Source organism: Coffea arabica, chromosome 7c (genome assembly GCF_036785885.1).
Source record: "Coffea arabica cultivar ET-39 chromosome 7c, Coffea Arabica ET-39 HiFi, whole genome shotgun sequence".
Taxonomy (NCBI): domain Eukaryota; kingdom Viridiplantae; phylum Streptophyta; class Magnoliopsida; order Gentianales; family Rubiaceae; genus Coffea; species Coffea arabica.
The window spans coordinates 2,670,526-2,923,250 of NC_092322.1; the positions used below are offsets into that span (position 1 = coordinate 2,670,526).

General features: G+C 37.5%; 30 protein-coding genes, 1 long non-coding RNA gene and 2 other non-coding genes across 78 annotated transcripts; 19 read left to right on the plus strand and 14 right to left on the minus strand.

Moving 5' to 3' along the window:
- The first annotated feature begins 2,002 nt into the window (after positions 1-2,002).
- LOC113697962 (uncharacterized) lies at positions 2,003-2,911 on the plus strand. The gene is made up of 2 exons (XM_027217600.2): positions 2,003-2,284; positions 2,601-2,911. Exons 1-2 carry the CDS (start codon positions 2,049-2,051, stop codon positions 2,764-2,766), a joined length of 402 nt encoding a protein of 133 aa, XP_027073401.1. The 5' UTR covers positions 2,003-2,048; the 3' UTR covers positions 2,767-2,911.
- Positions 2,912-5,178: 2,267 nt separating this feature from the next.
- LOC113698735 (PI-PLC X domain-containing protein At5g67130-like) lies at positions 5,179-8,257 on the plus strand. Its single transcript, XM_027218657.2, has 8 exons — positions 5,179-5,682; positions 5,797-5,910; positions 6,550-6,687; positions 6,784-6,882; positions 7,020-7,323; positions 7,432-7,655; positions 7,746-7,832; positions 8,029-8,257. The coding sequence occupies exons 1-8, from the start codon at positions 5,590-5,592 to the stop codon at positions 8,062-8,064; spliced, it is 1,095 nt and encodes a 364-aa protein (XP_027074458.1). The 5' UTR covers positions 5,179-5,589; the 3' UTR covers positions 8,065-8,257.
- A 14,201-nt stretch (positions 8,258-22,458) lies between these two features.
- Positions 22,459-25,764, plus strand: LOC113700162 (cytochrome P450 85A1). Its single transcript, XM_027220668.2, has 9 exons — positions 22,459-22,919; positions 23,323-23,644; positions 23,737-23,886; positions 23,972-24,217; positions 24,321-24,407; positions 24,503-24,581; positions 25,123-25,229; positions 25,335-25,459; positions 25,560-25,764. The coding sequence occupies exons 1-9, from the start codon at positions 22,729-22,731 to the stop codon at positions 25,645-25,647; spliced, it is 1,395 nt and encodes a 464-aa protein (XP_027076469.1). The 5' UTR covers positions 22,459-22,728; the 3' UTR covers positions 25,648-25,764.
- A 3,904-nt stretch (positions 25,765-29,668) lies between these two features.
- On the plus strand, positions 29,669-32,557 carry LOC113697895 (probable UDP-arabinopyranose mutase 1). The gene is made up of 4 exons (XM_027217496.2): positions 29,669-30,072; positions 31,324-31,574; positions 31,695-31,863; positions 31,993-32,557. Exons 1-4 carry the CDS (start codon positions 29,761-29,763, stop codon positions 32,329-32,331), a joined length of 1,071 nt encoding a protein of 356 aa, XP_027073297.1. The 5' UTR covers positions 29,669-29,760; the 3' UTR covers positions 32,332-32,557.
- Positions 32,558-33,076: 519 nt separating this feature from the next.
- Positions 33,077-33,148, minus strand: TRNAD-GUC (transfer RNA aspartic acid (anticodon GUC)). The gene has a single exon. It is a non-coding gene; the product is annotated as a tRNA-Asp (tRNA).
- An 84-nt stretch (positions 33,149-33,232) lies between these two features.
- On the minus strand, positions 33,233-33,304 carry TRNAD-GUC (transfer RNA aspartic acid (anticodon GUC)). Its single transcript has one exon. It is a non-coding gene; the product is annotated as a tRNA-Asp (tRNA).
- Positions 33,305-33,945: 641 nt separating this feature from the next.
- On the minus strand, positions 33,946-39,304 carry LOC113700158 (tRNA (guanine(26)-N(2))-dimethyltransferase 2-like). The gene is made up of 12 exons (XM_027220664.2): positions 38,793-39,304; positions 38,070-38,363; positions 37,873-37,960; positions 37,682-37,803; positions 37,267-37,406; positions 37,076-37,148; positions 36,473-36,561; positions 36,226-36,331; positions 35,524-35,736; positions 35,015-35,209; positions 34,597-34,674; positions 33,946-34,409 (listed from the first exon to the last, which is right to left on the minus strand). Exons 1-12 carry the CDS (start codon positions 39,159-39,161, stop codon positions 34,173-34,175), a joined length of 2,004 nt encoding a protein of 667 aa, XP_027076465.1. The 5' UTR covers positions 39,162-39,304; the 3' UTR covers positions 33,946-34,172.
- A 4,796-nt stretch (positions 39,305-44,100) lies between these two features.
- LOC113698265 (MYB-like transcription factor EOBII) lies at positions 44,101-45,919 on the plus strand. The gene is made up of 3 exons (XM_027218023.2): positions 44,101-44,393; positions 44,968-45,097; positions 45,240-45,919. Exons 1-3 carry the CDS (start codon positions 44,249-44,251, stop codon positions 45,727-45,729), a joined length of 765 nt encoding a protein of 254 aa, XP_027073824.1. The 5' UTR covers positions 44,101-44,248; the 3' UTR covers positions 45,730-45,919.
- Positions 45,920-56,139: 10,220 nt separating this feature from the next.
- Positions 56,140-61,344, plus strand: LOC113698602 (agamous-like MADS-box protein MADS2). 4 transcript variants are annotated; one of them, XM_027218477.2, is made up of 8 exons: positions 56,140-56,738; positions 58,817-58,895; positions 59,029-59,093; positions 59,261-59,360; positions 60,223-60,264; positions 60,345-60,386; positions 60,729-60,868; positions 60,964-61,344. In XM_027218477.2, the coding sequence occupies exons 1-8, from the start codon at positions 56,554-56,556 to the stop codon at positions 61,046-61,048; spliced, it is 738 nt and encodes a 245-aa protein (XP_027074278.1). In that variant the 5' UTR covers positions 56,140-56,553; the 3' UTR covers positions 61,049-61,344. The 4 variants fall into 4 exon arrangements, with proteins under 4 accessions (XP_027074278.1, XP_027074279.1, XP_071913221.1 ...); XM_072057120.1 differs by having other exon boundaries at positions 56,183-56,738; positions 60,717-60,868; XM_027218478.2 differs by lacking the exon at positions 60,345-60,386.
- Positions 61,345-68,940: 7,596 nt separating this feature from the next.
- On the plus strand, positions 68,941-77,681 carry LOC113699012 (truncated transcription factor CAULIFLOWER A). 9 transcript variants are annotated; one of them, XM_072057126.1, is made up of 9 exons: positions 68,951-69,316; positions 69,409-69,629; positions 75,055-75,133; positions 75,768-75,832; positions 75,909-76,008; positions 76,108-76,149; positions 76,245-76,347; positions 76,491-76,606; positions 77,299-77,681. In XM_072057126.1, the coding sequence occupies exons 2-9, from the start codon at positions 69,445-69,447 to the stop codon at positions 77,476-77,478; spliced, it is 870 nt and encodes a 289-aa protein (XP_071913227.1). In that variant the 5' UTR covers positions 68,951-69,316; positions 69,409-69,444; the 3' UTR covers positions 77,479-77,681. The 9 variants fall into 9 exon arrangements, with proteins under 9 accessions (XP_071913231.1, XP_071913227.1, XP_071913228.1 ...); XM_072057127.1 differs by having other exon boundaries at positions 69,415-69,629; XM_072057128.1 differs by having other exon boundaries at positions 68,951-69,207; positions 69,415-69,629.
- Positions 77,556-82,486, minus strand: LOC113699011 (ultraviolet-B receptor UVR8). Of its 2 annotated transcripts, XM_027219034.2 has the most exons (9): positions 82,232-82,478; positions 81,656-81,952; positions 80,712-80,905; positions 80,592-80,639; positions 80,435-80,507; positions 79,999-80,170; positions 78,582-79,013; positions 78,303-78,494; positions 77,556-77,953 (listed from the first exon to the last, which is right to left on the minus strand). In XM_027219034.2, exons 2-9 carry the CDS (start codon positions 81,906-81,908, stop codon positions 77,890-77,892), a joined length of 1,428 nt encoding a protein of 475 aa, XP_027074835.1. In that variant the 5' UTR covers positions 81,909-81,952; positions 82,232-82,478; the 3' UTR covers positions 77,556-77,889. The 2 variants fall into 2 exon arrangements, with proteins under 2 accessions (XP_027074835.1, XP_027074836.1); XM_027219035.2 differs by lacking the exon at positions 77,556-77,953 and having other exon boundaries at positions 78,310-78,486; positions 82,232-82,486.
- Positions 82,487-82,870: 384 nt separating this feature from the next.
- LOC113697950 (uncharacterized) lies at positions 82,871-85,903 on the plus strand. Of its 4 annotated transcripts, none has more exons than XM_027217577.2 (9): positions 82,871-82,981; positions 83,079-83,188; positions 83,799-83,949; positions 84,038-84,157; positions 84,265-84,308; positions 84,403-84,528; positions 85,132-85,216; positions 85,347-85,403; positions 85,498-85,903. In XM_027217577.2, exons 2-9 carry the CDS (start codon positions 83,136-83,138, stop codon positions 85,582-85,584), a joined length of 723 nt encoding a protein of 240 aa, XP_027073378.1. In that variant the 5' UTR covers positions 82,871-82,981; positions 83,079-83,135; the 3' UTR covers positions 85,585-85,903. The 4 variants fall into 4 exon arrangements, with proteins under 4 accessions (XP_027073378.1, XP_027073377.1, XP_071913233.1 ...); XM_027217576.2 differs by having other exon boundaries at positions 82,873-82,981; positions 83,796-83,949; XM_072057132.1 differs by lacking the exon at positions 82,871-82,981 and having other exon boundaries at positions 82,993-83,188; positions 83,796-83,949.
- A 358-nt stretch (positions 85,904-86,261) lies between these two features.
- Positions 86,262-91,667, minus strand: LOC113700131 (E3 ubiquitin-protein ligase At3g02290-like). Of its 3 annotated transcripts, none has more exons than XM_027220620.2 (6): positions 91,537-91,667; positions 91,344-91,395; positions 90,322-90,680; positions 89,091-89,520; positions 88,384-88,493; positions 86,262-86,636 (listed from the first exon to the last, which is right to left on the minus strand). In XM_027220620.2, exons 3-6 carry the CDS (start codon positions 90,436-90,438, stop codon positions 86,610-86,612), a joined length of 684 nt encoding a protein of 227 aa, XP_027076421.1. In that variant the 5' UTR covers positions 90,439-90,680; positions 91,344-91,395; positions 91,537-91,667; the 3' UTR covers positions 86,262-86,609. The 3 variants fall into 3 exon arrangements, with proteins under 3 accessions (XP_027076421.1, XP_071913235.1, XP_027076420.1); XM_072057134.1 differs by having other exon boundaries at positions 91,344-91,405; positions 91,537-91,627; XM_027220619.2 differs by lacking the exon at positions 91,537-91,667 and having other exon boundaries at positions 91,344-91,482.
- Positions 91,668-95,117: 3,450 nt separating this feature from the next.
- LOC113699116 (AUGMIN subunit 5-like) lies at positions 95,118-105,980 on the plus strand. 5 transcript variants are annotated; one of them, XM_072057135.1, is made up of 11 exons: positions 95,119-96,030; positions 96,149-96,688; positions 96,883-97,021; positions 97,698-97,874; positions 98,248-98,457; positions 99,089-99,274; positions 99,361-99,520; positions 100,511-100,706; positions 104,959-105,091; positions 105,428-105,544; positions 105,639-105,980. In XM_072057135.1, exons 1-11 carry the CDS (start codon positions 95,471-95,473, stop codon positions 105,648-105,650), a joined length of 2,430 nt encoding a protein of 809 aa, XP_071913236.1. In that variant the 5' UTR covers positions 95,119-95,470; the 3' UTR covers positions 105,651-105,980. The 5 variants fall into 5 exon arrangements, with proteins under 5 accessions (XP_071913238.1, XP_071913239.1, XP_071913237.1 ...); XM_027219233.2 differs by having other exon boundaries at positions 105,642-105,980; XM_072057137.1 differs by lacking the exon at positions 104,959-105,091 and having other exon boundaries at positions 95,118-96,030.
- Positions 105,981-108,495: 2,515 nt separating this feature from the next.
- On the plus strand, positions 108,496-110,118 carry LOC113698096 (uncharacterized). Its single transcript, XM_027217776.2, has 2 exons — positions 108,496-108,814; positions 108,892-110,118. The coding sequence occupies exons 1-2, from the start codon at positions 108,640-108,642 to the stop codon at positions 109,920-109,922; spliced, it is 1,206 nt and encodes a 401-aa protein (XP_027073577.1). The 5' UTR covers positions 108,496-108,639; the 3' UTR covers positions 109,923-110,118.
- A 997-nt stretch (positions 110,119-111,115) lies between these two features.
- LOC113698782 (auxin transport protein BIG-like) lies at positions 111,116-130,135 on the plus strand. Its single transcript, XM_027218728.2, has 14 exons — positions 111,116-111,677; positions 111,804-111,910; positions 112,435-112,600; positions 112,714-118,793; positions 118,898-119,512; positions 119,673-119,853; positions 120,288-120,522; positions 120,601-125,151; positions 125,230-125,452; positions 125,716-126,120; positions 126,412-126,555; positions 126,849-127,874; positions 128,358-128,861; positions 129,024-130,135. The coding sequence occupies exons 1-14, from the start codon at positions 111,401-111,403 to the stop codon at positions 129,840-129,842; spliced, it is 15,333 nt and encodes a 5,110-aa protein (XP_027074529.2). The 5' UTR covers positions 111,116-111,400; the 3' UTR covers positions 129,843-130,135.
- A 1,604-nt stretch (positions 130,136-131,739) lies between these two features.
- On the minus strand, positions 131,740-134,101 carry LOC113698179 (uncharacterized). The gene is made up of 4 exons (XM_027217891.2): positions 133,811-134,101; positions 133,563-133,670; positions 132,643-132,717; positions 131,740-132,076 (listed from the first exon to the last, which is right to left on the minus strand). Exons 1-4 carry the CDS (start codon positions 133,942-133,944, stop codon positions 131,845-131,847), a joined length of 549 nt encoding a protein of 182 aa, XP_027073692.1. The 5' UTR covers positions 133,945-134,101; the 3' UTR covers positions 131,740-131,844.
- A 4,471-nt stretch (positions 134,102-138,572) lies between these two features.
- On the minus strand, positions 138,573-142,288 carry LOC113700103 (transcription factor BIM2). Of its 4 annotated transcripts, none has more exons than XM_027220561.2 (8): positions 141,971-142,288; positions 141,772-141,868; positions 140,363-140,432; positions 140,152-140,247; positions 139,468-139,889; positions 139,136-139,262; positions 139,021-139,034; positions 138,573-138,883 (listed from the first exon to the last, which is right to left on the minus strand). In XM_027220561.2, exons 1-8 carry the CDS (start codon positions 142,059-142,061, stop codon positions 138,823-138,825), a joined length of 978 nt encoding a protein of 325 aa, XP_027076362.1. In that variant the 5' UTR covers positions 142,062-142,288; the 3' UTR covers positions 138,573-138,822. The 4 variants fall into 4 exon arrangements, 3 of the variants coding, with proteins under 3 accessions (XP_027076362.1, XP_027076364.1, XP_027076363.1); XM_027220563.2 differs by having other exon boundaries at positions 138,981-139,034; positions 141,971-142,287; XR_003450525.2 differs by having other exon boundaries at positions 138,981-139,262; positions 141,971-142,287.
- A 3,875-nt stretch (positions 142,289-146,163) lies between these two features.
- Positions 146,164-151,310, minus strand: LOC113699230 (calcium/calmodulin-regulated receptor-like kinase 2). 5 transcript variants are annotated; one of them, XM_027219440.2, is made up of 9 exons: positions 151,052-151,310; positions 150,319-150,380; positions 149,261-149,649; positions 148,497-148,650; positions 148,157-148,283; positions 147,205-147,290; positions 147,048-147,119; positions 146,692-146,895; positions 146,164-146,536 (listed from the first exon to the last, which is right to left on the minus strand). In XM_027219440.2, exons 3-9 carry the CDS (start codon positions 149,584-149,586, stop codon positions 146,249-146,251), a joined length of 1,257 nt encoding a protein of 418 aa, XP_027075241.1. In that variant the 5' UTR covers positions 149,587-149,649; positions 150,319-150,380; positions 151,052-151,310; the 3' UTR covers positions 146,164-146,248. The 5 variants fall into 5 exon arrangements, with proteins under 5 accessions (XP_027075241.1, XP_027075239.1, XP_027075240.1 ...); XM_027219438.2 differs by having other exon boundaries at positions 150,297-150,380; XM_027219439.2 differs by having other exon boundaries at positions 150,319-150,384.
- A 3,159-nt stretch (positions 151,311-154,469) lies between these two features.
- Positions 154,470-161,040, plus strand: LOC113699103 (O-fucosyltransferase 27). 2 transcript variants are annotated; one of them, XM_027219203.2, is made up of 10 exons: positions 154,470-154,940; positions 156,275-156,377; positions 157,252-157,322; positions 157,432-157,520; positions 157,635-157,878; positions 158,358-158,470; positions 158,544-158,634; positions 158,741-158,869; positions 159,444-159,991; positions 160,274-161,040. In XM_027219203.2, exons 1-10 carry the CDS (start codon positions 154,722-154,724, stop codon positions 160,743-160,745), a joined length of 2,079 nt encoding a protein of 692 aa, XP_027075004.1. In that variant the 5' UTR covers positions 154,470-154,721; the 3' UTR covers positions 160,746-161,040. The 2 variants fall into 2 exon arrangements, with proteins under 2 accessions (XP_027075004.1, XP_027075005.1); XM_027219204.2 differs by having other exon boundaries at positions 154,472-154,940; positions 156,293-156,377.
- A 1,783-nt stretch (positions 161,041-162,823) lies between these two features.
- LOC113698892 (GDSL esterase/lipase 7-like) lies at positions 162,824-165,576 on the plus strand. The gene is made up of 5 exons (XM_027218850.2): positions 162,824-163,073; positions 163,474-163,601; positions 164,386-164,631; positions 164,960-165,212; positions 165,362-165,576. The coding sequence occupies exons 1-5, from the start codon at positions 162,824-162,826 to the stop codon at positions 165,574-165,576; spliced, it is 1,092 nt and encodes a 363-aa protein (XP_027074651.2).
- A 1,326-nt stretch (positions 165,577-166,902) lies between these two features.
- On the minus strand, positions 166,903-167,490 carry LOC140010305 (uncharacterized). Its single transcript, XR_011817592.1, has 3 exons — positions 167,355-167,490; positions 167,151-167,218; positions 166,903-167,033 (listed from the first exon to the last, which is right to left on the minus strand). It is a non-coding gene; the product is annotated as an uncharacterized lncRNA (long non-coding RNA).
- Positions 167,491-171,555: 4,065 nt separating this feature from the next.
- On the minus strand, positions 171,556-173,911 carry LOC113697869 (F-box/kelch-repeat protein At5g15710-like). Its single transcript, XM_027217462.2, has one exon. It carries the CDS (start codon positions 173,282-173,284, stop codon positions 171,968-171,970), a length of 1,317 nt encoding a protein of 438 aa, XP_027073263.1. The 5' UTR covers positions 173,285-173,911; the 3' UTR covers positions 171,556-171,967.
- Positions 173,912-177,081: 3,170 nt separating this feature from the next.
- On the plus strand, positions 177,082-181,143 carry LOC113698141 (uncharacterized). Its single transcript, XM_027217848.2, has 7 exons — positions 177,082-178,075; positions 178,595-178,631; positions 178,734-178,970; positions 179,098-179,145; positions 179,490-179,929; positions 180,038-180,123; positions 180,808-181,143. Exons 1-6 carry the CDS (start codon positions 177,774-177,776, stop codon positions 180,108-180,110), a joined length of 1,137 nt encoding a protein of 378 aa, XP_027073649.1. The 5' UTR covers positions 177,082-177,773; the 3' UTR covers positions 180,111-180,123; positions 180,808-181,143.
- A 299-nt stretch (positions 181,144-181,442) lies between these two features.
- LOC113698143 (uncharacterized) lies at positions 181,443-185,602 on the plus strand. 4 transcript variants are annotated; one of them, XR_003450109.2, is made up of 8 exons: positions 181,443-182,114; positions 182,233-182,363; positions 182,722-182,811; positions 183,305-183,357; positions 183,812-183,914; positions 184,395-184,517; positions 185,091-185,224; positions 185,324-185,602. XR_003450109.2 is itself a non-coding variant. In XM_027217849.2 (7 exons), exons 1-7 carry the CDS (start codon positions 181,859-181,861, stop codon positions 185,096-185,098), a joined length of 747 nt encoding a protein of 248 aa, XP_027073650.1. In that variant the 5' UTR covers positions 181,443-181,858; the 3' UTR covers positions 185,099-185,230. The 4 variants fall into 4 exon arrangements, 1 of the variants encoding a protein (XP_027073650.1); XR_003450107.2 differs by having other exon boundaries at positions 184,412-184,517; XR_003450108.2 differs by having other exon boundaries at positions 184,412-184,517; positions 185,364-185,602.
- A 434-nt stretch (positions 185,603-186,036) lies between these two features.
- On the plus strand, positions 186,037-196,928 carry LOC113698893 (DNA-directed RNA polymerase 2, chloroplastic/mitochondrial-like). 2 transcript variants are annotated; one of them, XM_072057139.1, is made up of 19 exons: positions 186,037-187,430; positions 188,482-188,697; positions 188,787-188,920; positions 189,000-189,066; positions 189,259-189,317; positions 190,159-190,276; positions 190,385-190,498; positions 190,623-190,754; positions 190,845-191,261; positions 191,591-191,641; positions 192,028-192,098; positions 192,846-192,930; positions 193,204-193,356; positions 193,903-193,977; positions 194,577-194,666; positions 194,756-194,803; positions 195,335-195,449; positions 195,545-195,648; positions 196,044-196,928. In XM_072057139.1, exons 1-19 carry the CDS (start codon positions 186,468-186,470, stop codon positions 196,278-196,280), a joined length of 3,249 nt encoding a protein of 1,082 aa, XP_071913240.1. In that variant the 5' UTR covers positions 186,037-186,467; the 3' UTR covers positions 196,281-196,928. The 2 variants fall into 2 exon arrangements, with proteins under 2 accessions (XP_071913240.1, XP_071913241.1); XM_072057140.1 differs by having other exon boundaries at positions 186,041-187,430; positions 195,998-196,928.
- An 88-nt stretch (positions 196,929-197,016) lies between these two features.
- LOC113701772 (uncharacterized) lies at positions 197,017-204,216 on the minus strand. 7 transcript variants are annotated; one of them, XR_011817642.1, is made up of 14 exons: positions 203,607-204,216; positions 203,085-203,170; positions 202,454-202,533; positions 202,141-202,196; positions 201,813-201,861; positions 201,518-201,664; positions 201,170-201,265; positions 200,352-200,465; positions 199,913-200,046; positions 199,407-199,639; positions 198,025-198,864; positions 197,538-197,930; positions 197,253-197,370; positions 197,017-197,136 (listed from the first exon to the last, which is right to left on the minus strand). XR_011817642.1 is itself a non-coding variant. In XM_027222556.2 (12 exons), exons 1-12 carry the CDS (start codon positions 204,062-204,064, stop codon positions 197,881-197,883), a joined length of 2,343 nt encoding a protein of 780 aa, XP_027078357.2. In that variant the 5' UTR covers positions 204,065-204,216; the 3' UTR covers positions 197,146-197,880. The 7 variants fall into 7 exon arrangements, 2 of the variants coding, with proteins under 2 accessions (XP_027078357.2, XP_071913243.1); XR_011817643.1 differs by lacking the exon at positions 197,017-197,136 and having other exon boundaries at positions 197,146-197,694; positions 197,813-197,930; XR_003451006.2 differs by lacking the exon at positions 197,017-197,136 and having other exon boundaries at positions 197,146-197,694; positions 197,797-197,930.
- Positions 204,217-205,050: 834 nt separating this feature from the next.
- On the minus strand, positions 205,051-207,144 carry LOC113701396 (biogenesis of lysosome-related organelles complex 1 subunit 2). Its single transcript, XM_027222023.2, has 2 exons — positions 206,889-207,144; positions 205,051-205,345 (listed from the first exon to the last, which is right to left on the minus strand). Exons 1-2 carry the CDS (start codon positions 206,982-206,984, stop codon positions 205,079-205,081), a joined length of 363 nt encoding a protein of 120 aa, XP_027077824.1. The 5' UTR covers positions 206,985-207,144; the 3' UTR covers positions 205,051-205,078.
- A 3,722-nt stretch (positions 207,145-210,866) lies between these two features.
- Positions 210,867-225,263, plus strand: LOC113699086 (uncharacterized). 2 transcript variants are annotated; one of them, XM_072057143.1, is made up of 18 exons: positions 210,867-211,106; positions 211,205-211,405; positions 212,103-212,221; positions 212,839-212,884; positions 213,295-213,367; positions 213,452-213,509; positions 214,032-214,127; positions 214,321-214,438; positions 214,509-214,775; positions 215,767-215,868; positions 216,019-216,376; positions 216,475-216,588; positions 216,917-217,545; positions 217,646-217,842; positions 218,532-218,754; positions 219,095-219,214; positions 220,838-221,611; positions 221,811-225,263. In XM_072057143.1, exons 2-18 carry the CDS (start codon positions 211,310-211,312, stop codon positions 224,877-224,879), a joined length of 6,459 nt encoding a protein of 2,152 aa, XP_071913244.1. In that variant the 5' UTR covers positions 210,867-211,106; positions 211,205-211,309; the 3' UTR covers positions 224,880-225,263. The 2 variants fall into 2 exon arrangements, with proteins under 2 accessions (XP_071913244.1, XP_027074978.2); XM_027219177.2 differs by having other exon boundaries at positions 211,212-211,405.
- A 200-nt stretch (positions 225,264-225,463) lies between these two features.
- Positions 225,464-230,450, minus strand: LOC113702361 (amino acid transporter AVT6A). 2 transcript variants are annotated; one of them, XM_072057145.1, is made up of 6 exons: positions 230,155-230,450; positions 228,659-229,165; positions 228,356-228,508; positions 227,702-227,905; positions 226,800-227,265; positions 225,464-226,029 (listed from the first exon to the last, which is right to left on the minus strand). In XM_072057145.1, exons 2-6 carry the CDS (start codon positions 229,086-229,088, stop codon positions 225,891-225,893), a joined length of 1,392 nt encoding a protein of 463 aa, XP_071913246.1. In that variant the 5' UTR covers positions 229,089-229,165; positions 230,155-230,450; the 3' UTR covers positions 225,464-225,890. The 2 variants fall into 2 exon arrangements, with proteins under 2 accessions (XP_071913246.1, XP_071913245.1); XM_072057144.1 differs by lacking the exon at positions 230,155-230,450 and adding an exon at positions 229,678-229,899.
- A 3,558-nt stretch (positions 230,451-234,008) lies between these two features.
- On the plus strand, positions 234,009-239,275 carry LOC113699047 (WPP domain-interacting tail-anchored protein 1-like). Of its 4 annotated transcripts, none has more exons than XM_027219097.2 (6): positions 234,009-234,172; positions 234,508-234,595; positions 234,984-235,560; positions 236,406-237,487; positions 238,053-238,250; positions 238,732-239,275. In XM_027219097.2, the coding sequence occupies exons 3-6, from the start codon at positions 235,008-235,010 to the stop codon at positions 238,924-238,926; spliced, it is 2,028 nt and encodes a 675-aa protein (XP_027074898.2). In that variant the 5' UTR covers positions 234,009-234,172; positions 234,508-234,595; positions 234,984-235,007; the 3' UTR covers positions 238,927-239,275. The 4 variants fall into 4 exon arrangements, with proteins under 4 accessions (XP_027074898.2, XP_027074895.2, XP_071913247.1 ...); XM_072057146.1 differs by lacking the exon at positions 234,009-234,172 and adding an exon at positions 234,179-234,331; XM_027219094.2 differs by lacking the exon at positions 234,508-234,595.
- A 232-nt stretch (positions 239,276-239,507) lies between these two features.
- Positions 239,508-242,433, minus strand: LOC113699046 (pentatricopeptide repeat-containing protein At3g02330, mitochondrial-like). Of its 2 annotated transcripts, XM_027219093.2 has the most exons (2): positions 241,999-242,138; positions 239,508-241,816 (listed from the first exon to the last, which is right to left on the minus strand). In XM_027219093.2, exon 2 carries the CDS (start codon positions 241,764-241,766, stop codon positions 239,610-239,612), a length of 2,157 nt encoding a protein of 718 aa, XP_027074894.1. In that variant the 5' UTR covers positions 241,767-241,816; positions 241,999-242,138; the 3' UTR covers positions 239,508-239,609. The 2 variants fall into 2 exon arrangements, with proteins under 2 accessions (XP_027074894.1, XP_027074893.1); XM_027219092.2 differs by having other exon boundaries at positions 239,508-242,433.
- Positions 242,434-248,687: 6,254 nt separating this feature from the next.
- On the plus strand, positions 248,688-249,896 carry LOC113698902 (uncharacterized). Its single transcript, XM_027218857.1, has one exon. It carries the CDS (start codon positions 248,688-248,690, stop codon positions 249,894-249,896), a length of 1,209 nt encoding a protein of 402 aa, XP_027074658.1.
- Positions 249,897-252,725: the final 2,829 nt, after the last annotated feature.

A 252,725-nucleotide genomic window follows, 5' to 3' on the forward strand; every position in this document is an offset into this window, starting at 1 on the left:
TTTTTTTTAAAACTCATGTATATATCTATTTGATTTCACTTGAATAATACGAATAGCAGGCAATATATTTTTATTTGATTTCGTCTGAACATACTATTTAGGTAAAATTAAAATAGATATATACAGGGATTTAAAAAAATTGTTAGTTTTTCACTCATGTTCATTTCTTTTTACTCGAAAAATAAAAAAAAAATTAATTCTAAACATTTTCAAGTGTTTATATCGAATTAAATTTGGGCAAAAAAAATAAACAAAGAAAAAGTATGACATAAAGAAGTAAATGATTGACACTTTCAAAATTTAAGATAATCACAAGGTAAGAAATTCAACTGTTGGTCTTAAAGGTTGTGAATAAAAATTTTAGGTTTAAATTGCAAGTTGTTAATATGACTATAGAATTCAAGTTAGGACCGATTAATTAAATAGTTTTATTACACAATTCAATAAATAAATTATTACCAAAATAGAAAAGACAACAATTATTGAATAGATTTACATGGCGAAATCGAATATATATGGGTTTAAAACAATTGTTAGATTTAAACCTTTGCATATATCTATTGAATAGCATATTTATAACTACAATTAGTGTGTTTAGGTGAAATTAAATAAAGATATATTACATGCTATTCGTATTATTCAGGTGAAATGAAATAGTTATATACATGGATTTAAAAAAATAAACTATTCGTAGACATAGTCAATTAGGGATGAAAAAAATTATTTTGTGAAATGTGAGGGATGCAAAAATTTATTTTGTGAAATATAATCATTATATAAATTTTGATTTGATAATTTTGCTTATAAAAAATGATCACCTGCAAGGCACGTCATGAATTCCAGCCAAAAATTAGTTGAAAATCTAGGTAGGGACCAAAATTGACCAATGTGAATTTGTAAGGGACGTAAAGTTACACTTTTAAAAATGAGGAATGAAAAAAGTCATTTTACAAAATATGAAGAACATTTTAAACTATTTTCCCAAATTAAAATAACACATCACATTAATGTAACTTTAATCCTGATATTTAGCCCATTCAACTGAAGGCCATGGGAGGTACAGATTTAGGTACGAAGAGGTCAAAATATTAGATTGTCCCGAGCTGCTTGATTCTAGTACTAATGAGTGGACCGATCCATTAAGTGTACCGGAAGCCTAGAAATGCTGGGCTAACAAGTACATCCAATCTAAACGGCCCATCAAAATAGAAAGTTAAGGAACGTTAAAACTCCAACTGAGAACCCTACCCATTGCCTAATTACCTTTGGATCCCCCCCCCCGGCCCCCAAAAACCCAGGCTCTCCCCCTGGGGGCTCACATTGACCAATCGTCGTCCTGTTTAAAAGAGCCGTGGCATATGATCGTCCGCAAAGTGGAGTAACCCATCGCGTTGACCAAAAAAAAAAAAAAATTTATTAAATAGTTGTACCACAAAGATTCATTATGCACTTGTGATAATACACCACCACCAAACACCCCCTCCGCCTAAAAAAAAAAAAAAAAAAAAAGGAAAAAAGGCAAGAACAATTCTGGTGTTTATGCAGCAGTTGCACTCGTGCGTTGGAGCAAATAAGCAATTCGGGCAGGTTCACTGTTTGGTTTGATGTAATTAGAAAGAAATAAATTGCACAGCTAGCAAATAAAGAATTCCAGAAAATTCTTTTTGGTTTTGGGAGGAATTAATCGTTGATAGATTTAGAATTAGATAGAGGGAGACAGATATCCGTAGAATTCTTCAATCCCGTATGGAACAATCCATTCTGATATCATTTCCAAGAAAGAACAACCTAGTCAAGCTTAGATTATGCCCAAAAAAAAAAAAAAGAACAAAAAAAGAACAAAATTACCAGAAAACAAGAGGCTAAAGCACCTGGTATTATCGAAGTCAAACCTTTCAAAGTAGCCCACTGAAAAAAAATTGCAGATTTCCTTCCAAAACTGGGAAGTTAAAACAAGCCACCATTCCATCCCTATCCTTGTTTATTTATTCCGTATGTTAGATTAGATAGACGTTCTTTCACATTTCACAAGCTGTATAAATATATATATGTATTCATCCGTCCATTCATCCACAGTCACGCCACAAGCTTCTGAGCCGCATAAATATTTATTGCAGTACATTTGTTGGAGGAGAGGCAACGCCACAAAGAAAAAGCAATCACACAACCAAATGGGGCGCTGGATCAAGCCAGAGGTCTACCCTCTCATGGCCGCAATGAGCTTCGTTACGGGGATGTGCATCTTCCAGCTCACAAGGAACGTCCTCCTCAACCCTGATGTTAGGTGATTCATCTGTACAGTGCAGCAGTAGTTTAGATTCGACATCTATCTTATCTGTTCCCCCATGTCATGTCCTTAATTACCAATTGATTAATTGACACGTTTATTTGGATTAATCTCGTCTACGCTGATACTAACAGGTAAAAAAAAAAAAAAAAAAAAAAAGATGCATGCCGTCCATGCATGTAAAATTAATTTGGAATTAGGTGACATGCATCTGCAATAAGCACACTTTTAGCGTTTAATTACTGGATTAAATTCTTCGTTTAATTACTTTAATTTGCGCGCATGTGGGTTGGTTGGCAAACGCAAATCTAAGAGTGGACAAAGCTCACCGGAAAACAGCGGTTCTGGAAAACCAAGAGGAAGGAGAGAAATACGCCCAGCACAGCCTCCGCAGGTTTCTTCGGACTCGCCCACCTGAGATCATGCCTTCCATCAATCGCTTCTTCGCCGGAAATGAAAATATGAAGGGGGATCAGTAACCATGGACTTCCACAAACAAATCACTCAAATTGTTATGCGTACGTGTACGAGCCTTTGCGGCATTCTTCTGTGCCATGTAATCTTTGTTTTTTTTTTAGGTTGATTAATTAGGTTTTGCCAATATAAGCATGTTTTGTTTTGTTATGTTTTTTTCCTCTCTTTCTAGCTCTATACAGAGCAGCAACAACAACATTTAGTATAATCATGGATAACAACGTAGTTACCGCTGCGTGATCGTTTTGGCCGAATCTGAAAAGGTTTTGTACATAATCAATCATGCTTCTAATTAGACTTGGTCAACTAATTAGTTTTCAACCATGCCCTAATTATCAAACTCCTTAATTAGACTTCGTGGCGTAATGAGCGCGTCGCGTCGACTTGCCTGCTGGTTTTCCAGCATCAGTACTCCCTCGGTTGCATGCTTCAATTTATTTGGGGGCCTCCAAGAAGATGATGTGATGAACCTGAATTAAGCAATTGGGAGTCAAGTAATTTCGGTACGTAAATAAATAGAAAATAAAAAATCTGTTCATGGACCGTGGCAGTGGCCTCCTTTTGGGGTTATAATAAATAAATTACAAGTTATATACGCTGGACACCTTTTAATTGGAACGTGCTGGCAAGTATTGTATTCCCAACAAACTTTCGACTTTTATTTCGTTTTCTCATTCCAAATTTTGCGTGCTGGCGTGTACGTGTTTTCCAAATATATGGGATAATATCAGGTCTCTGACAATTGTAGAGAGCTCCCCTTAAATTTATTAAATTATACCTACCTTCCTTACTTTTACTGTTTATATAACAATATAAGCCCAAAAGGCTATATTTTTTTCTCAAAAGTCCTAAACTACCCTTTTGTACAAAAATTATTTTGCCAATTGTTTTCTTCCATATTTCAGTTTAACCCACTATACTAACAAACTAACTTAATAAATAGTTTAATTCCAAATTCTAAATCCAAGCAATTCTATCATCATAGTCATAAAATTCCTTATCCCAAAGCATGCATTCAATTCTGAAGATTCGTTTCATCCTTCAGAAATATTCTCATCATGTGATTCCATGGAATGATCAAACTCATAATCAACTGCTCTTATATTTGCATAATTTTCAACATAGGATACCGTGGTTCGATTCCATATAAGTTGCTCAACTCCTGCTACATGAGTCACATTATTGTTTTAAAAAAAATTCTTAGGAGAGATTTAGGCATGGATGGGTTTAATCAGGTTTAAGAAAAGGAATGGCATTACTATGACTATAGAGATCTCCAAGAAATCCATTTTATCAAAAATCAAAATTCTATTTATAATTAATCACACCCCAAACTTTAAACCCAGTGCCCACACCTTCTCAAAATAAAATAATCTAACCTACCGTCAAATCTCCAAATGTAAAAGAAGAAACTCTTTCTTTTTTGGCCAATGATTGCATTATTTCTTCTATTATTATTATGTGCCCCTTTATGTCCTTTTAGTTTGACCATAAAATGGAATTTTACTACAACTATCAAATATAATCTCTCAACTAAACTTGTGATTTGACAATTTCAAAGGAAAGAAAAGGAGGAACAGGAATATATAGTAGAGTTTGAGAGATTACTTGTGATGTGACTGGCTCCAATAATAATCAATAATTGGTGGTAATATGAGAATGAATTATAGGATAAAGGGGTTGATGGATAAGATCGGAATGACAATAAGTGAGAGAGAATCGTTATCGATTGTAACTTGTAAATAAAATAGTCGAAGAGGTCAGGTTTCTTTTTGATCTCATTTCATTATACTATGAATTATTTATTAAGTGAAGGTCATTATAGTCATTTTATTGTGACAAGGGAGATTATATTGTAATTAGTAAACCTTGAGGGGAGCCAAGTGAAATCATCATAAACTGAAATCATCATAAACCTCAAGGGAGGTTTGTGAAATTATCCCCAAATATATTCCACGGAGCGAAATGAAGTAAGTATAACTGATCCTAGTCGGATAACAAACCCGTGAAGTTAGTTCAGATATGATAACTTTTTTTTTTTTTTTGGCTTCTTCTTCTTCCTTTTTTTTAAAAAAAAAAATTTCTTGTTCAACTACGTAAATATTCCGAAGAATCAAAGCATCTTTGCTGTATTAATTCAAGTCCCCTTCGATTTTTTTGATGAAAGAAATGTGCCATAATTAAAATATCTGCTTTGCAGATCAACCAACTACTGCAGTGGTCAAGACTAATTCTTACAGCATATTCTATCAATCACTTTCTTTTTCGGTTCCGCCCCCAATACTTCGTTCTCAGAGTTTAAAGCATTGAACATGCAATCGTCCTATTCCCTGCCTGTATCTTTCACACATCAATTTCTTCCCAAACGGAGCGCTTAAATCGATTAATCCATTCTGGTAAACCAAAGTTGTCACGCACTCACACAGTAGCGCAATTTCACTAGCTTCCAAATACGAGGATTTCAACCTTCCAAATAATATATTTCTACCTTAAATACCAAATCTTGAGAGGGTTGGAGCCGAACAGAAACTGCGTTACCTTTTGGCTGTTGTTTTGCTTACTATAAAGCGTACACTACATCATACCATGTCCTTAATCTTATTTTATTATGCACCTGCCCTTGTTATATATGTGTGTGTGTGTGTGTGTGTGTTCCCCAGTAGAGTACTGTCCTAAATGAAAGTTTCCCCATCCTACCGAGACACAAACATCAACATTAAGTACAAGGGGAGCTGTCCAACTCCAAGAGTTACGTCCAGAATTCCCTTAGAACAATCTTAATTCGTGAAACCTCGGGATAATCGATCGGTTCTGTTTACTTTGTCTCTATGGCGGTCTTTCGGAGAGTATTTGGTTTGATGGTATTTTCGGTGTTGATGATCGAGGTTGCCAACGCTGCTTGCTCCAATGGAACGTGCAAGGTTAGTCTTCTTTCTTTTCTGATTGATTCTCGTTAGTCAGAGGTGGGATTGAATGGGAGGTTGATGCATAAGTTACACTTGCTCCTGATGGATGATGTCCGAATTTGAATGCAGTTCCTCGATGAATGCTCGTCGGATGCAGATTGTGGAGCAGGACTTTATTGCTTTTCTTGTCTTGCAAAGTCTAGATGTGTTAGATCAACTGCTACCGACCAATTCAAACTTGTGGTACTACTCTCTCTCTCTCTCTCTCTCTCTCAGACTAACACAATCTCGGATTTTTTTTTTCAAATTTTCTTTTCCTTTTTGTTGAAGAGAGAATGTTTTAATTCGGATAGAAAGTCACAAAAATGGCGAAATGCATGATCCGGTTTTGCAGCTTTTGTTGCTCGGTTGAAGATACGTAAAATGTATCTATAGGGGGACACTGAAGGGTTTCTTTTTGTGTGTGTGTGTGTGTGTCTCTCTCTCTTTCTCTCTTTTTCTTTTTTGTGTTATAAAATAAATTATTACTATTACGAAAAAAAAAAAGAAGCAAATTCTATTCCAAAATTAGTTGGGCATCGTCTAACAAAATCCTAGAGGGGAAATCCACTTCGTGAGCAACCGGGTTAACACACTGACACTGAAGTTTTATCTTGTCTCGTATAATTGATCAATAGCAGCAAAAGACATTATTACGTATTTTGTTTTGTAAATGTGCGACAAAGACAAGCAAAACATTGGTATAAATGTCGTCGTCATATTATATTACAGTAAATTGGTTTAAGACGTTCACAATTGAAGTTGTAATTGCAGTAATAATTAACCAAACTCGAATTCAATTACTAGTACATTATGACTGCATGTCATTTGTCTCAATCGCAGAACAATTCATTACCATTCAACAAGTATGCTTTCTTGACAACCCATAACTCATTTGCTATTGAGGGAGAGCCATCTCACACTGGAGTTCCTCGAATCACCTTCAACAATCAGGAAGACAACGTTACTCAGCAGTTAAACGCAAGTTATCTCTAGATGGATCATTAATCTTTAATGTTTAGAACACTGCTGTTTTGACTTTGGCAACTAAAGGTTGGGACGATTGCTCACTTGCAGAATGGAGTTAGAGCGCTGATGCTGGATACGTATGATTTTGAAGGAGATGTTTGGTTGTGCCATTCTTTCAAAGGCCAATGCCATGACTATACCGCCTTTGTGAGTAACCCTACTAGCTACCATTTCTTCTCTTATTATTCTACCGTATTCTTCTTTGCTTATAATTTGGAACAATTGTACAGAGTTTGCTTTATATTCACGGTATCTTAGAAGAGGTGCATTGTTTTACGTAACAGGAACCAGCCACAGATACCCTGAGGGAGATCGAAGCATTTTTATCTGCGAATCCATCCGAAATTGTGACCGTGATATTAGAGGACTACGTTCAGGCTCCCAGTGGATTGACCAAGGTGTTTACAGATGCAGGGCTAATGAAGTACTGGCTTCCGGTGTCCAAGATGCCCCAAAATGGTGCAGACTGGCCGCTTGTCAGCGATATGGTAGCTAAGAACCAGAGATTACTGGTTTTCACTTCCGTTCGTTCCAAAGAGCAGAGCGAAGGCATTGCTTACCAGTGGAATTACATGGTTGAAAATCAGTGTAAGATTGATGCCTAATGGTACCCTCTAGGCGCCTTATTAATTTCTTGATTTGTCACACAAGTAAATGATTGAAACGGTGATGGCGTGGATGACGACACTTGTGTAGATGGGGATGACGGAATGAAGGCAGGAGACTGTTTTAATCGGGCAGAATCATCTCCTCTAAATGACACCACTAAATCCTTGGTGCTGGTGAATTACTTCAGATCAGTGCCTGTAAAGCCATTAGCATGCGTACAGAACTCTGGGAACCTAATCGACATGCTTCAAACGTGCCATGCTGCTTCTGCTAATAGATGGGCTAATTTCGTTGCCGTTGATTATTACAAGGTAATCCAAATATGCTTCTTTTCTTTGGCCATCGAAGAAACAAAACTCAGTCCTAGTTTCCACTCTTTTGTCTGGTATGAATGAGAGCAGAGGAGCATGGGAGGAGGGACATTTCAAGCTGTGGACACTTGCAACGGGGAGCTACTTTGCGGATGCAATAACGTACATTCGTGTGTGGTGAGTCTTCATTTCTGATCCATTGGAGGATATTTTCTCTTCTCTTCTCTTCCTCTTCTGATTAAGATTATGTTGTTGCTGGTGTGGAATCACGCTTGCAGGCTCCATAATGACAAGAAATATTGCATGAAATTCATGGAAAGAACTCTTGTATTTTAATCCAAACGGAATTGACAAGCATAATTTACTTGTGCAGCCGGGATCTACATCGTGTGCTTCTTTATCAAGATGATCGATCCCTAGCGCTACCCTACCTGACTCGGACTCGAAGCTATTGTCTTGCTTGGCTCCCCTGTAGTAAGCGAAAAAAATTGTACCAAATCGAGGAATTGATAAAATCACGATCTCGTATTTCCCTAGACTGTGGCTTCGGCTTCAAATGGTTTGAATGGAAATTCAACGGGTTTTGTTTTTTTTTTCAGAAAGTCAAAGCGACTCCATGTAAATGCATGCACTTAGACCCTTGTTAATCTTCCAATCGGTAGCTTAGAGTGAAAAATAAAATAAAATTAAGTCATGCTAAAATCCTATTGCATCAAATATTACTAAAGATCACGTTTCATTTTGTGCAACAGGGCTTGTGCGATTTCTTCCCTCAAGCGAAGGCGATGTAGTTACTACTTTAGAGAGAGTTACTCCGTTTGGATCGGCCATTTTTACAAAAATAAGTTTTTCAAATACAATGTTATAGTAATACACAATAATTCAAAAAACATCTCATCCATATAATATTTCAAATATTTTAAAACATACACTGCTACGGTAAAATTTTTCAAAAATATCCCTAAAAACAGTTAATCCAAATGGAGTGATTAAAACACGATGAAAAAAAATGAGAATGTAGAAGAGTTAGTGTGAGAAAGTTGTAATTAGATTTCAAGGGGATAACTGTCTGCTGAATGTGGCGAGTTGTTTTTTGGAATAGATTGCGATCAATTTGTCCGTATAATTAAGGGTAGATTAGAAAATTCAAAAAATGACAACGCGTGTTTATATCACATGCACGTAGTGTTACTCTCTTTTTAGATATTGTATGGATGTCACTTCAAAAACAAAAATTATGTGACAAAGGAAAACGCGGGAGACTCTAAGTAACGTGCTCTTTTGAAGTTAGGAATGATAGTAATATGACTATGTAATCAAATTAGCTATTATGCTCTAAGCATATTTATGGATGAGGAGAGATTCTTTGGCTCTCCTTAAGTGTCATGGTACACTTTGTAAAGTTGCTTGAGCCGCCGTTGCTCAAATATAATACATTTCGATTATTTGTGAAATATCATATGTCATTTTCCAAAAAAAAAAAAAAAAAAAGGAAAACATGGGAGACTGGGAGGCCCAAGACCTTCTCTTCTATGGTCCATCGTGCAGGATGTTCTCGGCCGTGCTACTGCATGTCTTCAACGATCCTCTGTCGGACAGTTCTTCGGCCCACGTAACCCTATGCTAATGAAGCAGCCCAAAAAATCAGCTTCAATGTAAAAATGGCCCGTTAAGAAATGGTGACCGTCCCAAAACCAAGCCATTCTTAAAATACTCGGCACCTTGAAATTTGTGAAATCCAACAACTACGTAATATTTGTCTGCAAAGAAGTGTGTGAAAAAGTAAGGGAAACTAGTTTTTTTTTTTTTTCCTTTAAATCATGCATGCGATGATTGGTTCGAATCAAAATTGAAAAACTTTCTTGAACTTTCCTTAGTTTCATGTCTTGCAAAATTTGCAAGATTTTGAAGGAAAATAGTTAGTTAGACATAAAAAATTTAATAGCTGCTACAAACTTCTCATTTTCTCGATAACAAATGCATATGGAAAAATAATTTTTATTTTCTTTTACCTTTCACTTTCTTGTAGTTTACTCTTCCACACAGCCTTCTTTCTATTCAAGCCTGACCTTATCTTCTTTGTCTTTCTTTTTTTAATAAATAAATTCCAATTCTAGCCTTGGTTAAGTAATAGTTTGAGATTTTGCTTCATTTATGTCCCCTTTTTTTTTTTTTTAATAAAACAGTCACCAATGGTCTTTTGATTACTATACGCATCCTTTATATATACATATATATATATTTTATTTTTTCTTTTTTGAAAGATGCTGCAAGTATACTGACACGACAGTCTATTGCCAGCGTTACAGTAGTTGAGTTTTGTTAACATTAACAACACATTGATTAAGCACTAATTCGGAGGGTCAAAATGCTTGAAATATTAGTCAAAGTCGCCTACACTAAAGAAACAAAGAGAATAGATGAAGAAGAAGAAGAAGAATCCGAAGAAAAGGGATTACATCTCCCGCTACAACAATAAATCTTTCACACTACCCTCTTTGATAATTATCCTAGTCTAGAGCATGTGATTAGGTAGATTATGATGTATCCAACACATGCTAGCCAAGAAAGGGTTTCAACAAATTAAATCGCTTGCTAATTATTTAATTCTAATAGGCTATTACCGGCATTATCTAGTGGGGGGGGGATATCAGATCTACATGATTAACCTAATACTGCATTAACGTGCTTCGATGTTGCTCTTTTGCATGATTAATGGGCTTCATGTTATGGTATTGGTGGATGCGAGATTTCGATCGAGGACAAAGCCTTTTTTGTCACTCTCTCCTGTATTTTACGAGGAGATTTCATACGAGCAAACCTGTGTGGCTACAATATGGTCCTATTTTCTTCCCTTCGTTGACTACCATGGCATCATCGATCTCCTAAATTTCTGCCCCCAATGCAGCCCCATTCAAAGAATGTCTCGAGCCAGGGAATCTTTTAATCACCGCTTTATTATTGCTGCTTGCAATTTGAAATTCAACGAATATGCTCCTTTCGAGGCAAATTGTGCTCCTCCCTAAGTTTCTTGATACAAATGGGTAGTGGTACCTTAACCTTTGCTAAGGGATTGGGAACTGCAAGTGTTTTGTTTGTAATCCCAACAACAAATAGCCAGCCAGCTACAGGACATCGAGTCGTGACCAAATCATACGGGAAGGAGGAGGCGTCAAACCTACTAGAATAATATACTAAATTGAAGACAGGAAATTACAATCTAACAACTAGTCAATCGATCCAATCTAAGATATTTTCATTTGGGGTTGTAACAATCATATAATCAATGGATGATGTTAATACCTCGATCCGTAGAAAATGGGTGAGCTCATAAGATGTGAGATATGATGGTGAATGATGCAAATTGCAGAAGTAGAAAATTTACGTGCAAAAGGCATATGCTGAGTGCGAGAGGCCATTGTATCTCGAAACTGAGAGTTAAAAAAGGGGTACAGCAAAAGTCCGCATCATCAATTTAAAGCAATAAAAACCTCCGAATTCTTTGTTTGCAAATGATAAGAACGGCCTTTTAATACTTAGGTCCCCCACTTCTTGGGCACCATAAAACTGTGTCAGCATGAGTCTGAAAGATAAAAGGCTAGTAAATGTGCATGCATGCGGTTGATGAGGTAGATCAGTTCTGTAGCTCATGGTCCTGTATACTCCCAAAATTGACTTCCATCTCAAGAGTTCAACACACAAACATCACAACCATCTTGACTCCCAAGTCATTATAGTATTCTCTCGGTTTTGCTTGAGAGATGTAAAGCACACGTACATAGTAAGTAGCGGCATATTCTCTTTAATTTGTTCTGACGGACGAAGAAAAGAAATAGACTGATCTCAGTAGTATCTCTACAATTAATGGGTAGACAATAATTGCTTGCTCCATTTGTTCGTCCTCAATTAAGCAAGGTTCTCACGAGGTAGATGAAAGGGGGAAACAAATAAATAGATAGGCCCAAGCTCTTTTTATGGGGTGCAGGAAACGCAAGGACAGGGTAGGCTTGTTGGTTTGAAAAGAGTGAGGTATTGATAGAAAGGGTCAATTTGTTGATGATTATGGTACCGAGGACGATTACGATAATCCCACGAGGGGGTAACATGCAGTTTGAAAATTTCGCACATCTTTTATGTGTAGAGACTAGAAGGGTGGGGGGGGGGGGGGGTCTGGAGAATCTGAGTAATCTGACTGAACATAAGAGACCAACAGAATGAGAAGACCCACACAAGGAAGGTGGTGGTGGGGGTGGGGGGGACTGGGCAGCTGGGCACACGTATGGTTGGGCAAAATTTCCATTTTTCCCATTGTGGCCAAGCAGTCACCGGATCACATGGTGCCGGTACCCCCTTTTCAACGAAAGGATGCAAAAATGTGCACAAGGTAGGAACATAGAAGAAGAGAGACACAGGACCAAAGATCAAATCATCAAAGAGAGGTAGTGCTAGTAGCTTAGTTAATAATACTTGGTAGTTAGCAAGCTTTGGACTTTGGAGGGGTTCACTGCGCTACGGACTCACTGGTCTGCATGCAGTCACCGATCGCCATATTTATCATTATTATGCTTTGTGTAGTACTAGTAATTATTACAGATCTTTACTTAGAAGAAAACAAACACAAAGGTAAGCGAAAGCAACAGCAGCAAAGACAAGCACTTAAAAGCATCAAACAAAGTGAAATGGGGACCCTTTTACACATGGGGTGGGGTGCCTTGAACCCAAAAAAAAAACTTTGCAAGAAAATTTGGGGCATCCAGTGATCAATGGAGCCAACCAAAAGCTAAGATTCTTTTGCAATATGTTGGTTGGAAGCGCACCCATATTACCCCGTACATACGTTCCTAGCTAGTACTAGTACTACTACTCACAACTTTTCCAAGAAAATCCAATATTAACGTGTGCGTTTGTATCCTTTCATCATGCAAATTTTATACTACTATACTACATATTAGCTGGTACCAATCTTTTCTTGTATCCTCACTCGACCACCCAGTTATGGCTGTCTTCCTTTGAAGGAGAGAATAAACGCATTTCAAGTCTGCATTCCATTATTATTTGCAGAAAGGATGCATTCATACATCATTTCAAGAGGAAGAAGAAAGCGCAATTAATTTGAATGTTTTCGAGACCTCGAGTGACTGTGAAACTTTTTGATGACCAGAGCTCCTCGTAGCGGCCGCGTGGTGCCCCTCGGGGTTTGCTCGGCTGGTGTTGGGGTTGTCTAATTAAATCCTGATACCGTGTGATCAGATTCGACCCCTTCTACCATCTTGTATATTTTTGGGAGCGGAATACACAAGCATAGGGAGATTAGTCTGGCCGAAGGTTGGAACACTCCGACCAAAAAAAAAAAATTATATATATATATATATATATATGACAGTTTGTAATTTGAATCCAGAAAACACTTTGCTGGTTAGTCTTAGCTAGAAACCATTAAGCTATAAACTGACTGTCTAACAGAATTCACGACTTCACTCTTAAAAGTTTCAAAAGAAACCATAGAAAAATTTCCTTAATTAGCATCCTAACCCGTGCTATTTCAACCTCCAAAATAAAGAGTTAAATTTGAAGCAAAAGAAAAACTCCCATACCTTGCAATTTAGTTTTACACCTTTACAATGTACTTACATTTGTATCTTCAAAATAAAAGAACCAAGTTTTATTTTTTGTGATATGAATTTGGATATATGGTATTAACTTTTCTTCTGAAAAAAATTTATAGTTGATTCTGTATTCATCCTCTAAGTTGAGGGAGCAAAAGACAAAAAAAAAAAAAAAAAAACAAACCCATAACCTTCAATTTGGTTTAATATTTTTAGAATATAATTAATTTTACCCCCCATAATATGATAAGTATAAAAATCAAGAATTGACCACAATGATTACAAATATTGGCATCTAAAAATACAAATGGAAAACTAATAATACCTTAAAATACCCCTAACAATCATACAAAAATAATAAAAGTACAGAAAATAATTAATAATACTTAAGATTATTCTTAGTGGTTGGCTGAAATGCTGAATTTAGATCAAATATAGATAAAAATTGATTAGATATAGTTTATGGTTAAATGCTTTATAACTTTTTCTTAAACTATATTGTTATTTATCTTTTATTTTTGGTAGGACGGGTGTTGTTTTTATTATTTTTTTATAAAAATAAAATAATTTTTAAAAAAATTTACTTTGGAAGGGCCAGTAGGACATTGGTTTTAGGTTATGGGATAGTACCGCTAGATTGAGCCGCTGCCAAAAGTTAAGAAGTACTGAACAAGAAGGATGGACGTTAGAGGTACTTAATTTGTACAGTCGAATTCCTTTATGGTTCTGACGTATTTAATAACAAGCATTTAGTAATTTGCATACAAATAATTAGCAATAAGTCCCATTGTGGGGGTAGTAGCCCCCCTCGCTTAATTACGATTAGGAAAAGGATAGGGCATCAACTCTCTCTCTCTCTCTCTTTAAAATAAGAGGAATTGAATTCAATTTTTTACATGTTACTTCTCTCACTTTATTATCCAACCTAATTCAACCCTTCTCCAAAAGGGGCATCAACACACACTCTCTCTTTAAAAAAAATAAAAATAAAAATTCCGCACCCATCGGTGAACTCCGATTAGGAAAATGGAAAGGGGCATCAACATTCTCTCCCTTTCTTTTTAAATAAGATTATTTAAATTCAAAATCTCTTATTTATAATTTTTTTTATCTTATCATTCAATTGAACCCCGTCGTAAAAGGGGCATCAACTTGTCAAACCTCAAGGGCAAATTGCTTATAATTTTTTTCCTTCCTTTTTTTCCTTTGGGTTAAACAAATAACAATGCAAGATGTACTTGTCAAAGGATTTTTTTTTCTGAAACTGATACTCATCTAGAAATGCTATAAAAAGAGGAGGAGCGAAAATGTTAGACAGATGATTCCTACCTAGTATTACAATTTTTTTCCCCCTTCTGCATCAGTGTACAGTGTACACATACCAATTGAAAACATCATTTCTCATGTGGAGCGATCAGTTGAATTACCCCATTGTCAGAAATGTGAAGATTAGGAAAAGCCTCAGGCTGAAAGAAACTGGTGGTGCGTTGAAAGAATGCGAGAAATGGTAAAGTAGAAAGTGGGCAGGAGAGGGCAGTTAAGAGAAGTTAATACCGTTTTAAAGAATAAAAAAGAGGCAGTTGAAAAGGAAGTGGGGGGAATTTAAAGCAGAGAGTAAATGGGGTGGGCAGAAATTAAGGGTGGGTGTATCCTGTTCCTGTATGGTGAACACTAAACACTAGCAACGCAGACAGGGGAGCTCAGGCCTCTCAGCTAGCAAGGAATAGGCTGCAGAAGCCAGCAGCACCCGCAGCAATGGCAATGGGACTATGCAATTCCCTGTGGAGAGAGAGAGACACTCTGGATATTGGACCATCATCATCGTCCCATTTCCACAGGGTCACGCCGTGACAGCGACGCTTTGCTGAACGCCCCCATCTACCTTCTTGGAGAAAAAAGCAAAAAAAAAAAAAAAAAACAGATCATCATCTTTCATTCTTTCTTGTTGATTTGGGGTTACAGGTTTGATGGATTAGTTATTAATTTCGACTTTAAAGAACCAGAAAGCAGTGTAGATAATTGTAAGTCAGGAAACAGGACCCCTCAGGTCTTTGACTACGTGCACTCCCTGGAGTTGGAACTTGGAATGCCAAAGAAACAGGACAGAAGGGAAATATCCCCCCAACACACACACACACACACTAGAAAATGGGGGAAAATAGGAAAAAAAAATTTTAAAAAATGGGAGAAGACAAATCATTAGTTTAGCTAATTAATTAATGAGTGCAGTGCAGTAGTGCAGAGAGACGGGGACAAAAGTGAATGAATTGAGTGAATAAAACGACCGCACGAGGGCTGAATCGCCCCCACACGTGCACTCAATCATCTCGTCACGGTCCAAGTCCCCAACAACCCCGTCTCCATCCCTCCTCCCGGGATAAGACCTCACTAAACAAAACAACAAAATTAAAATCACACCCCAGCTTTCATGTCATCTATAGTATACTATACTGTACTAACACAGTCAGGGTGGATACTTGAAATCTAAGCCACACCTGTGTTTGTGTTTGTGTTTGTTTTACGGGTATGATATCCGTTTCCACACGAGCAGCCCTGATTTTAGAGCCCTTCTCTGATTGGGGATAAAAGTTTGGCATATCCGACAGCGCCATGTATCCTTTGGCAAATCATTTCAGACTGAGATGGTTTTCTGAAAACTTGATTATCATAGCCAATTAAGCTGCGTTACATGAGGATCCGTCCGTGGTATGAGATCATTCCATACAAGATGACAAATTAATCTACAAGGTCAGATCTACACGTCTAGCATGAATTCTTTCAATCATCGTGTCAGACGGCTACAACAGCTACGTACAAACCTGTGTAGATACATGTGTACGTACACACATACATTTACATTTACAGACGTCCCATTGAATATCTCTGGAAACAAATGTTTTGAATATCGATCAAGAACTGATTGAATCGATAAAAATCAAGAGGTTCAATCGATTTTTATTTTTTAAAATAAATATTTTAGTTTCATTAAAAATTTTTAATACTAAAATAAATAAAAAATTATTAAATCTTTGAACCGAGGTCGAACTGTTAATCAGAAGGTTCTTCGGTTCACTGTCCGGTCCGAGTTTAATAACATTGCTGGAAACACACAAGAAGAAGACCCTCAAAACGATAACAAGTGCTGGAGCAGTGGATAGATATTACACGACCAGAGCAGGGAGAGGTACGTGCGTGCATAATTGTGTGTTGTGAAACCACGCACACGTACAGAACAATAAGCGTTTAATTGATACGCGCGCTCGCCTCTCGTACATATCATAAACAGGAACTTTTACGAGAAGGACGCGTTCCTAATTGTGGTAAAAGGGGAGACTGAGAGGGCCTGGAAGACAGTGGAGGCTGAGAAACTGAGAAGGAGGGCAGTTCCCCCCCGCGCACAAGAAAAAGAGAAAATGAAAAAAGGCAGTAGCAGACGAAATAGGAAAAACTGAAAAGCACAAGAAAACAAAAGAGAGGCCCTCGTGCGTGCGTGCGGGCAGGTCTGGCTGGGGCCTCCCTTCTCTGCCCTGTGCGGGTTTTCAATGTACATCACTCATTTAATGAAGCAGAAGCCAAAGAAGAAAAGGAGCAGGAAACAAAGAAGGAAGAAAAATAGTAGTGGGGCTGTCAATTCCTGGATTCATCCATCATTCAACTCCTTCGTTTACTTCCTTCTTTTTTAATGCGTGCGTGCGTGCGTGTGGGTGGACATTCCTCCCTTCCAAGTTCTATCTACTATCGGGTTCAAAGACCAGCCAGCCCCAGCCCCAGCCCCGGCCCCGGCTCTCTCTCTCTCATCAAACATTAGTATTGTTGGTATTATGCTTAACCTTTTTGCAGCCTATTAATTGTATCCATCCTTTCTTTCTGCAGTTGGTGCACTTAATAAAGGATTTTATTTCTCCCTTTGGTGCCTGCAGAGGCCCCATCCTGTGGCCTAGAAACGTGGCAGTCCAGGTATGGCCGACCTGGCCTCGGCCCCAAGCCCTTGGCAGCCGTCCTGGGCCGCGCTGATGCTAGGGCTCCAGGGGGACCTGGGGGGCCATCCCGCAGAGGTCGGGGGAATCCCCCTGAGTGCGGGATGTGGACTATTTTGGGCAGGTCCCGAACGTACGGAGGTCGAACTTTCTCGCAGGTATAAATAATAGCACACATCAACTGTACAAGGTACGCTCACTATTGGCAAATTACTCCCGGTTGTCTCTACTTCCCGTGAACCCTACTCACCGGAAAGCTAACTTGACCGTCGGAGTGCCCTCGGGGACAACCCTCGGGCCCCCTTTGCTAGTGCATTCTTGTTTGTCTTGCAGGCTAGGAACCAACTCTTCTATCAGCATCCCGAGCTCATCAGTTCAGCTCGGTCTGAAGGAGCTCAGCGCTTCTTCAGTGTCTATCCCTCACGCAGCCCTATCTCCTTCGCCTTCTTCTTTCGATGCCCCACCCATCTACGAACAGAAAAAAAATACGCACGTAAAATGTTCAATTAAAGAGTAAATTTTATATACACTGATAGTACTATACATAGTATTATTATAGTTGAATTCATGACATATATACAAAAGTTAAATTTTATATAATTATCAATCATTCGACGCGACGCTGATAGTTTACACACTGTTAGTCAGTGTATATAAAATTAATCTTTAAAAAGTACAGGCCACCTTGTTTCTACAATAGTAGATCCTAGCAGTAATCAGTAGTGTAATTTTCCCCCACACCACCGCAAGCTCCCTTCGTTCAGCTGACCCATTAATTAAATTCCGCCAAACGAGTGACTTGGTACTTAGCAGAGTAGCACTACCACTCTTGCAAACTGTGGCGGCTTTGAACCAGTCCATTTGCCCCCCCCAGGTCGCCATCATTTTGGTATTAATTCGTATCATGTGTCGGCAAATCATGGAGATCCATAGATGACAAGGAAGATAAAATCAAATATAATGAACTAAAGAGAAGAGCCATATCCATATTGCCATTTGTCATCCACATGACTGGACAAATGTTCACATATGATATCACACGCTCAAATGGGTATTAATAATAACTACTAGTATATTAAGAAGAAGGGGTGGCTTGGTAGTAACTCCGGTGATCTGAAGATAAAGACACCATCTCATCAAAACCCGAGTGACATATCATTATTAGCGTTCACCAATCATAAGGGAAGTTGAAAGAATTGCTCGTAAAACATGACAATCTTGTAGAAGAGAAACTTAATTCGATATATGTAATCAATCCATCCATCCATCATCGTCCATGTTGTATATGCCTCCAAAACGGTCCTGTTGAATATGGATGCGTGGTTCAAATTTTCTGTGCAAAGCATCCTCCCTCTTCCTTTTCATGACTTTCTTCTTTTCATCCTGTTGGTTTTATGCTGCCACAGAAATGGAGGTAGACGTCAACAAATTTTGATAAGATTCTAAAAAATTTCCAGTCTGTCGTTTAGTACTGGTGTCGCTCATCTTTCTTTTCCTTTCCTTTTTTTTTTCTTCCTTCTGTAGAAAAAAACAAGGAAGAAAAAAAGGTAGCAAAATGGAAGAAGGCATTAGCATGCAATGTGAAAGCTGGTCCGAAAGCAGTAAGAGCAAGTTGAGGAGGAAAAGGAGGGTTGGCCTGAGTTTTCTTTAAATTGCAAAAGGGAAACGCTGCCTGTATAGTGTCAGATCGCTTTCTAAGGATCTCTCCATGGATCCACACTTTTGTTCAAGTCACCATCCAATCAACCTTTTTGAGCCGCATCAAGACAAGCCATTCGCTTCTCACTCGAAAGTCAACAAACAAAATGAACGTAAAGAGGAGAGGAGATAATGAGGAGGGGAAAGAAGGAAAATTTGCAAGACAGACCACGTCTCCTAATGCATCCATGATCTTACCAACTGATAAGACAGTTCAAGCATGTACAGCTTGTGTACGGTACACAACCGCAAATTAGAACTCTTATGTAATCCGCAATCGCTCGGAGTAATCCGACTCTCTTTCGTTCTGGGGGATGGCAAGTTCATTGCGAGCTGAGCTAAACAACAAATCCTCATTTCACTGAAATAATAACCTCACCTTACTCGACTAGTCTTTTATTTAATTTGTGAGATGATTGAATCGGTTTAGACCATAATTATTGTGCCAAGTTTCAGAATGTATGTGATCGCACATCAAGCGCTGACTTTTGCTACTCAGACCACCCCCGAATTTCATCATTGGCAAGACATTGCAGTGCACACGTTTAAAAGGTTCCGTTTGGAAGACAAAATGATCGCGTGTGATGCGATGTATATGAGATTTAAGAAAGTATAATAACAAAATACGTTTGTTTATAATGTAAGTGAATAAATTTTTTGCCACTAATAACAATCCAAACGCATCCACCGGCACTTTTGGACTCATTATTGTTGAACAACCACAACTTCAATCTTCAATCCATAAGAATGTTCGGATGAGAATTTTCATTTTTTAGTGCAACCAAAGACTGAACAGGACAAAAGAGTATAAAGTTCAAGACAACCCAAGTCACCAGCCAGGTTTAACCCTTGCCCTGGGGCAGAGGGCAGAGGCTAATCGTTCATTTGTTGTTGGGAAGTTGACGAATCCCACCATAAAACAGATGACAAGTTTAATAAGTAGTAGTTCGACAGCAACTAAATGCTGTACCCTAACTAAAAATACTAGGTAAGATTGATTATTAGTTACAACTTGTGCATCCAAATTCGGGCTCATCTCTGGAATACGCCGATCGACTGCCATGCAAAATCTCGTATGGGACATTGCATGACATCGGAGTATGAAGCCTTTCTTCAAAATTCACTCTCAACCAGCATTTTGCTATCTTAAGAAAGGAATATATATATATATATATATATATGAGAAAAGACTAGTATTGTGAAGATACAGCTTGCAGAAATTCCTGGTCGCTCGTTCAAGGGTACATAGTAGCTTCAGTCTTGAAAGCAAAAAAGAATAAAAGAAAATCGTTAAGGTCATTCCAAAACTAGCTTCAATCCTTGCTAAAATAAATATTCTGTCCGTCCCACTTTAATAGTTCTGTTTTCCTTTTTCATCTGTCTCAAATTATAGTTCACTTTACAATTGAAAAATGTAGTTGTCTTTTAATTTCTCTAAAATACCCTTATTCAATATAAGTTGTTGTTACTATAAACTATCTTATTTAATATAGATGGTTAGTATTAAATATAAACTATCCCATTTAATGCATTTAGATTTTCCAAAACATATTGATATATGAAAAGTCAACTTTATTTAATGTAAGGGTATTTAAAAAAATAGCAATCCAAATTTATTTTCCAATAAAATTAACTTTTTTTTTTTAAATTGTGTGAAAAAAAATTAGAACTATCAAAATGGGATAGAGGGAGTACATAAATCAAAAGAAATGACAAGTTCACTTGGCAATAACATTTTTTCTGCAATAAATTTAGCAGTTGCCAATCAAAATTCCGATGGCAGAAGTGGAATTCCGATATCGATGTGCATTTGCTTACGGAAAAAACGGAAAAGACATTGGTCATCCCCAGGTCAATCGATGTGATTAGCGAAGGAGAATTTTTATCACCACGAGCACGAGGGTCCAATCTAATCATTTTTCAGAGGATCGAATTTAATTTATTAGAAAGAAGCCAAATTTTCCCAAAAGGAAAAGGGAAATCGGCTCAGTAAAGGAGCTCTCGTCACTTCTTCTTAAGCTACCACAGTTGAATTAAGGACTTGCATTCCATAATGCATAGTGGTAGTTGCCACTTGGCAATGGATATGGACTAGGGCTGCAAACGAGCCGAGTCGAGTCGAGTTTTGAGCTAATCGAGCCGAGTCTCGACTAAATTTTACCAAACTCGAGCTCGATGAGCCGGCAAATTTCGAGTTCGAGCTCGAAAAAAAATAAAAAATAATTATTTTATTTTAAAAAAATAAATAAAATAATATTTTTTCTTAATAAATAATAAAATATTAAGAATATATACGTAATTTTACTATAAAAATAAAAAATAAAAAAATATAATATATGTAATTTTATTATTAAATAAAAATAAAAAAAATATATATATATACTCAAGCTCGCGAGCCGATTCACGAGCTAACGAGCTTAATATTCTGCGCTCGAGCTCAAATTTGACTCGAATCGGCTCGAGCTCGACTCGAGTCCGCTCGCAAGCTGTTGGATTCGTTTGCAGCTCTAGTATGGACTATGGACTGTGGAGAAGCAAATGCACGAATGGCTACTCGGAACATCGTCCGAAAAGTCAAAAAGCCACGAGGAAGGTTTCAGGAAATTTAAAGTCCACAGGGTTCATTCAACCTAGTGTCGGATCGGATGCAGCCTAAGATTTGGAAATTGCTGTTGGAGCGAAACAAAGACCATCCCCCCAAACCCAATGCCCCCCCAATTTCCCTTTCCTTCCCGGGGCATTCTGTATTGTCTCACACTTTTTCACATGCTAACCAAGAGGGCTCCGTGTCTTCTAGTGACTATTGTAATGCGAGGGCAGGGCAGGGCAGGGCAGATCTGTTGTTTAGACTACATGTGAACCACTTAGTCTTTGACTGCTATTCCCCTCAACTCAAATGGATGGTTTGCATGTGCTTTTTTCCTTCTGCCCACAATAACACCTCTCTGATTAACTGCTCACAAGGGGAAAAAGAAGGGAAAGGAAAGAAAAAAAAAAAAAAAGGAACAATTTTGGATGAACTGATGTCCCTTTCTCTTCAGAACACCAATATCTAGATCAGTGCAAGTAACATTATGAAGAAAAGAGAAAAGCTGTAGAAATTAAAACCATTAGTACAAAACAACTGCATGAATGGAGAGTTTTTTTTTAAAATTTGTTTTCCCTTTCCAACTCTTATATAGATGATAAAAGAGATGCTGGTGTCTACTACAAAAAGAAATATTGAGCAAAATAGTTTTTACCATCAAAGGTTCATTGTTGTGACGTGACGAGACCTTGACCATAAACCTTGGGAACTCTTTTAGGGGTTTCCAATTCCAACCTTAGGGCCCTATTCCCTCCCATAGGACTGAGTTTACTTTTTATTGTGTTGCAAACCAAGTAGTCTTAGTAGTAGCATGCTAGAGAGAGACGCTTTCCACTAGCCTCTAGGTGCCTTGAATCGCCATACCGAGTCAAAACGCAAAAAGGTTCCCATATCCAGTGAAAAGTTAGAATCAGACTGCCAATTACTACTACTAATTCCCTGGTCTGAAATCGATTTACTTGAGGTTGAAGGCTAGGCCCCTCCTCTGTAATTGTAGGTTGCATGCTTTTTGGCGTATTAGCCATCTCCCCACACCCCTAATTCTCTCTCTCTCTCGCTTGCTCTTTTGCTCTCCGTGTCTCAGTTCTCAGGCCTATATATACACTCATACAGCTGCACACGATTACAACTAGCTTTACAACAAAGCTGGCCTAAACAAATTTTACAGCTCTCTTTGAAGTGGTCTGAACTTCTGGAGGGCATCAATGGCTGTTCTAATGGTAGTTCTTGGCGTGGTTTTTGGGCTCTGCATCTTGAGCACTGCTTTATTGAAGTGGAACGAAGTCAAGTACAGGAAGAAAGGTTTGCCTCCCGGAACTATGGGTTGGCCAGTATTTGGGGAGACCACTGAGTTTCTCAAACAAGGTCCGGGCTTCATGAAGAACCAGAGATCAAGGTAATGGTATCTTTCTTAGTAATTCTCCTTGTATATTGTACAGATTTTGACATTCTAATGGTCTCTTGCCTAGTTGTAACATAAAGATTGTGCCTTGCTACCTTTATTTGACACAAAGTATGATACTTGCATGATACTTAGAAGCTGTGCAGCACAAAGGTAACTTCTACCACATGAAAATTGCAATATGTATATGTGCATGAAAAGCGTTAAATAGGATGCTTGCAATATCTGTGTGCATAAAAGTCGACGGGCATAATTGATTATGTTTACAAGAAGGTGCTGCTGGATGGATATCTGCTAGTTTTGGATGTAACAGTAAAACAAGTCATATAGCAGCCACTCTCCGGCTTTATGGTTCCTCCAACTGTTGAAAACTTTCTTGTTTTTGTTACGATAACAGGTATGGAAGTTTTTTCAAATCCCACATACTGGGCTGTCCAACCATTGTTTCAATGGATCCAGAGCTAAATAGATATATCCTGGTGAATGAAGCGAAAGGGCTGGTCCCTGGCTATCCCCAGTCCATGATAGACATCTTGGGGAAAAGCAACATTGCAGCTGTTCATGGTTCAGCTCACAAGCACATGAGAGGAGCATTGCTTTCTCTTATCAGTCCCACGGTGATCAGAGAACACCTTTTGCCGACAATTGATGAATTCATGAGATCCCACCTAAGCAATTGGGGTGACTCGGTGATTGACATTCAGCAAAAAACTAAAGAGGTTTGTCCAAACTCCTGTGAAAGACAGATTTGCCTCTAAACTCATTCTTCCCCTGTTCTAATCTGCATCTCTGCTGAATAACTTTTTTCCAGATGGCATTTCTATCATCCTTAAAGCAGATTGCAGGCATTGAATCTGGAACCATAGCTCAAGAATTTATGCCCGAATTTTTCATGTTAGTATTAGGAACTCTTTCTCTGCCTATCAACCTTCCGCGCACTAATTACCATCGTGGACTTCAGGTAAATGCGCTCTCATCTTTTACTACTGGAAAGAAGAAGATTTAAAATTGCTTGGTGTAACTAATAATTGAAATGTGTACTGCAGGCAAGGAAAAACATTGTCAGTCTGCTGAGAAAACTCATAGAGGGGAGAAGAGCTTCTGGAAAGACGAGCTGTGATATGCTTGGCTTTCTTATGAATGATGAAGTAAACAAGTACAAACTAACGGATGAGCAGATGATTGATCTGATCATAACCATTTTGTACTCTGGCTACGAAACTGTTTCAACGACTTCAATGATGGCTGTCAAATATCTCCACGATCACCCAAAAGTTGTTGAAGAAGTCAGAGTGAGTCTGTGTTTTTACTCGTTTACTATGCTTAAATAAATCAGTACTAGTTAATTCTTTTGCATCTTATTCTAACTTGAACTGGAAATCCCTATTACTGTAGAAGGAACATATGGCAATTAGAGAGAGGAAAAGGCCGGAGGACCCTATTGATTTTGATGACTACAAGTCAATGCGCTTCACACGTGCAGTAAGTATCCAAAATGATAGACGCATGAGAAAGTTTAGGTGGAAGGATGTTCAAGCTGTTGACACTTGGTTCTTATTAGTATTTTCCTGATTCAGGTGATCTATGAGACCTCCAGATTAGCTACTATTGTGAATGGAGTCTTGAGGAAAACTACTGAAGACATGCAACTGAATGGTGGGTTTATTACCATGAGCTGTATATTTATTTGATTAGCTTCATAATCTGCCTGCAGCGGGTGGGGGGCTAAAGTAGCAACTGTATATTTCCTTCTTCTTTTCGATACTGAAATGAAAAGAAAAAGGAGCGTATAGACTATGATGCCTAAACGTACAAGGGATGATGCATCCTGTATGAGATATCAAAAGGACCCTACCCTATCATAATCCACATGCTGCACCTACCATTCCAGCTGAGACATTCCCTATCTCTTGTCCAACTGAATTATTTTAATCAAACTACTTTTGATGATAAAGAGAAGTTGCAACTCGATTCTCTCTCAGACTCTCACTGGATAGAGCAAATATGATCTTCATAAAATAATATATTCTTCAAGAGGAATTTAAACAAGAAAAAAGCTTAAGGCCCCCCATCTGCAATGATTGTCGAAGCCTTAGTTTTCCAGGCAGAATTCTACTTTAACAATATATCGTTCTGCTTTCGCTACAAGAAAGAAATGCCTGTCTCCTTACTTATATGTATTTTGTTTACTTTTCAGGGTTCATTATTCCTAAAGGCTGGAGAATATATGTCTACACAAGGGAGATTAATTATGACCCGTGCCTCTATCCTGATCCGTTGAAATTTAATCCCTGGAGATGGCTGGTTCGTATTCATAATCAACTCTGTGTTTGTGCAATATTAGAGGGTGGAATTAATGTTTTTATTGGAGGCTGGCTAACAAAACTCCTGCCTACCTGATAAAAACAGGATAAAAACCTGGAGAACAAAAATTACTTCTTAATATTCGGAGGAGGAACAAGGCAGTGCCCCGGAAAGGAGCTTGGAATTGCTGAAATTTCTGCTTTTCTTCATTATTTCGTAACAACATACAGGTGAACCAATTTTTTTTTTTTTTTTTTTTTTTGGGTATTATATTATGTCTCTAATTCATGGCAGCGTGTTAAATTGTATATTGTGTCTGGCATGATGCAGGTGGGAAGAAGTTGGGGGAGATGAGCTGATGAAGTTCCCAAGAGTTGAAGCACCGAATGGACTACACCTTAAGATATCAACTCATTGACAATCAGCTTGAATGTACAGGAGGCGTAATGATAATGATGTAATTACAGTAGCAGCATGTTAGAGTAACATTTGATGTACAAATCACCAATCTGTTAACACAGGACAAATTGAAACCTGTTTTTTGGCCGGCTCTTGAGACGTTCTACATGTGAGACATGTCAATTATTTCTAGCAGACAGAAACTAATCGATTTCATGTGGGCACCACGAATTATCCTTCCAAAATTCCATTCCTAAGACCCCTTCTCACAAGCTTACAACATATCATTTAAGCAAAAAGTTTAGTTGTTGAATCATTTAGAAGCATTTGTTCAAGACACAGGAGGATGCATTTGTTCAAGATGCAGATCAACAACACCAACAAACAATCATAATGATAATATTAGTACCTTTGAACCTCGCTGCAGGTAGCGGAGACTTGCAAGGCCAAATGAATTTAAATCCCCCCCTCTGCAACTTCTGGGCTCGTACCAACTGAATGAACAACTTGGATCAATTAATTATAAGAAAGAAAGAATGACACAATACTTTGATTACCGCTCCAACACCCGTGCAAGGTGCCAATTGAAATTTGAGCGCCAAAGCCAACAGCAGGTTTATAGACTGGAATCTCAAAACTACTCCAATTTCCACACATACCAACGGCAACAATTTTTTTTTTTTTTTTTTGGGGTCCCTAAAACTTCTTCCCGGGAAAGTGAAGACCCTCACTATTAGTCTGTTCACGTTGCCACCAACTAAACTGAATAGTGGACCGCAACGGATCTTATGTCCCACATCCTGTGCCACTCTCTGTCCCATTTTTTATTATATATTGCTATTTCTTCTTCACAAACATCATGTTTTAATTCCTTTTTATTTCCTTATGATCCAATAACTATTAATTGAGTAAAAAATAAATACAATAGTTTCAAAAAGCTAATATATAATAGAAAATTAAAAAATACAGCAGAAAATTCATAAAAATCTCATTTTTTTTATGCATTTTGACTTTTTGAGTTTGTTAAATTTTGTGTATTACTCAATTAATAGCTATTGGATCATAAGAAAATAAAAAAGAATTAAGTGAGATAGAGAGTGGCATAGAGTGTGGGACAGAAGATCCGTTGCGATATTGGACACACAGCCACTTATTTTTTTCCATCCGCAGTCCGTTGCAAAAAACAGTTTGGTAACTGTGAATTTTGGGCTGGTCTCTCGATGACATTCACGGCAACACCGGAGGCTTTGTGATCCAAAGTTGATTAAAAGTTGTAGCCTGTCTCTTGGCCCGGCCTCTCGTTGGTGATCTTTAGGTTGTGGACAGGGCTAATCGAATCAAAGATCCGAGTCTCTAAATTTGATCGATCATTTGAATGAATTTAAAAATTTGTTCTAAGTTTGATTTGTTTATTTAACGAATTGAATTCAAACGAACTTTCGTGGGATCGAGATTTTCCTGGATTCTAGTTTACTAAATCAGCAGATTTCTTTTAAGTTCACTTGGTATCCCTATAGAAGTATATTGTGTGTTCTTTTAATTAGCAGAATTTCGGATGAGGGTTAATTAGAAATAGCAATAATTTATTCCCATTGTGTCAAATTCCGGATCTCATCTGCCCACTAGTCTACTACACCAATACGCCTTGAACTAGTCTTCGGAGAAACCAAATAAAGTAAACCGAGGAATGATAACCACTGGGCCAATGGCTTAGTGGCCACCAGGGAGGGGCTTAAATCCTTCTTTAGACTGTAGGTGAGGGTTCAAACTTTACCTGTAACGAAAAAAATTTAAGGGTTATGCTATAGCACTAGCCCTCCTACCACAGTCTTCTTAGCCTCTCCATTCCCCTAGATTAGGATAGAGTAGGTTATACAAATGTGTCGTTGCTGAAAAAAAAAAAAAAAGTAAACCGAGGAATGATAATAATAAAATATCACTGTCAGAACTATTTTGTGATTGCAAATCTTTATTCAACGTGCGAGGAGCTAACGTTCTGCAAGAGAAAAGTGACAAACCCCTTCTGGAAGGAAGATCCATTGTTGCACTTCCCAAGTGATTTGTATAAATGCACCTGCACACTTTTGTTTGTGCAATATATGATATGGTATATTACGCTCAATTTTCAATCAAAACCAGTGTGGCGTGCAATTTAAGCTTTTGTTTACCTAATGGTCTCGAAAAGGAAAATTTTATTTTTAAAAAAAAAAATTGAAGGAAAAGCTTTCTTTAGCTTAACGTTGGCTTATACCTGGTGATGAAGTCAAAAGTTTTACGCAGTTATTTCTTAATTTAAGATAATTTTCTCAAAGCCGTAACGTAACTACTATCCTCTACCTTTAAAGATGTCACATTAATTTCACTTCCATCACACATTACCCCTGATGATATTTTCTATTTTGAGCTAGGAATCAACTATTTTTTTTAACTCAAGTGAAAGGTCTCGAAATTTGAATCTTTCACGTCCACTTCTTTCCTTTCCCTACCGTCCAACCCATCATTTTCGCCTACGAATCAACTTAACGGTTACCATCCCAAAACAATCAAATCCCACACCAAAAGAGGCCACAATTCATGGCCTAAACTAATCCGATTAACTCCAAAAAATCACAAAAATTTCCATTTTCTCCAAGCATATTTTCTTAATTTCTCCATGAAATCGACATTTGGGTACATATGTTGTGGGAATGCCTTCAGTTGGCTGTTTGTGGTTACAATATTGCAAAGTTGCCACAAGCATAGAACAAAATTTTTACTCTTCTTTTTTTTTTTTTTTTTTTTCAAAAGCAAAACATGGGTGGATTTCACCTCGGTGAAAGTATGCCTCTAGCATTACATGTTGGCAACGAAATTCAAACATGCGATCATTATTGAAGAACATTACTAATTAAATCAACTTGCATTGGCAAATTTTTGTTCTATTAGAAAGAAACTAATTTACTCGAAAAAACAAGATCATCAATCAGAATATACAAAAAAAAAGGGATAATTTCAGAAACCTCTCCTGAGGTTTCTGATTATTTCACTTCGTTCCCTTGAAGTAATATAACTTACACTAACCTCTCTTGATATGACATTTTGGTAACCAATCTTAAAATAAGGTCAATAATTTAATGAGTATCTTGAAATGCCCTTATTTTATAAACTTTAATTCATTCTTCTAAACAATTGTAAAGTAATTTGACACAATTATAAAAAAAAAGGAGTTTCAAAATTTTCATGTCAATAGTTGTTATTTAATAATCAACTATCACAATAAATCTTTTGCTATAATAGGTTTTCTTGTAGTACTTTATTGGGAATATAAATTCTTTTAAGATGGAGAAGAAAGTGTTATCTTGTATTTTTTTTAATTTTATGGATTTTTTTAAATAAAAGTTTATGGACTAGTTTAGTGATGGAACTACCATAGTTTGGTAGTAATTTTGGGCCATTTGTTTTTAATTATTGTTGACTTATTCTTGATTTTGATACAAAAAAAGAGTTACAAAAAAATTGGATGATATTAAAAGTCATAGAAAAAATATTACTAATTTAGCTTTTGATCTGGATGGATATTAATGACAACATTGATAGTTTTTCTATATTTCTAATAAAATATAAGAGAAATGAGTAAGAAGGAAAAAGAAAAATTATAAAATCCATCATTTGTACAAACACGGAAACAAGAGAGTTTAATTAAAATATTAAAGTTAGTATTATCATTTTAAATAGATAAAGGAGGTAAGTATAATTTTTGAAACATTAAGGGAGCCAAGTGAAATTATAAAAAACCTCAGGGGAGGTTTCTGAAATTATCCCAAAACATAAAAAACAAAAGGCCTACCGGCTGGAACTCCTTTGAAGGAGTCCCTAGCCATATATAGCCCCTTTGACTTTGGACACCCTACACGTGCCGAACCCACCGCACTCGCTGCTGCCATTTTGCCCACTTGCATGTTAAACGAGTTCCCGCATCCGCATGCAAAGCAACCCTCCAGCTCCGTACCACCAGCAACCAACAATGCCCATATAAACTTCCCACCAAATCAATCCTGCTCTCCTCAGCTCGTCTTCTTCATCCAAGCCCCGGAAACGCCCCAAAAAAAAAAAGAAGCATTTTTCATCTCTCACTCAAACAAGCAAGAAGATCATGGCTTCATCGAGCCCTCCTCTGAAAGATGAGCTCGACATTGTGATACCAACCATCAGAAACCTTGATTTCTTGGAGATGTGGAGGCCCTTCTTCCAGCCCTACCACCTCATCATCGTCCAAGATGGTGATCCTTCCAGAACCATCAAGGTCCCTGATGGCTTCGACTACGATCTTTATAATCGTAACGACATTAACAAAATGTTGGGCCCCAGGGCTAGTTGCATCTCCTTCAAGGACTCTGCTTGTCGCTGCTTTGGTTACATGGTTTCCAAGAAGAAGTACATCTATACCATTGATGATGATTGCTTTGTGAGTTCCCCATTTGCCCCTTGGCCCTTCCTTCGTTTTTCTTCTTCTGATGCAACACTGTTTATCAGCACTAATTGACGTAAAGTTTATGTGTTTAATGGATAATTCAGATTAGTGGATCATGATGTTTGGTTTGTTGCCGATAAACTTGTGAATAATTTTGATATGCACCTTCAACAAAACTCATTAAGGACTATATTAGGGATAGTCAAGGACCATACGAGGCTATTGGACTATACATTTCCCAGTGAATCAGATTGATTGTATATTTGCTTGTATTGCATTTCAATCTTATACCTAAATTTCTTTTACTCATGAAGACTATAATCAGACTGGATCTATGCAATTCTTAGACTATCTATCCAGTCTCAAAATACTTAACACTCTCCCTCTCCCAATCATCTCACGACCACAATAAGTTACAATCGATCTTGTAACAAGAGGAGGAGGCTGATAAAAAAGCAGTAACTTTCATGACAATTAAATGCACTATATATTGAGTTTCAGCATCCACTTTTACGTCATAGGGTGGCTTGGTTATAGCTTGTTGCTATAGGTTGGCGCTGTAAATGGAGCCAATTGTTATTACGGCTGTATAGCTAACAGATTAATTTACCTATCAGAGGAGAAAAATGATTCCCGCCAAAGTGGCGCTTGACGTATCTAGATAAGCACGTAAACCTAGTTTCGCAAAATAAGACGGAGTCATTCTGATCTTTTGGCCCTTCATTCTCTATCTGTAGCATAAAAAATGGTTTTTTTTCCTCTTAAAAGTGGGGTATTCATGTAGTTAAATGAGTATGCCTAGTTTCCCAAGAAAAATGCTAAATTGCCGGTCCCTGCCATCCACTATTATGTTTAGAAGGAAAGACAACTTTTAAGACTTTTCCGGTGCGTGTGCACGGGGTCATGTTCTGGCAAGGCAAATTCACATGGTGCATCAATGAACTGCCTTCGTGCATCGCGTAGTGTCAAAAGAACTTTAGCACTCCAGTTAACAGAAAGTCGCCTTGATTCTTTACCTCTACTAATCCATTATGTTCGACAGTAACGATTGCTGAAACTGACCACAATTGTCGGAACTTGCCATGCCGGCCACACACTACTAATACTGACGTTTTAGGCACCTCATCATATAATCTTACATCCTGGTTGTTATGAACATATTCAGTCAGTAGTAAAAATCAGGAGCTGATATAGATATTTCTTCGGGGGCTTATATTTTTTCAAATGATCACCATTGATGTGCAGGTTGCAAAAGACCCTTCTGGCAAAGACATCAATGCGCTTGAACAGCACATTAAGAATATTCTCTCCCCATCAACTCCCTATTTCTTCAACACCTTGTATGATCCTTTCCAAGAAGGCAATGATTTTGTCCGGGGTTATCCATTCAGCCTTCGTGAGGGTGTGCCTACAGCCGTTTCCCATGGCCTTTGGCTTAATATTCCCGATTATGATGCTCCTACGCAGCTCGTGAAGCCTCTTGAGAGAAATACCAGGTCTCCATTTCTTTCGCAGATTAGCTCAGCAAGCTTCTAGTATTTAACAAACTTTTCAATCATTTGTCCATGCATTAATGCATACAGAATTCTCAAGTATATATGTTTTAATTTTATTAGGTATGTCAACACAGTCATGACAATACCAAAGGGCACCCTCTTTCCTATGTGTGGAATGAATCTAGCATTTGATCGTGACCTCATTGGCCCAGCGATGTATTTTGGACTCATGGGAGAGGGTCAGCCAATTGGACGTTACGACGACATGTGGGCTGGCTGGTGTACCAAGGTGCTGTATCTGTCTTTCCTTTCTCTTTTTCAAAATATATTTATTGCATGCAGTAAAATCAAGAGAAAATGATCTACTCTGCACTTATTTTGTTTCCTTAACCTTTTGGGTGGTTGTTGATGTTTTTAGGTGATATGCGATCATTTGGGACTGGGAATCAAGACAGGGCTTCCCTACATCTGGCACAGCAAAGCTAGCAATCCTTTTGTGAACTTGAAGAAGGAGTATAATGGTATCTATTGGCAAGAAGAGATCATTCCGTTCTTCCAGTCAGCAACTCTTTCAAAGGATTCCACTACAGTCCAGAAGTGCTATGTAGAACTGTCAAAGCAAGTTAAGGAGAAGCTAGGAAAGATAGATCCCTACTTTACCAAACTTGCAGATGCCATGGTCACTTGGATTGAAGCTTGGGATGAGCTCAACCCGGCCACAGATACTGCCAAATTACCAAACGGCTCTGCTAAGTGAAAGTCATAGCAGCATTGACGACGGCCTTTAGTTTTTGCAATAGCTCAAAATTTAATACTTACTGCTTCTTTTTTCATGTCTGCAACCCTTTATACGTTCGGATAAGTCCGTGTATTAGTTTCTTTTTCATGGAACTAATGAACTGGTCCAATGTAACATCCGCGCAATATCCATATTTTAGAGTAGAGAAAAGAATAATAGTTGATGCAATTTCCAAGTTCCAACAGACCGTGGTTGAATCCTTATTGTTTCTTTCCACATGAAGGTAGAAACTTTGGCTTGGTTTTATTCTGCACCCGTATTTTGTGAGCATGATTGAAGGATTATCTGCGATACTAATTTGTTTTTAAGTCCCGGACATGGAGAATAGAACAAGAATACATGGAATTTAAACTCAGGTTGCATTACATACTCCAAAACCTTTGCAAACAGATTGGCATTGAACTATCGTCAATTTCTCCACTATCTACGTGTATTGTGTAGTCAATCAGGGATCATTATTTGGCTACACAACCATCTGGAATAACTTCCTCTTTCCTCGGTAATTGGATAGCCTTTCTCCTTGTTTAAGCACATTGGTATGCCTGCTCAAGAATGTTTATAAGGTTAACTGGTAATAGCAGAAAAGCAGTAGATAAAAATGCAGATCCTTGTTTAAGGACATTGGCATGCCCGCTGAAGAATGTTTATAAGGTTAACTGGTAATAGCGGAAGGACAGTAGATAAAAAAGGCTGAGAGCAAAAACGCCGTTGCCGGGGATCGAACCCGGGTCACCCGCGTGACAGGCGGGAATACTCACCACTATACTACAACGACCTTGTTGATATGCCTGCTGAAGAACATTTATTAGGTTAACTGATAATAGCGGAAACGCAGTAGATAAAAAGGCTGAGAGCAAAACGCCGTTGCCGGGGATCGAACCCGGGTCACCCGCGTGACAGGCGGGAATACTCACCACTATACTACAACGACCTGTTGATGACGATTGGAATAATTATCACAAATATTTTAAAACCAGCAAAAAAACAACATAACGAAAATTTAAAACAAAAATTTTTAACCAGCCAAAAAAAAAACCGTAGAATTTGAGATAAAGAGCGTTCAAATTTTTTCTTTTCATTTTTGTATAAACAATATAACGCATTGATGCAATTCAAAGGTACACAGGATGGTCATCCCCTTTCATTCTGATTATATTCTACCGATCATTTAGCAGAGGAAGTACCAATGCGTTTAGTCAACTAAAAAGAGGCAACAATCCTTGGCTTTTAATGAAACCAAAAGAAAAATGGAGGTTAAAATCTAACACAACCACCTCAGAGTCGCAACGGAAGTATTTCTTTTCCCTGGGATTGGAGCAAGTGGAGATCAGAATCATTCACAAACACTCGTCCCACCTCACCATTTTATCCACCCGAGTTGAGATTAACAAGAAGCTGTGTATGAGAAGGCCGAACATATTTGCCAATGGTTATTTACTCTTATGGACGGTTAACGCCAGTTGCTGCCACCTATGGAGAAATTTTTAACTTCTTGCGCAATAAATTATGTGACACTTGATACTCGTGGGTTCAAGAAGACAAAAAGAACAAATGCAATACATACAGAAAGAATTACTAAACCAACAAAAACTGGCATTGCTCCCTTCAAAATCAGAGAATTCACAGAAACTATCTATCTATCTATCTATCCTTCGATTTCATATGGCACCTTTGACAAAATTATTCCCCCGGCAAAATACTGGTCTCTCTGCAATGGCAATGCATCACAGCAAACTGATCACCAATGTTGAAGATGCTTTTGCTCAATAACTGGGCCGCGAGGACTTCTTTAAATTTTATTAACTAGCTGTAAGATCTTCTGCCTTCTTACGCTTGGCTGCAGGTTCATCGCTGTCCTCCTCATGGTTGCTAGCACCATTCACTGCATCTACACCAAGAAGTGAGACGTGCTTGCTTGTGATCTGACGACCAGCCCTCAGCTTTGGTCCCCAATGCCTTTCAGGATTAGGAAGGAACCGTGCAACCTTCTTGGCCTGTGCCTTGCTTAAAGATGCCACAGCTCGTGCAAAATTAGCCTAAGTGAAATGTTTTAAATAAGTAAATGATTGTTATGGGAGAGTTAAAGACTTAAAAAAAGGTGGTCCAAAATCGTTGGCTCTTTGCATTAAAGGTCTCACCAACTCCGAACCTTAATGTACCTCTGAAACTAAAGGGAGATATAACCAACACGATAATGGAGATTGGGTGCGTGCACAAACATACCTGTAGAACAGGTTCCTTTGCAAGGATCACACTTCCAGCTTGGTCTGGAGGTTGAGCCTTCACAGGATGGTTTTTGACCTACAGAACAACATGCCACTTCACTCACAAATGCTTGCAGAATAACCGCATCGCAGAAAAATAACAGAAGCTGATGACAGTATTTCACAATAAAAGAATGATATGACCTGACATAAAATGTATCGGGGGCCATAAAAAATGTCAACTTCGAAAATAACAGCTTTTCTCAGATTTCTCTTCAGATTGTTTTTACAACCACCAAAAACATAAAAATTAAAAAACCCTTCAAATTCAGGCCATCAGAACTTTATGAATTTGGAATAATTCAATGAGCAATGAAAATCAAGGAAGTGCGTTTTGTCACCATATTTCATAAAGAAATTTCGTCGTGCAGTCTTACCCAACAACGCATTATGTCCCAAATGACATCCATTGGAGCATCTGTTTTCAGCCCAAGTGGATTGACATGAGTTCCTGATATACGATATCCAGCATTGATGACAGCAGATCGGAATATAACTGCTGAGGGGGAAGTGCACTTCAGCGTTGCACACAGATTATGCAAACTCAGAAACAGAGGAACATCAGACAATTCCTATAAAATGAGAATTATTAAAGTAAGAACATAACGGGGATAAACAAATAAAAAATAAATGGCAAAAATGTCTTATAACTCAAAATTCTTAGATTTTCACTCTTTAGCCCAAAATAATGGCAAGCCACAACCCCCTTAACCAAGGAAATAGAGAAGAAGAAGGAAGGTCTGAAATGCATGCCCAATATTATCACTAGAAAAAACTATGTTAATGTCTTGCATGATAGAATGCCATTAATGCACTTAATGAATGAGAAATTCACAACTGAATTCTAAAGCGTAAACAGCAATTTCAGCCTAAACCCAAGACAAACCTCTGAAATTGTTGTCAATACAGCTGAGATGCGATCATAAGCAGGATAGTGAACCTTCATGGATTTCACATCTTCAAGAATGCAAGTTACCCATTCTTGATCATGGATGGGAGCAGACCAGATTGGTCCGCCCATATTATATTTTTTGCCACAGTCACTGCACTCTTGGGGAACAACAGGCCCAAACCCAGGAAGATATCTCACACTGGTATTCTGCAATAGAAAGGAAGCAAAGAAAACCACAATTATGGATCCAGTGCTTTTCGGTCATGAGCCTAAGTTCAAGAGACCTGGAAAATGAAAAGTAATCAACTGATGCAGGACTTGTTTCCAAACAACATGTAACGGACATACAAATGGAAGATATCTCAGATACAAGAGGTCTGGAATATGAAAAAGAATCTACTGACACAGGACTTGTTTCCACAAGTGTAACATAAAGTTCCCTTAAGATATACTATTAAATACAAGCATTACCTTTTTTGGCCATTCAACATATGCAATGGGCAAATATATGCCAAGTACAAACTAAGTACCAACCTTCCTCAAGTAAAATGTCAAATACAACTGAAAAACACAATTCATTTCCCACTTTACATAATATATATGGCTAGTATGAACACATATCAAAGCACCAAATCTAAGCCACGAAAACCAATAGGTGATCATGATGAATCAAAATATCATGACACAAGGGCATACCTTAGAGACGGTACGACCAATTGCTTGAAGATGAAAAGAATCACAGCCAGTGCATTGATAAACATATGAGAGCTTTAAAGGAGTGTTTTTCATTGCACTTGCCGAACTGCAAGAGTCACTCAGAAGCTCAGTTGGGGGTAAAAATCAGAAGTACCTACTAGTCTAAATAAAAAATGTAAATGCATACATTACTATTCATGCTAACTCACTCTAATTGTCATCACAAGGGAGGAAGAAATATACTCACGTATATACACGGACAAAAACACGCACGTAGAAGTCCATCTGAACAGATAATACTGGAACAATGTACCTTTTATACCGATTTGCATGGCTCTGCATATCCAAAGTGGAAATAACTGCTTACAAGACCCAGGGAAAAAAAGAAAGAAATAGCAAATGACAGAAGGAACAATATTGCCTTTCCAACTCAATGCCTTGACTCAAAATGTTTGAGATATTACTATTTTCCTTATCTAAAACGTTGGCAATTTGAAAAGGGAAAGGACAGTTTGGTTGTACAGCTGAACTTATTTCAAGCTATAGAAGAGCTTCACAGCCCACGAAATGTCAGATGTGAACTAACACAAAAGTTTTCTCCTTCATCTTCTATCTTCAGAAAGTTATTAAAATTGATACATTTTCATCAAGCAAAGGATGAGCAAGAAGTAACAACAACAGACCACCACAAAACTCAAACGTCTGAATAACGAATTTCCAATTCCTACAGCAAGAATTAGTGAATACAGACTATCATCAAACGCAAAATTATTAAATTCCCTCTTCTTGAAGGCAGAACTCAAATTTCTTTGCAGAAAGTCAACAGCTTTTCTGGTTAAACAATAGGTACCTCAATGCTGGCAAGAAGGATCCTCAAAGCCATTTCATGGCAATACTTTCCTCTTAATGGATAGGAGCCATACCTAGTTCCAAGCAACAACAAAAAAGCTTTTTATGACACTTGAATCATCTTAGGTGAGTCCATCACTAAATAATTGCGTTCAATGAGAGGCAATAATATGAATAAGTAATAAACCTTACTTGGAATAGCAAACCTCCCCATTACCCCCACAAAGTACTGCCATATCAGTTGCAGTACACATTAAGATGCCGCCATCAATGACTGATTGGACAGCAGAGTCCAGAAACACGGAGGGTGAGCCATAAGGATCAAGATCCACCTGAAACACCGACAAACAGGAAAAGATCATTAATTGGCTCAGAATGCGACTGCGATTAACAAGAAAACATGTTTCTTTCTTACTTTTCTTATCAAGATACAAACTACGGGCAAATTATTCACTCACAAACAAGTATCAAGCACAAAAGACTGGGAAAATTATGCATGTCTTTTTCCATGGATCAATAGCATGAACACAAATTAAAAGAATGTCCAAACTTCAGATCAATACCATGTAAATCTGTCTGAAAAGGATACCAAGCATATGAACCATACCACGTCAAATTCTTTTGGATGGGTAAGCATGTAAACTCTCGCATCAGCGAGGTGAGATTCCACCTTTGAACATGCTACTGACCCATTGAACTTGATGTTTCTCTGGCAAGCTTCAACTGACACTGCACAAGAGACAAACATTATTACACAGTTTCATCATATACTCTCAAGGACAACCAAGCTCCATCTACCTTTATCATTGTCCAATGCTACAACTTGGCCAATTCCTTCAACTTCCCGTGCATATCTTAGAGCTCTCAAACCAGAAGCTGACAAAGCCTGTTAAAGCAGATAAGTTTTTGAGATATGCAGTCCTGAAGCCCTTTCTTTTTTGAAAAGAAATAAAATATAGGGCTCAACTTAAATTAAAAGAAGAATTTTCAGAAACCTCAAGAACTCGTGGTGGTTTCAACCCTCCTCGGCTTTTCTCCTCTATATTATCAACCAGCTTCTCTGATGTGCTACAAGGTTCATGTTCAGACGCCTCTTCTGAAGCTTCGTATCGACCATTAGATTTTTCGGCCTCAGAGATGGACTCTACTGGAGCTTCTGTTTTGTCAACAGGCTTATCTGATACCTTTGCTACTGCTTTCATTCTTTTTGACAACATTGCTTCATGTTCCAACTTGCGTTTTGCTATAAATGCCCTCAGAACAGCAATAGACATATCTCTGTTATTAACCTGGAAACGAGACAATGCACCAAGGATTAGGTTATTGTGTTTCCAATGCTAAACTAGATACGGAGACCTCTATATTTGAGATACTACAATATTTATAGCACGTTAATTGTGATATTACTAGTTCTACAACACATAATCATTTCTTCAAGGCCGGGGACCAGCCCCCGCAAACTGTACGCTGACCATTAAAATGCATGTATCTAACTTGAATTTTTAACTGAATCGTTTTCACAGACTGGTCCGCCAGTAACAATTGAGGTTAGAAATAAGCCCAAAGCTAAAACACAATAGCCCACGATGGACTATATCGCAATTGACGCGCTCATCCAATAAAAATCCATAAAAGATACCATCCCTACAATTGAAAGGATTGAAATTTGATTGATTAGAAAGTAAACAGCTCTAAAAACTCAGGGGAAAATGCAAGACCTGGGTTTTATTGTAGAAGACTTCGTTTTTAGCGTGCATGAGAATCTCAGCCTCTCCTTCTCTGATGACAGTGTAATCATTGAGATCAAGGGAGGCAGCCTTTGAGGTCTCCTTTTGCTGTTCCTCCTCATCCCCTGTTTTCTCTCCACTCGCGCCCATATCAATATCAAATGTTGTCGCTTCAAAAATAAAATTGCAGAATCTGGGGTTGAATGCTCCTTCACTTGGCGGCTGCGGCGGCGGCGGCGACGACGACGTGGTAGGTTGTAGCTTTGGAAGTGGGGAGAAAGGCCGATGTTGGAAAGAGAAGGATTCTCTGATATTTGTGTTTTTGGCTGAAGTTTGTAAAAGGGGAAGGAGCGAACGCATCAAGGAAGAGGGCTTATATAGGGTACGCAGACATGGCTGGATTTGGTCAAGGGAATTTCTAAAACCCTACCCTGGGTTTTCAGTGAAAGATTCTTGGAGCATATTGTCAAAGAATATCTACCTTAGGTACTAGTCCACAATTATACATCCTTACGATAATAGAACCTGTGTGGGGATAGTAGTTTTTTTTAGATGGTTAACACCAATTGTCTATTTTCAAATTTATTTTTTTCTCTCTATCTATACTATATATATATATATATATATATATATAAAGGGGTAGGGAGCCTTTTAGTGTAAATAAAAAGTTACCATCTTATGATCTTCCTAAATTATCTTTTAAATATAACTGCCCACTATCATGTCACTTCTCTCACCCACTATCATATCTATCTCTATCCCTTCCACCCACTATCATATCTATTTTAACCTCTGTTTTTATAACTACCCACTACCAAATAATAGTTTATTTGTACATTTGTTTATGTAAATGTTTGTATCTATTATAAAATTATAAAACCAAATCTCTTAAAAAAAATAATTTTAACAAATATTTTTAAAAATTTTTTAAATATTTATTTATTATTGCACACGCGTCGAGTTTGTCTTAAGCACTAGTAACAATAAAATGCCTTTATCAAAGAATAAGGGTTTGGCTAACTAGGCATTAAATTGTTAAAAAAGGGTTAAACGTTTTACTAGTTTTTTTTTTTTCAAAAAAAAAGTGAAGTCAAAGGTTGGAAGTGTCCGAATATGCTAAAGCTTATGCATTGAAATAGTATAAGTACCACCTGTAACTTAAATGTACAATAATACACGGCGGTGACCATTAGTTTATATAGGCTTATAGTTTATTAGGAAGATGTTAAGTGGCATTCTCAAAGTTGGTTATTCACGCACATCTCACAAATATTTTTTATCTCCAGCTTTTGTCATTTCTTCTTAGGTTAAAAACAAAAGAGTTAAAGGGGAGTGTTGATACATTAACAAAATCTTAAGGATGTCAGTTCGCTAAGACTAGCCTGGGCGCCTCCCGTGAGTAGTTCGGCTGGTACTGACCATCTGTAGTTACAGTAAAATCTCAGGTTCGACTCTCATGTGCTATCATTGTTGGATATTTTTGAGGCAAAGCTCTCTCTCCCCAGGTGATTACCCTCCAGGCCTTTAAAAAAAAAAAAAGGACTAGCCTGTGCTGGGATCAATAAACTAGGGGTGGCAATTCGGGTCCAAATCAGGTTGGCGGGTCGGGTTCGGGTCAACCCGCCAGAAAATCTGTTGACCCGAACCCGACCCGCCAACCCGTGACGGGTCAGGTATGCTGACCCGAACCCGAAAATTTCAGGTTGACGGGTTGGCGGGTCGACCCGAAATGACCCGAAACTTAATTTTAATTTATTAATTTATCACTGTAATTTCTAATAAAATCAATTTCTCACAAAACTAATTACATAATCAAGTAATAAAAATTTAAATAAGTAATTCCAAACCAAATCTAAAATAAATTAAACACCGTAAAAGTGTTTTATCCCAAACAAAATATAAAATAAATTAAAACAGTATAAAAGTAAAAAATAATATAATATATTATTTGTCCAAATATAATAATTTTAACTTCACACAAATTAAAAAAATTCATTTATGATTAAGTAATTAATGCCTTTGAAAAAAAGAATAACTTAGGTTAGTTAGATAAAATTATTTTTATATTTATTAAATTATTTTTAATTCGTAAACGGGTCATATCAGGTCACCACGGATTGACCCGAAATCGACCTGTTTTCTTTTCGGGTTCATCGGGTCCAACCCGATTCTGACCCGAATTCCCAAAACCTCAATCCAAACCCATTAATTTCGTGTTAGGTTCGTGTCGTGTTTTCAAGTCGTGTCGAAAATTGCCACCCCTACAATAAACAATTGGAAAGGAACGTCCAACGTCTCAGCCTCTTTCGAAAGCTTTAGTACGTAAACGAGAAAATTTCAAGCGGGAAGGAGGCCAGTGCCTTTGGGCCACCAGCACTGCAAAGTGCCAACTATGGAGGATGGAAATCCAAAGTTGGGGAGTAGCAGAGCCCAAATCAGTGATGTGGATTGGACACTTGTCACATGACAGGGCTTGAATTAAGGTCGGGTTCATCACCGCGGAAGCAAAGCCTCCCTATGTAAGGGAGGGCCTGAGTGACGATGGACTGAACCCGATCAAGCCCGAAAACGCGATACAAGTTTAACATATCAGCATGTTGAATATGTTATAAAACAAATCCAGCTAAAATGAATAGCTTTCCTTTTCATTTGCTTTTTTTTTTTCTTCTCTTCGTTTTGTGGGCAAGCATTCAAATGAATAGCTTTGAGCGACTTTCTTTTTCATTCGTTTAAATGAATCTAGTTTGAAGGCTTTGTACGTACACAGCACAGACCTACGAAGAATGAACAAGCAAATACAGGAGATAAATACTCCAAGAATATAGGAGGAAAGCACACGTAATCATGACCAGACCTAAGTAGTGGAGTGAGTAGACTCGTTAACTCAGATACACAAGGATGTCCGTAAATCCAAATGATTCTAGTTGTTTCGAGATTCTGAGCAACAAGGTTAAAGCCCAACGGAGCTGGAGGCTAGTGCCTGCTCCCCACGACGAATTGATGATGATTATTTCTTAGAAATTATCTGAACCAAAATGCTGCTACCACCGAAGCGTTAATGAATTAGGAAAGAAAAATAAAATTTTTTTTAAGTCTGTTGTGGGACTAGCATTCTTGAGATCGATGGTGACTGAGAGAAGAATTGAGAGGCAAACATGATTGATATCGTAGGTTCGGTGGTGGGACAATCCGAAGTTGAAAGAAGGCCTTGCGTGCTTTAGGAAATAAGCCTTTTCTTTTCTTTCTTTTTTGGCTGATGTCTTGGAGCATATATGTCCACCTCCATTTGCCGTTGTTCAAGATTCAAGACGACAACATCCTTCTAGAAGTAAAATATCTTAATCTGTTCATCACGCATAATTATTTTAACATTTTAGGCAACATGGCACCGGCTCCACGTACTTGTTAAAGAAGGCTTCAGTAGCTGGCATCTGCAAGTTGTAACAAGGATTCTATTAGGGAATTGGCTTAATTTCTCTTTTAGGGTCCGTTTGTTTCCGGTGGAAAATATTTTCCTAATTTTTCGTGTTTGGCTGCACAAAAGTTACTGAAAACATTTTCGTATGTAAAATATTTTCACTCATCTTATGGAAAACAACTTCCCTTCCAAACTTACTGAAGTTGTTTTCCGAAATGCATGCATTCCGCCTGTAGTATGTTCCAAACTTACTGAAAACATCTTGTAGTATGTTTTTTTTTTTTTTTTAGTGTAAACAGGAGGACTCGAACCCAAGACCTCTTCTTTACACTCCCTCCCCCGTACCACCCAACCCAACCCTCCCCCTAGTATATTCAAAATTAAAAAAAACCTCATCCTGCTCATCCTATACTAGTAATTAATTATGTATAATAGGGACATTGTTTTCTAGAGAAACTTTCAGCAATGAGAGTGCAAGATATATGTCACCATAACCATTGCATGTGATTGATATTTGACACTAAATGGCCAGCAATTTGTTTATTGCTTAAGGAGATATTTTTTATTCATATATACATTTCTCCAAGATTTTTTAAAGTAAAACAATGAGATAAATTTTCTTATTTTGCATGGGAAGAAGTATGTAGTTATAATGTGTAGAAAGTAAAGATAGAGATAAAAGTGAAAATATTTCAAAAGTTAAACAAACACCAGAAAAATGAAGTAAGAAAATATTTTCAATAAGCTAACCAAACACCTGAAAATGATGAAAGGGAAATGATTTTCATAAAAAATTACTTCCACGGAAAATATTTTCCCAAGAAAAACATTTTACTTCCAACCAAACAGACCCTTAGTTAGAATTCTTGTTTTGTGCGGTAGTAACTAGCTTTCTAATAAGTGGTTTTGATTACTTGAAATAGTAGTCAAGAAATATTCTATTTAGTTAAAGATGCCTTCGGTACGTAGCTGGCATCTGTAAGTTGTAACATTGATTGTGCGCTACGAGATACACAAAGCTCAATAATTAGTACGAGAACTAAATTTATATGGGATAAACTTGTAATAAATTAATGGATGAACAATTATACTAATTGAGCTAGGTATTGTAGACATATCTGGAACAAGCAAGTTAGTTGCCGTAAGCGACCAGCAAGCAAATGAAGTTCAGTTCGCCTTTAAAGAGTTGTGACGACCCATTTTCTGTCTTCCTCTCGACTTTTTTAAGCACTAATCAAACCAGGAATTAATCTCTTTCGACCACAAAACGAGCATAAATACGTTGAACGAGATCTTTTAAGTATCCGTAATCTTGCGCGAGATCTTACATTAGGAAGTGGAATCATACACATCATTGCCTATTTATGGCATTATCCCATTAATTAATAAGCCTTGGCAATAAAGTAATGCTTCGACATTCTAAAATTACCATGAACTAAGACCACGCGTCCAAGAGCTGACTCAATTGTCGGAAGTCTCCCTTTTTTCTTATTCTAATCCGCATTACCTGAATTAGCATCCCAGAACCTTCTTTAATGCTTCCCAAATTATTATGCTCATTATCACTTAAATATGCTTAAAGTATGCTGCTTAGCAATACGTAATCACCATGTGTTACGTAACGATTGGTCCTGAAACCATTTTCCAAGAGACGTACCGACAACCCACTATACATATACTCCCTCGTGTTGCGGAATTGAAATTAATAGGGGAATAGTTGTCCTCAAGTTTTTTTTTTTTTTTTTTGTTTTCCTGTGACAAAGATTTTGAAGATGAACGTGGTTGACCGTGATTGGTTCAGAATCTGACCAAGAACATTATGCAGCAACACTTGGCAGATATCTGGACTGATTTTATGATAATCAAAGAAGGAAAGCACAGTTGGTTAAACTCATGATTGTATTTAATTATTAACTACTACTCAGGTGACAAGCTGAAGAGGGTATAAATATAAGAAGGCGTGTGTGATTTCTGTCATACAATAGGAGACAGCGTAACAAAGAATCTTGCTGAAGCAGTTCGATCAAGGATGGTTGTTGGAATGATGGGTTGGAACGTACATGAGCAAGGGTGGTGGAGAAAAGGACCTTGGACACCTGAGGAAGATAAGCTGCTAATAGAATATGTCAGCTTGCATGGCGAAGGAAGATGGAGTTCTGTGGCTAAGTCTGCAGGTATGTATCTTATACTGTATTAGTATGCAGCTCTCGGGTTTCAGGATTTGTGTTGTTACACATGCACAAATCACAAGGTGTATAAAACTGTACAAGAAATTTTCAAATTTTTTTTCCAATAAATTCACCATATGCAAAATCCAATTCTTGCTAGTTAGTGCAGTCTTGCATGGCACCATCACAGACACGTACGATATACTGTTGGCACACAAGCTCTTGGTACTAAGGGTTTTTCCTCTACCTATAATTCTAATGGAAAAGGCATAAAAAGCAATGCCAATGAGTTTTAGACCTATATATATATAGGCTCACTATATGGCAGTACAATATATAGTATATGCACGAGCACATGGGATCCTCAGTGTCACTTTTTCAGTGATAATTCAGTGTCACTTCTATATTTATGCCAAGTGTCCTATTTATTTAATTTATCATGTGTTGTTTATTTAAATTTCTTCTGTCAACACGTGATAAGTAGGATTGGTATTGAATTTAACACCGAGCAGTGGCACAGACGATCCCAACTGATGCACGAGATCGAAATCACAGTTTTGTCATTCATTTTGGTATGCAGGACTACATAGGACTGGGAAGAGCTGCAGACTAAGGTGGGTGAATTATTTAAGACCAGGACTTAAACGAGGGCATCTGACCCCTCAGGAAGAGGGCATCATCATCGAACTTCATGCCTTGTGGGGTAACAAGTAATGACCTTGTCCTCCTTCTTGTCGTTTAACCTCAGCAAGTTCCTTTTGAGTTTTTAATATAGGGAAATTAATTTAAAGAAGTAACTCTCATCTTATGCATCATTAACTCTTCGCCGGCTTAATGTTTATATATGCACAGATGGTCAACCATAGCTCGATACCTGCCAGGAAGAACGGACAATGAAATAAAGAACTATTGGAGAACCCATTTCAAGAAAAAGGGAAAGCCTTCTGAAAAGAAAGATAGGAGAAGATTACTTAAACAGAAGATGGAACAAGATGAAACTGGCACCGGAGCTAAGGCGTCGCCCCTGTCAGAGGTAACAAGCGAACAGACTCTCTCTCCGGAGCTACAAGCCCAGCAAGAATTTCCAACGGTACCGCTATACCCAGTAATGGAAAATCCACAATTGCCAGTGCTGTATCAAGAAGCGGATTCATGGTCGGACACCAATATTCTCATGGATGGTTTATCGGGGTGGCTATGGAATTTTGATGATCAAAATGGTAAAGGGGTACAAGCTAATAATGATTGCAGCAAAATGGCAAAACAAAATCAAGCCTCTTTTGCTCCTTATTCCTTTGGATTTGATAATGTCGACGTGCAAAATGGAGGATACATTTATTAGCTAGCCTGAGAAATCTAATATCTAGTTGTCGTGTTGGGCTTTGCTAAGTCAGAACTTGCTTTGTCTTCTAGGGTTATATATAACTAGAACTAGACTAGAGTATTGGTTGATTAACCAAAATAACTTTGCTAAGGATTTGATGTTTTTCATAAGTTGATGGATGGTACCTCGAGTCAAAATACTTGGTCTATGCCTCTTTTGTCTCAGTTCTCAGGTCTTCACTAAGACCTCTCGTTCGAATTTGGATCGTCTGAAACAAAAGGACATGCAAAATATATATATATATATATATATATCCAGAAAGTTAAGAAAATAATTTGGATTGTATGGGGTTTTCGGCCACTCGCATTTTCTTGTACAATTTGATGGTGTGGTTGAAAGTTTAAGAAGATGTTGAATGCGTCTAAATAACAAAACTTATTTTTGCTCAAAATCCATTTTCTTTTACCATTTAAAGAGACCAAAGAGAACGCGCACTTCTTTTTAGTTACGTCTCAAAATTCCAACCTGATCAAGCAGGAAACATATCTAAATTCACGGTCAAATATACTGCTTCTCCATCTAGCATATCATGCATGCTACGACCAAATCAAGGTCCAGTGCTCCAAAAGGTAAGAGAGCAAAGCAAAGCTTTAGAATCTTTTCGTGCATTATGGGTCCTAAATATATCATGTTCTAAATGGGAAAAAAAGAATTAAAAAAAACCTCTAAATGAAAGAGACAACTAAACGGCCCCATGATGATGACTTGTTAAGTGGACACGTCTCGTATCTTGCCACGCTTGCTCATCGACACGAATTCTTGAATGTGCAACTGGTGTGGTCATGGTGGCATCCAACTCAAGACTTTTAATACTTGAAATTTTAGCATTGTGGCGTGGTCATGGTGGCATACAACTCAAGACTTTTAATACTCAGCCACGGAGTGGTCTAGTGGTAAGCGAACTCTTAAAAATTCCTTTGATTTTGGATTGGATTCAAATTTTACTCAGAACTTGAACTGCAGTGATTCGCCCGGGTGCTTTGCATAGGGTTGCAGCGTACTGCTCCAATTTAGTGTGTCGGTTGGGGTCCTAAGTGATTTGAGTCGGAGCATATTTTGGATTATCTGAAAAAAAATTTTAGCATTCGTCGAGGGCGACTAAAAGAATTAATCAGCCTATGTATTGGGGCTCTATTTTTTTATTTCTAATATCTATTGGGACTTAGCTAACAGAAGTTGCGTAAATGGTAAATATACGTAATTAGTAGCGTCTTCCTTTTCATTTCCATCGGCCATGTGGGAAGTTAAAGGCTGCATTTTGGGTATAAGATCGATCCCTTGCAAAGCTACCACATTCCGCTGTGAAGGAAGGAGAACTCCTTTTCTACTACTTTCTCTTTCAAAAGACAAGAGTACAGATTCCCGTAATTTCATCATGCAATTAGATAAAAATTACTGCGATATATGGAGTTAGTTCTGTATTTGTTAGTTAGCGTATCATTTTTACCAAATACAAAAGAGACTAAAAAGATTTCCATTTTTTAAAGTAAATCTCAAGCTGAGGCCATAGCAATATGTTGTTAAAGAGCGGCACAAATATTAGGGTCAATCACATTAACCCTTCAAAGTTTAGGGGCATTTGCCCATATATTGGAAGTTAAATTTGTTTCACTTAACCACTTTGATAATAGGTCAATGGAAGTTTATCGTAAAAAGATTGAACATACAAATACGCCTTGACATTTATAGAGTTTTTTTTCCTTCCCCTACACCTCCTTTCATTTTTTTTTTTCTCTTTTGATTCAAGGGACGACTCTAAACTTCACAACAACAAAAAAAAAAGGAGAAAAATATGAGAGTTGAACTAAAAAGTGGTTTAAAATTTAACCCTTCAAAGTTTAGGGCAGTGGCGGAGTCAGAAAAAATTTTCAGTGATGGCAAAAGCAACACTAAAATTTTTTACCTACTATTTTTCTAGTTTTTTAAGCACAAAAATATTCACCAATAAATTGAAATAAAAAGTCTTTTTTTAGCTTACTTTAAATGGAACTTTCTGGCCCACATATTCTTTTAAAATATTAGCTCATAAACCAACTTAGAAGATCATGTAATTCTTTCACTTCCTTCATAAGAAAACTTCGGGACACACTTGAGATTATATCAAAATTCTATGAATACTATAGAAGTTTAAGGGGGAAGTGGGGCGTGCGCCCACCTTAAATCCGCCACTGGTTTAGGGGCATTTGACTATATATTGGAAGTTAATTTTGTTTCACTTAACCCCTTTGATGATAGGTCAAGGGAAGTTTATCGTCAAAAAGATTGAACATACAAATACGCCTTGACGTCCAATCCGGGATAACTCGACTGATTTCGTTGCTCCTCTTTAGAATATGACGATCACGGTTCGAGTCCCAAAGATATCGTGTTCGAGAGGATTGGGCCTCTTCTCTCGGGTCGCAGCGGAGTAGTCGGGCCGAAGGCTCGAATATCCTCTGTGTCGGAAAAAAAAAAACAAACACGCCTTGACATTTATAAAGTTCTTTTTTCTTCCCCTACATCTCCTTTCATTTTTTTAAAAAAATTTTCTCCTTGTTCTTCCCCTACTATGGATCTTGCAGTGATCAATGTCACTACCATTTTATTTAGCTGGATCTTGGTTTCCACCTTTAGTCGTCCTCCGCCCCTCAATGGTCCTTCAAATGAAAAATTACCAGCAGGCTTACAGCCAAAATTCGTGATGTCAAATTTCCAATACGGGCAACGCAACAGTAAGGAAAGAAAAGGCCCAACCCCTCTTATCCCCACGGGCCCGCTATATATATATATATATATGTATATACACTTTTTTTTGGTTCAATCCTGTTACTTGGGCCCCTTCTCTTTCTGCTGTCTAATTATTGCACAGTGTTTAGTTCAGCCATCACGTCATGCAGCCATGAAGAAGACCGTCAACTGACAGCCACCCGTAATATCTTGACACGTGTACACAGCGGCGAGTTACTGTGCTGTCGACGCCGAAGATATTACTGTAAGTGTAAGAGCCATAGCTTTTCCAGGTCGCCTCCGTTTGTCAGCATCACCTGCCACTGTACACTGGTGCTTATTAGAATCTGACCCGTAAACGACAATTTTTGGACCTCTACAATGGTTGTTGCACCGTAGCAGACGAGTACACACAAGATATAGAGAGGTCCTTGAAAAGACTCGTATTCATGTGGCTTGCCTTGTCTACAACCTTGAATGTACGATGGTTGTTGCTCTGTTCCTCTCTCTCTCTCTCTCTCTCTCTTTTTTTTTTTTTTTGGCCCCCTTGCATGTTTTGTATTATTTGTAATTGGATCTTTTATCGAATGACAGAGTACTTAATCTCGTAATTGATCCTAAATAACAAAAGAAATGTACTTCAATTATGTTAATCAAAGAAATTAAGAAAGATGACCCTCGTTTAGTATTTCATAGTTCCTTAATCCCATTTGTTTTGCTAAACAAGGCAACTTTATCAATAACATCACAATCGTAAAGTAAATAATTTTGTCTGTGCGTAGCTGTTGAAAGAACTCAACAGCTACAGACTTAAAGTAGACAACTGCAAGAGAAAACTTTCTTTTCCTTTCTTTTTCGTCAAAACAAGAGAAAACTTTCTAGAGTGACAAATTTCTGCCCAATGGATCATCATTCATCGCGAAAGGGGAAGACGGATTACCTTTCAGGATACTGTAGGGCGAGAATGATTTAGTCGTTATTTAATTTGAAATCTGGAAACGTTTTCTTAGGTGCATCAAAATATGAGTGTATTTTGATGGAGTATATGGTTTTTATCCTCATTCATGAACGTTAAAAAAAATTTTTTTTTTTTTTGGGTGGTATCTAGGTATATGAGATCTTGAAGAGAGAGTGGCCAAGTGTATATTATAAACAACAGCTGCAAAGTTTTTGTAAGCCCTCCTAGCTTCGGTCTTTTTGGTTAACTCTTTCAAGTATTAAGTCAGGATCCTTCAAATGTAGTCGTCACTCGCTTGTAAATTACTCTGATTCAAAACTTGAATCAAAACTCACCAGTTTATTTTTTGGAACCTTTCCCAATTGGGAAGAAAAGTGCACGCAATTACACACAGGAAATACGGAAGTTCAATCTTGATATACGTACGCTAGACTTCAATCACCACAAAATCTATCTGTAAATCCTTAATTTATCGATAGTGTTGTTAAACAAAACTAGCAATTCGAAAACTCGATTGAACTCGACTCGATAAAGTTCGAACTCAACCCGTCAATTTTAGTAAACGAGTTGAATTTGACTTAAAAATTTACTCGGTTAATTAACGAGTCGAGTAAGTTTAAATCGTTTGTTATTCAAGTAACTCGTTTGGCCTCAATAAGGAAGTGCATATATGTCATTTTACAAGTCAAAAAAATAAAAATTTAAAATTACAGATTTTTATTGTGATCAATTCACACGAGTTCGAGCTCAAACTCATGCAAGCTTGACTTGTTTATGATAAATGAGTGGAGTTCGAGTTCAAACTCGAGTCATATGTTCCATTGGCGAGTCAAGTTCGAGCATACTTCAAGACTCGTCCGATTGGTCGAGCGAGCTCGAATCTGACTCGAGTTAAGCACGAGTTGACTTTGACAGTTAAATACTCGACTCGATTAACAACACTCTTTATCAAGACTAGATTAAGTTTACGAATTTAGAAGGCATTGCATCCTCCGCTTTTTCTTTATCAATTGGGGTTTTCACGGAATTGTCGGGCGTCGCTTTACGTTTTCACTCATTGTTAGCTAAGTATGACCAGACAATTGTGGATGCTTGAATATTGACTGCACTGGTTTTTTTGAACGTGATGATATTATTGGCACCAAAAGCGAACATGATGTGATAAAGATACATATGCTAAGTTCGTGAAAGCTAATAAAGAGAGCGGAATATTTCATTTTCTCTAAACTTAACATTTTGATAAATGTCGATACTTTTTTGGTTTAAAATATGTATATTATGCTGCTGCGATCAATCAATTTAAGCAGATTACTAACTACTAATTTCATACGTGTGGTCAAAATCAAGATCCTAGAATTTAGAGATTCTGGATTCAAATTCTTCTTTCTTCCTCTTGCTTCTTAAATCTCACTTTTCTACTATTAGTATTTAAAAAAAAAAAGAAAAGAAAAGAGATTCACTGAGAGAAGGCATAAGATAGAACCACGAAAGAAATTGCATTGGGAATTTTTTAATAAGTAAAAAATTATCACATGATATCTTCATGCCACATTTTTAGTGGCAACTTAATACCACTTCTATATTTATGCCAAACGTTTAATTGTCATGTGTGTTGTTTACTTAAAATTTTTTTATTCTTATTTAATAAGTAGGATTGAAACTAAATTTAGCATCGAATATAATTAAAAGGTTAAAGAAAATAGGGTGTGCTGCACTTAATAATGGAGTGCATGGTTACAGCTGTTTAATTAGAGAAGATAGAGGAGTTGTTATTAAATACCACAATTGTACTCCACCAATAAACGTCAAAGAAGAATGCAGCATTTATGGTTTCATTTTTTGATCCGATGGGGAAGGATTTGATGTGAAAGAAAAGAAGGCTTAAGGCTGGATGGTGTTGGTTTGTGACTCTACCTTAAATTGTGTTTTGCACCAAGATTTTGATTACTTTTGAGTGTTAATCTAATTTTATTGTGTTATTTTTAATAATTTTAATTGTTGAAAAAAAAGAAAAGAAGGCTTAAGGCGCCGTCGCGGAAATTGGCAGGTGGACTCCTGCATGTACCGATTAACGTTATGAGTAGATAAGCATCTAGACATCCATCAGGCACCGGAGAAGACAATTATTATTATTATTATTATTATCAATTGGTTACTTGGTTGGGACCTTCAGGTGTACCGTAGGATTCCGCAACGGATCTTCTGTCCCATATTCTGTGTCACTCTTTGTCCCACTTTTTATTATATTGCTATTTCTCCTACATAAACACCATGTTTAAGTTCTTTTTTGTTTTCTTAAGATCCAATAACTATTAATTGAGTAAAATATAAATACAGTAGTTTCAAAAAAGCAATATATAATAGAAAATTTAAAAATATAGCAGAAAATTCATAAAAAATCTCATTTTTTATGCATTTTGGTTTTTTGAGTTTGTTAAATTTTATATAATAGAAAATTTAAAAATATAGCAGAAAATTCATAAAAAATCTCATTTTTTATGCATTTTGGTTTTTTGAGTTTGTTAAATTTTGTGTATTACTTAATTAATAGTTATTGGATCTTAAGGAAACAAAAAAGAACTTAAACGTGATGTTTTTGTAGGAGAAATAGCAATATAATAAAAAGTGGGACAGAGAGTGACACAGGATGTGGGACAGAAGATCCGTTGCGGTAGGATTCTGTTTGTATCATACGTCAGAAAATGCTACAGTTTTCTTTTTTCTCTTTAATGCTTCGTGACATTTATCATACGTCAGAAACGCTTTATAAAGCGAAATGATAAGCTCTAATTGTGACCGCATGCTTGAGGAAATGCGGGGATGCAATGCAATTGTGTTAGTATTTGAATGAAGTATGGAAATAATGTGAAATACAAGTTTAAAAATCCTTTTAAACTTAACAATGTATTCACTAATTAACAAAAGGGTTTACCGGGCTGCATATATATACATATATATGTATGTTTGTATGTAGAACGCTGGACGATGAAATTATTCAAAGTTAAAAACCGGTCGGAATGACCGTGGATTCGGCATTACCTTTTGACATCGATATAATTTACACTTCAATTGCCAAAGGTTAAAATTAGGGTTTCGAATCTTCTGGCTCTAAATTAGTTCCTATTCCTTCTATCTTTTCTTTGTATAGTTGTCACGTGTCTCTAACTTTTTGATAACCTAAACTCAAATAAATCGATAGTAATCGATTGACAAGTTTACTCAAAATCAATTAAAACAGATAATTTAATTTAAAGGACTTGTTAAGAATTAAGAAAAAGATGATTTAGGGTAAAAAATAAAGAAGAGTTTTAGTTGATTTCTACGTTTATGACCAACAAGACTCTTTTTTGTTAAAATAAAAAAAAAAGTTTTGAATTATCTGTTTTAATTGGTTTTGAGTAAACTTGTTAATCAATTATTATCGTTTTGTTTGAGTTTGGATTATCAAAAAATTAAAGACACATGGCAGTTGTACAGAGAAGGGACAGAGGAAATAGAGACTAATTTGGAGACAGAAGATTCAAAGCTGAAAATCAGCAGATGCTACTAATTGATGCTTAAATCCAACTTCTAATCAAAACTCATGCTCCTACAAATCACCGGTGGGGTACAAAACTATGTAAATTTGAGTTCAAAGCACCACGCTGAAGATTAAACATACATTTGTTATTATCATCAAATGTTTAATGTATTCTTCCTCTTCCTTTCTCTTGTTTATGTATTTGAGTTTTTTGTTGGGTTTATTCTTTTGGGACTTCTTCGGCTATGCGCACATCAAGAACTAACTTAACAGCCTTTGAATTGCAAATTAGGAAATAGCACCCTTACATTTCGAATCACTTCACAGCTTGAAAACCATATGTTTAAACAATTGGTACGTTTGTAAAGTAACATTGACTTGACTTGATTTGGTTTTTTACCAAACACAATTTTTTGTCTGGACGGAAATACAACTGATACTCACTTGGATTTGTCCTTCTTTCATTTTTTTTTAAAGGCAGGATTTGTTGAATCATATGCCCTATCAGGACCAACCATAATTGATTGGTACGCATTTTCAATTAAAAACTCAAAGAATTGGCTTATAATTAGTTGAAAAAAGAGCTACCACGATCTCAAATATTATCTAAATAAGGGGAAAAAAGAGTTTTGTCACTTGAAATTAAGATTAATAGCTTTTTCTTTTTTTTTGTAAATTTCACTTGCTCATGTACCACAGTATGGTTATAAATATGAATTAAATACTATATACACTATCAATATAAAATTTTTTTACATAATCACGTATAGATATATGATATATGAGCAAAAAAAGAACTTAAAATTTAAACCGTGATAATATAGCATTCATCTAAACGTGTTTGTATAAAAAAAATTTCTACACTAAATAGTTTATGAAATTTAATCCCTATAAAATATTGGTAAGACCGTGGACAAAACAATTTGCATGCTTAGTGAAGTACTTAAACGACTAAATCAGTGCAACGGATCTTCTGTCCCACATTCTATGCCACTCTCTATCCCACTTTTTATTATATTACTATTTCTCCTACATAAATATCATGTTTTAGTTCTTTTTTTCCTTAAGATTCAATAACTACTAATTGAATAAAAAATAAATACAACAGGTTCAAAAAAGCAATACATAATAGAAAATTTAAAAATACATCAAAAAATTCATAAAAAATCTCATTTTTTATGCATTTTGATTTTTTGAGTTTGTTAAATATTGTGTATTACTCAATTAATAGTTATTGAATCCTTATACTATATAAGAATGAGTTTAGAGTAAAAATGTTCTTTGGATTTCAACCGTAAGGGTAGGGCTATTTTGGGAATGTAAAAGTATTTGAAGTGCAATTAGAGTATTGAATACAAGTCATTATAGCTAGTTTAATTTTGTTGTAATTACTTAGATATCCTTTTAAACATTTAAAGCTAGGGGTGACAGATATTCGATTGAATACTGGGTATAACTAAATTTAGCTTGTGTTTTAGTGAAATTACATAAAAGCCCTTCTAATCATTTAATTGTTTTAACATTCAAATCTCTTAATTTTCTAAAGCATTTCTCATCAGTTATTTGCAAACTTATGATATATAGATATTAAGACACAATTAATGCCAATTAGTAGAAAAGTTTGCTTTCTTGGCCGTTACCTCCATCTATTCAAATTCATTTCATTTACTTACAATTTTTTTCCACCATAATCATGTAGCCCATTAAATTCGGATGTTGCTACATTAGCTACTCCTCTTCCCCATTTTGCAACACATTTCTCAATAGGTATATTTTCTTTAGCCAATCTACTTTTTGGTTGTAAGAAATCTCAATAGGTATGTTTTCTTTAACCAATATACTTTTTGATTGTAAAAAATCTGTAATCTTGATAGTTGTATGTGCGATAATTTTTTAGTGTTTTAATTCAATTGTCCATGTTAGATAAGCATGATAGGGAGGAGATCGCATTTGTTAATTATTATTTGTGGTTTAAAGTAAGTTTATCATCATAAATTTTTTCATATGCAGATTGCATCTAATTTTGTTATTTTAACTATTAGTTATGATAATTTTCAAATTGTTTGCTATTTTATTAATGATTCCATTTAGGCAAAATTTTCATTTCATCTGATTTGCCAATAGGTTTAGCTATCTACTTAGAACTATTTTGGCTGCAAATCTAAAGTATGTACTTCATTACTTTTAATTGTTTTCTTGAATTGAGTGGTCTAAAATGTTTTAGTACTTTATTTGATGTGGTTATTACTCTAAATTAGCATGTTAATTGTTGTATATCTTTACAACTAGATCAAAAACTGATATTTAGTGATTGTAATCTCTATCGAGAAGGAGATGCTTTACTATATATGTTTTAAATTATATAATAAATCATAATTGATTTATTGGTGAATGTAAAGGTCTAATGATGATATGTTCTTGGAATCAATATAAATTTAAGAATTTGGTTTGCAAGAATCGAAATACCACTAGCAATAATTTTCTTCAAATATGCTAATTGTTCAAATCTCACTTATATGACAAGATAATGTGATGGATTGCCCTTATATTAAGATCAAATTCAAACTAAATAACAGATTTTAATATCCATAAAGTACATGAGCAGATATAAGTAAGTCTTTTATTTTATTAGGTTAGGTGTAAAGTAGTTGATCATATCTTATAATTCTGTTTCATTGTATATTAATATATTTTTTAACTTAATATGTAACTTATGATTTTTCTGTTTAATATCATATATTAAAATTGTCATACTTCAATTCTTATACTACAAAATATCAAATAATAATTATTAATCATCTTTAATTATAGGCACTAAACTCCCGCGCGTCGTGATGGCTTTTCCCCTAGTGTTAAGAAAAAAAAAAACTAAAACATGATATTTATATATGAGAAATGACAATATAATAAAAAGTGACATAGAGAGTGGTACAGGATGTGAGTCAGAAAATCCGCTTGCGTGGGAAAGTAATTTAACCTTTTTTTTGTTAGGAAGAAAGCAATTTAACCTCAGTGACGACTACCAGATTTTTCTGGAGACTAGACATAATCTCAACCCGAATCAACGACAACCACGGATTTCCAGTGCGCGTGCCCCTCACGTTGTTTGATTTCAATGCAAAGCCGAACGTCGTGTCATCCACGTTTTATTACATAATCCCACCTTAAACTCCAAATGTACAGGGGGTCCAAGGACATGAAACCCATCAAACCAAACCAAGCCAAAGTAGAAACACAGAAAAAGGGACTCCAACCCTAAAGCTTTTGATCCCTCTTGTCTTTCCATCCAAGATGCTAATCCTGAGGTTAAAGCTCAAACCCCAATCCTGAAGAGAAGTACAAGGAAAGAGAAGAAGCAATCCCATATTCCCATTTCTTCCCCTTTTCTCTCTTTCTAACTACAAACATAAATACATTACTACAATTTAGGGTTTGTATATATCTTCTTTGTTTCTTGCATAGTTTTGGTTGCAATTTGTGAGAAGTATAAAGGATCTAAGACTAACCCAGAAGAAGAAAGGTTATTGTTGAGTAAAGATATATACTTTCACAGACATAGATATAAACAAGGGCTTGTGACTGCTGAGAAGTGCTGACCATGGGTAGGGGGAGAGTGGAGCTGAAGAGAATAGAGAACAAGATAAATAGGCAGGTTACGTTTGCTAAGAGGAGGAATGGACTGCTCAAGAAAGCTTATGAGCTCTCAGTTCTGTGTGACGCTGAGGTGGCCCTCATCATCTTCTCTAACCGGGGCAAGCTTTATGAGTTCTGTAGCAGCTCCAAGTATATTTCTTTCTCTTTTTTACCCATCTTCCGAGAACATATTCATACTAACTTTTGGTTTGTTGATTTTGGTTTTTTAGATGCATAATGAAGTCATTCCCTTTGGGTTCTTATACATGTATCTTTTCTATTTTTAGGCTCTAAAAAAGAGTTTTGAGCTTGAGCTAGTTTTCAGTATGATCAAAATCGGATCTGCAACACCAATCAGATAGACATGTTTTTGGCTCTGAAAAAGAGTTTTGAGCTTGACCTAGTTTTTAGTATGATCAAAATTGGATCTGCTACACCAATCGGATGGATATGTTTTTGTTTGGATGGTCTTTTTTTTTATTTTTTTCCTCCTTCAATTGTTTACTTTTATTTATTGTGTCCGTTCAAATTTTGGCAAAATTTCCCCTTTATTTTAAGCAAACTAGGTGCCAGTTCAAGTTCTAGGGTTTCTAGTTTCTTGAAAAGTTAAGCTTGTGATTTCCAGTTGGACAATTTCTTGGGACGTAGAGTACATAAACGAAATAGTTCGTGTTGATCTAACAGATACTGAAGAAAAGGATCTTCTAAGGGGTTGGGCCGGGGGAGGAACAAGTGAATCCCTAAAAATTTGTTATGCTGGCCTGAAATACTGCGGTACTTGTAATTACTAGTGTTCAGATGTTACGTCAAGCTCTTTGATGAAGGAGCTTGAAAAGAGTTTGAGAGAACTAAGTCTTCTTGGAACATGTGATTTTCAGATTTCAAAGAAACCTTCCTTATTGACTGGCTGGTGAAGCTGTGTTCTTTCTTAAATTTTGGGTCCCCTAAACTTTGGGTGACAAGGTTTGAAGTTGATAAAATTGTCGCGCTTTCTATTTTTTGATATGTTTAGTTAAATTACTTTTTGATTTTTTAAAATATTATTTCCATCTTTATCTATATTTCGTACTAAATTTAAATTTAAAATTTGAATTTTCAAAGATAATTTTGAAAATAAATTCATTAACATCGCCATCAAATCACTATTTTTAAAAAGTTGAAATTCCAAAATACGACAAATAATTGGGACGGATGGAGTACTGGCTACTGCCGATGGAAAGAAAGGCCAGAAAATCTTATGCATTAGAACTTTAGCACCAATTTAATATCATCCATCTTGCTTTAAAATGAATATTGTGCTAGGCCAAAAGGTTAATTCTATTGGATTTTCTCTTGTTCATTTTGATGATGTTTGTTAAAAGTGCCTTCAGATGATCCTGTGTGGAGTGTCGATGATGAAGACTGACAATTATCTTGTGATTTGTGATATGAATTATTTGATTGTCTAAGAATGTACACGGTTTGGCAAATACAGCAACATGCAAAATCGAGCACATAATACAAGAGACTTGAAAATGTATCAACAAACTTAGCTATGGGGTATTAAGAAGAATCGTCAGATCAAGAATCAAAACACCACAAAGAATAATAACACAACGTGCTTCAACTTGCAATAGATTTGTTGAAAATGGTGAATAAACACCAGCCCCACCTGCCTTCTATAATTTAGGACTAGGGTCAGCTTTGAAATTCTCCATTGTTAAAAAGCGCCCCATATTTGTATACTGCATTTTATTACAATGATGTATTGTTTCCACAAAGCTCACTATCTGTACTTTTCTTGATGTATTGATTGAGTGATTCTGTATGCTTTATCGTTAGTTAGATTTATGCTGTGAATGTTTAAGATCTTGATTCGATTGGTTTCATTTGACTTTACGATATTCATTCTTGGCTTTTCCCCCTTATAAATATTTGTGGTTTTTTATGCCTCCATGCATAATCAATCCCCTCTCCACATAAAATTGAAGCAATTAATATGATTCAAAGTTTTTTGGGGCTCCAGCTGCCTGAGATAAAATACTAATAACATTTTAAAAAAAGAACCAATATCCATGCTGTTGAGTTTTGTTGGGAGCTATTGCTCAGTTAAGGAAAGGAAAATTCTACTCCTGGATCAGGAATTCAATGACAAAATGCGGAGTACCTCAGAAAGTAGTAGGGATATCAACAACAGGTTTTACGTACGCCTTATCTGATCACATCTTTCTGTGTAAATTGTACTTCAGCATGCTCAGGACTCTTGAAAGGTACCAAAGATGCAGTTATGGAGCAGTGGAAGTCAGCCACTCAGCCAAAGAGATTGAGGTAACTACCATAATTAAGCATCACTTGGCCCATGCTTGTACAGTGATTCTGACGATAATTTAGTTTACTGTGTAAAAACCTACAGTTTGTCATTTATTTGCATGGTTTTTTATATATTTGTTTGATTATAAAGCAAAGCAGCTACAAGGAGTACCTGAAGCTGAAAGGCAAATATGAGTCACTACAACGATATCAAAGGTAATAGCCAAACAGTGTACGGCTTGCACCGTAGCTTACTAACACACATGCAGTTATTATCCAAAATATGTCCGTGGCAGCTGACTCAAAGTTTTTCTATTAGACAAATTTCAGTATTAGTACTTTATTTGTTACTGTAACAAATTTCATGACCATTCACATTCCAGACACCTTCTTGGAGATGACTTGGGACCGCTAAATATAAATGATCTCGAACATCTTGAACATCAACTAGAATCATCCTTGAAGCTTGTAAGGTCCACAAGGGTAAGGAAATTCATTAACCCTTCATGTAGCTAGCAAATGAAATATTTCCATGTTTGTCCTGTAGCTTCTGACCATTTTCGTGCCTGCATCATTGTTAAATAGAAACAAGGAAAATAGTGCCATTAATAACTGTAAAATTAAACTACAAGATGGATAGCTAATACTTGGAGGAATTTGTTCGCAATATTGATATATAATGGTGAAATGTTGAATTTGTTCAGCCAGCATTACTATACTTTTGCATGTCAATCTACTTGCCAAATTGGCCTTGTGATCCCACTGCCTACTATTTCCATGCATCTTAAACTATAAAAAAGGGCCTGTCAACCTAATCTGCTCTGGTTATGTTCCTAAATGAAGATTTGGAAGGCTAGAACAGATACCTTGAATTCATTAATATGATGTTGCAAATCTGCCAATTGGTTGATGTGCCAATCCAAAGGCAAAGAAGTATGACTTGTTTCCTTTTCAGTATCATCACAAGTTCAGCAAGATGTATTCCATTTACAAATAAGTACTAATATTTGACAAAGGTTACAGATCTGTTGCAACTTTGTAGCTCCAAGTTTAACGCTTAGTTCTGCTTTCTCCTCGTTTACTAAATTTTGAACACTTAAGACTTCATAAGAAATGTAATGTACAACAATCATGTTAGCATACAATGGAGAAGAATGGCAACATAAAATGTTTGGACCAGGCAAATATGTAACATCTGCTTGACGTAGGGCTTGGATGAAGGGTTCCTAAACACAAACTAAGGATCCAATCTTTTGACCGAATATTAAGGATGCGCCTTCTCTTTCCTCTAATTCTGCGCACTGTAGTTGCTTGCATTTGACGGTTTTTGTTGTTTCATTTACAGACACAAGTTATGCTGGATCAGCTTTCTGATCTCCAAACAAAGGTATCTAAATCTGCACTGGACAATTTAATTTGTAAGGTTTGATCTACTCCTTTTATTGACATCAGAATTTTGGGCTACAGGAGAAGTTGTGGCTTGAGGCTAATAAGGCATTAGAAAGGAAGGTAGTGACATACACGTGGTTGTTTATTTTGATATTTGTCCGTTCCATGGCGAAAAGCCTAGAGAAAATATGTTACCCTATGTCTGATATTGTGAACTTGGTTGCCCCTTATGTCTTGCATGCATGTATGCTTCTGAAATAGTTGCTCTGTTCAATTGCTAACTAGGAGAACTGCTCATATTGAGCTCCCTTGGTGCAGTTCGTTTGAACCTATCCTTTTAATTGATTAGACAATTTTTTCCTTGACAATTGTTTCCTGATTAGAGCTTTTCAAGATACTGGTTGTATACGGCCTTTTGGTACCTTAATGCAAACCTTATAAAGCCAAAAGTTTTTTTCCCAGCTGGAAGAAATTTATGCTGAGAATCACCTTCATCAGTCGTGGGGAGGTGGTGGTGAGCAGAGCAGTACATACAGCCAACAGCATTCTCAATCTCAGGGGTTTTTTCAACCCCTGGAATGCAGCTCAGGCTTGCAAATTGGGTAAGTTTCAGCTACATATACAGATGATCTTCTCAACTCAAGTCCAGCACCAGATCATCATCCTTTTCTGTTGGTTCACTATTTTGTTAATTCAGGTACAATCCCGCAAGTTCAAGCCAAATAACTGCAGTGACTAATGCTCAAAATGTCAGTGGATTAGTTCCGGGCTGGATGCTTTGACAAATTAATCTACAGATCAATATTCCAACCCCGGTTCATTTTCTTTCTGAAGTGAAGATATATGCTGATGGTTTCCCCTTGTACGTAAGCCTGTATTAAATTATGCAGCTATCAATGATTAAAACGATAGTATTTATCAGTCCAGTCCAACAAGAACGAATTTAAGTACGAGATCAGGTAGATCATGCTACCTGGTTCTAGTGTTATAAGAAGGTGTATTTGACATCAAGTGTATTGGCAAACAAATTTTATTTCGCAGAGTTATCTGCGTAAAATATGGAGTACATTTCGGTGCACTCTCAGCAATGGCTTCTGTTTTCCTTCAGTTTTAATCCATTAATAATGCTCTGTCCCTCGGACTAGGGAGGCATACGTGCAGAAGTTCTTTCCCTGTTGGGATTTACTCTCTCTCTCTCTTCTTTAATTTTTTAATATAACCCTCTTCATTCTTTCAATTTGGTTTCGTGAAGGATTCCATTTCTTTCACAGATTGGAAAGTACTAGGGATTGGTTTTCACAAGTAATATTTAAGTCCTACTAAGCATGTCAATGGGTAAGGTTTGGATTAGATCCCTTTGATCCAGATCTAAATTCAAACCTATTACATTTAGTTAGATGCAAACCCATATCCAAACCCGTTTAGGTTTGAAAAAATAAATTCAAATCCGGACCCTCCTGGATCTAGGTATTTAATGGGTATTCATTGTAATTTTTTAAATACATTAAAATAAAAATATATTTAAAATATATGGATTTCGAAAAAAAAATATAAACAACATCCAATTTTTATTTTTCAAATAATAAAATTAATATTCAAGAAGTTGAATGCAATATTAACTCAAAAAAATAACTATGATTGAGTGGTTCTATTTATTTTTAAAACTTCAATTGTATTTATGTCCAATCTTTCATTTATTTACCTTTACTTTCTTCTTTTTTGAAAAAGTTTGTACTGATTACATGACAACTAGGATTATCGTGAAAAAAAAAAAAGAAAACAAGCGTGAAGTCATACTGTTTTTGATTCAATAACCATAAAATATTAGAATATTTTATAAATTTATTAATATATATGTGTGTATAGATATATTTTTAATTATATATACATGAATTTGGATAGGGTCTGTTATAGATATGGATCATAGAAAATCTCAGACCCTGCCTGGATCCATAACTCTTTTTATAGGATTTGAATCTGAGTAGGATTTAGATTCGAGAAATTTAATACAAATCCTATCTTAGTACATTGGGTTTGAATTAGAGCCGATCCATTGATATGTCCAAGTACCGCCATGAAAACCCGAACGGCAGAAGCGAAGCCAGCTCCATCACTCGGTTTACTCTTGCATACATACATATACTTCTATCTATGGGCTCGGCAATGTGGGTTGGACCGATAACCCATTCTAACTGGTGGAGTTTGGAAGAAAAGGCGTATGCGGGCTTCGAGTTTCCATGCTAGCGTTAAAGCCATTGGGAACGAAATTTTGAACGAGTAGTTAAAATACGTCAGCTCCCAAAGATGGGAGGATTGGGCCTATGGCCTATGGCTATGATGGGCTATGGGGTTGAGTGAAATCAAGTAGCCCCATGCTGGTTTTGTGACATCCCAGCTCAGGCTGCCGGAAATGAAATGAAGAGATGAACAGGAGTTGGAATCTGAGTGCCTGTTGTTGTTCGTAACAATTAAGCACAACAGATGCAAATCTGAAGGATATTAATCAAAAGCATAAGCAAGTACAAGGTTTGGAATCCCTGGGGCACACCATTTTGTTGCCTATCATATCCTACGGGGTTCTCTCTCTTTCTCTCTTCGCTTCTTTGTCTCTCTGCATTGCATTCATTCTGTATTTTTTATTTTGTATGGATCACACACACAAAAAAAAAAAAGAACAAAATGTTTTTCCTCTCGAGGAATCTGATTCTGGGTTCTTTTCTTTTTAATATATATATATATATATGACCGTTATGGGATGACTGTAATTGGGAATCAGAATGACCCCAAATGTGTGTACGGATGAGTTGAAGGAGTTAGTTTAGTAGTACATGAATGCATACGGTAACGGAACTATATAGTTTTCCCGATCAAGATTCTAACTAGGACTAGGAATAGCATCGTACCGAAATGGTTTGGTCTTGGAGATGGCAGACAGTGCTGTCTCCCAGTGGACGTCAAACCCCATTTGCGCGATCAAATCTACTGCTAGCCAACCAGTACTAGTGGTCTAGTACTATCAATCTCTGATATTTATGGCCAATGCTACTGAATTCAGTCCCTCCTCCTACTCCTCTACTGCTACTAGTACTACTGCTGCTGCCGCTATGTGATTAGCCCCGCCCGACTGCGTTCTCCTCCAACCACAACCAACCAAGGAGCATTCACTATAATGTTGGGTCTCTGATATCAAACTGATTTTAGCCAATCATTAAGAGCTGGCGATCCCCCCCTTTTTTTTTTTTTTTTTTTCTTTGGCGTTTTTCCCAGCCTTCTAATTAATTAATTATAATGACGCAGCACTCCAAAGCCATGCATGTTTTGTTTAGTTAGGAAATTAGTAGTAGTAGAGAATTAGAACCTTTGTTGTATCAATAATGTTTTAGAAACTATAATGTTGGTAATTATGGATTAATGCAGATCTCTGATATCTGATCTTCTGAAAAGGAGTGTATACGTTCAGCTGGGATTTGGATTTGCCTTGTTTAATTAGATTAGACAAGAGCTAGGAATCCCTCGTGTCGTCCAACCGGGAATAGAGTAATCGACCTCAGAATACGCGGGGCTGCTCCTTCCGGTTCCGGCCAGTGGGGCTTCATCCACCCGACCCGACCGTCGGTCGCTTGTGGCTGCCTTGGTTACCGGTTTCGGGAAAACCTTCGACGTCTATAATTTGTAATGCCCTGATAATTTGTTCGGTTTTCTGCAGACAAACATATATGCTGCATTCTTTTCTTTCTTCTTTATCTAGAGTTGAATAGTGATGACAGGATACGGAAACCTATTTATTTATTACCCTAAAAAAAGATAATTACTTTAGCTTTTCAGATACATTTTGCTAGCTGCTGCTGCTGGTGTTTCGTGTATTTGCAATATTAATTTTTGTCAAAACCCGTACAGCTTATTAATTGCAGTATTTGGATGGGAAAAGATGATCAAGCTAATCGTTGATATTAAGTTTCCACTCCCTCGTGCTATTTATTTATTATAAGACAATTGCATTAACATTGCTGCTTGTTCTAAACGAGAGAAAAAAAGAAAAGAAAAGAAGTTCGATGATGCTTTAACATATTTTCACAAGCATAAAAGGTAAAAGTTTAAGGTTGTCTAGTCATTATATATGTTACATTAGTATAGTATAAACGTTCTCTTATCGGGAGGCAAAAAAGGGTAAATTTTGAGATTTGACTACTTTACGTGATTCACGTAACGTGTCTCTTCTAAAATGTTGAATCGTTTTTGTACACCGTAATCGAAGTATACAGACGATTAGGGTCTTGACCGTCTCGTTACCCCTCTCTTGGCTCTTTAAATTTTCTCCAATATTTTTTTCTCTACTTAATCTCACCTTTTTTGGTTTCTGCAAAATGGTCCCCAACTTAAAGCTTGGTATTTACAAATATTTAAGGATACAAGACCAATAGTTTGTGTGTACTGTACGTGTATTTTACTCCATCCTCTCCACCACCCCCCCCCCCCCCACTCATGGTCCCCTTGTTTCAAAAATTTTTATTTTTTATTTTTTGTTTTTGTGCTGCGTGGAGTATCCGAACAAAAGAAATTAACTCGTTTCCGGTACTGAAGGGACCATATTATTAACGATGCCATAGGGTTTACAGCTCGATTTGTACTATAAAGATAACGTATTATTATAAAATTAAAAATCCCCTTGACCAAAGAAACAAAAAGTATTACAGGCGCGTGATCTCACTCTACTCAAAACCAAAAGGAGATGGACCACTGAAACACATGCTTCGCAATCATCAGAATCATAGTATTGCAAGACTTGATACCGTCCATCGGCCGGGCGAGAATGTGATCTTGATGCATAATTAGTGGCATAGATTCAGGAAAGTATTATTATTTCTGCATTTTTGTGTACAAACGTGACAAGTATGCAAGCTAAAAAACAACTAATGAAACTACATAACTTTTTCTTCTTTTTTTTTTTTGAAATGAATGAAACTGCATAACTTGAATTATTAAAATCTTAACTGTCACTAAAAGACTGCTAAATAATAATATAGAAGTTTCTAATTTTGGAGCCCTGATTTAATATGCCAATATTGTCTCCCTTAAATCAAGCTCCTTTAAATCCAATACAACACAATCACAAATAGTTAATTTCCTTTGCAAATTCTATTAATATTAATTTGAACTCTTCATCTTCAAGTTTTTGTTGCTATAATATTTCTCGCACCTAGATAAATTTCTCTTTTCACTTGCCAAAATAATTCATACTTCTGGATAGACTGCTCTCGTCGTACAATTGGATGTCAATTTATCAACAACTCACTTTGTGATTTTCATAATCACAATTCAACAGATAGGAGTAACTATGAGCATAGACCCACATTTGTACAAATTTTGCCAAAAAAAAAAAAAAATCTTAGTCTCACACTGGCTGGCAAACTTAATTAAGACGTGGTCCAAATTTGAAGTGTAATTACAATCATCCCTCAAAATGTAAACGTGTAGCATATCCTATCTTACTAACTAGGAAAAATCAGTTGTTTGGGCACTTTAATTTGTGGGAATGGGTTTTGATGAAATCTTTTACCACTTTTAACTTGTGTAAGTAGCAGTATGGGCGAGACTTATCCGCAGCTTATTCCCCGTACTATCTTACTAACTATATATATATATAAAATACTAATAACAAAGAAGAGGAGGAGAATTAAGCCTACTCAAAAAGGAAGATAGTGTGTTTCGGTGTTACAAAGACGAGTAACGTTGCCCAGCAGTTGCACCAAAGAGTGACACGATTGCTTCAAAAGCCGATAAAGGAAAAAGGATTTCATGGCATTTTGACCGCCCGGTGACACCACCATCCCATTCCCAGCAACTCAGTCAATCAAATGCAGCTCCGTCAATCAAGTGATTGTTGATAATTATCAACTCAGTCCTTAGGATCAGCACCTATAAATATGTTTTTGGACTGCTTGCTTAACTTGTAGCTTGCAATTGTGAGTTAAAAACAAAACGTTAACTAAAACTAATTAAATGTAACTTGAGTCGTGCTTAATAGCACTGTTTTAAGAAACTATTTCAGGAGGTTGAAATATTTTTCCAAGATTAAATAAGTCTTCTTCTTATTATAAACACAAAAATGATCAGAACTAGCAAAAGTTGCATAAATCCAGCAGATAGCAGAGAGCGGAAGAAGAAAAAGAAGAGGAAAGCTGCTAGGAAGGTTTCTACTGTCAGCTTTCGATGTAATTTCTAAAGCGTAAGTAGCTGTTATTTATAGAACTCAGAAAGTGTACGTTGGAGAGGATAAGAGGTAATTTATAGTAAAACGTGGCTAATTTTGTGTAACAAAAAACAACGTTAACAAAAGAACGTTGTGAACATGCCTGACTTTTTTAACGTACATTTTGTGCTTTCTCATGTCTATCCACATGTACAAAACTTACTTAGCCTCTCAACTCCCTCGTGCTTAAATAATAATGTGAGGAAAAAAGAGCATAAAGGAATAAATTACCCTTTTCAGGAGTTGCTTATATATGGGGTTTTCAGCATCAAATTAATTACACCTTACTTTTAATTAACATCCAATATAATTACATGGAATTGTCAAGACTTTATTATGGAGTTAAGGCAACTATATATATATAACATCATGTACTCGGTGTTTGCGTGTGTTGAAGGGCTTAGAGTAGTAACTGCATGGGAGATCGATATTCCGTTGGATTTTTTCTTTCCCCAAATAAAGACCAGAATGGTGGAAAATCTGAGGCTCTGGTTGTGATACTGCTGCATATATCCACCCTACAGGAACACAAGCAGCAGATCATACACTAAAAACGAATAAAGTGTAGCCACAAGTGGTGTATCCAGGGGGGGGGGGGGCTTGTCTCCTTTCACTTTATTTTTCTTTCTTTCCAGGATAAAATAAACATGAAACACAGACGGAGAGCTGACAGAAGCACCCGAAGATAGTTCTAACGCAGTAACCTAAAAAAGAAAAAAAAAAAAAAAACAGACTAGTTAATTCTACACATCCAGAAACGTGCCATAGACTAGCCGGATTAGCAATAGGGGGCAAAAAATCTCCATGCTCCTTAGTTTTTACAGGTGGGCAAAAAATATCTCCATAAAGAGTGGTGATGACAACGCGATGCGCCTCCTTCTAACACGTCCTATTGGACATGTGAAAATAGTATGGAAGAGCAGTACTACTGCGAAAGAAAATGTGGGGAGCGGCCGTCATACTTAATAAAGCTTAACTGCGGGCTTTATTAGACTGAAAACGAAGTATTTCCACTTGATTAGTATGCAGGTAATTGAAGACTTTTTAAGGGCTCTAATTAACTTCAGTGAGTAACACAACATGCACAATCATGGCATGCAAAGTTACCCAGTGGATGTAGTGAGTTTTCCTTCCCTTTTCCTTAAAAAAAAAAAAAAAAAAAAAAATTCCTTGCCTTTTGGGCCTCTCTGTGTGTGCGTGTGCGTGTGCGTGTGTTTTTCCCCTTCGAGGGACATGAATCCTGGGAAAAGAGGGAAAAAAAGAGAAGAAAAGGAATGGAAGCGAGTATGGAAATCATAACTTCCTTGTAAAACCAAAGCAAATGAGCGTTTTCTTGATCTATCAACGGACCCATTGTCAGGCTCAGGCATCTGTTCTTAGACCCTACTCAATGCTATGACTTGTGTACTCTAATGGGGGAAAAAAAGGAGAAAGTGAGGCATAATTAGTGTGTGATCATAGATCATGTGTGTGTCCGGTCATTTTGTTATAAAAGGATGCGCATTTGAATCTCAATATCGACGTGAGGATTTTTTTTTTTTTTAATCAAACGTCAACGATCTATATTTACACCTATTTCTATTCCTATACCACGGGAAAGGGAACAAGCGCAACCGGATCAATGGAAATCAAAGGGGACCAAACTAATTTTGGACCATATTAGTGACTTTTAATGTCCGTTGATTTTGAAAAAACTACATAGAATGACAATTAATGGATTGAAAACGATGATTGAAATCTTTTGACTTCTCACCCCATAAAGATCTAAGCGCTTTTGCGGCATCGATGTGAAGATTATTTATGTCGGTGGACGATTTAAAAAAAAAATCTTTTGAGCAGTCTATAATCGCTTGGGCGTATCTTGTGCTATGTCGATGACCACAAGGTTACCTAAATCCTTTTTCAGAAAACAAAAGGAAAAGGTGTCTTCGACGAAGAAGGAATGGCACAAGCATGTGCACGTAAAGGGAAGGAGATGATAGTTGCAGCACTCTTTCTTTCTCGCATTTTTCCATCGTCGGAGTCTAATTTTTTAAGAATAGCAGATTGATTAGTGTTTTTATTTTCCAAATTGTTTTAAAAAAATTCAAAATCATGATACTACTTTCTATTCGTATGACGGAAGGCATACCGAACAGGACCAAATCCGTAGCGGTAGTAGTACAGTGAGCACTGGGCAGTGAGTAGCAGTCATAGGGCCGCCGTCAACGTTTCAGAAGGAAACAAGTGTAAATAGGAGTACTGAGGGGCGGGGACCCAGTTCTGCTCTTTGCTTTCATGGGTTGTACGAAGTATTATTGAAAGCTGTGGCCTTGAGCACTTAGCCCAATAGCAGCTCGACAACGGATGCCCCCCCAATACCACCATTGTTTAACATTACCAGAAATGGTTTCTTTAGTCTTCTGCTTAATCTCTCTCCTCCATATATAGCTGTAGCCCCGTTTCATCTTTTGCAGCAAGTAGTATTTTTTAGAGGTGGGACAAACACACACAGGCACATTTATTCTTTGATGCTGCGGCAAAGTGCAAACACAATGGGGAAAGAGCCTGTGCTTTATATAGTTATATAGTGTGCAAAACAAACTCAAAAATAGAAACCAATCCCACCATCAATATAATCCTGGTACACTATATATATACATGAAATATTACCCACTAGCAGCAGCTGCAGCAGCAACCTGAGATTACCTGGTCTCTCTCCTCCTTCCATTGCTACTTTATTTGATATCACTCCTGTTACTGCTTCGCAGGAGTACTTCAAGAAAAATGGAGCTGCAGCACGAGTGCTACCAAATTTAGGGTTCCTTGAGCTCTTTATACTGTTATACTTGCCTATTATATAATCTCGAGCTTCTTTTTTTTTTTTTTTAATTTTTTTTTAATTTTTAAAAGATTCAGAATCAAGATTTTGAAGAAGAAGAAAGAATAATGGGTAGAGGTAGGGTTCAGCTGAAGCGGATCGAGAACAAGATAAGCAGGCAAGTGACCTTCTCCAAGAGGAGGTCGGGGTTGCTGAAGAAGGCAAATGAGATCTCTGTCTTGTGTGATGCTGAAGTTGCTTTGATAGTCTTTTCAACCAAAGGAAAGCTCTTCGAGTACTCCACTGAATCAAGGTGCTCCTTGTTCCCCTTTTTTTCTTTGTTTCCCTGATTTTCTTTCTTCTCTCTTCCTCTCCTCTGCTTTGATTGGAGCATTTTTACATTCTCGCGTACTGCAGTTTGCATCATCCGGCCGGGTGCCTGTGTGTGGCTAATTTGCTGCTTCCGCAGTTCTGGAAATTCCCTTTTCCGGGGCTTTTTCCATTGCACTAATCAACTCTTCACTATTGCATTACATTTTTGAAAATTTCCATTTCTGGGTTTTCTCCATTGCACTATTCACTCTTCACGGTTGCGTGTTTTGTGGCAATTACTATTTCCTAGCTTCCATGATCTTCCGCAAATCATATACACCCAACTACTTGTGTTACCTCTCAACCTCCATGCACCAGCTTTCCTCGATGTGCCTGGTGACCATTTCCTTTTTCCTTTTTCTTTTATTCTTTTTTCGCTTTTTCTTTTCCGAACCAAACTGCAGCCTGCTGGCTGACTGGTCTGGCTCCAAGAACCTTGACCTCATCTGATCACAAAAATACGTGTCTTGTGCTGGTATCCAGTTCTCTTCCTCTATTAACTAGTATCTGTCTGGCGTAAGGCGTATGGCCCAGTTTAATTTTCATCGAAAACAACCAATTTCAGGAACATAATAAGACAATGATCGGTCATATCACGGGGGGTCACTGCTGCTGCTGCTCATAAAAATTTATGAGCACTTCTTCTACTGACATAAAATTCTTTGATTAAGCTAAGGTTTTAGTCCGTCCGTCTGCAGAAATCATCCAAGTTTATAGGTAGCAAAAAAATATGTATATATATATATATATATATATATATATATATATATCTTTTTTGCATATATTTTTTATGGAGTGTAATAAATGCATTTCCTTCCATGCATACTCCTAGCAAACACCTTAAATCAGATTCAAGTATGAGTGAAACCTTGTGAGGAAATATGAGCACTGTCGGAAGTGAAAGATCCAACAGGTCTTGATCCAAAGGAAAGGAGCCTTGAGAGTTGAGCCTCGTGTCTTCACTCACTTTTGTGTTTTCTTTCTTCTTCTTCTTTCTTTCTTTTTTTTTTTTTTTAACCTTCGTAGTATCATTTGTAAAGTATCCTCGGTTTTTAGGTCTTTTTCTCAAGGCTAGCTTAGCTGCTGGGGAACCTTGTAAGCTGTTTCCCTTGCCACTGTCGAACCTACATAATCGTCATCATATCCAACGTCGGATCATATATATATATATATAGCCTCCAAAGAGCAAAACGTGTAGACACATCCATGATTCAACAGCCCAATATATAGTATCATTATGAAGTACTCTTCTATCTTACTCTCCAACAGATCAAAAGTCACTTCCCTGTCTTTCTATGTTTCAGCGGCATCAATTGAAATGTTTTCAGGAGCTAGGCATCCATGTGTACGTGTATACATCAACTAGGCTTGTTTGCTGGTTACTAGATCATCAAGAATTTTGCAACATAATTGTATAATCAGTAGGGAAGAAGCCTATTTCAGCTTCGTCTATTTTTGACATCCAAGATGTAGAGAACCTGAAGGATATATAGGGTGTGTAAGACTCGAGTAAACAAGTCTAACTGAACCGAAGATAACAGGATAGCAAGACTGCCCACCAAGAAAAGAAAAAAAGAGGTTCTTGGTTATGAAACAATGGAGAGTAACTGAATTCACTTGCACGTTCGCTTTAAATTTTTTTTTTTTTTTACGAGTACTTTACACATTTCAACACTCCTGATTACCAAAAACAAATGACACCAACCGTGGGGTTAAGAAGGGGAGGGTAGAGATAATAATGCCCCAAGATTAAATTTGCTTTATTTTGACTTATGTGTCTAGAAATTCACAAACTAATATTTTCCTTGTTGAAACTAAATGAATCCCGGTTTAAAATTCTAGGAAAAGTATGAAGTTGTATCTAATATCCATATGGACATCTGAATTTTTAGAAGACTCTTAAGCTAGTCCCTGTGAAAGTTAAAATCTCTTTGTTTTGCTCCCAAATTAGGGCTGATGACCCTTTTTTTTTTTAATGTATGTAGCTAGCTTTTAGTGAATAGTAATCTAGAAAACAAATTATATAATCAACAAAATTGCTCTCATGCGTCTAAATTTATAAAGAAAAGCATATATAAAATTTCTATGATTTAATATATGCTTTTACTCCTGTCTGATCCACTTGTGAGTATTATTCATTCTCCTGAAGCTCCTCCAGAACATTTGCTCATTTATCCACAATGATCCTCATGACGCTAAACAAATGTTGTCATTCTGTATATCCTATGACATCATAGTCATGACCCTGTGTTTGGATTGTAAATTATTTGGGATAATTTTGTGAAAAAAAGTATTGTAGCACTTACTTTTTTGATATGATGTATGTGAGATAAAAAAATGATTGAAAAATGTGTTGATGATACAAGCAAATTAGTGTATGTAAATAAGGTGTAATAATTTACAATCCAAACACATTTATTTTTATCTTTTACGCGCTAATAATACTTCCAAATTTTCACGTTTTAATCTATCAGGATCTCTATCTTTGGGGCTTACTTATTCTCAACTACTGTTTAGATCAGCTGCTTATAACTCTTCTTTCTTTTAGCTTTGTATTTCTGAGTGTTGATCTCTCTATGTGACATATGATCTCTTATCCTAGAATACAATGACCTTTGTTTGCCTAAAAAGATTAAACTCTTCTTTCAGCCAAAAAGAGGTTTTGAGGTGTTCATAGTCGCTTTTGTGGTTTAAATTTAGACTATATTTTAAGCCAAGACTTGAATTTGGAAAATAGCTCCTTTTTCTTTTAAAAAAATTATTAATAATTGGCTTTTCTATCATTAAAAAAGCAGAAGCTCTTGGAATGGTTAATTTCAGTCCCTTGTTTCCCCCACAGCTAGTATCAATTTATTCTAGTTTTCATTGAACAGATTTAGCTTGTCTAACAAAAAGCAAACTACCATAACAAAAGGAAATCAAACAACTCTAGCAATTTTAGAACTTCAAGAGCTCATTCCCTCACAAATTATCAATTGGATTTTCTGAAAAAAAAAAAGTTATCTTTTGTTGCCTAAACTTTGTTACTTAGTTCTAGAAATTCTAAAATGCGAGATATAGGACTTGGAAGAATGAAATTTTGTTTTATGTGGATATAATTCTTATGGATATATTGGAAAGTACGTACGGTTTGGATTGAAGCAAAGGAAAAGATACTAGCAGGGATAAAAAAAAGAAAAGGAAATGAGAGTAGAGGAAAGTGATTTACATTCATCTATTTTGGATTAATTAAGAAAGGAAAATAGCACACACAAAGTATTGTTTGAATTAATGAATAAAAACAAAGGTAAGGAAAAGTTCAATTGTTAGTCAATTGCATAGAAATGAAAAAGGATATTTCAAAAACAAAAAAATATTTAATTTAATTGATTTATTTTTTCTTTGGCCGAGCGTATTTGTTAATTAAATTTTCATCCAACTATATAATGACAAAAGAATTTATAGCTATAGTTGTGAGCAAGAAGAATGCAAGAATTTAGCTAAACTTTGCTGATAAATGAGGACAGATATTTCACTTATCAGTCCGTTTGAAATGGAAAATCATTTGACATGAGCTTCTTCAAGTGCCAATGCAACAGTTAAGTTTTTTTTTTCTTTTTTTCAACCCCTTAAGTTTTTAACCTCAAAAGGAATTTGGAAAACCTAGGTTCTTAAACACTAGAAGATTTAGCGTACAGTACTTTTGAACACACAAGGAACCAGATCATGATTGGCAAGTCCTAATTAACTGATATCAAACTGAAAAGGTTGGCAACATCTTAATGAAATTGACAAAGAACACGAAATTAGTGCACGAGGTGGGGTTTTCTCAGCGCACTCTCGAGTAGCAGCTGTCGGTTCCCTTATTAAAAGAAAAAAAACACACAAAATTACTGTCTCATGAGTATATCCAGGGGATAAGAAGGGATGGACTGGTTATAACCTAATTGGTATTTCCCCACGACTCTGAAAAAGTAGCCTTTAGGTGTCAATGACTTGGAATTGCGAAAGGTTCACATCTATCTTGACCATTCTTAGAGAAAACAATTGTACGTTTCTTAAGCTAATACAACTGTTTTGCTTGTATTTATTAGAGCCTATAAATTCTTCTCACTTTCATAACAGATGAACATTTCTTGAGTAGTTTTTGGTATAGTTCAACTACTATGTTGGCATTTGATGTATTAAATTTTAACCTCTACTTGTAAGGGACATCATTCCAATGTTCCAGGTTGCATGGCATTCTCACAGAACTGACGCTAGGCAGTAATACCACCAAAAGGTTTCTGGCAACTATTCTCGAGAAATGAATGCTTTTTGGGTTGGTTCATAAACTAGTATCATCTTACAAAGATCATGTATAACCAATTAACCATCATTAGTGAGGTACACTCAATCAAATATAATTTTTGGCTCATATTGAAGATTTTGATCTGATATGAAATCAAACCTTCATTTCCTTGTTAGTGTTTTGCTTCGATTCTGGTCTTTGATTTTTTAACAAGTCCTTTTTTTTTTTTTTGGTTTTCTTAATTCCCTTTTTCACTATGTCATTTTTTCTGCAAATGGCTTCAAGTTGGAGGTGGTCCTCAAGTCAAACCTCTAAATCTGGAGATTATGATTATTTAATGAAAATGTTTTGAGTTTTGACTAATCATGTATTACTGTCTTTTTACTTTTAATCATGTATTATTTGGAGTCTGAGGATAGTGTGCCTGGCTCTAATTTTTCACAACAACTAAGTAAGGATAGTGATAACCAGCTAGCCATGTCTGGTTTTAGTTTTCATTTATTGTCAATGATACATAGCTTCATATGAGAAACCAGAGGATTTATGCCACCTTTTCAGCCAACTTATTTGTAGAAACTGGTGCCTTGTGAGACTAGTGAAGCTATTGTACTCGTGTTCTATTAGCATTATCAATTCATATGCTCACAGCTTGCAGAAAAACTGGGATTTCAGCCATGATTGTTCGTGCCATCAATCATAGAACACGAGCCCTCCTTCGTGATCATTATCAAATTATGTTACAATAATAATATTTTTTTTACTTCTTTCCTAATATTGATTGTCAGCACGAGCAAAGATTAATCATATTGGGTTTGCCTTTTGGTGTTGAAAATTCAACATCAACAATCTTGTATCAATGTGTTATGGTTTTACCAATATTTGATAGTCTCCCAGTAAAAATTACATTCTGCCTTTTGCTTTGCCAACAAATTTTTGTCTTTGACATGCATCACACTAACGGCAATATATAGGCAGGCAATGAATGTCAGTTTTCCGCCGTCTCACCTGAAACACATATCTTTGCTTGTCCTTTGAGATGGAGAAGCAAACAAAACAATTACATACATTCACTTCGGGTTTGTTCATCATTTGTTAGTATGGAGAGGATTTTGGAAAGATATGAAAGATACTCGTACGCTGAGAAAAGACTCAGTGGCTCTGGCCCTGGACAACAGGTACGCTGGCCAATCCTTCAATCCTCTATTTATCTTATTTTGTCTGTATTTTCTGGGCTTGCAATGCCGTCCTGCTATATGTGTAAACTGCGGGACAACGAATGTGTTAAGGAGTCTGTAAATATTGCAGAAGACATTCTTTCTTAAAATTTTCATTCAAATGTACCTTGTTTGAAGTACTGAAAGTATCAAATGTTTGCTTGAGGGCTGGATATAAGATGGTTGCTTGTACATAGGGTAAAGAAGAGTATGTAACTAAAATTTGCCGGATCCATGTGTATGTGAAGCAAATCTACCGGGGAAGTCAATGAGATTAGGACCATCGAATAAAATGCCTCTTCTTCTTGTTATTCTTGACCGCCGTGTTTCTTTTGCACTCTAAATATTAGCCATCCTGTGCTGGACATAATTTTTCCTTACGCCTGAAAAACTCCGGTATGCTGCAAGTCTCTTGCCCAAAACTTTGTTTTCTCCTCCAAATTTACCAGTTTGTATAGATAGGATGAATGGAATTGATTATAAGAACCCCTAAAGTTGATATATGTCGGATGGTTCTGGGACTAAAACCTGAATTCCTTGCTTCCATTTTATTTGCGCGAGGTCTTGAACTCGTGTTTCTTTGGGTTGTGTGCAGGATAATTGGTCTCTGGAGCACCCTAAGCTCGTGTCTAGGATTGAACTTCTGCAGAGAAACATAAAGTATACAACACAGAATACCCTCGTCTTTTCATGCATATTAGGAACTTAAATGAAAATTCTAGCTCTTCTGCTGCAGGCATTATGTTGGGGAGGATCTGGATTCCCTAAGCCTGAGGGAGCTTCAGACTTTGGAGCAACAGCTGGACGCTGCTCTGAGGCGAATACGTACCAGGAAGGTAAGAAAAGTGAATGCTTTTTTCACCGTTTCCTTCCACTCTTTTCATGTTCTTCTTGGAGACATTCGACTCAGTCGTGCTACTTGCACATGCATGCAGAATCAAGTCATGCACGAGTCCATCGCTGAGCTTCGGAAGAAGGTAAACTTCACTGGCCCTTGCCGCCGCTGATCTGTTTCGGTTGACATGCACGAGCATTGTTGCCTGCAAGATTAACCACCCTATATTCAAAGTAGCTGGTCGATCAGGACTTCGTGAAAAGCATAGCTGATGATGTGGGTTTTCCTTTCGTTACAGGAGAAAACATTGCAGGAGCAAAACAGCTTGTTGGCAAAGCAGGTAGATTTGATAGATTAAATATATATATATATATATATATATATATATATATATATATATATATATTATCACGCATTTTGGGTGCATGATTTTCCTTTTTTTTTTCACTACCGTTTCATTTTCTCTTACTCAAACTCACACAGATCAAGGAAAACGACAAGATAGTCATGGAGCGCTTGCACTTGATTCAACGCTCCTCGGCCCTCGTACTATCCGAGCCTGCTCCAGGCTCGGTGCCCGTCCCATCCTTGGCAGCTGGGTATAACTATAATCTCAGAGACTCTCTTTCAATATTCTGTGCAAACATACACCACGTGTATTGCTGACAACCATGGAGGAGGCTAGGCTGCAAGCCCTCCAGGATTTAAGAGGCTAGCTTTTTATTTTATTATATTTTTTGAAAAGAGAAAATTCAAATTTTAGTTTTCAAATTTTGGATAAAAATAAATTTGGTATCCCAACTTTTAACTTTTGAGTACACTTGACAGTTTTTTTCAAATTGCTACACATGATAGTCACGTGTCTGACAACTATTGCATAAAAAATGCCAAAAGAAAAATACAAAATATCCTTTTGATATTAAGGTAAATATCATACACAGCCAAAAAAAAAAAAAAAAAAGGAGAAAAGGAATAAAATGAGCAGAGTTGGACAAGTGATCAAAGTATTAAAAATATCAGTGTCAGAAGAAGGATATTTTATGTTTTTTTTTTTAAAAAAAAATATTTATTTTATAAATTGTATTTTTGTCTTTTGAAAAATTGACGGATATATTCACCCATAAACAAGACAACCGCCACCAAAGAAGTGTCTTCCTCCGTGATTTCAAAAGAAATTGAACAACAATACCAAAACATCAACAGATCAGACCCTGTGGGATTAGCATTTTATTAGCAGCCCTTAATGTAACTACGGACATATATTTGTTGTGACAGCAGTCTTCCTGTGTAGTGGTCCTTTCCAGGTAAGAGGACCCACAGGCGAGGAGGATGGAAGGAGAGGCAAGAACACGCTCATGCCGCCGCCGCCGCCGCCGCCTTGGCTGGTTCGTCGCATGAGTTGATACGGAGAGGAAATGTAATTCGCTCTGAATCCGGGGAGGATGATGGGGGCCAAACTGTCGTCGACTAAACAGTCATCAGCTCTCAAAGAATAAAAATAATAAAATAAATGGGGGTCTATTGTCTCCATTTATCGATTCCAATTCATACTTGTAACTTGAGTAGTATTATTTTATCAAGTGTGCTTAGAAAAGCTTTATTGTGGACACATATAAGAATGAGATGTAAGATTGAGCCTATTGTGAATGAATGCTTCCTTTCCCTTCGTCTAAATGTCAATGTCCTCCTCACTAGCATTTCTCCTATATATCAGAATCTATCTAGGAGCAATAAGTTAGGCTAAAAAGGCAAAGTGGTATTTTCCTGAATCTACTTGCTATTGGCGCCTGTTACAACAATTGTCATCTTCCCATTGTTTCTTCACATCCCTTCGAAAGACCAGTAAAAGTTGCACGTCTTTGCATCATTTGGCACGGTACATTCATCCACCAAATTCATCATCATCGTTATCATAGTTGCATTCACCAGCACCGCACCGATGTGCCCTGCATAAGCAAACCAATGGCTGGCATTAAGCTTTTTCTACGATCAGATGGAGACACTTAATCACAACTAGGAGGATTTATGATAAGTTGCACAGCAGAAAACAATTGCAGGATGAACTGCTGCAAGATGTTGAACATTTATGGAGTATATACCGACACATAACTAAGATGCCATCGCCACCCAAACTAACTACACTAAATTCCTCCAGAATGTTTATACATCAGAACAAAAGAGGTACAGGATCATAAGTCCTTGCAGAGACATATGAGTCACATACATCCAGTTCAAAAAAAAAAAAGTAAAGAATGTCCCGCAACTGATGCACAAAGAACCTTTATATACACATACCGTAATCTTTCACAAAGTCGAGCTAAGGCATCTGATCCAGTTCTTGAAGCAACATCCTCAATCTTGGAAGCATTTGACAGAGTCACGCAGTCTGCAAGCCTAAACTCGCACAGCTCCTTCAGGGAACAAGCATCTGTCAATACTGCAGAATGGCCACCACCAGCTGCCAACTTCCGCACTTCACCTACACACCTACATTGTGTTGTTTATTAGACTAGCGTTTTTTTTTTCTCCTCCAATAAATTATCAATACTCATCCAGTGACGCTATTGGACATACCAATCTACAGGAGACGGAAACCAAGCATATGTAGATTTCTCATTAGCTGCCTGACCATAGCTATTGTAACCCCATCCATGAATTCTTCCATCTCTAGTAGAAACAAGAGTGTGCGAATATCCACAGGCAACGAGTTGCACACCAGTTGGAATCACCAAAACAGGCAAATTGCGCAGCATTACTTCAGATTCATTGGGCACGCAAGAAAAAAATTCAGTTTGGGGCCCGAGGCCCAATTGCCCAGCTTGACCTCCACCCCAAGCATATAGAGCCCCATTAGCAGTCAAGGCACATGTGTGCACACCCCCGCAGGCAATATCTTTGATAAATATTCCATCAAGAGCAACAACACGCCTAGGTAATAATTCCTTGTCACCAGATTGAAGGGAAGAATGCCCAAGCTGGCCCATACTTCCCAGTCCCCAAGTATAGCTGTAGTAAGATAGCCACATGATTCCGATCACACAAAAGTAACAGCATCATAAGAAACCATTTGCACTACAACAGAGATCTCATCTTCTCTGTTATCACAGAGTGGTGTGGTTTGAAAAGTTGCAACATCATTGGTGTAATTGTTTGCATGGGTTAAAAATTCAACTCTAATTCATCCATGATTTTTGGGATGACCTTTCACAATATAGGGATATTACCTGTAGATGTTTAAAATAGCACATGCAATTAAGTCCTATATTAGTAACGAAAACATGAAATTTCCTACATGCTTCTACCAATTTAATTTCATCTTAACCCAAATATTATATAGGAGATGGCAAAGGCATACCTCAATGTTTTGTAGAGAAATGAAGCTACTTCGAGCAAAAAAAATCGCTAAATCAGAGAAAGACAGATCCATAATGAATAGGAAAAAGAACAAACGCACAAATACATGTAAACATGTTTCAAAGAAGCAAGAGTAATTTAACATGTCATTGAGAAAGGCCCTGCAACACAGTATTTAAAATTTTGAACAACCATAACTGACAGACTACCATTTTATGTTGACACGTCTGCTAAACCTTTTTGCCTTTTACCATATATTTTCATATTCTCATTTTGCAATTTTTATTCTGCAGTATTATTTTCATTGACCCATTATGTTGTTTTCCTACCTATTCTAGTGAATATCAAGTGACTGAACGGATATTAGCTTCACATTATTAAATTTAACAGGTGAACCAAGACAAGAAATGAGGTGAGTTTCAAGTATCAGATGCACAAGCCTCACAGAGCTAAAGGGACACATAGGTCAACTTTAAGGTCTCCAAGTTTGACTGTAATCCCATCTCACAACTATGCTGGATGATCATAATCTCTTCCCAAGACATCCACTTAATCTCACACGTGCCATGGGGATAACCACAATTCTGATGCTTAATAATGAACTTTCTCCACCAAAAAGATCCCATGAAACACTTACACCTCTCCATCCTCCGATATAGCAGCTGTGTGGTACTCCCCGCATGACACTTGGACAATCTTCACAAGTTCAGGGGCATCGTCAAGGAACTTAGCATACCCTTTAATTACACGAGCCCCCTGAAGGCCTTCACAGGTAACACCTCTCCCAAGCTGACCATATTCATTATAGCCTGGTTTGCCAGAGCAGTTACAAAATTCTAATTAATAAATGATATCGCCGTGCAGTTAGAATACATGGTTTCCATCTCTATTCTTGCATGACCAATATATAATAAACAGTACACACTAGTTAATGTAAGATAAGGAAACTTAATCAGCAAATACATGAGCTCATCATAACTATTAGACAAGAAATCAGGTAGACAGGAGATCCAAGTTAACAGAAACACATGAAACATTCTATTAAATTATGGCACTAATGCTACACAGTATACCCCATGCTTGTAGCAGGCCCTCTTCCGATAAAGCAACAACATGAACAGCTCCACAAGAAACTTGGCGAATAATCTGGAAAACGAAAAATGCAAGATAGAAAATTTCAGGCTACATAAAAAGTGAGCAGAAAAAACTGTTCAATTGTAAGGTCAATACCGTATTTGGAGCAAAATCTCCCCAATATAGCCGTGGATAATTAGAACCCTGCAAGGAAAAAAAAAGAGTTATAAACAGTACCCAGAAAAGACAAAGAGGTTAAAAAGTAACGAGCATAACCTGGTTCTGTCCCCAAACCCAAAGTCTTCTCACTGACATGGTTCCATCATTTTGCCGTGGTTCTGCAATGGTTGCAGTGCAATGTGCACCACAAGACACTGATACCACAAATTCAGATTGCAGTTGCCTTACTTTCTGAGGGTGTTTTCTACCTGTTTCAGTTCCATCCCCCAGCTGACCAAAATCATTGGCCCCTGTTTGGAATCATAGAAGGCAGGATTATCTTCAAAATGCAATATAGACACTTGAAAGATCTCCCTTTGAAATCTTGGATGCAGGAGGGTAGTTGAAAAAAAAAAAAAGATCAAAATCAAGACAGAACCAGTAGCACGATCTTGCTCAAGTCTCAACAAAAGTAATTGTACTTCAACCTAGATTTGCAAAGTCAAGGTTCCAAATTGCAGTAATATGATATACATTAAATGCATCGCGTGGACAGCCATCAGTTCAAAGTTACGAATGCTTGGTGCACCAATATTGAGAGAGAGAGAGAGCCAGCCAGGAGAGCTAGGAGGCGGCTTGGTGCCCCCATATCCAGTCTTTACTGGAAGAAGCTTCAAAGAGGACCATTCCCAATCAAGGATCAGGATAGAAGACTTAAAATAGAAATCACGCTCAAGTCAAGAGGACACCAAGACTAGCAACTGACAACAGAATTAATCAACGTATCACTTGTTAAAACGAGGAAAAAAAAGAAGCTCTAAAACAGAAGCAATAAACCTTTTTTCTGACCATTTCAAGGTATAAATGACTCTGCATTTGCCTAAAAATCATAACTTTTCTAAGAGTCAAACACTATAAAACGCGGAAGAGGGGGAAACAAATTCTTCGTCACATTCGCACTCAACCTTGTGGAACAATTCAAAATATAGAACAGAGTGAAGACTAATAATAAAAACAAAAACAAATGTAATAACGCATGAGTGAATGGAAAGGGACCGAACCCCAGGTGAAAAGTGATCCATCGGAGGCTACTGCAGCTGTGTGCTCTCGTCCACATGCTATATCCAACCACCTGGAATTCCCTCCAGCCGGGCATCCAAAGAGATCCGGCGGTAGCTGTCTTGGGATCCTCATGTTCCTCTCTCTGCCCTTTCGACCCGTTTGACCCGATTGATTATAGCCCCAAACATATACAGCACTCTTGGTCGGAAGACTCACCGGCCGTGATTCCCCAAAAATCTCATCAATATCCATTAGAAATTCAGCAATTGACCGAAATCCTAGATACTAAAGAATAGCTGATAATCCAAAAAAACCAAGAAAGTCAACATTTTTACTAACCTCAAACAAGCAAAAAAAAAAAAGAGAGAGAGAGAGAGAGAAGGTTCTTAAATTCGGATTACAGACTTGTCTTGACCACCGAAAAGTGGATTGGATTAAACTCATAAGCTTAAGGAAAGTAAAAAAAAAAAAAAAAATAGAGACAAAATGCTGGCCTAGCATGCAGGGAAATGAAGACGAATAAAAAAAGGGAGGGGAAAAGTGGAAGTCTTGAACGTTGGGCAGAAAACTTGTACCTGGGAAAAAATACAGGACTTCTGATTTGCTAAGCTCTTTTAGTATTTGGGGTTGGCAAATTATTTGCGGAGAGAAAACGATTGGGTAAGAGCGGAACTAAAATGATGCAGGCGTGGCTCCAAACTCCAAATGCTCCGGGGATGGAAAGAAATAGTCGCTGTCCGGCCACGTGTATCTAGAGTCTATACCAGTTGTAACTGCCCCTGCCTGACCTAGATCCCTGCAATAAATTACGCATATGTTGAATATTTTTCGTGGAAAAAAATGTTTCATATGTTGTTCAAAGTAGGAGTTAGGTTTACGAAAAGGTATTTATCTTATACTTTTTCTTTTTGTCTTTTTTTTTTTAATTTAAAAAAACTTGCTTAAAGTTTTTCTTTAGTATATTCTTCAGTGGTCTTTGAAGGTTGATAGTATCTAAAATTAATTGACTCATCGACATTAAGTTTGAGGAAATGCATAAATAAAATATTATCTCATTGTTGACTTTGTCAATATCTAAGACATCCGCAATGCAAACCGAATTTTTGATATGGAGTAATAAAATGTTATTCAAAAATTTTTATTTTTATTTTATCTAAATGATAAGCATTTACTTCAAAAAAAAGTCAAAATACACAACAATAGTCATGTACAAAAAAAAAAAAAAAAAAGTAACAAATTGATTTGGACTTTTGAATAATCGAAGGATGAGTACAATTTACAAAGTTCTTTTTGTCCAGAAGTGAACGGTAGTTGGGAGACGACAAGTAACAGCATCGCCACCACCTTTCTCTTTCTTCTTTTTCTTTTTCTCTGTTTGTTCCTCAGGAAATGAAACGAAATGATTGTTTGGTTTCCTAATAGGTGTGGTGTAGAAACAGAAGTACAAAAGTGCAGCAAGGGACTGAGGTCTGAGAATTCATGCGATTGGTGAGTCTCCGCAGCTTCCAAATTCCAGCGATCTTCTCTTCCGGGTTAGTTTTCTTGAAAAACCTCTTGTTATCTTTGATTTGATTCATCCCTTGTGTATGAATTTGTTGACTAAGCTCATAATCTAAAGGGTCTTTTCTTTATTTTCTCATGCAAATTTAGTCATTTGTAAGTTTGGATTGTGCAAAATGGACTAGCTTTTTAATTGCTTACCTCCATCTCTTCATGCTTTTCGGGGACTGGGGACCTGTTCTTCAAATTTGACTTATTGCTCATAATTATTGGTTAATCAATTATTTTCACCTTCGGGGCTTTTTTTTTTTTTTTTTGGCCTCTCTCTCTCTCTCTCTCTCTGTGGGGGTTGGGTATTGGGAAATGCAAATTGTTTGGATTACTGAGCGGCAGTGAAAATTTAGACTGTATTTTATCTCCAAAGTGAACGGAGGATCTCTTCTCACAGTCCATAGTTTTTTCCCTTAATAGATGAGTGCAGCATCCATTTTTAATTAGATTTTCTTCATATTTACCAAGTTATGGAGTATACTCCAGCCACATATTCAGTTCTCTGTTGCAAAATTATCACTTGTTCTACCTCTGTACAAGTTTAGAGTAACCGAAATGGCTAAGGACTAGTTTTGGATAATATTGCAGCAGCAGGCTAATGGCTCAATCAGCGGGTAGCAGTGGTGGAAAAAGGCTTGTCCAAGTTGATATCAGTTCTGACACGGTATGCCCCTGGTGCTTTGTGGGGAAAAAGAATCTTGATAAGGCGATTGCTTCTTCACAAGATCAGTACGACTTCAAGGTTCTACTTTCTATCGTCATCTTTGAACATTTTGTCACGCCTCTTACCTTAAGCATATTGTATTAATTTACAAATTTCGAAATTGCAGATTAAGTGGCACCCATTCTTTCTAAATCCTTCTGCTCCTAAGGAGGGTGTTAATAAGAAAGAGTTCTACACGAACAAATTTGGATCTCGATCGGAGCAAATTGTGACCAGGATGACTGAGGTTCCCTTGCTCCACTTTCCTATGTCTTGTTTGATAATCTGCTTCGTGCACTAGTGTATTAAGTACAATAACCAGTATAAGTTGCAATGACCACAATGCATATGCAGATCTTTAAGGGTCTTGGGATGGATTATGACATGTCTGGACTTACGTAAGTTTCATTAACGACTGCCATGCAATCTATTTCACAGCAGCAGAATTGGACGATTCTTGGAGGATGGGAGTAATATGTTTCTAAAATGCAGGGGAAATACCCTGGACAGCCACAGGCTCTTGTACCTTGCTGGACAGCAGGGGCTTGAGGAGCAACATAAGCTTGCTGAGGAGCTTTTCATTGGTTACTTTACTCAAGGGAAGTATATAGGTGACAGGCAAGTACAGATCTTCCTACTTTGATCGGTGTTCATCCCTTGTTCAGCTGTGATTTTGTGTGTTTAGCTATTCGGAACTGAATAGGAGCGGTCTTGTCTATTTTATAGTTTTGTGTTTCACTATGAAATGCTCAAAGAAAGTTGATTGTGATTTGTCTGAGCCCTCTGAAAACGAAGCAACATTTCTTGATCAGTGGCTGCTGTCAATAGGACAAACTAAGCCTATTACTTTTAGAAAGAGGCAGATTAGGAATAACGATCTTCATTTTACCTACATCAGATTATTGTTTTTTGACTAGCTGCCTCCTCATGATATTGATGGTGCAATCTGCATCACCTTCAGCTGTTTGCGCATGAACATGTTAGACGTGAAACAAAAGTTAGATCTGTAAAGAACGGAATTATAAGACCTAGTACTTGGTAACAAACATAATAAGTTTGATCTGTCATTGAATTGGGAAACTGGATAGTGATTTGTTTGGTGTACAACAATCTATATCATGTAAATGTGATCATAGCCCATTTACGATAAAAGTGTTGCCAGTATTGAAATATTTCTATTGATTGATGAATTGACTGTACGTTCTTTGTCGTATCTTGAAGGGAATTCCTTTTAGAGTCTGCAAGAAAGGTCGGGGTAGAAGGAGCAGCCGAGTTTCTTGAGGATCCAAATAAAGGACTAAAGGAGGTATATTCTTCCATTAAAGATATCAAATCCCAAAATTGCAGCACAAGAAACAGCCATCACTGCAATTTTACTTCTCTTGTTTGTTTGGAGTCATATGACTAACAGACGTGCACATTTTGGCCAACTCAAGGTTAATGAAGAGCTTCATCAGTTCTCAGCAAATATCTCAGGAGTTCCACATTATGTGGTAAGTGATCATTTCCGTGTTCAACTCTATAACAGAGTTCAACCCCAAAAAAATTTGATGATAAAGGGTCTCACTGTAAAATCCTTTGTGGCAGATCAATGGGAAGTATCAGCTGAGTGGTGGCCAACCTCCTGAGAGCTTTCTCAGAGCTTTTCAAATGGCTGCTGCTGATGCCTCCTAGTTCAAGACAAACTTCATGTTGTTCCTTGATCTGAGTACTGCCAATGCCGCCAACGTCCTACCAAAAATATATGCTTTATCACCTCTCCTTCCTCGTTGGTGTGCCTTTATATTGAAGGTCAAGAGTGAGAATAAAGGCAGTATCAGTCATGTTTACTCGTGATAGCATCATCACCTTTCACGTAAATTTGCGAGTATCTTTTACCATGTCATAGATATTCTGTGGATTTCAGAAATGATAATATGGACAAGAAATTGTAAACATCAGTATATTTTTGCCTCGACCATACTCAATAGAAAGACCTTTTGATTCTCGCTGACGGTACAACTTTTTTGAGTATCTGTCAGAAATAGGCCTATGAATCTGATCTCCTGGCTTGTTAATCTTAAAAATAATAAAATAACACTTTATTAGGTTGATTAACTTCCCAGGATATTAAAATGCAACGAATCATTTAAGGACGAAGCACTGGTTGCTCCCGTTTTTCCTAGCTGGCAAAAAAGAAGCAGCAAAACAAGCGCTTCACGTACTGAAAGTTGTTGAAGAGGAAGCTCTAGGGGACAAGAACTTCTTTGGTGGCAAACTCAATCCATTTGGTAAACAATTTGCCGTGTGAACCTCAGATTCACATATACAAAGAAACTACCACAAAAGGAATCTAAAGTAAAAGAGCTTGCTTGGACAAAATTTGTGTAAATTCTCCATTCCTTCGTCCAGTTTTTTTTGCCCTTATTTTGGGCCACAAATGGGCGCTTTCAACGCAAATCACACGGCTCCGACTCCTCTCTAAATTTACAAATGAAGGAGAACTGCAGCTGGTAACCCATGCCCAACACCATACAGAGTTTCAAAGAAACCGTTACAGAATGAAAGTTTGGATGAACAATGGGTCTCACATTTACATACAATGTAAGACTCAGATTTCAAGCATGTGGTATTTACAGTGACTTTACACTTCTTTGTCTCCTGTCAGCTTTCCTGTTGGGGGCTCGTTTTCATCCACAACAGGATCCTCTGCCCAAACATCAAGGCGTCTCATCGAATGCCATCACCTGAAAAGCCAAACAAACCAGCTTGAACTTAAGCACCAGTCCAACATTAAAGCATCCCTACAAAATTCCGGTCCAAATCGTCCACATTCTTTGCTATCTCAGGATAATGAACATTATTAAGAAGAAAAGAAAAGGGGTTTCCGAAAACGTATCTTTGAGTCCCTAAACTAAGTCAGAGCAAGAACCAAATTCTTCTTCTTGTCCATTGTTCTCAGACCCGTTCAGAAGAACACAACATATATTGTAGTCTAATTGGCTAATGTAAATCACACCTAACCCAACTGGTTAATAAAATCCGACAGCAACTACACAAATATATATCACGACACAATAATACTCGACTCAAGAAAGCTTAGTTATGCCTCAAAAAGACAATTCATAAATCAAAGAAAACCAGCTGATGAATAAAATTTTTAAGGAAAAATACATGAAAGCTGAAAAAATAGGGATCACAAAGCCAATTGGGAGCCGATATGCAGATATGAACGGTGGAATGTTAGCTTAGCAAGCAGATTGACCAACTGCTCCAACTAGCATAAAATTCCAAAGTTGGCCTGCAGTTGATTTTGAGGAGCTTAATGTTTAAGAGTTGGACTAATTCTATAAAGCTTCTGAGTTTGAACTAGTATAGGATTCAACTTCGTTGTACTCAAGTATATGAAACAAATGATATCTTGCACATAGTTCATCTGTAGAAATGAGAAGGACCCATGCAAATATTTCCACCAGGAAGCTTGTTTCATCATTATATCTCTACCCAGAAAACCAACTGTGGTAAACATAACAAAAAGTGAAAAAGGACCAAGACAACATCAAGCTATGCAGGTACATGGGGTGTGATCAAACAATTGGGTCGTGTTCCTTTTTAGGCGAGCATATTTATCAAACAGATAGAACTAAAGCTTGTGTCATGCACGAGAGACAGGGTCCATCAACTAATTTAAAAATGAGTTTATGGAAAGGGCTGCTATAAATGATACTCAAGCATGATTCCAGTAATGCAAAGAGATGAGGATAGGCTGTAAAGGAAAAAGAAAATAACTATGAAACTAAAAGCATGCTCAAACTGTTGAGACATGTATTCCTAATTAAGTGGAATCAAAGCATTTTAAATTAAATTTGATTTACGAGCTTAAAATCTCTTTAAGAGAAAAACAGGTCCAATGGTCATTGGATAGTATCAACATGTGCTGGCAGAACAAGTTGTAGACTTGTAGACAGAAATCACAAAGTGAACCGTATCATATCATCAATGCTGGGCCTGATCACTAGAAGTTATCTAAGCATAATGTCATTTAGTACCAAAGACTTGTTAATATATCTGTAAACTCATCATTCCTATATCTAAAGGCTTTCTGTATAAATCATAAGGGATCCTTTAGCGTCAAATTAAAAGAAAACCAAAACAACATATTTCCTGAGATTGAAGCCCAGTCAACTCCAATGCTTGGTTTGTCAAATAATTTGTCACACTTTCCACAGCAAGTAGGCTTAACTATTCTTCTCCAGTAAAATCTTAGTTGGTAAATGCATCCTCTCTATGATTCTTCCAATACCTTCACAAAAACTCAAAACATGTACACTTAGTATTCCGGTAATATTCTAATGAAGTGATATTCTCGCAGCCAGAAATTTATGCAATGTTGCAAAAAGAAAATAAAGAATATGGCAAGACAGGATCAAGCATGCAAACAATATTATATCAAGGTAAAAGCAGAAAGAAACAAGCTAAATGGCAATGTATTACCTTGCCACAAACTGGACAGTTATCACTTCTCTCCATCCACTCATATATACAACCAAGATGAAAGTGATGAGAGCATTTTGTAATGATCTTTGGGTTCTCTTTAGTATATTCTGCATATAAATGGTGCACCATGAGTACTTTAATCAACATCTATGAGATCATACTCTACGCTGCAATATTACAAAAGCTCAAAATACTGAAAAGACCAAGGCAAACAAGCAGAAAAACTCCACAAATTTATATCCCTCAAAATTTTACGAGACAAATAATAAATTAGGCTAGTATTTTCTTCTGCATTGGACAAAACTTCAATTTAGGAGGTAGAACAGCCATCTAGTATCCTCTCCATCAAATTTCTTAACCAAATTTCAGCTGCACTTGTGAGAAAAAGTGGCAAATGACTCTAGTCAAGATCTAAGGCAAGTAAAAGCATTAAAAACCCCAAAAAGTACCCACCTTTGGCCTCTCAATTAAGCAAATAAATTTTAGAATGGAGTCAGTACTGAGATCTGACAAGAATAAAACATGTATTGGAGATAATCCAGCTTAATCATCTACATTACAATAGCTAAAGGGGGGTTCAATGAGCAAAGAAGAAGATCCACACATATGGATTCTGATAACACTTTCCAAAGGAGAAAACATGTTTGCCACTTTAGTAATTTGAAGTGCAAGAACTGAAATCAATGCTAAAACAGGTGATTTACCTTCAAGACATGTTGGGCAGACATCTTCATCTTCAGAAGAAGAATAAATATGTGCAAATCCAGTAGTTGTTTTAGCCGCAGAAAGTTTCAATGAAGATCTGGAATTGTATTCTTTTGATTCTTCTACACCTGTACAATTATTCCATTTTCCTCCAGTACTTAATGGTTCAGAATCTTCATCAACCTCGCTTCTTCTCAGAGGCTCAGTTTCCTCGTGTGCATGGCTTGACCCCTTCTCCCTTCTTGAGACCAGTCCATCCCGTTGCAAACGGAAATATCTTGGATCAGCATCATAAGGCAATGGCCTCGGAGGAGAACGATACATGTCAGACAGAGAGTTATCAAGTGATGCTGTCGAGCTCAAGGCTGCTGCTCCCTGAGTGGATGAAGGAACAGCATGTTGGTCTTCCCTGTGAAACAAGGATGTGTACTGCAAATACGAAAATTAGAAGTTCCCAAGTCAATTCCGTCTGAAACATATTGACATCCAATTATATTGCAGCAGAGCAAATGAAATAGCAATCAATATGGAAGCTAGACACGGTCTGCATTTGGTCCATCGACAGTAAAGGTTTTCAAATTATGCACGGACTCCTAGAGTAGTTGTTGGCTCCAATTGTTGGGAGGGAGAACTGAAGAACCAACTAACAAAAAGAAAACACTACTATTTAAATCTTCAGATTTAAAGTGCTAATATAAATTCTCCATTTTGCCTACTTCTTTCCTGTAAAGAGAGTGTATAAGTCAGCACTTCACTGGCAAACAGAATGTTCACTAGCATCATTATTGCTTTCAAGTACTAATGTGACTAGCAGCTGGAGCAGCAACTGCTAACATATCCTCTTTAGACCAACCTTTCCAGCAAGCTTATTTGGTAATTTATGGTAATGAAAGTTCCGTTGTATTCTGTAACTAAAATATAGGACATAACGTAATTTTCTGTCATTTGTAGATAATGCATGCCAATCATCAAGGCTGGCATCCAAGTTGGTATTGCCAATCTAGTGTGACACCACGATGTAATAATACCTGCATGGGATCAGTCCACATATAGCATTGCTTCTAAATTATAGGCTTTAAGTTCAGTTATAAATCAAATTTAACTAGCACTTTGTAATACGATAAAGTAGACAAGCTATTAAGCGTTTGAAACAGTAATAAAGTTATTTATGATCACCAAGGTTTAATACCATGAGAAGTGAACTTAAGAAAATGATGATTTAAGGCGTACCATATGGAAAAAGTTCTGAAGGAAACATCGAAGGCAGATACAGTTCCTATAGACCGAGCTGTTTGGATTGGCAAAATCTTCACATTCATCTCGCAAGCAGCAACACACAGAGCCCATGATACCAACTTTTCAACGCACTTCAAATGTTCAAGCCTTTTCTCCTCAGTATCATCAACAAATTACAATTAAAGCATCCATCAAGATAATTGAAGGAAATGAGAGAGGACCCTTAGCTCGCAGAGGTTAAGTGGCTTTGCAAACCAGCACCCTCTCTCTCTCTCTCTCTCTCTCTCTCTGACACAATTGCAGGGACCTTTACAACTAGGGCCTTAAGACAGCCAGATAATGTAACTTTTCAACTGCGAAGGAAAGATAAAAGAAAAGCTATGAGTTCGCTACAAATGCCATCTTTAAGCAAATTAGTTACGGAGAATGCCGAGGATAATCTAGAAAAAATTCCATTATGGTTTATGTAGCCACAAATGAGGAAGTTAAAGTGCACGGAACTACTACTCATCAGTCCACAGACTACCGAAACATTCAGATGTTGGTGGCCTTGAGTACTTCTAAAATTGTAAAAATTGAAATTTTTTCCCTTTTATTTCCCAAACAGGTGGGGTGCCAAAATGGTAAAGCTCTCATCTTTAAACCAATTGCGATGATCAATCAATTTAAAATCCTAAATAACCAGTTTTCTTTAAAATTACGCAGGCCATTTGATTTCACCCACATACCAAAAATGGAAGGGGGGGAACGGGGAGCCCGAATCAACAAATCAAGTTCAAGGTCCATATTATTGGCAAATACAAGACCTCACCCAGAATTACTAGCTCATCAATCAAATGGAGAACAACCCATTTCACATAATCAGGTTTGATGATTATTGAATAATTCCAAAATCAATTATAGACGCGAAATAGACATGATCATTGAAAAAATCATATACAGAAAACCAAGGAAAGTAATTTTTTTAAAAAAAAAAATAAGGAAAGAGAAAAAGGAAAAGGAAAAGGGGAAAGCACCTGGAGTTGAAAGAAGGATAGATGATTCGATTCTTGATGATGAGCTGAGACACTGAAGAAGCCTAGAAATCCGGGGTTAGATATTTCGAATCTTTTCGTTTGTGAATAAAAGTTAATCCGTAGTAAAATCTAATCTTATTAAATGGTTTTACCAACTAGTATTAGTAGTAAAGAAAAACATAAAAACAATTACGTTTTGGGGGCGACAAAAAAGCTGTGTCGAGTCCGTAAATAAAGCAGGTCTCCCTTCCCTTGTCTGCAGTACAGGACCTGCCCGGTATGATGGAGCCGGTGCTATCCTCCACTCCTAATAAATAAATGCCCAGAATATAATACCATGCCTTTTCACGTATGGTTAGGTGTTTTGAGTAAAATAAAAAAAAGTAGCAGTCAATTCTGGTCAGTGGTTACAATTCCTTACTTTCCATTAAAATTCCATGTCTCGATGCTTTCCTTTTTCTTTTTTTTTTTGATCTCTTTATGGAGCAATGCAAAAAGATGCATTTTCATTTAAGCTACATCCACCATCGGTATAAATTCCTTGTGACTGGTATTCTAGAATTTCGTCTTAAGCAGTGAATTTTTAGTGGTCAGATGGACTTGCTATATACACCTTCATCTTTTGTGCTTCCACCATCACTTTAACTCTGGCTAGATGGGACATCCCACCAACGCCTGTTATACCCAATTTTTTAGTATTCTCAAATGCACCTCCAATCTTGGTGAAACTTTTCTTTAGAACGGAAGGCTTCACTATTTGCAAGCGGAAAAGTAGACAAGAAATGAAAATAAGGGTCCCCTGTTTATTTTATTTTACTGCTAATACTAGTTGCATAATTTCATGAAACTAATAGGGTTGTGTTTGGATTGCATTTTTCATAGAAAAAATACTGTAGCGATTTGATGTATGCGAGGGAAAAAGATAATAAGAAAATTTGATTACGGAAAACGACGTAATTGTTATTGTTCGGCTCTTATAGTTTTCTTTTGTGGCGAAGGGACACCAACATTATTGTATTTTCATTTCACCAAAGAAATTGTTTGCTATCATCTCAAGCTATCTCATCTTATATATAAGTACCCATATAGTCTGTTTGGATTGTAAATTATTAGAGATATTTTTACTGTAATACTTTTTGTGATGTGATGTATGTGAGATAAAAAGGTAATTGGGAAGGTAAAAAGGTGCATTGGAAATTGTAATGATGATGTAAGCAAATAAATTTTGAGAAATAAAGCTCAATCCAAACAAAGCAATAATCTCGTATGTCGATTTTATGAAATTTAAGTAACTTCTGAAGTTGTTTCTTTTTCGAGATGAATAAATTAAACCAAAGTTCATAATTCACATCCAATTTTTTTTTAAATGAATATCTTTGTACAATGAATAGGGTTGAAAGATGACGAGGAGATACTTTAGTTTAGTTTATGGGATGAGAGATTAAATTGATAGGCATTGACACATTTAGAATCGAATTATGATGACTATAAGAATAAGGGACCAAAATAATTATTATTTTTTAGTTCTCCAATTTATCCTACAGAGATCGGGGATTAAATCGTAGATGACGAAACACAAAGCATCAAATTGCCACAAATTTAAAATTAAGGGACTAAAATGGTCATTTTATTTTTAAAATCCAACAGTCATTATAGATGCATACGCGTACCAATAGAGAAAATAGAGGACAAAAAAAAAAAAAGGGGGCTCGAAGCATTCCTGTATTCCGAGATTGGGTATTCATTTTTAATGTTTTACTAATAATTACTACTTCGGTAGTTTGGTACGCATTCTGTTCAGCTTCAGCCTAGCCTTGCCGTCCAAACAACGGCGGGACCTTTTTAATTTGGGAAAATCGGTCAAAACGTTCATCACATTTTGTAAAATGACTTTTTTCGTTCTTCATTTTTAAAAGTGTAATTTTATATCTCTTACATATTCACATCAATCAAATTTAGTTCCTAATTAGGTTTTCGATCATTCTTTGGCCAGAATCCATCACGTGCAAGGCACGTGATCATTTTTGAAAGATAAATTTGTCAAATTATATTTTACATAATCTAATCTATAGTCCTCTACATTTTATAAAACAAATTTTTTCGTCCCTCATATTTTATAAAATGATTCTTTCATCCCTCACACTTCACAAAATGAATTTTTTCATCTCTCACATTTTAAAAAATGAATATTTCCATCCCTCACTAATTATTTGTGTGAGGGAAATCCTAAAAAATATATATATGTGTGTGAATACATTTTGTTTAAACACATGTATATGTCTATTTGATTTTGTTTAATAATACGAATAGCATAAATATATGTATGTGTCTATTTGATTTCACTTAACAATACGAATACCATATATTATACGTGATCATTTAATTTCATCTGGTATTAGCTAGTAAAATATTACATTCATTGTCAAGTTGGCCAATAAAGCTATTTTCGGTCAAAATAAGAATATGCAAATTAAGGTTCTATTGGTAAATATTAGTCATAATCATACAAAAAGAGAAGATAGCCCACAAATTGGCCCCAATTACATACATGTGTTTATGCTATTATTATTAAGTAAAATCAAATTGACATATACATGTGTCTAAAAAAAATGTATTCACACACATAATTAGTGAGAAATGAAAATTTCATTTTTTGAAATGTGAGGGATGGAGAAATTCATTTTGTGAAATGCGAGGGATGAAAAAAATCATTTTATAAAATGTGAGGGACGAAAAAATTTATTTTATAAAATGTGAAGAACTATAGATTAGATTATGTAAAATATAATTTGACAAATTTACCCTTCAAAAAATGATCACGTGCCTTGCACATGATGAATTCCCGCCAAAGAATGATCGGAAACCTATGGCCTGTTTGGAACCTGAGTTTTTTGGGAGTTTGTCTAAAACTTTACTGTAGTGTACTGTAGAAGTTTTTAAAAAAATTTTGTTGAAGTTTTTGTAAGGTGAAAAATTTTGTAGAAGTTTTTGTAAAGTGAAAATTTTTTTTTTTCCTTTTCTTTTTTTTCTCTTTCCCTTTCTTTTTCTTTTTCTTTCTTTCCTTTTTCTTTTCTTTCCTCTCTTTTTTTTTTTTTTTTCCTTCTTCTTCTTATTCTTCCCCGTTACCTCCGCTACCCCTAGCTGCAACTCCACCTCCCCCCGCCCTCCTTTGCCCCTTCCCCCTCCCCCCGCAGCCCCCCTCTGCCCTCCCCCCGCCTTCCCTCTCTCCCCCGCCGTCCCCCTCCCTGCCGCCTTTCCCCTCCCCCCTCTGCCCCCCTCGCCGCCCCTCTCTGCGTCACCTCCATCTACGCCGGACATAGAGAGAAAAAAAAAAAGACAAGAGAGGATGATGGCAGGGGAGGAAGACGGGGGAGGGAAAAAAAAAAGACCGGCATCGGCACCGGAAATTGGTGATGGAGCGGGCAATGGAGGTGGTGGTGGGGGAGGAAGAAGAAGAAAAGGGGAAGGAAATTTTTTTTTTTTTTTTGTATTTTGGATATTTTAAGTGTGTAGGTTAAAAATTTTGATAAGTTTTTTGGGGTTCCTGTAGCAAAAGTTGTTAAAAAACTAGTTTTATACAAACTTGGTAAAAAACCAAGCTTCCAAATAGGGCCCTAGTTAGAGACTAAATTTGATCGATGTGAATATGTAAGGGACATAAAATTACACTTTTAAAAGTGAGGGACGAAAAAAGTTATTTTATAAAATATCAGGGACATTTTGGACGATTTTCCCTTTTAATTTTAAACATTTCCAGGCTTTTTCCGATCCCAACCCTTCCAGTCTTCCAGTCCGGTCTGTACATAATCAGATACATACTTTTACTGTATTCTATACGTCCGGATCTCTCCACCAGTGGGTTTGTAGAGTAGCTTAGTTGTAGTAGTAGACTGTAAAATCATCCAACGTTCGCCGGCCGAATGCAAAAATTCCTCCATTAATTTGGCACTTGGCAGATCTGCTTGCCCCTATCTTCCCCTTTCCATTCCAACCTCCTTCCTCAAAATCCCTTTTCCTTTGCTTTTTTTTTTTTCTGGTTCCATTATTTGAGCTGCATTTTTTACTTGAAGAAAGGTTCCTCTCGTTAAAAGTTAATTGAAATTTCGGAAACCCTAGAATTTTTGAAAATGCAGGCCTCAACCAGCTCCGCGGCTCAGCCGGAGGCAATTCTCGATTGGCTTCAGAAGGAAATGGGTTACCGACCTCTCGGCCCCTATAGTTCCTCCGCCAAACCCGCCTCCTCTACTCCCACCCCCGATTCGCTCCGTAAGATTTGCAGGGGTAATATGATACCCGTTTGGAATTTCCTACTCAAGAGGGTGAAATCCGAGAAAACCGTTGATAACATTCGTCGAAATATTCTTGTTCACGGTGGTACCGCCAGCAGTGCCGGGGAGAATGATGCTGTCGCCGGAAGTGGTGATTTGGGGAGGAGCAGTAGGGGGACAACGAGGAGGAGAAAGGACAAAGTGGGGATGCCGGCCGGCAAGGACAGTTCCATTTTGGGATTGGAGAAGGAGAGTAGCAGAGACGTCGCTTTACAGGAGAGGGAATTGGCCGAAAAGGAGGTGGAAAGGCTGAGGCAGATTGTGAGGCGGCAGCGCAAGGAGTTGAAAGCCAGGATGCTGGAGGTTTCCAGAGAGGAGGTTGAACGGAAGCGCATGTTGGACGAGAGGGCTAATTACAGGTTTTTTCTTGATCCCATTGACGCTATATTGCTTGCAGATTGCCATGTTGGTCTTTGACGATGTTGGAGAATATCTTCCTCTCCCTAATGATTAGTGCATTTACTGTACTTGGTGTAGGCACAAACAAGTAATGTTGGAGGCTTATGATCAGCAATGTGATGAAGCAACCAAAATTTTTGCGGAATACCACAAGCGACTGCGGTACTATGTTAACCAAGCAAGGGATGTGCAGAGGTCAAGTGTCGACTCTGTTGAAGTAGTGACCAGTTTCCAATCAAAGTCTGAGAAAGATGCTGATTACTCAAATGTTAGAGGCTCTAAATCTGTGGACGACGTCATTCTTATCGAGACAACCTGGGAAAGAAATATACGGAAGGCATGTGAATCTCTTGCTAAGCAGGTTGCTGAAAGGATTAGCAACTCTTTTCCCGCTTATGAAGGAAGTGGTATCCATGTAAACCCTCAGTTTGAAGCTGCTAAGTTATGCATTGACGTTGATGGTGAGGTAGCTGATGAGGTCAGAGTTGTAATTGTGGATTGCCTAAAAAATCCTCCTCAGTTGCTCCAGGCAATCACTGCGTACACTCAGAGGTTGAAGTCTATCATTAGTAGAGAAATAGAAAAGATTGATGTTAGAGCTGATGCAGAATCATTAAGGTAGCTCTATCATTTTTACTTTCCTTTTCCTGCTGCTTCCTAGATGTATAACCCTTAATTCCTCATATTGTTGCTTGATAATGATATAAGCTGAGTCTGGGGTATGTGTATAATAGTTTTACGTATGAATTATCTCTTAGCTGATTTCTGCTTTTATCTATAACTGCTCTGAACATATTTTCCATTCCCGCTAGGTATAAATATGAGAATGACAGAGTAATGGAAACTTCTTCTGATGTAAACTCACCGTTCCAGTATCAGTTTTATGGCAATGGGAAGTTGGGGGTTGATGCGCCCTCGAGGGGTTCTCAAAATCAACTTCTTGAGAGACAGGTATTCCCTCACTGTTGAAAATTTCATTTCATCTTAAAATCATTTTCTTTTTGTTATAACACTGATGTCCATCCTTTCTCTTGAAGTTGATTTTGGTGGTTTGCCAACTTCGTATCATTTAAATGTTTATTTATCTGAAGTAGGGCTGCAAACGAGCCGAGTCGAGTTTTGAGCTAATCGAGCCGAGCCTCGACTAAATTTTACCAAGCTCGAGCTCGAGCTCGAAAAAAAATAAAAAATAATTATTTTATTTTTTAAAAAATAAATAAAATAATTTTTTTTCTTAATAATATAATAAAATATTAAGGATATATACGTAATTTTACTATGAAAATAAAAAATAAAAAATTTTATATAATATACGTAATTTTATTATTGAATAAAAAATAAATAAAAAAAATATATATAAATATATACCCAAGCTCGCGAGCCGGCTCGCGAGCTAACGAGCTTAATATTCTGAGCTCGAGCTCGAGCCGGCTCGAGTCAACTCGAGCTTGACACGAGCGGCTCGATTCGTTTGCAGCCCTAATCTGAAGCATTGTGATTGAACATTCTTCTTTTCTCACTGTATTGCGGCTCTTATGGATCATGACTTCTTTTTATGTTGATCAAGATGTCCGCTGTTTCCATAGATAGTTGTTCAAATCTGTCTTACATTGTCTACTTTCTACAGAAAGCACATGTCCAGCAATTTGTGGCCACCGAAGATGCACTGAACAAAGCCTCTGAAGCTAGAAACATGAGCCAACAACTTTTAAAACGTCTGCATGGAACTGTTGATGCAGTTTCTTCACATTCACTCACCATTGGTGCAACTTCACAAAATATGAGCAGCCTAAGGCAACTTGAGGTAGAATGCTGCTGTATAGCTTTATCTAAAAGTTCATGAGCTATGCGTGATCTTTTAAAACATTTCTTGGATACCACCTTAACACAGTGATGGTGTGCAAATGAAACTGAAGCTGTAAATTTGGTTTCATGATTTAGCATTTTAGCAGAGTGTGACAGACCACTAGCATTTCCTCACAATCTCCTTTTTTGTTTTTTCCCTTTCCTTCTTTTGGGTATCTAGTGATTAACAGATTGTCTAGTTGGGCTGCTTGCACTTTGGTTCTATTTACTTTTTTAAATATATTTTGGTTGACATTATCTGCGACAAGCAGTAATTTCAGTTTGTTGCTAATTTGTGCATGCTTCTCAGCTTTTCTCCTTTTTGTCCACAGCTGGAAGTTTGGGCTAAGGAAAGAGAAACTGCTGGATCAAGGGCTAGCCTCAATACATTGATGTCCGAAGTACAGCGTCTGAATAAATTATGTGCAGAGAGGAAAGAAGCTGAAGATTCTTTGAGAAAGAAGTGGAAAAAAATTGAAGAATTTGATGCCCGCAGATCTGAACTTGAATCCATATATACTGCATTACTTAAGGCAAACATGGTAGGCTTACTGTGCTCTCTCTCTCTCTCTCTCTCTCTCTACATTGATTAAGAGAACCTGATGGCATTAATTATATAGAGGCATGACAATTTCTAGCTCTGCATCCATTGTCTAGATGTAGATCAACTTGTACAATTTTACACTGTAAAAGAAATTATGGGCTTGTTCTGAATTGGTTATGCTGATTCTGATTTTCAGCTTTGTTGCTCCAAAAAAGATAAAAGCAGATTTTGAAAAGCACTTGAGAACAGAAAAAAGTAGCTTTTTATAATCAGAAGCTAAAATTGGGTGTTGATGATCAATATAGGATAAGCCCTATATCTTGTCTATGCCATTACAGTCCAATTTGTATTCCATAAAATTGAAGATGTGAATATCCTGACAAATAATTGAACAACACCTGGCAATATAGGTTTAGCTCTTGTTGGCAGTGATGTATTCATGCACATGATTTGGCCAGAGGGGCTTTCCCCTGGTATTGCTGAAATTAGGATCCCTAATATTCTAATAGCTTTTGTAGTTGATGTTCTTTAGACACTGCAGTCACCCATTACATTTGCAGTAAAGTGATTTTAGTTTCACTCACTGCAAGATATCTTATTTTTACATGATTTGTTTTTTAACATTCTAGGATGCTGCTGCTTTCTGGGGTCAGCAACCATTAGCTGCACGGGAATATGCATCAAGCACCATAATCCCTGCATGTAATGTAGTCTTGGACATATCAAACAATGCAAAAGATCTCATTGAGAGTGAAGTTTCAGCATTTTATCGAACTCCTGATAACAGCCTTTACATGCTTCCATCTACCCAGCAGGTATGGAATTTGCAAAAATATATTACTATTTTGCATTTCGTAGTTGCATCATTTATTTTTAACTTGTCCCTTTTTCTTCTGAGAAGGCGCTCTTGGAGTCGATGTCTGCTAATGGATTAACTGGACCTGAAGCAGTTGCTGCTGCTGAAAAGAACGCTGCTCTTTTGACAGCCAGAGCTGGTGCAAGAGATCCATCAGCAATTCCATCCATATGCCGCATTTCTGCCGCCCTTCAGTATCCTGCTGGTGAAATTTTTCATTCCTTAGATAAATGCGTTTCAATGTGTCATTGCCACGTGTTATATCCTTGCTGGATTTTGACCACTAATCAGCATCTTTTTGTATGCCATTTCTTCACTGTTTAACAAGCGTCTTGTCAAGATGCTAGTATTAGGAGAACCTATTGCAAAATTGATATATTTTGCCTCCTGTAGTCCACAATTATATGGCTTAAGGCTTTTGTGCTAAGTTTGTGAAGTTGAACTATGGATGGATATCAAAGGTCTGAAATAAATTGTCCTCCTATGGTCCCAGTCCAGGATTAGGAATCCAGTGACTGAATTATTTCTTACTATAAATAGTCTAAGAGTTAAATTTCTGATTTTTCTGAGTCTGTAAGTGTTATATGTGATGGGAAAGGTGTGAATTGATAAATAGGGAAGATTTTTTTTTGTCAAATAAATAGGGAAGATTAATTGTGAAGTTTCTGTCTCGCTTCAATGAGGTTAACTTTTCTATGTTCATAAGGTATGTTTTATGGGAGAAAACTGTTCATTCTTTACCTGAAATTTTGTGTAAATGCTGAGATATTGTGTTTCTGAAGGGGCTCAGTTGTTAATAATGATTATATTCATCAGACTTGACGCAGTTTGTGGCCGGCTGCTTGTGGAATTACAAGGAAGCACGTTTTTGACTCACTCCTTTTTTTTTCACTTTATCATTCTTGTAGTGAATTTAGTCCTATTTTGCTGAAAATTCCCTGCATGCAACAAAAATCTGAATTTATAATCTTTGCAAATTTCATGAAAATAATATATTCTGCTGAAGGAGTGCTTGATAAATAAGAATTTTTCAGTATTTAAGGTCTTGTTCGTTGATATATGTCCAAGTTGGCTTATCATTCTAGGTCACTCATGGAATTTACTTTAGTGCTGATTGTTTGATCAGAATTTGCACAGATTGGTAATTTTAGTTCTGTTAGTGCTGCATGCAGACTGACTCAGACTTTACTGTTAGGTTTGGAAGGTTCAGATGCAAGCTTAGCCTCAATTTTGGAATCTATGGAGTTTTGCTTGAAGCTCCGGGGCTCTGAGGCTAGTGTACTGGAAGAGTTAGCAAATGCCATCAATTTGGTTCATAAAAGAAGGGATCTTGTTGAGAGTGGTCATTCGTTGTTACATCATGCCCACCGGGTACAACAAGAATATGAAAGGTAGAGCTAGTTCTAATTGTTTCTAGATTTTATGGAATGCCAATTTTCAGTTGGTAATATATCCATGATTATTAGTTCTAGACATTATATCGAATTTAGTTCCTCTAGAATCTTCATGAACTGTTTTGCTCAATTATTCTGTAAGATATTGGTTTGTAACTGTCAAGAGAATATAAGTATTCTTGTAGATAATAAATTAGTAAGGGTATTCTTGTAAATAGTTTGTTAGGTTTGTACTCCTATAAATACTAGTTGGTCACTCATAATACTGTGACTAGATGTTTTCCTTCCAAAATACCAGTTGACATGGTATCAGAGCAAAAGTCCTAGGGTTAGGGTTAAACATCTAGCAAAAGTCTTGACGCGATACTGTTCATCGCGCACTGTTCACGCGGTACTGTTCACGCGATACTGTTCACCCGGTACTATTCACGCGCACTGTTCACGGCGCACTGTTTATAGCGAATTTTGATTGCTGTTTTGTTTGAAGTGCTATTCGCTATGGTTGAAAGTTTTGCTAATGGGGTTACCACTGATCAAGTTAAATCAAGTTCTTCAGCACATAGGTCCCAGAAAACTGTTATTATATCCGAGGAAGATTATGTTAAATTCTTACAGTACCAAACTACAAGTCACGCATCTCTTCCCTCTGCTTCTTTAGCACAAAAAGGTAATGACTCATGGATTATTGACTCCGGGGCTACTGATCATATGTCAGGTACCTCTAAAATTTTTTCTAATTTTCAAGAGTCTACTCCCTTTCCTCATGTTACTTTAGCTGATGGATCTACCACTAAAGTTAAAGGACTAGGCACTGTAGAAATTAATCCATCACTTCCGCTGTCTTCTGTTCTTTACGTACCCAATTTACCATTTAATCTAATGTCTGTTAGTAAGCTCACTAAATTTCTACAGTGTACAGTTACTTTTTCTCCTGATTCCGTTGTCATTCAGGATTTGAAGACAAAGAGGACGATTGGTGGAGGGCATGAGCATAATGGTCTTTACTTTCTCAACTTTAATGGTCCGATAGCATGTCCTGCTACTGTTTCTCCTCTTGAAATTCACTGTCGTTTAGGTCATCCGTCTTTACAAAATTTGAAAAAGTTGGTTCCTACTTTGAATCAATTATCTTCGTTAGAATGTGAGTCTTGTCAGTTAGGAAAGCATCATCGTGTTTCTTTTGCTCCTAAAGTCAATAAACGGGTTTCTGAACCCTTTTTGTTAGTTCATTCTGATGTTTGGGGTCCTAGTCGAGTCACTTCAAAGTTAGGTTTTAAATATTTTGTAGTCTTTGTTGATGATTTTTCCAGAGTTACATGGCTTTATTTAATGAAAGATCGTTCAGAATTATATTCCATTTTTTGTGCATTTGTTACAGAAATAAAGAATCAATTTGGTGTGCCTGTGCGTATACTTCGCAGTGATAATGCGAAAGAATATTTTTCCACTCCTTTTAATACCTTTATGACTAAGTCTGGTATTATTCATCAGTCCTCTTGTCCTCACACTCCACAACAGAATGGAGTTGCTGAAAGGAAAATTGGACATTTAATCGAAATTGCTCGAACACTGTTGTTGCACATGAATGTGCCCAAACAATTTTGGAGTGATGCAGTTCTAACTGCATGTTATTTAATTAATCGCATGCCATCTAATATTCTTGAAGGTCAATTACCTCACTCCATTCTTTTTCCTCATGAACCTGTGTTTAAATTGCCTCCTCGTATTTTTGGATGTGTCTGCTTTGTTCATCAGCTTGCTCCCGGGGTGGATAAATTAGATTCTCGTGCTATTAAGTGTATTTTCTTAGGATATGCACGAGCGCAAAAAGGGTATAGATGTTACAGTCCAGTTTTAAATCGATTTTTTACTTGTGCTGATGTTACTTTCTTTGAATCCACTCCGTATTTTATCAAACAAAGTATGTCTTGTGAGTTAGACCAGTGTCCCTCTTTTTTCTCTCCTGTTTTACCAGTCCCTTCCCCTTTATTACCTGAGTTATCTAGTCCACCAGATTCCATAGCTCGATTATCTCGTCCTCATCTTCAAGTTTACTCTCGTCGTTCCATGGTTGAAAAAGTTCCTGATATGCCACGCACTTCACCAATTAATTCTCAATCTTCCAATCCAGGTATGACGCCCTCCTCTGAGTTAGATCTTCCCATTGCTTTACGCAAAGGTAAGAGACATTGTACTTCCCATCCTATTTCTAATTTTGTTTCTTATTCTCGTCTCTCTATGTCATATTCTTCTTTTGTTGCTTCCCTTGATTCTATCTCCATTCCTAAGTCTATTACCTATGCTCTTAATCATCCTGGTTGGAGATTAGCTATGCAAGAAGAGATGTCTGCTTTGGAACAAAATGGTACTTGGGATCTTGTCCCTCGTCCTTCAGGTAAGCCTGTTGTTGGTTGTAAATGTGTGTACACTATAAAAGTGCAGCCTAATGGTTCTATTGATAGATTGAAGGCTCGGCTGGTAGCTAGAGGATTTACTCAGGTGTATGGAGTAGATTACTTAGAAACTTTTTCTCCTGTTGCAAAGATTACCTCTGTTCGTCTTCTTATCTCTTTGGCAGCCACTTATAATTGGCCATTGCATCAGTTGGATGTGAAAAATGCATTTCTGCATGGAGATTTGAAAGAAGAGGTATATATGGAACAACCTCCTGGATTTGTTGTTCAGGGGGAGAATCCGCGGTTGGTTTGTCGTTTGAAAAAATCCTTATATGGATTGAAACAGTCTCCGAGGGCTTGGTTTGGCCGGTTTAGTAGTGTTGTCATGGAGTTCGGTCTGACAAGATGTGGAGTAGATCACTCTGTATTTTATCGGCATTCTAATGCTGGTAAAATTTTATTAGTTGTTTATGTGGATGACATTGTGATTACAGGTGATGATGTTGTGGGGATTCAGAAACTTAAATCCAATCTGCAGGCAAACTTTCAGACAAAGGATTTAGGTCATCTACAGTATTTTCTGGGTATTGAGGTAGCTCGGTCTAAATATGGGATTTATTTATGTCAAAGAAAATATGTACTCGATATGTTGAGTGAAGTTGGGATGTTAGGTTGCCGACCTGTGGATACTCCTATGGATCCAAATGTGAAATTAGCAGGAGATCAAGGTGCATTACTTGATGATCCTAAGCAATATCGAAGACTTGTGGGTAAATTAAATTATCTCACTGTAACGAGACCTGACATTTCGTTTGCAGTGAGTGTTGTGAGTCAATTTCTTGATACCCCTCGTACTAGTCATTGGGATGCTGTTATACGGATTCTCAGATATCTTAAGAGTGCTCCTGGAAAAGGGTTGCTGTATCAAAATCATGGACACACTGATATTGAAGGATATAGTGATGCAGATTGGGCTGGTTCTGCCTCAGATCGAAGATCGACTACAGGATATTGTGTGTTTGTTGGTGGTAATTTAGTGTCGTGGAAGAGTAAGAAGCAAACAGTTGTATCCAGATCAAGTGCAGAATCTGAATACCGCGCTATGGCTCACACTGTGTGTGAGTTGGTTTGGTTGAAGAGCATATTACTGGAACTTGGGTTTGAGCATAAACAGCCTATGAATTTAGTGTGTGATAATCAGGCGGCTGTTCATATTGCGTCTAATCCAGTGTTTCATGAAAGGACAAAACATATTGAAGTTGATTGTCATTTCATTCGAGAGAAATTGCTTGACGGGGTCATCAAGACATCTCATGTACCGTCTGTAGATCAATTGGCTGATGTGTTTACCAAGAGTTTAGGGGGTTCTAGGGTGAAATACATTTGTAACAAGTTGGGTGCTTATGATATATATGCTCCAACTTGAGGGGGAGTGTCAAGAGAATATAAGTATTCTTGTAGATAATAAATTAGTAAGGGTATTCTTGTAAATAGTTTGTTAGGTTTGTACTCCTATAAATACTAGTTGGTCACTCATAATACTGTGACTAGATGTTTTCCTTCCAAAATACCAGTTGACAGTAACATTTTTCCCCTTATCTTTTAAACAAGCATGGTGTGCATTGCAAACAATGCACTAAGTGCCATGCAAGGAGTGTATGGAAGGCCATTTTGTTCTTTATTATCCTCTTATGCATCCTGGAGACAGACAATATTTAAGTGCACATGTTGGCTTCCAAAGTGCTTACATTAAATAAAAGACAAGCACTTTGCGATAAAATCTTTTGTTGCATGTCTCTTCTTGCTGAACTTGGCACTAACATGGCTCTGATGGTTTTCTTATTCTTTTGAAGGACAACGAATTACTGTTTAAATTTGGCTTCTGAACAAGAGAAAACAATTACAGAGAAGTGGTTACCTGAACTAAGGAATGCAGTTTTAAATGCTCAAAAGTGCCTTGACGATTGCACATATGTCAGGGGCTTGGTGAGTTTTTTGCTCCTCTTGAATCATTTTCTTTTTTCTGGATATCTCTAATTGTAATATATTACTTGCAGGTGTTAAGTAGGACTTGGCTCTAACCTTTCGTTTAAGTACTTTAAGCAATGAACTATTTATTCCATGTGTTGAATTGTGCTGTTGCTAGATAGATGAATCACGTAGTTGTAATTGGCATTGTTGAGCCCATGTCTGTTCCCGCCCTCCCCCCATTTCCCGGTTCTGTTTTGATTCAAAGACATTCTTGTTCACCATTGATCTGGTCTTCTACAAAATTCCAGTTGTTTTATCTTATCAAGTGGCTTATTGTTGTACTTCCTGCAGCTTGATGAATGGTGGGAGCAACCGGCTTCAACTGTTGTTGACTGGGTTACGGTTGATGGCCAAAATGTTGATGTTTGGCATAAGCATGTCAAGCAGCTTCTAGCCTTTTATGACAAGGTTTATGAATAAATCTTTTGTATGGTCAGCATCTCTCAGATTTTCGTGCAAACTTGGATAACATTAAATTAACACCTCCTTGATGCTGTTTAAGAAGTCCTTGTAGACCTGGAAAACAAAGGATGGCAGCAAATTTAAGAGCAAAATCCTTTTATGGTTGGCGAGAGAGGGAAATGACACAGGGTAAAGTGGAACAGCCAAAACCTAAGGCTGAGAAGCAGTTGGATTATTTTCAGATTTGTTATAATTCATTTCCCTTGCTGCCCTGTATAGATGATTCTTCCTCTGGAAGGCTCTTTTGTATATTAGGCCTGGCAGTTCTTCTGGTTTCTCCCCTAGGCAACATTCTAATCTGTTGCGGCTTGATATTGCCAAGTCAGTGTGCTTTAAAGCCTAACTATAAAGAGTTATCGTTGATTTCTGATTCATTTGCTAATTGCTCCAATGTCAATTTCTTGAGCGTGGATGTGCTCGCTCCAATGTAGTTCCTCTTTGTGGTTTTGGAACTTCTCGCTGTGCTATATTTCCATGCTCCCATGCAGAGAAGTTTGACCGTGTCTCGCGTTATGACTTTTAACCGCCTCTCGTCTTTTGTCTAATACGGACGGTTACAGCAAAATGAAAAGGTGACGCGCAATAACATATGGTATTTTACCGAAGAAAAAAATTAATCGTCCAACCACAAATTAGGCCTGTACAGCCCACAACTGCCTGACAATCCACAAGTCTTTTTCAAAATGAAAATTATTGTAAAGGCTCTTCAGTTATCTATCTGATTGAGTCAAAAAATTTTCACTGTCCTGGGGCCCTTAGATCGATGCCACATCCAGCATACAGTATTGATTGTGCCATCGTTTAGAGTCAAAGGAAGTTTGAGTCCGGAATTCGATGGAGCTTTCCACAGCTTCTGAGTACAGGAATCCGATGGTGTTTTCTCTTTTTTGGTATGAACCACATATATTTGCATTAGTTTTACCATCTGAGACTAAAATTCTCGTGGAAGATATTCTCTTAATATTGTTTTTTTCATTTTCAAAAGATTCGAACTCGAGACCTTATGATTAACGAATTATTAATCTTGCTGAAATTGAGTTGAATTTCTTGCTAGAAAAAAAACAAAGCTCGTTCTTTTGGGAGGTTGCAAGTGGAGCTAATCTCAAAAGTTTCAATTTGGTGCTTATTTGATGCAAAGGGAGAAGCTTCCCAAAATGCAAATGATTTATGCTTGCTCGTGTCCTGGTAAAAGTTCTGTGGTAGCCTTGGATTTGGCTCAGTCTGGAATTTAGAAGGGTTTAACTCTGGAATCCGTCATTGGAGTTTCAATTTTAAGGACCAAAACAAAGAAATGAAAATCTCATAGTAACGGATATAACCATGGTTAAATGTTTATTGGAAGAGAAAGAATTTTGAATTTAAAAAATTCGCCATAATGATGCGGACCAATGGATCTCCTAATAGGGATATAGATGGAATTCACCCAAACTTTTACTAGAAAAGAATTATACCAAGCATTACCAACCAATTTTGTAATAAAGGACGAGCTTTCTAATATCGGCTGGTAGCGTATTATATAAATAATATATATATTTTTTTGTGATATGATATATGCGAAATAAAAATTATAATTTGGCATATAAAAACGTGTGTATAATGCAAATAAAATAATATGTGAAATAATTACTTACAAAAAGAAAAAAATAAAATAATTGTTGTATCTTCAAATAAAAACAATAAAGAAAAAGGAAAAGAAAGCGATATTTGACTCTGCCGGCTGTCATCCAACTCCGAAAGAGCTTACAAACAACTCCCGTGAAGATGATGGTGACCGTCACCCAATTGTTTAACACCCACCCGTGAGTCGTGACTGGGACTCAGTCCAGCGCCAGGAAGGAATGCCAGTGTGCCACAAAAGGCGTAAATCCCTCCATGACAAAAAACCATCAACTCCAGAGTCCAGCCTTTAGACCTTCTCTCACCGTCATCACTTTCTACTGACGTACAACGTTCGATTCATATCTCGGCCTGGCCAATGACGCAAAGCCAGAAATATGTGCTATTCCACAGCTCCTGCTGGCTAGGATAAAGACTGACATTATTGCAGGACTATCAGCTGCAGAAGAATGTACTCTAGCTACCTGAGTCACAAATGCTGCTAGCTTTTTGTCGAATTTTAATTGTCATTCGCGTAATATCAAAAAACAGTAATGTATACAAAATAAACTCGTCTCCTCCATTTTGTGTTTGTACAACTTGCATCTAATCAAAGGAATGTGTTTTAATTCGACTTTCTTGAGAGAATGGTGAAGTTTTTTTTTTTTCTGTTGAAACAGGTTCGCCAGCAGGAAAAGGTGCACAAGAATGCTATCATTCATGGTCTAAATTGCTCCGTTCCATGACATTCTTTCCTGCTCAAAGTTTTGGGACCAAAACGTCCAAAATCTTTCACATGAATGTACTAATTATATCAAACCGTATCTTCAACAGGGAAGGAATGTGTTGCCGCCTTTATAACTCGGAAAAACATGCCCGTTCATTTGTGGTTGCCAACTTGGTAGTTGCTAGGTGTGGACAGAGGAGCCATGCACGCAGCACCTCTTCCCGTACGGTTGTTGTTAGACTGGGTACCTGATAAAAGAGTTCATGAATTTCGTGGCTGCTATTGGACTCTCGTGAGCCAACTGGGTCCTAACTGTTCCCCTGTGGCCATTCCTAATCATCAAGAACTCTATAAAATTAGTCAAGTTAAAAAGCCAACACTGCATATCTGGACAATGACTTTCTTTCTTGCTTTCTGTGCCTGCTGAGTCCCGAAGCTTCTTCTTTGTAAGAGTACAATGGTATGTATTCGGAAAACCAGTTGCTGATTGAAGAGGGTGGTTCACAGGTTTCAACATGATGGCATAAATATGCGTGTTGGTTTTCAATTAGTACCATAAAAGTTAAAGGTAGGGCACAGTTTCCCATTTCAGACAAACATAAGAATAACAGGTGTAGCATTCGGATTAGGCTGAACCTCATAAAGGAAGAGCCTGAGCCCTTCTATACAAACCTATCTGATCAGCCCTGTTGCTCAGAAACACTGGAAATTCTGAAGGATGTTGTTAGGTCGTCGGAGGTTATCGCTGGTGTGTAGATTAATCTTTTTCATCAGTTTTGCATCGTCGGAGGCTAGAACCCCAGAGAAGCTTCCATCTGCAGTGGTTGTTGGCGCCGTCTATTGTGACACATGCTTCCAGCAAGGCTTCTCAAAGGATAGCCACTTCATTTCAGGTTTCTTTTTCGACTTCTTGAACTCAAGTTCTTATTTCTTATTGAACTGCTGATGATATTGTCAAGATTTTGCCCAGGTGCATCTGTTGCAGTCGAATGTGGGGAGGAGAATTCAAAACCAAGTTTTCGTGAGGTAGCAAAGACTAATGAGCATGGAGAGTTTAAAGTACATCTGCCTTTGTCGGTGAGCAAACATGTCAAGAAAATCAAAGGATGCTCTGTCAAGCTGATAAGTAGCAGTGAACCTTACTGTGCTGTGGCCTCAACTGCAACTTCATCTCCAGTCCACCTCAGGTCAAGAAAGGACGGGACACACATTTTCTCAGCCGGGTTTTTCTCATTCAAGCCTCTTAATCAGCCAGCACTATGTGTTCAAAAACCAATCATTAGCAGATCAAATGAGCTGCCAAATACTGCAAAGTTGACATCAATCTCAGACCCTGATGATCCAAACTTTTCTCCCCCAATTCAAGATCCACCCACATCAGATCCACTTCCGGTAGTTGGGAATTATGTTCCACCTCTTCCACAGCTACCCAACGTGCCATCTTTGCCTACACTTCCTCCTCTGCAGCCTATTCCCGGACTACCAAATACCCCAGCGCCAGGAAAGTCGTCAATATCCAATAACTCTCCAGTAACATCTGAATCCTCAAACGAAAAGGTTGCTGCTCAACCGAGTATTTTCAACCCAATACCATTACCGCCAAACCCCTTGCTCCCACCACCTTCCTTGTTTCCTCCAATTCCGAATCCATTTCAGCCTCCACCTTCAATACTTCCTCCAGTCATTCCATCACCTCCACCTTCAATTTTCCCCCCAATATTTCCTTCACCTCCACCTTCCATATTCCCTCCCATTTTTCCTTCCCCTCCTACACCTCCACCTTCCATATTCCCTCCCATTTTTCCTTCCCCTCCTGCACCTCCACGTTCACTATTTCCGCCACTTGTTCCTTTGCCAGGTTTAACTCCCTCTCCTCCACCACCGCCACCACCATCCTTTCCTCTCCCTCCATTTCCATTCCAACCAGTTCCTGGCCTCCCTGGACCTGGAGTGCCTCCTGCAGTCCCTTCATCTTCTGATTCAGAGAAAAGCTCTCCTTAATTAATCTAAATGTAACAGCAATTTTACATCCTCTTTTTTTTTTTTTTGGGTTCTTATATATTTACTTGTTTTCTTTCCCTTTTGCAACGTTAAAATGATGTTCTGATAATCCTAGTTGGGCAGATGTATAAAGCCATCAGTTTCTATATGAACTCTGACTACTGTAACTGAAATAAAGGTATACGATTTTAGATAACCTTTTTTTTGGGGGGTGGGGGGGTGATTTTATCCTGGTTCCTGGCTGCTGAACTCAAGATGATTTCTGTTTGCACTAGAATATCGCACACGTATGTATTTTCCCATTTTAGTTTGCATCGTGCAGAATGTCTAGGCGAATTATACTAGCTGATGATTAACGTACCAAACATTGGCCCTGTGAATTTTAATGTCTGAGACTGAAATTCCAAAACTTTCTGCGTGAAATCATGTTCAAAATGGTATCGAGCCTGCTATAATCACTTGGCAGAAAACTGATGCCAGGGGCGAATGCTGTTGAAATACTCCCTGCGTTTCTTTGTACGCAAAGACGGAGAGAAGATTATGAGTATAATCCACAAACTCCATCCTAAGTTGCCACAAAAGTACTTGAATGTAATCAAAGCATGAATGACATACATCTTAGCGAAGACAAGCACCGATATGGTGATTCAAGAACCTGTGGTAAATTCTTGAGCTATGGGCATCAATTTGATAATATTGACAATTTGCTGCACATATAAGATTTTCTAGGCTTCGCTTTGCTGGTGAAAAACATTCTCTGCATAGGAAATGAACAGGAGCTGATAAAAGAACAATAAAAATAAAATCAAACAAAGAAATGTTTTCATTCATCGTTACAATTTGATATCTTCTATTGCGAGCATTTTAGTCTGCAATTGCATTTTTAGTTGGGATGACATTTTATTATATCTCCTAGAAGAGTTTAATTAGTCTTCTCATCATGAAATACATATTAAATGAAAACTCGATCTTTTTATTTATTTATTTTTTACTACAGAGTAATTTTTTCCAAAATAAAAAAATATACAGTCCAAAAATATACTGCTACCACGAAACTTTTTTTTTTTTTTGGCTTTTCTATTTTGAAGGGGAATATTCCAGACTGACTTGCAGATTAAGCAAAATGCTTACGCATGCTCTTCCACGAGACTCGTGTATGTGTCTGATTTCTTTCCCAAACCGCCTAACATACATCGTTGTCACCACGCTGGGTATAAGAACCTGGTGAAAGGGGAAAAAAAAAAAAAATCAAGGGACCAAAAGAATTTGGTAGTAGGAGTAAAACTATAAAGGACTATTTCAATTCCTTTTCCTCGCTAAACCCTTGCCACTTAAATCATCATTTCTTCCTCTCCAGTCTCGTAAATATTTCTGATTTCTTCCTTCCTGTTTCCCTCACCGGCGACGAGAGCTCTCTGCTTTCCCACAGCATTTACATTTCTCTAATGCACTGATCGCTTGCTTTCCGCGTCGGAGTCATGGCCGACCAGGAGATCGCCAAACTCATCGATGCTCTTTCGTCATTATCGTCCTCGTTCAGCGATGATAATTTCTCTAAGAGACTTGGCACCGATTCCTCGCTCAAGTTAGGGCTCCAGAAACTTTACTCAATTCTCAAGTACTCTGTTTCTCCGATCGCCGCCGTCGCTGACGGTCGTGATAAGAAGCGAGGACTTGAATTTTTGGAGCAGTCTCAAATCCAAGCTGTTGCTTCTTTGGCAACCGCAGTAGTCATCGCCACTCGATCCCTCTCAGGTTCTCTAGCTTATTTAATTTCATTCCTTGTGCTCAAAGTCCAGCTTATGTGCGAAGCTGTACAACTTTTTTTCCTTTTTAAAGACAATTGGAGGTTATATTTCTTGTTCTGGTAATATGTGGCAGTGGAGCATGTGGAACCCGTAATTGTGGCTGTGGTGCAGAAGTCGGTGGAATTTGCTTTGTGTTTCTTGGACAAATCAGTTTCTGGCAATGAAGATTTGAGTCTTCAGGTTTATCTTTTTTTCCCTTCTTGAAAATTCGTGTGGGTGCCATCTGCGAACATCATTATGTTCTTTTATTGGATTTGTTGTTCTGTTCATTATGGTGAAGTTTGCTTGATACTTGAAATTGATACATGAAGTAGAGTACAAAATGTCATCTCGTCCTTTTCATTGCATTTTGTCGTATTGATGATTGACAGCAAAATTAGAGTTTAGTACCTTTTAGGTGGCTGGCCTTTCTCCAAACCATGAACTATTACCGACTCTAAACTTTCTGCCAAATGTTGATAAAATGTCCATTTCATGTCAAATGGACATTGAAAGATCAGTGAATTCAAGTATATCTGAGAAAGGAAGCTCAGAAACCCTGTACGTGCTGCTGTGTTCAATTATGCACAGGCTTTCTGCCATGCTCATTCAAATACATCCTTCTAATATACTTGCCTGGGAACATCTGCATCTAAATGTGTGTATGGCTGTATGTCTGTGAAATATGTAAAATTTTCATCTCTAACTCCTGTATTTTGTCTCAGAATAATTTGGTCCAGCTGTTAGAAATAGCACTTAATGATCGAGTGGATAAAGAATTGGATCTGCCACAGCCATACGCATCAAGTATACTTGTTGACTTGATTCCATTTGTAGCTGTTGAAGATGATAGCATTCAAGTGCAGGACTACGTCAAGTGCATGCTTCAAGGTATTTATAAATCCGTAGGTTTTTAAGGAAGGATCAGAACCGGCACTTGTTGATTTATTTATTTATTGGTTTATGTACTTTGAATTTCTAACACGTGTTTTTCTTGCTTGAAGGGGGAAGGTGCTCAGTTGAAGAAAAAGCTGTTGACCATCTTCTAATGACATTGGCATCTGAAGAGTTGCAATCTGATGATTTGAATCAATTGTCTATTGGACTGTCATTTCGGCATGATTTCATGAAGTTAAATGCTCTATCTCGTCATCAAGCACTGGTTCATTTGGAATGCATGCCACGTCTTGTTTTCCTTTGCAGAGGGCTTTTGGGACTTCAGGATCTGTTGGATGAGAAGATAGCCAGTGCAGATCTGCGAAAGAGAATGTCTTTTTGTGCCAGGATATTCAAGTTACTAGGATATCTTGCAAAAGGCAATCCATATGTTAAAGTTGATGTAGCGTTATTGCAATCTTTTGCTTCTTTTGCTGACATTTTACCTAAAGTGTTTGGAATCGGCTTTGAGTTTGTGAACAATGCTACTGGTGAAGGTAGCTTTGACAGTCTGACAATATTGTTAATGGAAGAGTTTCTTCAACTTGTACAGGCAGTATTCCACAGTAGTAATGTACTTCAGAACGTTCAAGCATGCATTACAGCATCAATCTTGGACCACTTGGATTCAAGTGTGTGGCAGTATAACAAGTCTACTAGTAACCTTAAGCCTCCTCTGGTGTACTTCCCACGGGTGGTGATTCATGTGATCAAACTGATAATGGTTGTGAGGAAGTCTTCGTATTCTGTATTTCAGCTTAAGGACGATGGTACAAAACATGATGGGCATCCTGATGGTTTTGACATGAATTCTCCAGCATGCCAAGTTCGTAGTGAGAAGATCTATCTATTGAAGAAATACACAGCTGAGGAGCTGTTGACTAGAATTTTTCCACCTTCAGGTCAGTGGGTGGATAATCTGGTTAACCTTGTTTTCTTTCTTCATTCTGAGGGTGTCAAATTAAGGCCCAAATTGGAGCGGTCGTGTTCCACTTCTATAAAAGCATCAAATGAACCAGAAAATGCTGTGTGTCATGAAGATGATGCTCTATTTGGGGACCTTTTCTCAGAAAGCGGTCGCTCTGTGGGATCTGTGGATGGTCTAGATCAAACCGCACCTGCAGCCAGTTCGCTTTCCAACTTCAGCAATATGCCAATTCAAGCTGCTATGGAGCTGCTCAGCTTTTTGAAAAATGATGTTTTGTCACCTAACTGGAGTCCAGGAGTGTATGAGGATGGTTGCAGAAAGCTTACTTGTGAGCATATGGGTATTCTGCTGTCGATAATGAATCATCAGGGCTATTCTTCTGAAGAGAGGACTCTTGGTTCATGTGTTACACTGGATGAACAGAAGAAGCTTGAGCAGATGCCTGAGCTTTGCTTTGAACTGTTTAACAGCTTACTTTCCCAGCATTCTTTGTCTGCCGTCGTTGAGGAGTCACTTATTGAGAAAATACTGGCCATTGAGAATGGTAGTTTTGTCTATAATGATCAGACCCTTGCCTTGCTTGCACATGCCCTCATCTCACAGGTGGATTCTGTTGGTTGTCACCTAAGGGACAAGATATATCAGACATGTATCAATTTTGTTCTTGAGAAGGCAAAAACAATCTGTTCTAGCTGCCCTAGTCTTCAAGAATTTCTCAAGACCCTTCCATCTGTGTTTCACATTGAGATCCTTCTAATGGCATTTCATTTATCTTCCACTGATGAGAAGGCTGCTCAAGTGAATGCCATTTTCTCTTCACTGAGAACTGTTGATGCTCCATCTTCTGGTTGTGGCAGCGCGACACTATCATGCTGGGCTCTATTCGTTTCGCGGTTGGTTTTAGTGCTTCGCCACATGTTGTATTGTCCTCATGGTTGTCCGTCGTCATTGCTTTCAGTCTTCAGATCAAAGCTGAGGGAGGCCTCTCACAGAAGAGCCAATTCTTTGAGTAATACAACTAATTTATCATCTTGGACACCTATGATATTGGAGAATGTGACTGGTGTGTGGATCAAAGAAGCACCTGTGAACAAGATTTTGCTAAATCAATTGATTGATATTGCAACTCTCCCTGCTTCTGTATTTGGGGATGATGCACCACCAGTTGACTGCTTAAATATGACATGGGATGAGTTATCTGCCTCTCTGTCTTGGATTTTGGGGTTTTGGAAAGGCAAAAAACCTGGAAATGCTGAAGACCTAATTGTTGAAAGATACATGTTTTTGCTTTGTTGGGATGTTCCAATAATGGAATCCACATCAGAGCGCGTACTTTTGTTGAGGGGTTTAGAGCTTCCTCATGTCTTGGAGATAGAGCATTTTCTTTACTTTAGCCATTCAATTTTAAGCAATGCTGGTGCTCTCAGCAAGCAAGTCAATATTCCACATGTGGTGATGGGGTTGCTCCAGCATTTGCATACGTTGTGCATATCAGATGATCATGGGGAAGGAGGCTGGGATTTTTTACGGACAGGATCATGGCTCACTCTCATGTCATCCTTAGTTGGTGCTGGTATTTGGCGATACTCAAAGAAGAACTCCATCACTTCAGGCGGTCCAAGCTGGGAAGAACTTACATCTAAGGATGTTGAATTTCTTGCTTTAGCGGAGAGCTTCTTGTCTAGTTCTTTGGGTGATGATCAAATAGCTACGCTAGTGAGATTGTTCTCATCATTCCTGAAGAACTATTTGAGAGCTTATCAGAAGGCTTTCAGTTTGACCTTTGATAATGACTCCTCCTCTGCAGATAGGTTTTCACCCCTATTGCTCCTCAAACATACTAGTTTTGATAAATCCAAACAAGTTGAGGTCCTTGATAAAATGGGTCATGATCCATGCCAGCTGGATAGTGTTTTTGAACTTCTGCCCAAGTTGGGTGAAACCGTTGACAAGATGGCTGTAGGATATCGATCTAAGGTCTTCTGGGAAGTTTCATTGCATGGGTTCCCATGTCATGCTCAGGCGTCTAGTGGAATTCTTCTTTCTTGCATTCTTAGCATAAAAGGAATTATTGGTGTCCTAGATGGGCTTCTGAAGGTCAAAGTTGCTAAAGGAACTGTTTTCACAGAGGTGGAGGAACTCCGTCAAATTCTTGAATCTGTGCTAACAATCAAGTGTGACAGAGTCTTTGAAAGTATTCATGGAGAATGTGAAGCTATATACAAAAGCTTGAGTGGTAATCTGGGGCCTGAATATAGCAGCTTATTTATATTGAAGGACATGGAAGAGTTTCTGCATAATATCAATAATGTAGGAGTCAATTGCACCATCCATGAGTGCTTGGTTACCAATTTTATTGACATTATTAATGGTCTCAGGAAGGACCCTTCAAAAGGCCTGATATTCAAGTATTTCCTCTCTGTTGGAGACATTTCTGAACACTTTCGGGAGTTGTACAGTGCACTACATGGTGATGTGTTAGTTCTTATAGAATCACTGGATAATTGCAATTCTGAATCAATTAATGTAAAAGTTTTAAACTTTTTTGTGGATCTTTTATCTGGAGATATGTGCCCTGATGTCAAACAGAAACTGCAGCAGAAATTTCTGGACATGGACTTGCGATGCCTGTCAAAATGGCTTGAACAGAGGCTTCTAGGATCTTGTTTGGAACCATCCAGTGAGGTTACCTGTGCAAAAGGAACTTCAGTCTCCTTGAGAGAGTCAACCATAAATTTCATTACATGCATTTTATCCCCACCATTTGAGTCGAAGTCTGAAGAACTGCACACGCATTTATTTGAAGCCATGCTGGTTCCCCTTGATAATGCTTTCCTTCTATTTGACTTTGGCATAGCAAAGTCTTATTTTAATATTATGCTTCAACTTTCCAGAGGAAAGATGTTAATCAAGCCACTTTTGCAGCATACCGCTATGTTATTGGGGAAACTGGGTGGTGATGAACGTTTTCTTCAAGGATTAAAGTACATAGTTGGATTTCTCGCAACTGTTTTGAGTGAATGCGGGTCTGTCAAGAACTCAAACGATAAATCTTCTGGAAAAGTTCTACCTGGAGGCAGTTCTGTAGTGGGACCTGTATCTCCTAGACCTCTTGGTTCTAGGAAAAATTCAGATGCTTTGGTCCTTTCTGTCAGTCAAGGAGCTGCGGCAGCTGTTGACTGTGATGCTACTTCGGTTGATGAGGATGAGGATGATGGAACGTCTGATGGGGAGGTGGGTAGTGTAGACAAAGATGATGAGGAGGATAGCAACAGTGAAAGGGCACTTGCATCTAAAGTTTGCACATTTACATCCAGTGGTAGTAATTTCATGGAACAGCACTGGTATTTCTGTTACACGTGTGATCTGACAGTCTCCAAAGGTTGCTGCTCCGTGTGTGCAAAAGTTTGTCACCGTGGTCACCGTGTGGTCTATTCTCGCTCTAGTCGGTTTTTCTGTGACTGTGGGGCAGGGGGTGTCCGTGGGAGCAGCTGTTTATGCTTAAAGCCCCGAAAATTCACCAGAGGTCATGATTCACCCCGTCATGGTGCGGATGGTAACCTTCAATCATTTCTTCCTTTCCCTGAGAATGGGGATCAGCTACCTGAGAGTGATTCAGATGTTGATGAAGATGCTGTAGTGGAACAGGATTACGCTGTTAAATTGTCTATTCCAAAAGAAGTTCAAGATGGGATGCCAGAATTCCTTGTGGAGCTTGATCTTGAAGACCATGTTCTAGAACTTTGTTCATCATTGTTGCCTTCCATAATAGGCAGGAGGGACTCAAACCTCTCAAGAGAGAGAAGGATTACCTTGGATGAGGATAAAGTGCTTTGTTGTAGTGCTGAAATATTGCAGTTGAAGAAGGCATACAAGAGTGGATCTTTGGACTTGAAGATAAAGGCAGATTACTCAAATTCCAAGGAATTGAAATCCCATTTATCTAGTGGTTCTCTTGTCAAATCCTTACTCAGTGTTAGTAGTCGAGGTCGACTTGCAGTGGGAGAAGGTGATAAAGTAGCCATATTTGATGTTGGGCAGCTGATTGGACAAGCCACTGTTGCACCTGTGACGGCTGACAAGGCTAATGTGAAGCCTCTTTCCAAGAATGTTGTCCGCTTTGAGATTGTGCATATTGTGTTTAATTCAGTGGTAGACAATTATCTTGCTGTAGCAGGCTATGAAGATTGTCAAGTACTTACAGTAAATCATCGGGGGGAGGTGACTGATCGCTTAGCCATTGAACTTGCTCTGCAAGGTGCATATATCAGGCGTGTAGACTGGGTACCAGGTTCTCAGGTTCAGCTAATGGTGATCACTAACAAATTTGTGAAAATATTTGACTTGTCTCAGGACAATATTAGCCCCATGCACTATGTCACATTGTCTGATGACATGATTGTGGATGCAACTCTTGTTATGGCTTCTTTGGGACGACTGTTCCTCGTTGTCCTTTCAGAAAGTGGTTACTTGTACAGGTTAGAGTTGTCACTGAAAGGAAATGTTGGGGTCAAAGTTTTGAAGGAAATCATTCAAACTGAAGGCAGAGAAATTCATTCCAAAGGCTTGTCTCTGTGCTATTCATCGTCTCATAAGCTACTTTTTATGTCTTATCAAGATGGAAGTACCTTGATTGGTCGCCTGAATCCAGATGCAACATCCGTAATTGAAGTCTGTGCCTTACTTGACAGTGAACCAGATGGTAAGCTCCGAGCAGCTGGATTGCATCATTGGAAAGAGTTACAATGTGGCATTGGTCTGTTCTTCTGCTTTTCAAGTTTGAAATCAAATGCTGCTTTTGCTGTCTCAATTTGTGAACATGAAATACATGCTCAAAATATGCGGCATGCGGTAGGTTCAACCTCTGCGTTGGTAGGGATTACTGCTTACAAGCCCCTATCAAAGGACAAGATACACTGTCTTGTTTTACATGATGATGGAAGCCTTCAGATTTATTGGCATGTTCCTATGGGGGTTGACAATAGTGCAACTGCTACATCTGAGAAGGTTAAAAAACTTGGTTCTGGCATCCTTAACAATAAAGCTTATGGTGGTGTTAAACCAGAGTTCCCACTTGATTTTTTTGAGAAAACAGTGGTGATAACACCAGATGTAAAGTTAAGTGGTGATGCAATCAGGAATGGTGACTCTGAAGGAGCTAAACAAACATTGGCATCTGAAGATGGATTCTTGGAGGGTCCTAGTCCTTCTGCTTTTAAGGTAATGTTGCCATGTAATTAATTACTGCAGGTTTTGATTATTGATGTCTGTTTTATTGAAGTTTTATCAGTTGGTTCCCTAACACTTCTGTATGGGTTCCACAGATTACTGTTGCTAATTCGAACCCTGATACTGTCGTGGTTGGGATCCGTGTGCATGTCGGTAATACATCAGCAAATCATATTCCCTCTGAGATTACTATCTTTCAGAGAGTGATAAAATTAGATGAAGGAATGAGGTCTTGGTATGATATACCATTCACAGTGGCTGAATCGCTTCTTGCTGATGAAGAATTTTCAATCTCCATTGGACCAACCTTCAATGGATCTGCTCTCCCACGGATAGATTCATTGGAAGTTTATGGTCGAGCTAAGGATGAATTTGGTTGGAAGGAGAAGATGGATGCAATTTTAGACATGGAAGCACGTGTGCTTGGCTCAAATTCATGGATTTCAGAATCCAGGAGGAAATGCCGCACTACGCAATCTGCTCCTCTTCCGGAGCAGGTAGTGTCTGACGGCCTCAAACTTCTGTCAAGGATCTATTCTTGCAAGTCACAGGATAGTTTGAAAGTTCAAGAGGCTAATTTGGAGCTGAATAAACTGAAGTGCAAGAAGCTGTTGGAAACAATATTTGAAAGTGATCGAGAGCCTTTACTACTGGCTTCTGCTGGGCGGGTCTTGCAGGCTTTGTTCCCCAAAAAAGAGGAGTATCACCAAGTAATTACCAAAACCATACCTGTTCTGAGAAGCTTCTTTTGCTAGCATTTTAGAGTTCGGTAAATGAGATTTGTATGACAGTGTAATAAACATATCCACCTATTCCACTTGATTGTTCATATTTATTTACAGTAAAGGTATCTGATGAGGTCTGTTTTAGGTTAAGGACACAATGCGGCTCTCTGGAGTAGTGAAATCCACTTCCATCCTTTCTTTGAAACTGGGGATAGGTGGGAATACAGCAGGGTGGATTATTGAGGAGTTTACAGCACAGATGCGAGCAGTTTCTAAGATTGCACTACATCGTCGTTCAAACTTGGCTGCTTTCCTGGAGGCAAATGGTAATGCTAGAGTTACAAGGACTACCCTTCTTTGCTCATGCATGTTGCCTATGCATCGATGACTTGTTGTAGACATGTTGCATTTTGGTTTGATTTTATAATCTTGATTTGCCCATATTACTTTGCCAACAATCTTCAACATACCCTCTTTGGTGCTCTTTCTGGTGCCGTATCTTGTGGATTTACAATTCACTTCAATAATTGGGCAAGAATCTAGTATCCTTGGTTTCCACTGTTTGTCTCACTTTTTTGTGCCTGCCAAATGGATGTTCCTTGAGAATAGATTATGCTGCTTGATGTCTAGGCCAACAGTTGCAGATTATTTAACTAGACTTGGATACAGATGCATGCACGTGTACACACACACACACACAAACGCATTCTTGTGACATTATACACCAGAAAAGCTTATTACTTCTTCTTTCCTAAGTTAGGCTCTGAAGTTGTTGATGGGCTCATGCAAGTGCTCTGGGGGATTTTGGACATGGAGCATCCTGACACACAGACTATGAATAATATTGTTGTATCTTCAGTAGAACTAATATATTGTTATGCTGAGTGTCTGGCACTGCATGCAAATGATACTGGCACACATGTTGTTGCTCCTGCTGTTTCATTGTTTAAGGAACTCCTATTCTCAAAAAATGAGGCTGTTCAAACATCAAGCAGGTAAATTTAGTTCTGTTAATCAGTTTTAAGGGATATTTTACTGTGTGCTAATTTGTTTTGAATTGTTGCTTTTGCCAGCCTGGCTATATCTTCAAGACTGCTCCAGGTTCCTTTTCCAAAGCAAACCATGTTAGGTACAGAAGATGTGTCTGATAACGCAGCAGCTGTTCCTGCTCGAGTTGATGGTACAAGTGCAGCAACAGGAAATACTCACATTATGGTTGAAGAAGACAACAGTACGTCATCCGTCCAGTACTGTTGTGATGGCTGCTCTACTGTTCCTATACTTCGGCGACGATGGCACTGCACTGTTTGCCCTGACTTCGATTTATGTGAAGCATGCTATGAAGTGTTAGATGCAGACCGGCTTCCACCACCTCATTCAAGAGATCATCCTATGACAGCAATTCCAATCGAAGTGGAATCATTGAGTGGAGAGGGCAATGAAATTCACTTTGGTACTGATGATTTGGCTGATCCAAATCTTTTACCAGTTTCAGCTGATATGAGTATCCAGGGTGCTGCTCCATCTATCCATGAGCTTGAACCCAGTGAATCCACGGTGTTTACAGGTTCTGTATTTGATCCTGTTACCATTTCCGCTTCGAAGAGGATTGTGAACTCCTTAGTTCTTTCTGAGCTCCTTGAACAACTGAAGGGATGGATGGCAACTACCTTTGGAGTTCGGGCCATTCCAATCATGCAACTCTTTTATAGATTATCTTCAGCTATGGGTGGACCTTTTGATGATGGCTCAGAGCCTGAAAATGTAGATTTGGAGAAGTTAGTTAAATGGTTTTTGGATGAGATAAATTTGAACCAACCTTTGGTGGCTAGAAGCCGTTCCTCATTTGGTGAAGTTGTGATCCTTGTCTTTATGTTCTTTACACTTATGCTTCGAAATTGGAATCAACCTGGAAGTGATGGTTCTGCACTGAAATTGAGCAGTACAGGAGATGGACATGACAAAAACTCTGTCCAGATTCCACCTTTCTCTTTGGTCTCTGGTTCACCTGCTGTTGAAAGCCATGAGAAATTGGACTCTGTTTCGCATCTAGTTCGAGCTTGTGGCTTACTTAGACAGCAAAGTTTTGTAAACTATCTGATGGATATTTTGCAGCAGCTGGTCCATGTCTTCAAATCCTCATCTGTTAGTACTGACAGTTCTGTAGGGTTGAACTCTGGCTGTGGTTCTCTCTTAACCATCCGAAGAGAACTACCTGCGGGTAATTTCTCACCGTTCTTTTCAGATGCATATGCCAAATCACATCGTACAGATATATTTGCAGACTACCCAAGGCTATTGCTGGAGAATACGTTCCGGCTTGTTTACAGTCTGATTCGACCAGAAAAGCATGACAAGGGTGGAGAGAAAGACAAATATTTCAAGATATCTTCTTGTAAGGATTTGAAGCTTGAAGGCTATCAGGATATTTTGTGTAGTTACATCAATAATCCACATACAACATTTGTCAGAAGATATGCAAGAAGGCTTTTTCTGCACCTATGTGGTAGTAAAACACATTACTACAGTGTCCGGGATTCTTGGCAAGTTTCGAGTGAAGTGAAGAAGCTATACAAACACGTAAATAAATCCGGTGGCTTTCAAAGTCCTATCTCATATGAGAGAAGCGTCAAGATAGTGAAATGTCTGTCGACCATGGCTGAAGTAGCTGCAGCACGCCCTCGTAACTGGCAGAAGTACTGTATGAGACATGCTGATGTTTTACCCTTCCTTGTGCAGGGAATTTTCTACTTTGGTGAAGAGTGTGTTGTCCAGACTTTGAAGCTATTGAGTTTGGCCTTTTATACAGGAAAGGATGTTAACCAGTCTTTGCACAAATCTGAAGGTGGGGAAGGAGGAACAAGCTCAAGTAAGCCTGGGTCACAACCCCTTGATTCTAAAAAGAAGAAGAAAGGAGAAGAGGGAAATGAACCTGGTTTGGAGAAGTCATATTTGGATATGGAACCAGTGGTGGATGTCTTCACTGAGAATGATGGTGACACCTTGAGACAATTTATTGATTTGTTTCTACTGGAGTGGAATTCAAGTTCTGTACGTGTTGAAGCAAAGTGTGTTCTTAATGGGATTTGGCATCATGGAAATCATCCTTTCAAGGAAAAATTCCTAACACTCCTCCTGCAGAAAGTCAAATTTCTGCCGATGTATGGGCAGAACATCATTGAATACACACAGCTGGTTACCTCATTGCTAGGAAGGACTCCAGATAGCAATTCAAAGCAACAGATGAATGAAATTATAGACAGATGCTTGACTCCTGAAGTGATAAAGTGCATGTTTGAGACACTTCGTTCACAGAATGAGCTGTTGGCTAATCACCCGAATTCTCGAATATACAACACATTAAGTGGTTTGGTGGAATTTGATGGATACTATCTGGAAAGTGAGCCTTGTGTAGCCTGCAGCTCTCCTGAGGTGCCCTACAGCAGGATGAAGCTAGAAAGTTTGAAGTCAGAAACAAAGTTCACAGACAATCGCATTATTGTGAAATGTACTGGCAGCTACACCATTCAGAGTGTTACCATGAATGTCCATGATGCTCGCAAGTCCAAATCAGTTAAAGTCCTGAACCTTTACTACAACAACAGGCCTGTGGCTGATTTATCAGAGTTAAAGAATAATTGGTCATTGTGGAAGCGTGCAAAAACCTGTCATCTTGGTTTTAATCAGACAGAGCTAAAAGTTGATTTCCCTATACCAATTACTGCTTGCAATTTCATGATTGAGTTGGATTCTTTTTATGAAAATCTTCAAGCTTTATCTCTTGAGCCATTGCAGTGTCCACGTTGTAGTCGACCTGTGACAGACAAGCACGGTATTTGCAATAACTGTCATGAGAATGCTTACCAGTGTAGGCAATGCCGAAATATTAATTATGAGAATCTTGATTCCTTTTTATGCAATGAGTGTGGTTACAGCAAATATGGTCGTTTTGAATTCAATTTCATGGCTAAGCCAAGTTTTACATTTGATAACATGGAAAATGATGAAGACATGAAGCGGGGATTGACAGCAATAGAATCTGAATCAGAAAATGCTCACCGGAGATATCAGCAGCTTTTAGGATTCAAGAAACCATTGCTGAAGATTGTTTCAAGTATTGGTGAGAATGAAATGGATTCTCAACAAAAGGATTCTGTTCAGCAGATGATGGCGTCTTTGTCTGGGCCTTCATACAAGATAAACCGGAAAATTGCCCTTCTTGGTGTCCTTTATGGTGAGAAATGTAAAGCAGCTTTTGATTCTGTGAGCAAAAGTGTTCAGACCCTTCAAGGTCTTAGACGGGTCTTAATGAATTACTTGCATCTAAAACATTCAGATGATGCGGTGTCTGCCTCCAGATTTGTTGTGTCAAGGTCAGCTAATAGTTGCTATGGTTGTGCTACCACTTTTGTTGCGCAATGCCTTGAGATGTTGCAGGTGCTTTCAAAACATTCAAACTCCAAGAAACAGCTTGTTACTGCTCGCATCTTGACTGAATTATTTGAAAATAATATCCATCAAGGCCCAAAAACTGCTCGTGTCCAGGCCAGGGCAGCACTCTGTGCCTTCTCTGAGGGTGACATGAATGCAGTGGTTGAACTGAATAGTTTAATTCAGAAGAAGGTTTTATACTGCCTTGAGCATCACCGTTCAATGGATATTGCCCTTGCAACCCGCGAGGAGTTGCTGTTGCTCTCAGATGTATGCTCTTTGGGTGATGAATTCTGGGAATTGAGACTGAGGGTCGCGTTTCAGTTGTTATTTTCTTCCATTAAGTTGGGTGCTAAACATCCTGCTATATCGGAGCATGTTATTCTTCCTTGTCTGAGGATTATATCTCTGGCATGTACTCCACCAAAACCTGATGCAGCAGAAAAGGAACAAGTGAATGGGAAACCTGCCTTAGCTTCACAAGTAAAGGATGAGAGTCGCTCTAATGTGCCTGGATATGGTGGACAGGTAAGTGGAAGCAAGGCTGTTTCTGAGTCATCTGAGAAGAACTGGGATGGCGCTCAAAAAACTCAAGATATGCAATTGTTAAGTTATTCAGAGTGGGAGAAAGGGGCATCATATCTTGATTTTGTGAGGAGGCAATACAAAGTGTCTCAGGCAGTCAAAAGTGGTCCAAGGGCTCGACCTAATAGATATGATTACCTGGCTCTGAAATATGCACTGAGATGGAAGCGACGTGCATGCAAGGCTCGAGGTGGGATAGCATCATTTGAGCTGGGATCTTGGGTTACGGAACTTATATTAAGTGCTTGTTCACAGTCGATACGCTCGGAGATGTGCATGTTGATCAGTTTGCTTTGTGGCCAAAGTTCATCAAGACATTATCGGTTACTAATTTTACTGATGTCTTTGTTACCAGCCACTTTGGCTGCTGGTGAGAATGCTGCCGAGTATTTTGAATTGCTTTTTAAAATGATAGATTCTGAGGATGCCCGACTTTTCTTAACTGTACGTGGAGGTTTAGCTACACTGTGTAAGCTGATTTCCAAAGAAGTGAGTAACATTGAATCCTGTGAGAGGAGTTTACACATTGACATCTCTCAAGGTTTCATCCTTCATAAGCTTATTGAGCTCTTGGGAAAATTTTTGGAGGTTCGCAATATTAGATCCCGGTAAGTGCAAATTTCTTATTTGGATTGGCTGTGAATTAATCATGTTTGATGGCTAATCCCATTTACATATTCTTGCAGCTTTATGCAAGAACAATTGCTGTCTGAAGTTCTTGAGGCCCTAATTGTGATCAGGGGCTTGATTGTACAGAAGACAAAGCTGATTTGTGATTGTAATCGTCTTCTAAAAGATCTTCTGGACAGTCTCTTGCTCGAGAGTGATGAAAATAAACATCAGTTTATCCAGGCATGCATCTGTGGTCTACAAATTCATGGGGAGGAAAGAAAAGGACGAGCTTCATTGGTATGTAGTGAAATCCTTCTGGGTCAAATCTTTTTTTTTCCCCCTAAATTCTTTATACTTTGTTACTATCTAGGGGTGATTAAGTTGTGGAGATTTGCAAAATCTTTGGTTCTTGTAAAATCTTTTATTAGAATACATGAAGCATGATTTCCTTCAGATCTTTGGTTCTTGCAATAGATATGCAAAATCTTGTCATTTGTTCTTCTCTTTTGGTGGACAAGTTTTTTAAATATATGTTAAAAGAGCTGCTGTTTTCTATGCAGTTCATCTTGGAGCAGCTTTGTAATCTCATTTGCCCTTCCAAACCAGAGGCCGTTTATCTTCTTATTTTGAACAAGGCTCACACTCAGGAAGAATTTATCAGGGGATCAATGACGAAAAATCCTTATTCAAGTGCTGAGATTGGTCCACTGATGCGGGATGTTAAAAATAAAATCTGCCATCAATTGGATCTTTTGGGTCTTCTTGAAGATGACTATGGCATGGAGCTGCTAGTAGCTGGAAACATCATCTCTCTTGATTTAAGTATTTCTCAGGTTTATGAGCAAGTCTGGAAAAAGTCTAATAATCAGTCTTCTAATGCATTAGCTGGCACGACAATGCTTTCCTCTGGTGGCACTGCATCAAGCCGGGATTGTCCTCCGATGACAGTGACTTACCGACTTCAGGTTTGGTCCTGTGGTTTTACCTCCATATCTTTTTTTTTATTTTGTTCTCCTAAATTTACAGCTTCAGGGAATTTATGTACCTTTGTATGAACTGATTGACTGCTGGTGAATAAAGATTAAAAGAAAAATTCCTCAGTTTTATGGGACGCTTTCCTTTTATGTTCTTTGCAATTGTTGCATGGTACATACCATTCTCTCCTGTTCATCTTGTGTGAAAAAAAATTGAGTTTTCTGTTTTCCCCCATGTACTTCCAGTTGAGTTTAAGTAGTTAATTCGTTCAAACTTTGCAGGGGTTGGATGGTGAAGCTACCGAGCCTATGATCAAGGAATTGGATGAGGATCGAGAGGAATCTCAAGATCCGGAGGTTGAGTTTGCAATAGCAGGAGCTGTCCGCAAATGCGGTGGGCTGGAAATTCTTTTGGGGATGGTTCAGGTATGTGGATACTTTTATTCCTTATAGATTTATCTGATCTGTTTGGATAATTTATTCCTTGTTGGATAGGAGAAGGGACTTGATTTTAGTGATTATTAATGAGCCTCCAAGATATTGCTATTTGTGTTTTTGGTTTGTCATAATGATATAACGCTTTTAAGTATAGTCCTGCTCCATTTGGGGCCAGAGAGATAGAGAGAGGGTTTGCCTTAGCCTTTCTTCTGGTGCTTTTATTTCAATTAAGCTTATCCTTTCTGCAATTTTGACATCAAGTACTGATTTTGGTTATGCAGCGTTTGCGAGATGATTTGAAGTCTAACCAAGAGCAGCTAATTGCCGTGCTTGATCTGCTTATGCTATGTTGCAAGAAAAGAGAAAACAGAAGAGCGTTACTAAAGCTGGGAGCTTTAAGTCTACTCCTTGAAACAGCAAGGCGTGCTTTCTTTGTGGATGCAATGGAGCCTGCTGAGGGTATTCTACTTATTGTGGAGAGTCTGACGTTGGAGGCAAATGAGAGCGAAAATATTAGTATTGCACCTGGTGTTGCAACTGTGTCTAGTGAAGAAACTGGTGCAAGTGAACAAGCCAAAAAAATAGTACTGATGTTCCTTGAAAGGTTGTCTCATCCAACAGGTCTTAAGAAATCAAGCAAACAACAGAGGAACACAGAAATGGTTGCTAGAATTTTGCCTTATTTGACATATGGAGAGCCTGCAGCAATGGAAGCTCTCATTGACCATTTTGATCCTTACTTGCGCAACTGGAGTCAATTTGACAGGCTGCAGAGACAGTACGAAGACAACCCAAGGGATGAGAGCATTGCTCAACAAGCAAACAAACAGAAGTTTGCTTTGGAGAATTTTGTTAGGGTTTCGGAGTCTCTTCAGACAAGTTCCTGTGGAGAGAGGTTGAAGGACATTATATTAGAAAAAGGGATTACTGGAGCAGCGGTCAGACATCTAAAGGATACTTTTGCTTATACAGGCCAGGCTGGCTTCAAATCTAGTAAAGAATGGGTATTCGGTTTGAAACTGCCGTCTGTTCCAGTTATACTATCCATGCTAAGGGGCTTGTCACTGGGGCATTTGGCCACTCAAATGTGCATATATGAAGGTGGTATTTTACCTCTGCTTCACACTTTGGAAGGTGTCGCTGGTGAAAATGAGATTGGAGCTAGGGCTGAAAACTTGCTGGACACACTCTCGGATAAAGATGGAATGGGCGATGGCTTTCTAAGCGAGAAGGTTTGCCATTTAAGGCATGCCACGAGAGATGAGATGAGGCGTCGAGCTCTAAGGAAGAGAGAGGAGTTACTTAAGGTACTTCCTTTGTCAATATTGTCTTTGTGCCTTCAGAGTCTGTTATGGCATCTAATTTGCATTGCCTACACCCCCAACTGCTGCAGCCCCATCACCTCTCATGTTGGTACGGTAAACAAAAGGATGGAGGCATCTCTTTTGTGCTCCTTTCATCTGATATGAGAGAGTGAAACTTTTTTTCTTTTTGTTTTGCATTTTTTGTTTCAAGGAATAAGATTATTTAGAATGCCGATCACCGATACAAGAATATTAGTAAACTGGTACATTTTCGAGCTCTGGAAAAGCAGTGCATCATGGGGGCACTTGTGGGCACTGTCACACAGATGACCCCTCCCTCTCTCTCCCCCCCCCCCCCCCCCCCAAAAACACAAAAAACAACACACGCAGACCAAGGAAAAGAGTTGTATTCTGTTAGCTTATCCTATTGTTAACTTTTATTGGCTGTTCTCTATGCATCTAATTAGCAGCTTTTGATGAAACCAGGGATTGGGGATGCGACAGGAGGTCTCTTCTGATGGTGGTGAGCGTATTGTGGTTTCTCAGCCTGTTCTTGAAGGTTTTGAAGACGTTGAAGAAGAGGAAGACGGGCTGGCTTGCATGGTTTGCCGAGAGGGTTACCGGTTGAGACCCACTGACCTGCTTGGGGTGTATACTTACAGCAAGCGGGTGAATCTTGGTGTTGGAACTTCAGGAAATGCTCGTGGAGATTGTGTTTATACAACTGTCAGTCATTTCAACATCATACACTTTCAATGCCATCAGGAAGCTAAAAGGGCTGATGCGGCCCTCAAGAATCCAAAGAAGGAATGGGATGGAGCTGCCCTCAGAAACAATGAGACTCTGTGTAATAATTTATTCCCCTTGAGAGGTCCATCAGTTCCAATGTCGCAATACATGCGTTACGTTGACCAGTATTGGGATTACCTTAATGCTCTTGGGCGTGCTGATGGAAGTCGTCTCCATTTGTTGACTTATGACATTGTTCTGGTCAGTAGTAGTTCTTTTCCTTTTTTTTTTTCTATGGACTTCTTTTACCCAGCCTCGTCTGGGTTCTTGCCCCCTTGTTAGTATTTGGGATTGTTGTTTGACCTGTTTCTGACCTAGAGATTATCGTCAATGATAACTGCTTACTGTCATTTCTTTTGGCAGATGCTGGCACGTTTTGCAACCGGTGCATCATTTAGTGCAGATAGTAGAGGTGGGGGAAAGGAAAGTAACTCCCTCTTCTTACCTTTCATGATTCAAATGGCTCGTCATTTTCTTGATCATGACTCCTCTCAGCGCCAGGCAATGGAAAAATCTATTTCCAGTTACTTGGCTTCGTCTTCACTTGAATTGAAATCATCCAGTCCTGGCACACAACCATCAGCTGGAACGGAGGAAACTGTCCAATATATGATGGTGAGTTCACTTCTATCAGAGTCTTACGAGTCATGGTTGGAACATCGCCGTACCTTCTTGCAGCGTGGGATATACCATGCCTACATGCAGCGAATTCATGGCAGGCCAATGAACCGCTCATCACCCAGTCTGACGAGTTCTTTGAGACCTGATTTGGGTAGTACTAGTGACATCCATTCAGGAGATACTGGTGGACCTGACGACTTATTGTCAATCATTCAACCAATGCTGGTTTACACTGGTTTGATTGAGCAACTGCAGCATTTTTTCAAGGTAAAGAAACCTGCTACTGCGGGTACAGCTAAAACACAAATTTCTTCAAAGGCGGTGGAACCGGAAGAAGAAAGTAAAAGGTTGGAAATGTGGGAGGTGCTCATGAAAGAGAATCTCTTAAATGTAAAAGAAATGGTCGGCTTCTCCAAGGAGTTGTTGTCTTGGCTTGATGGCATGATGTCTGCTACGGATTTGCTGGAAGCTTTTGATATAATTGGCAGCTTAGCGGATGTGCTTAGTGGTGGGTTTACCCGACCTGAAGAGTTTGTTTATGCTGCAATAGGGAGGAGCTGATGTACAGGTGCATGTTTAGGAGAGATTTTTTTTAAATTAATCCCTTTTGGGAGGGGGAAGCTATTTGGCATTCTGCCCCATTATGTTTAATTATTGCGTGGAAGCTACTAGTTTTTTTTTTTTTTTTTTTTTTTGTGAGTATAAGGAGTAAACCTGTTCGGCCAAATTTTAAGGCCAAAACTGAAATTTTGTGAGGCAAAATTTGTAGAGAGTTGCTTGTTATTATATTCCCTGTACACGACAAGGAACGTCACAGAGAGAGATGACATCCAATTTTGAAATGCGTTGCCACAGCTGTTAGATGTCGATGCGTGTTATTGTCAAGGCCGAATTGTCCGGGTCAAAATTTCTGGCATTGTTATGCATTTCATTAGGTTGGGTTTTGGTTGAATCCACTAAATCCGAATCCACAGTTGCTAACGGAGCGCTTAGTTTGAGGGTACTGGAATTTGGATTTGGTATCATATTCTCTTGAAAAATGGGTACGGGATTCAAGATTTTAGAATGATTTCTAAAAGTGTGGTAACTGTCAACCCCCCCAAATATGTTTCTTAAATTTCATTCTCAAGTAGGTTTGATTAAATATTTTTTTATTTAGATTAAAATTTCTCATTTCTCACCTACTTTTCTTCTCGCATCTATCATTTCTTATCGATTGCCGTTCTGTTATCCATCAGTATCATTCTTTTCTTCTGTCCTTCTCCTTCCTTTCTTTCTTGCCTTCTTTACAGCAGTCAAAATTTTCTCCTCCTCTTCTCCTAGTGGATCTCTTCTCTTCCTATCTCTCTTTCATACCATCTTCACCAGCCACCTCTCTTTTCACATCACTTCTCCTTCCTCGTAGTTAACGTTTCCTCATTCTTTACCCTAATTGATGCCTTCCTCTCCTCGCGGAAGCCCGGGTAATGCCTGATGACAAGAAAGGTATTGGCCTTAGATGGACTATATGAGTTGAATTAAAGATTTAATTTCAAAGTACAAAAATTCCCATTCAATTTCTGGAAATTGTTGTTAGACTTTTTGGTTAAAATAGTTGTTGATTCTTGTATGTATGAGTGTCGCCAGGTGATTGGAGAGAAGCGAACAAATTAAGGATTTTGATTGGCGGTGGTCTGATGGTGGTTGCCTGTGGTTGTTCAGGAAGAGTTGAATGACTGTCTATCAATCTGGAAAATAGAAAAAAAAAAAAAATGTTTGTTGTTTAAAAGAAAAAAGAAAAATAATTTTGATTCTTATTCCAAAGCATTTTTTGTACCAAGCAAAACTCGTTACAATGATACAACTAGTTCATACCGATACTAATTTTTTGCATATCATTCCATATCCAATTTCAATTCTACAGCATGAACCAAAATCAGACTCGAATCTTCATGGGTTTGGATGCCTAATAAGTATCCATGAGTATTTCTTAACATGTAATAAAAAATTAAATTTACAAATAGTAAAACATGTGAAATTCAAAAATAATAGAAATATAATTCATATTTTCAGTAGATAGAATCAAATCAACATTCAAGGATGTTGAAAGTATGCAGTATTGTTAAATAATACTACTATTTGCTTGAAACTTTTTATCTATACTCAATATTGAAGCTTGCATGCATTTTTTCACACACACATATGTACGTGTGCTGGTTTGGGTGGAATTTGAGTCTGAATTTGAAAATGAGCGTGAACCCTCCTCTATAAAACCCATGAATTTTTCACACGGTTTGGATCTGAGCAAGGACCTGACTTTGAAAATTTAAACCCCAAGTATCGGTATGAACTAGTTGTATGACTTTAAACCTTCATACTTGGGCACCTAACCCATTCACATGCCTAAACATGGTTATGACTTTGCACTTCGTATTGTAGAACGAACAAAATATGATTCATTACAGGGGCACAAAAGAACTGTGAAGAAAGAGCAACAAAGGGTATATAATCTCCTCACTGGATGACAAAATAGGGTTCAGCTTACATACTTTTTTCAGTTCCCCAAGTATCTATCAGTAATACTCTAGTTCATTGCATCATAATCATCCAACTTGTCATTATATTCCAAGACTTTTCTCCTAATCTTAGATGTATCTACCCAAGTAACAAAGTCTTCCATATTTCTTGTAACTAGAAACGAACCATCGGTAACTGTGTCTGGCCCCACACGAATATGCCCCTGCTCTATATAAGTCACAGCTTCGTTCAAGTGTTCAGCAAACTTCAGGCGCATTAGTACTGTAGAAAGCCTTCGCCTGGTTAAAGACATTGACAAACCTCAGTATGACTTGAAATCTCTTGCATCACCAAAATCCCAGTCACAGAGAAAAAATGTACATGGAACATGACACAGGATTATTAGATGGCAGACTATCTAATTCTCAGTCAACAGAAAAGTCCAAATTGACCAAGCCATTTAACCTGTAACCTACCAATAACAAATGAACTTTTTTAACATGAAACTTGACCTGACTGGCTGGCATCTCATTAGACCAGTTGGTACTAAAGAAACATCGTTTAATAATCTAAAATCAGTAAATTGTCAACAGCTGTTGGCTTTTCATCTTTCTCAGTCTTTCGTCTTTTTTTTTAGGTGACCGTGTTTCTCTACTGTATTCTTGCCATTAGCATTAGCATTTTTACCTTGTTCGTAATGCCAAGCGTGTTTTTTATTTTTTCGTGTTGGGGTGCAAATTTTCATTAAAAAAAATAAAAACCATGATGTGATTCTTCCCCTTGGATAGCATTTTAGCAGGCATTCTTCCTGTTTGAACATTATCAAATTCATAATCACCCAAATGTAAATCTGCAACTTACTTACCGACAAAAGGATGAAACAGATAACCGATCACACAAAGCCAAACTCTTCCTAGATGGTATCACTCCCATGTTATACCTGCATTGACAAGGTAGCTTGTAGCGAATTAATTATTGATTATAGATCACAAGATTAAAAACTTGATAATCCAAGAAAAAAGTAAGTTCATTGGCTTTTCTTTTTATTCCCTTTTTTTTTTGGGTTGGGGGGTGGGAGCATCTCCCTTATATGAAGTAGCAGCTAACAAAGAGAGAATCCCAAGACAGATTCTCAAAGAAAAAGGTCATGCAATAGATATTCAACATGTGTAACAAATCCTGGCATTCTTGCTTCACGATCCAATCTTCTATAACATCAAAATGTTCAGTATTTCTACTTGGTCATCACAGAGCTGGCCTAATCAATATAGAAGACATTATCAATACATCCGAAGCTTTTTGCAGAGAAATTTGGACATAAGAAACAAAAAAGTTTTCCTGATTGCAAGGAATCTATATAATGTCAGCGGTCCATTTCTTCAGTAGTCCAAAATATTCGTTCTGCAAATGGTTCTGCAGAGAACAATCATCAGGAGGCTGTTGGCTCAATATAATAGACACCCACCAACCCCATACGACCCTGCTCGGAAATGGCAATAACTTCAACAGAAGCCACACCCAGAACATGCGCTTAGCAATCAAATGTTGTTATTGAAGCCACTGAAAGCACCATGGCTAGGAAACATATTAGCTCAATTACATTAAACACCACATTTAAAAGAAGTATTTTCACCTACCATCATCTCCAAACAGTTCAATTACAAGCAGTGCTTAAGACTTCAGATGAAAGTTGAACAAAAAAAAAAAAAAGAAAAAGCTGTAACCCAAAAGGTTGCTAATCAATAAGAGGAAAAAAGGCAGGAGAGAGTAAGGCAAAAAACTCACAGCTTTTCGAGGAGAGCATCAGTCATCTCAATCCGAAAAGGGTCTGTATGGTCCATCTGTTTCAATATATTCACTAGCTTCTGTACCATTCTACACAGTTTTGAATACCTAATAATCCAGTAAAAAAAACGTAGCAAAATCAAAATTGAAGCCATAAAAAGCTTATCAACCCAAAAGAAAACAAACCCGCCAACGAAAGAAGATAAAAACAAAATACTGATCAAAACTGGAGAAATGGGAGGTACTACTTCTTGTAATCATCTCTGTTGGTGAGGTGGTAGCGACGTATGACATCATTTTCTCGGTGACCTCCCTCTCTTTTCCACTCCAAGAAATTGACCTTCTTCAAGAGTTTCTTCTCATGATGCTTGAGCTTTCTCATCTTCAGATCGCAAAAACCAAAAACCCTAAACCCTTCGACGGAGGCCGAGTGCAAGACGAAGAAAGAGTGGCAGTTTTCAGTTTGAAGCCTGTGAAAATTCGTCAGTTTTGCGTATTGGGTTTATAGTAGTCAGAGGCCATTGGGTAGAAGAGCAGTCCAGCCCAAAAAGAATTGATCCCGTTTGCCAAGCCCCTTCTCGTAGACCTTCGGACAAGCAATCAGTCAGCTTGACACTTTTTTTGATGGTTAATTCCACTTTGCAACCTTCAACCATACATGGATGTCCACTTTGATCCCCGTCCTCTAAAATGAAACACTTTAAATATACAATTTATCACAGTTTTTGTCATTAAACTATGATTCCACTTTTAATCCCTCAGAGCATAGAATTTATCCCACTTAAGTACAATAATTTGTTTCACCTACGTTAACGATTTTACTTTAAGTGTGACAGATTTTTATATTTAAAGAACTAAGCCGTTTTATTTTAAAGTTTAAAAATCAAAGTGGGAATCCATATACAGTTGAGTTGAAGGGTACAAAGTAATATTAACCCCTTTTTTTCCTTTTATGCTTTTGATGGTGTCCTAAGCTTACCTCCACTTTATTAAAGGGTTATATTATATATCTGTATTGAACTTGACTGGCAACAACCAAAGAAGAAGAATTTGATTCGGAATTCACCAACTCGAAATGGGCAAAAAAAATCTAGGATGATTTTGCGGCCTCATTAAGGAAATATAGATCCTGATGGCTATAATTATTATTGTTTCCTCATTCTTCTACTTTTCTTGAAACAAATATGAATACAAGAAAAAAGGGATGGTGGGTACAAGTGATGCTTGTACGAGTGTCTTGTTCTTCTTGGCATTCTTTAATAAACTAATGAATACATCCTTTTTCCTAGTGGTAAAAATTAGATTATATGACTGGATTAAAAAAAAAAATCACTCCATGACAATATCTATAAAAGATTATACCCCTCACATTTTTGCAACTTATGTATATTCCTTCGTCAAAGCTAATGCGATTTATTAATTCGCAAACAAACTTAGGCGCCATTGAAGTCCCATTTCATGAGCAGATAAATTTTATTCTCTGTTTAGCTAAATTTTCACTCCAGCTCTTATAGGTGCCGTTGAAGTTTATCCATATCCAGTGTCAAAGTTAAAAAGTGAAGATGCAAGCATCCAATGTCAAGGTCAAAAAACCGAGCATGATCCCAACATTCTTCAACTTCAAGGTTAACCTTGTGAGAGCCTTACCTTCCCCTAAGGCGAATCAAAGGGTTTAGCGGACTGCCTGCCCAACTCTCGCCGGGACTCAGTCATTCACTCAAACAAATCCGAAATAAAATCACAAGAATTCATATGGCAAAATCGAAAATTTAAAATGAAACTTATATACATTGCTATCTCAAAAGAAAGTACAAACGTTGAATATACAAAAGTTCTCAATTCACCAAACAACCAGCCCGTGCCAAGCACTAGGGCGAGAACCATTACAAAAGAAAAAAACCAAGGGCTAGACCCAACTAATTTATACAGGCTCTCGTCCTTACTCGCCTTTCCCTGTTAAGGAAAACAAAACTAACGGGGTGAGCTATAAGCTCAGTGAGGTTCCGAACATATAGGCAACAAGAAGTTTCATGCATTCATTACATGTTACCAATAATTCAAAATACAAATACAAAAGAAAGCGATAAACACATTCATGGAAAGGATACGTGCTCACAAGGAGCCATTCGTTCATTCGTTCGTTCATCCATTCTCCTTTCGTTCCCTTATACCTTCAATCATTTGAAAATGCATTTTTTTTATAAGTAAGCAAAACCCCCATTCATTCATTCGTTCATTCATTCATTCACCCCCTTTCCGGATATTGTCCAGGCTCCACCAGACTTCAAGGTAATACTCGAGTATACCAAAACGTTCATCCAGGTCATCAAATCGCCCGACCGAGTCCGCTTCTGGTTCGAGTCGACCGGTAACAAGGGGCAGTGGCCAGTTCAGCCCACAGGCTTACATTCATGCACAAATAACATTTCAAATCGTTCAATCATTGAAAATGTCACAACCATTTAGGTCGAGTGCGATAAAGTACACATTCGCCTAGAAAACTCGTTTTGGCAATCATTGAAAGCATGTAACATGTCAGCAATCATTCACATATGTCATATAGTCAAGAAACATAACAAACAAGAACACTCACCAAGCAAGCAAGTGATATTTCATACACCTCCGCCTAAAGAGTGCCTTGGACCACCGTCACGTCCTAACCATTCAAATAAGCACATATAAGACTCGTTTACAAGTCATAAACCAATTCCAAATACCATCATAATAGGTTCCACTAGAAAGTATAAGCATTAGAGTAAACCAGGAAAATTCGGAAATGGAATTGAACTTCAATTCAAAAAAATAGTTTTTGACGTCATTATGCGGTTTTAGCACCAACGGCACTACGATTATCGGATGGAAGTGTAAGACCCACCGTTTCGAAGCTAAGAGACAGGGCTACAACATCACAGAAGGTCACTCAACCCAGTTTTGAGTGCAACCAGGTCAAAAATGCAAGATATTACGTCAAAAATGTAAAACAGATTCACCAAAACGCATTCTAGCGGAAACCTCATAACTCAGGCTCTCCAAGTCCAAATCCAGAAATTCCAAAACCAGCTGAAAGCTAAGAAACAGGGCTAAATTTCATCAGAAGGTCTCAACAACCAATTCGGAAGCAATTCCAGCCAAAACAACCAATTACAGGCGCAATTCTTACATTCGGGTAAAACCAGAACAGCAATAGTAATTTCGACTTTTCTCATTCTATACTACTCCGATTGACCTGAAATTTTGTAGGCACCTCTAAAATGTCATTCCCTACAACTTTTATGTTTTAAGCCAAGGCCAATTCGGCCTCTAACTAGGAGCTAAAAATTCGGGCAGAATGCTCCCTCAAGAACCCTAATTTTCTGAAATTTCCTCCAAACCAGAAATTGGTTACAATTAATCACTTTTTCCACCTCTGAGAGTCATTATATACCATTTCTAATCATCATAGATAGCCACACAATCATGCTTATATTAAAACAGAAAAAAAAATCCCCAAACTAATAAAACTTCATCACTTCAACCACAAATCAAGAAATAACCCATAAACTTGCATCTCATACTACCACTAAGCATGATTTAAGCATCAATTAAGGGAGGAGGGTGGTTCTTCACAACTTACCTTAGTAAAACAAGAGAGAGAGCAACTTGTCACCTTAGCTTCCCAAACAACTCCACCAAACAACTCACAAACACTAAGTGAAGAGGTTTTATGGAGTAAAACTAAAATTAAACGGTTAAAAGTGAAGATTGAGCAAGTTTGGAGCAAAGAAATTGGAGAGCTTTTCTTCCCTTGTTGCTTGAAGGTGGCCGGCCATATGAAGCTTAGAAATGAAGATATTTTGGTCAATTTTTGAAGTTATTATGGTAAATGGTAAAAGCATGAATAGTAAGTCAAAAGTAGGAATTAATCTCTAAGTGACACATGTCATCTTCCTTAATTACTTGCCTAACTTTTTTGTCTCTATTACACCAATCCACTTGACAACCTCTAAATATCTCATAACACCCGATAAATTAAACTCAATATCCAAAACTTAACCTAATTGGGCGAATTTTTTCGAACTTTTCGCACTAGCGGGTCCCACGTCCGGTATACGCTCTTAATTTCTCCAAAGCTATCCGATACTAGGAAAATCATCTAAAAACTATATTTACTCAATAAAATTATTTGGAGAATTTTCTAAGAAAGAAAATGTAGAAAAAGGCGGGCGATTAATAAAAGAAACCCTAGAAGCTTAGAAAATTTTCGGGTTCTCGCACTCATTCTTTCGGGGCGTCACAAACCTGCTCTTCAAGTCTCCCCACTATCAAATAATAACGCAAAGACTCCACCGTCCTTCCCTTCACATCTCTCCTTCACCCCCCAACCATTTAGTTTACACTACTGTTTCATTGAGTTTTGCGATCCCATGCGTAGGTGCCGCCGCGTGTGTGTCTGTATTGGTATTGTTAAGGAATGCTGCATTCTGGGGTGGGTTGCGTCGTATCAAACTTTAGATTTTTAGCGTTGTTTAGTTACTGCTAGTGAGTTAGTAGTAGTGGTTAAAAGCGGCATTAATTTACAGCTTGACATTTTTTAAGGTAATTTACTTTACATGTTATTTAACTTCTGAGATTGCCTTGTTTCGTGAAAATGTAAACATTAAATATTTGGATCGGTCAAGCTTTCAAGTTTGTGTTTTCCCCCTTCCGGCTTCGGCTACGTACACCTGTATCATCGTTGATTGGACTAGTAGTGTTGCAGAACGTAGTAATCCTTTCCGTTTCCTTCAATTCTTCTTCATGGTAACTTAACTCTGTCTTCTTGCCGAGCTTTAGAATTCCAGAGTCTTCATGAGAGTGGGTAGTAAGTATTCGAATAAAGGAGTTTTATACCAATTCTACCCTACGTATTCCAATCAAAAGATGAAACTCATTGCCTTTCTCCCAGGAAATGAGACACCCAAAAAAAAAAATTCTGCTGAAGCTGATGAAAATTGCTACCCGTAAGAACCCAAATAACAAGAGAGAGAGAGATAATAAGCTTCGGGAGCAAGAGGTTTGATCCAATAACTTCCTGTAAAATAAGGCAGCTTCTCATACTTAAATGGAAGCCTCTATCCAAAATCAAAGACCAAAAAAAATTTACAAGTCCCCATACGGAGGAAACTCTTGATCACCATCCCATCAGAAGACGAGCGAATGCTGGAAATCAAGGCAAATTTCCATATTCTCAGAGATAATAAAAAATGAATAGTGATGGCGACACTCTAACCTTGATCCACTTTCAGCTATTTATTAGCACAATCTTAACTGTCAACGCTACCTCTGCAGCTAGTACAACCACCCTGAAGGAAAAGAAGAATACAATAAGAAAGAACTGACATAAATCATACAGAGGAAGTATGGTGTCAAAACTCTAAAAAGAAACAGAAACATCCTTACAATACATTCTGATTTTTGCTAAGACGCAAAGAAGTTGTACCTAAAAATCTCATTCTTCATCGGAGCAAAAGAATTAGAGAGATCAGTTTTAGCTTCTAGCCTTCTTTTCACATTTTTAAAGAAATGGACAAAGGAGTGAAGAAAGCAGAAGAAACCTCTCTAATGACTGTACTAGCAGTTCCTTCATTGGTTCTTTTACCCACGTCAAGTTGCACTGAGATGTTGACCTGGGACAAATCCACCCCAGAGGATTGGAGTGCATGCTTAAGGGTATTCAACAACCTGTCAATTTTCAATAACTCAAAATAAACAAGATAAATCAACATAACAAAATTAAAAACTCTATAGCTTTTCCAGGTGCTTAAGAATAAGAATATGGCTCGAGTATTTAACAACCAGTTCTGCCTTAAAATAACAAATAAGTAGGTTCCATGCAGGGGAGATGAGATGGAGAGAGCCAAACTGTATTTGCACCTCAGAATCTCACCCTTGAGAGTAAACATTTGAGATACTAGCTTCTCCACTATCCGGGTGCAGCTGTTCTCGCTGGCTAGTTTTGTAGCTTGGAACAGCGCATTCGGATGCAGTCAATTTGCCTTGCCAGTATTCGGAAGGGGAGTGAGTAGCCAAATGTTCAGGGTCAGGAAAAGATCCCTGAGGAGGTTGGGTAGACACAACATGAAACAAATTTGGCTGCACTAGCAAATTTGAAGAATTTTCTTCATTTCCTGACTGTTGGGGATGATCTGTAGGAGTGCATAGAGGAGCACCATTCAACTCAGAATCCATTGCCGTCTGGGCATTAGAAAGCAAAGTTGGAGAGACAATGATGTTGTCTTCGTGACCAGAACCATTCCTCATGAGCAGTGGTTGATCAACAAAATTCTCAATTAGCCCAGAATTGCTTCTCTATTTGCACATTAAGAGGAAGTCAGTATAGTTAGAACTTTAGGCTGGACTTATTCAATACAAATTACAAGTAGGTTCAACCGCAAATATAAGTCCAGAAGCCACAATGTGTAACTAATCCTAAATTTAAAATGGTAATCAAACTTTAATGCAGAAATGATATTGGAAATTCACAATCAGAAAGAAAAGACAAGGAGAATGACATAAGCACACACGCCCAGGATGAAAAACATCAGATGCACAACTACTAAATGAACTTTACCCAAGGTATCAACTTTGATGGCTCCTGATTCCAACCTTGGTATGTTTCCTCGTACATCTGTATCCTCTCCTGTAAGAACTGGATATACTGTATAACCTGGATTTAACAGCACGTACTGGTTAAATTGTTCTGGCAATAAAACAGAGAAGAGGGAAAAAAATCACTGAATGAGAACTAACAGCAAAAGTAAAGGGCCAAATAGGAAATACACCTCCAGCAAGAATGAAGCTTTATCTCGCTTCTGATCATTTTCAGGGATGATATCTCTTAAAATTTGGAATCTGCATGGACAAACATAATTTTTAGCTCCATTGAACTTTGTGACTTATGCCCAGAAGGCAAGAAAGTTTGGGCTCTAATATATAAGCTTCAACGTGCACAGATTGTCATCCACCAAATCATGCTTGAGAGAGTACATTTTAGATTGCAATCTCATTGACAGAAGCCAAATGAGAACAAAGGCAAAATCAATAAGACAGGAAGACATTGCAATGAGTATTTTCAAAGCAACTAACCTCAGCATCATCCATTAATCAAAAGAATCAAATCAAAAAATCCAAATTTTACATTGATCATTTACCAATCGATTAATGATCTGAAACCTTACAAAGATGGTATGAGATACAATATATTTCTTGAATCAACATATGCATCACTAGATTATAAATCTGCAATGATGTCCATTTCAAACATATGCATACTCCATCTCTAGAAATCACTACCATAGACTGATTGAGCCAAGATACTAGAATTTGCAACCACTTAGAGAATAAGGTCACTGTTAATACACATCAAAAAGGCCTTTCCTTATTTCCAACTTCAAAATCAGATACTGCTATTTCCAACTCATTCGCTCATCCTGGACTCTGTTTCCACAATTTTCTCAAGTCAAATCAGGATCTCTTTTGCTCAACAAGCCTATATACTCCAAAAAATGCAAAAGTTCCTGGGAACTTCTTCTTAATCACCCCACCCAATTTACTCCTCCCAACTCAACAATGGATTGTACGAGCCATTCTTCAGTTCCACTTATCACTATTAAACATAAAAAAGAGAATCCAAAGCAATCTTATCCTCAAACTGCACAACAACGGATCACAAATAAATATCCAGCATAAAAATACTCCCCATGGAGCACAACAAAATCCTCAGCTGCAAATAAAGAAGAACACTTTAGCACTCAAGCGTGAACTAATACAAACCTAATCACTAGAAACAATAGCAGAAGAGAAAATCACCAGAGCAGGAGAACTAGGTGAGCAATTGAATAAAGAGGGAGTACGTTTTGCATATTCATTATTAAGAATATACAGAGAATTCATCGCACAGGGTATAAGGACAGTACACAGTGTGGTACTTAACACATTTTCGTGGAATGGATCCGTATATTTTCACAGAATTCATGCCCTTAGTAATAATTTCATAAAACTCATGCTACCCTCCTTATTAACAATTTGATGAAAGTCATGCAACCATTTTTATTAATTTGATTAATAAAAAAACCCAGTAGTCCACCCCTCGATAATTTCCCTATAGTAGTGGGAGATATGTCACCCTCATTCTAACAAAGAATAGAACAACCCGGGGAAAAAAAAAAGAAAAGGAAAGGGAAATGCTTGCCTCTCGTTAATTTTGCTTCTCCGCCGCTGTTCTGTCTCGGAATGCTTCGACCGCAGAGCATTGACCTTCTGATCATTACCCTTTCCCTCCACTTTCACTGCCCACCCAACCCATTAAAAAAAATGTAAACGTATATATATATGGAAAAAAAAAATCACCAGAGCCCAAAGCATATCTGAAAAAGTTAACAAAAGTCAACCTTTTTGAGAGGAATTTTCAGGAGTAGAGGAAGCGAATTCTTCATCGTCAAAATCGTCGTCTTCCTGCCGGCTCTTCGAGGTTCTCACCATTTACCGGTTACAATTACAATCCTCCAGCCCTAAAAAAGATAATAACAACGATAATAATGATAACACACACACAGTCTCTCTCTCTGTCTCTCTCAATTTCTCTCTCTCTCTCAATTTATGCACTGCTAATTGGAAAAGCCCTAGATGGGTGAGAACAAGCGAAAACGCTTTCAGAAAAAACTAAGAACAAAGAAAGTAGCACCCGTACTGCTAAATTGCGCCTCACGGGTGGTAAGATGCGCACATCTGTTAATTTTCTTCTTTGACTTGATGAAAGTCAAAAGTTTTTGTCATATTCAAAATTAGGAAAACTGTCTGATCAATTCTTCGTTTTCTAGTTTTTTTTTTTTTTTTCTCCTGACAGAGAGGGTGTCCGAATCAATTCTTACGGAATTTTTTAATTGATTTTTCTGATTTATTGTTTTAACGTCTGAAAGGTCAAATCATTATCATGACTGACTTTGTTGAATATGTTTTGATCCGGTCTTTGATATTCATGAATTATACATAATGTACTGGGTAAAATGAATAGTTTCAAATGTAAGATTTAATTTGTATTCTACCCTGCATGAAAATAACAACATCTTTCCTTTGTTAATTATAGCTAATCTATAGTTTGATGAATGACTTGAACAAAAATGTGTAAAAAAAAAAAAAAAAAAAATTGGGTACACTTCACATAATTAGCTACCAGGCTTATGTTTGGATAGAATATTATTTGAAATATTATTTGGAAGAATTATTGTAACATCTTTTGTGATGTGATATATGTGAGATAATAAGATAGTTGGGAACGTAAAAATGTATTTATGATACAAGTGAAATATTGTTTAGAATAATGTACTATCCAAACACAAGTATGCAAATAAACTTTTTCAAATTAGTTGGATGGGTTAGGTAAATGAAGTTTTTCAAAAGTAAAATTCATGTAATTCCGCTACGTCCTTTATAAACAAAATAATGTGAGCCGATGCATGCCCCGTGGCCGTGTAACAACTTTTTAGATCAAAAATAGTAGTGTATTATTTCTACGCATCAGTTTAATCACTGGGATTTTTTTTAATAGAATGTCCGTCCCGTGTAGGATACCTATAAATATACTACGTGGACGCATCACATTTATTATGCTCCTACCTTTTAGATAATACTAGTGTGAATACCCGTGCTACGCACGGTGCTTACATTATAAAAAAAAAATTACAATCTATGGAAGAATTTAAAATATTTTACTATAAAATAATATTATAAAATATTATTTTTTAATTAATGAATGGTAATATGTGTATTTAATAGTAAGATTTGAGAAAATCTATCCTTAATTTGGTAATGTTTATGATAGTAGTTGATAATATTTTATGTTTGAGACATTATTTAGTGGGTGAACTCGATGTGAAATGTGAAGCATGATTTCGACCATATGAGTTTTGAGTCACTATATTTTTTATGATATGTAATTAAACATTTAGAATAGTAAAATATATTTTTTATTATGTTAATTATTGCCTCAAACAAATTGTCAATTTTGGTAGTAAAAATGACAATATATTTATGTTAACCTTTGATATTAGATAAGATTGTAGTGATCCTATTCATTAGGATTGACCACTGCAATAATAGCTTTTAGTACTATTTGTTAACATGTAAAATATTAACAAAGCCATTGGGGAGCTTGCGGTGGCATTTATTAAAGTGTTTATAAACAATTGGTACTATTTCCACATTCTTATAAACAATGAAAACAACAATAATATTATAATATTCGGAATGTTATTAATACTTAGAAGTACAATAATAATCCCAATAATATTCCCAAATTTTAAAGAATACATAAGACCTAAATTTCTAACTTGATTCTTACAAACAATGAAAACAACAATAATAATATAATATTGGAAATATTATTAATAATTGAAATAACAATGGAAACACCAATATTTTAAGAATAAGTACCGTAACTTCTAACTTGATTCTTATAAACAATGGAAACAGCAATAATATTATAATATTGGGAATATTATTAATAATTGCAATTATAATGAAAATGGCAATATATAAAGAATAGATAATACCGGCTTGATTCTTATAAACAATGAAAACAATAATAATATTATAATATTAGAAATATTATTAATAATTGTAAGTATAATGAAAATACCAATATTTAAAGAATAAATAGTGGCGAAACTTCTAACTTGATTCTTATAAACAATGGAAACCATCTAATTCTGGATTGTGCCCATGCATAGCAGAACCAAGATGTGACATGAATTTTAATTTTTTTTAGAACCTCATTCCTAGGATCCATCGACTACAACACACACACAAGCTGTTGAGACAATTTTGCGACTAAATATATAACTAAGGTTCGAGTATGTTGGGGGATTCATTTTATTTGATGCTTAAGAAATATAGGATTTTTTCCAGAGTTCAAAATTTTTTTAAAATATATATATATATATATATATGTAAGATTTTATCCGGAGAGAGTTTGGACACGGCATGATTTTATCCCGATTTGAACAGCCCAAGGACATGTAATGCAGTAAGACACAAAATCTGCCAAAAAAAAAAAACCCAAAACACAAAAAACGAACCTACCCGCTAGTAGTAATCTCTTAATGTCAACCTTCTGAACATCTTATTTCAAAGTAACGAAGAAACTCCACAGATCACAACTCATAATTAATAGTAGTATTATTTTTCGTGATCAAAATTGATGGTACTACAATATGTTACCATATTAAGAGTTTGGGGTAAAGACTACATAAGTCACATCATGAGCACAACTCATGATATGATCAGGTTTTCAATATTAAAAGAATATCAATATTAAATGAATAAATAGTACCGAAACTTTTAATTTGATTGGCGCGGCGTTTGAGTTGATGTAGTCGAGATTTTATCCATCGTAATTGATGTGAGATTTCTCTTTCCTCGGCGCAAAGTTGTTGGAACTGTTCCAATTCTTGTGCGGGACCGTGGTGGCGTCCTTTTCGTTTCATTAGCAGATGTTTCCTCCGTTGCAATCTTGCGAGTTTGAAATTCAGGTGTTGATGACATGCCTGTAAACGGCCATGTTCTATTGTGAAGCTAATTAGAGAGGTTCGAGAAGGAAGTTGATTGAAAGGGTTTTTAATTGAAATGGAAATGTGGGTGTGGAGTGAAATTGTAAGAGTAATTCCCAAAAGTAGTAATTCCCAAAAGTAGTACCAAGTATATTCCGTGGCAGTTGGGAAGAAATCAGGTGCAATCCTCAATTCCGTTGGATCAGGGGCCAAGTACCAACTATATTGTAAGTGGGAAGAGTTTTAATGTAAGTGGAAGTTATTTTTTTGTTTGAGGGAACGTGGGAGTGTTAGAGTTTTAATGTAAGTGGAAGTTACATTTTTGTTTGAGAGAACGTGGGAGTTTTAGTTGGAATTAACTTCTTATTTGAGGGAAACGTGGGGATGTAATGGGCCCATGATATTTTTTACGAAATAAGATAAATGTAAAATGCTAGGAAAATAGAGTTGAGAGTGGGAAGGGTTGTAGAGGCTTGTTCCTGAAAATCCCTTCTCAAATTTATATAGATATAGATATTTCAAGTACTTGTCAGAAAAACACGTTTATTCCTCCAATTGGCTGCTAGAAATCCAAGTGAACACAACAACGTCACTGTAAATAAGGTAGACAAATCGTTATGGAATTTTTTCAATTAGCAGTCTATTTTTTATTCATACCCTCTTAAAAAGTCCAGAACAGAGAGTTTCTGTACTCCTTTTGGCTGCACCCAATCTCCGGCATGGCATATTGGACTTTTAATTTCAGAGATGATTAGATTAGTAGACCTATGGTATGGTGATTTAATTGTCTGTATCTTCTTACAGGATTCAATCATCAACGCACATAGCACGGGTATTTAAACTCATTAAAACTGAGTTTATATAGGAGTTTTCCTTGTACTAGTATATATTTAATTCAGAGAGTTGATTTACACTATGAGGTGAAAAAAATTCAACGAGACGGTGATTTGCGATGTGACGTACGTGAGATAAAAAGTAATTGAAAATATAAAAAGATGAATTAGGAAATTATCAAACGAACGAACCAACGGCAAACATTTGCGGGTGCAAATTTCCTCGATTTACTTGGGTGCAATTCGTATATGATGGCATCAAAATGTGCACTCATTGAGTTAAACTTTTTCACTTAAAAGTGCCCATATTTGTCAACTCCAATTGCTGCTGCTCGATATGACTCGCCATTCTCGAAAACTCTTCTCCTGCAAAAGACATGGTGTCTTCTTTAACCAAACGCCTCTGCTTTATCCTCAAAATTGCCTGTGAAACCTCTCCAATTGAGGGGCGTTTTCTGGGTGACTTGCGCAGGCACTTATGAGCGATACTAGCTAAACTCCTTGCATCGTTGGGGTTACACGTTCCGATGATTTTCTTGTCAAGTATTTCATCCACTCCATCAGGACTCATGCCAGCCTTCACAGCAAAATTGCGACTAAGACAAAATATTTAAGTGGAAAACTCAAAAGTGAAGAGGAGAGAAGGAAGAAAAAAAACAGAAAGATAACCAGACAGATAAAAAAGCAGAGGCAGAGCAGAAATAGGATATTCATAGAACTTATTACACTTACTAGATTCACGTACTCCATTAGATTCTGGTGCGGGTGAATAGCTGTGATTAGTTCAAAAAGGATAACTCCAAAACTGTAGATGTCACTCTTCATTGTGAACTTGTTTGTGGCTATGTACACGGGATCTATGTACCCATATGTACCTTTAAGGCCTGAATTGCGACCATCAAAAACCTCTTCCTTCGACAACCCAAAATCAGCAACCTAGTCATGGGGGAAATTAGGAAAATATCCCTCCAAACATAACTAAGACAAAGGGCTGGCAAAAAGTAGACAACAATCCTCACTGTAATATGCTGATCAAGTATCATGCAGTAAAGACCAGCTTCAAAGCATACAAGGCACTACTGACTTACCTTAGCTCTCATTGAATGATCCAACAATATATTAGCAGATTTTAGGTCTCGATGTATCACGGGTGGAACCGCCTGTTGCAAGAAATAACACGAGATTCGAGAATAAAATCATCCAACCAGGAAAAACAATTATTTCTTATCATATTCCACAGCCTACCCCATCATGAAGATATTCAATCCCATGTGATATGTCAAGTGCAATTTGCAGCCTTTCTTCCCAACTCAAAGGTTGTCCACCTTCATCTGCATAGCAAACATACATGGAAGATTCAGCATCCAATGAACAAGAAATGGACGCAAAAAACTCATGATATGGGTCTTGATGCAAATTTTTACACACATACTAAGTTGCTTGTTGTCATAAAGTAGTTTCTCTCTAACCATGTCAGCACGCATACGAGTCCTAATGGAACTGAAAAAGCACTGGTGCACAAGTACGAATATCGACAAGACAACATTGAGAACCTAGTAAATCGTGTTCCAGGTAGTTTAGCTATTTTTCAGAGGCTGTAGATAGGCTAGTAATATTTCTAGAGCACTCGTCAACAGGCAAGTAAAATAGTAACCAACCTGAGCCAGGAAAATGCCAATTTACTCTAAACCATTCTGATTTTGGACTTTTCTGCGGCACAGGGTTTTAATATTTACAGAAACCACCAAAGCAATTAAATAAAAAGAAGGAAAAAAAGAACAGAATTTCTAATCTGGTTTATCCTTTCTGCCCACTCATGACAAACCCACAGAAGCTTCCAGGTTTTGGGTGAGTCAGAACCCAAAGCCTCTCATTTTAAAGGTTTATCTGCCATGCCCATTCATAACCTGCACCATGTCACAGCTACACAAATGTAAAGATACACACAATTTCATAGTGTCATCTTCATTTTTCACCATAAAAGCTTCCTCTGCCATAGATCCCATTCATGTTTATTTTTCTATAGAGAAGTTCATATCATGTTGAACCACTAACCACAATGATAAGAGCATGAAAATCAACACCAAAACTCCATCCTGAACAAGACATTATCAGATTGCAGTCAAAATACTGCATAATCAAATGTAGTTTCCAAGACAGGCACGTATCAATACACAAAGCTACACACTAAACTTACTGTATAGAAGGTTGGCCAAGCTTCCATTACTCATGAATTCGTAAACTAGAATGCGTTGTCCTTTATCCACACAATATCCGACCAAATTAACCAAATTTCGGTGGTGCAGCCTAGCCAGAACAGAAACCTGCAAGTGAATCAGGCCAATGTGAGTGCAGTCCAATTTCACTGGATTCAGGATCATAATAGATGTGATAAAGCAAGAATTGCATTGAATTGAATGGTCCACGTTCTCAGGTCATTTATGTCAAACTTCCTTTATTTTCCTTGTAAAATGAAATGCTGTTCTTCATTTTGGGTAACAAGCTAAACTATCGTGTATTAGATATGTAGTAGTTACCTCTGTATGGAACTCCTTTTCCCCTTGTTTGGAATTGGAAGCAAGAACCTTCACAGCAACCACTTCACCTGCAGGCATTACAGCTTTATAGACTGGACCAAATGATCCTTGTCCCAGGATAGTAGTGAAGTTCTGTGTTGCTCTTTGGATGTCCCTAAAAGTGCACATAAAATATCTCAAACTATAAAGCAAATATCTAGTCTGATGCAAGAAATGTTATGCAACTGTTAATGTCAGCACCTGGTTTGTTATACATTACAGCCATCTTATACCCCCATGACAGATGAGGTTAATATTCAATTATGGTATTAGACTACTCATTAGACCTCAAAATTTCTTAAGCAAGTAAATCATCAGTTATAAAGTGCTCCCAGAAAACTAACACTAGGTAATTGGAAGACACGTTAGACAGTGTTTCGATTTTCCATAGATTCCAAGGAGGTAGCCTGGAAATTTCACAAAATCATACACTGGCATAGGAGATAATGAAGAATTTGCAACTTCCATAATAACAATTCTTAATAGAACAGGACGCATGAAACTCTTACGCTAAGTCATGTAAAAAAAAAAAAACCAAAGAGATAGGATCCATTAAGCAATGATAATTTTTCATGTTTAGAGCATTACAGCCAGAAATTCCAACTTTGAGTTTCTATACTTTGATAAATCACAAACGGATAGAAAGATTCATCACATCACTTTGAACATAAATGTATCAATCTAAGAAGAGCAGAAATTTTTTGAAGTTAAGAGTTTTAACATACTTGTAAGAGTATGTTGGTATGCCAGATGGAGAAGCAAATCTATCTTTACTGTGGTGATTCCACCAAGAATGCTGCAAATTTTTTGAATTATGCTCCGGTTCCTTAACGACTACAGAAGTTGAGAGAGATGCACTATTGTCAATGCTTGTCCCAACTCCATTTGTACGGATAGGAAGAGTAGCTACAGAGCGCTCATTTGCACAACGCCGAAAATTAGCACGTCTTTTGTACCAGCGAACACCAAAAAACACCAGAGATGCAATAAGAACACCAAAAGCAAGACCAACTGATATTCCAATGATAACTAAATCAGCTTTGTGAACCATTCTTTGGTCCGTTTCCAGTGTCAAACAAAGACAGCATCTTGGAGAGTACCGTGCAATGGATCACTGTCAGGAAAGAAGTAAATTATCAAATGAAGTGAATGGAACAGGCTCTTTCCTATATAATCAAGGACATAACAAGTCATCTAACTTTAGTCCTACAGAAGAGATTCCATGCCAATTGCTGCAGTTTAAAAAAAAAAACCTCTAGCAATGCTTAAGCCTTTTCAATATGGCAGTGTTCTTAGGGAGGGAGCATTCTTGGTATAATTGGCATCTTTTTAATTTTATTCTTTCCGCACACGCAACAGAGGATGACATAACTGGACAAGGGAGAAGTATATTTTTCACTAATTGGCACCGCAAAGATTAGTCCGCACTAAGTTTATTTCGCTCAAATAGATATTTTGACACAGCTTCCAAACAATGATCATGGCAACATAAAAATTCTTGCATCTCAATGCAGCCAAAAAAAAATAAAGAATCTCAATTACACACACTACTAGAACATAAAAAGTTCTTGCAAAAGCACATCTAGAAATTGTAATTTACTGACTGCAATTGGAGTAAGTAAATCAATAGGGGTATCCATTTAGTAGCATAAAGGCACAATCTCATACTAGAATATAAAACTATTAGCATACGCTTGAATCAATCATGAGTTCTCAATACAGAAGTCAAAAGTGCTTCCATAGGCTAATTTTCAACAATACCCAATGCAGCAAGTCATCATACTTTCTTTCAAGCAAAGCTCTTCTCCCCAGTACCCCACCTTGGTTGCCCAATGAACTGCAAACCTAACTAAACAAACCACAAGGATCAATCTAAACGGATGTAAAGCTTAATCTGCAAACAATAATGGTCTACCACGTCCATGCTCAAGTTCCCACTTTCAACCGATACTAAAAGTAACGCACAATCAGCTTTTGTTATTTCTGATTAAAATTGATGTCATATTGCAGTGTCAGGACCAAGTCCTGAAGTAAACTTGCTTCAACAATTTCAGGCGGGATGGCAAAATGAGGCAATCTTTCAAATAATTCTACCGTTTAGCTCAAAAGGGAATTTGTGCAATTCAATCAATGAAAAATTGAGTTAAACAATAAAATAATTCCGAGGCACAAACTATTTCGAAAAATTCTACAAAAGAGGTACTACTACAAGGGCCTTGTAAGGTTTTAAAACAACGAAACCCCCTTTTTCAAACAGTCTAAACAACAAAATTTTACCTGGGCGGTAAGGAAAGAAAGTTGTTAACATGCCAATGGATTAGAAACCCAAAAGGAAAAATAAATTCCCAAGACATCAAACTTAGCTATGAAAGCAAAGACTGCAGACATTAATTTTTTAAAGAAATCCAACAAGGCACACTTCCAATCTCACCCAAAACCCACGATAAAATATAAATATTAAAATAAAGAAAAACAAAAAAAAAACCCATGAAACTTGAACAACAGGGGAAGCTAACCTGATCAGCTGACATGCCACTGTGTCAGCAGCTTGATGTGCAACCTGAATTTCTTTTCAAAGCAGAACTGAAGTCTTGGCTCATGAGCACGGGAGATAAGAGTAAAGTGCAAGAGAAGGATTTAACAAGAAATCGGAAAAACTTTGGGAACAGTTGATCCGAGAAAAGTATATGGAATGCTAGTGCTATGACCGAATTTGAGCTGTTGGTAAAAAACTGTAAAGGACCCTATAACACCCCCACCCCTCCCCACTCCCCCACCAAAAAAAAAAAAAAAACACGGTATTTGGTACCAGAGGAAAGTAAGAAATTATTGAATTGGGTTTGGTGGGACTCGGTCCTCGGTCTCCTCCGCTTCTCGTCCAAATGCCGATTTTGGGTCATGGACATGTCCGCCGCTGGTCCTCTTATCTAATTGTTCTTTGTTTGAGTAATTTGGATTTTTCACTTTTAATCTGTCCTGTCTGTTGTCTCGATCTCAATCATTACCCAACCATTGATACTACTACTGAAATCATTGGGTCTGTTTGGATTGTAAGTTATTTGGGATTATTTGGGATATTTTTACTGTAGCACTTTTTGTGATGTGATGTATGTGAGATGAAAAGATATTGGGAAGATAAAAAGGTGTATTGGAAATTGTAAAGACGATGTAAGCAAATAAAATTGGGGAAATATGAAGCAATCCAAACAAACAATATTCTATTGCATATATTACTTAAACCAATATGTCCGAATAACTTAGTTTTAATAACAACGGTAATAAATTTAGATCGTAGAAACATAGTGGTTAATCAAACTATAAATAAACAAAGTAAATAAAAGTACTGGTTACTTTATTTCTTGGGATATACTTTTAAATATTAAATAATTCAAAATTCTCGCTCGCTAATATCTTTTTAATTTGTCAAATTGATAGCAATATACACTTTTGATTATGGTGGACATATACCGGTTTTTTACACTATACAATTTATTTTGAATTTTCTAATAGTGTAGATAAATAAAAATTAATGAAATTATAAGTAAAAGATAATTATAATATTATAATAAGTAAAGAAATTAGTAATACTAATAGGAAAGTAAAATGAAACAGTAACATGAGAGAAGTAAAAAGTAAATAAATTTGATACATTTAAATGTATATCACATTTAATACATTTAAATAATACATTTAAATGTATATCACATTTAATAATAAGTAAATAATTCATCACTTATTTTTGCGATCAAGTTTTGTCTAAAAAATTTAATATTACTTAATTAATTCAGATATTTAATTTTTAATTATCAATTGCATTTAAATATATTAAAATTTGAATCTACTAAATTTATGTGTTGAATTAAGATCCATCAAATAGGATCTTACTAAATATATTCTCCATATACACGTACCATGCCTAGACTACAAGAGCATTTGCCAAAACTCTCTCCTTAGCGGGAAAAAGTAAAAGAAAAAACTGCCGACTCTTGGGTAATAATGATGCAATTACACATGTCTGGTCTGGGAATTAATGAAAAGCAAAAAGGTTGTTTACAACACAAATGTAACTTTCTTGCACGTTCAACCCAAGCTTTGCATTTCCCACATTTCGGATTACTGTCTTGAAGAAATCGCTGACTACTACTACTAGCTTTTTGTCCCACGTGTGCGCCAGCATCAACTTATTTCGAGGGAGAAAAAAAAAAAGAAAAAGAAACACACACACACACGCACGCACGCGCGCGCACCCACATATATGTATAGACCCAGAGGAAGAGTCTTCCTCACCGTCACTCGAAAATAAGGAGTGTCCGGAGAAGAATGGAAGGGTTAAAAAAAAAGGGAAAAAATTTATTGAACATTATAGTTTGGTAAAAACAAGAAGATAACCAAAGGAAAAATGTTAATTACTGCTGTGAGTTACATTGGAAAAAAAAAGGTCATACTCAAAACTTATATGATTTAAAAATTACTACTTACAAAATTTCATTGTTAGTTTCATACTAAAAACATCATAATGACTTTAATTCTTACCTTTTATCTATACATTTTTTTTGTCAAATACCTTTAACCGGTACATTGAGCGATTTAATATTTGTCCACACTTGTTATTATTATGTGCTTATTGGTAACAACCAGATGCACCAAATCTTAGAAAAAGATATTGTGCCCCAAAAAAGAAACATAACCTAAACTATGAGGTTGGGGAGATGGGTCGGATAGGTGGTACAGAAACAAGAAATGTGAGTGAGAAATCTTGAATTCAAAATATTTCACTGATAGTAAAAAAAAGGCAATAAATAAATACGAGGATCTAATATATTATTTGGTATAGCATGAGGATATCTCCTATTTTAATTTCTTTTTAGAAATTCCAAATTTAAAGGTTTTAGCCACCCAAGGTGATTGGAAGGAGCGTGACTACCATTTAAAAAAAATAAAAAAAGGGGACACACGGCATATCATATTTTTTTCATTTAGAATGAAAAATTCGTAAATTTTCACAAGTGAATAAAGTATTAGTAAAACACCTAAAAGAATTTGTTTGGATAGGGTTTATTTTGATAATTTATTTGAGATAATTACTATAACACTTTTTGTGATGTGATGTATATGAAATAAAAAGGTGATTGAAATTTGTGAAGCAAATTATTTTATCTAAAATCAAGGCAATCCAAACAAACTTACTACTATTACTGGATTACACATAGACGAGGTAGACTAATTAACAAAAACGCCTCCGTCTAAACAATGGGGGAGTGGCATATCGGTCAATGGTTTGGCTTGAACTTGGTTTGATCGAATTCGAGCTGAGTCTCGAGCTACTCGATTATTATTCGAGTTGAGTTTTGAGCCAATATTTTGAGGCTCATGACTTGTCGAGCTACTCGTCGAGCCAGGGTGTATTTAAATAATATATATATTATAATTATAAAATGACCGTTATGGGTAAAATTTATATTGAATTTACAATATACTCTTCTTTATAATAAAATTTCATAAGGGTAAAAGTGTACATTTTTCAAGTCGAGTCAAGAAGGTTGATTAGACTCGACTTGATATGACTTGCCTAAAGGTCGAGTTTTATCGAGTCAAGTTTCGAGTTTAAAGGGAATTTCTCAAGTCAAATCTCGAGTATCGATTTTTTGGACTCAATCGAGCTCGAGTCGAGCTCACGCTTAGATACATATGAGTCGGGTCGAGCTCGAGTGGCTCGATTACATCCCTAATGGCACCATCAAGAAAGAGACGGCGCCTCCGGGAAGCACCAGATTACTACCTGCTTAAATATCACGTGAGAAACAGATCAAGTCACGTGACTGATAACCTTAATTATACCTAACAAAGACGAATCCTCACGTGCCTCTATCCGCAAGTACAACTCACGGAACAGGCTACAGCCTACAGCCAATCAACTCTTGTTTCTCCGACATTGCCATGAAACTCACGCGTCCTTAACCAGACTAGGATTCTATTTTCACCATAAACGCTAAATGCCCAAAAACTTTCCATGACTGTCTGAACCTTGCGCTCTTCCCTCGTTCTTCCATTGTCCCAACTCTAGCCCAACTACAGCCTTAAAACTATCCGAGGAAGTTTCTCACATGTGTCACTGTCCCTTTTGACTTGTCTTTGTTCGTTACTCTCATGTAAGGTTTGCTGTATCTGCTCATGGTGTGATAAGAGATGAAGTGGGTGGCACTGAAAGGGGATGGCAAGATTGCGTTCAAGATTAAGTCAAGACTGAAGTGGGTTGGTTTGGTTGGGCTGGTTTTATCTACTTTCTCTATCCTTACACACTTTTTACTCGCTAGATATACAGATGGGGGCGTTTCGGAATACCAGTCTTCTATCACAATTTTTTCTTGGAGACCCATTTTTGAGAATGTAGATCTTTCTAATAATGTACTGTGCTTAGACCCTTTCAAAGATCTGAACTTTATTCTGTATTTTGCTGTTTGATTAGCTGTGTTATGTTTTTATTTTTCTTCTTTTTTTGGCTTTTTTTTTTTTTTGCTGCTTGGATTTGTTTGTCTGGAACAGCAGCTGCTTGATTGATGATTATTGTTTTTCAGTTTCGGAACTGATATTTTAGCTAACTATGAGAATCTTATGACCAATTCTAGACTAGTCGAGTTGTTTTACGAGTTAATCTTTTATGATGCATTCTGTTTTAGCGTGGATTTAGTGGGGTCTCCTCAAAGGTTATTCTTTTTTTTTTCTTTTCGACGTTAATGTTCTTCTTTATTCCAGTTGTCTACTTATACTCTTTTTTCCTAGGATTCTGTTATTCTTTTTGACAAAGATTTTCATCTTATATTTGGTTCGTATGTGATCAATTTATTTATGAATGTTCTACTTTGCCTTGTACTTAAGCTGGTTAGTATGCTCCTATTGGGGGGGTGGGGGTGGGGTAGTTTGCCATAATGTTGTGGTTTTAAGTTGAAATTAAATATAACTCCGGAAGGGATTCTGAAAAATGCCTTTAAAGTCTGTCTCTTGAGAAATCTTTCTCGCTGAACAACAGAGAATTCGATTTTTTTTTTTTTTTTGTATCCCCAGCTTCACGAATTCGACATCAAAGTTTTATGTGAAAACAAGAGAAAGTTTCTGGCTGCAATATCTATTGGGAGGAGCAGTGAGAGGCAACCTGTTTTGTGCATCCCCAGTTGTAATGCTTAGCTTGTAGGCTTGTTCCACCCTTTCTGAATCAATACGTAAATTAAACTTGACCATCATTGTTTGCAGCATATGCCAAAATGCTGTCATGCTGCAACTATTGATGCAAACAAACACTGTAGTTCAATCTTTATTAATCTATCTGTCTCTCTTAAATGAATATGCTGCATTGATGAGTATTATAAGTGACAATGAGGATTGAGAAAAAGCCATAGGCCAACTATGGAGGAGAAGGAGAGAATTTGGAAGCAAAGAATAAGTAAAGCGATAGGCCAACTATGGTGGAGAAGGGAGAGAATTTGGAGACATCTAGTCTAAAAGAATAAGTAAGCTGACATCAATTTCTTTAAAATCTACTCAAAAGAGTCAATTTGATAGGAATCAATTCCATACTTATGATGGAAAACCAGTAAAGAGGACAAATTTCTTTTTCTTTTTCTAATTTTAACTTAAAAACACAACATTTTGGTAAACAACCTTGGGGAGAGTCTCCTTTTTGTGAATTGTGAATACCCATTCTTTAGATTCTACATCTGTTGCATGAACTAATTTTGCTATAGCATTTCTTGCTTCTGCAGAATCCTTTATACCAGAGACTTTGGGGACCAGTTAGGCTTCTTGAATCTTTACATCCCTATGCAAACCCCAGAGAAAATTATGCAGGTAAACCATCACCATCTTTACAACAATCTGGCCCGCCATAAGGGCCTCAAACTGGTAAAGAGAATTTAGACAAGCATCTCTTCAGTCTGCAATTCGCACACAAGCTGTTGAAATCTAAAGTAAAATTTAAAAAATACTGGAATCATTGTTGCATTTTATGCATAAAGCTGTTGGTTATTGCTGTTGTTCTTTTTAACTCACAAAATGATCAGATACACTTGCAGCGTGATTGTCTATTCAAGCTTCAGCAACAAAGGGTTTTCCTTTTTTCTTTTTGGAAAATTTCTTCCACATAATTGGCGACGTGTACATTTCCTTTTCAAGTCAGAAATTGCCTCTACTATGGCCTATGTCGTAATGGGGTTTTGAAAACCTTTTAGTTGGTAATTGTAGTAACATAGTGATTCTGCTGTATAAAGGGCTTTGGCGTCCCAAATACAAAATAGTCCCTCATATTGTTTGTATTTGTGGATTTTGAAAGGTTGGTGCTCCCATGAAATCAACTGGCACCATTCAATCTAGATAAGTGCCTCCAATGTTGCATGACCATAGGTGTCAGAAGGTTGGAAGTGTGTAATCTTGCCTAAGTTACATCACAACTACCCAATGAGTCACTGTTAGTGTCTCTAGCTAGGGAGTGCTTTCTCTGTTCATCATTTGCAGTTTCCTTAGGCGGTTTGAGGTGTGAAATGAAATGGGTGGTAATCCTTTTGTGAAATAGTTTAAGATTCACTATAACATACTTGATATGTAACTTGAACTTTGTTTGACCCAGAAAAGTATCAAAGATAAGCTAAATATTGGTTTTTACAGGCTAGCAAAAACTGAATCTACATGAAATTCTCATTCTTATCTTGTCTTGTTATTGTGACAGCTCCTATTCATAAAACAAGTGGATTCATTTTTGTACGGATACGAGGCGGTTTTCATGAGATCAGGAACTCGGTAAGGATGCTGCATGCAAACGGAAATGTTGCCTTGGAATTGTGCTTATTTTATTAACTCAAATTTTCAAAAGAAAGGCATGCTGTTCAAAGGTCTTTATTTCTGGCAGATATGTGATGCTGTTGTAGTTTCTCGTCTCCTCAATGCAACATTAGTTATTCCTGAACTTCAGTCCACTACAAGCAGCAAAGGAATCAGGTTCACTTAATGCGTATTGTAAAGGAGCTAAATTATAGGATGGTTATTTGTGTGTCATGCATGAGTTACCATGATCAAAGCTGAATCAGAGTGTTCTTTGTATGGTCCATGCAGCACTCAGTTCAAGAGTTTTGCTTACCTCTATAATGAGGATCAGTTCATGGCTGCTCTAGCAAAGGATGTCAAAATTGTCAAAACCTTACCCAAGCATCTAAAAGGAGCAAGGAGGAAAAAAGAAATTCCTTCTTTTAAGGTTTCAAATTCTGCATCGCCACATTTCTATGAACATCATGTTCTTCCAGTCTTGAGTAGGCACTCAGTTGTTGAACTTGTTATATCTGAAGGCGGAGGCTTGCAGGCATGTGCAAATACATTTCATTTTCTAAGATTTGAGTAACAACTTTTGTAGCTTGCACCATGAACATGACTATGAAGTATGATATTTATGTCATATGTTTTCTTGGTAAATGATACATCCGAGCACCCTTATTTTTTTTTCTTTTTCTGCCATTTAAGGACATAAAAGTTGTTCTAATGTTCGCAGAAATTTGGCTCATATTCTATCTGAATTTCTCTGTGAACCTGGATTTCTGCTATTTTAGTTGGTTGACCGGGTTTATTACTTCAATTCTATCTTTGACATTGAATGACTTTAGAGAATAAAATGTTGGGGATCATGTGCCAAAAGACTAGTACAGGAATGAAGTTAACACATTAACTTGAATGATAAATTTCTTGCCCTAAAAACCATTGTAGCTCTACATAAGACAAAGCAACAGAACCATTTGAGAAATAGTGTTGAGTGTTGACCTTTTTTTTATATATGATTTTATCCAGGCAATACTTCCTCCTCATCTTGAAGAGTATCAGAGGCTGAGATGCAGGGTTGCTTATCATGCTTTGAGTTTCAGAGAGGAGGTTGAGGAACTTGCTACAAAAGTTCTGGATAGGTGTGCTACTTCACACTTTTCTTGGTGTCAGAAACACATGATACTTTCTGCTTATTTTTTGGTATTCTTGCAGATTAAGAGCTTCTGGACGGCCATTTATTGCCTATGATCCAGGGATGACAAGAGAGGCTCTGGCATATTATGGCTGTGCTGAACTCTTTCAGGTATCAAGTATAAATTCCTGTAACATCATAAGCATATGAAAGACCTTAAGAGTCCCAAAGCTTTAAGAGCATCCCATTTTTATGTGTGGATATTTGTTGTTCCTAGGATGTGCACACTGAACTCATTCAGCATAAACGGTCATGGATGATCAAACGTGGGATCATCAAGGGAAATCTCTCTGTAGATTCAGCAAAGCAGCGGCGCAATGGTTTGTGTCCTCTTATGCCAGAGGAGGTATTTCTCCATCCTCACCATCAATATGAAGTCTTCAAGTGTTTCTAAATATGCTTTATGTACTTGTCCCATCAACATGGAACTCTAATTCCCCCTTCCTTCCTTGGAGCATTAACTTTTCTCTGTAGCCTGTTTAACATAAAATTTCTTTGGAAAGATTTGTTGCTTTCTTGGAATTGGGGAGTAATGTTGATGGCACAGGTAGTGAATTTTCAAGATCAAAATTTACCTGCCTGCAACCTCATTGTCTTTTCCTCAGGATAAGGGTTTGTCTGATAGTTTTATATCCAAGTAAGACTATTCAACTTGCATTATGATTGCCTTCTTGTTTCTGGGAACTTGGGAGAGGACTAAGTGGCCGCAAGACTCAAAATGAGAATTGCTACTTTTTTCCTGCTTTAGGAAAGCAATACTTCATTAGTTCGATTAAATGAGGAGAAAGTCACCTGATCTTGTGTAGCCGCATTTAGCACATGTTAGAATTGGATAGAGTAGGCTCACACAAGACTAATTTAGCAATTGATCTGATATGATTTTAGAACAAAATCATGATGTGACACCTATTGCTCTGCAGGTTGGCATTCTTCTTCGAGCATATGGTTACTCGTGGGACACAATAATTTATGTTTCTGGTGGCGAGGTCTTTGGTGGGCAGAAGAAGCTGATTCCACTCCATGCCATGTTTGAAAATGTTGTTGACAGAACCTCCTTAAGCACGTCATGGGAGTTGAATAAAGTATATGGTCGTGAGGCTAATCTTGATGACAAAATTTCTAGGGCTCCACCAGTTAAGGAAGAAATAAAATTTGAAGCATGGAAAACTTCAGGTCCACGACCTCGGCCACTACCGCCACCACCTGCACGGCCAAAATATTACAACATTGAGGGTTGGTGGGGTTGGGTGGCCGAGAGCGATAGAGAACCAGAAAGTACAGTTATGGAGTTGAGAACTAACGCACACAAGTTACTCTGGGAGGCTGTAGACTACAGAGTCTGTGTTGAAGCAGATGTTTTTATCCCTGGATTTGATCGGGATGGTAAAGGAAAACCAAATTTTGCTAGTTTAGTAATGGGTCACAGGCTTTACCAGTTTGCTGCATCTAAGACATTCAGGTTGGACAGGTAATTTGGTTCCTAGATAACTTTCTGCTACTTGTCCAGTTTGTGTGCTTCCCCTGATAACTAGTGCATTGCTGCTGTGTGATGCGAGTACCGAGCTGTCGCTTGATTTGGGATTTCACAGTGTAAAACTCTGAAGTCCCTACCATTTCAAATTTTTGGGGTTGTTTTTGTTGTTTCAAAATTTTTGGTTAATTCCTTTTTTCTTTTTTTAATAAGAAAGAATGTAGCATTTGAAAGGCCAGCCTTGATATCAACTGTTTTCTGTTGCTCATCTCCATCCAGGAAGGCAGTGGGCAAGCTGTTGGATGAGATTCGTGAGCACTTGTATCAGGCCAACCATGCTTGGATAAAATCAGTGCGCAGGCATCTTAAGCGGAAATTGATTGATGGATTGGCAAAGGAATTCACTGGATCAAAAGAACTATCTTTTCTCTCTTTTCCAGTCCCTGAATGTTCTTGCACAAGGCAAATTTCACCTGAAAAGATATCTAATGTTTCAAGTCCTTCGTCATCTTCAAAACTTCCTGCTTTTGTTGGAGATACTCGTAGTTGCCCATCTTGGATGAATGGTTATACGCTTGCTCAGTCAAAGGACAAGGAATCTGAAGAGGAGCTTGAGGAAGATGATTCCACATCTGCTGGTTTGTTTTTTCGACAGAGTAATACTAATCAAGAGGCTGGGGATGGTGAAACAGTCAACAAAGAAGACACCCAGATGGAGGATAATGAAGATCTTGAAGGTGGAGATAGATGACCAAGTGGCAGAATTTAGTCTTGCCTTCCCTGTAGATGTGTATATATGTCCGACTGAAGTTGCTGCTTGTTAATTTAGTTATAGATGAGTCTTTATTGTCAGTTTCAGTTTTGACAGAGTTTCGTGTTCAACCGCTAAGGTTGGCTGCAAATTTTCGGTCCAATAATTATTATTTCAAGGATGGTGTAGTTTCAGGATTTCTAGATATGAATACATTGCTTTCCTTTAGGTTGAGACTTGCCGTACACAGGCTCATTCTTATAAGTGTATCTGTGAGCGGAATTTATTTTGACCAGACCTTTCCAGCCTTCCAATCGTAAGAGCACTTGAGAGCAAAAAAGCAACCCTCGGTACAAGAAACTCTTAAGCTCTTCCTCGAGGTGGGAAAGTAAATTTTTCTTTTTATGCATTTCAATCTTCTTATGCTGAGATATACGGTAAAGATTATGCCTAAGGTTTTTTTTTTTTTTTTTTTTTTTTTGGAGGTCTACTTACAATTTCTTTCACTGTATTACTCAATCTAGCCCTCTCTCCATGCTAAAGCTCAATTAACTCTTAAGATGCATATGTATGCATCTGATCCTCAGCTCCCTTAAGGGGTGCATCCGATCCTCAACTTCTTGAAGAGACCTCTTATCAAGTCTCACTCTAAAAATTTGACACCCGTAACAACTCACGTGATTTCATTAACTCAATTCTATCCCGAAATCTATTTGGCTGTTCCCTCCTCTTGAATATTACGAAATTCAGTCAGTGCATTGATCATCCAATCAATAAGAAATTAAATCAAACAAAAATCCATAAACCCTAAATCCATAATCAGAATTATTCTCAACCCTCTCAACTTCTGATGTTTTCCATCACTCTTTACACTCTTTTTTTTTTAATTTGAATATTTGTAATTGACCTGGAATTTCAAAAAATCACTCTCAAATAACAGTGATTTACTTGATTTGGAATTCTAAAAAATCACTACTCCTATTATGAAAAAGAAAAATTTGTTTGCAGATATTAAATTTCTAAAATGAGGCCCAGTATGGAGACTCCTTAAAGGGCCGAGGATCAATGCGGCATATTTGAACTAGTCGGAGTAGGAATATTTTTGTTTTCCTAAAGAAGAAAGACAGAAGCACGGCACACACTTTTTTTTTTTTTTTTGGGTCCCGCATCTAAGTGAGGGAGAGACAAGCTATCAAGCGTGGGAAGAAAAGCACGATTCAACGTGAGAAGCGCTCAACGCTTTTCCTCTTTCTTCCGCATGTTCTTGTTCAATGTTTGATCATTCTCTGGTTCGAATCCATTGAATCGACCAAATCATTGACAGGAAACAAAAATACCAGTTACATTACATCTAGCAAACAAGTTACTCAAAAACCCTATCATCTAACAAATGCATTGAATTTTCAGGTATTGAACTGGCTATGGCAAAATTAAGGAGAATCATAAATAGACCGTATTATAAAATTGTAAATATGTTGTATGTTAAGTGACAAATACAGTATGAAAAAGAAGATTTCCCAGGATTTTAGCTTTATCAAGAACGTTTATGGTTTAATCATGAAAGTCTTGTCCATGATATTTGATGCACTTGACGCTTCAAAAGCTGTCTTTAAAAAGCCACCAGATAATTAGATGACATGAGGGAATGAAGCTGTCCCAAAACTGGAAACGACTCAGGACTGTTAAAATTAGTAGCATCCGAGATTGAGAACCATTGAACTCGCAAAAGTGAATCTTACTGTATTAATCCCCTCCAGGCGTGCATGCACAATGAATATTGTTGTATCATCACAGCTAAGATCCAAAGTTTCAGGCATTTTTGGTCAAAAATTAATACAGACTAGAAATGAATTGAAAGAAAAACAACTAACCACCCCCAGAGAATTCCACGCTATTTACGAACGTTCCTTAAATTTTGTCTTTTCCAAGCTGGATTGTCATCTGATCATAACTTTAAAATCCCGTCCTCCCACAACCCATCTGCACTAATTTCTATTCTCCTGTTCGCCACTGGCCAACTCGTTTTTCTTGGCATGTTGAAGTTAATTTCTCGTAAGAGCAAAGTGTTGCATAACGTGATGCCACTGCTACTAATCTTGTGGATGGTAATCATCCCGGATCATATTTTATTCGTCAAATGCGATTCCATTAAAGGTCCTAATTTTGCTGCGCCAGCAGTATATGTTTTAGGTGATTCCTTGGTTGATAGCGGCAACAACAATGCTTTGCCAACTCTTGCTAAAGCAAATTTTTTGCCTTATGGTTCCAATTTTCCTACGGGACCTACGGGAAGATTCACTAATGGAAAAACCGTTGTGGACTTCGTAGGTACAGACACATCCATTCTATTTTATTCTGTTTTCATTTTTTTTTCGAACACGATAAATTCTATTCTACACCTACACTAAGGAGAAGGGGTGGACTCAAAGGGTCGGGTCAATGGAAAATACGAAAGCGACTAAACTACTATCAGATTAGACGTGTGCCTTTGCACTCGTTGGTAAAATTTTCAAAAAACCCTGGACAAGAATGCAGGTCAAGGGATCGAATCCCTTTAACTTGTTGTAGTTGGTTTTATTCTGTTTTCGTTTTTGGTGGGGGGTTGGGGGGGAACTTATAGTTGATTCCTTTTAATTACATGTCCTCTTTCCAGCCTATATATATATATATATATATATAGTCTTGTTCTCATTTATTTATTTGGTTGGCTCATTTGTTCTTTTCCCAGCTGAATTCCTGGGGTTGCCATTGATTCCACCATATTTGAGTTTAAGAGGTTTTGCTCAAGCAAATCAACCAGGGTTGAATTATGCTTCAGGGTCATGTGGCATTCTTCCTGAGACCGGCAAGTACATTGTAAGATGTCGAATAACTCTTTCAGCTTCTCTGTAACTCCTATAATTTACCCTCTTTTTTTTCTGGTTTGTTTTTCTCCCCCTATTTTTGGCAACTTCTAAACATTACGGCTAATTGGCATTAAAAAAATCACTTGGGATCCTCGGTGACATATTTTCTATGCCAATCCAATGCCACCTATAGTATTGTGCCAAGTGTCCTGTTATTATTTACACTTTAATTTTCAAATAATTCAACTTGGTTTGGTTTAACACAAGTGTAAATAATAATAGGATACTTGGCGCAATACTATAGGTGGCATTGGATTGGCATAGAAAACATGTCACCGAGGATCTCAAGTGAAAAAAAACAGGCGATGAGTTCATGCACTTGTGTCAGTTTCTCTTCTCCTTGGATTTTTGTTTATTGCAAATTAACTGTCTTTGGGAATTATGAGCGAAGACAAGAAATAAATTTTCAAGCCCTGACATTAAATACATTGAATTCAATTATCCAAGTCTTTGGGTGTAATCTTAGATGTGTATACCAAAAGCTTAATTGTCACACACACACACACACACATACTTGCTTATTCGCCATCAAATTAAGCCACAAACTCAATTATGCTAAAGAGCCTAGGGGGAGAGTTTCTCAAATTCATAATATGTGCCATTAACTCGATGGTTTTGTAGCGTTTAGGTATGTGCAATTCCACTTAAGACGAGCAAGCTTTATTTATGGAGTTTGGTTTTGTTTTGATGCTAAGGTGCCTAGTTTATTTACCAAATATTGCAAACATTCTCAGGGCCAGTGCTTGAGTTTTGGAGAGCAAGTTGATTTGCTTCAGCTAACAATTGAATTGGAGTTGCCCAGGCTTTATGAGACCAAAGAAAAGCTTGCAACTTACCTGTCAAGATCACTATTTGCGGTTTCTATAGGAAGCAATGACTACATCAACAATTATCTTCAACCAATATATAACACCAGGACACGATTTTCTCCTCAATCTTTTGCCAAACATCTCGTCGATACCCTCTCCCTACAGCTTCAGGTACTCCACCCTTTTCATTCCTACCGCGCTATCTTATCAAATCTTCTGAGGCTGACCATTCTTCCATCTAATTTTAAGTTAAAAAATGGAGAAAAAAAAAAAAAGCAAAATTGGTGGATTGGGATTGTGGAGGGGGGGGGGGGATGCAATTCTGATTTTTTTTTTGAAGGATTTTGTTTCAACAATGTGATTTAAATATTTTCTTCCAACGGATTGAAAAGTAACGAATTTCCAAATCTTGGTGTCCGCAAAAAAGAAAAAAGGGGGATGCATCACTTGTGGATTATACAATCATTCACACACATTTTTTTTCCCTTTGTTCCGGCAGAGGCTATATCGATTGGGAGCTAGAAAAATATTTGTGTTTGAAATTGGACCCATTGGGTGTATTCCATCGATTGCGAAGAATATCAAACATAGTGGACAATGCGTAGAAGACATTAACGGGTTGGTATTACTGTTCAACGACCAGCTGAGTTCGCTGCTGAAGAACCTGAGCTCCCAGCTCCCAGGCTCTAATTTCACTCTTGGTCGGATTCATGGCCTTGCTTATGATATTGCTAAAAACCCTTCAGCATACGGTAATTTTTTCTCCCAAAACATATTTTAAGTAGACTGCAGGAGCATGCACCGTTGATTAATAGTATGGTACATACCAGCCTCGGGTATGATCAAGAATTTGAAGATTTTCAAGTATCAACTAACGTTTCTGAATTTATTTTGCTCCAAGGTTTGCGAGATACAAGCAATCCGTGCTGCACTACGTGGGCGAACGGGACCTCGGCATGCATTCTTGGCCTACCACCGTGCCCGGACCCAAACAAACACTACTTCTGGGATGGTTTTCACGTCACTGAAGCAGTGTATAAGGTTGTTGCGGAAAGCTGTATCTGGAACTCTTCTATATGCAGTCCCAATAGTATTAAAGAGCTGGTAACAGTCTGAAGATCCTCATCATGTTGTTCAGGTGATTAAAATCTTTACAATGCATTTCCCAGATTATTGTAATTGGATTTTCCTTTATCTCTTCAAATTGTGCTCATCCTAATTGGCTCATAAATTTACTCTTCTTTTGTAGATCGCATGCACTCGGGGAGTTTGGGGCCTAATTCGTGTGCAGGCTTCAGATCTAGACTGTTTCAGTGATATTCAAAGAAAATGATAGTAGTATCTTTATACAAATTCTTGTATGGAACTCGCACTTGGTGCATACAATTTAACAAGGAACGTATATACACATACTGTTGATACTTCAAAGCCCATGTGTATACCTTTTTCTCTGGAGAAATGAATCAGAGAACGGAACTTTGTAATAAAAGTAAAAAAAAGCCAGAAGGAAGGAGACTTGTGTAGTCCACTATTTTTATATACAACAGAGCCTTGCAGCGATTTACTAACATGATGTAGCCACCTTGGTGGTGTCGACAACAACAAAACCAAAACTTAATCCACCAAAGGATGACAAAACATATTGAAACTCTAAAAGAAGCAACAAAATTCTACTAGTACTTTCCTAGCCATCTCGTGAAACCAAGGAACAAAATAAGAGGGGTGTGACCTCTTGTTAGGGGGGACTTCACTTGTCAGGGCAAAATTGTGAGGCCTAATCCTAACGACATGTATATATCCAGTGTCGTCGGTCTTAATCTTTTGATCAGTTGTTAATCAGTGGGCTCGTGATTGTTGATCGGTGGTCTGTGGCGAGGGTGATCTTTTACACCGTAGTCCTTGCGCATGAGGTTTACCACCTCATCGGCTGCCTCAAGAAATGCTTTTGAAGCATCTTCATGAGAGCTGGAGGCTCCGGACTTTTGTCTCGGCTGTTTGGACATTTTGCTGTTAACCTGTGAAACTTAAGATAAAAAACGTCATTATCGCGTGGGAAATTGCTATGCTAGCGTAAAATGTTTCTGCAATATTTGGAGCAATGTTTGAGAAAGAGGGGAGAGACAGAAGGGACCTGAGCTTTCATCAAGTGATAATTTTGAGCAGCTTCCTCAGAATCCATTGAAGCATGGTTTCCTGAATCAATTAAGCAATCAATACCAGTTAATTCCAAATTTGCCATCAACTATACTAAACTTATGTTAATGAAATTAACTATTAGACACTAGGCTTAATTACTTATGTATTACCATCCTAATTAAATCATCACATATAATCAGCATTAGTAGGTGCATGATTCCTTTTGTTATTTAGAGTAGAAAACGTGTTTTCCATCGGATTCTAATTAAAGAGGCTGTAGCAGAATGAGACGCACCTGATATTTTTCTCTTATCGTACCCAAGGTTGTTCTCTCTTTCTGTATTCGATAATTTATCAACCTGCATTTCGCTTCCCCTCAGCCCTTTTCTTCCAGCAATGTTAACCACCTCAGCAGCAGAGGTCTCCTCACTAAGATCCTGTTTTGCATAATAAGCCTTAATTAGGTCTCATAACACGAGGAAATTAGACTGATATGCCAATTACAGATAATGAGATTATTGCTAAAAGCCAAAGTATAAGAAGCAGATGTCCACATTTTTAGAAGGTGCATGGCCTTGCGGTGCAATCCCTGCTGCCGCCCACTTTCCCTTCCTTCTACTTCCTGCAGAGAAACATAGAAAAGAGTTGGCTTAGGTAATTAAACTCTGATAAGCTTCTACTACTGATGAATATTTACTGCTGATGAGAAAGTGTGCGTTTACACACACACACACACATGTATATATATGTATGTGTACCTTCATGAGCACATGCAGTAGAGTACTTGAGAGCAAGTGAAACGATGATAAACCCTATTATCAATCCGGCAAATCTTACGGACGCCATTAATGCCTTGATCACTTCACTTCCTTTCACTCATCAACGTCTTTTTTGTTTGTCAACTAGGAAATGGGAAGCAGCAGAAAGAAAGAGCAGAGTGTGGGTTTTTATAGAGTTGCAACTTCAACTTAAGACAGGAGTCAAAGGTAGGGTTGTCTACAACTGGCATTATTATAATGCGGTTTCTGCCTAATTTCAGAACTTTGGAAAACTCAAGCGACAGAATATACTGCTACTACAAGTTAAAGATTTTTTTTTTAATTGAATATTAGTATAAAAAAAATTAGTATACTTTTTCTGAATATTAAGCAGTCCACCAGAGGTGTAATGTTATAGAAATTTAAGCCCCAGAATTGGTATTGGAGAGTATGTCAGTGTCATAAATGAAAGAGAACAAGTGAGATTTCTTCTTAAGATCAGAACTGAACAAGTATGCTAAGAATAGGACATAAATCTCTGGCTTCACAAAGAAAATTGAGAGATTTGACATTTGAAGTACAGAAAGTTTAAGATCTTTCCAATGGCATCTTTGAAGGTTAATAATTACTTCATCCGGACTGATCAACTCATTCAACTATTTTATGTACTACTATTAATTAAGAAAAATGGAAACTTCACTCGGTCATTTGAATAAAATGTGTGGGGAATTTCTAGACACAGTTATGTTATGCTGTTTGAAAATCAGATTCAGTAATTTGTCAGGTGTGAGCTGTTACTGTTAAATACTATACTTGTGGCCAGAATTTTGGATAATGGAGTCAATTAGCAAACCTCTGAGTCAGAGATTCGTTTCTGAGCATTGGGGAAAATAAGACTTTCGTCCTTGGATACCATCACCAAAAAAAAAAAAAAATATTCTTGATTAAGGCGAAGTTATGTTAATCGCACTTTTACCCAATCATATGCTTAGCAATATAAACTTAAAATGAACACGATTTAGGAAACTATTCTTCATTTTTTGTATCATTAAGCCAAAAACATATGAAGCAATTTCACATACATTATCAATTGCGTTGAGCGTTGCATCACCATCGCAAAATAATAGCAATAATGGTGATAATAATCCTCCTCCCTTTATCCCATTTTGATAGTTCTAATTTGTTTTTTTTTTCAAAACAGTTTAAGAAAAAAATAGTTAACTTTATTGAAAAAGCAGATGTAGGTTGCTAGTTTTATAAAATGCCTTTATATTAAATAGAATACAACTTTATATTAATTATTCATGAAAACTTGAATTGATGGTAAAAAAAAAATCAATTCTCATTGATATACATATCAATTATATCAATATGTTTTGGAAAAATCTAAATGTATTAAATGGGGTAGGTTACATTCATAACAATCTACGTTACATTAAATAAGGTAGCTTATACTACTAACAATCTACATTGAATAAAGAAAACAGAACTATCAAATAGGGCGGAGGAGGGAGTAATAATAACAATAAATGAACAAGGTGCCGACGCTTGCAGGAAAAAATAGTGTAGCATTAGATTCTGTGCTGCTCCTCCGACGGGGCAGAAAGAATATACAGCGTGTGCTTGCCAAGCAAGTGTAGTTGGAAAAACTTGGGGGGGACTTCGGCTGCACTTATCAAGGCACAACATCGAGCATTAGCATGAAATGAAGAGCTGTGGGAAACATGAGCAGGTGATAATTCATAGAATGGCTAACGCATGTGTCGATTCTTGAGCAAGTTTATGCATTGAAAAACTACAACTTGCCGTAAGGAGCTTTGGCACCTGAGGCCAGTGGCCATGCATGCCTCCTCCCAACATTAGCCTTGTGATCATCCCTTGAGAAGAGCGTTCCCTGTTGTAAAGTCGGTTCCATCATCCCTGCGTGGCCTTCTTCAGTCCACTGTACATCTTCCTCTGGTTTCGGCTCTGATGCTGGTTTCTTTGCGAGGAGTTCCTGGCCGCCTTCAGTCAAATAAATATTACTAGTATTATCATGTGGTCGGCTATTTGATTCGAATAAAGTGATGAAGGGCTGCTGCTGCATATGGTATTTTCCTTGCTGAACGAGCCAACCTAAGGTGATAGATAGACAGGTTCTCATCCTCGAGCTTCAAGTACACGTTGACGTACTCCTCCACATAATTAATGAACAAGCTTTATGCTGTTTTGGGAATCACAAAATTAAAGGAGCACTATAAAATGTGAAACAGGAATGGATTACTACATTTTATTAAGTATTAACTAGTAACCCTTTTTCTGAATTCATGACACTTCACATGGATGCCGCCACAATCGTAATTTTAAGCGTATCTTTATCACTGGTGTTGCTGTTGAGAGTGAACATTAGAGTTGTACAATACCAAGAAAAGATTCTACCCTGATATATTATTGTTTATTCCTTGCGCTTTCTTCTGTAAACATCTTCTCACTTGCAAACTTTTTGGGCACTCACAAAATATCTTTGAAGCTGCTTCTCCGTAAGCTCACAAATTAAAGTAACAACTCCAACTAATGAATTTGGTAGATATGAGGTTACAGAGTTTTTGAACCGTGAATGCTCAAACCATTGGTCCGATTTTCGAAAATAAATTGGCCAGTTATGGTCCTTGGACAAAACAACAAATTCTTCATGGTTAAATGCGACGAGATCCTGCAGGTAATTGTAGCAGACTTTGTGCTTGGCTCACCCTCTTAGAAGGTAAAAGCCAAACCAGAGAAAAGTTGTGCGTTTGAGTGCAGTTGATAAAACTGAAATCTGAATTCGTTAAGTCATGGAATTGTTAAGTTTTACATCTAATAATTTCAGTGTATATCACGTTCAGTCATAAACGAATAGCTTATCACTTAATTTTGGGAGTAAGTTTTACATATGAAATTCAGTGCCACTTAATTTATTCAGATGTTCAATTTTTGATTATCAAATAGTCTGAATATGTTAAGATTTGAATCCATTAAGTTTAAGTGTTAAATTGGATTAATAATCAGGGCCTTAGATGATTATATCGCCCAAATATATGAGTGACACATATAAATACAATCTAAACTACATTATTACGCTCTCTTTGACGATAAAAAAAAATAACTGCTTTTGTAAGGAAAATCTGGCAGGAGTTGTGCTTCACCTGTTTCTCATTTGAGAACTCACCAACCCAATAAAATGATGCCCTCACATAAGCAGTTGTCAAACCATTACTTACAAAGCAGCATCAGCGGGTGACTGAAAGCTAAAGAAGATATTCAGGCACGCAAGTCTGACATTCCCTATCACTTAACTCCTTATAACCAGCCTTCACTGAATTTAGAATAAATGAGAGACACTAGCACAGAAAGAGTTGAAGCACTTGGGAGGCCAGTATTAAACATATTAGCTCCTTTGATCCTCGACTCGACATTTTTCCTTGACATCAACCAAGAATGTAGACGGTAGGGTATGTAGAAAAGGTTTGTGCAAGAGGGAATTATCCCACTTTATGCAAAAATTTTCCCTACTTGTGAGTTCGTATTTCACTATTCTTTTGATTACGCAGAAACAGGATTTGCAATACAGCTTTGAGGCTACAATAATAAGGTCAATTCTTATTTAAGGACATAGAACGGCACAACCCAGAAACTGACAAGTGCGAAAGGACAACAAATAAGGTAGGTTAGTCACATTTATGCCTTCCTATAGCGAAAATCAAACGGTGGGATTATGGCCTGATGCTAAAGGTCTCTAATTCACGTCCGACTACTTTATGTATCAATACTGTTACAGTCCGACTATATGTTAGAGTATGTCCCCTTTACTCAATGCAGCTGCAAAGTTCTGAAACAAGCCAGAAATCTAAAATGACCATGTAGTTTCTCTCCATAGACAAAGGTTCTGAAGACTATCTGATCAGAAAGAATGACAATTATAGGGCATCTAGGAACAAGAGTTAAACAATAAGCAGTTAAATCTTACTTCCCATCACGAAAGTATTGAACATGTAAAAAGGAAAGCACAAATCAGCAATGATCTTCAAAACCCCTAGAATGAGCTTTTTATTGATTTAAAGTTACTATGTATATCCAATTTCACTGACCTGTGAACCATCGCCAATGGGCTTACCAAATCTAAGCGAGAAGATGAAATTAAAAGCAACAAAATGAAACTAGGAAAGAGGAGAAAATGGCAAAGTATCTCAAAAAATGAAGCAGAAATTTTAATCATGCAACAATCTAAACAGATTATTGACATGGAAAACTAAAAGATATTAACAAAGTAACCACATAACCATATAAATGGCTCATCATGGTTGTATGGCAAATGGAGAATTAGCTTCTTGCATTCAGAAAGGCTGCCTAAAATGTGGGACCGCATTGTCTTTTATACACAAGTTTAACAACAAAATTTCTTCATCACCGTTAGGCTCCAGATTTGACCATTCTAGGTGCACCTCTGATGGTACTTCATGCCTGTACTGCTCCAACATTAAAGGATGAAGCAACAACCTCCAAAGCCGCAGCACTAATCAAAATGGACTATTGCTTAGAAAGATGTACTACTAAAGACAGGCTTCAACGCATTAATTTAAAAACATGGTACCAAATTAACAGACCGATGCATCAAATCTTGGCTCATAGAAGCAGACCTGGCTGTTGTATGATTGAAAAGCACAGCCAGCAATCCAAGACCAAGCCTTCTTATCCACATCATAAAGAAGGCTCTTACCTTGGGTCCAAGATGTAAAGCAAATTAAATTATCCTGTCCAAAGCATTCAAATCTTTCAGCCGATAATCTCAAAAGAGCTCGGAAGTACCTAGGTGGCATCCTACTTATCTCAACCCAAAGAATTTTTGTATGATCCAATTCCCAGATCTTCATACTCTGAAGATTGCTGTAAAGGCCTATTCTCCCCACAAGAAACAAGCGTTTCTGAGTACCCGCAACGAGATATCCATCCAGCAATGACCGAGGAAACTTTGCTGGTATGTGTTCCCATTGCCCTGTATCCAATCGATACATCATCAGACCAAGTGGTGAAAGAGTTTCCAAATACAACCTTGAGTCGCAAAATGCCATCTTCGAAGAGCAGAGATTCACAGCAGGCATTGTTTGATGAAGTGACCACTTGTTGAGCTTTGAATCATATACTTCTGTTGGCAAAGACTTATCACCATATATGTCACTAGTTGCAATGACTTTAAATGATCGATCCATCCGATCAACGACCATAATCAACTGCCTTTGTTGATTGTAATGCATGCTAGGCAATATCCTCCAACTTTGGGTAAGAGGATTACAAACCAAAGTCTTGAAAGTCAGCCCATCTACGCCCGAGAAACAGAGAAGACCGCCAGAGGAACCAACCAACCAGAATGCCCACAGCGGTAAAAAGGTAAATGGGATCCTAAACCATTGTTTTAATGGCAAACTAAACACTGAACATTGAGGTGTCTGCGGATTCCTCCAGAAAGTCAGAAGGCAAGGTCCATGAGAGGGCACTTGCGAATGAAACTTCAAAAAGCTATTATCTTGCAAAATAGAATTCCATCTTCTACAAACAGATCGAAGTCTAAATATCATGAAAGGCGGTACCCTAGCCAAGATTTCATTCAACAAATCTTCAGGTAGCATTGCCCATATGTTGTCTTCCATCTGAACATCCGGCTGAACAGCCTTGTTAAAAGTGGCAACCGTCTCTTCATCTAATCCTCTTGGTTTGGTCTTAATCACTTTTTGCCTCGAAGGACTTGTGTTCCTTGACCCAATTCGACCCAGTGGGCTAGTATTTCTTGACCCACTGCCACCAAAATTGGTCGCTTGCCTCTGAAAACTATCCTCCTCCCGAAGAACTCCATTTCTAACCAGTCGAGAATATGGCAATCTAAACCCTGATTCGGAAGATTGCCCCACTTCAACCATGGTACCAACACCCTCACTATCCCAATATCATCTACTGACTTGAATAGCCAAAATTGAATCTTTCCTAGGCCCCATCCAATTGAACATCCATGACTATGTAGATAGCATCAGAACCAAACGAAGACGGAATCTCATCCAAGCAAATACCTAAAACCCGAATAACTGAATATTGGATGTTATCAAACATCATATGCAATCCCTAATTTTAGAAAGACTGCACCAAAAAATGGGAAATGCTGCTTCAATTGGAAAAATATACTGTTAGATCAGATAAGCCACGGGCCTAGTGACTGAAAGCTCAAAGAATCAAAAGAACAGCTGGAATTTCACTATACCGGTGAATGCCTTTTCCTCTATAGATCCCGTCAATTAACTCTCAGTGAAGAACGGGATGAAGTCAACAAAAAGATTGAATCTTGACGGAGCTATCAGCACAAGCATACAAGGAAAATGGAAACTTTGTAAGATAATCTGAGATGGGTTACCTCGGGAATGAACAAATAATCGTGAAAATCAACACTTCTAGTGGGCTTGTTCAGGTAGCAAGAATCTTACTCAACAGGCACAGGTCGATGTACTTTTCCCCCATTCACTCATATTCTATGTGCTGTAACTTAACTCGCGTTTGATTGTTTTTGTCGTTACTCTAGTTAACGTGTGAAATTTTTTTTCAAAAAAAAAAAATGTATGAAGAATTGGGCTAACTTACAGCTGTCCTCGCCACGCCGATTCAAATCACAAGGCTTCAGAAAGCGCGTCATGGCATCAAGGAATAAGCTCTTGAAATCGCGGTCGTTTATGCTGGCCTCCTTCAGATGACCTGGATAAAAGCGTGAAATTATGAGCAAGGTTGGTTCGCGCCTTTGTGTGACTCGTCACAAACCAAGGTTTATGAATGGTGTTCTTGCACCATAATATTTGCATCTTTATGTGACCGAACTTTTTGAAAGCGTGAAGAGTTGCAATCTTCAGCATTGTAATAAGTTGTGCCTTTATATGAATGTAAATCTAAAATTGTCCATTTTTCAGTCTGTAACTGTAATTAATCAAGACACTGAAGCACAATCCATTACAAACCACGCCTTTGCACCATTATTTATTCTTCATAAATAATAGTTTTAAAAAAGTGACCTGGTAAGTATTCGAATTTCTCCAAACATTGGCTGCTCGTCAAGATTAATTATTTACATTGCTCCTGCAAATAGCATGCAGAACTCCACAAATCGAAACTTGAATATGTCTCCGCGTGGATGGTTCAGCGGCAGCGCTTCTCACCCGTGAATCTTGAGGTCACAAGTTCGAGTCTCTGGTTCGTTGGATTTCTCCGCGCACTTAACGTGTTCGGGCCGGATTGAGGCGTCGGGCCCGGATCGCAGGAAATTAATCGAGCCCCGTAAGGATTGATCCGAACACCCCTGTATCGACAAAAAAAAAAAAAAAAAAAAAACTTGAATATGCCTGCCGCCGACGGACCGTGGTCCAGTTTTAATGAGTAGATGAAATAAAAAATTGAGCAAAAACAAAAGGAGGCGGCGTCATCCCTCCTTTTGTTTGTTAGTACTTGCATAAGTTGCATTGCTTCATTGTAACATGGCGGTGTAGGGCATGGTCCGGCGTAATTCCGAGGTGGAAAATTTTGCCACAGTAAAAAATATTTCCAAACTAATGCTGCTTCAAAATTTATTCCCCTGTTAATATGGTTGTTGCCGCATGGAATTTAAATATGGGAAACTAATCACGCTTAAACTTTTGCTTTTATCTTCTTTCATTTTGAGAAGCAAATCCCATTAAAATGTCAATAACTAATCTTAAGCGCTTAATTGTTAATTCACATTAGACAAATCCTTAATTATCTTTCAATAGCTCAAATTTTGCTACTTCTTCTCTATTTATTATTCATTGTCTACTTTTAGGAAATTTTTAACGTATTTAGAAATTTCTTAAACAGTCGTAGCAACTAAAAAAATTTTCTTACCATGTGCGTGATGAATTGCCATACAGATAAATTGAAAATCTTTAGAGATCTATTGTGTTAATTCGTGATTTCTTTTACTATTAAAATGCATAAATATACCTCTTTTAAATAACGACTACTAACTAACCTTGGTGTTAATTCTAATGCCAATCATGACTTGCTTAGATTTTTTATGATGGGTCAAAAAATGCAATTTTTTTTATTTCTCTTTTTCTTTAAAATTTAACTTGTACAGTTCACGCTAAACTATGATCATTATTTTGGAATAATTACTAGTGTGTCATACATTCAATTTTTCTGAAATTTCGTGAAATGTATAAAGTCAAGGGTTCAGTGCATATGAAAATGCGCGCAACAACAAAAAAAAAAAGAAAGAAACTTGTGATCTAACCTCAAGAATAATGTTAAGGAGGAATAATGACAACAAAACAACAAATGCGGAATATAACCGAAAAATAGGATATACATGTAACATGGGTCTGCAATCTGGTGCGGCGATATGCATGGCACCAAATAGACCCAAAAAAAACAAAAGAAAAAGAAGAAGGAAGCTCGTAATATAAGGAAAAATAATTACAAGTGATTCTTTTCTTTTAATAGGATCGTATGTGACAATAAATGGATTAACAAGGGAACAAAACTGAAAGATAATTGCTTTGGAATTATTTTTTAAGAACTAAATTGTTTTGACTAAAAATCCAGAGCTGAAGTTTAAGCGTGATTAGTTTTTCATATTTAAAGTCACACGGCAACAAATATATTAACAAGGGAATAAATTTGGAGGAAGATCATTGTGGTAATAAACTCGAAAATTTCACATATTAGGCTGCTAGCTAACTTTGTAAGAAATGTTAAGAAAATGGAGAGTCACCTCATGTAGATTAATGTTAACTACAAAAGTTCCAATTGATCGCGTGTATCTCTCTCTTTTTCTTTTTTTGTTTCCCTTGAAAGGGAAAAATATAAACACGAGATTCTTTATATATCTCCTTCAAAAAAAGTTCCCGTTTTCGTTAATTTTCAAAACAGAATGGTCTAAGTTCAGCGTGTTTACAAAGTTTCCTTTCTGAAGTTCCAATCAGCCCGAAGATATTGAACAATTCCCAAGGCAAAAGCAACGATTTTTTGACCTTTTTTATTTTTTTAAGAAATATTTAAAATCTGTCCCAATAGTACCACAGCTCTACTTTTCCCAATACAACAGTGCAATGTCCACAAGAATAGTTTCGTTTTTTTTCCTAACGTAATGGGTATCCGGAATCCGACGGATTATATTTTCGAACCCGACTATTCCCATTTCACTTGTGCCCCCACCCCCTCAGAAGACACAAGACGATAACAGGAATCGAACCGCGACCACACGGTGTCAGGCCCTAAGGAGGCACCCCCAGCATCAGCCGAGCCAACCCCGAGGAGTGTCCACAAGAATAGTTGAGTTGAGTGTGTTTAGATAGTATGGCCTTGTTTGAACAGCCGTTTTTCAAAGAAAAATTGCTATATTTGCGGTGAACACATTTTTCAATTACCTTTTTATCTCATATATATCAAATCGTTACAGTAATTTTTTTTACAAATAATATAAAAAAAATACAATCTAAACACAACCTAAATTATTTACACAAATTTATCTACTTACTTGATATCATAAACGCATTTTGCAATCACACACGTGTCATATTTTATTTATCGTTAAACCAACAAGCCAAATCCTCCAAGTCATCAGATAAGTCCATCCATCCACAGCCAATCACAGAAACACTCTACTACCACTACTGGCTCCATCATAGATACCTACATACACATGCTAGTACCTCAAACAATCGAAAACGAAAAGGACACGGCACAGCAAACTAGCTATTAGGCAAAGGGATGTCGGACCCAAGTCCCCGACGGACGGACCTCTCCCAGTCTTCCCTCAACCCGGCCCAGACTTCCCACTTCCGACACCATCATCCTGTCGAAGCCGTTAAACTGTCTCATCTTTTATAACTCAAAAAAATTTATCATTTTCCTCGAACCCCCCCGGGCCCCCACACGTGTCAAATAACCAGATCCACATCACCATCTTTTCGTACAACCTGGACCGCTCCAAAAACTCATGTCCTTAATAAATCTCACGTGCCTCCTACCCTTTTAACGGCGCGGAAATCCCTCCTCTTTTCCTTCCCCACCTCCGTTCAAACTCTCTCCCTCTTTGTAAATCTATATACTACATTTCTATACACTCTTCTTTTTTGTATGTATTACGGCTAAAATTATTTCCTTGTAATTTATTAGTAGTGCGTAATATATCTATATATATCTATATCTATATTATTAGTAGTATGATGGTGGAGGAGTTTATTATTGTATGCACAAATCTAATCTAGCTCGTAGAAGCCCTAACATTAATATGGAGCGCCTTCTATGTTCCCAATCCCGCAATCCTTTCTAGTGTTACAAGAAGAGAAGGTTTTTCAAGTATAGATATATTTGATTTATTCGGAGGTATATTTATCTACATTGGAGGGAGGGATGGGGGCCGTGACGTCCACGATGGCTGCCAAGTTTGCGTTTTTTCCGCCGAATCCACCCTCGTATGGGGTGGCAGAGGACGAAGGGACCGGGAAATTGAGGATGACGGGAGTCGCCGAGAGGGACAACGTCGACGTTTTGAGGCTGGCGACCAAGAGGGGGGCCCGGATTGTGGCTCTCTACGTTAAAAACCCGGCTGCGTCCCTCACTTTGCTCTACTCCCACGGCAACGCTGCTGATCTGGGCCAGATGTATGACCTCTTCAGCGAACTCAGCCTTCATCTACGCGTCAACTTGATGGGGTGCTCTCTTTTTTGGCTACTCCCAGTTGTTTTCAGACCATTCATGCATGTATTCATATGTCACTGCTACAAAAGATTTGATTTTTAATGCAACCATGAAAGCGAGTGCGGTAGATTTAGCTACTGAGTTCGTGATGGGCCACTGGAGAGTTAGTGGTTTTATTTATTTTTTTGACAGGGGAGATTGACCGCGAGTTCTAACCATTTTGCGATGCTTATTTTTTCTGTTTCGATAGTAATTGGTATTTGATTGTTGGGAGCGGATCAGTAGCTCATGCCTGATTATATTGCTTTTCTCTGACAATTTAAAAGACTTGAAATTGTTGGGGAAGCTTATATTTCAAGTGGTTTTAGTTTTTAATCCTTTTTTATCCTTGTCGAGGTGAGGTGGATGAAAAGACGGCAACTTTTTTGTGCACAGACGACAAGTTGAACTGCTTTCTTATATATGCTTGTGCATGTTAAACTTATTCACATCCTGACATTTGAGATTTGTTTACCCGAAAATGTTTTGGGCAGGTATGACTATTCAGGATATGGACAGTCTACTGGAAAGGTAGAGTATGGAGGCTTGAGTCTAACTTTTTTCTTCCATTTCGAAGTAGTTTCTGATTTAGGGCATGCTCGACTAAGTTGTCTGTTTTAATATTTGTACTAGCCAAGCGAGCAGAACACTTATGCTGACATAGAAGCGGCATATAGATGTCTTCTGGAGAAATATGGGGCAAACGAAGAAGATATAATATTATATGGGCAATCTGTTGGTAGTGGTCCAACTTTGGATTTGGCATCCAGATTATCACGGTTAAGGGCTGTGGTTCTTCACAGTCCAATCATGTCTGGTCTTCGTGTTATGTATCCAGTGAAGCGCACTTATTGGTTTGATATATACAAGGTAGCATTCTTTAACGTGAATATGAATGTGGAGCCAGTCCTCATGTCTGATCAATTTTACCCACACTCAATTCTCATTCCTGCTTAACTCTGCCTTTTCTTTTTCCCTTTGTTTTTATGAAATGCAGAATATCGAGAAAATACCATTGGTTCAGTGTCCTGTTTTGGTAATCCATGTAAGTATTATCTGCTGTTCTACCATTGTCTATGTTGTATCAGGAGTTTTTCTCCACTCAAAAGAAAAAATTGGGACAAGATGGAATTTTAGTGTAATTATTTTGCATTTTCTTTTCTTATGATGTTGGTAACTTACTTTTTTTTTTCTTTGTCCTTTTTCTTTTGACATTTTGCAATAGTAAATGGAAAACCCGTTTGCCGGTATTCCTTGTTGGCTTCATCAGTGGCATAAATGTTGTACAATAATTTCATATAGTGATTCACCATGCAATGCAGCTGGACCTTCTCAAATTGGAAATTTCCCAGTTGCTGTTCTTAGATATGCTGCTTTTGGCATTTACAGGGAACAGCAGATGACGTTGTGGATTGCTCTCATGGCAAGCAGCTTTGGGAGCTATGTAAAGAGAAATATGAGCCACTATGGGTTAAAGGCGGCAACCATTGTGATTTGGAGCTTTATCCTGAGTATATTAAGCATCTGAAGAAATTTATATCAGCTATAGAGAAGTCATCGCATTTTAGAAGTGGTTCAATGCCACCTTCAGATCAAATGGACGCTGCCCGTAACAGCACAGATTGTAGACCTAGATCAAGCACGGATCAGAGAGAGAAGTCTAGGCTGAGTATTGACCAGAGGGAGAAACCTAAAGCAATGTCAGACCTTAGAGAGAAGTCAAGAGCCAGTGTTGACAGGAGAGAAAGATCTCGAAAGAGTGTGGATTTTTCTGAAAAAGCAAATAATAACTCAGAACAGCCGGAAAGAGCTAGGAACAGCATTGACCGGTTGGATTAACTTTGCTGCCTAAGCTTACATTTTTTGTTTTTTGAACCTTGGGATATTATTATAGATGCAAAAGCTTTCTTTTTTGACTGTTAAAATCGGTGGTGCAGCTTTGGAGAGATGATGAGATCAGCAGTATTGTGCAATATTGATTGTTTCAAGCCTGCAGGAGCAAAGATCTGAGGATGAAGGAAAGGTCAGTGTAAAAGATATTTTTAATCTTATTTGCTCTTTTCATTGGCCAACAATTTGTTTGATTGTCCAGTGAGAGATCTCCTTTATGCTATGTCCATAATTGCAGTAAAGCAGTTTAAGTTTGTTGGCTTATTTACTCCAATATTGTTCATTTTATTCAAAATTAGATACTGTATTGATGTCTTTATTCTTCTTCCATAAAATACGTAAGTTGAGTTCAATATGTTTGGAAGAAGAATAAAAACATCATTGTTAATCCTAATTTCGTACAAATACCAGTTTAAGTTTGGCACTTTTATGTTTGGAATTTATGTCATTTAATCATGCAATCTTTGTGCAAGAAATTAGTGACTCTATTGCTCAGTCATGCAACATCTTGTGTTTGTGATTTTTCTTTTCTAAATTTTGCTTTGTCTAGGGCTACTAGTTTAGTCACACCCTAAAATGGAAACGAGGTAAGGTCATCTATCCCTTTATCCAGAGGGTAGGAGATAGAGATCCCTATTATTAGATTGGCGAGTGGCATCGGTGCACAAGATAAGACCACAGACACATGCATTGATCACCGGCCTATATGTTTTTTACAGAAAGTGGATACAAGAAATCTCTTCTTTTTAAAGCCTTAAATACTTGCAGTTTGTGTTCTAAAGGTTCTCTCTCTTGATGTATGGTTAATATTTATCAGGATATGCACGCTTAGAATGACCAAGTTCCATGTTCCTCGTCAACTGGCTGAGCTTGTCATGGTGAATTTTAAACTGGTCCAGGCTTGCCTTTTTTCTGTTGTCTATGCGCTTTCTATGGATCACATGTGCTGAATGGCTTCAAAGAATTAAGGCTACTGAGAACTTTCTCTTCCATGTAAAGGTTTGCCTAGCTTGGATGATTTGTACAAATATGTGTTCATTGACCTCACAAGACTCGAAAACTTACATATTTTGAGGAAATTACTTGGGAAATTAAGAAGGGGTTGGGATGTACAGCAGGGAAACAACTAATTTATGACTTTTCCTTTCTTCAATTTTTATTCCGTGAGGGAGCTGGTGGCCGTGGAAGGGCAGGAATCAGGGGCCTGGTCATGGTGTCATTTTGATAACTTTATCTATGATTTTGGTGGCTAATGTTTTTTGTTAATGCAAATGCAAGGCACAACTTTACAGGGTTCCACTGTAGTTTAACTTGCTCCGCTCGTCTTTCAGTTTCCAGTCTTGACGCCTTGGTGGGTATAATCCACATTTCCTAAGTTGGAAGACGTTCTATCCTTCTCTGCCTGGGAATTGGACAATGTCTTGCATACCCAGGAAGAAAAAGCATACAGAAATAATAAATAAATAAGTAAAGGCTTGCTCTTCAGCCAATGGGCATCAAGAAGTAAGCACCCCATATAACGAAGGAGTTTTGGGTTCAAAGACCATTGTTTAACCATTTCATTGTCAGAACGTGTGTATATATATGTATGACAGGAGGAGGTGGTGGTAGATGGCAGCTAATTTTTCCGGTGAAGTGCAAAGACAGCCGTCGAATTTGTCGCAACTCACAATGTTGAGCAAAACTATAAAGGTTTAAAGTCGTAAAATCCCATATAGTACCTATAATGCATTTCGCCTCTTCTCTTTCAAGCTTCCATTTCACTTATAGAGGCGCAAGTTCAGCAACATTTTGTAACAATAACGCATTCGACGACTTCAGTAGCGGTTAAAATCCTATATAGTAATTAGAGACACAGAAACACCGCCATGGCTGCGGCTCTTCCAAGGCTTTCGCTCTCGGGCACACTCCTGGTGCACCCCAATCGGAAGATACCAACAGCAGCGCTAACGACGTCATCAGTGGACACCAAGCAGAGATTGCCTTATAACCCACATCGCACCTACCCTGCTAAACCCCAAAAACCCCAACTTGATCTGACTCCGACGCTTTCCACCTCCAGCATATCGGTTTCCGACCTCCTGAAACGCGCCACTCCCGCCCCCTCCTCTACCACCGCCAAAGGTATAGTTAAATTACTAGTTACAAGTAATTAAAACGCAATTATTGGACAGAGGCCCGGAATACACCTTTTTTTCCTTTAAATTGAATTTGAATTAGCTGCGGGGTATTATTACGATAGGGACTCTCTGTGAAAGTGAAATGACGTACTTGGGATACGAGAGATGGCTTCCCAGTCCTCCCAAGGTGGAGAAGCCTCGTTCTGTTTTCAACGCGGCATCGTTGGCTTACATTGGAGACTGCATTTACGAGGTTTTCTTCTTCTTTGCTGTGCTTTTTAAACTTGGGGATGGGAGTTCAGGAAGAGTTTGAGAGTTAAATTAAATAACAATGGAAATTTGATGGTATTTGGTAAGTATCAGAATGGCGACTGCTTGTTGCCATAACTTGGTGCTAATCAGATTCTCGGCCCGAAAATTTGCGAGTAAAAATTGTATACGAAAGAAAGAATATTCTTTTGATAACTCCACACTAGTAAATTTTCGAGAATTTAATAAGTTAGCTGCTCTGATTTTTTATGTGGTTAGAGAGCTAATGATTTTCTCTTTTGAAGGTTGGTTCTTTTACTAATCTGTTTTGCTTTTACTACTTCCTGAATCTGATGATGCAGTTATATGCTCGAAGACACTTTCTTGTTCCTCCTCTGAATATTGAAGAATACAATGATCGTGTGACGGCAGTTGTGCGTTGTGAGGCCCAAGTAAGAATAGAATTCTGGTTTTCTTTTCATATAAGCTGAGGAAGTTTTTGCCTAGATTGCGTCTAGTATGTTGTACTTGTTTCTATGAAGTTACAAAGATTGTTGAAGAAAGCATTCTCATGAGCATAGAAATCCTTGTAAGACCACATATTTTGCTGCCATCCATCCCTAGCGTGGTTTAGTGCTCTATTCATATCTTAGGCTTTTTATCATTTTTTGTAGAAAGTGTTCAAATTGTAGTTTTACCCAAAAAAAAAAAAAAAAAGGAAAAGAAAAAGTTTCTTTTCATTTTCTTTAAATTGGTTTCCCATTCTTTCACTACTTGTTGCATAATAGAGTTGGTTCAGCTGAATAAAGAGTGAATCTATGTCTGCGTTCTATATTAACTTCCATTTCTTTTGTTTTTTCTCTTCCCGATTCAAATGCATATTCCTTGTTGTTTCCCAGCACAAATATGTTTAGAATCTTTTTTGATGTACTTGCTATGTTTCAGGATGCGATGCTGCAAAAACTTATTAATGATGATTTCTTGTCAGAACAAGAAAGGTTGGTGTTATGTTTATTTCTTAAAAGTGCTTCTTCAGAATTTTAAATTGTATGCAAACGTATCTTCTGTTGCAGATGAATAGGCATAGTCATTCCCTCGAGGGTAGAGAAAACTCAATGTGCATTTACACCGAAGTAAAGGGGAAATTGTTGATATTCTAGTCTATCAGATGAAACAAACTTCTGAAGAATAATAATATTGTAGATTGTAGGTCCTGCTTCCTGGGCCCTAAGACAATGGAAAAAACAACTATGAAAGTCCCAAAGTTGATAATCTTAAGAGAAAAAGTGTCTCTATGAGATTTCTATGTTTCCGTTGCACTGGGGAGCAATTTCATCTCAAGTTGCTGCTGCATTTTCTTGGGAACCATGATCATTGTTTTCCAGAAGTTGTGTGTATGTTATTAGAACTGCAGTTGTCTTAAGTGTGGCATCTGATAAGCACTTTGTGCAGGGATGTGCTTCGTTGGGGGAAAAATGTTGGTTCATCAAAAACAAGGACCAAAAAGCGTGCTGGGGTGGCTGTTTACAACAGGGCCTCTTCACTGGAAACTCTTGTTAGTTCTTCCTACTTACTGTACATATAAGTATTCATAGATGTATACGTATGTTAAGAAATTTGTTGATTGACTTTCATGTTTTTCCCTCCATTTTCAGTTTGTCAGTTCTATTGGGATGATACTAGGAGAGCAAACCATTGCTTAAAAATATTCATGTCATTCTTGTGTTAAACTTTGGTCAATTATCTCAATGTTATGCATCTGTTTTGTATCACCTCATTTATCTTGCAAAATTTGGTACGCAGTCATTTACAGCTCCAGAATTAAATATATTGATGCAAAGAGTTGAGATTAGGTTATTTCTAAGCATGTTATCCTCTGTGGTTCTCCCCATGAAAAAGCAACTTTTATTGGGCACTCTGTGAATGTGTTCCACAATCATTCTGAGATTCTTTTCTCTATGACCATATCTAATGAGATGCTTGTTTCCTACAATTTATCTCTGTTCCCAAAAAGTTTTGATTTCAAGTGAAACAGTTTTATGTCAATTGTAGGTTGGCTATCTGTATCTGACAAATGTTGAACGTTTAGAGGAGATCATGCTGATGTTGGGCTTCTGTTCTGGTGCTTCTGACCAGTCAATTCCAAAGGAAGAAGACAGTAAGAAATAGCACTTTTATATCCCAAAAAGTACAATGAGCTTCGTGTTATATCCAACTCCTGCTATGTAGTTGCCCATTGTAATGCATGAATGCTTCAGTGTTAGAAATTATAGAAAATAAGTTTTTCACAGTTTTGGGTTGCAAGAGAATAACTGAGTTGAGGTAAAAATGGAGCTTCTTTTATAATCTGGGGGTAAGAACAACAAACTGCTCAGTCAACAGTTATAAACATTAAGCAACTTTATCCAAACTCATTTGATTGCTTCTCAGATGCATTTTAACTTATTTTGCTTACGTCACAAACACAATTTCCAATCAACTTCTGATCTCACATACATCACATTATAAAAGATGCTATAGTAATTATTCAAATAATCTCCTATCCAAACACTAACATCTTTTTAGTTCTTCTTGAGCCTTGCTCTGAATGTAGTTAGTACAAGTGTTTTTTTATTAATAGGGCAGTCTCTGAATGAAATTTCTGCCAGGTTCCTGGTGGATGCAGATGTTGTATTTACAGGCAATCAGACTTTTTAATTGATAGCCTCATCTGTTGCTCTTCTTCCTGCAGGCAACTAGAATTGCGGGTTATGTGAATTTTCAATGTCGCAGACAATGGCAATTTGGCGATGGTGATGACGAAAGACAATCTCTTTTGCTCCAAATTCTCATAGTTGGCCCTTTTTACTTCTGCATTGCCTGATGGTAAAATACATTCTTATATTGCTCCTAGTAGTTGAAAATCATTTTAGGTCGTTAACTAGAAAGATGCAGTACTAAAGCAACTCGTATAACTTTTCTCAGGCATAGAACAATTTGAACGTTTGTTGATATTTTGGTACAGCTCCTTTTTGCACATTGGTGTTTCAGAACACAACTGTCAGATGCCAAGATCAACATGATATAGGCTATAGCCAGGACCAAAGTACCCAGTGCCCAGCTATCGTCTGAACATCACTACAGAAGTTGAAAAATCCGAAGCGGATCATGCTTTAAACTCTGCTCGAATATGCTTTGGAATTTCAGTGTTCACTTTTTCTTGTTTGTTAAATATTTATGCGTGATCCAATTTCTTTTGCTACACTCCCCACTTTTCTTCCATTTTCGCGACCGCTGTTAACTCAGCGGTGCTGGTAGCTAAGGCAAAACCTGAAAATTGAACCACTTTTTGAAGTCCTGAACGGTTGGAAATCAGAATGGTAACTGGACATAATGAAGTACCATATGGAAAATCAGGGTTAAAACTCCGTTTAACCAAATTAGATTTTTCGTATTTGCCAAGCAAAAATTTAAAATCCAAGCAAAAAGAGAGAAGGTGTTTGCATGCAATACTTGCACCTTAAGGGCATTGTCTTCAACAAATGGAAATGGGCCTCTGCACTTTCCTTTTTGTTTTCATGGCCGCATTCCGTGCTTTGCTACAATCCTTTTCCAATTTCTTTTGTTTTTCGTTTCTTTTTACATTCTTGTAATTGTCAACGATCTTTTACATTTCATGTCTCTGAATCGGACAATTTTTTTGATGGGCAATAGCTGTAGGGTCGAACAGCGAATTCCTTTATGCACAAGTCCGATTAGGAAAACCAAAATCGCTTTGCACCCAACGCTAGCGCGGCCCAAGTGCCCAACTGCCTAAGGGGCTACCCGGAATTAACGAAAACCATGAAACCCTCTCGCCTGACTGCGACCACAGTCCACCGTCAAAGAACTACGCACTGCTCGCTCGACTGCGGCACCGACTCACCAAGGTTTAAGAAGGGTTTAAAGTTTGCTATTGGCTTATTCTCCAATCGAAATGCCCACCCGGTCGTCTATATTCCACATTTGTTTTTTTGATCACATGAACTTCTACTTCGAAAATTTTCTTTCCCCATTTTGCATCTACTCTCCAGTCTATCTATTCAACTAGGCTTCCCCTCTGCATTAAACATTTATTCCTCACAATTTGATGTCCAGCACCAAATCCCCCATTTCTCTGAATATCAACATTGGTCGCTTGACCCCCAATCCAGTTTATAAACCGAGAATTTTTTTACTAAAACCGCCCGAGATTTCCACCGTTATGTGGAAAAATATAGCAAAACTAGTCTCTTCCAGAACCCTCAGAACCCAAGAATTTGGTTCCATTTTTAATCCTCACTCTCTACCTCGAACTTACAGTTTTCTTGGGTTTTCCCAAGATTCTATTTTTCCTGAGAAATTCAAGTTTTCAACTCTTGACTTCAATCCCTGCTCCGGCAACGGATTTCTAGAACAGGGTTTTCGAAAAGTTGGTGAGTTTTCGACTAGGGATGAGTTTTTGGCCAGGCCAAGTTTGAATTTTGCGAGGAACCAAATTAGCATCAATGGTCTGAGCCAGAAAAGCTACGCAAGTCTGGCCGAGGCGATTGCAGTTTCATCAACTGATGTGGAAGAAGATACTTCTGTAGTTGCCGCAGATGAGGTTCATGAATTGTTGAGTGAAATGAAAAAGGAGGACAGAAGGCAGATGAGCTTTCGGTGGCGCAAGCATCATAGAGCAGTTTATGGAATGGGCAGTAAGAAGTACCATGCGCTGAAAAGGAGGCAAGTGAAAATTGAGACTGAGGCATGGGAACAAGCAGCTAACGAGTACAAGGAGCTGTTGAATGATATGTGCGAACATAAGTTAGCACCAAATTTGCCATATATGAAGTCGCTTTTTTTGGGATGGTTTGAGCCTTTGTGCAGTAAGATTGCTGAGGAGCAGGAGTTATGTAGGCTGCGGAAAAGCAAGGCTGCCTATGCAAAGTATTTTCATCAGTTGCCAGCTGATATGATGTCAGTCATTACTATGCATAAGTTGATGGGATTGCTGATGACAGGAGGTGAGCATGGCAGTGCAAGAGTAGTACCAGCTGCTTGTCTAATAGGTGATGCTATTGAACAGGAGGTTAGTGAAATAGAATATTTTTCACCTAATTACTTTGGTTTCAAAAGCATAACTTAAGATGGAGGGTTCGCCTTTTTCTAAAAGCATGTTCTGCAGGTGCTGTACTTGATTCATCCTAAATTGCTCTGATTGACATGTAGTGATTTACAGACGTAAGTGGTGAAATCTCAGGTCACTAGTTCAACTTTATTAAGAATTACCAATCAGGATATCATGTAATGTAATTGAAGAAGTGTATTCCCTTCTTTATACGAGTTTGTAAGAAAAATAGGCGGGAGAAAGAGATCATCTTGTTAGACATATCTATAAATTGTTTCATGTGGACTGCAAAATGATTGTGATCTTGGTTTGTGTGATTGATACTCCAAATGCCACAGGGTAGAAGCAGGATAAGATTTATTAGGTTGTTACTGAGCTTGCTATATTCACGTGACTGTGAAGACATTATGATATTGTGACAGGCAAGAGCATGAACTGAATGTAGCTATTTAAAATTTTTGTAACAATATTGGCATTTTGAGGATTTTAATTTATAATTGCTATAGTTATGGATGGATGCTATATACCAATGAATTTGACATCACAGTTTAAAACCCTGTGTGAGCCTCTGAGGCAAAGATGGTTTTGTAGATATGTTGGATAACCTTAGGTCTTAAAACGAAACAGGTAGAAAAAAATTTATACGTTTCCTTATTGAGATTCTCGTTGGCAGATCATATGCATCCTTTAATTGTTATTGCTAATAGAAATAATTGGTACTATATGTGGAGTTTGTAAAGTTCTTTGCTTGTATAGACTTTGAAGCTGGGGATGTTTATATGTATTTCTTAGCGAGTGTATGGATCATTTTGGGACTGATGTTTTGTTGTGTAATTTGCTAGCATTTTGGCTTGCCTGACATACTGATGAGAACAATGGCCTATGTATGCTTGTCATGTTCACAAACATACTGTAGAGTTTTCTCAATATTGGGATGTTGCCAGATGTTTCAAATCTGGTTCCTGCAATAATTTATGTAGTTTTTATTCTGTAAAATTTTTGATCTGTACAGATTAGGATACACAAGTTTCTGGAGAAAACCAAGAAGAAAAAAGTAAATGAAGAGATGAAAATGGAAGGAGATATGACTACCAGTGTAATTCAAGAACAAGAGAAACTACGGCGAACTGTTACAAATTTGATGAAAAAACAAAAGCTGCATGTGGTGCAGCAGATAGTGAAGGGTCAAGATGATTCAAAACCCTGGAGTACAGAGGTTAAAGCAAAGGTTTGATCTAATCTGATACTTGACATAGGGAGTTTATGAAGCTTTAGTTTGAAACTGTCTTAATGTGCAGCTTTTATTTATGCTTGTAGGTTGGGAGCCGTCTCATCGAGTTGCTTCTGCAAACAGCATACATTCAGTCTCCAGCTGATCAGTTAGCAGACTGTCCACCTGATATTAGGCCTGCATTTATACACACATTTAGAACTGTAACCAATAATACAAAGTAATGATACTTTTCCTTTAGTGGTTTTTCCTGTCTATTATTACATCTTTAAAGTGCTTATGGCCTTCTGTTTAAGTAGGAGTCCTAGCAGAAGGTATGGCATCATCCAGTGTGATCCTTTAGTCCTCAAAGGCCTTGAGCGAACTGTAAGTATATGTAATTATTCTTGAATTTGAAGCGTTCTTAGAAATGAACTGCAAATAATTTAGAACTTGGGGTAAATTTGTTGTCTTACGATGAAGGTTCCTTGCTATGTCACCTTAAGTTTGTTGATTTATCATACATTGTCTCATCTTTAATTTAGGTTTCTTCCTGAGATTTGTCATATTTATGAACAGGCCAGGCACATGGTTATCCCTTACATGCCAATGTTGGTACCTCCAGTCAAGTGGACAGGGTACTGCAATTTTAAATTCTTTTTATTTTCTAGGATTGCAACACCCTGTCATATGTAAATTCAATTTAAGTCTAACTGCACTATTATGCTGCTTGCCTTTCTCTTTTGATTAGTTAAATGTGAAACCAAAAAGACTTGGCTCTATGTGTTCTTTAATTTACCCAAAAATTGTAGCATAACCCCTGTTTTAAACCAGTCTACTCGAATTTGTGTTGTGTGTGGTATGGAATATTCATTTGTTGCATTCATCTCTAACAATGTAAACAAGGGACTTACTCCATATATATATGTATGTATTTATGTAAGTATGTATGTATATGTATGTATGTATAGTTAAAAAGCTGAGGAATTCAAAAGGTGCCTTGATTCTTTTCAAGGCATCTTCTGCCAGAAACTTGAAGGAGCGGAATTTGATTGCAACAGATTGTTTGCATTGCTGTATAACATTCTATGGATTAAGAATGTAGTACCATAGCCTAAAAGATAAATAGAAAATCAGCCTGTTTATTACCTAGAATTGCCCATACCACCACCGGTCTGGTGGGAGAAAAAAATTGTTTGGTGTGTAATTGAAAGATTGGTTGTGGAGACTTGAGGTTCAGAATCTGCTTATGCTTATTTTAGCTGAGAGTACAGCCTAGTACTATATTCTGAGAAACACTGCCAAATTCTAAATGCTTGTCAACAAGTGTCATCTTCACTGAAAATCCTCTTAGGGCTTCCACTGGAAGAACAATATTTTTGTAAGGGAGGAAACAAACCTGCGGTTTATTTTATTTTATTTTCTTTAATTTTGTTTTGTTTTGTTTTTGTTTTTGGCTGACAGGTCTTTGTTTTGCAGTTATGACAAAGGTGGCCATCTGTTTCTTCCTTCGTATGTCATGCGCACACATGGTGCAAGACAGCAACGTGAAGCAGTCAAAAGGGCACCAATTAATCAGTTGCGACCAGTCTATGAGGTTCATAAACCTGCAATTTCTCTTCTTCAACTGTCCTGTAAGGGTGGCACACATCTTCTGCTGACAGTATGATATGCAATGTGCATCTTGTACCTTTTGTGTGGGCAGGCCCTGGATACACTTGGAAACACCAAATGGAGGGTGAACAAAAGGGTCCTCAGTGTGGTAGATAGGATATGGGCTAGCGGAGGTCGTCTTGGTAACTTGGTTGACCGCAATGACGTAGGTTCTATGATATTATGTGCTTTTTTTTTTCCCTTAATGTCATTTTTAGGTCAGAAGCCTGTTCTAGTCAGTTGCAAAGATAAATTTTAAACAAAATATGCGAATTTTTCTTATTATGCAGATCGCTTTGCCAGAGGAACCTGAAACGGAGGACGAAGCTATACTGAGGAAGTGGAAATGGAAAGTTAAATCTATCAAAAAAGAAAACAGTGAAAGGCACTCACAACGTTGTGATATAGAGTTAAAACTTGCTGTATGTTGGAAAGTTTTCTTTGTTTTTTATGGCCTTTTCCAATATATATTAAGCAAAATTTGCATGAACTTGATAAGAACTGTTGAACAGGTGGCCCGAAGAATGAAAGATGAAGGAGGTTTTTTCTATCCACACAACCTTGATTTTCGAGGCCGTGCATATCCAATGCATCCACATTTAAATCATCTGGGATCTGATGTATGTAGAGGTATGCTTGAGTTTGCAGAGGGACGTCCTCTTGGAAAGTCAGGCCTGCACTGGCTGAAGATACACTTGGCAAATTTATTTGCAAATGGTGTAGATAAATTATCTAATGAGGCTAGAATAGCCTTTACTGAAAATCACCTGGAGGATATATTTGATTCAGCTGACAGGCCACTTGAAGGACGACGTTGGTGGTTAAATGCTGAAGATCCATTCCAGTGTTTGGCTGTATGTATAAATCTCTCAGAAGCCTTGAGAAGCCAGTCTCCTGAGACAACTATTTCGCATATTCCTGTTCATCAGGTATCAGTTTGCCATGCAATGACAATCCCTGGTTTTGACAAATTTTTGATGGCATTTTGTGGTGAAGATTAACACTGAACTTCCCGACAGCATTGATTATTTGACCTACTACATTTCTTTTTGAGCTTTACGCTTTCTAATCTCTTAGTTTTCTGAAAGAGGGACCTCTAGGTTTGGCATATAGCATCAATTTATTTTTTTTCTTTCAAGTGTTTCAGCTGGATCTCAATTTCTTTCTTTGTGTTTGTTAGATATGCAATTATCATTTCTGAGGCTCACCGCTGATAAAATATTCTTTCTTGTTTTCTTTGTGTCATTCAATTATTCAGGATGGTTCCTGCAATGGTTTACAGCACTATGCTGCTCTTGGAAGAGACAAGGTAATGGCCCTTTCTTTGTCCTGTGTATGCACAACCCCCCCCCCCCCCCCCCCCCCCCAAAACCCAAAAAAAAAAAAACCAAATTTTCTCTTCTGTTGTCACTTGTTTGTAAATGAATGGCCAATGAGTTGTTCAGGTCAATCTTTAAAGAACAACAAAACCTTGTTTTCTATTCTTGAGCATTTAGCTATATTTGGGGTGACAGTTAACAGAAAGTGCAATTATTAAACCTAGTAAAGTCCCATGTAGTTTTAAAGTGTCATGTCCATTTGATTTGGGTCATCTGTTGTTCTCTGTTGACAATAAGACTTCTAGATATGTCTTGAACATGTTGTGATTTTTCATCTCTCTTCAATCGTTTTTGGTTGGTGAAATCCTTCATGCAGTTAGGAGCATCTGCTGTTAATCTGGTGGCTGGAGAAAAACCTGCTGATGTTTACTCAGGAATAGCTGCTAGGTAATCTGCTTTTAATTGGTTTATTTATCAGTTTATGTGAAGTTGATGCATGCAGTGATTTTAACATTTCTAATCTTGTATCAACTACAGATATTCGGACCCTGTTTCTATTGCGTTTTAAAAAAAACAAGGATAAAAGGATTTCCAACTATTTTTCTTCTCAGCTTGCTAAAGTTTCACCATTCAACTTGAAAGTTGAAGCTGAATGCGATAATAGGAAATGATACATGATTCTGTTTTTTGATGATATCTTCTTTTAGGCTCTCAAATTTTCTTTTCTTTGGGTGATTGATATCATCTAATGGTTGAAATGTCTTTATTGCTTGAGTTCAGCTTTTGCATGCAGCTTCATTTACAAACTATTTTCTGCAACTACTTAAACTGGTAAAATTAAGTTCACAAGAATACTACTTGTTTTCTTGGAGTTTACGTAATTTTAACTTATATTGATGCCTTTTTTGAGCATATAAAAGGGAACTTTTGTAATTAGAAGACTGAATATTTTTTGAGTTCTTTCTGACAGGGTGCAAAGCTTACTGAAATATAATCCTTTGAAGGTTGAACCCTATATGGTTGTCATTTTACCACAAAAAAAAAAAAGCTTTGAATTATTGTAACTTTTCTGACCCGTTCAGTATCCTTTAGGAATTGCAAAACAGTGCAATTTCTTGAGAATTTATGGTTTGCCTGCACTTTTAAGTTCGTGGTGCAAGTCATTCTGTTGAACATCATAAACTGTTAATGCAGAGTTCTGGACATCATGAAGAGAGATGCACAAAAAGATCCTGCAGTTTTTCCAGATGCATTGCGAGCAAGGGTTTTAGTCAATCAGGTTCTGCCTTTCTCTTTTTATGGTTTTATGGAAATTATGGTCGTCTGATTGTTTGTCATAGATCTTGTATCGTTTAAAGTTATGTTTTCAGCATTTGCTGGTCCTGGCGAGGAGTTTGACAAATATAGTCTTTCACCATGCATTTTCTTGCTCATGTAGATTGATCAAAATGATATTTCAAATCTATAGTAGTTGGTAGGTTCACTGCTTGCTAATCCTCCTGTTAATAGCTTTGCAAAGTGGCTAACTGCCTGTATTCTGATTGAAATTTAGGTTGACAGGAAATTGGTCAAGCAAACAGTGATGACCTCAGTGTATGGTGTAACCTATATTGGTGCTCGTGATCAAATTAAGAGGAGATTGAAGGAGCGTGGTGCAATTGCTGATGATGCAGAGCTCTTTGGTGCGGCTTGTTATGCTGCAAAAGTATGGACAAGACGCTGGTCTTATATATTAACTCAATCTTACTGCATTTGATGAATTATAATGTTAGATGGAACGAGCATGATCATGCTCATCTATGCGTGAATAGTTGGATCAAGAAAAGGCTGTGTGCCATGCTTATCTGATGATGTATTAATAGTAAGAGTACCTCCCTTTAGGTTTAGTCTCTCATTCAGCTAAAACCAGTTGATATACAACTTCAAATTGAGCTTTTTGGGAAATTGAGATTGTGTTAGTGGTGATTAAATGTGTAATTTGCATTTTTGCCTTGACATCAATGGGGACTTTGAGATGGACATTAATATTCAATGTCTTGACTCGATCAGAAATGTGATGAATTTAATATTTGTATCAGGAATTAGAATCTTCTCAATGACCTGGTTAGATTAGGAGCTTGTGAGTAATACGACAGCATTCCTCCTGTAACTTAAGATGATTCATGATTCATAAGTACTCATGCATGTGTCATTCAATCAAAGATTTATCCACTCCATGATAACACCTCTTCACTGTTTGGTACATTGGTAGGTCACCTTGACTGCATTAGAGGAAATGTTTGAAGCTGCACGAAGTATCATGAGCTGGCTTGGAGAATGTGCAAAGGTGTGTACCAGAATGCATTTGATTTTGTATAATCGTGGATGGTACCTGGTGAATTTATTTATCAACAATCTTCTGAATAGTGAGTGGTTAGTTTAGTGGAAATCAGACATCATTGGCAGTGGTTTTTTGGTAGATTTCCTCCAATTGACTTCTCTGCTATGACACCGTACCTTTCTTTTCTGCCTAGAGGAATTTCTAAATTAGGCCAAATGAAAATTTCTCTGCATTGCTCCAATAATCATCTTATGTGCAATATAAAGCAGATGATATCTGATCTAATGTTTTTTGTGTAACCTATATACCAGTTTAGCTGAGCTCTTCTATTACAATCTTGTCTTGTCTTCAAGAGATATCTTATATGAAGACTTCGAAAATATTAACCGATACAAGGCAGTTATCCTATCTTCTTGTGCATTGTTTTCCATCATAATTTTAGTGTCTATATGAGGTACACTTTGATAAGAATGATTCCATTTTGAGTTATGGACTAAATATTGCTCATAGAATTTATTTTGGTAATTGTCTCATTTAGTTGCTTGGTCCTGGAAAATCACCAACTAGCCATCTTTTCCTGTCCATTAACCAAAAAGCCGTGACAGGTTATTGCATCTGAAAACCAGACCGTTAGGTGGATGACTCCACTTGGACTTCCTGTTGTGCAGCCCTACCGTCAACTAGGAAGGCATCTTGTGAGTATTGGATGTTTTTCACATTATATCTTGTTTATCTTTTGTGGCCATTAATGTTTGTTTGATGTATAACTTTCATTTGCATGCAGATTAAGACTTCACTTCAGGTGTTGACACTGCAACGCGAAACAGAGAAGGTAGTAGTAATCTATGTTGTTGGTCCAAGTATGACTCTTAAAGCTTATCCATCTATGGTTGCAATGCAATTCTCACAGGGTGAATCAGTCAACAAGAGGATAATCTGGAGCTTTATTCATATTTGCCATAACAAAATGCATAGCAGACCTTACAAATGTTTGGCACTGTTTTTAGCAAAAGATTTACTTGTTGAGCCAAGCTTTCTGATAAAATTTGCTTACATACTTTAGAGGGTTATCCCATCAGGTGGCGGTGCTTGTAAGAAGACCATGCAAATCGCTTTGAAGTTTTTTCATCTCTCTTCACATAGACAATTTAAAGCATTTAAAGACGTCTAATCTTTAGCAGTTTGCAGTATATAGTTATGGGAAATCAGCTGCCATCAACAGAAGTCGAAATTGTTAGGTTTAGGACCTCTTGATTGTATTGGCATCTGTCTTGCCCTTTGTGGTGTGAGGTTTTTCCATTAACTTGCTAGATTGCTGGAGTAACTTCCTGATTTATTTTTTCCCCCCCTTTATGTGGTATAGGTCATGGTAAAGAGGCAAAGGACAGCTTTTCCTCCAAATTTTGTCCATTCCCTCGATGGTTCACATATGATGATGACGGCAGTTGCATGCAGAAAGGCAGGCTTGAATTTTGCAGGTTCTGCTCATACACTCCTTTTTGTTCCATTACACTCTTCCACAGCTCGCGGTATCTCTACTTGTGAAATTTTACTCCCTGTATAATGACCACAGGTGTTCATGATTCTTATTGGACACACGCATGTGATGTGGATGAAATGAACAGGATACTAAGAGAGAAGTTTGTTGAACTCTATGAAACACCAATACTTGAGAATGTAAGTATCCCCGCCATCATTAATTTGATATGCTTTTTGTTTCAACTAACAAAGCCTATAGTAAGGAATCTTTACCCCCGTATGGTCTGGGCAACACCACTTTAATATTAGTATGAAGTCTGAGCATCTTCTTCAGTATAATATGTCAAATCTCAAATGCCTCTGCTATTGATCTGGATAAGAATTGTGAAATTTTTTTTTTCTGTCATCCGATTGTTTGGCAGTCATCATTGGTTCCTTTGATTCAAATGACACGTGTGCTAAAGTAAATATTAGATTATCCTTACCTGCTACATCATTTCTTACTTCACCCGTGCCACTGGGCTTAAATATTTTATTCATCACACAGTTGTTGGAGGACTTTCAAAAGACCTTTCCGTCATTGTCTTTTCCAGCTTTGCCGGAGCGGGGTGACTTCGATCTTAAAGATGTTCTGGATTCCACGTATTTCTTTAACTGACACAATATATCCAGGAAAATTGAATGCCGGGCATTATATCGATACTAGAAATGCACATAGCATCTCTATGCTTTTACTGTGGTTCAATCTATCCATCAATGAGGATGATGAAGAGAAGACAAGAGCCTTCAACCAAAATACTGTACCGTCGAGCTGGCTCTGCAGTATCTAAGCGTAAAGTTTGATGCATGACATATCATTTCAGAGCCCGCGATTCTCTTATACACTTCAGTGTTGGGAGTTCCTGCACTCGGATGGATGTTTACAGGGAGATGTGCAAGTTCAACCTAAACGGGTATCAAGAGCTTTTGAGTGTTCTCAAGTTGATGTCGCATAGCTTCTGAATAAGACTATATGTATGACCGAAGGAAAGCGCAATAGCGTGCTTGCATAGCGTTGTTTCACCGTAAAGGGCTTTTGCCGAAAGCCCAGGCGATGATGTGTATATATATATTATGAATTCCCCGACGAGACGAGACTAACAAGAGACCGGAAAGCCGTAGGGATGCATCGAGGAAGTACCCACAAGGCGTCCGCCTCCGCCGTATATCCACAATTTTGCTGTACAGCAGTAATGCAGGTGCTGCTCAGGTCGCCTGCTTTACACCATCTCTCCTCCTCGTGTTTTTGTATATATAGAGCCGCATATTTGAGGCAAAGGGTCTTCGTTTCTTAATTCTCTCAGAATAGACCCAGAAACCACTAACTATGGTGGTAGTAGTAGTAGTAGACTAGTAGTAGTGTTTCTTTTCAACTGGCTCATTGACGGATTGATTGCCTCTTTCAAATAGAGGAAAAAAGTAGAAGAGAGTTAAAAGCACCTGAACTGCGAAAAGACAATAATGCCCTCAGTGAGGGACCCGGTTCACAAAAATGAAAAATGAAAAAAAAAGAAAAAGAAAAAAGAATAGCGTGAATGATAACTCTTCCAACAACGAGGGCAAGTCACCTACATATTAAAGCCTCTTTGTCACAATTTTGTAAGCCCTCTCAGTATTGGCGTTTCATCTAATATAATACGAATAACACTGAAAAAAAAAGAAGAAAAAGAACAACTTTCAATGCCACTCAAATATTTAACAAAACAAAGGCATTCCGTTGTTAACGAAGAAATCAAAGCGAAATTCCCATGGAATATAAATACCGAGTTGTACATAGAGGACCACTAAGGTGTACCAATCAAGCCTCGCACGTGCCACCGGTCAAGTCGATGTCCTTTCCTGCGCTCTGCAATGTTCTACATATGCATTGCCCTGCCTTGCCTGCTCCCCCATCTCAGATGCTTAATATTGACATTGAATAATAACCCAGAAAATAAAAAATAAAAAAAAACAGCACGCAAAATTTTTTTAAAAAAAAAAAGAAAAAAAAAAGTGCGTGTCAATTGTAGAAAGCAATCAAAGCGGGAAGGAAGTATAAGAATGTGTACACTAATTAATTACGAGCACGGATCGCAAAGTTGGCAGCTTTCCGTTTTCAGGTCTTTACAGAGGAACCTCCCGGGCCGGCATAATTTTTTACAGTGTCAATTTTTCAGCCAACTATTAGCACTTGATTGAGCGTAAAAGAGCTATACTGATTTGTTGCTTTAAGAATAAGAAAGAAAGACGTTTGGTGTTAGTACACTTCTCTGCAGAATAAAACTGCTCTTGAATAATGTTAATCAACTGCCGAGCGCCAAGCAATACCTGTGAAGGACTTTACCTGCATCTGCCACTTCATCATAAGTTTCAGTCAGTCTGCGGCAGATTGGCCTGAATTGAGATCCAAACTCAATACCCATAACGATCATTCAAAGATGTACGTCCATCGCCAGATTGGCCTGAATTGAGATCACATATGCGCAAGAAATGAGTATAGCAAAAGACATCAAAGTATCCTGCATTAAACAACCCTGCAATCAATAGGACTTTCACCTTCAGGAGGCACCCAGGACTCGTAATCAGGCTCGTTATTCAGAAACGATGGTCTCTCGGGACCAAGCAGTCTCTTAGGTTTCTTCTTGTCCTTCCTTGCTTGTTTGCTTTGGGGAACATTTTCACTATCTTGTTCCATCTCATCCGACGTATGGATTCCCCTCGAATGCTTCAATAGCAGAGCTACAGCATCTTCCGCCTTTATTTCAGCCTCCTTGTATGGTTCAGAATCCTTCACATCAGTGAGGTCCGACTTCTCAACGTGCTTCCGCTTCCTAACAATCAAACCAGGGGCTGCATTTTCAATTCCTGAGGTCTCCCTCGATTTTGCACCATCCGTATTTTCAAGAATTGCCTTCCTGTCTTTGTAGTCCACAAACTGATCATGCTCTTCCACATCTACTTGGCTTTCTTGTCTGGTCTCTTGCTCTTTTTGGCAGTCCACAGCACCAAGCCACTGGGCCTTGGCAACTGTATAGACAGCGGCTTCATCATCTGTTGCATCAGCCACATTCTCACTTGCTTCCAACCTATTGCTGGAATCTGCAGTTGCATCAATCTTGCTCTCTTTACTGCTGGATCTATTCTGTACTTTCTCAAGTTTGTCTGAACCACATACGGAGTGCTCTTGTCTGTGGCTTTGACGCTTTTCGGATGGTGACAACTCTACAGCATCAGAAGCAGCAACTACCACATTGTGTCTTGGTTCTTGTGCTTTTGATTCTCTTCGCCGAGCAGCTTCTCCCGTAGGATCAGCAACCTTCAGCAAGTATGAGACCCTATCCAATTCTGACTGCAGAGAGGCCAAGCCCTTTTCAAGCTTATCCTTCTTGTCAAATGCTGCCATCATTTTAGCAAATCAAAGATTACAATTTTTCAGTAAGATTTTAAGCAAAGCTGAACAGAATAAAAAATCTCAGCAATGTAGGAAATCAAATGTCATAAGAGATTATTTGAACTATTCGCAAAGCAGCACAAGAAGTTGTTCCACTAACAACCGACAACTGATCAGCAAAATTGTTCCACTAACAACCGACAACTAATCAGCAACATTCATGACTCGAACAACACAAGGAAAAAGAACAGCAAAATCAGAAAGCTGTTTTGGGGATTGTGTGGTGTCTAGTCTCATAAGGGCAAAGGGACAAGCGAAGAGAAAGAAACAGCATTTGTTGAATGCTGGGGATTGGAGGAAATAGCAACTGGAAGGAGAAGAAACAAAAAAAAAAAAAAAAAAAAAAAAAAGGAAAAGAGAGAAGATGTTTAAAGGAGCATAGAAGGACAAATAAGAAGGGTTTATCAGCAAATAAAACAAAACTAAGAACTGGGTCACCTAAAACTAAAATGCTGCTAAAAAATGTCTAACCAACCATTTTACTCACCTAGCTGAGATGATACGCTGGACATATATGCATCAAGTGCATCTCCTTCTTCAGCAACTTCTCTTTTGGGCACACTTTTGTCCTCATTCAGAAGTAAGTTTCTCGTGTCTTCCATCTCTTTAAGAATGGCTTCTTTCTTTTCAAGAAGAGAGTCAGCAGTCTCAATCGATTGGTTTTCTCCACTCTTCTTCTTAGAAGGCTTCTGCGTCCGGTCATAGAAATCATCATCATCACTGTTAAGCATAAGATGTTAGCTAGCCATCCAAATGTACCAAATTCACAAGTTCAGTTTTACTGTGCTTTGATCTCCTTCCTCAGAAAGCATGAACCAAACCTGTAGATCTACAAGCCACAAAGATTGCGACCTCTTTTTCTTTTTGTTTTTGGGGGATGAGGAAATTTTTGAAGCTCAGCTTGTTTGAGGGGAATTTGCACGATATAGAATTGAGTTAAATTTTCTAGTTAAAGATAAGAAATTAGCATTAAACCAACCAATTCCAACTTACCTCAGGTAATCTTCTTCATTGTCCTCTGTCGCCCCTTGTCTCTTACCACGTGTTGTCTTTCCAGCACGAGCACCAAGGCTTTCTCGAATACTTTCATTTAACGTCTCTTCCAAGTTTTCAAGCTCTTCCATGATCTAAGCAAATTTCAGCAACAGAATTCATAAAACAAGTCAAGATTCAGCAAAAAGCAAATGCATTATGATGATGAAAATAATGAGAAGCAGAAAGCTACAACTAACGGTTACCCAAACAATAGTCAAGTCCCAAGTAATTTAAGAAAAATTCTTAAACGAGAATCATGGAAAAGCATTTCCATGAACTGACCACAGGAAGACTTTTTTTTTTGGGAAAATTTTCTTCAACATAAAATAGACAAAACAAGAAAGAGCATAGAGACAAATATTTAAATACATTGTTCAACCCATTCACTAATACATACTTGTGATATCCTCTGTTCATTCCTAGCAATCTGGGTCTGTTGTCCCTGCGTCAACCCACCTTGAGCAATGTCCTTGGCCCGAATAGCATCTATCTCTTTCTTCATATGAGCAATCTGCAAGCAAGCATTTTACGCAAATATCAGAAAAGAACCTTGAAATATGGCTTTTCTAAGCTATTTGATCAGGATGAAACTGAGGAGCCAGAACACAGTGGCATTCATTTCAAACGAATTATAGAATCTCAGGCATGAAATAGTGATAGGTTCAACAGAGCATCGGGCAAAACAAAAAGTTAACATGTCTTGTTACCTGCTTGCTCACATAGATCCCAAGTACATAAAGCCATTGACTAAGAAGAGAAAAATAAATGGGGAGCCACATCACACAGATACTAAATTGAGAAGGTAGAACACTCAGTGGTCAGAGTGAATAGACTCAGATGTGCATTCTTGTATGGAGACAGAATTAGAAAATTAAGCACAGAAGCTCTATATCCTGTCTGGATACTCAAAAATAGGCAATTTGTATGCATAAACATATCGAAACTCATGAATATGACTTTTTCCTTTTTCAACAGGTAGCATGCAATGGGTGGAAAGTCCAAGCAACACAAGTTGGAGACAATCACATACATCATAACAAATGGGCAAAAAGATATTTTCACAACAGATTGCAGGGCTTGAAAGAATCACTTCAAATACTCGTATAATGAAAAAATGAACCAAAAGATATTTTCATAACAAATACATCATCATGTGCAGTTCATCTTATACAATAATATTCCTAAAATATGAGATCAAGCAAAACCATTGCTCACCTTTTCAAGTCTTTTCATGACTTTTTCACGTGTTTTTTCCTGCTTCTCCGTAAGTTGTCCCTTGTAAGTTTGCCAAGTTATTTCATCAATTTCATCCTAAGCATCCGAAATAACTTCAGTTAGTGGAAAAGAAACTATAGAATATTATTATGGAGTAGATAAGAGAGGAACACATCCTCATTAAGAACAGAATAAAATAAAATTAAAAAAAAAAAGTAATTGCAAACAACAACATATAGACATTTATTCCAACGAAGCTGCTAATGAAATTTTTTTTTAAAATAATGACTTGCAACTATTCATTGAAACTTTGACAGTGAAAAGAGGTGCTAAGAAAGTCATCCAAACCTCAGCTTCTTCAATAGCATCCTCCTGCATGCCCCATGCTATACCATCAGCCAAAGATGCTTCAAGTTTTGCTCGTAAAAGTGATGCTTCCATATCTTGCATCTCCTGTCGGATCTTAGCAGTGCGTATAGTCTTCAAGTCAGCTTCCTTCAGCAGAAACAATAGAATAAATTCTCTGATTATATGGATATAGACACAGCTAAAACCTCGCCGAATAAGAATTTAGTGTAAGTGATTAGTTTTTGTGTGTGAGAGAGCTATAGTCACAAAATGATGAGAAAAGATTTTGTCTTACAGGTGGCATCAAGTCAGTTGGTCCTTGAAATATGTACAACCGAGATGAACTGCACAAAACAAATACCAATTAGAAGAAGACTCTCTCATAACCAACTATGACATTTATCTCAACTTGTTTACAAACAATACCCTGTAATGGAATTCAATAAAATAATGCTCCTGACACATCTAAATAACAAGTGGTTAAATCATATTCATCTATCCTCAAAATAACGACAAAAAGATACAACTAATTAGGCTGAAGAATCCACATCTCAATGAAATTTTTGATGAAATGATGACCAAAATGTATGACACAAAAACAACACCATAAAGAAATTGCTTACTGGCCAAAGCGAATCACATCACCAACATGCAACTCCACGTAAGCCTTTTTCTTCACCTAATATCTCAAAAAGTAGACAACAAATTAGAGCAATAGCATTCTAACAAAAAAATGTTGAACAATCAGTTGCAGCGGATATTGTCATCATAAAAGAACATAATCATTGCAACATGTAACACTTCAAAGTCTCAAAGAATTGAAAGCAGATTTTATTCTTAATCAGCAGTCTAGCACAAGTGGGTATAGGATAATTTCCAATTTGGAGGTTTACCAACTACACGCTATTATATGAATAAATGAATAGAAGTGAGTACCTCATTCTTGTTTATGAAAGTCCCGTGTGTGCTACCAAGATCATAGATATAAGCTTCTCCATTGCTCTTGAACTGGATAACTGGCAAAAATAAGAGATGAAACATTGTCTGTATCCATCTAGTCACCAAAAACTCGACAAGGGAATATGTGGCGTGTGATTGACGGAACCAATACAGCTTCAAGATTAAAACATTACATAATTAGCCAAACTATTGAATTCTTTTGCTTATTACACTGCATCTGAATGATGTAGAAGAAGAAGAGGACAGGAGACATTAGTTATTGGTACAGCATGGCCCAGAATACCAGGATGCCAAAAGGAGTTACTTTTCAATGACCTTATTTCAGAAATAACAATCTAGATAGGGGTCTTGGATTTGTTTGGAATTAGAAAAATTGTTAATTTCTACAGAGAACAAGGCTGTCAACAATGTGGTAAAGCAAAGAGGCCATCCGTGAACCTGGTTGTAGTACATGGCATAATGCTAAATGTGGGGCATCATTACATCCATCATAAAATGTCACCTTCAGGCCAGTACGATTTAAATATATGACACAACACAGACCAACTAGACAGGGAAGATAAAACGCAAAATTGTACCATAAAGACAAATGAATAAAAATCTTTACCAGCATGGAACCGTGAGATCGTTGGATGCTCAAGGACAAAATCACAGAGTTCAACACGCCCAAACATGTAAGCCCCCTTCTTGTATCTGGAACATCATAAGAACAATCATGCAAACTTTGAAATTTACATGAAACCAGCAATTACAGTAACAGTTGCTCCCTCTTTTCTTTTCTCAAAAGCAGAACATAAACAATCAGGTAGACAATTAAAACACAAAAAGACCAGCATCAATTCCCAAAAATTTTAAATGCAAACACATGGCAAACAATAAGTATCCGAATTAAGTTAACTGATGGATATTCGGTGCCCCTTTCAACAGAGTAAAATTATTGAAGCATAAGCAGGCAGCCAGCTCCTGAACTCAAATGCTTAAATTTGCACGAAAAGTATCTCTAAATTCTACAGTTCAGCATTTTCTGCCAACAGAAGGACAAGTACCTTTTTCTTTTCAACAATTTTTCTGGGAGAATATAGCAGTATAAGAAAGACAGAACAAGTTGGAAGTTTTACAGAAGACATACACATCGAATTGGTCAATGATGGAGCCATCTTTGAGAACTTCAAGAGAATAGTGATGGCAAGGGGGCCCGTTCCACTCTGGAACTTTATAAGGCACTGCTATATCCGTAGAATTACTAAAGCCTTTCTCTTGTTGTCTCCCAGTTTGGCTAGTGTCTTTTGTGGAGCTGGAGCTGGCGCCCTCTTTGGAATCAACAGTCTCAGAAACAGAATTATCAGCTTCGGAAGGCTTTGGTTGGGGGGTATCGGCAGAACGTTCCGCGGCGGGCGCTGGTTCTGGAGCGTTGTGAATTTTAGGGGGAGGGGGACCCATTGAAGACGTATCAGCTGTTGATTGGGATGCGGAGGATGAAGAAGCAGCAGCACTTGAAGCTGAAGGTTCTTCTGGGTTTCTGGCTTGGGACTGGGAGGTGGTGGAGATGGGGTTTCTAGGTGGTGGCGGACCCATGGCAATGGTCATTTTCTTCTTGGGGTTTTGGAGAGAGAGGGAAGATGGTTGAAGAGGACGGAAGCACAAGAAGATCAGAGAACTGAAGAAGCGGAGGCTTACCGATGGTCAGACCTGATCGAGGTGGAATTGGGAACTTCCGGAGCTGCAAAATTGCGTGAATAGTCCGACCCGGCTTTTATCCATTTCTTGGGCCCACCAAGTAACCGACCCCATTTTTGACAAAAAAACAAAAAAAAAAAGTAACCGACACCCACACTATTCTAATTCTATAGTAGGGGGAGCTGAAGAGGTCCAAAACAATTAGGACGGAGGGACTAAACTACTGTCAAATCAAACATGTGTCTACGCATTCATTGATTAATATTTAAAAAAAAAATCTGAATGTTTTAGAAGGTAAGTAAGGAAGTTTGATTTCTTGATCTATACCTAAGTAAAATTTTAAAATTCAATATTTCTATAAAAGTTTGAATTTTTTAGAATATAAGCAAGGGAATTTGATTCCTTGACCTACACCCAAGTAAAGTTTTATAATTCTCTTGATAATAAGGGGATTGTGCTTATTCCTTCACTCTTTTTTTACAAATCCAGGTGCATGCGACTGATAAAAAGATATTGAAATTAATTATTTTTAAATTTTTCGGGTCGTGTTTATTCCTTCAATTTTTTTTTACACACTCAAGTATGTGCAACTAATAAAAATATATGAAAATAATTTTTTTTGGTTGGAAAGTAGTAGTTTAAAATAGTTCAATTATTCGGGGCGTCCTTGTTCCTTGACACCATGTTTTCTTGGTTAATGGTCAATGGATATTGGATCGTGCAAAGGCATGATTAGACCAATATATCATGCCAGCGTCTCGAAGGCCATAATCTGGAAGTCATGCACCCGTTTATCACCAAGGCAAACACGTTTTCACTTGGGAAAGTAGGATGTTGCGCGAGCGCACACAAGCAAAAAGAAGAAGAGAGGCAAATTAAGTAGAATCAGAATCAAATATCAGGAAGAAAAAATTGTAATTGTATTCATGGTGGTGGGGTTTGGTACACAGATTGTACTTTTGATTCTAACAAAGAAACATATTTATCGAGCATAGAAATTACAGCTTCAAACTCCGTAACTTGGCGCTCTATTAAATCAATCTGCTGAACATACTCGTCAAAGCTTCCACTTTTGGACTTCAGCTGATCCATGAAAACTCTCAATCCAGAAGCCACATCACCAAAACCTTTATACTCTTCTGCCACTCTCAGATTCATTTTCTCCAACAGTTCCAATAGATTGTTCGTTCCCTGTGGCACAATATCATCATGAAGAGGTTGGAATGAAAAAGAGCTACTGCATAATCTAGACAACACGCACATGTACAAGCATGAAAAAGGAAAATAAGCACATCCATATATAGCTTAATGAAGCATAAAAATAAGATTTATCTACAATGCAGGGAAACGCAATTTACCAGGAAAATTCACCAACTTCAACATTTCTCCAAGTAGAACATTTTTTGCACAAATTCCCATTACCAGCATACCATCCATCTCAAAGATTCAAAGACAAATACATATGTAACCGTCTAAAATTAAGATAATTGTAACTGTCTGAGATCATATGCTTCTGGGGCATTTACTCTTCTCTATCATAACAAGCTCAATTTTCAACCATAAGACTCTCAACACTAGGTGGAAGAAACTATTCCCAATACATGATGGCTGCCTGGTATTTCACTGAATGCATGTCTTCGGACTCTCACAATCACATTATAAGAGTATCTAGCAGCAAATCCCAAAGTGACTAACCAAATCAATGAAGCATAAAACATTCTTTGGGATTTAGATAAAGAATGATGGCCTAGAAAGCTGAATTTCCTTGAGGTTAATCCTAATCACAGATGCTTCAGAAGATGCTCCTCTGTGTAGCAGGCTGGCATTCATCAAGTCACTCCATACTCCAAGTCAACCTCAAATCCGCTTCATAGCTAGATTTGCTAAAACGTACATGTTCAAGTATAAACATGCGATGAGGACAGTCAAGTTCCTGAAAAAACATTTTAAAAATTCCTTAAATATCAAACAGACCGCAAACCCAAGACCACTCCCCTTTCCCATTACTCTACCCAACTCTTTTCTCAACACCCCACGCACTAAGTCCAAGCACTCTGAAACTAAAAGACATGCAGCTCCCCATCTCACAGCATCACCAACACAAAATTCTTCCGCCTCACTGCTCCACCCACCATCAACAACTACCAACTCCCGCTATAACCCTTTTCATCTCAGTGCAACTGCGTTTTAATGATTCCCCATAAAACTTTCCCTCCATTCATTCCCGATACCTTACCTTTCAAAACACTCGGGCCTCCATAAACCATGCCATTATTTCTAGACAAGCTGAGCCACTTCCCCTCCATCTTGCTAAAACTATACTGCCTGTTGCTTGGCAAATCACGTATTCCAGCTAAAAAAATGCAAATAACAACATGTATTCACTATCAAACAATTAAGGCTTCTGCCTCGAGAAGATAACAAATTACAAAACAAGAATGCTAAGACCGCCTAGCAGCTGCACCTTCAAGGTACTGTTTTAGATATTATTGGGTGATGGGCCTAAATTTGTTGTGGCGTATCAAATAAAATGGCCTTCATAGCTTGGAAATTTTGTTTGTGTTAAATCCTCCTAACCCTCTCCCGAAAAATTATCAGCCATGATATCACAAATTTACTATACAAATTGACTCTGAACCAAGATACATCCACAAGCTTATTAAAATTATACAGAAAGAAGTAATAAAGATCATATAATTCTTAAAAGAAATCGAGCGAGCTATCTGAACTGTACCTGAAGCTCGCCCTTGACCATAGTAGAAACATTGATGAAGAGATCGTTGAGCGATTCAGCCAGCTGGTCACTCTTGTTCTCCGCTCCAGAAGCCATGCACGGGCTTGCTGCAGATTGTTTGGGAAGGGAATGGGGGGGGAGGCAGGAGTTGGGAACCGGAGAAGCAGATGGAATTTGGGAAGGAATAGGGTGAAGAGAAAAGCCGACTTGGCCACTATTTGCCTACTTTTAATTGATTATAGGCATGTTAATGGGTGGGTTAGACTTAAACCCATTAAATTTATTTGTACCCAATTTTTAGACCAGGACTCGATGCCCGAATGAATCTGGGTAGCGTAATTTTTTTTTCCCCCTGCAATATACAAGTACACGTTAAAAAAAAAAAAAAAGAAGATATATATGGGTTTTAAATATTATAATTTTTATAATTCAATTATCATTTTCAATTAAAATTAACACTGGAATGTTGAAAGAACTACAATCTAACAATATCAAATATTGTGAACCAACTATGGGTCTAGTAGGTTTATTTTGTATAATTGAAATTCTATCTAAACCATGATTCTTTTACAGAATTCGAATATAAATACAGTTTGGATTTAAAAATACAGACTCAAACTCATTAAAAAATAATAATAATAATAATAATAATAGGTTTCATTTAGATCTAAGATTGTACCTATTGATACGTCCAATAAATCTCAAAAGGAAATCAGCTATCCAATTAGGCAAATTATTGGTGTTGTAAACGAATTATCTACTAGGATTCTTTCAAAAGTATATCAAATGAAAATAAAAAAAAAGAGGTATTTGCTTATTGATATGAAGAACAAGATGCCAAGCATAAATATGTTTCAATATTTTTCAAATTAGAATGAATGTGAATAATTGATTTTTATACATATTTTTTTCCCTCAAGTAGCAAGACTGTGACTTACTCTGATTTTTTTTTTTTTTTTAAGTTTAAGGTCCCTCAAACACGTGTGAGTAATTTAACATATAAGTGCATTATTGGTTTTCAATATGCAAACATGCTTTTAGCTTAAAGAGGGGAAAAATATTATTTTGATTAAAATCCAAATATAAACTAGGTATGGATGTCAAGTTTTGAGCTAATTCCACTTAAAATAAAGAAAGGTGATGCTTACAGAATAGTTTTGATAAAAAAAAATTATAAAGTATTTGATAAATAAATCAATTTTAGTTTTTGTTTAATAAGAAAGAAGAAAGCAAACCATGCACTACGATATCGCCATCCATAGAGATTAGGGAAATTCAAGAAAATTTTCTTATATTTGAAGTATAAAGTAAACGCGCGTTCAAAATTTATTCATTAGTAAACTTTTTTTAACATATTAATAGTAAATTCATACCGTTAAACACCCTCTCATTCAATTTTCGAGTGCTTTAAGCATGCCCAATATGTGTGTAATTAATAAGAAGTATTAAAAGGATTAGAATCATTTTTGTTGCAAAGTAGTAATTTCAAAAAGTTCAAAATTTTTTTTTATTGTAGAGTGATGGTAGGGAAGTGAATAGTTAAAATGATATAATTTTTTTTTTAAATAAGAGTATCTTTTATAATATACTCCCTCCGTCCCAAATTTAAAGTCGTTTATTGGGACTGCAACTTTTTATGTACAGTGGACTATTATTGACAACCGATGCTTTACTTCCAAATTTACCCTGCTGGAACTACATTAGTCAACTAAAGTTTGTGTTTTTAAAGAGTCATAATTTTGTGGGTCCCACCTCAATCAAATGCATATCTTCATACTTTAAGGACACACATCAATAGTGGCCTTATAAACTCGGAGTTGTCCTGCACACCCTTCGAACTTCTCTAAATGGGAATAAATGGTGGGTCCTATTAAATTTCTTGGGACTTTTTTACATGTGCACAACAAGGGTAAGAATGGAACCTTGGAAGGGAAAATTTTTAGCATGACTCTAATTTTGGGACAATGAAAAAGGTGAAACATGACATTAACAATGGGACGGAGGGAGTATTAAGTCACAATTTGTTCACACAAATCTCTCTATCCTTTTTTATACATAGTAAGATATTTTTTTTTCACTGTATTGTACCAAAATTCGGGAGAGGGGACGGGGGTGGGGAGGGGGAAATGTCTAGGATAGTTGGATAAATGGACTTAATTGGACATTGGGGCCTTAAGAAAGAAAATTAAAAAATTGTGTATTTTATACACGTTTACATTTGGGATAAAAGCATCAAAATAGGATTACTAAAGGATGATATAGAAGAAATAGCAAAATAAGAGAAGAAGGTGGAAATTATTTATTTATTTATTTATTTTATTGGAAAAATTGATAGTTTTTTTTGCATTTGAAGAAATTAAATACCAAAAAAATCAAGAAACTGATAAATAGAAAGGAAAAAGAAAAGGAAAAGTAGTTGACGGCGTTTGCAACTCATCTCAATTGACGAATGGAATTAGTCGGGAAAATCGCTACTTTAGTCCTTAAACTATTTTACTTATGCCAATTTCATCCCTCAATGTTATTTTAGCCTAATTTAGTCCTTCAACTTAAATTTCTTGTCCAATTAGATCCTTTTACGGTTGCACCACCCAATAAACTTTTTCCGACACAAAAAACACTACCTAAACAAAGGGCACGAATGGAAGTACAAGTCTTGCCCTACATTAAAATAAAGAAATCTGAAAACTTTTCATCTAATGGGGTAAAACAAAAATTTTACACTAAATTGGGGAGAAAAATAAAATATCTGTAAAAGAAGATCCCAATTTTCATCTCCATTTATCACTAGTCAACAAGTCATCACCATGTCACCAATCTTCTTTGGCAAACTTCCGAAACAAGGACGTCGTCTTTTTGAACTCTTAAATCAATGGCCATTCTTAACTGGACAATCGAGACTCCTCTCTAAATTTGTAAATATTTCTACAAATGAGGCACTGCAATTTTTTGTTTTAACTCTCACATATTCTCTGCCAGTGTTGCTACATTATTAATTCCAGAGGATTCATTAATTGGGAAAAAAGCCTGTGTGATTGTCGTAAAAGCAACTCATTTGTAGGATATTTTTGTGAGCAGTTTTTTTGCTCAATATGTACTCTACATTGTGATAGTTCTTTGCTCAATATGTATTCTAGATTGCATTTTGTTGAAGAGGCCCGAAAAGTGTTTGATGAAATATTTAAGAGAATTATAGTTTCATGAACCACCATGGTTTGCTAGGTATGCAACCCCTAGACTTGCTATGGAGGCATTTAAACTTTTTCAACCTCTATTTCATGGAAGGTAGATAGAGGACTTGAACGAATTTCTTAGAGCTTTTTATGATGATACTGGTGATGGCCCTGGAGAGAAGAGGGAAAAGCCTTAGCTTCTCTCTATTTGAGACTCGATAGGTTTGGAAAGCATTGACAATTTAATTCCATAAGTTCTGTGCCTTGAAACTTTCTGAATTTTTTGACATCTTTGTGAGAAAAAGAACCCAAATAAAAAAGAAAAGAATGAGAAGGCGATGGAATCCAAAAAATGAAATATAGAACGAGAGAAGATGGTGATGCTTAAGGAAAGGTTGTGATTGATAATTATTAGTAGATGGTAGTAATAGTGAAAATTTTGTTAAGAGACTAGGTATGATTTGGGTTGGGGCAAAATGCTTTGACGTAGAAGGATAATTCAGATTCTCTTTTGATGATCTCTATTTTCTTTCCCAATTTTGTGGAAATCGTTTAATGGAAATAGTTTTGTTGGGTTCTAACTTTGGCCCTAACTTTGTAATTCCTAGATTGCCCTTAATTGGGTGGTGATTTTGTGCCTGAAAGATTTTAATTGGTGGTGCATCTGTGAAAGGATTTAATTGGACAAGAAATTTAAGTTAAAGGACTAAATTAAGCTAAAAAGACATTGAGGGATGAAATTGACATAAGTGAAATAGTTTAAGGACTAAAATGGCGATTTTTCCGGAATTAGTCTAACTGAGAGAACCTAAACCGGTTCAGTATTCCAAAAAGAAATTGGTTTTTTATTTTTATTTTTATTTTTAAATTTGACCCGGTTGGCTTGGTCGAGCAATCCGTACAGCAAATGGCCAGAGAGGAACGATAGTGCCACGAGATACTTTCCCAACTATGAAACCCAGATGGAAGAGGAAGAAGATTCATCAAAATTACGATAAAATTTTAATTTCAGAAGCATTATGACCTTTCCACATGTAGTGTCCAGGTTAGTTCTAAAACCCTAATTTTGTATTATTTCTAATTTAGCCTATGATCTAAATTCGTTAGAGGTTTATATGGTTATTATTTTTAATTGTTTTTGAGTTTGTAGTGCGATAGTAAACTGGAATCACGTATAAGATGAACACGTTGGGTTGGAAGATTAAAGTTGAAAGCAATTGAGAGGGCCGTTTTGTTAAGCTGAGTAAAATGAAGGCTGGGAGTGCTGCGAAGCTGATTGTTGATGCGTTGCTGCAGCGGTTTCTTCCGCTTGCCCGGCGTCGCATCGAAACTGCTCAAGCTCAAGTAAGATTTTTTGCATTTCACATAAATCCGGAATTGGAGAATTTCATTTGAGTTAAACTGTTACGGCTGGTTTATAAAGTCGACTTTTGTTCCTGTCCTTCAAATATTTTTTGGGCATGCCATTCTAGAGATTGTATTTGAAATAATTCCGGATTTGGAATTTGAAATCATAAGTCTTTGTTGTTATTGTTATTATTGTATATGTATATATGTTTGAAATAAGTGGTTAATATCATTTTAGAAGTGAGTATTGGATAATCATTGCTATGCAAGTGATATGAAGTAAAGGTTAGGTTGTTTGAGCAAGGGCTTTGGAAAGTAGCAATTTATAGGAGAGCAACTATTCAAATAAGAAAGAAAGCAGATAAAGCAAAACAAGTCTATGACTAGGGATATCTATGAAGTGGTTGTTTGCTTGAGAGCTTAAGTGAAGAATGATGCCTGGAAGAAAGGTCAGGAGAGGTATTTTCCAATTATTTGTCTACATTCAGTCTGCCACTTTTGCTTAGCTTTGTTCATCTCTGTTACTCTCATATTAGTTAGATTAGTGATTGTGGAGCTTGTAAACTTAGTAGTACTCTATACATGTTTCTGAATGTAGGAGTTTTCTTTTCGATATGTGGGGCGTGAAAAAGCTAATTGTATTTTTTGGTTACATTTCTGAGTTTTATTCTTTCATTTGCCTTGGGAGTTACAGGATGGACAATACCTCCGGCCATCAGACCCAGCTTATGAGCAAGTATTGGATTCTTTGGCTATGGTTGCACGACATACACCTGTGCCTCTTTTGGAAGCCCTTTTGCGGTGGAGAGAAAGGTTATTTATAGCTTTTAATTCTAGGTTTTATGGGATATAGATTGCTACTCGCTTTTTGTTTATAAATCATGAGATGCTCCTATTATGAATGCCTTATCCATTAAAAGTTGATGAACAATTTTTCTTAGTATGACTATATACCTTTCGATATTTGAACGGGACATAGTATATTTGTTTATTTTCTCTTGAAGGCCAAAAATTTTAAATTAGAAGACAGATAATCCACAATTATTTTCCATTAGTAGAATTAACTTCCTGATGAGTAATAAAGAAAATTCAAAGAAAAGCGTTGTCAAATAAAATGGAATACATGCTTAACTCCTGCACCTTAACTGGAAGATTCTTTAGTCAAATGGAGATGTTTGTGTTAGTATAACAGGTTTGCATTCTTTTTTCTGAATGAATATATTGAACTTTGAAGAGTGAGCTCTTTGGAGTTAAGGTGTAAGTACTGGTGTTTTTTGTTTCCTTCTCCAACACAAGTTCCCTACGAATTATTAGCTGCTGCTGGACTCGTTTAAATTTAAGATAGGCTGATGCTCTTTATTTCTGTTTGTTAGTGAAGATAATTTCAAAAATTGCATTTCTGATCTTCTACAATTTTCTATTGCTAGCAGTGAATCTCCCAAAGGAGCAAATGATGCATCAACATTTCAGAGAAAGGTTTGTCCATGTCCAATGAGTTGATAACAGAGATGCAGGCAAAAGAATGCATGTGTCTGTTACATGCAATAATTGCTGTTTGCCCTATAATTTCCTGCATGTGGTCACAAGCATACATTGTAACGCAACTGCATAATTCTTCTAATGGCAACAATGATATTAAGCCCATTCACAAAAGATTCACATGTACATAAAGGGACAGTTTTCTTTAAACTTTAGATTTTGAATTGGTTGAATATTGCTTTTTGCTACTTTTGCTTGTTCTTGCTTTCCTAAAATTTGCAAGCCCAATTCACAGGATATATTTGAATGATGACTTTGGAATATTAGGTGGCACATAGACCAAAAGTAAAGAAATGTTTATTTTTACAGTACAGATACCGTGCTTGACTGTGTAATTTGTGTTTCAGCTAGCTGTGGAGTGCATCTTTTGCTCAGCATGCATCCGCTTTGTGGAGTGTTGCCCACAAGAGGGACTTACAGGTTTTCCCATGTTCCTGTTGTTTTTTTTAAGAAGGGGGGGGGGGCTGTTCTTTTCTTCTGTTATGCTAACTTATCTTGCTGCAGAGAAGCTCTGGATTGGACTTGAAAATTTTGTTTTCGACTGGCTAATCAACGCAGACAGGTAAAAGCTAATGAAGCTGAATTTTCTATATAGTAGAACTCCATGGTCAGATTCTTGTTCCTGGTAGAGTAAATTTTCAGTTTTATTTTGTTAATTAGTTTCTTAAGTCTCTAGTGTCTTAGAAGGTCTGCCTGTGTCAGTTTGGATTGGGTGAAAGGTTCTTAGCTTGTTTGATTTATTTCCCGAGACCAGTTAGAAAGTCAAATATTGTAGTTTAGAGTGGAATGCCTTCAGAATGTTTCAACTTTGTTAACCAGTAGGAGCTTATATTGCTCGCTTGTTGAATTTCATATTTCAAGCTGAACCAATTACTGAACTAAGTGGTGTTGAATAATATTTAATAAGGATGAGATTAGTGCTGTTGTATGTGTGATTAATGATGAAGTTTTTGGAATTGCTATCTTTGCCATACTATCATGATTCAGTATTTTTTTGGACCAGCATTTGGGAATAAATGCTCTTCACTTGTTGGCTTATGACGCGCACAGTCATTGCATGATATATAGTTATTGGTTATTGCAGGGTTGTTAGCCAGGTTGAGTATCCTTCTTTGGTGGATCTGAGGGGCCTTCTTTTGGATCTCGTTGCGCAGCTCCTTGGTGCTTTGTCTCGGATCAGGTAAACAGAATATCAATTAAACTGACTGTAAATAGAGCTGGATCCATTTGTTGTTAGTATAGTTCAAGTTAGTTTGAATGATACTCTAAATTTAACTTGGGCAGGTCTTAATAACTGGTTTCCCCCAATATCTTTAAAATGTGGTCATGATATTTCCCCAAAAATTTTTAACAGTTTCTCTTTGCCTTAACAGATTTAGTTCTGTGACTGAGCGCTTTTTCATGGAACTGAATACTCGTCGGATAGATACCAGTGTTGCTCGAAGTGAAACACTTTGTATTATCAATGGGATGCGCTACCTTAAGCTTGGGGTAAGTTTGGATTTGTGTTATTGGTCAGTTTTGAATGAAATAATTTCTGTAACGATAAGATGTATGTCAGGTTAAAACGGAGGGTGGATTGAATGCATCAGCTTCCTTTGTTGCAAAGGCTAATCCTCTTAATCGTGCACCCCATAAACGAAAAAGTGAACTTCACCATGCCTTGTGCAATATGCTTTCAAACATATTAGCACCACTTGCAGATGGTGGAAAAGGTCAATGGCCTCCTTCAGGTGTGGAACCTGCTCTTACTCTTTGGTATGAAGCTGTTGCACGCATTAGGCAGCACCTCATGTATTGGATGGATAAACAGAGCAAGCATATAGCTGTAAGTACATGAAAAGCATATATTTTTGCCTTCTATTTCTTTTATATTGTTTAGTTTCTGGGATCTATGTTCATTTTGTAATTTGAAGTGAAATATCTTCTAAAAAGCTTTGACATGTGCGGATGAAGGGAAAGGGGAGAGGGGAGAGTGTGGGGAAAGAAGAAAGAGAGGGAGGGAGGGAGGACTTTATGAAGTTTTTAAGGCCTGCTGGAAAAACCTGAATTACGATATTAAACTCGATGTTACTGAAGTATTTTAGTGATGGGACAAGGTTATACAGATAAGATTAATTGTATGTAACTGAATTCTTTTTCTTGTTTGTGCTACTCTTCAGTTTTTTGCTGAATGTCAGGAAAACCAACAAACATGCTGCACTTTATTGGAGATCTTATGCCTGATTACTTTAGTGCCATGCATTATTCCTGTTCACTAATATAAGCTGTTGACTAAGTGGTTTCTTTGGCTTTAAGCTCTTTTGAATGCATCTCTTATAATTTATATTGTTGTAGATGGACAATTTTTCTTCTTTAATGCTTTATGTCTCTGGTAGAGGTGTTTCTCCAAGAAAACCTGTTGGTGTATGTGCTTGTCAAGAAAAAGATAGAAGACAGGGAAATTTGGTTGTCCATAATGTCGACTAACTAAACCATCCCTTTTTTTTTTCTGATAGTTCTCCTATTAGGTAGAATTTTTGGTATCATGGAATCTTATTAGTTTGAAGGATTTTGGTTGTAATTTTGCCTTTGATAACTCGTACCAAAGAGAAATTCAATAACTAATTTGGTAGCACATAATGCTGATTCTTGGTTGTAGTATGTCCTTCTAAGCAAATTTGATTGGTTATTATTGTTGATAGTATGAAGGACTTTTTGGTTGGCTGTTCCTTAAGAAATAACAAATTGACACTCAATTTTCTTTTAGTCCTAGTTCTACAAATGCTTTTCTTTGGTTCATTTCCTTTTCTGAACCTAGAAAGTATTTCTATGTTCAGGTTGGTTACCCTTTGGTGACACTTCTTCTTTGTCTCGGCGATCCTAATGTTTTCCTCAACAACTTTGGTACCCACATGGAACAACTATACAAACATCTTAAGGTGAGCTATGGTTCATCTAATCTTGACCAGGGCTGTTTTTCCCTTTCTTTTCTTCCATCAGTTGATCATTGCCCTGTCAAGGCCTGAAGAGATATTGGTTTTGGCATGCTTTTGGTGGTTCACAAAAATATAATTGGATATTTTATGCAGGATAAGAACCATCGCTTCATGGCCCTAGATTGTCTGCATCGAGTTTTGAGGTTTTACTTGAGTGTTCATGGAGATTCTCAACCTCCAAATCGTGTGTGGGACTATCTGGACAGTGTAACTTCACAGCTTTTGACTAGTATCAGGAAAGGAATGCTTACACAGGATATCCAACATGATAAACTCGTAGAATTTTGTGTCACCATTGCGGAGCATAACCTTGATTTTGCTATGAACCATATGATATTGGAATTACTGAAGCAAGATAATTTAAGTGAAGCAAAGGTTATTGGACTTCGTGCTTTGCTTGCCATTGTCATGTCCCCTACAAGCCAGCATGTTGGTTTGGAAATTCTTCATGGTAAAATGATGAGTTACATATCAAGTACTCTGTATCTATTATCTTTTTATTGTTGTTGAAACGTGTAGATTAATTATGAAATTGTTTCACTTTGACAGTTCAGGGCGTTGGGCATTATGTTCCAAAAGTGAAGGCTGCAATTGAATCTATTCTGAGATCCTGCCATAGAGCATATAGTCAAGCCCTTTTAACTTGTTCAAGGACTGCAATCGGTATTGCTTACCTACCAAAATTTAGTATTATTTTGTTTACTTTGGTCTGTCTATGTTCTTCTATCTTATAGACCAGATCGTATTTCCTTTCTCCTTGTATTTTATCTTTTATATAGTTATTCATTTGTTGAGTCTTCTTTTTTTACTACTTAAGCTATTCCCTTAATGTTGCTTGTATTGCATGCATCTTCTCATAGAATAACTCTTTAGGAATATAGTTATCAGTCTTCAAACTTCTAGAATTTCTTCTTCTGCTTCTTCTTCTTTGTTAATTTCTTCACTGTGTTGACAAATTGGCCTTTAAGATATTGATGGTCTACCTCCACAGATTCTGTGACTAAGGAGAAATCTCAGGGATATCTATTCCGATCAGTTCTTAAGTGCATACCATATCTGATTGAAGAAGTAGGCCGAAGTGATAAAATTACTGAAATAATTCCTCAACATGGCATCAGTATTGATCCTGGAGTTCGAGAAGAAGCTGTACAAGTACTCAATCGCATTGTGAGGTATCTTCCCCATCGCCGTTTTGCAGTAATGAGAGGGATGGCAAATTTTATTTTGCGTCTCCCGGATGAGTTCCCTCTTCTTATTCAAACATCACTAGGGCGCCTTCTGGAACTCATGCGGTTCTGGAGAGCTTGTCTGGCTGATGATAAGTTTGAATCTGATACCATGGATGTCAAACGTCTCCAGAGAAATGAAGGACTCAAAAAGTCTTCTTTCCATCAACCTCAAGATGCAATTGAATTTCGTGCTTCAGAGATAGATGCAGTTGGTCTTATATTCTTAAGTTCTGTTGATAGCCAGATCAGGCACACGGCATTGGAGTTGCTTCGTTGTGTTAGAGCTTTACGAAATGATATACGAGAGCTTTCAGTAGTTGAGCGATCAGATCATTTGTTGAGAAAGGATGCTGAGCCAATATTTTTAATTGATGTTTTAGAAGAAAATGGGGTGAATGCCTTTTCTTACTTAGATGACATTTAAGTATTCTTGTATGCTTTATTTCTTTTAATTTATTACATTAAAGAATCACACAACATGTCTTTTGTAGGATGATATTGTGCAGAGCTGTTACTGGGATTCTGGACGGCCTTTTGATTTGAGACGAGAATCTGATGCTGTACCTCCTGATGTCACTCTCCAGTCCATACTATTTGAGAGCCCTGACAAGAACAGATGGGCTCATTGCCTGAGCGAGCTTGTGAAGTATGCTGCTGAGCTTTGTCCAAGTTCTGTTCAGGAAGCTAAGTAAGTATACTGCTATATTGTTCACCATCTTTATTCTGGAAATGTATGCAATCCATATTTATCGTTTATGGCCCATTGGTTTCGTTTAGGTTAATTTGTCCCTGAAGCGATATTTTCTCAAGGACCTTATTGATTTGCATATTCGTTATATTGTTGGACCTTTTAACCCTATATGCACATTTCTCTCTTCTTCAAGGTTTCTGTGCTATTGGATTATAGTCTTTGTAACTGGACATCCTGATTTGCCTTAACCTCTTCTTATATGGATGGCGGATGATTCTAGATGCGTGATGCCTGACTCCAGTTTTAGCTTTTAAAAAATCGTTCAGTAAGTTTGAGATTAGCTTTTCTGTTACAAATTCACATACCAATCATGTCTGGCATGGACAGAGAACTTGTCAGAAAATCAAGCCATGTTTGGATAATTTGATTTTCCACTTTGCTCAGATCATTTTCAGCCCCATCATTATTACTGTACCTGCTGGTTTTGCAATGAAGCAACCATGCTGGTGGACCAAGGGTTGCCTTTTCTTGACATCTAGAATTCTTGAGATAAATGTGTATTTTGGTCTCGTTGATGATGGAATTTGTAAAGATTTGGATTACTGGTTTTGTATTTTGCTTTCATATACAAGTGACTTTGAAAAACAAATTTGCATATTTGATATTGATTTAATGTTTATCTGTAGGTTAGAAGTCATTCAGCGCCTTGCTTACATTACGCCTGCTGAATTGGGTGGAAAATACCATCCATCTCAGGATACAGATAACAAACTAGATCAGTGGCTAATGTATGCAATGTTTGCGTGCTCATGTCCACCGGATAGCAGGGAAGGTGGCGGTTCAGCAGCAACAAAAGAATTATTTCACCTCATTTTTCCTTCCTTGAAGTCTGGTTCAGAAGCACATGTAGTGAGTAGTACCTACTTGTATTCTTTCAGATTTCGTAGGATTTTGTCTAATCTGGAGTCTACAACAAAAGCACCTGCAAATTACTGTATAAATGGACCCACAAGTACACAAGGTCTGAGACTCAATTGTTTAATCATTTGTGAGTCACTGGCATTCTTATGGTGCCTACAAAAAAATTACCAACAAAAATATAGATTCTATAGAATGGTTCAGATCATGAATTTGGATAAGAAGTAGACTTCGAAGCTTCTTCCAACCTGCAGAAGTTTTAAAAAGAAATTTCTTTGGTTGTTTATGCTTTGCTAATATGTCGATCGGTTCATTGTCTCTTTTGTTGCAGCATGCAGCTACCATGGCTCTTGGCCACTCACATCTGGAAATATGTGAAGTCATGTTTAGTGAACTTGCATCTTTCATCGATGAAGTTTCTCTTGAAACTGAAGGAAAACCAAAGTGGAAGGTACTAAGATGGCACTTAGGGTACAATGTCTTCTTTTCCTCTTTCCTTCCTAATTTTTTGCAACTTCACTGCACCAGCAAGTTTGTTTTGTCCACGGGTTTGTTTGTTTTGGGGTTTTTTTTTGTTGTGGGGGGGGGGGGGGAGGAGGAGGGAGGGAGTTATGCATAAAACCACAGATCAATGCTCTCAGACACTCTATGGTTAACTTGCATTTGGCATTCCTTCAGTGTTGGTCCATGTGTCACGTAAATTTCTTTGATGTTAGTGTGACTGGGTTCACAACTATGAAGCAGTTGGCTGATGCTTGTGGATAGCTACCCAAAGACCTGTGCAAAGTTACAGTTTGTTGTTCTCTTTTTTGCCACTGGTTTAACTTTTCAATCAGGTTATTGACTTTCCTTGTCAAAAGGAATTTAATGACAAGAATGATCCCTTGTAACCCATTTTACACGTTGGTAAAATGCTCATATTACTCGAACTTTTGCAGTAACAAAGCATGTTGAAGAAGTAAGATGGTGCTAAGTCTTTAATAAAAAATTAAGGGTATGGAAAGCTTAAGAAAGATTGATTCTAATTTTTAAATAAATAAGCCAATGGAGATTCACAGGATTTTGGAAATTCTTCTGAATACAGAAGCTTTAGTCAGAAGTGCCCCTGATATAGGGAAAGGTGCCATCTTTGTCTGTACCTAGCTTCTTTCAGGAACTTTTTTGTGAACGTAATTTGATCTGATGGTTTGTCATTGTTTGATGTTTTTCATTCATATCTCCTCTTTTCTCCCTTTCCTTTTTGGTGAGCATGGTTTTCTTTGCCCTGTTTGTTGTTTGACCTTAAAGCCTAGAAATACTGAAGCAATTTAAGTTGTATTCTGTTTGGCTATAGCAACTTAAGTAGATTGAAAAAGCAACTGACGGAAGCTGATCTTGATATTGTACAGAATGCTATTAAATTGTCAGGATGCTGATGCAACTCTATTCAAGATGGTTTAGCTGTTTGAAGTTTAATGTGACATGTAAATGGTGGGCAGGGCCAAAGAAGAGTTGCGTGCATAGAAAATGGACTTGGGAGGGCATGTCATTTACCTTAATATCTTGGCACTTGTAAATGAACTAATTCAGAATTATAAGTGCTCAGTCTGCAGGCAAGGAGTGGCAAGCAAATAAAAGGCAGTTCATTTGGTTATTGCTCCTTATCTTAGTATCCGTCTTTGATTTAGCTTTTTCTTTGCCAAATAAATAAATAACTAAAACTCTACCCTGATAAGTGAGTGTTAAATAGTGGTGGTTTATTAAATGGTTTTCGCCCCATGATTGTATTTCCTTACCCCAACAGTATTAGTTTTCTCAAGTCGACTTAACTCTATTGTTAGAAAGGAAAGCACCAAAAGCCAAGCTATCTAGTTAGCACAAAATAGTAACTGTGAGAAGTGCAAATATTTGATCCAGTCAGGAACAAATCAATGGCTTAACTGCAAATGTCACCTAATTTTCTGTTCTAATTACTAGTTATCTTGTCGGTGGATCTATAGATGTAGTATTCCTGTTTATTTTTCTACATTAATATACAAGTACAGAATTCCCATCGGATGTGTTCATACTTATTTTTTCTCCTCTGTTGTTACAGAGTCAAAAGTCTCGTCGTGAGGAACTTCGCATCCACATTGCCAATATTTACCGTTCACTTTCTGAGAATATCTGGCCTGGCATGCTAAGCCGGAAACCAGTTTTTCGCCTTCATTACTTGAAGTTCATTGAAGAAACTACCAAACATATATTAACAGCTCCTTCTGAAAGTTTTCAAGATATGCAGCCCCTGCGTTTTGCACTTGCTTCTGTTCTAAGATCGCTGGCTCCTGAATTTGTTGAGTCAAAATCAGAGAAATTTGATATTAGAACTAGAAAGCGGCTGTTTGATCTGCTGATGTCCTGGAGTGACGAGACAGGTAGCACATGGAGTCAAGAAGGAGTAAATGATTACCGTCGTGAAGTTGAACGATACAAGTCTTCTCAGCATAGCCGTTCAAAAGATTCCATAGATAAACTTTCGTTTGATAAGGAATTAGGTGAGCAGGTTGAGGCAATCCAGTGGGCCTCGATGAATGCCATGGCTTCACTCTTGTACGGGCCTTGTTTTGATGATAATGCAAGAAAGATGAGTGGACGGGTTATATCTTGGATTAACAGCTTGTTCATTGAGCCAGCACCAAGGGCCCCATTTGGTTATTCACCAGCAGATCCAAGAACACCATCTTACTCAAAATACACAGGAGAGGGTGGCCGAGGCGCAACTGGTCGTGATAAGCATAGAGGTGGCCACCTTCGAGTTTCCCTTGCAAAGCTGGCTCTGAAGAATCTTCTTCTTACAAACATGGACCTCTTTCCTGCTTGCATTGATCAGGTAAGTATCATGTCATCCTGCTGTCTGCTACTGTTTCAAATAACTGCTTCATGGTTGAATTATCATTTGCTACTCTGTAAATAGCTGGCTTTAAGCAAAGAGTTAAATTTGTCTATCACAGTTTGTCAGAGTGTTTGTTGTCATGGATGGTGCCCTAAATATTGAACTCAAACAAGTTCACTTCATATGTCTTTTGCAGTGCTATTATTCTGACGCTGCCGTAGCTGATGGCTACTTCAGTGTGCTGGCTGAGGTCTACATGCGTCAAGAGATACCTAAATGTGAAATACAGAGGCTTTTAAGCCTGATCCTCTATAAGGTGGTTGATCCATCTCGACAAATCCGTGATGATGCCCTTCAAATGCTTGAGACACTTTCTGTACGTGAGTGGGCTGAGGACGGCACTGAAGGCTCAGGAAGCTATAGAGCTGCTGTTGTTGGCAACCTCCCGGACTCGTATCAACAATTCCAGTACAAACTCTCATGTAAACTTGCAAAAGATCATCCTGAACTGAGTCAGCTACTTTGTGAAGAAATAATGCAGAGGCAACTTGATGCAGTTGATATAATTGCACAGCATCAAGTACTTACCTGCATGGCTCCGTGGATTGAAAATCTCAATTTTTGGAAACTCAAGGATTCGGGTTGGAGTGAAAGACTGTTGAAAAGTCTTTACTATGTGACATGGCGACATGGTGATCAGTTCCCTGATGAAATTGAAAAGCTTTGGAGCACAATAGCAAGCAAGCCTCGGAATATTAGTCCAGTTTTAGATTTCTTGATTACAAAGGGGATTGAAGATTGTGATTCAAACGCCTCACCAGAAATTAGTGGGGCATTTGCTACGTACTTTTCAGTTGCAAAAAGAGTTAGCTTATATTTAGCTCGAATATGCCCACAGAGAACAATTGATCACTTGGTTTACCAATTGTCTCAGCGGATGCTCGAGGACAGCGTAGAATCCATGAGACCTAGTGCTAGTAAGGCTGACGCCAATGGGAATTTTGTGTTGGAATTCTCTCAGGGGCCTGCTGCTACTCAGATTGCTTCTGTTGTAGACAGCCAGCCTCACATGTCACCTTTGTTGGTTCGGGGATCCCTTGATGGTCCACTAAGGAACACGAGCGGAAGCTTGAGCTGGAGAACAGCGGCTGTTGGAGGCCGAAGTGCCTCTGGCCCACTAAGTTCTATGCCGCCTGAGTTGAATATTGTTCCTGTTTCTGCTGGTCGGTCTGGCCAACTTCTTCCTTCACTTGTGAACATGTCAGGGCCATTGATGGGAGTCCGCAGTTCAACAGGGAGCTTGCGGAGTCGCCATGTCTCTCGAGACAGTGGAGACTACCTCATTGACACGCCAAACTCTGGGGAAGATGGTTTGCACTCCAGCACTGCGATGCATGGTGTAAATGCAAAGGAACTTCAATCTGCCTTGCAAGGACATCAGCAACATTCATTGACTCATGCTGACATTGCACTGATTTTGCTTGCTGAAATCGCTTATGAGAATGATGAGGATTTCAGAGAGCACTTGCCTTTGCTCTTTCATGTCACATTTGTCTCGATGGATAGTTCAGAGGATATTGTGTTGGAGCATTGCCAGCACTTGCTTGTTAATCTGCTCTATTCGCTTGCAGGCCGCCACTTGGAGTTGTACGAGGTAGAAAATAATGACGGAGAAAACAAGCAGCAGGTTGTGAGCTTGATTAAATATGTACAGTCAAAACGTGGTAGTATGATGTGGGAGAATGAGGACCCCACAGTTGTAAGGACTGAGCTCCCTAGTGCAGCACTCTTGTCTGCCCTTGTGCAGAGCATGGTGGATGCTATCTTCTTTCAAGGAGATCTTCGGGAAACTTGGGGAGCAGAGGCTCTTAAATGGGCTATGGAGTGCACATCGAGACATCTTGCCTGTCGCTCACACCAGATTTATCGTGCACTACGTCCTCGTGTCACTAATGATGCATGTGTCTCTTTGCTTCGCTGCCTCCATAGATGCTTGGCAAATCCAGCACCAGCAGTATTAGGATTCATTATGGAAATCCTGTTGACATTGCAGGTGATGGTTGAGAATATGGAGCCGGAAAAGGTAATTCTCTACCCCCAGCTTTTCTGGGGTTGTGTAGCTATGATGCACACAGATTTTGTCCATGTTTATTGCCAAGTGCTTGAGCTCTTCTCAAGAGTGATTGATCGTTTATCCTTCCGCGATAGAACGACTGAAAATGTGCTTCTGTCTAGCATGCCTCGAGATGAGCTGGATACAAGTGCATCATATGGTACTGACTTTCAGCGTTTGGAATCAAAGAGTGCCCAAGAACCCTTCTCTAATGGCAAGGTACCAGCATTTGAAGGAGTCCAGCCTCTTGTTCTTAAAGGGCTTATGTCAACTGTTAGTCATGGTGTTTCTATAGAGGTTTTGTCACGGATCACTGTGCACTCCTGTGATTCAATATTCGGGGATGCGGAAACACGGCTTTTGATGCACATCACTGGCTTACTTCCCTGGCTTTGCCTACAGCTCAGTCAGGATGCAGTTGTTGGGATTGCTTCTCCACTCCAACAGCAGTACCAAAAGGCTTGTTCTGTTGCGACCAATATTGCTATCTGGTGCAGAGCTAAATCATTGGACGAGCTAGCCACTGTTTTTATGTTTTACTCGCGTGGTGAGATCAAGAGCATAGACAACCTTCTTGGTTGTGTTTCACCCCTCCTGTGCAATGAGTGGTTCCCAAAACATTCAGCTTTAGCTTTTGGGCACCTTCTAAGACTCCTGGAAAAAGGGCCCGTTGAATACCAGCGTGTCATACTTCTTATGCTGAAGGCCTTGCTTCAGCATACTCCAATGGATGCAGCTCAGAGTCCCCATATGTATGCAATTGTGTCTCAACTGGTCGAGAGTACTTTGTGCTGGGAGGCACTTAGTGTATTGGAAGCCCTCTTGCAAAGTTGTAGCTCTTTGCCAGGTTCTCATCCTCACGATCCAATATCATTTGAAAATGGACTTGGTGTGGCAGATGAAAAGATTCTGGCACCGCAGACCTCATTTAAGGCTCGAAGTGGGCCATTACAATTGGCAATGGGATTAGGGCTTGGGGCTGGTTCCACACCCCCCATGCAAAATGCAACTGAATCTGGTTTGCCACCTAGGGAGCTGGCATTGCAGAACACCCGTTTAATGCTTGGTCGGGTGCTTGATGGTTGTGCACTTGGGAGGAGGAGAGATTATAGAAGGCTGGTCCCTTTTGTGACCAGCACCGGGAATCTGTAAGATCATAGCATGTATATTATCCCTTGCATCTCTGTTTTAGGAAGATGGAATGCTGAAAATTGAGATAGCCGTTTCTGTACATAGATGGCCTCTGATATTAGTTGATTATTGTGGTAGTATTTTGTTCGAATATTTAGGATACACCGACCAATAGTTTGTAGTACTCTTATTTCACATGAAGTTAGGCGTGCTAATATTATTGATTACCCAAAAAATTCAGTTCTTGTGAGATGTGGGGCGAGTATGATTAAATATCTCGCGAGTTAGGTTGATTGAATACTCATTGTCGTCTTGGACGGTTGTCTTTTGTATTTTTCAAATGTATAGTCATCCGACTTTGAAAGGTTGAATTGTATCAAATCTTTGCCTTCTTCTTCGAATCAACTCCTGGAATCAAAAGAGAGAGTCTCATTGATGGCTTGTGATGCAGGCTTCAGAGATCAGAAAAATGCTTGTAACATGCCCTGGAAATAGCCTGTAGCCTACTTGCAGCAAATCCAAATTCTTTCTTTGTACGGGTGAACTCGAATTTTCTCTTCATCATATAAACTGGATTTTCTCGTCGGAGGAAGCACAACAAACGGTTGTATTTAACTAGTATTTGATAATCACGACATTCCATGAAAAAGGTACAGTGAAGGGCCATAACCAGAATCATCACACAAGATTCTTACAAGGAATATTTAATACACTGGCAAACCAATAGATACAAGAAATATGAACAAGCTTGATCCTGTGTTTCTGCGACTTCTTCCAGCAAACGGAAATCCAATTTGGACAGTTGAAAACAACAATGCCCATCGAAGCAAATTACAAAGCCAGGTTCCACATACATTTGTATACATATCAAACGAATTACCTCAACAATAAATTGAGCAGAGCGCTTCTATTAAAAGTTTTATGGGGCAGATATCCTACAAGACCCGAACTCTTCCCACATTTTGGGAACCTTCAAGATGTGCATGTAGCCAGGACTGCCACATTCATTTCAGCACGCAGTAAAGGGAGATATCACCCCCTGGGTGATGCATTTTTCTTGAACAATGAGTAAGCATCGCTATATATGGCCACCAGGTTAGAGAATACAGCAACCACAATCATGAATATACACAAGATCTTGTCTTTCTTTGTGGCTATTCCATGTCTATCCCTGGAAAACAAGAAAAGCGAGTAATGAATATATGTACAAGATGAAATTTTGAGCCAAAGCTAATCACGTACCTGTAACGAAACTTGAGGATGATGGATAATCTTCTCAGTGGAACTATGGCTCTCATACTCTCATTTTTAAATACAAAACCTTCTCCCATGTGAGGTTGAGGCTCCAGGAATTCTAGGTTCAATTCCTAAACCCCCCCCCCCCCCCTCCCCACTTGAAAAAAAGAAGGTTGTTGGTATCAGAGCAAAACATTTGGTGAAAATTGATGGTCTTGGTTTCTTTTTCACACAATTTAAGAAAAGTTACTTAACTTTGTTGGAAGAGTAAATCTAGTCTACTATTTTCCTAAAACACTCTTACATTAATTACAACAATTACTGCCATAAGTGTCTTAAGAGTATTAGGAGTATGAGTAAAATCATTATACTTTTACATTAATTACGACAACAATATTGATATGCCAATGCTTTTTGGCAAATTTAACTATATTAAATAAGATAGGTTAGTTAACAAAATACATTAAATAAGAGTATTTTAGAGAAATAAAAAGTTAATTATATTCTTCAATTGGAAAGTGGACTATAATTTGGGCTGGATGAAAAAGGAAACAAGACTATCAAAGTGGGATTGAGGGAGTATATTAAAAAGTTTCAGATGTTTCCTCTTAACTATTCAACATAACCTGGAAGTTAGAAAATTTGCAGAAAATACCAGAATGTTTTATGAGTGGCTATTGATTCGATGACATTTAGCTAACTAACCTGAGAGTAACAGCAGCAGGAAATATGAATCCAATGCAAACAGCAGCAGTCGCTCCAGTGAACTGGAAAGCATCCCAAATACTGGGTATGAAATTTGCACCCACAAAGGTGAGACCGATGAGACTCATGCTGATTAGTGCAAATCTAAGATTGTCTGAAGTTAATGGCCTCGCAGATGGAAACAGGAGGCCATCCAAGTTCAACCGTAAAGGATAGAAAACAATAGGAAAGACAAGCATTAAGTGGGCTGCATAGCTAATGCGAACAGCATCATTAAGCAGGGAACCATAAGGGATTCCAAGATTGGAATCAAAGTTGGAAAGTACATCATCGAGAGTTGCTTGGCCAAATAGTAGGAATCCAAAGAGGCTCGTCATTGCATATACAGATGAGCAGAGAGTAAGAGAAGTTCGTACAACTGCTTTTATCCGGGTGTTGTCCTCAAGTTCGTTGTCTATCGAGTGAACTGCAATAATTTTAGATATCAGAAATGCAGCTTCATAGATTTAGGATGTATTTTCTGGAGAAAAAGCTTGCAATATTGGACTGAGTAAGTGCAGATGTCAATTTGGACCTAAATCCAATTGTTTAGTTTTATTATTTTCCTTTTCTTATCACCGTTTTGCCTCTATCTGGACTCCAATTACAAATAAGCGGTAAAAAAACAAAAAAACAAAATTGCACAATTATAAAAGGCTCAGAGGAAAGAATAATTAACAGCAACTAAACAACTTGTCCAGCCAAGGTTAGATAAATTTGGCTGCCTTTTTAACAAAATAAGCAACAATCACTTTTGTGACCTACATGAATTTCATTTCCTGCCTTTTTATTAGTGTTTCTCCCCACTCATTCAACTAACATCACCACAGCAAGAAACAAGTCCAAGGATCAGTTATTCATACCATTGTAGTGGCAGATGTAGGCCGTAACAAAAACAGGAACCACGGTAAAGAGCTTAAAGAATGATGTCAGATCATAAACATCAGGAAGCAGTCTAGGCATCGAAATGGTTCCACTGATCAATTTGAAAACAGTAATTCCCACAGTAATAACAAGGAAAACCACAGCTAGTCCAACAGATAATGCAGACGTAAATTTCAATGAATCTGCAAACAGAAGACGAAGTTGTCAGAGATTCCACATTTTAGATTCAATTTTAAAAAACTGTAATCTAGGAGAAAATTTGAGAGCTCATTACTCCAAATCTTCAATGACATGCATGTGAACTTCAATTAAGATTCAGTACAAAGCTCAAACAAAAGACAGCATTTTGATTCCCTTAGGTCATTGATTTAGCGATAGTAGGGTGAATGCCACAAAAAATGGCTGCAACATCTGCCACACTTTGATTTTGCTTTCTCATGAGCAAATCCAATTTTTACAAGAAGAAGCCAGAATTGATCTCTAGATAGCTTAGTTCAAGGAGAAAATAAATTGCGGAAGACCTTAGAGACAATTTAACTTAAAAACAAAATGGCATGCTTGAGACAGATAACAAACAGAATCTCTGCGCTATCTGACATATGAATTCCACACATTAGTGAGAAGGACTTTACCTATACGCTTCAAACTTGCCAATGGTGCAAATATGGCAAGGGTAGTTACCAGAAGAACAAAAAATCTTCCATTCCACCAGTGTGCTCCAAACCACCCTTCCAGGACACCAGGATGGTGAATTCCAGCAGATGTTGAACCAGAAAGCACATCACCTATATAACAACAAAAGTAGGAAGCTTAGGCAAACAGCTTATCAGCGAATAACATTACAATACAAATGACAACCTTAAAGAAAGTCGAAATCTTAATACATTCAAATACAATTCAATGCAGCAGATTATTAATTCAGAAATCAGACGTACCAATGATGATCATGTACACAATGAGCACGCCAACATTATTAACCAAAATACATATTTGCAGCAAGATGCGACCATACTTTCCAAAAGTGTCCCCCATAAGGCCCCCATAAGAAGCTGATTTAGCGGCCCTACTAAACCTTAGTAGTAACTCAATTGAAGCTTCTGTCAAGAACGCCATAAATATGATAACCGCAATCCCAAGAATAAGACCCAAGACTTTCATGGTAGCCGGCAAGGACATGATTCCAGCACCAATAATAGTGGTTGACAAATTAAATACAGCCCCACTAAAAGAAGCCCCATCGAATTCATCATAGCCACCATCTTCCTCATGCTTCGTGGGCAACAGAGGAGATTTCTCATTCACCACAGATTTTTTGCTCTTTCTTGACTTCTTTTCTTTAGTTGGTTTAATGCTTCCAATCGTCATCTCTGAATTCTTAGACTCTTCAGTATGTGATTCAAAATATGTTTCAATCTGCTAGCTAGCTCCTATACAAAAATCACCTGTGTCAGGAAAGCTCAAAAAAGTTAGCTTGGAACTCGGAAGTCTTAGAATGAAGTGCAGCAAACGATATATTCCACTTCGATTGAGTTGAAGATCTGAGAACGAATACAAACTAGTTTTCATACTGAAAGAAGAAATCCTTAGTGAGGATTGCAGTTGCAGAAGAGATGCACGTAGTAAAATCATAGACAACCCAAACTCTTAGTAGACAAACAACAAAGGCAGTAGATATCCCAGTTCACCTCAAAAAAACAACTTTAATTTAAAAGGGAAGCTCAATCAGTAAAGTTGAAACAAACATCCCACAGGATCAGGGGACTTCCAACTTGGAAGCCTGAAGCACTTGAGTTATGTTAAGCTAATTCAAGGTAACCAATTCTGCAGAAAATCAGCTTTTTCAGAAATCAAGAAGGTGATCAGTGCATGCAACAAAAAGCTCAAACTTTCATAAAGATAATTCCACAGACCCGGCCGCTGAACTTAATCCAAATAACCAAGATCGTAATTTTACCTGATATTTACAATTCGGTTCTAAATCCACCAACTATGACTAAAAAATTAAGGGCTCAATGTTATGGGGTTGAAAAATCAATGGAAATATTGGGGGCTAAATTGTTTCAAACGGTCTATACTAGAGTCGTGGCAAATAAAAATCAAAACTTTGGAAAAAAATATCAAAGACCCAGAAGAACAAATATGAACACAAATTCTATCTACCCTTTGGCTGAATGACCATGTGACCAATATATAAAGGAGACGGAAAAGAGAGAGAAAGATACAGCCTCACGCAACCGCCCTTTACTATACATATCTGTGCACTGTTAACGACGCTGACCCCAAAATTCAGAAGAAGAAAAAGAGACCTCTAAAAATGGAGAGCTGTTATTAATTGCTATACGTACAGTAGCTTTTTTTTATTGGTGGGTACAACGTACAAAAGAATTTATTGATCGGGAAAAAAAAAGATACTGTGGAATTGAGAAATGACCATTTGGGATTTTTTTTCCCTCTGTGCAAATTTAATTACAGAAGAAGAAAGAGGACGAGTGATTGAAACTTGATAGGTCCTCTCTTGTTATCAATTGGTTTTAGTCCTCCTCCTCCTGCTCCTCCTTCCTTGTGCTTTTACTTCCTGGATGTTAGTAATTGATGATGAAGACAAAATCCCAAATGAAGGATATGGATCTTTCAGGGATTGGTAGGTGAAGTACGAGACCTTCCAGGTCAGTCAGAGCAGCATTCTTTTCAAAGGTTCTATGAACTCATCTTCCTTTTATTTTTGGATGTATGCAATTAACCATGATGTGCAACTGTTATTTATTTGATGATTTGAGGTCCAATGATTGGTTTTTTGTCAGTGTCCTGATATATTCTGATCTGGCACAGGCGTGTGGTCTTAGTTCCTTGTGCGGTAATTACTCTTAAAAAGACACCCAAAAAAGAAAAAGAAAAAGAGAGAACGGTAATCTCATTCAAGCACATTCCACCAGCATGATGTAGTACTAATAATTACTAGTAGTACAAAATGGGCTCATCGCACTTTGGTCGCAGTAGAAATTTCGCCACTAAGGCCGTGCTCAACTAATAGCATTCGTATTTACTTTACTATACAATTAGTACATTTTTTGAATAACAACAATTATGAAAGCATTAACTAAATTTCTTATAACAAATTAACTCCTACTTTCTTTTATTACTACATCTTTAAAATAGTAATTAAAGCGACACCGTACATGTCACGTAGAAAAACACAAACAAGAACTGTAAATAGAAGGATATATATAGAGTCTAATCTTCACATTTTTCTTTATGCTCTGTCTTTATCTTTTGAGAATTTCTTATTTCTAATCATAGCTTGTTCATTTAGTATGGTGTATTTGTCATAGATTTTTTTCCTTTTGATATTATATCATTGATAATTCACCCCACTAAATTAAAATCTTGGATACACCCATGCTAAATTACTTTAACCGTATTATGCTTTAGAATATATATCACGTTGAGGTGAGATACATCTCTGTTTTATTTTCTATTAGGATTTAACTATGTTTGGATAGTAAATTTTTTTTTAAAAAATTTTTTGCTTGCATTATAAACACAATTTTCAATTCATTTTTTTTTTATATTTTCAATCATCTTTTTACCTCACATACATCACATTATAAAAAGTGTTATAGTAATTATTTTAAATAATTATTCGAAATAATATTCTATCCAAACAAAGCCCAACAAGTCTTTATAATTGCTCCATACCATTTTGCTTAGAACGAACATGTGCATCCCCCCAAAGCACGAGGCGCATTATTAACATTATTAACAGGGACAGAAATTGAGTGGGTAGGGCTGTTAGAACTTGAGAAGATTTAGGTTGTGTTTGGATTGTATTTTTCATGGAAAAAATACTGTAGCAATTTGATGTATGTGAGAAAAAAAGGTAATAAGGAAATGTAATTATGAAAAATGGTGTAAATTTCCGACGGAAAACGGCAATTAATCAAGCGTGGGCGGTACTTTCAAGTTATGACAAATAATTAATTATCAATCACAATCACGTTAATCCTAGGTGTCCCACTAGATGAAACATGCCAAAATAGCATTGTAGTATTAGTTTAACATAAACTTGGGGTTACCATAATGACATCTGTAGTTGCTGACGCGTAGTTTGGAAGAAATCTAGGAGAGCAAATTTAGTGGTTGATTTTATTAATGGTGAATTTAGCTGCGCCTCAGAAAATTAGCCGGCCAACGTAAAACTACAAACGCGTTGCTGTTAATCTACTGTACTATAATATAAAAGCAGAAGGATGAAAGGGTTATGCGGGGAGCGGGGAACATGAGCTGGAAAATGGAGAATGGCCTGAAAAGGCTCTACAGTATATGCAGGTTTCGGCTGATATGGCGACTGAGACTGAGGCCGCTTTCATGGGCCATCACGTCTACGGATGCGGTGAAACCAACAAAAGAGGACCCATTTTGGTGACGTACGTATATATATATATATATAGCATGTGTGGTTGGAATTGTGTCCTTTCACAGTAGAATTCAATCAAAGCCTCCATTGACTCTGCCTGGTTGGAAACGGGCGGAATGCAATGGTAATGGACAGCAGAATAGATTAGACTCAGTTGGGTTAATACTTGTCGAAGTTGGATTGCTTGAAACTTGAAAGTTTTGACAAATCAAAGGCCAGTTTACATAAAACTTGAGATGAGTAACTTTCAACTAAACGTCAGCTTGGATAATTGTGCATTTTAGCATTGAATTGAGCCAGCAGCCAGAGACGTAATCGAGTCGAGTCGAGTCGGTCTCAACTCAATTTTTAAGAAGAATACTCGAACTAGCTCTATCTCGATTTAGAGTGAATAGCATTATTGGAGTTCGACCTCGAGTTTGATGCAATGCTCATAGTACTCAAACCTGACTCGCATGGATTCGAGTCAAAGCGAGCGTTTTCGACCTCGAGTTAGGATGATTTGGGGAATTCATTTTTTTTTTTTTGACAATTTTTGAGAGAAAATTCAAAAAATTTCATACAACTTAACATATTTTGTAAATTCAGCCACTCTCGTGGGACACAAAGATAATTTATAATAATAATATATTAAAAAATTAAATATAAAAAACTCAATAAAAATCAACGAGTTTTCGAGTCTTGCTACTAGATACTCGAACTCGACTCGAATCCGGTCAATCAGAATAGAATTCGAGTCGAGCTTACAACCCTAGACAGACCTACATGATTCAGAACTCAAGCATCTCTGCTGCCTGCGGCAGGGGCTCTTTTATGTTCCAAAAATCTTTCTTCATCTACTAACTAATGTTTCTACAAAAATTCTTCTTTGTTATGTCATAAATATGGGTAGTTTTGAATCTAACATCTTTTACTTAGAATCCCTCCCATCGTACCATCAAATCCAACCCCTTCCGTGTTATCACCAAATCCAACCCTACTTAGAACACGAATTCTAATTACATTTTTGTTTGTAATATGATGGTATATTCAACTTGTTTCTCACAATTTTGTTAATGGAGTCGATGATTATAATCAGTAACAAGGAAAGGTACGAGGGGACGTGCTGACGGAGAGGTGGGAAGAAACGAGCCTGGTGGACCACCTCAATATTCTAGTACTAGAGTAATTTTCGCAGCCATCAATCCTCACTCAATTTTGTCGACCACCCAGCAATAATTTTGTGTTCACAAATCGAATCACGCTGGCCACTTGCGAGGAAAGGGCGGTCTGAATGGGCCCCCCCAAAAGGCCCAAAAAAAAGGGTTTGAAAGGAACACATAGCAAACAAAATTTTGCCGGCCAAATGTTTCATAATTCATTCCCCTCTTTGGTTGGATTTTTTCTTCCTAACAAAAATTAGGTTTCTGAATACATATTTGACATGGATTTTGGCAATTATACATGCTGCGTAGCATCCAATTCCAGACCACTCGTTTGCATTGGAATAATACTTGCAAGGGCATAAATAACGTCATTAAAATAGTTAAAGAAGTCATTCATGCAAAGAGTAATATGAATAAATAAATAAAAAAAATCTGCCAATGACAAATAGTTAAAGATGTTGTTTCTATTGAATAATACACTATTCAATGAATCAAATTCGTCCAAAAATTCCAGGAAAATATTTTTGCTGTTATGGCCAGTCTTTGGGCCTGTTAGAGTTCACAGAGGCTTGGCTCAGAGGCCCAAAATTCCAGATGACACGCGTGCAAAAGATTGAATGAAAGGTTTTTACCCAATTCTGATACTGCCACAATCGGGCCATGACAGATGGCTCAAAGTCACGTGACTGCCAACAGCCCAATAATTGTTGATCGCGGGTGTAATGTACGATGATGATTCACTTCATTTCACTCCGTACTAGAAAGCAGAGAGAGAGAGAGAGAGGAGAAAGAAGAAGAAGGTGATCGATTCTTGTGGGAAGTTTAGTTGGTTCTTATTTTTACATGAAAACAACTTCGCGTTTACTGCCTCCCCCGCTAATTTCTCAAAGGTGCATTTTTTCTCCAAAACCCCTATTTCAGTTTCCTTCTTTCTCCAATTATTTCTATTCTCTAACTTCTCCTGCTGCACGTCGAGTACTTTCTTTTTTAACCTATCTGAGTAGCAATTTACACCTCTTTTAAATTGCATATGAGATCTTCTACAATGGGTATGTAAAATCTTTTGTTGATTATATACATGGGTTTCTCTCGGGGAAGAGTGTGATTGGGATTTGATGGTTTTGATCCATTAAAGGGATTTGGGCCTCTCTCTCTCTCTCTCTCTTTCTAACTTGGTTTTCATTTTATTGAATGATTCCCTGCATCTGTACCAAAACTTCTGCAGATTCTCTAAGATGATAAAGTGAAATAGGAGATGACAAGCAATTTTGTTGGGAAATAAAAAGTTCCTCTGATGCACAGCAGCTGTTAAGGTGGGTCTTTAGTAAAACCTTTAAATGGGTCTGCGTTGTCAGTTTAGAAATTCTCTGGGCTTAGGGGAGCAAATCCACTGAAAGAGAATGCTGGTAATACATCATTTGGCATCCATAATTGAATCCTGTTCATGTGGGTTTTTTCAATAGTATTGCTATTCTTATGCTAAATTAAAAGAACTATAGAGGTTGACATTGATTTTATAACATTGCTAGTTGATGTTATAATCTTTTGCTCTAATATTTTAAGTTCTGATATATTAAAGGTTTTGAAAAAGGAGAAATGATTTTGTGAAGTTCTTGAGTTGGAAAGTACTATGTTGTAGATTTCTTAGTTATGCCTAAGGAAACAGTTGTTGATTGATATGTGCATCTATTTGCTTTTCAGCTATTCAATCTGGTTATTAGAAAAATGGATTCGGAGGTCCTCAACACTGCATCTGTTTCTGAAGAAGTCCATGCTGGTGAATTGGAGGTGGAATCAAATAATATAGATTCTCTTGAAGTTATGTCCTCCAGTGGAGACATTATGCGAGAACTGGAGAACGTTGGGGAACTTTTGACAAAGGTTGAGTTGGATTTAGCATGTTTCTCTGAGAAACTCCTAAATTTGGATATACTTGTAATGCACGTGGGAGCAAGGGAAAGTGATTTTGAAGCTTTTGTTTCGGAGAAGGAGAGCACAATTGGTGATTCTGCCAAGAAGGCCCTTGAATTTGATCTTTTATCTGGAATTTTGGAGTCAGAGGTGAAAGACCTAGATAATTTTATAGTAACTCTCCGAGTGGAAATTGATAATGCTCGCGAAATGATTATTTCATCAAAGCATTATGGGGAAGCTTTCGAGTACATGCAAGAAAAGTTAATGGACTGTGTAAAATCTTTAGACCAGTCATTGGAGCAGGTTTCAGAAATGAGGGGGCAATCCAACAACTTCCAAATGATATTGTTAACTTGTTCTGAAGGTAAATATCTAATCTTTTCATGTTTAAATTGTTTATTTACCACCCGGGAGGGGGGGATGGTGGTTGGTTGGCACAGCAAGGTTGCAGTGTTGTGCCTTGGGAGTGCAATTTCTTAGATGCACAGTAAAGTCATCTCTGCTTTGGATGGTAATGGTGCGTACCACTGCTGCCCAGGCTCCGTGGACAGGACCCTTATGCACTGTGTAGGGAAAAATATTGGTTGACATGCCATGCTGCGTAGGGGATCCAGAATGTTTTTAATACTTCAAGTTCAGTAATTAAGGGAATTCAAAGGAGGTTTGTTTCTTAGAATTGCATCCCATAAATTGCATCGTCTGTGAATATGTGACTTAATATGGCTTGTTCACTGTTCAGTGATGTCTTTGGCAAAATATGATTTCAGAGAGAGGGAAAGAGGAAGGAAATAAATAATTATGTATAAGGGGCAAGCATCAGTTCTCTAAGAGAGTTGCCTGTTTTTGGCATGAGGGATTACAGGTCTGATGTACGTATAGAGTCCTCTTGCATTTATTACAAGGTGACATCCTAGCTTAATCTCGAAGTAGCAGGAGGTTTGCTAATTAGTTTGTTTTCCACTGCAACAAGTCTCAATTTTCTTTGTTGGTCTTAGGTAGAGAATTATGGGAACTATCTGTCCATGTTTCTTTTGTACTTGTTTTAGTAATCCTGTATGGGTGAAGGTGAAATGTCTGTAGCACTATTTTACATAGTTACTGCATGCATAAAGTAATTATAGATGAATTCCTCATTTACCACATTAGGCTAACTATCTGTTCAGAGAACTAATTGTTCTAAAATAATAATCTTTCTTTTTGCACTAAAAGGTGACAAGGACATCGACTCTGTCGGAAATGGTTGTTCTTCAGATTTGAACTCAAAGATAAAGATGCAGACTGCTGAACAGCAGAGGCATATCTTGAGAATGTTTGAAAAGTCTTTGGCAAGGGAACTGGATCTTGAGAAGAAGCTGACTGACTTGAGACAAAGTGAGGAAATTTTGAAACTTAAGCTGCAACAAGACATTTTTTATATGGAAGAAGAAAATGAGGCTGCTTGGGAAAAGTTGTTTGAGGCAGAAAATTCTGCTGAGGTCCTTTTGTGGACGTCAAAAGATTTGATGAGTCAACTCCAGATAGTAAAGTTTAATCTAAATGTTAGTGTCCAGAGAGAAGCAGGGTTGAGATCTCAGTGTCAGGAGTTAAGTAAACAGTTGACAATGAACAATGTTGCTCTACGGAAATCTGAGGGCATGAATGCAGAACTTGTGGCTAAGTTGACTTCAACTGAGAAGCAAGTGAAGGAATCTGAATTGCAGCTCTTTAATTTGAAGGGTTGTGCAGAAAAACAAAGGGAATCACTCTCTAAAATTCATGAACTGGAAGAGCTTGTCTGTCATTTGAAAGAAAAGGTTTCCGAAGCAGAAAAAAGGGCTGATGGTGCAGAAGCTGAAAGCAAATTGCTAAGGCATACCAATATGGAACTTAAAAAAGATAGTAATAGTAGTACTTTGGAGACGGTAAATCTACTTGAAAGGCAATTGAGAGAGACTGATGTTCAGCTACAACATGCAGTTGCATCTGCTGAAGCAAGTCAGGAGAAGCAAAGCATGTTATATTCGACGATCAAGGATATGGAAGATTTGATAGAAGATCTCAAATCTAAAGTCTCAAAAGCTGAAAGTCGGACTGAGAGTGCTGAAGAAAAGTGTATAATATTGTCAGAAACCAACTCAGATCTACATGACGAGATAAAGTTTCTAAGGAACAGAATGGAGTGCTTGGAAGCATCACTACATCTAGCTGAGGAGACAAAGAGAGCAACTGCAAAGGATATTGGTATCCGTACTAAGTTGATAACAGATCTTATCATGAAGTTGGCTCTGGAAAGAGAACGGCTGCATAAGCAGGTTTTAATTTTTTTTTATAAACCTTCAAAAGTTCATTACTTTGAATTAATAGATAACTGACTGAACTTTAGGCTAAATAAGCTGAGGTCCTTTGGTAAAACGCCCATAATAAAGACGTTTACTGTCTGTTCTTAATTCAACATGCTTCCACTAGATGATCACCTCATGGCTATTGAGAACAAATTAAATCAGATGGTTCTATTTCTCAATCCTTCTGACTTTCTGTGCTTGTATTCATTTTAATTTTCAGTTTTGCTAGTCTTGATCTTTAGTACTCTTTATAAGGCTAAATAAACTGAGATCCTTTGTACTGTGATTCCCTCGTATTCATTTAATTGTCAGTTCTGCTGGTCTTGATCTTTAGTAATCTTTTTAGAAGGGTCTGTTTTTAATATTGGTAATGCCTGGGTGAACAACTAAGCAAAATCACGTTTTTAGACCAGGAACTGTCTATTTGCTCAATGAAGATTTTATCTCAAGGAAATATTTGCAGAAAACTATAGTGTGATCTATAGTGCTTTGTCTGTTTTTTTGATATTTCAATTTGTTCATGACCTGCATGCAGATATCTTTGCTAACGAAGGAGAAAAAGTTTCTTTTAAAGCGTCTACAGCACATGAGCAAAGGTCATTCTATAAATGCAAGGAAAGACATGGAAGATAGTAACAAAAGTTTTCCAATTTCAAGGAATGACTTATCAAGTGGAACTTCTTTAAAGGAAACTAACAGTGACGCAACTGGACCCTCAAATACCAGTCATGAGGTTGGTTTTTTATTCTTTACACTGTACGTTGTTGCATTTGATGCGCTAAATTTGAAAGCAGAATGTACCTTAGTTTCTCATAGTCAGCTCAAGGAGAGGATTGTTATTTATGAGGATTTTGTACTGCCATAACTGCTTGAACAACTGCTGCAATGATTTTGTCTTTTGAACTTTGCCTTTTGTGCTTCATCAATCAATACTATCAAGAATATGGCTTATTGCTGACCTTTTAAGCGAGTCAAACAATTCTCTGCCCCTTGATTCTGATTTTTGGAGTTGTGTTGTTTTTTTGCTTCCTTAACCTGCTTCAGATGCTTTCTGATTTTCGGATTCTTTTTTTTTTTTTAAAGTATTCGGGGTGTATAATCTACTGGATACCTCTCAGCAATAGATGTTACATGAACTCTAGAAGTACTGCTTTATTAAAAAAAAAAAAACTCTGGAAGTATACTCTAATGCCTCTGCTTGCGTTTATTTTCAGCTTGACAATGCAAATAAAGACAAGCCCATGGGCACAGCTGGGGTCGGAGTAGCCAAAGAAACATCCGATCTCGACTCTGTGAGGAATATAGATGCAAGTCAACTTAAATCCAAGTGTGTCCTGGTGGCAGTTTTTGTGATGGTGATTGCAACTCTAATAGCTGCCCTTTTTCAGCATCACAGTGACTGTTTGTGAAGTAGGTAAACCGGACCTCATCCGATATCCTGAATTTTGTGCCAGCCATAGTGGGAAGAAATTTTGGCCGCATCATAGCTATCTTGCGCATTTTGCCTATTAGCTACGTAGAGGACGTTGTTTTCATGGTTAGGAGTGCTTAAATGATGTGGTGATGCTCCTTTTATGGTGTTTTGTTATCTTCCTCTTTTGCTCTGATGTAACTTGAACTGTAGTATTATGCTCACCTACTGAGTAGCTTGAGCGAGGAAGAGAAAAAGCATGAACTACTTAGCCACGAGGTAGGAAGTTTTGTTGCCATCGCGTATATAGTTTTAAGAAGCTGAGTCGGTCAAGCCTTTTTTTATTAGCTCCTTTCTCATATTTCATTTCCATTCATACAAAACCTGTATGGAAGCTAGCACACCAGCGCAAATTCCTCCTGTTCTGCCTTAGCTGTAACTTTCTATCGTGCATATTAGTTCTTGCGGATGGGACACTAGCGCCCCTTCAATGAAGAGAGAACAATGGTGAAATGAACAGGCATGTACAGACATTTGGATTTGAGAGGGATAGCAATCGAAAAGAGAGACGCTGGCTGGTAGAGAGGGGAGAACAATTTTGTGATAACAGCGGTTGATGATAAAATTCAAAGCATGATTTTGGAGGTCTTTACTCAGTTGTCACCAGGCTTTCACCCTTTTTTAGAGGCTGGAGAATGTACTTGCATGACAACATGCCACGTAGTCATCCTCCATTCCATCACCGTCAGAAACACAACCAGCCCACTTCATTTCGTCTATTAAAGCCGTCAAGCTGTTATATATCTCTGCACATCTTGGATGAGCTTTGTCTCCAACAAGAAACATATGTACCTCGGACTTGACCTCTATCCAGCTGCAACCTGGCTCTTTTTTGAAGTGACCGTGCCTCATCACTTTCCTTAGCCTGGAAACCCCTTCCCACATTCCAGCATCAGCATAGATATTTGATAAGAGAACACAGGTGCTGGAATCTTGAGGATCCAATTGCAGAAGAGAAGCTGCTGCTTCCTCTGCCACCTCTACATTCCCTTTCATCTTGCATATGCTGAGAAGTGTCCTCCAAATTACATCATCAGCCTCGAAAGGCATTTCTTGAATAAGCTTCAGGGCTTCAGTGACTCGGTTTGACCTGCCTAGTATATCCACCATACAAGAATAATGATCCAACTGCGGATCTAACCCATAATCAACCTGCATGGACTTGAAGTAATGCAACCCTTCCTCAACAAGACCTATATGTGCACAAGCTCGGAGAACTGCCACAAAGGTTGCATGATTAGGTTTTACATCCTTGAGTTGCATTTTTTTAAAGATCTCCAAAGCCTCTTCTCCAAGACCATGCTGAGCATAGCCACAAACCATGGCGTTCCATGTCACAAAATCACAGTTTGTTGCTTTTTCAAATACCAACCTGCAATCCTGCAAGTTCCCACACTTCGAGTACATGTCGACTAGAGTGCTAGTTATGAACACATCTGTCTGCAACTCTTGCTTGATTATCTGAGCATGGATTTGCTTTCCAAGCTCAACAGTTGCCAGATTAGCACAAGCGTCAAGAACAGTTGCATAGGTGAAATTATCAGGTTTAGCTCCCATTTCTAACATCATAGAAAAGAACTTCTGAGCTTCCTCACTTTGTTCATGTGATGAGAAACCAGAAATGATTGCATTCCATGAAACAATTGTTTGTTCATCCATTGTGCCATGAAGCTTCTCAGCTTCTCCTACCTTTCCACACTTACAATACATATCCACAAGAGCACTTCCAATAAATGATTCAAGCCCCATCCCAGATTTAATGATCAAGCTGTGAATCTCCATCCCGTGATTAAGAGCTTGCTGACCTGCACATGCTTTTAGTACACTACCAAAAGTAAATTCATCAGGTTCCATGCCATGCTTAAGCATTGAAACAAATAGCAGTACGGTTTCCTCTTCATTCCTATTCTGCTCATAAGCTGCAATGACTGCATTCCAAGAGACAGCATCCCTTACTTCCATTTCATCAAATGTGCAACGAGCTTCAACCAATGCTCCACATTTTCCATACATGTCAAGTATGGCATTTGCCACACAAACATCAGACGAGAAAGGACTCTTGGTAGCTAATGCATGTATTTGAGTTCCCTCTTTTAATCCTTTGATCACTGCACAAGCACTAAATGCACCAGATAAGCTTATTTCATTGAAACCAAGGTTGGACTTTAATAAAAGCTTAAGAACGTTTAGAGCTTCATATCCACAATCACCTCGAGCATAGCCAACAATAATAGCATTATGAGATTGCAAACTGCGGTTGGGCAACAAGTCAAATATCTGCTTAGCATAATACAAATTACCACACTTTGCATACATATCCAAAGTGGCAGTTCCAACTATGACATCGTATCCAAAATTATTCTTGATTGCATGACCATGCAATTGAGATCCCAATTGCACCTCAGATAGTGCAGCACATGACCGGAAAACACTAGCATAAGTCGATTGACTCACCCCAACTCCCTCTCTCTGCATCCGCCTGAACAATTTTAATCCACCAACAAGCTCATCATTTTGAACGCAGCCCGCAATTGCAGCGCTCCATGAAACCCAATTCTTATTTGGAAGTTCTCCAAAAAACTGAAAGCACTCATCTAATGTTTTACATTTCCCATACATATCTACAAGTGCACTACCGGTTACCACATCATGGTCAAACCCCACCTTAACTACAACGCTGTGCACCTGAATTCCCAACTCATAATCTTCCAAACCGGAACAAGCCTTTAGAACCACAGCAAAAGTGGTTCCATCAGAAGCCACGCTCTCCCTTTGCATCCCGACAAAAATTTCGGCTGCTTTTCTGTAATCCCCATTTTGCAGGTAACCTGAAATCAAAGTGTTCCACGAAATAACATCCCTCTCAGGCATCAAACCAAAAAATGATTGAGCCATTGCAATATCGGTTGAACAATAAGCAAAAATCATTGTATTCCACGAAACCGTGTCTCTTTGAGACATATTATCAAACACTTTATTAGCATAGTGTAAGTAGGAGCATCTTACATACATTTGAATCAAACAATTCGAGACAAAAATTGAGGGTTTGAACCCAGTAGTTAACATTCTGGCGTGGGATTGCATTCCCGGGTCTAAAGCTCTCTCTTTTGAGCATTCTTGAAAAATATGCGAAAAGGTTTTCCAGTAGTTTGCGGGCGCTACAGCTGAAACTGTAGAGATAGGGAAGGTATATAAGGCCAGATAGCTGCTGAATGAAGGCTTTGTCGGGACAAGAAATCGTCGGGTTCGGCATATTAGAGAAGCCATCAACTGTTGGATTCATGATTCATGCTTGGCGGGACGCCGGGACCTCACCGCTTGTCGGTTAATTTCAGTAGCCTTTTTGGGTTTATTTCAAAATGCACCCTTAAACTATTGCTGGCTTGTGACTCGCACCCAAAACTTTATCTGTGAAATTTTGACAGAATACTCAATTATCATATTTGTTTTGGCGGGTTGAGCATTAGTGAAAGGACTTCAACGACCCTGCAAAATGTATGTTCACTAATTTAACCTTTTACTACCACAACCACCGCAACTTTTGCTAACACTGCCACCACAACCACAAAAGCAATTTTAAAAGCTTTTGTAGGTTGGATTTCATTTTTCGTTCCTCTCCTAGAGTTAAGTGTTCCTATCAACAACCACTGATCATAGTTAACCTTCACTTAACTCAAAGCAAATTAATTAATTAATTAAAAAAACCAAAGCAAATTAATTAAACTAAAAGACCCAAATCGACCCCATTAAGATAAACTCATCATAATTGAAACCAAAACTAAAATATAAGCACAACTACTGTCACACTTCATATGGTGTGCGCAAATCAAGATGGTAAAATAGTAGTATTGTTTTTTAGATTGGTGTAGAAAGAAAAAGTGATTGGGGGTTTGAAAAGAAGTATGGTTGATTATTGGATTTAGCAAGAATGAGAAGGAGAAGAGTTTTGGGGCTTGCTTGAGAATTTAAAAATCAATAGGTAAGGGAGATTGAAAAAACCATGATTGATTTGTGGGTTAATTAAGAAGGAGACACAGAAGAGTTTTGCGGGTTTGCTTGAAAACAAAAAAATTAGCTAAAAGGATGGAATTAAAGGAAACTATATGTTGACCAAGGGGGAGGAAGGAATAGGTTAGATAATATAAGTGAAAGACTTGGTATTTAAAACCTCTCGCTTACACTTATAATTAAAAAAAAAAAAACTAAGTTGTTGAGAGAAAAAAAATTAGAGAGTGAAGTGAGATTTATAGGGAGTAAAGAATGTGGAACGATAAGAAAATTATTTTAGGAATTTTGATTACTCATATTGGGACAAAATTGTCATGACAACTTTTCTTAACTAAAGTCTACTAGATTGACGTAAAGCGCTAAAAATTTATAGATAAATATATCACCATTCGTAGTTCAAGGTGTAAATTACAAATCCAAAGGTATTGGAGGATACATTTTACAATTAATCCTTTCTTATTGGCTTTCTTTTCTTTTTTTTTTTCAATACTCCTACTACATGTACATTTACTTTGCATTTGTTTGTGGTTTTATCGAAACTTGAAAGTATTCTCACATTCTCTCACTCTTCCTTTTTCTTTTTTCTTTTTTTTTTTAAAAAAAAAATTTGTTTATGGGTCTCTAAATCTCAAGCATTATCCCATGTGAGAGAAGGACAGTAATGGTTGCAGGAATCAATCGTTTTTTAAGGCTTATAGTCAAAATTTAGTAAAAAAAAAATAAAAAAAAAAGTCATATTATATTTTATATACTATTTTTTATATTATGTACGAAATTTATAAAATTTTATTTTATAATTACGCGTTATTAAAAATAAATTACACACGCCCATACACGCGTACATCTTTTACGTTTTATAAAAGTGAATGAATTACACGCATACATCTTTTACATTTTATATAAAATCGTTCGTTCGTTCCGCGTCCTTTCCCGGGAATGTCCACGCAACATCACAGCGTATACACAAAAGTAACAAGCATCGTACGAAACAAAATGCTAGGGCCCTCACAAATGAAAAAAAAAAAAAGGAAGTTTTTCCTAGCTAATCTCAGCCGTTTGGACAGGAATTTCCTATCGGGCAAACTTTTCACACTAGCTTTTTGACAAATCTATATCTATATAAATTTGAGAAGGAATTTTTAGCAACAAGTCTCCACATATTTTCCCACTACCAATTCTATTTTTCTAGCATTTTACTTTTAATTTAATTTATAAATTATATTTCTCTTAACTTCCACATCTACTCTTCACATTTGAAATTGTTGGTTACTTTTTAAAATCATTTCATTTGAAACTGTTGGTTAACCTGCATGATATCATTTTGGAACTTCAACCTATTACGTTTTCAATTGCCTTGTGTTATTAACGATTCTACTCCAATTAAAACTTCCATAAGACCATAACAAGAGATAACAAATATAACATTCTTTCATGCTTTCTTTTTAATTTAAATAAGTAAGATTATTTACACTCCATTTTGTTATTCACACTTCAATAATCATTTTGATCATATAGTTTTCATTAATTAGACTATATGATAAAATAAATGGTGAAATTGCAAATAATAAAAATTTGAGTGCAAATAACATTTTTCTAAGTAAGAAGTGGCTTCCATGCCTTTCTAATTTAAATAAGTAAGAAGTGGCTCCAATTATATAGGAAGTTGGTTTGAAGTTTATTAGTGGAGGGTAAATAAAGAGAAAACATTGCCAAACTTAGTCAAAGTAAAAAAGTAAATGATAATACTTTATCTTTTAACTTATTAATGCTAAGTAAAAGAGCAAAATTAAATAGAAAACAAAAAAGAAGGATTTAAAAAATCAAGAATGGTACCATCCATGAAATCACTAAATAAAAACAAAGTAATACTGGCCTTTTAACTTGGAATTTTTTTTTAAATATTCATTTTCGATAAAAATAATGATAATAACAACACCAATTCTACCAACAAAATTTTAAAAAATAATATTATAGTTTAAGAGAAAAATATAGAACATTCGACCCTAAAATACTACTTAATTTGTATATATATCTGGCCCAAATTTGACCCTGATTAGATTTGAATAAGAGTGTAAAACCCAAACACTAAGGATAACTTTTGGTATTATTAATTATTTTATGTATTCTTATTGTTGTCTTCATATGTAAATATGTATTTTCTATATTAAATATATATACATATATATATTGATTGTAGTACTTGAGGATATTATAGATATTACCAGTTTTCATTTTCATATTTAGATACTAATAATTGCAACCATTGCAATCAATTTTCAATTTTATATTTTTCATTATGATAGATAAAGTTAAATATATTGGGTCGAAGGGATATGAATTTAGAGATTGGGTATGGGGGGAGGAGGAAGGGAAAAAAATGGTGAGGAGTTGAAAAGTGGCGAGAAAGGTTGAAGAAAAAATGTGGGTTACAAGGATGGGCGGAAAAAGGAGAGAAGAAAAAGGGGGATTGTCGGAATATAACAGATATGACAAAAAAAAAAATAATAGAGAGAGTGGTACCATGATAGAAAATATGAAAGTCAAGGAGGCATCTCATGACTAGCCAGCGGATAAGAGAAGAGGGAAATGATGATGATTTTTAATAATTTTGAGAACTCTAAAAACATATATTACAGAGATTTCTTTTAATATATGTTAAAGTTTATGAAAAATGCTAATCTAAATGCAGTCAACAATCTTAGCGGTACAAGATAGAAGAAATATTTTTTTCTAAAAATGGAAGAAAATAAATTGGTTATAATTTTTTTATATTATAAGTTTTGATATATGGGTATAACATAAGATGTTTTGTCAGGTACTGATACATTGATTTTTTTTTAAGAAAACTCTTTTCACCTTACCACCCAACCTAACCCTCTCCTTAAATGTGTTAACAATTCATCTATCATGTAAATCATTATAAATTAAAATTTTTTCAATATGTCAAGCATACACTTCTTTAAAATTTTTAGTCTATATATATATATTATTCTGTACCACAATATATAAAGATATACAATATTATTTTGATTTGAAATATAATCCCGTGCATAGCACGGGTCAAAATACTAGTGCTAAAGAACCGAAAGAAGGGTCATCGCGTCGGTTTCTAGGAAACTTCGAGGAACGGGCGAAGAACAACGGACGGAAAAGAAGTCAAGGCCTGAAGGGTCATCTGCATCTTCTTTGCTAGGACTAGGAAACTTGGAAGAAATTGCCAATCTGTCTTTGTAGGAAGTATAAAAATTTCGCACTGGCCTAGCCCAGAAAAACAATTGACACACACAAAAAACACAAACACAAACTGGGGAGAGAGATTTGGAAGTAGATAGCATTTCCAAGATGGTGGAGATGGAAGAAGTAAAATCACCAAAATCATCAACCACAGACCAATTACCATTCAGCAGCCCCACCAGGTGGGGATGCGAGGAATATATTCTGTTCATTTCTTACGTCATAGGCATGTCGGTAAGGTATCTGCCGGCGGAGGACATCGACGGTTACCCCATTCCGACCATCATCTTCAAAGGTCAACCGAAGACATACCAGACTTTTTTGTTGGGAATCGTGGGAGCCTTCAGTTTCTCAATTGCTACCATCTACATACGCCAGCCCACTCCAAAGCTGGCTGCCTATGTCAGACGATTTGCTATTTTCTCCATGGCCTCTTCGCTATCGCTTGCATTGTGGGCTGCCGGTCCGGCCCATTGGATACTACCCCTTTATAATTGACAACTTCCTCCGTACCATCATCAGCACCACCTCTTTTTTTTTTTTTTTTTTTTACCCTTTTTCCAGTCTTTCTTTTGTTGCTTTGAAGTCTGCCGAGATAACGAAAATATGTGTTTGGATGGGGGTTTATTTGAAATAATTATTATAATATATTTTGTAATGGGATATATGTGAGATAAAAAATAATTAAAAAAATAAAGAAATGTATTGAAATTTGTATTGCAAATTATTTTTTCTCAAATCATTCCAATCCAAACACTTATAACTAGCCAAACACAAACCTTGTATTTAGAGAAATCGTGCAATCGGCTTTCAAATTATTACTTTTGTATGTTTTCCACCCTTCATTTATTTTATATAATAATTAAGCCTCTATGTAAGAATTTGGCCCTTCTTGTACCCAAAAAAAAAAAAAAAAAAAAGCAAACCGTTTGACCTCACTACACCACAGCCTTACACTAGCTTTATTATTCCTAGAATTGAAAAAAATATATATATATATATAAAGGATAAGAAATCCAGTCAAGAGCTTACCGATGCCTAATGAACTGAGAAACCATAATTTGTTCTGTATGGATACAAATGAGCTATATATAGATATATATGGTCGTCTATTAGTAGCATTTTAGTTATTTGTTGATAGACATGACTATATGAGAAACTTGAATGAAGTACATGAACAAGTGCTGCCAATTAGGGATGGCAATTGGGTCCAAATTGACTTAACGGGTTGGGTTGAGATCCGGGTATAATAGAAAATCCGCTGACCTGCATCAAACCCGTCAACTCGAAACAGGTCAGAATACCAGACTTGAACCCGAAAATTTCGGGTTGACGGGTTGGCAGGTTGATCCGAAATGACCCGAAATTGAATTTTAATTTATTAATTTACCATTGTAATTTCTAATAAAACCAATTTTGCTCAAGACTAATTACATAATCAAGTAATAAAATTTTAAATAAATAATCCCAAATCAAATCTAAAATAAATAAAAACACCATAAAAGTGTTTTATCCCAAACCAAGTATAAAATAAATTAAAACAATACAAAAGTAAAAAATAATATAATACATTATTTATCCAAATATAATAATTTCAACTTCACACAAGTAAATTAAATTCATTTAGGATTAAGTGATTAATGCCTTTGGAAAAAAAGAATAACTTAGTTTAGTTAGATAAAATAAATTTTATATTTATTATATTATTTTTAATTCATAAACGGGTTATCGGGTCACCCAATGGCTGACTCGAATTCGACCCGTTTTCTTTTCGGGTTCATCGGGTTCGACCTGAACCCACAAAACCTCAAGCAAAATCCATTAATTTCGTGTTAGATTCGTGTCGTATTTTCAGGTCATATAAAAAATTGCCACCCCTACTACCAATGGACTAAAAAAAAAGTTATCAGTATTATATTTAGACTTCGTTTGACAAATGAGTTTTGTGAGTGTTTGTTTAAAATATTACTATATCTTACTATAAAAATTGTAGAAAAAATTTTTGAAGTGTATAAATTTTTCAATATTTTAAAATGTATAATTTAAAATTTTAAAATTACTGTAATTAAAATTATTAAAAATTTTGCAACAGTCAAACGTGCTTGGCAAACCGGCCCTAGTCACCTATCTTCTTGTTGTTTGTTTCAAATCCCATCGGGCCCAAGGTACACTACGCTTTCTCAACGCCAATAAAATAAAATGCTAGTGGCAAAAACACTTGAAGAACTATATAGTTTTCCTTGGTTACTATACAACAACCAGACAAACGAACGTATCGCAGGAGAGAAAAATCGTACGGAAATATCCCATTCCTAAATCCATCCCCAGGGGATAACTCACTCCCTTCAATCTTTGCATATTACTCAGGGGAGTAGATTCGTTTTTCTTTTATTTTTTATTTCTATTTTGGGCTCTTTTGGGTTCACCAAGAACGGCTGCCCGTATCGTTCTTAGCCGATGGCGGAAGTCACCGACCTACGCCTCTCCGACCAACAAAATCTATCCGCCCCTGCCACCACTATCGGCGACAGCGCCGTCGCCTTTGCGGAGGACGAGGATGAGGAGCCACAACCCGATGTTTACGCCTTAAATTTCCATTCCCTCTCTCCTCCTAATCCTTCCTTCTTGATTGATGACAACCTCAATTTCACCGCCATTTCAGAATCCGAATCCGGCTCTCAGCATTCCGAATCTGTTCACTCCGACCAGAATTTCCTCTACTACAGCCCAGAAGACGACGACGACGACGATCAAATGAATTTCGTTACGGATTTATTCGCGACCCGCCATGGTATCCCCGACCATGGACTGTGTAATTCTGAATCCGGGTGTACTTGTCTGGACGAAGAACCCGAATTAGTTTTAGGTGCACAGGCCGAATGCAATGGGGTTGATGCTCTTCCGTCAATGGTCGGCGGTCTTCGAATTGTGAACATGGAATCGGAGTCCGACTCGGAAGCTGCGGAGATCCATTCTAGGGTTGATAGAGCAAATGATCATGATGGGTTGAATCCAAATTATGATGACTTGGACGAGTTTTGGGATTGCCCGCAATTTGATAGTCAACGGGCGAGGGCTTTTTTTAACGAAGAATTCGAATGGGAGGAAGTGAATGTTAGGGAAAATCTGAGTTCTTTGATTGATCGAATAGAGGAAATTTCAGTTTCCTCTGACACTGAAAATTCGACTTTTGATACTGGTGGTGGAGAACATGATGAAGAAAATGCAAGAAACGTGGAATGGCAGGTCCTATTAGCAGTTAACAATCTGGAAATAGCAGTTGGTTTTGATGAATATATCGTCCTGTTTGGGGAACATGTTGATGCAGAGAGTACTGTTAAGGGTGGTCCGCCAGCTGCCAAATCCGTGGTTGAAAATTTGCCTTCAGTAGTTTTGACGACGGAGGATTTAATGGCAAATGATGTGGTTTGTGCAGTTTGCAAAGATGAGATTTCTCTGGGGGTGGAGGTGACTAGGCTACCCTGTAGTCACCATTATCATCAGGACTGCATTATGCCCTGGCTAAGCATTCGTAATACATGTCCTCTTTGTCGCTTTGAGTTACCTACAGATGATGTGGATTATGAGAGAAGAAAGAATAGAAATGGCGCTGGCACTAGCCTGATTGGTGATTTGCAATTTAGTAATTATCAACTTTTACCCTGAGAGTGTCCGTAGATTGTCAATTGTGGAGGATATCTTTAGGCAGATGATATTTTAGGTCTTGGTGAAGATACCGACGTTTTCTTCTTGTGCATTTTCGAATGTTGTAATGGTAAAGTCACAAGCTTTACAGTTAGTGGAGTGTTACATTGGGAAATTTTGTGCTTTTTGCCATTGAATAAATCATGTCTTGTTGCGATGTAAGTATGATAGAGAGTTACATGTAGTGTAAAACCACTGTTTATATGAATGAACCGTTTTAACTTTATGGACCATGGTTACGTTCTTTCTTCTTCCTTTGGCATTTGATTTCTCCGCTAGTGAAGCTGCATGAGCTTCTGCACTTGGTGTTTTGCTGGTCCGGATATGGATTGTGTTTTTAACGAATTGGATTTATTTTCGACGTGTTTGTTGCATCTTTGTTCTTATAATGATTGCTAGGCTGTAAAAGTAGAGTTTTGGGGTTATCATCAGTTCATTTCTCCTCCCAGGCTCAATTTGAGAGGTAAAGTTTGTTGGCAGCTAGATCTTTTGCATGAGCGGTCAAGCTTTTAGCCTTTTGCACGAATTGATCGGGAGTTCTGTAATCTACTCAGATACATTTTTTTGTTAATTTGAACTGAAGATTATGAAGGTAAAGTAGTGCTGGTGCTTAAGTTCCTTTAAGTAATAGTTCAATACAGTTTAAATACATGATTTGCTATAACTGCATGTGGCGCTGGCTCTTAAGCATTTCAACATACTTGAAGAACTGAGGGTCAACATATGGCCACCCATTACAGGTGGGAAATTTGATCTGTCTTTTGGTACTTGATGAATTGACCAAGGTTATGGACATTATGTGTAATCTTAAGCTGAAGCTCTTTATCCCACCAACTGCATTCGAGTCTTTTTGACATTTTATTCAGTTCTCATGCTGTTTAGCCAGCAGGATACTTTGAAATCTGCTAAGCTAGTTACTGAAAGTTGGCCATCTACCACAGCCCTTTGCATGCAGATGGATGAACCACCTTTTAGTAGCCTATTCATTTCCATCTTTGTTTACAATCTGTTGTTGACAAGCTCTGATCTGAATCCTTATAACATGAATGTCTTCGTGTCTCTATTTGGCATCTGAAATGTACCAAAAGCTCTTACGCTGTTTACAATCTCTTGTGGTTTGTGGTAAATGGCTGCTTTGTGGATGCTTCTGATTCTAGTTGTATATTTAATTTAAATCTGCTCCAAGGGTTGGGACAATTTTTATGATAAAAATGAAGATACAGATTTCTTCCCACACACTTTAGAATGAATGTGGAATTAAACGATGGTGCAAGGAAAATATTATTGTGGCCATCCTGGAACTTTTTAACTGTCTTTTTTTGTTTTTGTTGGCTCCGTCTTACAAAATCAAGCTAGCTTTATCCTGGTTATAAAAGATTCTTTGGGAGTTGGACGACAGATACCAGGCATTTGTAGCCAAAACGGGGGGAAGGAAAAAGACACAGGTTGCCTGAGAAAAATGGAATCCCATGCAAATGAAAACGATGGGATGGCTCCGGATCCTCTGTCTACTTTGTCCGCCTAAATCAGTACGACGTAGTGTTTGTCAAAAACTATCTCGTGCAGCTCCTTGAAGACAAAACTTTATCACCCTCATCATTCATCGAGCAAAATCCAGTCCTGCTTTTTTCATTCAACAATACAGCTACAAGATTTAATAAAATTGTGTCTTCCAACCATCCAACTACAAGATCTAGTAAGCTTGTATGATTAATCCTCTGAGTATTAGAAGAACTCCTACACGACGACACCGCTGAATCACCTGAGATGACACCGCTGGGATTTTGATTGGTCTCTTATATGTCCACATTTTGTGGTGCTCGACTTCTTTGTTTATGGGAGATACAGATTAGTCCGGAGGATGATTCCCTCTGAACCGCCATGAATTGCAGTCGGTCGAACGTCAAAGCCACTTCATTAAACTGGTAGTGTCACTTGGGCTCCTTTTGGGTAAACACTGCCATTAAGGAGGATGTATGGTACTCACTATTAATAGTAGCAGCATATCAAGAAAGCGTTGATGAAAAAATAGAGGAGGGTGGGGGGTATTAAACGCCCTTATTTTTTTTTTTTAACTGAAACGGTAGTTTTTATTGATTGAAAACTAAACTGTACAATTCTTGAGCAAAGGCTCATCTTGAGCTTTACAAACATGTACTAAGATACGGAGGAAACCAACATTCCTCATCTTGTGTTAAACTAACAGCATGATTGCTAATCATTCTGCTTCTCTACTTCTTTTAAACGCCATTACAAGTAGTCATTTTTTACAAGATTGGATTTTCAAGGTCCGGCTGTTTGGCCTTCTGGTGCCCAAAGAGCCAATCAAACAGAGCACTCAAAATTGTCTAGAAGCCAGCTTGTGGCTTTGGCTATTGCTAGTGGCTTTGATTCAAAAAAAAAAAACAGGATGTGTATCAGAAGAGTGAAGACTAGGGAGGAGAGGGTATTAATGGCTTCATTGATTGTGGGATTGAATCATTTAAAGCTAATTGAAATCAAAAGCTAAAGCTGAATGAGGATAGGGCTTCCGAATAACTTTTTTTTAAAAAAAAAATTGGGCTATCCGCAATTCTCAAGAGAGGAGGGAGCGAAATCTCAAGATCTCATCTTGATTGTATAGGAGAAATAAGTGAAAATATTATTGAAAATTCAGGCATGAAATTGCTTAACCTCAAGGCTTGTTATGGTTGATTAGAACTCGAGTAGCATTAAGATTGACTTTCTTCGCAACTGTAATGCACCCGTGGACGGAAGTAAAAGTAAACTAACGGGGAAACACATCGAGTT

Excerpts from the sequence above, each read along its gene's own strand:
- LOC113697962 (XM_027217600.2), top strand. The coding sequence starts at position 2,049 with ATGTATTCATCCGTCCATTCATCCACAGTCACGCCACAAGCTTCTGAG. Across the intron at positions 2,285-2,600 it reads CTCCTCAACCCTGATGTTAG|AGTGGACAAAGCTCACCGGA; the intron begins GTGATTCATCTG and ends CGCAAATCTAAG.
- LOC113698735 (XM_027218657.2), top strand. The coding sequence starts at position 5,590 with ATGGCGGTCTTTCGGAGAGTATTTGGTTTGATGGTATTTTCGGTGTTG. Across the intron at positions 7,324-7,431 it reads TTACATGGTTGAAAATCAGT|ATGGGGATGACGGAATGAAG; the intron begins GTAAGATTGATG and ends ACACTTGTGTAG. Across the intron at positions 7,833-8,028 it reads ATAACGTACATTCGTGTGTG|CCGGGATCTACATCGTGTGC; the intron begins GTGAGTCTTCAT and ends TTACTTGTGCAG.
- LOC113700162 (XM_027220668.2), top strand. The coding sequence starts at position 22,729 with ATGGCTGTTCTAATGGTAGTTCTTGGCGTGGTTTTTGGGCTCTGCATC. Across the intron at positions 24,408-24,502 it reads CAATGCGCTTCACACGTGCA|GTGATCTATGAGACCTCCAG; the intron begins GTAAGTATCCAA and ends TTCCTGATTCAG. Across the intron at positions 24,582-25,122 it reads TGAAGACATGCAACTGAATG|GGTTCATTATTCCTAAAGGC; the intron begins GTGGGTTTATTA and ends TTTACTTTTCAG.
- LOC113697895 (XM_027217496.2), top strand. The coding sequence starts at position 29,761 with ATGGCTTCATCGAGCCCTCCTCTGAAAGATGAGCTCGACATTGTGATA. Across the intron at positions 31,575-31,694 it reads CCTCTTGAGAGAAATACCAG|GTATGTCAACACAGTCATGA; the intron begins GTCTCCATTTCT and ends TAATTTTATTAG. Across the intron at positions 31,864-31,992 it reads GGGCTGGCTGGTGTACCAAG|GTGATATGCGATCATTTGGG; the intron begins GTGCTGTATCTG and ends TGATGTTTTTAG.
- LOC113700158 (XM_027220664.2), bottom strand. The coding sequence starts at position 39,161 with ATGCGTTCGCTCCTTCCCCTTTTACAAACTTCAGCCAAAAACACAAAT. Across the intron at positions 35,737-36,225 it reads TTGGTCGTACCGTCTCTAAG|AATACCAGTGTGAGATATCT; the intron begins GTATGCCCTTGT and ends TTTCTATTGCAG. Across the intron at positions 34,675-35,014 it reads GGGACATAATGCGTTGTTGG|GTCAAAAACCATCCTGTGAA; the intron begins GTAAGACTGCAC and ends GTTGTTCTGTAG.
- LOC113698265 (XM_027218023.2), top strand. The coding sequence starts at position 44,249 with ATGGTTGTTGGAATGATGGGTTGGAACGTACATGAGCAAGGGTGGTGG. Across the intron at positions 44,394-44,967 it reads TTCTGTGGCTAAGTCTGCAG|GACTACATAGGACTGGGAAG; the intron begins GTATGTATCTTA and ends TTTGGTATGCAG. Across the intron at positions 45,098-45,239 it reads CATGCCTTGTGGGGTAACAA|ATGGTCAACCATAGCTCGAT; the intron begins GTAATGACCTTG and ends ATATATGCACAG.
- LOC113698602 (XM_072057120.1), top strand. The coding sequence starts at position 56,554 with ATGGGTAGGGGGAGAGTGGAGCTGAAGAGAATAGAGAACAAGATAAAT. Across the intron at positions 56,739-58,816 it reads GAGTTCTGTAGCAGCTCCAA|CATGCTCAGGACTCTTGAAA; the intron begins GTATATTTCTTT and ends ATTGTACTTCAG. Across the intron at positions 59,094-59,260 it reads TCACTACAACGATATCAAAG|ACACCTTCTTGGAGATGACT; the intron begins GTAATAGCCAAA and ends TTCACATTCCAG.
- LOC113699012 (XM_072057124.1), top strand. The coding sequence starts at position 69,445 with ATGGGTAGAGGTAGGGTTCAGCTGAAGCGGATCGAGAACAAGATAAGC. Across the intron at positions 75,833-75,908 it reads CTTCTGCAGAGAAACATAAA|GCATTATGTTGGGGAGGATC; the intron begins GTATACAACACA and ends CTTCTGCTGCAG. Across the intron at positions 76,607-77,298 it reads GTCCCATCCTTGGCAGCTGG|TGGTCCTTTCCAGGTAAGAG; the intron begins GTATAACTATAA and ends CTTCCTGTGTAG.
- LOC113699011 (XM_027219034.2), bottom strand. The coding sequence starts at position 81,908 with ATGGATATTGATGAGATTTTTGGGGAATCACGGCCGGTGAGTCTTCCG. Across the intron at positions 80,508-80,591 it reads GAGATTTTGCTCCAAATACG|ATTATTCGCCAAGTTTCTTG; the intron begins GTATTGACCTTA and ends TTCGTTTTCCAG. Across the intron at positions 79,014-79,998 it reads ATATCGGAGGATGGAGAGGT|CTATACTTGGGGACTGGGAA; the intron begins GTAAGTGTTTCA and ends ATCTTACTACAG.
- LOC113697950 (XM_027217576.2), top strand. The coding sequence starts at position 83,136 with ATGCGATTGGTGAGTCTCCGCAGCTTCCAAATTCCAGCGATCTTCTCT. Across the intron at positions 84,158-84,264 it reads TTGTGACCAGGATGACTGAG|ATCTTTAAGGGTCTTGGGAT; the intron begins GTTCCCTTGCTC and ends ATGCATATGCAG. Across the intron at positions 84,309-84,402 it reads TATGACATGTCTGGACTTAC|GGGAAATACCCTGGACAGCC; the intron begins GTAAGTTTCATT and ends TCTAAAATGCAG.
- LOC113700131 (XM_027220620.2), bottom strand. The coding sequence starts at position 90,438 with ATGGGCTCTGTGTGTTGCTGCTTGCGAGATGAATGTGAAGATTTTGCC. Across the intron at positions 88,494-89,090 it reads CTGCCCAACATGTCTTGAAG|AATATACTAAAGAGAACCCA; the intron begins GTAAATCACCTG and ends ATTTATATGCAG. Across the intron at positions 86,637-88,383 it reads ACTGTCCAGTTTGTGGCAAG|GTGATGGCATTCGATGAGAC; the intron begins GTAATACATTGC and ends TTGGCTTTTCAG.
- LOC113699116 (XM_072057135.1), top strand. The coding sequence starts at position 95,471 with ATGCAGGCCTCAACCAGCTCCGCGGCTCAGCCGGAGGCAATTCTCGAT. Across the intron at positions 99,521-100,510 it reads CGCCCTTCAGTATCCTGCTG|GTTTGGAAGGTTCAGATGCA; the intron begins GTGAAATTTTTC and ends CTTTACTGTTAG. Across the intron at positions 105,092-105,427 it reads GCACATATGTCAGGGGCTTG|CTTGATGAATGGTGGGAGCA; the intron begins GTGAGTTTTTTG and ends TACTTCCTGCAG.
- LOC113698096 (XM_027217776.2), top strand. The coding sequence starts at position 108,640 with ATGTTGTTAGGTCGTCGGAGGTTATCGCTGGTGTGTAGATTAATCTTT. Across the intron at positions 108,815-108,891 it reads GGATAGCCACTTCATTTCAG|GTGCATCTGTTGCAGTCGAA; the intron begins GTTTCTTTTTCG and ends GATTTTGCCCAG.
- LOC113698782 (XM_027218728.2), top strand. The coding sequence starts at position 111,401 with ATGGCCGACCAGGAGATCGCCAAACTCATCGATGCTCTTTCGTCATTA. Across the intron at positions 112,601-112,713 it reads CGTCAAGTGCATGCTTCAAG|GGGGAAGGTGCTCAGTTGAA; the intron begins GTATTTATAAAT and ends TCTTGCTTGAAG. Across the intron at positions 128,862-129,023 it reads TGACTTATGACATTGTTCTG|ATGCTGGCACGTTTTGCAAC; the intron begins GTCAGTAGTAGT and ends TTCTTTTGGCAG.
- LOC113698179 (XM_027217891.2), bottom strand. The coding sequence starts at position 133,944 with ATGAGAAAGCTCAAGCATCATGAGAAGAAACTCTTGAAGAAGGTCAAT. Across the intron at positions 133,671-133,810 it reads AACAGAGATGATTACAAGAA|GTATTCAAAACTGTGTAGAA; the intron begins GTAGTACCTCCC and ends CTGGATTATTAG. Across the intron at positions 132,718-133,562 it reads GATGCTCTCCTCGAAAAGCT|GTATAACATGGGAGTGATAC; the intron begins GTGAGTTTTTTG and ends TTGTCAATGCAG.
- LOC113700103 (XM_027220561.2), bottom strand. The coding sequence starts at position 142,061 with ATGGTGAGAACCTCGAAGAGCCGGCAGGAAGACGACGATTTTGACGAT. Across the intron at positions 140,433-141,771 it reads AGAAGCAAAATTAACGAGAG|ATTCCAAATTTTAAGAGATA; the intron begins GCAAGCATTTCC and ends TTGTCCATGCAG. Across the intron at positions 139,890-140,151 it reads CATCAAAGTTGATACCTTGG|AGAAGCAATTCTGGGCTAAT; the intron begins GTAAAGTTCATT and ends ATGTGCAAATAG.
- LOC113699230 (XM_027219435.2), bottom strand. The coding sequence starts at position 149,586 with ATGGTTCACAAAGCTGATTTAGTTATCATTGGAATATCAGTTGGTCTT. Across the intron at positions 147,291-148,156 it reads CTTGGCCAACCTTCTATACA|ATGAAGGTGGACAACCTTTG; the intron begins GTAAGTTTAGTG and ends TTTGCTATGCAG. Across the intron at positions 146,896-147,047 it reads ATCATTCAATGAGAGCTAAG|GTTGCTGATTTTGGGTTGTC; the intron begins GTAAGTCAGTAG and ends CCCCATGACTAG.
- LOC113699103 (XM_027219203.2), top strand. The coding sequence starts at position 154,722 with ATGAAGTGGGTGGCACTGAAAGGGGATGGCAAGATTGCGTTCAAGATT. Across the intron at positions 157,521-157,634 it reads ACAAGCAGCAAAGGAATCAG|CACTCAGTTCAAGAGTTTTG; the intron begins GTTCACTTAATG and ends TGGTCCATGCAG. Across the intron at positions 158,471-158,543 it reads GCTACAAAAGTTCTGGATAG|ATTAAGAGCTTCTGGACGGC; the intron begins GTGTGCTACTTC and ends GTATTCTTGCAG.
- LOC113698892 (XM_027218850.2), top strand. The coding sequence starts at position 162,824 with ATGCCACTGCTACTAATCTTGTGGATGGTAATCATCCCGGATCATATT. Across the intron at positions 163,074-163,473 it reads AACCGTTGTGGACTTCGTAG|CTGAATTCCTGGGGTTGCCA; the intron begins GTACAGACACAT and ends TTCTTTTCCCAG. Across the intron at positions 164,632-164,959 it reads CCCTCTCCCTACAGCTTCAG|AGGCTATATCGATTGGGAGC; the intron begins GTACTCCACCCT and ends TTGTTCCGGCAG.
- LOC113697869 (XM_027217462.2), bottom strand. The coding sequence starts at position 173,284 with ATGGTTGAAGTGGGGCAATCTTCCGAATCAGGGTTTAGATTGCCATAT.
- LOC113698141 (XM_027217848.2), top strand. The coding sequence starts at position 177,774 with ATGGGGGCCGTGACGTCCACGATGGCTGCCAAGTTTGCGTTTTTTCCG. Across the intron at positions 178,632-178,733 it reads ATGGACAGTCTACTGGAAAG|CCAAGCGAGCAGAACACTTA; the intron begins GTAGAGTATGGA and ends TATTTGTACTAG. Across the intron at positions 178,971-179,097 it reads ATTGGTTTGATATATACAAG|AATATCGAGAAAATACCATT; the intron begins GTAGCATTCTTT and ends TATGAAATGCAG.
- LOC113698143 (XM_027217849.2), top strand. The coding sequence starts at position 181,859 with ATGGCTGCGGCTCTTCCAAGGCTTTCGCTCTCGGGCACACTCCTGGTG. Across the intron at positions 182,364-182,721 it reads TTGGAGACTGCATTTACGAG|TTATATGCTCGAAGACACTT; the intron begins GTTTTCTTCTTC and ends CTGATGATGCAG. Across the intron at positions 183,915-184,411 it reads CCTCTTCACTGGAAACTCTT|GTTGGCTATCTGTATCTGAC; the intron begins GTTAGTTCTTCC and ends TGTCAATTGTAG.
- LOC113698893 (XM_072057139.1), top strand. The coding sequence starts at position 186,468 with ATGTCCAGCACCAAATCCCCCATTTCTCTGAATATCAACATTGGTCGC. Across the intron at positions 192,099-192,845 it reads TACTCAGGAATAGCTGCTAG|AGTTCTGGACATCATGAAGA; the intron begins GTAATCTGCTTT and ends CTGTTAATGCAG. Across the intron at positions 194,667-194,755 it reads GTCAACTAGGAAGGCATCTT|ATTAAGACTTCACTTCAGGT; the intron begins GTGAGTATTGGA and ends ATTTGCATGCAG.
- LOC113701772 (XM_027222556.2), bottom strand. The coding sequence starts at position 204,064 with ATGACCATTGCCATGGGTCCGCCACCACCTAGAAACCCCATCTCCACC. Across the intron at positions 201,665-201,812 it reads CAACTGACTTGATGCCACCT|GAAGCTGACTTGAAGACTAT; the intron begins GTAAGACAAAAT and ends TTTCTGCTGAAG. Across the intron at positions 201,266-201,517 it reads ATGCTATTGAAGAAGCTGAG|GATGAAATTGATGAAATAAC; the intron begins GTTTGGATGACT and ends TCGGATGCTTAG.
- LOC113701396 (XM_027222023.2), bottom strand. The coding sequence starts at position 206,984 with ATGGCTTCTGGAGCGGAGAACAAGAGTGACCAGCTGGCTGAATCGCTC. Across the intron at positions 205,346-206,888 it reads TGGTCAAGGGCGAGCTTCAG|GGAACGAACAATCTATTGGA; the intron begins GTACAGTTCAGA and ends ATTGTGCCACAG.
- LOC113699086 (XM_072057143.1), top strand. The coding sequence starts at position 211,310 with ATGAAGGCTGGGAGTGCTGCGAAGCTGATTGTTGATGCGTTGCTGCAG. Across the intron at positions 216,589-216,916 it reads TTGTTCAAGGACTGCAATCG|ATTCTGTGACTAAGGAGAAA; the intron begins GTATTGCTTACC and ends CTACCTCCACAG. Across the intron at positions 221,612-221,810 it reads TTCCTGCTTGCATTGATCAG|TGCTATTATTCTGACGCTGC; the intron begins GTAAGTATCATG and ends TGTCTTTTGCAG.
- LOC113702361 (XM_072057145.1), bottom strand. The coding sequence starts at position 229,088 with ATGACGATTGGAAGCATTAAACCAACTAAAGAAAAGAAGTCAAGAAAG. Across the intron at positions 227,906-228,355 it reads GGCAAGTTTGAAGCGTATAG|ATTCATTGAAATTTACGTCT; the intron begins GTAAAGTCCTTC and ends TTCTGTTTGCAG. Across the intron at positions 227,266-227,701 it reads CTACATCTGCCACTACAATG|TTCACTCGATAGACAACGAA; the intron begins GTATGAATAACT and ends AAATTATTGCAG.
- LOC113699047 (XM_027219097.2), top strand. The coding sequence starts at position 235,008 with ATGGATTCGGAGGTCCTCAACACTGCATCTGTTTCTGAAGAAGTCCAT. Across the intron at positions 235,561-236,405 it reads ATTGTTAACTTGTTCTGAAG|GTGACAAGGACATCGACTCT; the intron begins GTAAATATCTAA and ends TTGCACTAAAAG. Across the intron at positions 237,488-238,052 it reads GAGAACGGCTGCATAAGCAG|ATATCTTTGCTAACGAAGGA; the intron begins GTTTTAATTTTT and ends ACCTGCATGCAG.
- LOC113699046 (XM_027219092.2), bottom strand. The coding sequence starts at position 242,255 with ATGGCTTCTCTAATATGCCGAACCCGACGATTTCTTGTCCCGACAAAG.
- LOC113698902 (XM_027218857.1), top strand. The coding sequence starts at position 248,688 with ATGGCGGAAGTCACCGACCTACGCCTCTCCGACCAACAAAATCTATCC.